The sequence below is a fragment of the Numenius arquata genome, chromosome Z (genome assembly GCF_964106895.1).
Source record: "Numenius arquata chromosome Z, bNumArq3.hap1.1, whole genome shotgun sequence".
NCBI classification, from domain to species: Eukaryota; Metazoa; Chordata; class Aves; order Charadriiformes; family Scolopacidae; genus Numenius; species Numenius arquata.
Window position 1 is genome coordinate 22,094,097 of NC_133616.1, and position 288,358 is coordinate 22,382,454.

The window sequence follows — 288,358 nt, forward strand, 5'->3', positions numbered from 1 at the left end:
GGAAGAGCAATTAGACTGCTGCTACAAACAACTAATCGTTATCACAGCACTTTGACATAACCCTGGTGTGTATCCCAAAATCTCACCAGAAGTCTGAAAGACTTGGGCTCTTTCAGAAATCTCCTTCAATGCAAAGACAGAAAGCAAAACTGGGGAAAGGGAGGTGGAGAAGGTTTTGCCTTCTTCCTCCACAGCCACAGATCAAAATTAGTTTCTTCAGATGCCAATGAGAAAGGGGGAAATGACGGTGTAGTTGTGCGTAGACCAGCAAACGCTGTGCTGCTTTGCAAGGTCTCTCCTTGTGCCTTTGTTGCAACACAAACAATAGCACCTGTGGAGGTGTGAGGTACTAAGCCATCGTCTCATGGCAGTTGTACTTTGGAGCCTCCGGTCTCAGTGGGAGCTGCCAAGCAGAGTCTTTACCATGGAGGGGACACACAAAGAGTCAAAGATGATTCTTAAGAGCACTCAATCCACAACTTGGGTTCTCAAGGCATGGAAACATAGGACAATCCACCCGAGAGGTTCAGGCATATGAAGCAAGGCCTACTTAGAAATCCAATGCTTTGCTTACCTGTAGATTTCCAGAGTAGTTTAAGTATAATCAAACATCTATCTGATGCAAAGATGGAGGAGGAAAGAGTGACACATCATGTGTACTTCTCAATGAGTGGTGACCAGTGAAAATCCAAAGAACATGCAAGGCAGTCTGATGAGAATATGAAAGATAAAAGCTACCCTTAAAAGAGAATAAAGAATCTCCTCAGTAGTAAAATACTGTTTGGGAACTTAGTGAGAAACTGGCTTCATCTGAACAGAGGCTAAGCCCTGGAGATACTGATACCAAGGGCAGCAATTAGCACAGCTCCCTCCTGGCCAGTGCTGCAATGACAAGATGACCAGTGCTACCTACTACTTTCACAACACTACTGTGCCTCTTCCTTCTCATGATTGATTGAGATCATGCAATTTATTAGCTTCTTCAACATGTGACAGGAAAACACAGGGTCCTTTGTGATGTTTTTTTTTTTATTTAGAAAAAACACATCCCTTTCCTATCAGTATCAAAGTAATTAAAGAAGTTGGGAGACTTGTATAGGATACCAAGGCCAACTTTGCGCCAAAAGTCTGTTAAGAAGGATTGCTATCAGGTATAAGGTTTCAGCTTGGAGGAAGCCTAACAGAAAAAAATCAGATGATCAGTCATAAAGAAAAATGAGTGGCAAGAAGATACAAATATTCAATTCTTGTTAGGGACTACTTGGAATGCTGATCTCATTCAAACATGCTCCCCAACTTATTTTAAATTTCTTATGTAATTATATTCTGTTTTCAAGTTCTTGTCACTGCACAGAGGTCCCTTTTGTATAAGTTCATATTAAGGTCGAGTTCAGAGAGGCTTCATAGCCATCAGAGACAAGACATTGTCCTTCTGCCAATGTGGTTTTGCCCCAAGCTGCAAGAAGGCTGAAGTAGCCATTGTAAGGGATGTTTGCATTTTTTATTACTTGCAGAAAGGAAGTTTTCAGCCAAGCAAGGATATAATTTTAGTTTTCTATGCACAAAGAGGGAATCAGTTTGCTGTAAATAATGATAAGCTAATGTTACTAATTACTTCTGCAGTTTTTATTTGAAGGACTAAATATCACTTCACAAACAAAAGCCCAAACACAAGTTGCAAGTTTTGGACAAGCTGAAAAATCAAGTGTCAATATGCACATACCCTTAGTCTGTTTAAAATCATACAGGCATACTAGAGTTAATACATGAGCTAAGACTCTTAATTCAAAACAGTATTCCACCTTCTGTGTATGATTGCAAGCTTATATAGTAGCACAGAATCACCAGATACACTATTAACTCAGAAACTGGAATAAACAAGAAAAAAGATTCCTAAAATTCCATGTGTGGCTGCCTATCTTCTGCGAACATCTTTAGAACAGGCTTTCATGCAGTCTGGATCCCTTGCCACACTATACCATTTACAGACGATTATGTCCTTTCTTAAATTGCTGCAGCTGCACTGAACCTCCAGTACAAATGCTAGCATCCATAGCCAAAAACTGGATCATGAGGTAAGCCCATAGCAGAGCTGAGTGAAGAACCAAAACCACCTTGGTCCTCATCGGAGATAAGGCTAGAACATCCACTGATCTGTTTTGTCATAGAAACCCCTGAGATTCCCTGAACTACTGCTGAATTCAGCTAGAACATGCCTTCTAAGAAAGACGTCTCTTGAGGTTAAAACTACTAGAGATAGAAAACCTATTATAATATTCATTAAACTGTTCCAATGGTTAACTGCTCATTATTTAGGGAAAATTGTACCCCTTGGTTCTAGTCTGATTTTTTCAGCTTCAACACCCAGCAACTGAATTCTGTTATGTTTCTGACAGCTAGATGGAAAAGCCAGGTATTAAGTTTCCATTTCATTGCAGATACTTTTGGACTGCAGTCAATACACTTCTCTGTTTGATAACCCAAACAAAAAAACTTCCTTGTATCACATCATATGAATCAATGATTTTTCTGGCTCTTCTCTCAACCTTTTCTGTCTACCAAAAATCTTGAATCCTAAGCTGGACAAAGCAAATTCCAACAAAAATTCTTTCTGTGTCAAATGCAGAACTAGTATTGTCTTTGTAGTACTCAGAAATTTCTCTTTGTATAGCTAAGAGTTACATGAGGCATTTTGACCAAAGCACTATATTTAAGAGTTCATTCATTGTTACATTCCTCGACAAATCTCTCACACCTCTTCATTCCTTCTCCAAATCCCCAAATAAAAACTTGTTAACAGAAGAAAAACTCCAACCAGCATTTTCAGTTCTTCTTAGGTCCAGTAAAACACAAATTTCTGAAGATGAAAAAGGCAACAGTAGCATTAACTTTGCCATAATGTGACTGATTATTAGACTATGGGAATTATCTGCAGACATGGTTTTATTCCTTTATTTGTTGCTGACGACTCCAAGCTGTGTGGTACAGTTGACATGCTGGAGGGCAGGGATGCCATCCAGAGGGACCCTGACAGGCTTGAGAGGTGGGCCTGTGCAAACCTCATGAAGTTCAACAAGGCCAAGTACAAGGTTCTGCACCTGGATCATGGCAATCCCAAGCACAAATACAGACTGGATGGAGAACAGATTGAGAGCAGCCCTGAGGAGAAGGACTTGGGGGTGTTGGTTGATGAGAAGCTCAACAAGAGCTGGCAATACGCGCTTGCAGCCCAGAAAGCCAACAGCATCCTGGGCTGCATCAAAAGAAGCATGGCTAGCAGGTCAAGGGAGGTGATTCTGCCCCTCTACTCCGCTCTGGTGAGACCACATCTGCAGTACTGCATCCAGCTCTGGGGCCCCCAGCATAAGAAGGACATGGACCTGTTAAAGCAGGTCCACAGGAGGGCAATGAAGATGATCAGAGGGGTGGAGCACCTCTCTTATGAAGACAGGTTGAGAGAGTTGGGGTTGTTCAGTCTGGAGACGAGAAGGCTCCAGGGAGACCTTATAGTTGCCTTCCAGTACCTAAAGGGGGCCCTGAAAGCTGGAGAGGGACTTTTTACACGGGCATGTAGTGACAGGACAAGGGGTAACGGTTTTAAGCTAAAGAGGGTAGATTTAGATTAGATATTAGGAAGAAATTCTTTACTGTGAGGGTGGTGAGACACTGGAACAGGTTGCCCAGAGAAAGTGTGGATGCCCCACCCCTGGAAGTGTTCAAGGCCAGGCTGGATGGGGCTTTGAGCAACCTGCTCTACTGGGAGGTGTCCCTGCCCATGACAGGGTGGGTGGAACTAGATGATCTTTAAGGTCCCTTCCAACAGCTGTGCCAATAGAATTGTTCAGAAATGATCTGGAGCAATTTTTCAGAGCTCTAACTCTTGATACTAGTGAAGCTGGGAGAGACAAAGAAGAATGAGTGCACAGAAAGAGTAAGACACTTTTTTGTAGAGCCCCACTGATTTTAAGGCTGCCTTGCATAAGTTGGGCCAGTTAGAGAGCTAAAAGACCTCCTGTTTGGGGGCTGTCTTCACAGGGGAAAAACATGGTCTGCAAACTTGCTGATAATCATACGACACTGTAGTCTTGAATGACAGCAAATATATATACACGTGGAAAGGCTGTGCAAGGCAGAGAAAGGGTAACAGAAGTAGTGATGCATCTATGGTATAAGACATGTTTAAAAAGACTGGCTAAAGATTCAAAAATAGAGTAAATCTATAACATGAAGATGTTTTAGCACTACTCTGAGATACCAAAATAAAATTGCATAAGCATGTAACATAACTGAATGCTTTAGAGATGATCAGAGCCATGATATACACGGAAGCCCAGGAAAAACAAATTGGAGGCTTAGACTCCCCTAAAACAAAAGGCCGTGTTTGCTACATAACTTTGAGAACACCTTGCTCAACTGACCTTCAATGGCTCCAAATTTGGGTGTCTTCTCCATTCTTGAGTTCTGGTATTTGGCGGGCAGACCAAAAGTACAGGTAAACAGGACAGTTTGCTTTCACTGTTCACAGATGTACTGCTTAATAGTTAGTCACAAAACACTTGTCTGCTTGCACTCAACTTATTAAATAAAGTCATCTAGACTGCATCAATGACTTGCCTTTGTTGTTTATTACACCCCCAACCTTTTTGGGTCATCTATGAGTACCATTAATAATTTGGTACAATCTCTCATTTAACTTAACATAAACACTAAATAACGCATGGCAAAAACCAATTCCTAAAAATAACCCTAATATGCATATGCTTGCTCTGTTAGCACCCTCAATTTACTATTTTGTTTTTGGCTGGCAGTTAACCAATATTCTACTAATTAATAGGTCATAATTACTAAATTAGCATGACATATAAAAAGTGTCATGCAGTGGTAAGTAAAAAATATACTGAAGAAGTCTAAGTATTACACAAACACTATTGTCATGTAAAACACTATATTTTTTATCAAGTGTGTTGTTTAATAAAACTGTGGTCAGATCTGTTTTTCATATACCCACGAACATTAGCTTTACTGCTTTCCTTTAACAGATTACCTATCAGTTATACATTTTTTGCCTACATGGATATTACCCAGTAATCATCTGGATTGTCCTCTTTACTATTGTTATTGACTGTACTTTAAGCTTTGTCAAGTCCTCTGGATTATCTTTCCCAGTTTCAAATTTACTGAAAACAAACAGTAGCAATACAGAGAGCTGTTTGATAAGTTTGAACACGAACACTGAATTAAAGTTATCTGAACATGTTGCTTTAAACCTAGCTTTAATGGCTAAGACGCTCCCGAGTCACTGCTGGAATAGGATGTGTTTTCTCAACTTGCAAAGTGATAGAAGTTTGGGGTTTACCTGTATGCTTCAAACATAGAAAAAAAATGTAATTATTCAGTCTTTTGTGTTTTACTAGTAACATTTCTATAGATCCATATGATTCTTAGGACTAACACAACCCTCCCTTAATGTACCACTTCTAGCCATGAGGGCAGCAAGGAACATGAATGATGCTGTGTTCTTGCAGACGTAACTGCCATTTTCAGCAATGACTCACAGCAAGTAGTAACTCTACATAAAATATTCCATCAGACTGGCTGATGTGTTATCCCAAGATGGTATGTTGAGGCAATAAAGAGCAGTCACTGTTCTGAGCATCTGTTGAAAGGGCAGAGTCAGCTTAAAATCTAGCCAACTTTCAAAAGTTAGTTAAAAGCAGTTCTACATTTTCCTACATATCTCCTAAACGACTTGTGAAGCTTACTTACAGAAGCACACCTTCCCTGCTATGTCACAGATGCACACCAAAGAAGAAACTGACTTAAACAAAACCAGTGAAGTTAACCACAGATGAAAGTGCAGGCAGAGTAACCAGGGAATTATTTTTGTTCAGCATTACTTGCAACAGCTGGTATGACTCAGTGAGAAAGGTGTAGTTATGTTGACTCTGCTCCTTTCAGAAAGAAGTGACCTGTGGAGAGACATGAAGCAGCAAGCTATTATTCAATCCACCTTCACTCTGTCAGACCATAACTTCCCATATAAAAGATTTCTGCAAGAGCATCACAACATGCAACAACAAAAAATACTTATTAGACTAAGTTTATCAACAGTTTATACCTGGGACAGCAGAGGACTAACTCAGATTTAGAATTTCCTTCTATATTCCCCTCCTTATTTCCATTTACCTCACACCGTTTTTCCCTTATATGCAGACATTAGAACCTTCATCTTGTCTTGGAATTGCCATTTTTCTTCCAAGTAAACTTGGAAAAAAGTTTTTAACTATCTTTCCACTACATTTGAGCATAAAAGGCTAGCAGTATTTGTATTTTTTAAGTATACTCCACACAAAATTATGGTTGTTATGGGGTTAGTCAGAATCACCACCGGATATTAGTATTTATACCATTATGCTGGTAAGGTAAGACCTATACAAATGATACCACAAATACTCTTGCTGAGATCAGTGTAAACCAAAGTAGTAAATGTTGCATAATCTTCACTCTGCAGATGCTGAAGTGTGTTGTTATCCGGACTGTAGTCTGAAACATGATTTTTCAGTTCTCAAGCTACTTTCAAGCAGTTCTCTTCTGAATGCTAATTTCAATATCGTGTTGGGAGATCCATACAGAGCACGTCATGAATGTTGCTATGGTTATACTCTCCATTTAGTAAACAGTATGAAATAAACCCATATTCAATGACAATAACACAACTTAGACTAATCCCCAGGTACTCTTTAAGTGGTTCCTCTTCATTTACACTTCTTAAAAACTGAGTAAGCAGAGATTGCAGTTTCATTTCCAAGTTGCCAGTATAGGGGACACCATCCCTTTTAAGAAGTGTTCAAACTCAGCAAGACATTTTTCACTCCTAGGACCATCGTTGCAGACATGGCAAGAGATCCTGAGCAAAGGGAAAAAGTTGCCTTCTTCCCCTTAGCAGATGTGGTGACTGCAACTCATGAGTACCAGATGGAGGTTGTCACCACAGCATCAATTATCGGGAGAGGAAACTGCAACTTTTGCAAGGCCCAAAGCTATTTTAGGAGGATTTTCCTGATGCTAGAATCAGTCCAGGGTGGATACAATTTCCCTGGCAGTGAATGCCATTTAGAGGGTGGAGTTGGCAAGGGACTGCGTTTATACATTCATCCTTCAAATCTTACTTGCATTAGTTCTGCCCTTCTCTTCCTCAGTTCTTCCACTCCCAACTCATATCTTAGTGACTTCTCACTTCCTTTTTAAAGATGACATCTCTAGCTTTCCTAGGGAACTTCATAAGCAGCCATTCAACTGCAGCCAGTAACTTTTTTTTTTTTTAGATACAAAACTCAAAGCCTTTATATTTGCAGAGATAAACTGAAATATGGGAGAAAGGTGCAAGCTGACCCAGTACTAGTTGTCTTAGTGTGCATACGGAGAGCTTTGGTGCCTGCCCCGCTGCCCTGAGCACAGCGAAAACCGTGCCCAAGCTTTGCTGCTGCTGCTGTTCAGAACCACTGAAACCACAGAAGAACAAGGTGAATTTTGTGCTGTCTGTAACAAAGCTCTGAAAAGCACATATTAAAATTACTACATTTCTGATTTAGGGTTCTGGAGATTCTTCCATCTGCTCAGACTGGAGGAGCAGCAACATAGCACTGGACCTTGATTACAACTGGATGAACTCAGAGGCTCCGTTTTTCTGGAGCCACTAAAAAAAATCTATTTTACATGAACACACCAGAAGAGATTTCTACTCCTCCTGCCCATGGATCACAACGTCCACAGGATGACTGATGGTGATCTGCCTAAGCTCGCAGTTGCAGTATCTCACACAGTATCTCCTGGAGAGTTTGAACCACACCACACACAGTACCTGTACCTATTCCCTTGGAAGGACCCCAACACAGCCCAGCAGAGGACAGTGTCTAGCAATATGACAGCTGTCCCGCAAGTCCTGCCCAATTCACTGAAGCAAAGAAGCATGGATATGTATTAAGTATCAAGGAGTCCCTTCCTTTTCAGTAGTAAAACTGCCAGATTCTTGCAACTCCTAATACCCCTTTGGAAGGGGCTCAAAGCACTAACTTTCCTGAAATATAAGAGTACATTGTGCCACTGTTATTCCAAGTGGCCAAGTGCAGCAGAGGCGTATCTCTCAGCTCATCTTAATCCCTGGAGCACAAAAGAGGAAAAAGAAGAATGCTCTCCCTTTCTATTCAGACCAACTTCAAAAGTTAGATGTTGTTATTCAGAGGAACTTCAAGTGTTAGATGTTGTTTAGTGACAGATCAGTAGAGGGGAAAAAAATAATAAAAATCACTGCCCTGAGAAAGGGATTTCAGTGAAACCTTTGAAGCTACTGAAGGAGAAGGAAGTACTGGTTTTTCTGATGAATTTCACTGCAGAGCTCTAACCATAGCTTATCTCTATGTTCTGAATTTGATTACAAGGCTTAGTTTGAGATATTAGTGCTGGTGCAATTTCCAAGACTACAGGACAGGAAGAATTGGAAGAAGGAAGGTGAGCAGATTGGAAAGTTTATGGGGCCTTACGGGACAGAGCAGTACAGTACACAGTGACCCAGTGGCACCAAAGTATGGTCAAAGGAAGATGGGAAAGAGAAAGAAGGGATAGAAACAGGCAAATAGACAATGAAAATACTTACAGTTGGGGTATAAAATAAAGGTGAAAGTGTATCAGCATCACCCAAGACATACGTTGGTAAGCTGTGTTTAACTATGAAAGTTGACTGTACGCATCAGTCTAATTAGCACTTGGGCCACAAAAATTCAAATACTTTCTAAAGCCCTTAGCCAAATACCCAAGTTTTACTTAGTTAAACCCAACCTGCAAAAGTACTTAAAAGACACTTTGCTTAATGATGGAGTTGACATCAAATACTGCTATACAGATATAAATAGAAGATGAAATCTGGGTGGGTGGTGATGGTGGGGAAAGTGAAAACAACTCCCGAAAATGTTATACCCTCCCACTGGGTCTTCAGTAACTACTCCTCAGTGCATAGTCCTCTTTGACCAAATGAAGCTCAACCAGATGGCACAGCATCATTTTTCTGCCACACAGAAAAATCTCAGTCTCTAATTTCATAGGGTGTCTGAATTATACAGAAGCCCTCATTAAATATGAGCACTACCTTGTAAGTTGCCTCCAATACAACCCAAGAAAAGAGTTCTCTGTAAATCCTGACTGGGTGTTTCAGTCCCAGCAAAGTTACAGGCAGCTTTGCAATATTGTTCACATACTTGTAAACTAAGAATTTAAGTACCAGTAGGAATAAAATTTTAAAATTTTTTTCTTAAAGCCTATTTAAAGTCCAGCTTCATTTTCCCAGCTTGCTAAATGCAATCACTGGTGACCAAATCAGGGGAAGCAGACATTGTAATGGAGCTTTACGAAATAATACCCGTTGTTTAAACAGGAACCATTTAAGTGTTGCTTAGCTATCTCTGCCTCCATGCTTTCTGCAGGTCCTCAGTTATAATTTACGAAGGCAGAGAAGTTTGCAGGAGACTGGCAAATATCTGAAGCTATTGCTGGCTGGGTAGCTATACTTTCCTTTTCCTCGCTGTCTTGGCTGTGCTGGTGGAGACACGGAGGCACCAGCACAGCAAGGGTCCTGCTGATATGCCCATCTCTAGAGTGCATAGGCAGGAGCTTCAGTTTTTGACATATTTAAGCTGTTCCCTTGTAAGTGCAGCTGTCCTGCTATCAAAAATGAATCTGGACTTGAATGAATCTTCTTGAAATAGGACAAAGAGGATTTTGGGGAGGTTTTGTTTGTTTGTTTGTTTGTTTTTTGCTTTAAAGCCGTTCTACCAGCACTTAGCACCCTAGGAAATGCACTTCTGAGAATTTTAGTGTATGCTGTTTGTCCTTCTTTGCCACAGGTGAAAATCTGGGTAAGCAATGCCTTTTGTTTCTGAGATTTGTGGATTGAGGTTTGCATGCCCTTCTTCGAGCAGTTTCTGCCTGAGAATTATTATGTTGCTAGTTACAGCAAAGTAGTTATCTGGTCTAATGCAAGGAAGTCTGAAGTAAAGTGCTGTTTAAAGGGAGGAAGCCCAAGAAGATGAGAAGCAGGTTTGTTAGGATAGGGTGCTTATCCACAAGAAGGCAGTCCAGTAATTTTTCCTTTTAGACCACCAGTCCACTTCACTTTCTGTACACTGTACATGCTGAGGTGTTCCTATACATGCTGGTAGACTGATCAGTGGCATTTTGCACCTGATTAACTTCTGAATTGGCTTATCACATTTTTGGTGGAAGACATCTGGCCAGAAGAAGATAAAGCTTCAAAGAATTTTTTTTTTTAACCACTTTACCACAGTTAAGTGTATGTACTTCTAGTAAAGACAGAAAATACCTATATGAAAGTTACTTTAAAACCTGAAGTTTTCATCAGATTTGCTCTTATTTCAACATTAGAAAAATATAATCCTTTAAAATAATGTTTACAAAATCTCGTGAGAGGAATGACACTGTTTTAACCTTGAGTGTTCATGAATTCTGCAACTCAGATCAATAGAAGGTCACAAAAAACCCAGAGGGATGTCAAATGTGGATTCCTCTCAAAGACTGGATTTTCTGCTTTTGACTTTTTACAAATGGTGAGTATGTTAAAACTCTGAAGAAAGGTGAGTCACTCTTAGTCTTCTATTCCAAGATATTTAAATTCTGAACCCTCAAAATCAGTTCAACATGTTTAATTTTAAGAAATCACTTGCACATTATCATTTTACTTGCAACAGTGATGCTTTTATCCTTAGCAACTTAGCAGTGAGCAAAACTGTCCCAACAGATATTCCCACACAAGGCTCCTTATAAGGAAGAAATAATTCATTCCCAGGGTCTATTCTCAATAAATGTAAACTGAATGTGCTCATTCCTTGAGGAAATACAGAGCAGCATTAATTCACACAGCTCTGGGACTCTGGCACACACAATGCCCTCCCCTTCAGTCCATCTCAGAATGACTTCATACATCACGTATCAAGCCACAAAAAGGCAGAGGACACAGAAATGAATGTCAAGTGGATTTAGCTCAAATTAAGATGTTTGTCTCTTTTCATTATTTTAGAAGACTGGTAAAGCACGCTTAGTATTTTAAGTACATTTTCCTAATAGCTTTTAGATTCTAGCCTCTGACTCTAGCTTTGGAATCATCATGGAATTTAATTAGAATAAAAAGCTGGACTTTGAAAGGGCTCATTCAGTGCTGCTGGCTTATTTTCACTTTAATAGAGAGACTCTAAAGAGCTGGCAATATTTATCCTAGAGTATTTGATTTAAAAGGCTAGTAAAAGGCAAACATTCTTTTTTTGACTCCTTAAATTAAAAATAGTTTCTGAACATAATGAAGGAAACTATTTTAAGAAAACATAATAAAACTGAAGATATTGACCAACTACACTATTTTCTTCACTGACCAATCTTACGATGATAGCTTCATTGACACTCATCACTACTGCCCGTTTTTCCTGTATTTGAATTTCCAGAGTCACTATGCTGCAGTGTGGTGTTATTCGTTACCTTTACCTACAGCAGCGTTTTTCAGCCTTTCAAATGATAAATGTTAGAATACATTTGGAATCCATAAAACCTACAGCTTTCTTATAAGAACTGAAGTGCCTAGATATCTAAAAAAGCTTAAAGAAACAGGATAAAAAAGATTTGGTTTAGTGTTGTGTATTTGATTATTTTACTGCTGTCATCTCAAATAATTTTTCTTTTTTTTTTTTTTTTTAAAGCTCTTGCTCAGAGAACCTTCTAGCCTCCCTTCCCAAGTTTCCTCCTCTCCATCCCTGACCCCCTACTCTTCCAGCATTTAGAAATATTTTATGCAGTGCATGAATCCAGATTCTTGCTCAGCTTCAGCGCAGGAATGCTGAGTCTCATCTTTTCAGATAAGTTTTAACCACCAGGGTGACTTGTGTTGGCCAGCATTAGGTTGTCTGCCATCCATTTTTCTACATTTAAACCATTGTTTGTTTCATACAAAGACAACTGTGCAGCTGTATGTGATCTTTCTTTTAAATTAGCGCAACTGGTAGAATGCTCAAGCCCTGTATGTTTTACCAGAACGGGCAAAAATCACTGCAAGTGGCCTAATGCATTGAAAGACTATTAAGAAGGAACTTCACTGAGTGGTGGCCAAGGATATTTTCCCAAAGCTCATAGAATAGCCTTCGATTACGTGCAGGAAGTTAACCAAGCTAAGGATGCTACTTGGCGGCCATTCCTTCCTCTCTGTGTAGATCTGGAGTACAGACCTCCTAAAACCATGAGGGAGAAAAAGAGGAAATGAACGCTCATCTTGGCAAGGTCTTTCCACAAGAACATCCACTGAAAGAAACACTAATTAGAAACTAAAATCCAGTTTGGGTATGGCTTCAACGCACTTTCATTTTCTGAAAGCAAATGGGAAGATGTGTTAACCCCAGGGAAGAAATTAAAGGAACTCAAAGGGCAACAGTGGCAGGAGAAAGGAACTTCAGCCTCAGATCATAGAATCACAGAATGGTTAGAGTTGGAAGGGACCTTAAAGATCATCGAGTTCCAATCCCCCTGCCATGGGCAGGGACACCTCCCACTAGACCAGGTTGCTCAAAGCCCCATCCAGCCTGGCCTTGAACACTTCCAGGGATGGGGCATCCACAACTTCCCTGGGCAACCTGTTCCAGTGCTTCAGCACCCACACAGTAAAGAATTTCTTTCTGGTATCTAATCTAAATCTCCCCTCTTCCAATTTAAAACCGTTACCCCTTGTCCTGTCACTACACCTCCTGACAAAGAGTCCCTCTCTGGCTCTCCTGTAGGCTCCCTTCAGATATTGGAAGGCTGCTATGAGGTCTTCCCGGAGCCTTCTCGTCTCCAGACTGAACTACCCCAGCTCTCTCAGCCTGCCTTCATAGGAGAGGTGCTCCATCCCTCTGATCATCTTCGTGGCCCTCCACTGGACCCGTTCCAACAGGTCCACGTCCTTCCTGTGTTGAGGACTCCAAAGCTGGACACAGTATTCCAGGCGAGGTCTCGCGAGCGCAGAGTAGAGGGGTAGAATCACCTCCTGCGACCTGCTGGCCACACTTCTCTTGTTGCAGCCCAGGATGTGGTTGGCTTTCTGGGCTGCCAGAGCACATTGCCGGCTCATGTTGAGCTTCTCATCCACCAATACCCCCAAGTCCTTCTCCTCAGATGATAATTTGCAAGTCATTGTGGTGCTACACCAGTGCTGAGGGAGCCCAAGGAGAAGCATACCTGGTGCTTATGGCAGAAGATGCCTCATCAAGGCCTCCCTAGCTCAGAAATAAAAAAGCCTCACCAGCAACTTCTGTAGCCATTAATATTCATAGACCTAATGGGAAGTAGCTATTCCTGGTCAGTGGTAGACAGATGAAAAAGGTGGATCTATGGGCTTTTCCACCTGCTTTTCTCTGGCATTTCTTAAGTGAATTTAATGATTTCAGCCCAGATCTGAAAAGACAGAAGAACGACTAAGTTGAAATAACTGACACATGGGTTACTTCTGCTAATTGCAGATGTTTTGTTGTTCATTGGCATTCCTCTCACTCTTTTTACTTCTCAATTTTTACTGTAAAGTTTCTTTTACTATGACAGGAAGAATTCTTCCAGTGGCATTAGTGTGTTATTTTTATTGCAGCAGGTGGCTAAGACCTGGTAAAGAACAGCCATTACCCAATTTAGAAGAGCATTTTTACTGACTTCCTAGACAGTTGTTTAGAACAGAAATGGTGTTAGGACAACACAGAAAAAAAACTGCTTCAAGATGTGAACAATTATTACCAAACAGTGAGTGATGGAGCGAAAATTAGATATAATTTTCCTCTGCTCTCATACGCATGCAATCATGAAGGTTTTTTTATGTTCTAATATTCCATTTCTCTGTTCTCAGAAATACTGAAATCAATACCAAATTAACAGTAAAAGTAAGTACTACACCCTCATATCTGGCCTGTAGCATTCAAGCTCCCTAACACCCCCAAAATTTAGTTAGTTAAGTTTACAAATCCAGTAGATCACTTGCAAACTACATGCCTAAAATGAGGAAGAAGCCAGGTAATACCCCAGAGAGGGATCTGTGTACTTATGAAACTGGCACCTCAAGAGTAACTGTTTTTTATGGTCTGTAATCAGAAGCACAAGCACCAGTTTATACTCATCTCTTACCCACAGGGTAGCTCTCATGATCCCAAAGAAAAAACACAACTACTAGTATATACAAAAAACAAGCTCTGCAGAACATCGTTTAGGCCCTGTCTGTAGTCCCCCTTTTTCAACTCCTTAATTAAAAACCATCAGTCATTTTCTCAGTATGGGCAACTGAGAGCAGACGAAGCAAAAAAAAAAGAGAGGTTTTTACCTAGAGGTAAAAAAATTCTCTGTGAAAATTCAAATCAGTGCTACTGAGTAAGAGCTTACTAACATATATAAAAAAAAAAAGCCAGTAGCTGCACATTTTAAACCCATCTTCAGGTTTCTGCTGGTTTTAAAAAAATCAAAGTCAGCAAGTCTGATACGGTTAATTCAATTTCCCATCCACTTTTAACGGGGAAAAAAAAACAAACAAAAACACCAAAAAAACCCCACAAAACAAAACACCAAAACAGTTTCTGCAAAGCTCTTCAATCCTCTGTTCAGCTCTAGTTCTAGTCTGGGCTTTTGGTGGCGACAAAAAGTAGATGTCAAGTCCCCGGGCAGCTCGGCGCCCCCCGCGCTCCTCACGCCCCACGCCCGGCAGGTTCGGCGCTCTGCCCCGGCCTTCCCGGGGGGAGCCGGGCACCTCCCTGATGACGACTTACGTTGCATCATGGACAATGTAGTCCGGCTGGGCAAACCGGCGCACCTGAGCGGGGCCACCGGGCGACCAACACGACGGCTTCCGCACCGCAGCCTGGCAAGCGCCGCCCGCCCTTCAGCCGGGCGAAGGACGATTGCTTTCCCCCCCGCCCCGAGTCGCCAAAAAATGCCGTTGCCAAAAATGCCGACTGTGCTAAAATGCGGGGTTAAAGCCCCCCTCCGCAGGGAGGGCGGCACCGGCTTTACTGGCTGGCCCCGACCCGTATTTTGTAGTATTTTCGTAATTTATTATCAGCGTGGCTGCAGTCAGGGCCAGGACTCCCCGCCACAAGCAGCAGCAGCCCTTACCCAGCGCGGTGCAGTGCAGGAGCCGATACCCTCAGCCTGCTGCCGTGGTGCCTTTTATCTTTTTTTTTTTTTTTTTTTTTTTCCCCCCAGGAAGGCCATTTAATTCATTTAATTTGAGGAGCGGGCACGATCTCGTTTTTTAAACGTACGTTTAAACGTACGTTTTTTAAACGAAGACAGGGAGGGGAAAAAAAAAAGAGAGGCTCCCCTCCGCCTTCCCGCTGGCCCGCCCGGCTGGCTAAACATTAACGGGGCCAGATGGCCACCGTCGGGCCCGGCCACCGAGCCCGCCCCGTGCCCGGGCCAACCCCGCTCCCTGTAAACTCACCGCGGCTCTTGAGGCGACCAACCCTTCACCCCGGGCTACCGGAGTACCCTTCCCAAGCCGCAGACCGTCTGCGACGGCGAACCGGGAAGTGGCACCGATGGCGGGGGGAGGGGGGCGGAAGGAGGGGGGAGCTGGCGAGCCGCCCGCGGCGCGCGCGCCGAGCCCCCCCCTCCCAACCCCGCGGCGCAGCGGCTGCCGTATTCCCCGTAACAAAGGGGAAATAATTTTTGGGGCGCGCCTCTCTGAGGTTACCACACGGGCTCGTTGCGGGCACTCGCGGGGACACCCGCGGCGGCTCCTTCCCCTGAGGCGGGCCGAAACGGGCGAAACCCGCCTCTGGAAGAGGAGCCCAGGGCCTCTTCCCCACCGTGCGGGCTCCCTCCTTACCCGGCTTTCCCCAGCAGAGGTGACCGGGGTTGCGGCCGCCGGCGGCCCCGCCCCCGCATTCCATTCCCTATTATGGGGCGTCAAAACGTGTGTGTGGGGGGGACACGACGGACGCCGAGCCCCTCCTCTCCGCCCCCCTCCTTTTTTCCCACCACGCGCCCGTGACATCAGCGCGAGGGGAGGCAGGAACGCGCGAGCTTTTCTATTTACGTTTGTAGCGGCGATTTGCATAAGGCGCCGCCCCCCTGGCGCCATATAAGGGCAAAAGGGGGGCGTGTCCCCCGGGGGAGGGCGGGGTGTGTCTCGCGGCCGGTCGTTGCCTTCCCGGAGCCGTTTATAGGGTACAGCCACTTCCGCTGTCTGCTGAGAAGCGGCGCGATCATGGCGGAGCGCGGTCAGCTCCCTCCAGCCGCCAAGCGCCTCTGCTGCAGACCGGGCTATGGCTCGGGGTGCAGGCCGGGCCAGCGGGCGGGCGGCGCCGGACCCGGCAGCGGGGCGCTCTGCGCCGGACCTTCCTCCGCAGCTGCCGCCGCCGCCCTGGGGCTGCTGCCGCTGGGCAAGACCCAGAGCCCCGAGTCCCTGCTGGACATCGCGGCTCGCAAGGTGGCGGAGAAGTGGCCCTTCCAGCGGGTGGAGGAGCGGTTCGAGCGGATCCCAGAGCCAGTGCAGCGCAGGATCGTCTACTGGTCCTTCCCCCGCAGCGAGAGGGAGATCTGCATGTACTCCTCCTTCAACACCGGCGCCGAGGATCCCGCCGCCGCCCCCGGGGGGGCCGCCACGGCGCCCGGCGGGGCGGCGGACGCCGTCGCCGCCGCCGACGAGAACCGCCTGCCCTTCCGCAGGGGCATCGCTCTGCTCGACGGCGGCTGCGTCGATAACGTCCTGCAAGTCGGTGAGTCACCGGCCGGGGCCGCGCTCCGCCAGCCGGGCAGGGCGCCGCCGGCCTCCCCCGCCAGCGCGGGTCTCCCCCTGCCTGTCACCCGCCTGCCGTCCGCCGAGCGGCTGGCCGGAGCCTCCCTTGGCAGCCCCTGAAGAGGGAGGTCCGGCAGCGCCGGTAGGGAGCTGCCCTCCGCGGGCCCGGGGCCCGGGCAGGCCCTTCGCTCCCCGGCTGTAATGCGGGACGGGCAACTTCCTCCGCCGGTCTCCTCCCCCTCGCACCCGGGACACGCAGTAACACCCTCGCTCCGTGACACGGCCACGGGCGGGCACCCCCCGCCCCCGCCTGTCCCTTTAACTCCCCCCCTTCCCCCGCCGCACCGCGCCGTGCCCGCTCCCGGTAATCTAGCCCGTGTAATCTCGTTTGGCTCTGCCCCCTCCCAGCGCCCACCCCCGGTAATCCGGGTCATCGCTTTACCCCGAGCCACAATAGAGAGGAGATGCCGCCCCCCCCGGCTCCTCTCCCGCCCCCCCAACCCGGGGGGGAACCGCCGGTGGAAATGAATCAGCAGAAGGGCGGCTGGCGGGGGAAGGAGCCGGGGGGTGGGTGGGGGGTGGGCGGGATGCGCCGCCGTCCAAAATAAAGACATAAAAGCGGTGCGAGACCCCGGCGGCGGCTGTGCGGGCGGGGGGGGGGGGAGATCCGCGAACAAAGGCATTTCTAGGGCAGCGGCGAGCCGGAGGGAGGGGGCGCGATCCACTCCGCCTGGGGGTGTGTGTGTTGGGGAGGGGGTGTGTGTATGTGTGTGGGTGGGTGTGTGTGTGTTTGCTTCGTGACAAGGTGGGGGGGCGAAGCGCTGCTCTTCCTCCTCCTGGAACAATATCCCCCCTCCTCCTTTTCCTCCCCCCCCCCCGCCTCGCCGCCTGCCGCTGCTCTTCACCCTCTGCGGGCGCTCCTGGTTAACTCCTCCCTGCCCATGTTTAAAGGGCTTCCGAGGTGGGTACCCCCCACTTTTTGGGGGGGTGGATGGCTGTCTGCCGGGGGCGACTACCCCAAGGGGGGGGTAGTCGCCTCCAGCATACAACCACCTCCTCCGCCGTTGGGTGATGCTCTTTGTGCGACCCGGCTACTTTGTTCTCATTTTCATGTTTATTTGTGTCCTTTCTTCCCCCCCAGTTTTCTGTCGCTTCCCCTCCTCCTCCTCCCCCGAAAAGGGGAAGCCAGACAAAAGAGGCTGCTGCTCGCCTTTTGTTAGCGGCGGCGGATCGGGGTTTGGGGGGGGGGGGTGGTGGACGGCGGGGTTCTCCCCCTTCCCCCCCCGCCCCAATCCACCCAAAACCCGGGTCCTACCCGCTTCGAGTTTGACTTAGTGGGCAGCTTGTAAATGTGCCATCAATTATTTTTTTTTTTTCCCCGAAGGGAAGCCGTGTCCCCGCTCTTAGGCTCAGTGCCCTTCTCTTCTGCCTAGAGGGAGTTCAATTTTTTTTTTTTCTGATCTAATTAACTTTCTTATAAGTTTCATCTTTTGGCTTTCTCTTTCCAAAGGTCTGAGGTACATCTGTGGCTCCTCGGGAGTGGCAAAACCAGAAGTAGGGCTTTTTTAGTTTGTTTGGCAACGCTGAGATTTTTTTTTTCTTTCCCTTTTGCTTGCACTTGATTCTGTTTGCAAGCGATGAGGAATGACAGGAGTGCACGTAGGGAGGGTTTCTTGGCTGATTACATTTAATCCAGGAATTCACTGTGAAAATAAAGCCAAGGGGCGATAAATAAAAGATGCAATCTTCTCTAGGAGACAGACACCCAGCGTGGGCTTTGCTTCGCTTGCTTTCAGCAGTGGAATAGGCCTCAGTGAGTAGTTGTGAAAGAAAAAAAAAAAGTAACTTTTTGTATGGCTTCAAAAGGGGAGGGGGGGGGGCGGGCATTGAGTAATGTTGGCAAGGGTCAATGTGAAGAAAGAAAATATGCATAAATACAACTGAAGTGTTGATTGCTGCTTCTGGAGCCCTTAAACGCATTCCAAGCAAATGGTATACCTGCTGCTGAAAATATATTTTCTTTGGGTTGGTTTTTTTTTTTTTTTGTTTTTCCAACCTTATGTGAGCCTCCTTTGGAAGGCTGTGCAAAAATAGTACTGGAAGCTGGTGATATGAAACATGTCAGTTGTTCTGACAGAGGCCTTTGGCTTGCCTGGCGTGGAGCACTTGGGTAGGCTGGGTCCTGCTGTAGGAAAGTTCTTGTGTAATTTGGGTAGGCAGCTGTGTCATTAGGGCTGGCTCTTGGTGGCAAGATATTCCTTGTAAAGCAGAAAGGTGCAACTGTAAATGCCAATTCAACTGGAGTGAGTTATATGGAGCAAAGAATGGATTTGGTTCCATATAATAAGGCTGAATATGTAGCATTGAGGAGAACTTAACACTACATTTATGTAAGTGCATGTTTAGTGACCGTATAAATGTGAACTTATGTTCTTTGCAGTATGAGTAATGGAAACTCTGTAAATGTTTACTATTGTACTATGGAAAAGCGCAGTTATTGGACAAAGTACATTTTATTACATATCAATGCTAACAGCCTTACTTCTAACACTAAGTATTACTATAAACAGGGAATGCAGGATTTGATTTCTGAGGGAGACACATAAATTTCAGTTCCATGGTAGTTAAATGGAACCATTTGCTTCTGAATTTTACATATTTTTTCTTTCAGACTGGCCCTGAATAAACATGCAGACGATTTTATCATGGCAACTCATTTCAAAGTGAGAATTTCAAAAACCTTGTGTCTATACTCTGCTAAAAGTCTTCCTGTCATCCTGTTTGGTGCCTCCCCTCCCCCCATCTCATGTGTATGGTTAAAAGAAAATCCTAAATAAAAGGAAGATAACACATTAGTGATATGCACAAAATGTTCTTAATAATGAAGCAGTAAAGTTGTCCGGTAGCCTATTTTGAAGTTGAAGGTTCTTGTCCTAGCATAATAATTAGCATCACTTAATTCTGAAAGATTTTTCTCCAACAAGTTGGCTTCAAAATTCCATTTGCATCTAACTTATTGATGTTTTTGTAGCTTTTTTGATATGTTTCAATTACACATGAAGGATTTTCTTTTTTAGTTTATTGAAAAAAAAATCCAGAATGTGGGCTCCTAAAGCAAACCTTTTCAGCTGCATAAAACGGAGCTTTTCTACTCTGCGTGTTTTCCACTTATTTCAAACCAAGTATTTTTAGTAAAAATTACAGTCTAAACATGAAAGCACTTTGTGAGTAAACACAACAATCTGGAAAGAAAATTAGGAATCGACTGTGTTTCATTTGGCCAAATTCGTGAAGATGCCAGGGGCGAGCAGACAGTTTTAGATGGTGAAGTGTATATTTGGTTTCTGAGGTTAGTCCTGAATTAGTATAGGGTACTGTATTGTCGTCACAGCTGTGGCTGTCAAGGTTGGGAAGAGGTGTGATCCCTCAATAGCACAACTGACCTGGCGAGAGCCCTTAATACAGCTATTCTAGGAGAAGGGGGGGGGGGGGGGGAAGCCCAACCCTGTGTCTCTGCTGGTGACTCTTCTTGCTTGAGGAAAGACCGAGACTGCCTTCGCTGTACTGCTGTAGCTGCATCCACATTAGAAGTACTTGAAGTGTGTTTTTTTTTTTTTATATGCCATATAAGTGCTCCTAGAGTATCCTTTTCTTGTCTGTAATTTGAGGTCGGTTTGTCTTTGTTGCATAGACCCTGCTTGCTCATACAGGTCTTCCTTTAAGGTGTTACAGTACTTTCCACATCAGCATGAGGATTTGTAATCACGGTAGTCATGCCTCTTAGGTATGAATGGCAAGGGAGTGAGTTGGTGGGAAGAGGCTCCTAAGGAAGAAAAATAATATGAAGAATTAGTTGACTGGCACTTAGCACAGTTCTAGAATTTAATTTTAATATTGTGAGCTAGAAAACTTCCTTGTCTGTGAAAGAGGGTTCAGCTGAACAGCATCATCAGTGTGGAGCTGCTGACTTGTTTTTCTGAAGCCCCTTGGTGATGTGATCAGAGGGACGTAACCAAAATACTTTTGAGAGGAAAACAAAATTTCTCAAGTATAAAATAATGGTTGGAGCTCCCTGGGTGTTTCTTTTGTTGATTCTTAAAGGAAATTAAAGACTTGCGATTTTTTTCCTCCAATTTTCTTTTAATGAGAAGTATTTATCTTCTGACTCAGAGGTGCTTTTATCTATTGTTATAGCTGATTATTCTCCCCTTTCTTTTTTTTTTTCTTCCCCCGTTTTGAGTATGAGCTAAAAGTTGGTGATTGCTTTCAAAACCAGAAGAAGCCGTTTTTTCACCAGGAGGAAGAGAAAGCTTTACAAGACCATGTTGGTAATTGCCACATGAAATTCTGGTGGAATGTATATTGTAGTCAGCAAACTTTAGATCCTTTTAATGGGTGATGATTTCAGTTAATTTTTTGTTCTTTCTAGCCATCTTTACTAACACTAAAGTGAATTTGTGAAGCAAATAAAACAAATGTAATTTCTCTTATTTGAAGGTTTAGTTGTTTGAGTGCCAACAGTATAATGTGATTTTATCAACAGAAAGGTGTTTCACAAGTAATTTATTAGCAAAGCTAGCACAAATGTTTTTGTGCTATCGGTTGAAATGTGCCTTTTAGCAGCCATGACGATCTTCACTGATGCATGCAATATATGTCCAATTGTTGACGAAATCTGTAGGACACATGGGTTTAGCAAAAATATTGTATTTAATGCAAGTAATACCAAGTTATGTGACAAAAGGAAGGCTAGCATTTGTGCAGATGCAAGCACTGTTTTGCACATTGTTGGTGTCCTGTGATACCATATTGTCCTGGTATGTGTATGTGACCTTTTCCAAGGGGAAAAGGTTGTGTTAAACTCTGCCTGTTTGAGGAGGAGGAGAAGGTTATCTGCTAACATGCTGAAGGAACAAGCGTGGTTTCTTCTGCAGTCAGCCTGATGTTGGGGTTTGGTTAGGAATGTATGACTAAAACAAGTAATCTAGAATTTGTTAATACAATATTGTGGTAGGGGAGTAAACAAATATGTCTGACTTTTTACTGGACTTTTTTGACTTGGTTCCAAGACTACTACAGTCTTGCGAAAGTTTCTTCATTGATTCCAGTTTCAGTTTGCTTTAAGAAATAACTACTAGTATTTCCAAGTTTCGGAACAGAAACAAGTGAACTCAGTTTTAAATATTTCTCCCTGAAAGGGAGATCTGAATGCATTCCAGTTTCCTTGCTAGATTTGGAATGCAGTGCATTAATTAGGGAACGCACAAGCTATTTTCAGTGTTTGTGCATGTGTGCTCTAATGTACTATCCTTGACCTTGAATAATTTCTTTGGAAACACTTAAAAAAAAAAAACAAAAAAACAAAAAAACAAAAAAACAAAAACAGAAGAAAATGAAGGGAAAAAGCTTTCTTTCAAGACTAGATCCCTGAAGATGGAAAACCTTGTAAATCGGCTCCCACCTTTTTTCAGTCTTTCTAAAAATGTATAATCTGGATTTCAAGGGAAAGGAAGCATTTTCGAGTGATTTCAAGGTATGAAAATAAAACTTCATAATGTCATTCTACGTAATTATGAATAGTAGGATAAATGTAATAGGATGGTGTCAATACTACTCTAGAATTTGTTTTGTTTTTAAGGAGAAAATGAATTGTAAATCACTTCCCATCGCAGTTTTTAAAACAAGGTGTCTTTTATAGCAAAGTTTTATATGGGGTTGACCTAAAAAAAATTTTAATTGTTTGCTTCAGGTCAATTTTCATGTTTCATTTTCCCCCTCACTTCCAAGAAAACAATTTTCATTTTCGAAGCTTGCCTTCCGTTTTAGAAAGTGATTCCATCTCTGTATATGATCAGATGTTTTGGTATGTAGCAATTCTTGAATTTGAGCCAGTTGTCATGCCAGCAACTGATGCCTGCGCATGCGCTCTCTCTCCCTGTACTCTTAACTTTCAGAGATGAACAATTAATTAAAAGCAAAATCTGTGTGTGTGAGGATAGGCTGGAACTATTTAGAAGTCAGCAAACTGATTTTCTTTAAAATCAGTAGCTAGTCTCTGCATTTTGCTATGTCATTTGCTTTTTTTTTTTTTAACGAACCTGTTAAAATCAAACCCTTACCTAAGACTCTGGTAAAGTTCTAATTTCAGGAAACCAACCTACTTTGAGCGAAAATAAGTATATGTCATGCACAGCAGTTCTTACGAGTGAAGGATGAAGTATATTAGATGGCATGCTGTAAGATATGTCTGCATGGGTTCAATTTTAATGTCACCAGCTGTCTAGGTAATCTAGTTGTTATGTCAAGACAAATTGTGAAGTTTTGTAGTAGTGTAACAAAATGAGTGCAAAGTTATGGTAGAATGGGAATGCAGCTGACATTCTTTAACTTCCTTTCTCTTTAGCTGATTTTCTTTAGGGATTAGGTGGTAGAATTTACTTCATCATTAAAAAAAAAACCACCCCAAAACATCAAACCAGCAAAAACCAAACCAAACAAAACAAAAAAAGGACCACACTATTTTAATTGACAAAAGCTTTCCTAATTTATGAATATGCTGTCTGTGACAGGAACTAATTTGAAATTTTAAAAAGCTTTCATGTGCAACAAGGGTACAGATTTAATGTGAATTCTGATTGCCTGGAATGCAGTCAGCCTGACAGCATGTGAATACTTGAGTACTGTCCAACAACTGCACTTGTTGTTCTGGGAGATCTGTCTCCTTGAACTTCCAGTTTTTCCTCTTGGTTTACTATCTAAGACTACCTATGTAAAATGCTTCTCTCTGCATGGGTACGTATGCAGCCCTTGACATGGCTTCATAACCTTCTGTGACATGGATCATGGGAGATGTTGGCTGGTACTGTAGGCTGGTTTGCATTCTCCTTCTAGCTACATGCCAATTACCATGATTTATGGGATGCCCTTGTGGTCCATTACCCTGCTGTCCTCTAATGAAGCAGCAGTATGCATCCAGTCTTTGTTGCCTTGGCCCCGCTGTTGAAGACCAGGACATCTAGAAAGCTTGTGATGTAAGTCACTATCTTAAAATAGTTTTTTCTGACTTAATTCTGCAAATGTGCAAACAGAGCAGAGGAGTGTAGCCTTCTAATAGTAACTACAGTGTAGAGAATTCCTTTGTGGTTAAGTCAGAACTGATAAAAGGCCTGCTGTAGGAGCTGAGGAGTCGTACAAAAGACTTTCTGGTTTGACACAGTTCATTATAGACTGAAGTGTCTCCTAATGTGGGCTTTTTACAAACACTTTATTAAACCCTTCTAAAAAATGTAAAACGAATTGTGTAAGAGGAGAATCTTTAACACCGTTTAAAGTATATGTTAAGGTAATTGTGATGCATACCATCACACACTTTAAAAAGGAGAGCTTAATTTTTTTATTTTTTTAAATGTTTTTTACTCTAGCCCTCTACTCCTTGATGCAAGTGAGTGCACATGACAGTCTTGAAATATCTGAAAATTTTTGCTTTGGGAAGTGCATGGGCAATGGCTGGGAAGGTCTGACATTAATTGGAAAGATGCAGTAAAATCTGTCAGTAAGTTTAAGTTCACACTAGTAGAGCTAGCTGATCAGATAAATCAGAAGCTCATTTACTGAATTAATGTGCTAAAAATTCAGGTGACTTACCTTTTGTCCTGCTTTATTTAACAAACTGCTTGTTTACATAAGTCACCTTTCATTGTTAATTGGTGTCAGACCTTTAATACCTTACGGGATTGTTGGAAAAAAAGTGGGAGAAAACAGCATAATATGAAGAAATTTCACAGAAATGGGCATTAATATATCTTTATTGTGTCCTTTTTTTTTTTTTGACAGAAGTTAATTGCATTCAAACAATCATTTTAAAGGCTGGAAGAATCAAATGTGTAGCTGTATGACTTCTAAGAAATTAGACACCTTGTTGTACGCATGCCAAATTTAACTGCTAACTGGTTACTGACAGCCAGTAGTAACGCAAATACAGTGCAGGAACTGTGCAGGAATTGTGCAGCTGACTACAATGTTTAACATAGACTGACTAATGAAATAAAGAACATTCCACCATCGGGGCACTAAAAATTGCATAAACTGTTTTATAAAGTGTAAGACAAATTTACAATCTGTAATAGAGTAGAGGATCAATTTTCCATGTATTCTAATTATTTTCATATTTTTAAACTTATGTTAAAAGCAAGGTTTGGGGTTAAAGGCTTTTACCAGCATTGGCTCTCTTGGATTTGCTTCTTTATGCTGTAAGTTTGACTCTTCTCTTATTTTATACTAGTGGCCTGCCTTCTCTCTGCATAGCAGTGTTCAGCTGTGTGTGCAAGGCATAGTGGCAGCACAAACTCTCTTCGGTATATCATCTTCTAGCTTTTACCCTTGTCAAGAGCAGCTGGTGAGCTTTATTATTGGTATTAAATTTCTACATCCGGCTTTGATATTTTGACTGTCCTAAAGTTCATAGAACACCAGTCCATATTCAGCAATTAATGATGGGATTGGTAGTACGTTTGTGTAAAGTATAAATAAATGTGGGTAGTGTGGTCTTCAGGGTTTCATATGCTTGGTGGTTTGTCATTTTTTGCCACTTACCTGCAGCTATGGCCATGGAAGGATGACAGATAAAATATTTGTGTTAAGAAATCATTAACAAATATGTCTACAGATAATCTTCCTGGAATCTTCTGGAAAAAGCGAATCAGCAAAGTTGAGCAGAGAACCTTACAGTAAGCTATGGATTACTTGCACAGCAGTTGCCTCAATGAAGCACACGCTTTGCTTCTCCTGTTTGTGGAATACAGTGCGCTGCTTTGGGAGGGTAAAAGGTAGTCTTAGTAAAACACTCGTTTGCATATTTACGGAGCTGGCCTCTGTGACCATATTAAGCATGGCTTGTGCTTCTTCAAGACAATTGTGCTGAGTCTGCTTATTTTAAAAGTTCAAGAACAGGGCAAAATCGATAGTCTAAATGAATTGTTCAATATATTAGCTAAAGGATGGAAACCTGGAATGCTTTTATTCCGAAATAGTGTGTTATGACCAATGACAACTGGGACAACTGGCTGTGCTGCTGCTGTTGTACATGCAAAATGAGTCTCAGTTCCTCCATTGATTTAGGTTGTAAACTGAAACCTTGCAAACTGACTACAATTAGTGTCTTGGGGATAAAATATCAAGTCCATTATATTCTGTATCTGTGTCTGGATTTAGTGTAGCTATATTGCACATAAGTATGAAACTTCAATTTTGTTTTTCCTAGAGCAGAGAGATGAGGATGACATAAAATATGTAGCTGTTTTTTAGCTTTATGTTATTGTAAGCCATGATATGTGAGAGCCATCATGCAGCTTTCCTGGTCAAATCTAAATGCATGAATTAATAAAGGTGACCAGCTAAATGTGCTACTAATGCATGAATGGTAGACAGTGACTAGGGATGGTACTTGATGTAACAGATGCCATGGCAGTCTGATGGGGTAAGGAAATTGAGAATAACTTGATTAGTCCTACTTAAAAATTTTAGAAGCAGCATACCACTTGGTTTTACTGACAGTTTTCAGTGATCAAACTACGTTGCCATGTATCCTGGCAATAATTTACAGGGTTGGTTTCTAGGTAGTTATGTAGATGATAAATGTAGGTTTGCTGGCAGGAGTGAAGAAGTGTTTAGGTGTAAACAAGAGTTTGGCTCATTGACTAAGATGTACTTGAAGAAAAGAGAGGTAGTGAAATGCAGAGTTGACCTTTATAGATGAGAGGCTAGGAAGAGAAGTGGGGAAGTATTGATGCCTGAGAGAAGGGTAAAGGTCAAAGGCCTCAGTAGATCCCTGAAGAGGTGTATTTAAGTAGGGTATAGTCTGAATGCTCCCTCTATGTGGTCTACTTTCAATGGGTATTAGCAAAGGCATGGAAGCTGACAGATTCTTTCCTACAAAATAAAACAAAGCTTTCAAAATGGAAAGCAGGTTGGCAAACTGTAACTTAGCTGTCCTGTAGCTTTTGAAATGGTAAAATATGTTTAAAGTTATGAAGTGGGTGTTCTCTCACTCTCTTTTTTTCAACCTTACGTCCCAATTTCAATTTTACAAATAAATTGTATGTGACTCACAACAGAAATGCTCCGTTTTTCAGAAAGTGCTGAATTTCTAATTATTTGAAGGGTTTTTGTTGGATTGTACTTTACCAGAAGCTATTACTGTTGAGTTATGGTGGAGGCTTCACCATTGGAGTGGTAAAATAAAACCATTGCCTTAATTTTGTACAAATGTTTGAAACAGATTTATTCATAGAGTTAAATATGCATTGATAAAATCATAGAATACAACTGAATTTCTGTTATTATAAAACACAGTCAAATTGTGGTTTAATTACCCTCAAGAGGCAATAAATGGCTTAATTTTAAAGTGGTCTATAGTGCAAAAAGAGGAGATGTGTTTTCTTACTTTTTTTTCCCCCCGGTAGTGACTATTTGTGGTACCCAGACTTGTGAACAGAAGAGATATATTTTTGTCCAGGGCTTTTGTCCAGGATTAAGGATGGGAGGTGCAATGAGGAAAGACAGGAATCTGGTGAAGAGTAATGCAGAGCATTATTAGGCATTCTGTTAGATAAAGGTAGGAAGTAGGAAGGAGAAAGAGGAAGAGGACTGTTTGAGTTGCTACAGTGGTTATCAGAAGGACTGGAGAAGTTTTTCCTGTGGATAAGAGGCCTTGCGGGAGACAAACCTGACGTTGGTGGGTGTAGAAGATAAATGGCAGAGAATGGAAATGCAGAACAAGTGCAACAAGCATTGTGATCTCAGAAGCTAAGAGATCCAAAGTTTTGTTGCCTTTAAAAGGAAGGACTTGCATATGCATGGTGGGGCAAGGAAGGGTGCTGACATCGTCAGAAAGCTGAATACTCCCAGCCTGTAGAGTAAGCTTGAAAGGAGCAAGATGGCAGTAAGATCAAAGCTGCTACTTCCTGATTACTTAAAGTGTGAAGTGATAGTTAGAGAAATGTTAGACTGGATGAATGGAAAGAGATGTTAATCATGGGCATGCACTTCAGTGATTCCTGCCTGTTATGAGGTCCATCTTCCCCTCCCTCCTTGAATAACAAAAGGAAGAAGTAGAGATACAGTGTTGAGAAAGGAGGAAGCAGAGGAGGATGACTGTGCAATGAGACACTAAGCTGTGATTTTTAGGAAGTAAAAGGACAACCACAAAAGCCAGTAGAGGTCAAAAGTTCTGGGAGAGGAATCATTGATTTATGTAAGTGCTGAAAGGTAAAGGAATACAAATCCTGAAGCACATCCAGAAAAGGTCTCCATTGGGGACCTTGGTGAGAACCATCCCAGTGTGATGCACTGCACTGGAACCAGAAAGGCCCAACAGTAGAACCACATTCCAGGCAAGGGCCTTGGCATGCTCAATGACTTGGCCGTGGGAGCGAGAAGATGGTGAGGTGGGACAGGTGGTGTTGCGATATAATACAAGCACCTCAGGCAACAGTTAATGGGTGAATGAGCTGGGTGAGTCAGCAGCATAAGAGTGCAAAAAGAAGCCTGTGTCTTAGCCTAGCATGCACAATTGGTAGGAATGGGGTTTATCTGTAACTGGGTTTTGGGCCAGGCAGCCTGAGAGGGATAACAGTGCATTCAGCCTTGGTGAGGAACATCCTGAACTTGGGGTTGGAGGAAGTGTGGTGTAAGTGAATAGAACAAAAAAGTCAGAGCAGATACACCTGTATTGCAGCTGATGCTGGTTTGAAGTGCTAGAAATAAAGCGGGATGAGTATGTTTGCAGGGTGGGCTGGAGGGGGGTCTGCTGTGGAGGTAGCCTGCAATCTAGTCTTCCGTCAGTAGCCATGTAGAAGTAGCGTAAGTTGCCAGATGCACTTTCAGCACAGGCTGGAGGGACCTTGGATGGGCTTGTCCCTGCAGAGCCCAGTGCCCTCACACCCTGCTCTTGGTGCCAAGCAGCTCCTCCTCCACAGGCAAAAGCACTGCTCAGCCTTTGGTCAGCCTGCTTTCCTGCAGGAATGAATATATTTGTGAGCAGGGGGCTGTTGTGAAGTTCGTTAGCAATATGTGCTGTAGGTCTCTAACAGCAGTGTCCCCTGTGGTGGTCATGGCTCCTCACCCCTGACATGAGTGCGCTGGTGCAGTGACACAGGGCCTCCATTAGCTTGAGCTATGCATGTAGGCTCTTCAGAGGCTTTTGTACTGGCCTGCAGAACCCGGCTGTGTTGTAAAGGCAGTGTGCTGATGAAGGCCGAGACCAGTAGTCTACGGTCTCTGTAAATACAGTTTTAAAGCTCAAATACAAACCTGATGTTATCTCCATTCTAAGGCTGGTAACCTTAGGTTGCCTGACAAATATTATAAATGACAAAGGCCATGAACCTTTACTCTGAGAGAAGTTGAAACTATATTTCCAGTTACAATTTAGCAGTGTTATCACTCTTGCCCCTCCCTTTTTCTAGGGAGCGGGCACATTTCCTGGTTGACCAAGCCTGCTGCCATAAGGAAAGCTGCTGATCCAGCAGCACAGTGTGGCTGTGAGCACTGGAGTCCTCCAAGAGCCCATTCCAGCAGGCTTGCTTGCTCCCTCTTGTCACTGGGTGAACTCCTCCAAGGACAGACTATGAAACGGGCCTATCAAAATAAATGTTTTCCATTGTGAAATACTCTAGTCATGAATATGGTAGATGAAATTACTGACTCGTTTGCTGTGCTGTGACTCATTTACTGCTCAGTGCCTTATTGTGTAACTCTTAGAACAGAAAATGCACATTGCTGTGCTATAAACTTGGTATTTTGGAAAGGTTTTTGTGATTGTCACTTGCAAACTTCACCCACTCTGGAGTTACGTGGTTGCTTTAGGCTGGCTTAAATGCAGGCTGCCATCAAAGGGACACTGCAGTTCTCCTCAAGCTTGCTGCTTGTGCCAGGACTTGTGGAGCTGCATGGTGAGACAGAGGACTGGCCTGCTTATGAATTCAGATCTCGATGGGTGAGTTTCACCTGGTTTATTGGCCAAGAAAATGCTACTGTTGATTCAAGGGAGAGGAGATTGCAGGAGGGGGGCACAGAAAAGGGCTGGGCTCTTTCTCGTGTCAGTCACACTTAGACTGGCTTAAAGTGATCATGAAGCTGCTGCCTGGAGGAAGGAGATGGCTGCTGTGTTTGGGAATTCACCTGTGGCAAAAGAACACCTGTTTGTTCCAGAGACTGGAGCACAGGCCTTTCCTAAGCCCAGGTTGTGTGTGGGCCTGTATGAATGAGCCATCTTCCACATCTCTTCATCCACAGTGTTTTTCTGTGTTGTAAAACCTTGGCTAGTTGATGAGTACCCCTCCCACACTCCACCAGTTGTTAAAAGAAAGCCAGAGAAATGTTTACATTAAGAGTACAGGAAAGGGGAAGGAAATACCTATTTACTCCAGTTGTACATGTTCACATCTCTCTATATCTGTGTAACTTGCAAAAGGTGCTTTTTGCCTTTAAAGTTCATATCTTTCCTCTTTTGAGACAGTGCTGAGCTTCATCGTACTTACATATAACATGGACTTTCAAGGCAATTTTTCTGCTTTTTATGCTGTTGTTTTGACCAAATAATGTGTTTTATCATTATTCATAGCTTTTGACTTAAGGTGCTAAAGTAAGTGTTCATGGCTTTTTGTCTGGTTAGGCCTGGGGAGCCAGCATAGCTAAGAATGAGCTGGAGTCTCCTCTTTGCTGCTTGGACTTTGGTCTGTTGCCACTCAGCACTGGAGGCTGCAGGGTTGTGGTGGTCTAGCAGAGACTTCATTTGACTTGCGTGGTCTTTATTATTTGTAATATTGCCTGAGAAGGAAATGATGGAGTGTGACTTGGAGATCTCAAGCTGAGTTTCTAGGGCTGGCACGTAGTGGGCGGGCAAGGGAAACTCTTATTGCTTGCAAACTGTGTACTTTTGATATGGACTTCACCGAGAGTCTGAAATAGCTTTGTGGGGTTCCAGTCTCATTACTGCTTCCCCAAGTAGAACAGTAATTGAGCAGGATGTTGCTGCTTTTGTATAACTTGCTTAGTGTGGAAGCTAAATGACAGCCAGCTGCTCTGGTAAGTGAGGCATATTTACTGAAATGATCTGTTTTCAGGACTCAAAGCTGATGTGTGATCTATTCCAGATGGACCTAACTAATGCAGAACTAAGCTTGCCCATAACTGGTGGAAGGGAGAAGTGCATTGGAAGCCCTGTTGCACGCTTCACAGTGCAGATGAGTCCATTTTCAGGGCAGAAATGTCTTCCCTTTACCATAAAGAGAGATTTCATGGAGTTTTATGCAGACCTGTCTAGGAGAGGATGCTTTGGCTTTCTCAACTGCTTGCACTGGGGAGATTAAAGCTTATTACTGGCTCGCTTTCAACAGTAGCCCGCTTCGATGAGGAAGGATTGATCTGGGTTGCTCACTTCCTAGAGCCCTCCTACAGGTCTGCCTAGATAATTGTGGCTGTCAGACTCTTTAAGGCATGCATGAGTGAGAGACCTGGTCCTTAAGTTGTACAGAGCTTAAGCAGGGTACCATACCTCTCTTGGTTGTCTCCTGCTGGAAGGGAGCCTGCGTGACCTCCAACCCTAACTGAAGTGTCTAGTTCCTCCCTTATCTCTGCAGGTGGTGTTTATTGTACATGTTTATCCAGGCTCCTAAACTAAATATTTCTTATGTGAGGAAGGTGAAGTTACTTAGTCTGGTATCTTTCCTGCTCCATTGCTGCACTGCTAACAGTCTTAGCAAATTAGATGGCTGCTTTCTGTCAAATCATGTTTTAGGCTGATCACAGGTGTTTCATGTGATACTTCTGTAAACCGACCATGACTTCTGCAAGCCAGGTTTGTTGATGAGGTACTGGCTTTAACTCTTGTCCACTTAGGAGAATGAATAGCAGTCAGGTATACCAGTCCTTCAGTTTTTTTACCAATTAGTGTGGTTTCACGGCTGTCTTCCTTTTAATCCCCTCCACCTCTACCCTTCCTCTTTGCTATTATGAAGACAAACACAGTCAGGGGAAACTTGTTCAGAACAGGGCATTGAGCTATACACGGTGCTGTTGCTCACATGAAGCTAACAAATAGGAAAAAGAACAGTCCCCATGAGTAATGCAAGAGGTTCTTTAAGCACATTCAACAAACAAAAGTGTTTGGTTTTGAAGCTTGGCTGAGCTATATTCAGCATAAGAAGTATTATCCCAGGAAGGGTGGAGGCTTATGGGACCTGAGTGGGGAAAGAGAAGAGCAGTGCTTGTAGGCTTCCTTAATGTTAATGAAATTAAGTTATTTCGTCTGTTATGGGTGGATGTGTACTCTAATCACTATATTAGCACAAATCCAAGATTGCGAGAGAGGCTCAGGTTAGTCTAGAAAAAGTATTTTAATTCATGTTTTATTCATAACTGAGTATGTTTTGTTAATCTGGGGAAAAGTTTGGGTTTTTTTTGTCTCAGTGAAAAAGCATTATTTTATTGGGAAGGCACTTAAAAGAGGGTTAAAAACCTGCAATTTTGTGCACATAGTTGAGTGAGCCTCCTCAAACATTCCAAACTTACCGGGATTGATATTTCTTAATGAAACAGACAGCTCAGAGTGGATGTTCTTGTCACAACTCTGGAGTTGAGTGAAAAACAGTCTACCACCAAAACCCAGAAGAACGTACCTGCCTCTTAGCATACAGATTTGCTCACAAGTTCAGAATTTTGCAGAACTGGTTCAGGAATCCTGACTTGCACTTGCCATCCTTGCCAGAGCCCTCCAGAAGCATTACGTAAATACCTTCACACCAGCTGGAGGTGAGAATGCTGCCTGTGGGTGCATGGCCAGAAGCTGCTGCATGTCAGCTGCTCGCTGTAATTTCCTCTCTTCAGACCTTTATCTTGCACCTTCCCTAAAGACAGCTGACTGCTTTCCACCAAAGGGTAAAGTCCTGTGGATTACTTTCCAGTCACTGTTGGGAGGCTGTCCACAGGGCGATTTCTGTGGAACAGTGAATGTGCCACCAACTGTGCCTTTGCATAGTTTTTGTTGCTGCAGTAGGTATGAAGTTATACAAGGTTGTTTGACCTAGTAGAGAAGTCTAAGGCAACTCTTGGATTTTAAATTTTGATGATATGAGGAAGAGGTCATACTGAGTTCAGATAACTACTACTAAAATTGCTCATGTAGTTTTATCCACTTTGGTGCTATGTGAATTTAGGCTAGAGTTTCTGTCAGTTGTGCTGTGCAGATGGCAGGTTTAGTTCATGTAGTAGTGTCTTTAAATGTATCCATCTTTAAAGATGAAATTGTGTGCAGACTAGGAGCTGGGACTCATAAAATTACTTTTACCACACAATTTCTGCTAAATGCATGCCAGAGGAGTGTGTACAGTGATCTGATAGGCTACCATCAAGTTGAATCTGTTACAGATTCATGATGCAAGTACTGGATCCGTTTCAGCTCACAATACTGGGGCAGAAACAGGCACAAAATGGACTAGACTGAGTCTTTAAAAGGTGTCCTTTAATAGTGTCTTCCCAAGGATATCTCTGCACCAGGTAATAAAGCAAACAAGATGTTTTGTACATAATGATTGAAACCTTGGCTATTGGGAGGCTTCAGAACATTGTTCACTCAAATCATGTGTATGAAACTTGCTTTTAGGTAGGAGTGGCTATTCTTGACTTAGATCATTGTGAACACTTAGTAAATCGAGAAGTTGAAAGCTATGTGTAAGCTGGGAATACTGGCATACTTAAAAGAAGGAGAAATCTATACCTAATGGTGAATTATGGTGAGTATACAGGTCTACACTGTTATTTTCACTGAGCTTCATGATGGTTTCAGTTCATTTCCTTCTCTTCCTCTCCCCTCTCATGTAGTAGGGCCGATTGGAAAGACAAAGGCAAACCTGAACCCCATGCTCTTTATTATGAGGAGACAGTTGAGATTTAAACCACATATTTGTAAGCAGAATGTGACAGGGACCTCATTAGATTCAGTGATTGTGAACCTTTTGAAATCCTTCAACTCCTAATTGCTAAAAACTCGAAGTACATTCCTGATGATTGCAAACTTTTTAATATCTTTCTGCATTCTGGTTATTCTGAATACAATTTGGCATGTCTTGATGAAACCTGCTTTAATTTGATGCATACAGAGAGAGCAAACAGAACACAAAGGAGAAACCTCAGCTGAAAGTTGGAATAGCTTCACTCAACCTGATCACTTAAGAAAAAGTCTGTTTCCTCAGAAGACAGTATGAAGTATGCATGTGCTGTATCTTGGTCATTGTTTGAAGTTTATACCTGAAACAAATCAGGAACTGTATTGTAACTGGCAGGTTATTTCAGAGAGAAAAAACATAGTGGGTGAGGGATTCTGTGGCTTTTAACCAGTTCACTGAAGGTTTTGAAATTCTTAACCATGCCTGGAAAGGTAGAATAACTTTTTACTTTTATTGACAGTGTTCAGAGTTTATATACATCTTCCTTGTTAGTTTTATATCGGCCCACCTAGCATTTCACTTAAAGCAGAAACAGGACATGTATGAAAACCTTCATTAACCCTATGTGCCAATGATGACTCTGCTGCTATTTCTCTTGCTAATGCTTTCACATTTCCCATTAGCAGTTAGCAGGGGGATAGCCTGTTTCTGGCATTCTGAGGTTAATTATGTTTATCACGCTCTTTACACATACTAATTTTGAAGGCTGATGCAAAATAGGTGTGAGAGGGAGGACAAAAAAATATCTCAGAATATATTGAAATGCGTATGTGTTTTGGAGACTTTCTTCCACTGTAAACACAAACTACTTGGCAGCTTCCATTTTTTGCCAATGATAATAGGTTTTCCATACATCCACAGCTGTTTATTGTGCGAACAGCTGACAAAAGCTCAGGCTTTCAGGGGTAAGGTGAGCTGGCCTCTGGATAGAACAAAGACCTTTAGTAGGGGAGGAAGGCTTTTTTCTCCAGAAGCGCAAGTGTAAAGGCAGCTGCCAGCATGGGTGCAAATCGGAAACATATCTGGAAACTTAATTCCCCCGATGTGGTGTTACTGGAGTGCAGGGACTTATTTTTATCTTATTGTCTTTAAGAACATTAATGTTTAGCAAATGAAACTGTATGCTTTTGTATTCTGCTTTTTGGATTGTGAAGTATGCTGCAATGCACAGAGAATAACTCTGTTAAAACGAAGGGAAAGAAGTTCTTGCACAAGTGGTGTGATTTGTGGTGAGGAACGGGGGGGTTGATGGGGTTAAACTAGATTAAGTAAACCCTGTAGGTCTTGGAGCTCTTGGGTTTTCCTGAATTCAGCATTATGTGGTGTTATGGAAATACTCATTGAAAATAAGCAACACCTAATGTTTGTAAACCGGTGGTATCTCGATGTGCTTGCTTTTGTAATGCTCCTTTCACAGCCATAGTACTTCCTATTTTGCAAGTGTTATTACTTAGATAACCTTAAAGGAATGCTACTCATCTTCCCTTTAGTTTTACTTTGTATCTGAACCATTACCACAAAGCCTTCATCTAGCTCTGTGACTGCTTTAACTCTTGAGTTGTGTGTTTATTCTACCGTTTAACTGTACAACTCGGCAGCAATGCAGAGAGAACTTTCTTCGAAATGTTCTGCTTTGAAGGGTACTGCTGCTAAAGTGTGTGACTGTTGGGGGAGGGCTGTGCTGGCAGAAATCAAATCAAGTTCTCCAGGCACAAAGAGGAACTTGAGTGCAACAGCATGATAACAAGAAAGCAGCCCTACTGTACTGTACAGGCTAAATGACATATAGAAAGTCAGCTTTTGCACAAATGGAGTGAAGCAGTGTTGCACAATTCAATTTGTTCGTTTGCTGAGAGTAAATTGCTTTCCCTTAAAGAGCAAAACAAAAAGAAAAAGGTTTTATTACAACCTTCATAATTGGCAAAGAGATGTCTTTGTACTTCAGTTTATAAACTGTTATGAATCTAGCAGTCTAAAACAAACAACGTAAGCTTCTTTCTTCTTTAATTTGAAGAGAATTTCTAATATGATATGCGTCCTCTTCTAAATGTGTGCCATTGAACACTTCGGGAAGCTTCCTGGAATAAAGAGGTTTAAACCTAGCTGGGTTATGTGATCTCAAACAAAATAACATGTGTTTAACACATTGTTGGGAGCTTTAACTAATACTGAATATTGAAAATGAAAACATTTAAATTCACTGATTAGAATAAGTTAGTATACTATAAGAAGCATACTTCAACTAATATCTTGTTCAGTTCTGTGCCAATCATAAAATCTTAAAAATATTGCAGTTCTAAGTTCCATGCCCTGCATGTAGCAAGCACTGAGTTTAGTTAGAGCAGACTTACGCTGCTTTTACAGAAGGTAAGATGCAATGTGTTCATTGAACAATAGAAAACAATTTAAGAGTGGTTACAGACACGTTTTTTTTTTCTAGGCTCTACACTTTTTAAATCAGTCTGCTGTGCAATTATTCAACTACATTGTCTGTAAAGAGCAAGAGGTTGTCAGATTTTAGGATTCTTTTCTTAAAGGGCATAGTGCATATTTGAAAACTGTTTAGAACAGTTCACTGACTTATGTATAGGGTTATCAAAACACAGCATGCTCAACTGTAAATGATACAGTGAATTATACTATTCAAAATGTTCTTCTGTATTAGAGATAAAGCTAAGCTGACACATACAATGCTCATGGATGGCAGTCACTCTGCCCTACCAAGCCAAAATGACCTATCTCTATTGTAGACTCGACACTTTTTTCCTTTTTTTTTTTTTTTTTCTTTAATCTCACTTGTGGCAAACTCTTTGTCAGCACTGAAGGCACCTTTTGGATTATGTAAAGCAGTATTGCTGGAGCTCAGGTAGTAACTTTGGCTTCCCGCAGGCTAGATACTGGTATCAACATGTTTCCTGCTCTTCTGGCCCCCTCTTGAAATTTTTGTGTTGTACTGTGTTCTTCATCTGTTGCAAATGAATAGTGGGATGAAGTCTCTTGTCCATGACCCTCATTGCTGTAGTCTTTTCTTATCTCATGGTTGGGTGCTTTTGTAGTTTGATACTTAGATCTGTTCTTTTTCTAGCTGTATTTATTATGGGTTGTATTTTTGAAACTTTGTATAAAAAGTAAGATGTTTTTCAAGGACCATTTGCAATTCTTGAAATGTGATTCACTCAGGAAAAAGCTGTATGCAGCAGGGCTAATTCAAAGTCATAGTTTACTTTTCCTTTGCTGTTTTAGAACTTGATTGCCTGTGTAGAAAGATGGGGCTGGGTTATGCTATGACATGTGCCTGCACAGGGTGTCATTGGACATTCCTGGTGCTAACATAGCTTTGGTTATATCTGCAGTTGAGGAATATGTACTCCTGCAGTGTTGATGGGCCTTAAATTGAGTTCACATGAATTACGTGTGCTGAGGTGTATATTGCTAATGTGGAACCTACTGAAAGCTGATTAAGTGATTGCAGAACTTGAAACTGATTTTCACCAAACCCAGAAATGGTTGTAGTCAGATTTGTAGAGTACTTCCTACATAAGTCTGTGGACAAGTGTATAGCTCAACAGCATTTATGCAGCTAATCACTTGGTGCATGTTTGTATTTGTTGGCAGTAAAATGTCTTTTAAAAAAACCCAAACAACAAAAACAGGTCCTCACTGGTTTCTTTCAAGAAATAACTGCTCCATGAAGAATGAGCTTTAACAAGAAATTCTTAAACAAAAACAACACTGCCCCTTTTCTTTTGAGCTTTTCAAATCGTTCGGCAGGCATTAAGCACTTTTGATTGTGTGTTTGCTGGCAGCTGAATTTAAGCTGTAGAATTTCTGGACAGTTATCAATATAGCTTACGCCAATTGTCTCCTTGGGTTGTGTGGTGTTTTTTTCAAGTGACTAGCTGGATTTTTGGCAGAGTTAATCCAGGGAGGAAAACTAGTTCTTTTTCCTGGGATTTTGACCTCTCAGTCAAGATTTAAGAATATTGACAGGCATGCTTATCAAACTGATAGGGTAATAAATGGAATTCTTTAAAAATGGGTTCTTTAGGAATCAACTATTTTATCTAATTCCTTCCCAAGATTTCTGTCTAGTTTAAAGCCATGGCCTGGAAGACTGCTAAGGAAGTAACTCTGACAGTAAAAAAGTGTTTCCTTACATCTGGGAGGAACTTCCTGTGTTTTATTTTGTTCTGTTATAGGGCACCACTGGTAAGGGCCTGGCTCAGTCTTCTCTACACTCTCTTCAGATATTTGTACAAAATTGATGAGATCCCCCTGAACCTTCTTTTCTCTAGACTGAACAGTCCTATATCTCTCAATCTTTTCTTCTATGTGAGGTGCTCCAGTCCCTGCACACTCTGTGTCCCTTTGCTGGACTCTCTCCAGGACATGCATGTTTCTCGTGTACTGGGGAGCCCAGCGCTGGATGCAGCACTCCAGGTATGGCCTCAGCAGCCCTGAGCAGAAGGGGAGGATCACCTGCCTTGAGCTGCTGGCAACACTCCTCCTGCAGCCCAAGATGCCACTAGCTGCCTTTGCTGCAAGGGCTCCTGTTGAACTTGGTGTCCATGAAGACCCCCAGGTTCTTTTCTCAAAGTTGCTTTCCAGTTGGCTGGCCCACAGCACAATACTAATACCTGGTCACATAAACAAAATTTCTTTTTTAGGCTGTTTATGGAAGACAGTGTTCCATTTTCTGTGCAGCAGTACAGATACAGCTTGCATTACTGTAGAGCCGGATGTCAGTGACCAGAGGCTTGCATAGCAGGTAGTGCATCAGAACTTGATTTGTTCTTGGACAGACACTTCACACAAAGAAGTTCTAACCGAGACAGTGGACTATGGATCCGAGCCTGCAGTAGCTGCCTTTCTACTACCGATGGGATGCACTGGCACATTAGGGTTTGGGTCTTATTCAGAAAGCTCAGTAATATTGTCCAGGTGCAGTTTAGCTTATAGCAAATGACTGCTGGGGCTGAGAAGTCTTGTGGTCAGTCCCAGTGTACCTTTAAGAAACATTTTGGGTCTTTATTTCCAGCACAGTATGCATCACTTGGGTTTGGGGGAGTGGGTGGGTAAAAAATCTTCAATCCCTTTACTCCTCAAATTTACTCAACTTTTGCTTGGAAACGGGGATAACTGTTGGAGCAGGAAGAAAAGCTATGTAAAATGGCTAGCCGTGTTCCAGGGTGCAGATACCATGCTGATAGTTGTAAACAGTGGTCATGTGTTGAAGGTTTAAAAAAATTTCTGCTATATTTAGAAGTGCACTCACTTTTTTCAAACTGTAGTTCTTGGTGAAGTAAGACCCAATGGAAGTAACTTGCTTTTTTCAGTCTGGAAATTCAGAATAATTAATGGTGATTTTTGGCTGAAAATGGAATACAGATTACTTGCTTATGAGTATCCCTCCAAGCTTGTTAATGAACGAGCACTTGCACTTGTTTGAGGTTGGGATTTTCTTTGTTATATTGATATTTTTTCCTAATGTAAGTGAAGAGTTTCAGTATTTTAAAGCTTCTAATTATTTTTCAACTAACAAACAAGAGACTAATTTAACCTTTTCTGGTTTCAGAGTTTCAGTCTACACAACCCCAAAGAGCAGTGAAATAAAAACACTTGCTTAAAAAGCAATCATAACTCCTCATTTGCCCTTCCTGTGTAATTGGAACAATTTCATTCTTAACTCTAAGAGCGAATAGTTTTCAAGGTTGAATTTGTTAACAGTAGTATTAATACCAATCTGTTAGTGGATGAGGATTGGAATTGGTCCTGCTTTTATTTGGGAAGAGCTACAGAATTACTTCACGAATTGTGTATTTTCTTTTCTGCTAGCATATTGTTTGCTAACCAGCGTTAGTTTGTTATAGGTGTTTCTGTGATTTGCTTGGATTTGTACTTAATAGAACTTGGTTGCAGGTGACCCACTGCTACTTTAGTTCTCACAGACAGGTCTCTTGGGGCATGAGAGTACTAATGTAAAGTTTACCTGGATTGCCCCTCTTCCCTCCTTTTTCTAATTCTTCCAGATAACTTTGAATAGAGCAGAGCATGGGTAAAGAGGAATTGAGGATAAGTGTCTTGGAGAAATTTTAGTTATTGTATCTTCTGCATAGAATAGAAAACCACTGCAATTTTTAATCAGTGCTTTTAATAGGAGGCCATCAGAGAGCTCTAAGGTAGTTTAACCTTCTGGCTTTATCACTAGCCTCAGTTGAAATGGAAACAGTGTAGGTGGAGAAGGCTATCTGTCAGGATCTGTTTCTTGCCCTTTCTTTCCTCTCATCATCTCCCTTCCACCAACAAATGTCAAGATGGTTCTTTCTGACTCTTCCAGAATGTAAATAAATTGTACGATGAATCTGCTACAAGTAGATTGATACTTAAAACAAAAAGTAATAGTTGCAAAATATATCTGAGTGGCTATTTTCTGGTCAAATGACAAAGAATGTTCATTTGTACAGCAGTGAATGCTTAAAAAGCAAAGTAAAGTAGTTTTCAAGGCAATGATTATTTGTCCTTAAGAAGCATTATATTTTAATAGGTTCAGTTTATCACACTTAGAGAAGTGACAGGCAAGAAAAACAGCTGCAAAACTACATTTCAGAAGTGAAATTATTTGATGGTCTTTTAACAGCAAATCTTGTCTTGAAAGTGGTCTAAAAGGCTTTCAAGTTTCCACAGTGTATGTCACTTCCATATACAGGAAAAGTTACAAAATAAGTATTTTCATGCAAATGAAGGGGTAACTAAATAGAAGTGTGTAGTGACTTTTTTTCCCTTCCCTAAAGAAAAGTTGGGTTTTCTGTGTGTGGTTCAACTCAGAAGCTAGCTTTCAAATGGAGTGGTAGACAACTGATCCATGCTCCTCTCTGCTTTCCCTTCCATGTTGTTTGAGAAGTCACTTGTATTTGCAGATGATAAGTAGTGCAGGAGAGACTAAAAAAAAAAGATTACCACTTTTTTAAACAGGTTTATTTCCTAAAGTTTACAAATAGGGTCTGCTGTTGTTTTTTGTTATCACTATGATAAACTTTAAGTTCTTTTTGTTGAGTTTTCTTGAATTTAAGTTCTCTTTAAGTTCTAATCAGAGAAATACAGGTAGACTGGTTTACCTAGAAGGCTGGTGTATGGATGGAAGACTGGAAAGCAGGTGATAAAACTGATGTAGATATAGATATACCACCTTGTAGTCAAAGTTCTACCCCTTGCTCTCAGAGGAAAAATTGAAGTGCAGTAATGATACAGCTTTATAGATATTTGCGGATAATTTCTCCCAAATAAAAAGAAGGAAGTAAGAAAACGTTCTGGAAACAACTAAGCAATGCTTCAGGTTATGTGCTTGACCCTGTCTCAGTAGAATTCTGATACATTGTTTCTTTTGCAAATTCTCATGTTCTAAAGTGGTCTTTCTTCAGTAGAATTTAGGCAAAATTTCCTTGTGTTTACCTTCCCCCCCCTCACTCCCCAGAGATGGAGATCTGCTTGTGTCTTTGAACACTTAGTGGAAAACCTCAAGCATTTTCAGCCATTACCTCTGGATGTGTAAGGATGAAGTCATAGCCACAACCTAATTGTCAAATACTCACTTCTTGTTGGGTGTATTAATTTAGGTGGACCTAAGCTGACTTGGAATGTGTAAAGCTGTAGCCTTCCTACATGCTCTTGAGGACATCTTGCAGCAGGTGGAGATAAACATGAAGGAAAAGGTCATGGTAGAGATTATATGGTTGACTCAAAGTGTTTTGTTTAGAATACATGGCAGAAATAGTACTGTTAATTTTTTTTAACATCCTTTTAAAACTAAGTTACGTTCACGGTCAACTCCATGTCTTTTTCTGTAACACAGAAGACTTCATGGTAATTAAATATAAATTCATGTATTGTGTGATGGATCACTGAAGATGTGGGACCAAGTAAAAATTTGAAGCGTTTAGGATCATGCCAGACACAGGAAAGTATCTCAAATACAGTCAGAGGACTCATAATTATTACGTTAGTGGCAAGTGAGCTTTGCTTATTCATGTTCCCTCCATGTCATGGACATGTTTAGAAAACCTCACCAATCCCATACCCACTAAAATTTTACCTTGCATATAACTTAAAATTGTTTGAATCCAGTCATTGAAATTGCTAAGAAAATGTCTGAGTACAAGGGAGCTAGAATAAATTAGATTCTTCCAAGTTAGTCTTAATTAGGGAGAATTCAGAGTTTTACAAGTCCACGGTGAAGTGACACAGTAATGGCATTTAGGGACTGAAGAGCATGTTAGTGGTCTTGAATTTAAATACCTAACCCAATGAGGCAAATGGATGCTCTCAGTCCAAAAAGCAAAGTTATTTGCGTCTAAGCAACTTGGTTTGGCTAGACTGTTGGTGCAAATATATGGGTATTTCATTTTTTTTTGAGTTTTGTTGTTCTGTCCAGACAGGGAAATTGCCAACTAATAAAACCCATCTTAGCACCTGTTTGGGTCCTCTGTGTCTACAGTTCACTGTCACTGGAGAGCAGTATGAGTGAGAGGACACTGGTGTGTTTGGGATCTTTAGAAGTTCTGTATGCTTTGTTCACTTTTCTGATCTGTTTTGTCAAGATGACAGTGATGGAAGAGTTCTCATCCACAGAGGATGTAAGCAGGCAAACCACAGTCTGTTGGCACTGGCTTGTTTGTGCTTCATATAATTTTCTTGATAATTAAGAGTGGCAGGTTAACCTCTGTCTTTCCTAAAATTTTTGGAACACGAAATAGAGCTCTGCGAGTTTTGGTGAACAGATGTGCTTCTGTTTTGCCAGAGCAGAGACCCTGTCTTTTCTTCAGGTCTTTAGTTCAAGAAGTTATTTTGTCCAGAGATTAGACCGTGTCTCATGAAGTAACTAGGATGAAGCCATATTGCCTTCCTAGTTCTCTCATTCTGTGCAGGACCAGTAAAGCAATGGGAGAAACTGGCCCATTTCATTTGATAGAAAGGGAAGTGATGCTCGTGTTCTGGCCAGCACCATCCTGTAGGGAGAAGATAATTTAACATAGAGAAGTGTTTTTTTAGCTCAGAAGATATTGTGGCAACCAAAGCTGTGACAGCAGTTAGTTAAATACTTTGGTTTTACCTGTAAAGAATTCACGTCTTTACCTTCTACAGTAATTACTAAGGTTGTCCCTTCCATCAAAAGCAAGTTTCCTTGGAATATGAGACAGGATGTGAATTCTCAGTAGGAGTTTTGGCATAGCTTTGGCTTACATGTTATAATTTATGCCCTCGCATGGTGACTAAGTATGGTATCAGGTTTTCAGATAAAATCTGAGGTAACTGCTGCCACCTAATTAAAAGACTTGAAAAGCTGCTCGTTGTAAAGATAATTTTAAAAAGTTGCATTCCCTGAAGTAACAACAATGAAATAAAAGGGTTTGAAGTAGAGTATTTTAATTATGACTTAGTCCTTGAGAAATACGGTATTTAGGAACAATGAGGAGCAAATTCTGTATAACTGTTGTTTGTATTTCATTGTTGTTAAGCTCTTTGTGTCAAAACTGAGGAAACTTTTCTCCAGCAAAATTGGCCATTCTGAGGAAATGGTTCCTGAGGACCACTTTCTTCCCTGAAGATCTTTGGAGATGACATATGCAGGGTTGTGGTTTCCACATCTCAGTTCTGCAAAGCCAGTTTCTGTCATTTTTGTCTGAGGGAAGCTTCCAGGAGGCTACTATAAGGTTAGATGGCTGCTAATCTGCTTTGACCTTCAGCCGCATCTTCTCAGAGACTGCCCCTTTACAAAGGCAGTCTGGATCAAGCTCCCTGGCACCTTAGTACTCTTGTTGTTAGCTAGGACAGCCTTTCCTGTTTTCTACGTCCTATCCTTAACTTGGGGACAAAAATCTTTTAATGCATCAGGATACAAATAACACCCCCCCAGCATTCTGTAAACAGAATTAGAGCCTGAAGTCTTTGTTACTAACAGTGAACATTACTGCTGTAGGCGGTGTTGTTGCTATGATGTTTAAACATCCTGGAAGTTTGGCATTTTACTAGTGTCTCTTTTTTTTTTCCTGTAATGGTAGCTTTTCTTGGATAGTAAATATGATATTACCCACTTTTTTGGCATTTGTTGGGGTAGCTTTGAGTCACAAATGCGGCTTAATTTTGCCCTATAGCAGTTACACTGCAGTGTTTCAATGCACTTGGCAATCCTGTTTGTTCATTTTAATTTTTTGTCTCGGCAATACCACAGTTTTAACTACTGGCTCTTGTATGTTCGTTCAAGGCAGGAATATTTCTAATTTTTTCTGATCCATTAAAATGTCAATAAGAGGGGGTAATTCCTCAGAAGAGTCAGTTTTGAAAAGATAATTGGCTAGCAGTTTATGAGCGATGTTTATTTTAAGTATCTGAAGTTCCTTCTTTGTACGATGATTTCTGTTGTCTGATATGCAGTTTGTAAGGACTGTACTGCTGGAGTGTCCTAATACACTGCCATTGTATATTTACATTTTGTTTGAACCCTGTAATGATGACAATCCTTCATTTGTTGGAGTTGCAGTTCTAATTAGCTGATGATGCTTCCTTGCAGATTACTGCATTTTATTATGAACATTATATTGTAGGCAGAAACTACAAGAAAATTTGTAGTTTGAACTAGAACAACTCCCAGTAAGGGCTGAAAGATACCGTAGTAAACTCCTGCATGTTGTATGAGCAGGGTTTGTGCCCCTTCACATAGGGACTTGACATTTAAAGAAAACAGGTTTAACCCCTCATAGATGTTCGCAAAACTGTTCTGAAAGAGTAACTGGCAATATATACACCAGACCATGTCATAATGAAACACAAAGGTTGGAACTTACTGCCTTTTACTTGAAATTACATGGGGTACAGTTTTGTGTATTCAGGGTGCTTGTGAAAGTTTTCAGACTGTTTCATGAGTGTTTACACTGTGGTGGCTTGTTAGCTAAAACAGTGATAATAATAAAAAAAGGTTCAGGGAGTGATGTTTTTGTGTCAGGTCAGCAACTTAATTGACAAGTGTGTTCTGGGTTTTTTACAATTTAAAAGTGCAGTGGGGAGAAAACAAATGTTACTGGTGTGTGTGTTTTTTACCTACTGACTTCATATGGAAGCTGTTGCATTTTTGCATCAGCAAACTTCATCTTGAAATCTGCATTTTAAACTAGTAAAAACCTATTAAAATTCCTAAAATGGGTTAAATATTTGCAAGTGTATTTTACCATGTGCTGTGGCCAGTTGGGGAACTAAATGTACACTTAAGATGGTTTAGGCTGTAGTTTCACATACATTTCTTGCAAAGTCAGTATGAGCTAGAGTTGTTCTCAGCTGCTTCTTTCTGTCTTTGCCCTACTCCTTTACTTGTGCCAGCAGAAATGGGGGTTTTGTCTTGTGTGTGGCCTGATATGGTCATGTGGGTCAGGGAACTTACCCAGTGAAAGAGGGTTTATTTTTATGCTTTTTTCCCTCCTAGCTGGATCCATTCCTTGATTCAGTTCAGCATGTAAGCCCACAGAGAGGAGTTTTAGTGAAACTTGAGAGTATGGGGTAGGGGGCAAGAATGAACGTTGGTGGCTGGTGCTGTCTTCTGCAGCTTCTGCTGCTACTCTAATGCTGAAAGTAACACAGGTGAGGTCATGCCTGCAGGCATGTTAGCCTGAGGTGCTATGGATTTCCCAATCCTAATCATAAAACACTAATGGAATACTGTACCTTGTTTCTTCTAACTCTGTTCTAATCTGTGTTTATGCTAAGGCAGCAAATCTTTGTCTGAGGAGGAGTAGGGAGTCCCCTTTGTATCTAGCTCATGGAGTTTCTCCTGGCCAGCTCTTAAATTACAGCTGCTGAAGAAGTGTTGTGGGGGTGTTCCCAAAAAACAAGATGGAAGGAGGAAACAACAACCATCCTGTCACCCAAAACTAAGAGGAAGAAGAAAAATACCTGACAGCAAAGTGTCCCTTTCCCCCAGGTGGCTCTCTCAAGGATTTGGTTTATCTGAGGTATTTCTGCATATATAAAAAAGACCATATAACAGCCTCACTGGACAAGCTTCTTCCTACTCCTGTCCTTGGTGGTTGAAAAAAAAAAAAAGAAAGGAAATATGGTGCCCTGCGTCCTGAAATATATCCAGGCTGGCTGAGAAAATGGAAGGAGAGTTGTTCCTTCTGCAGCATCTGTCATTCCTTATGTATTTGCTGTAGAGTTCATGTAATAGCCTGATGTTCAAAGCTTCTTTGATACACCACAGTGCAAGGTAGTAACAGCTGCTTGAAATCATTTATCTGTGCACTTAACTATCTATTGCAGTACAACCTGTAAAGGTAGGTGAGGGATAAGTTAAGATCACTTGAATCTTCTTTTTTAGGCCTCTTAGGAATGAAATATGGGTTTGTAGAGATGACCAAGAGCAAGGTCTTTTGAAAGTGCAGAGCTCGCAGGAGAAAACTATGTCTTTGGTCTGCATAAATTAAATGTAAGAGTTCAGCTCTTAAATAGAACTTGTGAAGAGTTGCCAACTTTAAAAAGGGTGCAGTTTAGCACTGGAGTTTGTCTTTAAAAATAGTTGCAAGGCTAGTAATTTATATTTAACTGCAATAAAAATAAAGATGCTTATTGGTTATAAGAGCCACCTTTGCTTTTTCTCTAGAAATGGAAATTTTAACTGTATGATCTTTATGCTGAATTGTTCTTTTGCTTCACTTCCTTGTTCATGTATTAGAGAAGTTGTTCTCTGGATTTTCTCTGTTGTACTGTTAACGTTTAGAAGCTTTTTATAACCATACTTATCCACCTTACAGAGAATTAATGATTTGTTTAGAGTTTATAAAGTCATAGTCTTCGGTTTATTTGGTAGAGGAGATGTCTGTAAATGTCTGAAGGATTTCTTCAGAGTTCATGTACACTGCCACTCCAGTAATTCCCTGTCACCTCTGTCCTTACCCAGCTGTACTCTACTGCATGGTGTTTATTATTTTGTTCTGTTTATGCTAGATCTTATGTAAACTCAGGTTACCAGTCAGTTCTAGCTGTAAAAGGTTTATTCTTAAGTTCTGATGCAAAAGGGTGTAGCAAAAAAACAGGAAGGGAAAGAGTGAATGAGAACAAAGATTGAGCTTGTGGTTTCACAGGCTAAATAGGTACATAATTAGTGTTGTGTAATTGTCAACTGAAGTGTTCAAAAATCTTGATTAACTTATTCTGAAATTAAGACTTAAAAAAATAATAAAAAACCCTAAGAGATAATTTTGAAATTCCATAGTTATTTGCCTCTTGTAATGCTTTAGGGGTTTGCAGTTTTCAGACTGTCCTCTGCAGCTAAAAAGAGCAGCTTAAATACAAACCAAAGGCCAAAAAGCAGACACAAATAAAACTTTACTTTTTTTTAAATGAGAAAAGCCTGATAGTAAGTAGAAAACCCTGAGAAATTTAGGAATGGGGTTATTCTATGAGGACTTCTGAAGATAGCAGCAGCTGCCCATGCTACTGTTGAGGTGTTCAGCTTTTTCAGATGGTAAGCTTGTGGTGAAACACAAACCTGGTGATACAGGCCATTATGATGCTAGCAGCATTTAGTATACCATCAAATCCCCTAGAGGAGCCAGAAACAGCCATGATGTGGCTGGCTTCTGTGCTGGTGACCTTTTTTTCTTTTGAGGACTACTGAGATAATTGCAATGGTGATATGGTAAAAACCAGCCAAAGGACGTTGTTTTCAATGACAGAGCTACCTGGAATTGCCCTGAGAGAGTGTTATAAACATGCTGGAAAGTTAAATCTAAATCTAAAGTGTCTGTCCACATCTACATTTGAAAGTAATTGTTAATTTCAATACTCTAACACTCTGTAGTCTTTAAAAAGAAGCTACACTAAATGTTTCTCAATTTGTGTTCTATCAGCAAAGATGATTTAGAGGCATTACTGGAACAGAAGAAACAGAGGAGGCTCATGAGGAGCTATTTTTAATAGGTCACACAAGTACCAAAAATGAAAACCTGAAACTAGGAAGGTGGAAGCTCAATAACTGAAATCCCTTTAATGCTGCTGTCTGTTACCCAGTGGCACATTTTAGTCAGTTTATGGAATTGGCATTGTTAGGAGTATTAATGGGAGGAAGATTAATGTCTTTAAATCTGTGAATCGTATACTGCAATGATAGAATAGATCACATAAAGCAAGAGATCCTTTCCAACTCAATTATCTATTAAATGTAAAAGAAATACAGAGCCTGCATGTTTAAGGCAGAGAGCAAATTTGTAAACGTCAAGAAAACTAAAAGTTATGGCCCCCACAGCAAGTATTAAGTCATTCCCTAGTGAGCCTGAGTTTTTTGTGTTGCTGGATATGCTGATAAAATCTTGCCTTAAAATATGTATGTTGTAGCAGTTATAGTAGCTATGGGGAACTCTTATTCAAATAAGCGCCCTGGTGCTTTGAAGGCATTGAACTGATTCATTCTGTGCATTTAGATACTGGTGTCAGTTATATATTCAGATAAAGTGTCCCAGTTTGAAGTAAAACCGAACCAATTTTCTGTTCTGTAACTTTACATCCTAGCTAGGCCTCCTCTAACTCTCTGAAATTAACGGCATATTGTGGAGAAAACTGCTCGTTCCCAGAATGATAAGACCAATGTTTGTGCTCCATGCCAAGGAATGGTATGCAGGGAGGCCCTTGCTTATACCTATTGCTATAACAACCAAGGTCAGCCCATTTCGTTATTTGCCCCCTTAGAGGGTCGGAAACGGAAAAAACGTAGAGGGGTCACATCAGTGGGGAGGAGCGGACAGGACAGGTGACCCAAACCTGACCAACTGGGGTATTCCATCCCATCTGCCCCATGCTCAGTATAAAGGCTGAGGGATCAAAGGGTCAGGTCTCTTCCTGTGATGGCCGATGTCCAGAGAGGACTCTGTCTGTTCATCTGTCTTTGATCCCGATCCGTGTGTTCCTGACTCCAGAGCTGGAATCCAGTTCCCATTCGTCACTGAGTCCAGTCTGGGACTTCCCCAGTGCCTGCCGGTGACGTGACTGTCATCCTGGGAGCTTGATACGGTTTTGTATATATTGTATCTATTTCATTATTTTCTTTATTTTTATTTTAATATTAATTCTTCATTAAAGTAGTTTAGTTCATTCTAAACTTCTTAATCTCCTTATCTCTTTCTCTCTTCTCTCTCTCTTTTGGGGGGGGGGCGGGGGGGAGAGGGGGAAGGGCCATCTGTCGGTCTGGTTTTGGTAAATCCGGCCAAAACCACGACATAAAGTATTTTTACTTGTTGCAGTTAACTCTTCCATTTTTCCAACTCACCACCACAATGCAATTTGTGCCAGATCTATAAAAACTAACATAAAAGGAGTTGTAGAAGTTGTGGGTATTTGTTAATATCTGAAATCCTTTATGCTATCAGATAAAAATGGTATATGCCACAAGTGTTGCAGTCTTAAAACACTGTAAAATTTCAGCTCTGTGGAGTCTTGACAATTGGAGCTTCTATATTTCCTAACAGTGGTGGTTACAGAAGAGGGAAAAGGAAAAGGGACTTTTCTTGAAACCATACTTCAGACTGCATAGATGGCATGGAGGGAGCGTGAGGGAAGAGACGTCCTTTTTCTCCCACCCTACCTGCTCATTGAGTTTAGGAGTACAGGTTGATGTTATGATCAAATTAAAACGTAGTTTGAAAAAAATTATGGTTTAGAAGTCAAAGCTTTTTGTTTTGCTTTCACTGTCCCTGAGCAATGTCCTGTTCTGATAGCTAGATGGCTATCTTTTTGTTTTCTTTTTTTTTTTTTCAGTGGGGAACTTGTTTTTATGATTAAAACACAAACATCCATTTTAGGAAATCTCATTTTTCATTTAAAAGAAGGTAACAGTAAATTTGAGTCCTTGCCAATGCAGTACTTCTCCCTCTTCAGGAAGTATGGATGGTTTGGGCCATCTGACATGGTTACAGGAATATGATTGCTTGTTTTGTAAGTGGTAGTGGGGATCTGGAAACAGCTGATCAAAACTAAATGTCTGTAAAATGCTTTCCTGCTTTTTGTAAAGAATTTTCTGTGACAGACTTGCACACTGCTAGCAATCTACTTGCTAGCAGAATTAAAAATTATCTCTAATTTTACTACAGCATTTCTCAAATTATTTGTTTCAGGTTTGCAGCATCTGTAATGCTGTGGTACTGGCAGTCAAAATCAAAAAATTTTATACAAATATTTCTGAGGATGATCATTGTGTTAAAATGAGTGCCCTTTGCTGGGTGAGGCAGTGTGTACTGAATAAATGTTCATCTGACACAGCAAAAACTCTTGGATGTTCTAGAAAAGTATTTTTGTATAGCATATGCTAAGAAAACCAGAGCTAAACTTGGTGTAGAATAGGAATCTGTGATGAGAGAACGTTACAAGATGACAGACTGAGTATGCTTTGTCTGGGAATTTGTTGCACATTTGTTGGTGACACTTGCACTTGACAATGTTAAAGTAGTTTGAGCTCCTGTGTTTAACTTCTCTCTTAAATACTTCTTTTGAAAAAGAGGCTGGGTCATAGTGAAGCTTTCTTTCATGCTTGTTGTTATTCTTGGTATTAGTTGCAAAACAACTGGTGTGTGTTTGGAGGGGGAGAGTTTGAGCAGAGATGGTTCCATGGCTGTAACAGATGCAGGCTGGGTGCAGGAGTCTAAAAAGGGGTCGCTGGCTTCAGGGAGCCACAAACCAGTGTGTGTGGGGTGGTGGGACTTACTGTGGTGCGCTGTCTTCACAGCTTTAGAATAGGAGCTGTGCAATCTTAAAAGTCACAGGGCTGCGTGAATGAAAGGTGGAAACTAGGATTACGTGACCTTCAGAAGGCTTCCTTCATTTTCTTCAGATTTGTAGAGATGATGGGAAATCATTTGCATAGCAGATGCAGCAGGCGGTTACCACAGCTATTCTTAGCCTCCGCCCCACCTCTGTTTTTAGATCTGCTTGTTTTGAGTCGTGTGTGGGGTTTTTTTGTGTGGGTGTGGTTTTTGTTTTTTTTTTTTTTTTTTTCCCCCTGACCTCGGAGGGGCGGCTCCGCGTGGCCAGGGATGCCTCTTGGTTTCCCACAGGCAGGGGCGAGTCCGTCCCGGGGAGAGCCAGGGCCCCCCCCCCCCCCCCCCCCGCGGCCACTCTCCCGCCGTCGGGGCGACGAAGGGGTTAAAGGTGGGAAGGGGCCGAGGCACTATTATGCAAGCCGTTAAGCGAAAAGGAAGTGGATGACAAAATGCTGAGCTCAGCCGCCTGGCTCCGGGCCAAGCCCGGGCTTTCTTCACTACAGCTGAGGGCTTTCTAAGCTTCCCACCGCCGGGCTGGGCTGAACTGTTGAGGAATGCTGCCGCCGCCGCCGCCAGATGACGTCAGGGCGGGCGGTTCAGCGCAGGGACAAGCCGGGGGGGAGGGGAGGCCGCCTCCGCCCGACCTTCTCCGAAACGCCCTCTTCTTCACTCAAAAAAAAAATAAATAGCCCGCTTCTTCCCTGCCCAGCCCCGTCCCGTCCCGCCGGGGTCCCGCAGCCTCCCCGCCGCTTCCATCCCTTTCTCTCTCTCGCCCCGCCAGACCAGGCCGGCGGTGTAAAGGCGAAGTTGCCGTTTCACTCCCCAAAAACAAGCAACAACAACAAAAAAAAACCCACCTGTCACCCTGCTTTCCACCCCCCCTCTCCCACCCCCCCCTTCCTCCCCTCCATCCCCCCCCCCCAAAAAAAAAAAAAAAAAAACGTCGCAAGTTCTATTTCGTTTTCGGTGCTGCGGCTGAGCCTGTGAAGAAGCGCAAAAAAAATTGGCCTTCAGCTTTCAAAGTTTCAGGGGTTGGAGGATTTAGGGAGACAGACCACCGTTGGAACTCCTTCCCCCGTCTATCCCATTGGTTCACAGAAGCACCGTAGCAGTAAGGACGCTACATCACAGCCCCCTTTTTTCTTAAACTAGGGGAAAACTTCTGTGGAAAATATTTAAAGGGTGGCAAGATGTTAAGCTTTCAGTTAAAAATGAGTAAAATTAGCCTGGTTTTGGACTTCATTGCCTTCTTGCTGATGTTCTCTTCATCTCTGTAATCAGATTCAGGGCGGATATATGGTTCTGAATTATTATGAAACAAGCACAAAAGTGATCATATCTGGAAAACATGCGGGCTGCAGAAGAGTGACAGAGAGCATGTTTGACTATCAGCCATACTGGCAATATAGGTAAATGGAGTATTACTTGAATCCTTCTCCCTTAAAAAAGGAGTTGGGGAGAACTGTTGATTACAGAGGCATCTGGGCTGCCTGGTTACTTGCTAAGCAGGTCCAGGCAGCTTCTTTGAAGCTGCTCCCTTGGCTTTTTTTAATACAGTTTTTTTGGGCTTACCTTTTCTCCTATAACCAGTCCTGTCGCTTCTAGTCGTCACTAGTAAATCTGTAAAACTTCTGGGGCAGTGTTTCTTACCACACATCTCTGGGCAGTGTGCACTAAGTCTTGCATAAAACAGTCTAATCCTGTTGTAAATTAGAGATACAGGTTGCAGGACTCCTTTTGGATTTTAAGTATAAATACATGGTGGAATCAATTTACTAACAGTTCCATGAAGGAGAGAGGAGATGGAAAAAACCTCAAGAGAAGCCCATTTCTCTTTGCTCTCCCACTTCCTATCCTGTAAATGATATTGCAGGTGTAGGTGGCATCAGTATAGTTACCAATTCCTAATAATAAAGAAGACAAATGAGAGAACAGTCAGCAGACTGGAGATTACAAATTTTGAAATTGTTAAAAAGAAAAACTTGTTTGTGCAAGGCAGGACTAGTTCATGAAATTAATTGTCAGATGGTATTGGGGCCAAGTCTTAAGCTGAGCCAAAAAAGACCAGATGTACTAGTATGGAAAACACCTTTTAAAATTTGAGACATAATTCAGTCAGTGGCTGGGGCTTTAGGAGTCAGAAGTGAATTTCTTCTGTATTACTGAGGTCCTGTATGACTCTGGGTGAGTCACTCTGCTTGTGTGTGTTGCTTTCTCCGCTGTCCTCTTCCTGCCTTGTTTGTTGGAGATTATTATTAAATTTCATGACTGCTGCTGGACAGTGCATACCATAGTGGTGCCTCAAGTTCTGTCTGGGGCAGCCAGGCAGTAGTAATACAGTACTGTGACTACAAGGAAGCCTCTGGGTTGCCTCTGTGAATCAGACTACTTTTACACCTCTCATTCCAGCAAGCATAATCTGGGATTTCCTCTTGAGCTATAAAATGACTAAGTCTAGTTAAATGCAGTGTAGGCCATATAAAACAGGAGTTTGGAGCTTTCAACCTTCCTGAATATTGCTGTGTATTGAATAGAAACTGTGTATACTGGGTCTGAGCCATGAGAGACTCATTGAAGTTCTGCATTTCTGCAAAGAATAGGCACCACATAAAGCTTAACATATTGCTGCTTCTGACATTCACTGTCAGAGGTTTAATTTGATGTGTGGAGATGGATTAAACTTCAAGGTTGTGGATTTTACTAAAATGTACTTGTTTGTTTATTTTTCTTTTTAAATTAAATTATGAATGAATATGGCAGAAGCAATCTTGGTTGTGTAGTTGGTTTTCATTGGTGCTATGGTAGACAGTGTTCCTCATATTTGCTGTTTTACTTCTCTTTTTTGGAGACTGGTTTTTCAAGGTACAGTGCTCCTTGCTCTTGTACCTCGAAGTCTTTCTTTCATTATGATTCATAATGAAAGAAACCTAGAAGCAGTTCAGGGGAGACAGAGAGGCTGTTTCCCTGTAAACTGAAGGGAAACGTACCTAGTGATGTATCCATTAAGAAATCCTGTGCAGCATAGCACTTGCTGTAATCTTCAAAAGTATAGAGCAGTTTTGCAGTACTGGTACCCAAATGGCACATGTTTTTTTTTCCGTTTGTGCTCTGCTGGCTGATTGATGGTCCTCCCTGGTAGAGGTCTTGTCTATATGTTCTGATGCAGTATTACCAATTCAGTACGTCACTGTAAATTTGCAGGAACAAAACACCAAAATGCTTCCGAAAAAGCTAAAACAACATAGTAGCAACCCCTTTGCAATTATAGGTGTCGTGTCCCCCTGTTAATGGGCAGAGAGTAATAGTCAAAGAGATCAAACTCCTAATAAATGCCATGTGTGTACTAGCTGCTTTCCCTGAGTGATCCTCCTCTCCCTGACAGAGTATTAAATGCCATGTTGTTTTTTCCTGTATCAGCTATTTGGGAAAAGGGGTACTTGGGCTAAATTTGCATCCTTGTCTTGAGCTTTAATAACCAAAGAAATTTCAACTACAACATGTCCTTGCCTTGCTTCTTTTCTAGAGGATTTTACTAAAAGGCGACTTCACATACAGCTTCTACAGAAACTGTTTTAGCAAGGGCTGTGATTAAGGCATTACTTTTTCTTCCCCTGCTTTCCCCTGCTACAGCTAGCTTTGGGGACTGCCCATCTGGTGAACTCTTGAAGCCAGAGAGCTGAGAGCAGAGCCCTGTCACAGCTGGTAGATAAATTAGGAATAATAAATTAGACAACTATTTGATTAGGTAAGGAAATAACACTCACCATAACTAGTTTCCTGAGTATTAATAGGTGTGGCAAGTGGTGTTTCTAGTTTTTCTGAGCAGAACTCTTTGCAGAAGCTGAATGTGAAAGTTTACCAAGTGTCTCCTCCCTCCCTCCCTCCCTCCTTTTTTTTTTTTTTTTTTTTTTTTAATGTGCCATGGCACAAAAATGGCTTTGTTTTGCAGCTGTTTCTTAGTTTTCATGGTGTGGGGATGGAAATGCCCTTATAGGCTTAAAAAGGTAGAGGTTTTTTTGTTGTTGGCTCTATGTCCTCTCTGGTTTGGTTAATTAGGAGGATGAAAATCTCTTTTGCTTGATGCTTGCCTTGATGGGATTTGGACATGGTAGGGGTGACAAATAAACAACCTTTCTGTCCCATCCCGTTTGCTGTGTATCATTTCCTCTTCCATCTCTCGTTCCCTAGATGCTTGGCAGCTTTAGATTCAAGTCTGTCTGCCCAGCATCCCATATTGCCCCTACATGAGGATGTCAGCCATAGCGACAGTGTAATTGGTGCCCTTTGCCAGGAGATTCTGGGGGGCTGCAGGAGTCTCAGCTGAGCAACAGCGAGGAGGAACTGAATGTGAATGTCTCTGGGATCCCCACACCAAATGCAGTGTGTCACTTGGAGTGCTTCTGCACAGTGCAGACTTAACTGTGGGTGGCTGGCTTGACTGTTGTAAGAGTTATTTAAATTTTTCTCTTAATGCTTCTAATAACAGTAAAATAACTGTATACACAGAGGACTGTAGTAAATGAGAGAATGGAGCGTTTTCTTAAACTTTTAAGATGTCTTTTCAATCACTGTAGAAAGTTTTTTGTTAACTTTGAACTCTTGAACTCCATTTGATTTGAATCTTGAGTTGAATCTAGTATCTTTTTGATTTGAAGTTTGATTTTGATTTGACCATATTCCACTCTTTCACCTTATTTTGCAAAATATGCTTTTTGTTAACTTCAGGATATAAATGGCACAGCTCATTGTGCAGAGTGTATCTCTTGTGTGCATACCAAAACCAAGACACCGGTTGGTGTGGTTTGGATGTGGCTGGCCTGTGCTAGTAGAAGGCCCAGACTTACGGAAAGCTGGATCCTCCTCTGTTAGAACTCAGTTAAAGAGATTTTGCATCATCTTTGTTGTTAACTGCGTCTGATGGCTCAAGTATGGGTTATTATTTTCCATGGAACATGGTATAACCTTGTCCTAGCCTTGAAACGTATTACAGAATTCTTTTGTACTTGCTGACAAATTCTTGTAACATACTATGGTACTTAACGTCATAGAGATACTGTAGTAGTACCTTGAGATACACCATCATCTGCATTTCTCCAGTGCTTTGAGATTTGTTTTATCTGTAGGAGCAGACCAGAAGAGTACAGACTTGGTTTTGGCCAACTTCTGAAAACTTTGGGAACTCTTTCTCTTGAGGCTATTTCAAAGTATGCTCTTTGAAGTGACAGTTACTGCACAGATCCTTATAATCAACATGTTGTAAAGCTAACTGAAATTAAAAATAATAAGGAAAAGGATTCACAAATTTTTATGTAGTGACTCCTGCCTGTCTGGAATTACATGGTGGCTCCAATAAGAGTTTATTGAAAACTTATTAGCTGCAAAATTGATAATGTAAAAGTACAGTATCTGGCTTTTCATGCTGGTAATGGCACGCTCCAAAAGAGTATTTCCTCTGTTTGGAAGTAACTTCTGTGGGTAAGTCTGTCCTAATACTCTTCCGTGCATTGATGTTTCAACAAGTAACACAAATAACAATTACAGGATAGTGACAAAGCAGCATTTTTATAAGCAGACTTATGCAGGTTAGGTGTTTCTTTGCTCACTGCTCCTTTCCCTGTTTTGGCATAAAGCAGTGAGATAATTTTCACATTGGCAGGTGGAAACATGAAGAAAATTTTGTCTTCACTTGCCTGTAAGGATCTGTTGTCTGAAATTCTTTTCCTGTCTTCAAAATAACAGCTGGTTTTGTACTAGCAATTTACAATTGTATTTACTACGAACTAGTGTCTAGCAACATCTAGGCAGTTGCTACAGACTGCCTAGTAGTAGACTGCTGCTACAGACTACTCTGTGACAGAGTGTATACTGTTTAGTTAACTTTTCAGGTAGGCAGCATCTGCTTAAGGTACTGTGAAGTATTTGAGTTTCTGCGAGTCTTGCCCTGGCTGGAAGTGAATCGTTACATTTGGTAATAGAAATTTGAGGTGTTGGAGGCGCTGAATCTGAAACAGTTCCGACTGTGAAAGAGCAGAGAAGAGGTTTTTTTGGCTGAAAGATTTAGACAATTCTTTAAAGTTTTTATGTTGAATGTGGCTTGTTCTCCATAAATACAAATTTCCCATTGAATGAAGCATAAAAAGCCAATCCCCGGTGAATTCTGGGTGATTCTTTTTGGCAAGCGGGGATGTTTCCCAGGGAGGTTGCCAATATAAACATCTTGTGTGTGCGCTACCTTGGGCTCCTCCTGCTGCCCCACCTCTTTCAAACAACTTCATTGGCACCGGTTTTGCCAGCCGCTGTTGCGCAGGCTACTGGAGTTGGTGGTGGTGCTATTTTTAGGCAGTAATTCCCAAACATAGCCTCTTTAACCAGCAAGACCTCCGTGTGGCAGGGAACACTATCTGCAGTTTGTCTTCCTGCTTCCATCTACTGGGAGGGGGAAACACAGCTGAACAGATACTGGAGAGCTGGAGAAAGCAAATGACCAGGTATGAGCTCTTACTCAAACTACCTATTTAGAGTAATTTGGATTAAGCTTGATTGCGTTTGAAGAGTATTTGTGGGTTTGTGGATGTTTTGTAAGCTTGTAAGGTTTTCAGAGAAATGCAATTCTGAGTTTGGCTAATGCTAGTTGTAAAGGGTTGATGAAAACCATAGGTACTTTCAGAGGTGGGGTGTGGAAGGCCTAATGTTAGAAAACCTGATACCAAATACTTACCGTTATGTAGTTTAAAAGCACATAGGCATTATTTATTTCTTTTAAAACCCCTGAAACTTAGAAATAATTGTATGTGTTATGAGTAGAGATGTAGTTTATTAAAATCAGGACTAGCAAGACAAGCAGTATTGTGTTAATGATTGCAAGTTAGTGCAAAGCACGCTTGGAAGCTGTTGCTGTTAGTGGGGATTTCGCATTGTGAGTATTGGAGCTTGTCTATGTGGAGGGGAAAGTTGTATATGATATGCCAAAAAGTATTTCTTAAGCAATTAAAAAAAATTTTTGTTTGACACCATTTCAACTACCTGCTTAATTTGTGAGGTTTAATTAAGATATAGTCAGCTTGTGCTGACATGGACATAAAATCAATGCCTAGTTTGCCTAAAGAAAAAGCTCTTTTTCTCTTTGGGGTCTGGCTATGTCTTTTTCTTTTTCTTTTTCTTTTTTTTTTTTAAAGAGAAAATCATTAACAATTCAGAGAGCAGAAGCAAATAGCCATTTTTAAAATTCATGTCCTCAAATGTTAATTTGATGCTTTGAGGCATAAATGACCTTTCTAACCAGCCCAAACTTGTCAAACAAAGGAACGATAGAAACAAGCTGCTTTGTTCTAATACAACAGGCTGCTTTTCAGGGAGAATTTCAAAACAGTTCTGCCTCCCTCTTCTCAACAACATTAAATTAAACTTTGGCCTGTGCTACATTTGAATTTAGATGTGTATGCATCATTGGAGAGCTGGTGATGGAATCTAGACAACCTGTGCAAATTCAACCATAGAATTCAGCTCCTGGAGCCCAGGGCAAATGAATAATGCTTTCATCCATAGCCACTCCAGCTGGTTTTACTTAGCACTGTAAAAGCAGTTAGGTGTGGGTCAGAAGCTGAAGGGGAGTGTTAAAAGGGGATTTCTTCTCGTCACAAAACTGCAAAGTAAGGGGGAAAGGGAAGAGGAGAGGAAAAAAACCCACCAGCAGCACTTTTTGAAGCCTTCCATTTAAGTGTTTAGGTTGCTGTATACACCTTGGAGGTCAGATTTAAAAACTAAATATAAATCTTTTTCTAGCTCCCAGGGATTTCATTGAGACTGGAACTGTAAGTATATGCTGTATAAACAGGAAAAACACTTAGTGCATCTGTGCCAATTCTCTGTCATTATCAGATTTACCAGATAAACACATAAAAGGTCAGGGTGGAAGATACAAGGCAATATCAAAAATGAGTGTCTTTACACGAGGTAATGCATTCTTTTTTTTTATCTCTTTCAAAAAACAATTTAAACTAAATTTGGTAGTTGAATACCATTCTTCCCTGCCAGCTCTGCTTGTAGCATCTGAAATTAATCTCTTGAGAGTGTGACATGTTTCTGAAGCAAGCACCCGCAGTAGTAAACTTTTTCTCTAGGAGATAAGTAGAGTAATAGTAGTTGCAGTTCTTGTACGTTGTCTATTTTTGTCTTTTTTTTCTTTGCTTACTCATTGATCTGCATCCAAAAAAAGAATATCTAATTCTCAAATTTGTTCAAGCTTAAGAAATTGAAAGATGTCCTTTAATTGTTCACTATTTTTTCATTACTTACCTGTTCAGAGATCTGTGAGATGTTCTGCTATATAATGTGTATTGGCTTTGTTTATCTATTATTTGCAGTCCTGCCGTAAGTTTCCCAGCTAGATGAGAGGAGGCGGCACTGGTCATTCTCAAATACTCAGCAGTTGAGCAGCATCATAAAATCCTAGGATCGTGTTATTACTGTTCATTAATATTTCCTTCCTTGATTCTTTTACGTTAGGGTTTATTTTGTCTTAGGGATGAAAAACACGTTATGTTATGAAAACATCTGAGGAAAGCTAATGTGGTTTCTTTGGCTTTTCTTTTTAGATGGTCTTCTCAAAATTGTGTAGTATAAAATGGATGAAGGTAAATACTTACTGTCTTGGTTTCTCTCTTTGGCCTTTCTGGCACTTCAGGATCCATTCATGAAGGCATTTTACTTTGAGAGACTCCCTGATTTCCATGTGTACTGCATGATATTCTCACATAATTGTGTTGTGTTGGGTTTTTTGATTGCTTATAGATCAAATGTATATAACATTTAGGTGTTTTTTTAATCTTGTTTTGATCCCTAGCAAGAGGAAGCTGCACTTGTGGCCTGAAATCTTGTAGGACTCAAGTCAGCTGAGCCTAAAACTTGGCCAGGTGCTGTTCCTGTGTCAGTCACACTGGATTGGAACGTATTACTTCTTACAAGGGCTGGGGTTATCTGACTCCAGAGGGAGGAGAAACAAAAGTAAAAGGCGAATTATTGCTTCCAAAAATACTGAATTCTTTCTAAAACATCAACATGTGAACAAACAAAAGATTTCTGCTTTGTGGATGAGAACAAAGAGACCCTGTTTTCTACTATAGTGTCTGCAAAATCAGCCTGCAGAGCGTTTCTGGACTGTAAAGTGCTTTATCAGTCTGCAGTCTTCATTATTCAGATCTAGGAACAAGCTGTGACTGCCACAAGGAATGCATATGCATGTACCATACTCGTACAAGAGTTGCTGGTGGAAAACTTGGACCAACAGCATATAGCTCAACATATTGACATAAGTACGAACAATGCTTGTTAATTATCCCATAGCTTATTAAGTTTGCAGTTGATTCTGGTAGTTGATCCAAATTGCTGTCAGACTGTATTTTCTTGCACACAAACACATGTGCTTTTGCCTTAAATTGGTACAACTAGTTCAATTCTGGTTGTGCATATTTTAAGCAACTGCTAGGTTCTTTTATATGTGGTTATTTGAGTACTGAAATGAGTAAGTATCTGAGTGGACCTTTTGGGGAGGTTTTAAGCACAGTAGAATTTAAAAAAAAAAAGGCAAAACCAAACAAAAATCCAACACACTAAAGCCCCTAAACCTGCTGTAATTACACTATCACTGGCTGTTTTATCTGTTTTATCATTTATCTTCTTTCTGATGCCACAGCCTTTTTCTTGAAGATTGGAATTCCTCTATATGCTGAACGCCTATAAGATATGCATACAGTAAGCTGCTGAAAAGGCTTCTTCACCTGTTTGGCTTTGAGAGTGTTTTGTGCTGCCATGACAACTCGATCACAAAGAGCCTTGGGTTTGTGGTTTCCAGGCCTGATTAGTACAATGTACTGTAATTAGGAATAGGAAAAAACCCCACAGGCTCTTTTCCAATTTAAATATTCCCACTGCTCCCAGGACTTCCCCAGCTTTCATTGTGCATTGTTTCAGATTAGTCATAATTGAAATATTTGTTTAGTGTGGCCCAGACACTGGAAGAATCCCTGAAACTTATCAGAGCTTTTCAGCCTCTGAACAGCTTGGTTTTGGGGCCTCTTTGAGAGGGTTGTATGACTTGCTATGCACCCTAAGAACAACCTAAGGTACTAGTATAACATCTCAGTGTTGTACTTCTGTAGCACCAGTGCTTATCCAGAAGGGAAAACAAGACCACTTATTTTGCTCTTGGCACATTCTTCAGTCACTGTTATGTCTTTCCTGTGCTAGTGTAGGTGGGAAATGAGTTGGTGAAGAACATTAAAGCACTGAAATAAGAAACAACACAAAATGGAAAGCCACATATATATTTAATTTTTCTAGGTGCAATGGTAACTAGTTTGATAAAATACTTTGAGTTTTCCTTTTTTTTTTTTTTTAATGTGAGTTGTAACTTTACCAAATGACATTACTTAAATTTTTTGACTACAGCTGCTGTAGAAATGTGTGCACAGCTACTGTTTTGGTAAACAAAGCCTAGTAGCCAGATGGCAGTAATATTTAAAAGTTGAGCGATATGGTTTGGGAAGCATCCAACTGGAATATGCTGTGCTTTGCCTAGGTACCTTAGATTTAGTACACAGTGGAAGACTTTAAATGTGTTATCACTACAGTGGCTTGAAAGAACAAATAGACTATTATGTAGAATACAAATAATGCTTATTAAACTTGCCGTTGATTCTTTCTGATAGATGATCCAAATTGCTGTCAGACTGTATTTACTTACACATAAACAGATGTGCGTGTGCTCTAAATCAGGATAACTATTCCAAACCTAGTTATGCATATTTTAAACAACTGTTAACTACTATGCTTCAAATACTTACTGGTTTCATGAAGGCTTAAAGTTTCTATTAGATCCTTTCCTCACTCTTACTCCATTCCATCATCCTACTTGAAAGATTCAAACTTGGTACATTTGAGTAGCTTCTGTACGACTGGAGAACTGCTGTTGAGGGAAGAAGAATAGTTTTCTTGCAGGGTATGGATGCTCAGAGTACTCTGCTGCTCTTTTATATTTTTAATCTGTTGGGTGATTGTTTACCACGGTGCATTAAAATACTCAGCTTAGTGGTTTTGCCTAGTTTCTAAAAGTAGCCTGTAGACTAGGCTGGAAGATTCTTAGCACCGACTGAGCCACCATCAAATTTACGGGGAGAACAGTATTGGAACAGGTTGCCCAGGGAAGTTGTGGATGCCCCATCCCTGGAAGAGTTTAAGGCCGGGCTGGATGGGGCTTTGAGCAACCTGGTCTAGTGGGAGGTGTCCCTGCCCATGGCAGGGGGGTTGGAACTTGATGATCTTTAAGGTCCCTTCCAACTCTAACCATTCTATGATTCTATGATCACGAATCGGATCCAGCTCTTGGTGACACAGCTATGGGAAAATATGATCCTTGAGCTGTGAAGTGGCAAAGTAACATTTTCTAAGACATGAAGTAAGTATCATCAATAAATGGTGGCAGACTTCTTTCTTTCTTTATTAAAAAATGGTAGGTCTTCCTGCAAGGCTGCCTGCCTCTTCCCCTGCTTTTGATGTGGGAAGAAGAGCCTGCATTGTAAAACAGTTGAAGCAAACAAGCCGGACACCCCCCCCATCTCCCCACACCCTCCCCTCCCCCCCATCCTGTCTAGACTGCCTGTTTCTCATGCACTGCTCTTCCTTGGAGCAGACATTACTCACAGGTTGTGCTCCTGGCTCCTCCGTGAGCAGTGGAGGAGCTGCCGTTCTCTTCCTCTCTTCGTTTAGAGTTCACCTTCTGCTGGTGTTTAGACATCGTTCTCATCTGAGGGGGGTCAGTTTACCCTGCAAGCTTTCTACGTACAAACTTCTGCTTTTCAGAGTGCTGCAAATAGGAAGCAGGTTTTGGCAACTGCAGCCTGATGCTCCTCTGGGTCTGGGAGAGGCTGGGTGTTGCACAGGCATTCCTCCAGGATAGCCCTCAGCCTTGCTCTGGCTTTGCCCACTCTGCTGTCTTGCCGTTCCTTCACTGCCTTTCTTCAACACAACCCTGTGCAATCCATAACAAAGGGAGAAAGAGTTCCCCCCACACACCAGTGCGGATGATTTTTCTGGATTATGAATATAAATAATACTTGAGTGCTGCAAACATTAACAAACTGCCTCGGGTGTGTTGGAAGCTTTTTTCTGTCTTTTGAAGTGGGTCAGTGGTGTGCAGCATCCAAGTGTTGGAGTGAGCAGCTTTCTTACAGCAGGGCCTTTGTTTTGCTTTGTTTTGCTTTGTTTTCTCCAGGACTCCAAACTTCGTCAGATCGTTTGAGGCACGGGTACTTAGTGAGATTAGCCATTTTCTGTCTCTTCATTACTCTTAAAAGAACAGTGAGAAGGGAAGTTTCCTGTTTTCAAGAAAGGGGTTTTCTAACTCCAAGCTCTGAATCTAAACAAATGTTTTTTCTCTTCTTATTAAGGCTTTTTTTTTTTTTCTTGCTTAACAGGTAATTAAACAAGGAAAAAAAATAAGTAGTTTGTTTTCAGTAAGTTTTACTCCTGATTTCAGTATTTATACTAAAAGAATAATTGCAAGTCATATTTGTTCTGGGCTGGTCAGATTGTAGAATATTTTCAAAGTAATTATTCCTTCTCTTACTAATAGCAATAGGTCCTGCAGATGTCCTCAGAAACACTTTGAGTTCATATAAAAAATAACCTTTCCAAATATGGTAAACAGCAAGGTTGCAGGGACAGCTAGATTAAAAACAAAATCCCTGAAACTCACCTGAAACAAGCAAGCAAGCTTGTGGCTTTTCCAGTGTTCATTTATTTGGGAAACAGACCGAAGAGAAAATACAAAGGTTATGTCTTAATATCCTGGACAACTGGACAATTAATTTTTTTTCTTCCACTTTTTCCAGAAGCAAAGTATTATCATGCTTTAAAAGGTGGCTTCTTCAGCTGTCTTTTTTTCATGGTCTAGAAGGTTTGGAATTTGCACTGCCCTCTCATGCAAAAAGCAAACATCACCCTTCAAAACCAAATGTGTGGACTGTGGCATAGTTACTCTTAAAGACAAATTATTTTTTCTGACCAGTTTATCTCTGGCAGGAATATTTTAAAAGCATATTAAGTTTGCAAAACCAGAATATAACAGTTCTATTTTTCTACTTCATGAATTTTATGTAGATGAATACAAACATAAAAATGTTAGCATTTTTTAGAAGAGTCTTGGTTTTGCTTTGCAATTTTGGTATTCATATTGTTTCTGTCCATGTGGGCTACAAGGAGGTTGCCTTTGTTAAATATGCCTGTGGTGGAAGAATTAGATTTTGTTTGTTCTGAGTCTGGCATAATTAATTTGAGCAATGACTCTGCTCACTCTCATACGCTTCATAGATTTCAATAATTGTAACGGTCCTTCCTTACTGATAGGGTCACCATTGCCTCATCTTTAGAGGTATTGATGTGTTGTTTGAGTAGCTTACTGCCTTAGAAAGAGAAACTTTGTATACTCCCGTAACAGCACAAAAAAATTTAAAATATTCTTTTTGTTGCTTTATAGAATATCTTAAGCAGATCCAAACCAGAGGAGATTAACTGACAATTTTCCTGTTGTTCCAATTGCATGTGAACTCTGTGTGCGCGTATGTGTGTAAGGGGTGGAGGTGGGGGAGTTGGTCTTTCCTTGTGCAGTTCCTTGCTGGTACAGGCTTCTCAGCATCTGCAGTCCATACTCTGATCAGTGATGCATAGCAGGTGGCAACCTGCTTCAGCCTGCTGATTTTTCTATGCTGTCAGGCAATGCAGTGATGCTCTGCTTTACAAAATTCTCAGGGCAGTGTTCAGGTTGCATATCGGAGCAGGTTGCATATCAGAGCAGCCTGCATCTGTGTTGGGTGAGCAAGAAGGCCCAGTCCACTGGAGTTCTTTAGTCCTCAGGAATGGCGTTTTTCTGCTGCCTAAATAAAGGAGGGATAGGAAAGCCTTGGGCATCCTTTCATATCAAAACAATGGGCTATTTGACTATCATGTGCTTATAGGAGGTAAGACTAGATTGAGGCTCTGTCTGGCCAACAAGGGCTGTCTCTGCCACTTCTTTCTCATCTGTAGGTCTGTTTGTAGCTTGGAACAAGGAGGACAGACCAGCTGGGACTTTGTTCCTAACATCCTAAGGCAGCCTGTGGGGGTACTTCAGTGTTGTCACCAAATCTCATTAACATCAAAACGATCTGAAAACTAATTCTAGAGCAAATTTCTGGCTGCATACTAATGAGCGTCTAGTTGAGATAAAGCTTGTTTAGCTGAGTACGGTGGAATCTCCTTTGCCTTATGCTACACTTGCCCTCCAATAGAGAGCAGATTAGCAAGCTCCAAAGCAGGTTTAAAGTAGTGTTTCCCGGGGGGCATCACTTCAGTAACACAGAGTAGATTCATTACCTTTACTTGGGCTGCTTTGGAAGTATGTAATCCAAGTCAAAAACTGAATTGTGAACCATACATGCTGGTGCTTACTGCCTTCTAGATTAGATGCCCAATCATTTTGTCACCTGGAATAACCATGTTCATAATCAGTTTTCCCTGAGTTTGAGGTAGGAGGGATTGGTGGCACTGTCTTAAGAACGCATTTGGTATAGGAGCATGTTGAAACCTTTCCTGAAGGACATGAAACATCTTACATGTGCTGGTCCAACATTTGACTCCAAAATCCATGTTTCTCTAGTTTAAAACTTTGATTTGTTTCCTATGAGGTAGTTTGCTAGTGTTAAAAAAATTATTAATTACTATTTAATAGACTTTAGTATTACTGCTTTGAGCATCTTCTAGTAGAAAAAATAAAATCTGTTGCAGAGGCCACTGCTCTAACACAAGTATTCACATTTCCAGTGGCAAGAGTAGCCTGGAGTAGGTTTCCCACCAGCTGTCAAGATACGATTCCCTTTCCACTTTACACTGTTTTGATACAAAATAAAACTATAGACTGGGGAGTATGACCCAGGAAATAAACTAAATTATATTAGTAGATGTAGGCCAGAAGCTTGTCACATTTGGTTATCTCCACTGCTAGTCCTGGGGTTTTTTGGTCTAGAATAATCTTAAGAGCTGCTCATTTGGGGCTGTGTTACAAAGAACACTGTGGAGAAGGCCTAATAAAAAGTACAATGTTTTTTAAAGGGGATAGTGCTACTGAAGAGTACATAATATCTGAACAAACAGGCAATGAACAGCATATAATTCTCCACATTATGCAGTGGCATTAAATATACATATTAGTAAGGTAGCAGATGCTGTAGTTGTGAAATTGCCATGCAAAGTAGCAGTCTTTAGCAGCAGGGTGCTGCTCTATGTGAGACTCCTTCACATGTAATGAATAGCTAATTTCAGCTCGATAGTCCATGAGAGACCTGAGGGGATCAGAGGAGGGGTAGAGCTTCCAGCAACCAAAACCAGCAGGATGTGCTGAGATGTGCTTTTAATGGAGCAACATTTCTGAGCTCTTGGGGGTAAATCATGAAGAGGAATGTTCATTTGTTACTTTGTATTCAAACTGAGGAATTATTGTTGCAAATGGACAAGGAAGCATGTAAAGTGCACGATGCAGGGGTGAGGTGGTGATCCGTTTTGGTGCCTCTTCTGAGGTGATGCAACCAACAGGTGAAATAAAAACAAGCAAAAGCGTACATGAGAACTGGCACTGAAAAGGTGAGCAATGTTTTGCCTCATCCCTCTTTCAGAGCATGTGAGGACATGTGCTGATCCAGTTAATGTGTGTCACAGATTGGAAGACTCAGCTAGCATCTGAGTCTGGCACTCACACCTCTCATGGGCATGGTCTCCTGAGAGGTGAGTGCTAGGAGTTTTCTTGCTGAGAAACGGGATTTTCTTGCTGAAAAAGCAGGAGTCAACAAGCTTTTGGGTATTCTAGGTTCATTACTGATATTCTTCCATGTTCTTAAGGTATTTTTGAAAGTAGTTGGTGTGATGTTCAAATGTTTATGTAGGAAAGTGACTCCATTTTACCTTAAAACATCATCATTGCTTTTCATGACCAAGCTAGGTCTGCGAACCTGAATTTCTAAGACTTGGGTGGAGAATTCAAGAAGCACAGGAGGTATCATATGGACGTTTATCACACTCTCACCCAAAGATTCAGACTACAAAGAGGAAATAAGAGGAAATTTCTAAGGAATTGCCTGATAATGTCTGCGTCTCCTGATAGGTCTCACTTCTTATCAGAGGAGGAAGCCTCCTGTTTGACTAAGTAAACAGGAAAAACCAGATGTAGCGAACAGTAATCTTTGCTACATAGTCTAATCTTCCAGTGTATAATGAATGATCTATTTAAACCATTTCTCAATAGATAAAAATAACCTAAGTCATAGTTGACCTTCTGGAAGCATGATGCTGGTTAAACAGGTTTTTTCCTTCCCATTTGACTAGAAAGGGTATGGATGAATTTTTTGGGGCATCATTTTAATTTTAAAAATTAAAAGGGACAACTCTGGCATAGTACCCAGCTGCTTGAAATTACTCTGCTGAGAGAGAGCAGGGGAGATTTGTGGAAAGGCATGGAGATCTTGTTGCAGGGGACAAGACAGAAAGCATTCTTTCTAGATACTTTAAATTTCTGTTGAACTAATTACAGAAATCAGTAGTCTATGCGAGGGGCCTGGCTTCGAAATAATTCAGTTTATTTTGATGAGACCTGGGATATTGACAGTGGTAAAAGCTAAAGGCCCAGTTTTCTGTTTACAGTTCTTCATCATTGTAACAGAGGCTAAATACAGAATTTGGCTCTTCTGTTTCTGCATTTGTTATTGTGATAAGCGTACTATTGCTATTTGAACTGCTTCAAATAATAGCAAGTCTCTTGATCTGAGTATCTTGGGCAACACTGAAAATTAATTCATAAGTAATCTTCTCTCTGTTCTGCTGTTTAAGTGCACTGTGACAACACAACCTTAGATAGGTGACAGTGATACGGTGTAATAGTCCAGTATGTCAATGAATTTAGTATTAACTTAATCTAAGACAGAAAATAGTCTTTACCTATTGGTAATAATATCAACAACTGATGTTGGAGGCATGATTCCTGTTCAACTTTTCTGCCAGTAAAGGGCACACTCTGTCTTTACCTGCATCTGTTTCAGAGTTCATGTAAACATCTGTTTTTTCTTCAAGAACTTGGCATGGTTTTCCTTTCTTTTTTTTTCTTCCCAATTATGTGCGTGTAGGCTGTAATAAAAGTTAAGAGCATACACAGAACTTCTTATCAGAAAATGTAGACCTGTAGGCATGAGACCTGCATCAAAAAGAAGATTTAGTATCACTACAAGTCCAATGTCTAGTTTGAGATAAGTAAAATCAACAGATAACCTTGAGTCACAAAATTAGTCAGCAATGTACTAATTGTTGGTTGGGTTTCATGTTCACTAGCAATCCTAACCCTTGACTATTTTAGTAGGCAACCAAAGCTAACAAAATGAGGCATTAACCACACTTCCACAAGTATGCCACCTACCAGCTTATCACAAATGCTAATAGTTGTAGTTTAAATAGCTTATCAGAAGCTGAAGCCCCAAATTAAATGGCAAAAGAATGCAGGGATCTGGAAGTGAGAGAGTTACTTCATTTCATGAAAGCAGTTGGCTGCTTGGCTCACTAGTAGGTAGAGAGACTTGCCATCCCTGAGGTTTTTGTCTTCTGTCTCCTTGGGTTTTTAGTCTTCCACAGTGCACTGTAAAAGTGAAATAAGTGATGGTGGTTTTGTAATTGTTTCCTTTTCCTCTGTCAAACGGTAAGTTGGTAAGGTGCTCCTTAGCTTGCTGGTTAAAGTTAGAAATGTTGTATGTTACCAGATGTGCATTTTGCTAGGGTCCTCAACTAGCTTATGCACTGTAAAACCTGGTCTGGAGGCCAAACCACAGCATGCTAATTTCCAGTAACTTGCTTAATACATCTAAATGACAAATTAGATTGTGTTTAGCTGTATAATTTATCCTCCTTCTTTAGATGGTTTGTTTTCTTTAATTTATTCTGGAAGCTCTGCTGCCTTGATTGTGCAGTTCTGTTTTTTCCTTCTCCTCCTGCCTTTCCAAACTCTTCACTATCTGTGTCTGTGGTCTTGTCCGGAAGGTTTTGATTTTGTGGTTGCGAAGCATGAGTTTAAAAAAGAAAAATCTCATGTTGCATTACATTGTTCATCGCTATGCATGTTAACAGAGGCTTGGATAACATGTTATGTAGTAACATACTATCTAGAATCTGATTGACAGTCAGAATAACTGTAGCTTGTTAAACTTCTGGGTGCTGCAGGTTAGAGGTAAGTATTCCGAAGAATATCTTGGCTCTGGCAAGGAAGGCTTTGCTCATTCAGGGAGAAGTAGTGTGTGGCTTTAGAGGATGAGGTGGGTTTCTAAGTTACTTTTCAAAGAAAATTGCGTATTAATCTTATCTGCATTGTTTGAGGAGCAGCTGTGTGCTCTGAATGTGCTAACATTGGTTCACAGTCAGTAGAAGAACACACTTCAGGCTCCCCCACCCACACGCATCTATCCTTAGTTATTCCAAGTGCTTCCTGTGCATGCAGCTCCCAGAAACCAGGGATACCAAGAAAATAGGGCCTGGGAATATACATAATTTTTTTTTTTTTTTTCCCCCTGTTTGAACTATCAGATATTTGTATTTCATAAATATTAAAAGACACTTGAACAACTTACACTAAAAATGACCTGTGCCTTTGGAAATCCATTTCTCCTCCTTGAAGCCTTGTCATTCTGCATCCCGTGTCTGGAAAAAGGTGGCGTAGGTCTATATGGAGGGGTACTAGTATGGCAAGTCTTATCAGCCAGTTTAGACGATGGGGTGCACGAGGCAGGATTTATATATATATATAGGCTTGATTTCATCAAGTAATAATTGGAATAGTGAGAAGTGAATTAGGATCTAGCCTAGTAACAGTATGGAAAAACTGTGACTTACAAGTACCTGATTTCATAACATATGCCCACTTGTTGTGTGGGTTTAGGCTGTGTGCCAGTGTTATGAAGGATATTCTGATGTATAATGTAAGTGACCTTTGCATGACCTTTTTTTAACACTTTTATTGTTATCACAATAGCTCCTTGGGATTACAATCTGCATTTGGGACTCCACTGCAGTTAGCCCTGGACAGCTAGAAAAAAGATGCTTCCCTCGATGTTGGCTTCAGCAATGCAAGGGTGACTCACTTGTGATGTTGGTGGTTTTTTAGACTTCATCCTGGAACTCTTTCAACACTATGGTTTTAGTGGCTTTTTCTCTACTGCTTTGTCAGGAAATACTACGTCGTACTTCATTATTTTTGCTGGAATCCCTTGTAATGCTCTGGTGACCAGAGGAAGTTGCTGAAAACATTTGTCTTGCAAAATTTACAGTCCAGAATGAACTGAGCCCCTTCCAAAGTCCTACATAGTGGCTCTTGTTTCTACACTCAAAAGCATATTTTTCTCTTTTTACTTGCACTTTACGAATGAAACAAGAGTTCAGTGAAATGACTCTTGCAGTAATACGCAAACATTTGTTAAAAAACTAAAGCAACAAAATTTTTTTTTAAATCCTAAGAATTAAGTCTTTGCGAATATTTAGTACACAAGTGGAAGAATAGAATCAAGGGTCTTCTTTACTTTGGGGTTTTTTTTAATGCCATTTTTCATTTGGCCTGAGTGCAGCATTGATCTTTTTTTTTCCTCCCATTTTTAAACAAAAGAAAATCATTTATTCCACAGCTAGTAATGGAAATGGGAGTGTCAGTTTCCTCTTAGGCCAAGTTTAACACTTCCTAATGGAAGGTCAGTTTAGTTTCAAAATTATATTGGCTTGTGCTTTCGCTAAGGTTAAACTTGAACTGTTTGAGTGCGATCTTAAATCAGCTAAATGTTTTGTGTTGTTGGAATGACCTAAATACTTCTTACTGCGTGATGCAGGATTTCAGACATCCTGTGCTGGCTTTTCCCAAACTGTAAGTATGTCTGTGGAAATCCAGACACACTCTTTTCAGGAAGTAGTAATTTTCTAATCTTTTTAGGATCTCTTCCCAAGTTTATATCAGTGATTACTGTTGTCTTCCCTTTTAGGATTTTTTCCACTTCCCATTAAAAAAAAAAAATACAGTGGGAGTTTGATCAAGCCCTTATCAAGAGGATGAGAAAGCAGTTTTTCCTGATGATAAAGCAGTGTTATGAGTCAAGTAGGATGTAATTTCTAAAGGTTTTTTCCTTCTTTCACCAATTTCTGTTGATGCTCTGTGCTGTTCTGTGGCCTATGTTAGTTGAATTCAGTTTGTCTTTGAAAACCCATGTAGACAATTGCTCTCCACTTCAGATTTGGGGCCTTTTAGGAGTAGCTAGGCTCAGCCACTACATTATGATACTTTTTTTAAGACTTACTGCCACTAATCATGCTTTATTTGTAAAAGCTGAGCAATGTTGAAACCTCACAGAGCCACTGAACAAATTAAATTGAAGATGAACCCTAATTTAAGACGAAGTGAAGCTGATACAGCGTATGTGACATAAACAAATGACGTGTCGTTGTGTGAAAAGAGTGTGAAAAGAGCAGAGATATGGTTGGACTGGCGGATGGAAATTACAAAACAAAAAACAAGGATTAGATGTGGTTCTTCCTCTATTTCCTTCCCTTAAAAATTAGCAGGTCTTGCTGGAGTTTTTCTTCAGTCTCAGGTGATTTAATTTCTGTTACTTCCTTTTGGTGGAGACACATGATTCTTAGTTGAAGGTAAGCCTTTAAGTGTAGATGCGTAATATGGATAACTTCTCTTCTTAGCAATAAGAATGGAAATACCAACTTTAAAAAATTACCATATTGTATCTGTTTGACAGGCAAGGCATCTTCTAAATTGCTTAAACAATTGATAGTCTCTAAATATTTGCTTTCATGAATGTGAGCAGCCATTTCTTGTTGTATTGCTTTAAGGATATTTTACTGAAAGCAGGAGTTTTAATCTGAGTTTGTGTGGTTTTGTTGCACTTACTCATTTGGAGTCACTTTCCCATTTCTGATATTTACACTTATGCTATAGCAGCTAAGCATAGCTTCTCCCTGCAAATGTTAGGATGCGAAAACTAAGTAGCAGTAAAAGCTGAAATGGCATCACCTTAGGAGGTAGATACCCTGGGCTATGGAATGAATCTCTGCTACCTGCTTCCCGTAGGAGGCATGCAAGGTTCTGCTCACCATAATTGAGCAAATTCCTCCTCAAAAGCTAGTAACAAATGTAATTGCACAAGTCCTCTGGAGACTGGTCATAATCAGTCCTTGTTCTTGGGCACCCTCAGTGTATTCCTAGGATGCAGATTCTTGCAGACTGTTTGCACATCCTGCTATCTCAGTCTGTTCCCTTTGCAAAAAACAAGGGCCTGTGAAGTTCACCAGCAGACCCAAGATTTGTTTATAAGAATTTAAATGTAGATTACTAATCTGTTTTAACCTCTAGTTTCCAGCTTTTGTTATGGCTGACTATAAACTTGAGCCTGATGTTGGCCTGTAATTATATTCTATTCCAATTCACCTATAAAGATTTTAGCGTACATTAGCTGGACAGTCTGGACAGTGTGGTTAGTTAAAAGCTCAGTTATTTTGGAGTAGCAACTTCTAGCAACTTTCTTATTAACCTTTTTTTCCTGTCTGACACAATCCCTGTACGAGCCTCAGCCTCCTGGGCAGCGCTGGGCCCTGCAAGGCAGGCAAGTTTCTTGGGGTAAACAAGATATAGTTGTTTTGAGAACCAAGGACGTACCTTCGTTGTTGTCATATCATGTACACAGGTGGCAGATATCTTGCAGCAAGCAAGCTTTGAGACATCCTGTTTTTCTGTTTCACACCTTTATTTTGAATTTACTTACAGTTTCTCTTCAGCACCAGTGTAGTTTTGATGACTCTCACTTTACACTTTTCCTGTGGCAAGCTGCTGTATGACAAATGCAGCCAATTTCCCTCAGCTCAGCCTATTAAGGCTCCCTCAAAAGTTTGAGGCTTACTGTATTCCATGCATCGTAAATCATAAAATGTTAGTTTGCCCGCATTCTGCAAAGCTTAAGATTTTTTTTGGCACTCTTGATTTCTTTTTTAAATACTTATCATGTGATCTCTGTGGGGTATATTACTAGAATATATATATGAATAAATCTCCTCTCTGCTTGTGTCTCACCACGAACTGTACTTTTCTACCCGTCAGCTTCAGGGATTCCAGGTTCACATTGAGATTTCTCTTCTGTTTTGTTTACTGGTGCTCTGACAATATGTTGTACCGAGAGAGGAGCTGTTAAACTCTTAGCATAGAGGAGCAAAGTTTAAAATAAACTTATGCCCTTTTAAAACAAACAAAAAACCACCAATGAACAACAACAAAACCAACAAAAAGGCTTGGGTTGCATACCTCATAGAGGGTGGCCTGCAGCCATGGTAGCCTTCCTGACCTGACAGGAGTCAGTCAGGATTCACACTTAACACAGTGCTGAGCATTCACTCTAAGCCTTTAATTGAAGAAACTCATCTGCTGCTTCTCGGTTTCTGCTTTGTAGCCATAAGCATCATTTGCCATAGCATCCTAGGTCATGATTTGAACATCACTGTGCTGGAGGTGGAATTCTAAGTTACAGCTGTATGGAATGCATTATTTTAACATAGCTCTAATTTACACCAAGATGTTTCTGCTTTTGCTTTGCCCACAGAGCTAATGCTACAAACACCTAGGATGAGGAATATCCATATTAAATGAGTTGGAGTGCAGATGGCTTTCAGGTTTTGCGGAGATGTGATCTGAGGCTGTGAGCAGTGCTGGTGAGAATGTCATTCTGCAGTTTGTATGGGATTCCTGTGTGGTGGGTTGCAAGTTGTTTAACCGCAGGGATAGCACTGAAACCTTAAGGGGACCCTTGAGGCCATTGCTCATGGGGTGCATGTTTTGTTCAATGCCTCCACCTCCAGACAACATGAGCTGCTACAGTCTGCATCTGTCTTAAAACAGATCAGATCTTCTGTGACAGTTGTGCAGGGCAAGGCATTTTGCTGTGTTACTTGCTGTTTGAACAGCTTCTCCTTCCCTTTAGGGAAGAGTGGTCTAGATGGATGTATCTCATCCACAATCCCTGCTTGGAACACAGTGATAAGTGGCTGCTTTTGAGCAGCAGAGGTGTGATCAAGCTTGGCTTGAGGGGTTAGTGGAGGCGTTTGTCTAATGAATATTATCAGCTGAATAGTTCTGGAACTTGAAGGTTTGGGCTGCTGAAGGAAGTCCTGGAAGATTTTTTTTTTTTAAATACAGCTGTTAAGTTCACAGTATTTGGTCAAACAAATCTTGCTGTTGGAGTCACTAGTACTGTCACCGTTAACAGCATGCACGTTCTTGGACGTGTGCCAGCAGTAGTGAACTTTCAAGTTGCCAGTGGAGCGTGTGTGTAGAGTTACTTAATGCTACTTCTACTCTCCTGCTAGCAAAAGTCCCAAAATACCAAATCGTGACTATTGCCTTTACAAAATAAGTTGTGGAATCAGGACGTTTGTTTGTGGCTGGTGTTCTGTTAGTGTTTGGGTGCAGTGATAATGCCAATTCTATTCTAAGTGGCAGTGCTCTCAAAACTTATGCTCTTCTATATCCTGTGCATTCATTCCATACAGTGCTGCTCTTGTTAATTAATTTTTTTTTCCCCACTCTGTTACCTTTGTATTGGCATGTTTAAGGTACTATGGGTAGGTATTTTGCATTTTAAATCAATGTTTTCTCTGGTTTATAAATAGGCTGTTAACATTAGCTTCAGGCTGAGTGGTGGCATGAAAAGTTTTGACTTCATAATAATTTCAAAGGGTGGTGTTGACCTGTTTTTAGAGTGTTCCAAAGTTCAGACAGAATTGAATGTAGGATACTGCTTTGCCATCTTAAAGGAAAACCACTTCTTAAAAGAGAAAATTTGAATGAGGTAAACATGGTTTAGACTTTTTCCTGTCTTGGGAAAAAAAAAATGCAACCACTGATCTAAGTTATGAAAAAATAGCTAATGGGCATAGTTGGAAACTACTTTTCATAAGCATTTCTTGTTGTTGTTGTTTGGTAGGCAAGATGAAGCAGAGGTGTTTTCTACTTTACACAGTGATTCTGTGTTTGCTGAGTAATATAGTAGTCTGACTAAATCTCAGCTGGTAGGCCTGTAAGTTAATTTAAATGACTGTTAAAGATAGAGGGTCTGATTCTGATTACCAATGTAAAGTTATATAGGGGGAGGTTACCTGAGTAGGGCTTGCATGCTGAAGACTCCCCAGCTCCCAGAACAAGCTCTTCTTTTTTTTTTTTTTTTTTACTCTGTAAGTAACCTCATGTACTTCTCTCTTTCTGTGAACATAAATGTGACTAGGAGTATATATGTGGTTCTTGTAAATTACTTGGAAAAAGGATGAGTGAATATTAAGGAACACATCCATTTTCCAAATACAGTTGATAGCATGTTTCCTAATTTTAGGATAATGTGTGTCATAGATGAGGTATGCATAGAGTTCTTGAAAGGTGCATGGCAGAAAGCTATTCAAAAGCACCATTTTTTAAACTTTAAGGTATTTCTGTAATCCAGTTCTGACATATTCATATTTTCCATAAAGGATAAACAATACCTAATGGTGATGTATGGTTGCATTTCAATCAAAGCTTGGGATTGCAAGTGTGAACTTAAAGGGATTATTTTTTTTAACCACTGGAATTCTTGACAGCACAGATACATATATTTATATATATATATAAAATATACATATATATTTTTATATATAAATATATGTATATTTTTTATATATAAATATATTTTTTAATATATGCAATGCATTTTTAATACATTTTGTTAAAGTCCTATTATTGTACATTCATAAGAATAGCCTGCTTTCTTTAAAGCTGATAATATTTGTTTTGATATCATATTGTTGGTATTTTTGAAAACGCAGCTAAAAAGTTTCACAAAATTAAATTTTTAAGATAAAATTTACTCCATAATAGCTTGCTGTATTGTTGGCTCAATCACAAATGAATGCAGCTCCCCTTGAATGAGAGGTTGTTTCTTTAATTTCTTTTTTTTTTCCCTGTGTCTACAGAACAATATCAGAATTTTGAATTCTAAATTACTAAGAGAAACCAAGGACCTAAAACTATAGATTGAATTAGTATTTATAGTTAATTTAGAAGTTGTATTGTACTCTTACTTCCTTGAACCACAACACTATATAATCTCAGCATAATTCCACTCCCCATCCCCCCTAGCATTTTACATGGCTTGTTGTTCTGACAGTTATTGTTCATTTTGTTCTGTATTTTTTTAAAAATGTGTCTTTGGACTTGGGTGTATTGGGGAAGACGCTTTGTAACACCAGGTGACAGTAGAAATGAACTAAGCTTGTGAGATACTGTTGGGGATGCTTATTTAGTGCAGTAACTTTGCTGCTTATCCCATTGGAGTAGTGGGATCACTACTCCACATCACATCACTACTTCAAAATTTGTTTTTGACTTGACTAAGTGAAAGCTGACCTGCTGCTACTTTTCTGCATGCCACTGTAATTTCTTTTCTATAGTGCCTTACAGTTTGAAGGTTTTTGTTTTAATCAATCGTAGAATGGTTAGAGTTGGAAGGGACCTAAAGATCATCGAGTTCCAACCGCCCTGCCACTAGACCAGGTTGCTCAAAGCCCCATCCAGCCTGGCCTTAAACACTTCCAGGGATGGGGCATCCACAACTTCCCTGGGCAACCTGTTCCAGTGCCTCAGCACCCTCACAGTAAAGAATTTCTTTCTGGTATCTAATCTAAATCTCCCCTCTTCCAATTTAAAACCATTACCCCTTGTCCTGTCACTACACTTCCTGACAAAGAGTCCCTCTCTGGCTCTCCTGTAGGGTCCCTTCAGATATTGGAAGTCTGCTATGAGGTCTCCCCGGAGCCTTCTCGTCTCCAGACTGAACTACCCCAGCTCTCTCAGCCTGCCTTCATAGGAGAGGTGCTCTATCCCTCTGATCATCTTCGTGGCCTTCCACTGGACCCGTTCCAACAGGTCCATGTCCTTCCTGTGTTGAGGACTCTATAAGCTGGACACAGTACTCCAGGCGGGGTCTCACAAGAGCACAGTAGAGGGGTAGAATCACCTCCCGTGACCTGCTGGCCACACTTCTCTTGATGCAGCCCAGGATGTGGTTGGCTTTCTGGGCTGCCAGAGCACATTGCCGGCTCATGTTGAGCTTTGCATCCACCAACACCCCCAACTCCTCCTCAGGGCTGCTCTCTAGCCATTCTCCGCCCAACCTGTATTTGTGCCTGGGATTGCCACATCCCAGGTGCAGGAACTTGGCTTGGTTGAACTTCATGCGATTTGTACGAGCCCATCTCTCAAGCCTGTCCAGGTCCCCCTGGATGGCATCCCTTCCCTCCAGTGTGTCAACTGCGCCACCGAGCTTGGTGTTGTCGGCAAACTTGCTGAGGGTGTACTCTATCCCACTGTCCATGTCTCTGACAAAGATATTAAATAGCACTGGTCCCACTACCGACACCTGAGGAACACCACTCATCGCTGGCCACCACTTGGACATTGAGCCATTGACCACAACCCTTTGAGTGTGGCCATCCAGCCAGTTCCTTATCCACCGAGTGGTCCATCCATCGAACCCATGACTTTCCAATTTTGAGACCAGGATGTCGTGCGGGACAGTGTCAACTTTGCATAAGTCCAGGTAGATGATGTCTGTTGCTTTGCCCTTGTCCACCAAGTCTGTGGCAGTATTGTAAAAGGCTACCAAATTTGTCAGGCATGATTTGCCCTTGGTGAAGCCATGTTGGCTGTCTCCGGTCACCACCTTATTTTCCATGTGCCTCAGCAGAGATTCCAGGAGGATCTGCTCTATGATCTTGCCAGGCACAGAGGTGAGGCTGACTGGCCTATAGTTCCCTGGGTCTTCCTTTTTTGAATATCGGGGTTTTGTTCCCCTTTTTCCAGTCAGCGGGAACTTCGCCAGATTGCCACGATTTCTCAAAGATGATGGAAAGCGGCTTAGCAACTTCGTCTGCCAGCTCCCTCAGGACCCGTGGATGGATTTTGTCAGGTTCCATGGACTTAGAAGGTTCCTTAGGTGGTCTCGAACCTGATCTTCTCCTACTGTGGGCAGTTCTTCATTCTCAGAGCCCCTGTTTTTGCTTTCTGTGACTTGGGCAGTGTGGTTAGAGCCCTTGCTGGTGAAGACTGAGGTGAAAGAGTTCTTCGGTAGCTCAACCTTATCCATATCCTGGGAGGCCAGGTCTCCTGTTTCCTTCCGGAGAGGGTCCACAACTTCCCTAGTCTTGCCTTTATCCCTGACATCTATAGATAAGTTTTTCTTATTGTCTTTGATGTCCCTGGCTAGATTTAGTTCTGCCTGGGCTTTCGCTTGCCTGATCTGGTTCCTGGCCACTTGGGCAGTTTCTCTATATTCTGCCCGTTCTACCCGTCCCTGCTTCCGCCCTCTATAGGCCTCCTTTTTGGTCCTGAGCTTGTCCAGCAGTTCCTTGTTCATCCATGCAGGACTGCTGGCTAATATTCTAAAGTGTTTGGTTTTTTTGACAAGCGTATATACTTGTGCCGGCAACTACTTACATTGTAGTAATATGAACTTTTACTTATCAGGCAGCTTTACATCCCAGAATGTTTTTAGTTAATGGATTGGACGTTGTCAAACAGATTTTGGCAAAAATTGCCTTGTAAAATTCACTGACTTCTTAATGCTTTCCTCCTGATGGCACTTTGGCAGAGTCCCCTTCCAAAAGTACAGCAGCTGAAAATGGTCTGGTTTATTTTTTTTGGCTGTTAAATAATTTTTCAGGTATGTTTAAGGTGAGTGTTTAACAGAAGCAAAATCACTTTATGAAAAAGCTTCATTTGATACATTGTCTTAATGCTCCAACTGCTTTTCTATATGCATTTTTGCAGAACGCAAAGCCTCTGTGCATTGGGAATGTCAGCAAAGCTTGAATTACTGGTCATGTGCCGGTTTGAAAACAATAAAACATTTTGAACTGCCGCAGCTGAAGGGGAAAAGGTGGAATATGCCTGCTCCATAAATAGCTTCTGTAGTGAACACACGCTTTTCTGCCTGTAACTCTTTTGTTTCCTTTCAATAGTCATGAATGAGCTTTTCAGTTTAAAAGTGAAACATTTAGTGTTCTTGGGGTTTTTTTTTTTTGGAATGGATAAATATTTGCAGCAAAGGTTTGTAACTTTTGAGTAAAAGAGGAATTTTCCCTCTGAAGGGAAACACCTATTTGGAGTGAGTGCTTGCAGCTTTTAGCTGAAGAGACTTCTTCTGCTTCTTTGGATCTGTTAGTGAAATGCCATTATCTTCAAGTCCCCGCACAGGTGATTCCTTTTGCCTTCTTCCAGGAGTATTTAACATCTCTCTTCTCGGCAGGCTATAAATTACTGCTGGTGAAAGCTTTTTAGCAAAGCACAGTGTATCAATTTTTTACCTGCCACTAACTTTTCATACTTTGTTTGGAGAATATTAGATGGTTAGGTTAAAAAAGATTAAGGCTATATCTGCAGGACAGGAACATCCCTAACTGTTGAGTACTCTTCAGTGTTGGAGGCAGTGGAGAAGGTGTCTACTTGATGGTAGACACTTGATACAAGGTACCTACTTGATGTCTGGTAGGTTAAATTATAACAGCCCTACCAGGGCTTCTAGGCTGAAATTTCCTGAATTGTTTTCCCTGGTGCATTGAAACCTTTTTAAAAGTCCTATTTACTAACAACAATTTCTTTCTTAAAAACACAAATGGAAAAAGAGAAGGAAAATGGTGTTTCGTAATTACCAGGCAGAGACACCACTGTGGCATAGTTAATACAGAGCTTGTACATTTTAGCCTACAGGGGCAGCTGACGTTTGTGTTTAAACTGTCTGTAATTTAAGAAGGGTAGGCTAGATAACAGGTAGACTGTATTATTGCTGTCATTGTTTAGGCCAGGATCCATGTTTATAAATGTTGTTGCTTGTACTGTGAATTGTCAAAAAATCTCAATGGAGAAGGAGGGGGAGCCATGCTTATGTCTAAACAGGCAGGCTTGTTGTTAGCTCTAAATATTTCTGGAGACATTCATCTCTCTGGGAAGATGTGAAGTTTTTTGTATGCTTGAATTTTATACTGACAAATTAAAAGTTATAGATTTTCTAACAATATTTTCATTGGGCCTTTTTCTATTGGAATTAATAGGAGTTCAGGTACTTAGAGTAGGAGGGGGTGGGATCAGGCCCTTTCACTGTTCAAGTGTTGGCTTTTCCTCAGCTCGTAGATTAGAGATGATTTTAGGTATGCTTCGTAGGAAAGTAATGTTAAAAGAAAAATACCAAAAAAAAAAATCTTCAGTGCAGTTTCTTTGAGACCACCAATTCAGCTTTCACTTACTGGGAATTAACCTGAAATAGAGCCGACTGAGTTTTAACAAAGTCTCTCTTTTTGAGAGAAGGCACTTACAGGTACATGCCATGACAACTTAAAAACCACAAGGAGAGGCAGTGGGAGGAGCTCATGATGCGAGGGGCAATTCCACTCCCTTCCTTTCTCTGTGCAAGTGTTGAGTGGAGACAAGAGGAAGACTACTGCATACTCCTGGGCTGGTTGGTCCACCCTGCTTCCTCTCAGTGCACTTTGCAGTTTATGGCCTCTTCAGCCTCGACTCTTAACTACTTTAGCTGGTAAACATCCTTTTGCAAAGTCAAGTTAGTGTGTGCATATGACCTTCTTCAGGGTAGAGTATCCAAGTACCACAGTTGAATGCAATCCAGACAACGATGCTGACTGCACAGCCTGCTCTGAAACATAGTGTAAACAAATGGAAAAAATGAGTGAGTTTCCTCCTTGTTTCCTGTAACTTGAGTAGCTTTTAAAAAACAATTGGGGATATAGCATTTTGCTCTGGACCTGTGTATATATGTCTTTTTTTTCCCCACCTAATTTTCCTGTGATACTGCTTCCTACAATACACTTTTCTTGTATCTCAAGAATACTAAATCAGTTTTGGACTTTGAGGGACTGGTTTAACACCTTGTAGTGCCCATCCCAGATTTTATATGCATTATCTGTTCAAGTTTAGTACTGGTATGGCGTAAGAAATACAGTTGTATTGCCCTGTATCTATGCCTCTGACTTTATCCTTGAGCCAGAATTTATGTCATGCTTATGTAAAATCCAAAAGAACCCCCCAAATTCTGCTAGTCAGTGATGAAGTATTGAGAGCCAAACCTGAGCAAACAGAGGTGGGTTTAGATCAGGTCTTCAGAGTTTAAGACCTTGGTTCAACAGGGTGCTGTGTTGACTAGTGGCATCATTATCTGCTGAAGTGAATGTTTTATGGTATACCGTTACTTCTTACAATACAAGAAAACCTAGCTCTCTTGCCTTGTGCTTTATTATGCTGAATGGAAAACAGGACCCTAATGCAGGCTTCTGAAACATTGCACTCTGGTCTTATTCAGTATTATAAATCTGATAACCTGTGTATTGCTAGCTGCAGCAGTTTCCATCTTCAAAGGGCTACACAAACATAGCTGTCCTACTGGATTGCTTGGGTGAAGTTGAGCTCAGTGGTGCTCAGTGGTGGGAGAGGTGAAAGCAAAGAGGTTAAGTGACTTGTGTCAGTGAGTCAGTGGCAGAGTTGAGACTAGGACCTGGGTTCGTGCCACTAGAGTGCACTACTTCCCTCTTACTTAGTGAGAGAATGGTTAAATTTGCTGGTAGGTGCTACAGGCTCTCTGGTGGGGGATCTGGAAAATTGCTGCCAGCTTGCTGAGTTACTGGCAGTTTCACGTTGGTCTTAATTGGATGCAGCTCTCTTCTGCAGCTGTCATTTACCAAATAAATGTTTTTCTTAGTTACAAACTTTTATAAATCTTGTGATGGAATGGCAAAGAGGGCTTGTAAACTAGCTTTTTAACCCCCTTTGATTTTACTGGAGGTGAAAACGGTACATATTAAAGCATTAATCATGTGTAATTAAAGCAAATTCTTAAGATATATCATTTCTCAGAAATAGATGATGACATTTACTTTATTAATAAAATGTTCTTGATAATGATATGTAGTATTTTACTTTAACTTACCTTTTTTCCCCTGCACAGGTTTCCACTTGAGCGGCACAGTGACAGAGCCTGCAATGCAATCGGAGCCAGAAACTGTTTGCAATGTAGCTATCAGCTTTGATCGTTGCAAGATTACCTCAGTGACCTGTAGCTGTGGAAACAAGGACATATTTTATTGTGCCCACGTTGTGGCACTCTCTTTATACCGGATCCGCAAGCCAGATCAGGTCAAACTGCATCTTCCCATTTCAGAGACACTCTTTCAAATGAACAGAGACCAACTACAAAAATTTGTACAGTATTTGATCACAGTGCACCACACAGAAGTTTTGCCAACTGCTCAAAAATTAGCAGATGAAATTCTTTCTCAGAATTCAGAAATCAATCAAGTCCATGGTGAGTTTGATACCTGTTATTCCTTTTGGTTCGTTCCCTCTTTGGTTTTGAGCTTTTTTGTGGTATTTAGGAGGGTGACCTGCTGAGGTCCCTTCCAGCTGGAATTCTGTGTTTTTATGAGAGAGGATTCTGTTATTGAACCTTTGCTTTAAGATGTTTAGAAAGCAGTACTTTTTGGCAAAAGGAAAAGAATTCATAAGCAATGAGCTTCATGTATCCAGCGCTGTTAATGTATGGCCTGATCCGCTTCGTGCTCGTATTTTCCAGGCTACAAAAAACTGAATAGCAGTGTTCTTTGGTTTAGCCACATTGCTTAAAGGAACTATCTTCCCAACTTACCAATGGCATCTTTTTGTTATTCTTCTTGAACTAATCTTCTGACATTTTGGTTCTATTGTAATGGCAAAGCATGAAAGCAAGTAGGTGTTACTGGCTTTTGTCATTCATTAAATATACTTTTATTATCCTTTGGGTTTTGCTTTCTGTATGAAGTCAGGAGAAACAGAAAACCTGTATTTCAATGCTCTTTTCCTGTTTGTGTGCAGCAGCCTATAGCATCAGCAAAGGTCTTCATCTTTCCTGCTCTTTCTGCTGTGTCTGGTTTTAATGGCTCTTAGTTTCTTGTACTGAACATCTTATGTTTGTTAAAGGGTGCTGGGTGTGACTTGAGGCTTCTGAGGTGGTTGCTGAACTGAAAGTGGGTAATTGTGGGTTGAGCCGACCCAGCTAGTTTATTAGAGTCCTGTGTTCCTGTAGGGTCACCTGATAGAGATGTCCTCTAAGGTGACCAGACCATAAGCATAAAAGCAGCTTAGAGGGGAAGAATAAGTTATCTAAATATCTAAAAATACCTTTTTTGTGTGTGTGTTTGTTCATTGACAGGAACAGTTCTTGTGTTAGCTATTTAAGAGTGATGACCACTATTCCAAAGAATTTGTAATACAAACACAACCAAGCTGCTTAATATTAGGGAAAGAAAAACACGTGTGTTAAATACAGTGTAGGGCGAACAAAAGGGAGTCTTTCCAATAACAGGACTCATCTGCAGCCTAGCTGCTCTCCTTAGGGTCTGGTGACCCTGGCAGGCACAGGCAGGCAGTGCTGCAAGAAGGTGAATTTCAGGAGCAGTGCTCTCTTTTGACTTTGGGGGGCTATAGGGATGTGGCCAGAGGCAAGGTGGTTGCTCTAGTTGTTATGGAACATAATGAGAGGGTGATTGGCAGAGCTGCCTGGTGGTGATGGAAAGAAAGGGAAGCTAAAGAAGTGATGCAGGACATTAGGCAATAGAGGAAGATGCTCAGATATTGTAAGCTGTTGGCATATATAGCATGAGCGCTTGTAATAGCCGGTGCATAGGGAATTGGGGATAAGGAAGAATTTTGTTGAGTGTAAGTGGTGGAAAAGATTCAAACTGTCAAGGATGATTAGAAAAGGGGAAGGCAGGGGTGGGAAAGGAAGGACAGGTGGTGGCTATATATGGCTGTATTAGCTATACTACTGTGGCTAATGTAAGAGAAGCAACAAGCTGTTGCAGAGAGTGATTAACTTGATCAACACTAAGTCTGTAATTATACTAATCATAGGCATGTTAGTCTTTGTCAGGTATTTTCTTATTGTCAAAATATCTCATTACTACTTAAAGTATTTTTAGAGATATATTTGATGTTTGTATCACAGCCCAAATAGCAAAAGGAATAGGAAACAAAAGTAAATTGATGGCCAATTATGAAATTTCACAATGAATTTGAGTAGGGTAGTTTAAAAATACCCACAAAACTAAAATGCTTCTTAAAATGTGCTGCTCTTTTCCTAGTAAATAAGATTGCAGTGCATCTTTACTGACTGTTGGTGTTTCTTAATAAGATACTAAAACCCGAAGGAGAAAATCCAGGCAGCGTAAGAAAATAAACTATTATCAAAGAAAGCTGGGTTACAAAAGAGCATCTATAGTCTCCTGCTTTTCCTCTGAATCTCATAAAGCAATGGTCTGATTTTTTTTTTTAATATGTTTGTAATGTTAAAAAAATTACAGGATTCTTTTAAGGAAAAAGTTCCTCTAAGTAGCAAGTAAGTGTTCTTCTGGGGTTCATGCTGTAATTCTGATCTTTAATCAAATTCCTTAAATTAAGAATAATAAAGTTAACCAAAAGAGATCTATGAAAAATAACCAAAAGAAATCTATCTCTGGTTCTAATAGCATAGGCTGGTGAACATAAGATCACTGTTCGCTCTGTCATGTCTCCTGTGCTGCAGATGTTCAGGTTGTAATACAAAACTGTCTTGTAGACCTGTTTTGCATTGAACAGTTTAACCTCACTAAACTCATGTTTGAAAAGGAATTATATTGAACACTGCTTGAAGACACAGGTAAGTAAGAGGAAAAACTTGCTTATAAAAGTAAGAGGAGACCTGGCACAGAAACACCAGAAAGGAAAGACCTGAATCTGGAGTTGAATGAGGAAGATGGAAGTTGTGTGAGAACTTGGATGAAGAAGTTCTTTTCAGTGTTACCTAGACATGTTTTACTTTCAGGTTTTTTTTACATAAAACTTTTATATTTTTTTCCTTCCCTCATGGTGGCTGTACTAGTTCTAGTTTTTGTGTATTTCCAGTGCTAGGCAAAAAAAATCGGCTCTTGAACACTGTTTCTTTGTACATAAGAGTGATCCGGGATTTGAAGGGCTTTGACCACAGCATCTTGTTGACTTGCCAATGAGCTGTCTAGGGAGGTGGAACAACTCTGCAGTACTGTCGCGTTGCAAAAGGTGAATTGGGTAATTGTTCATTTGCTCAAAATTGTGTCTTACACAGCATTTGATGGCTGGCTTTGGCCACTTTTCATTGTGCAGGAGGTTACTGGGGGAACTAGTGAAGTGGCTTACCCTGATGCTGCTTATCTTTTGAAATGACAAATCCTTTTACGTTCCTGGCTGGATAGAGATGATGCAGTATCCTTTCTTGCTTCATGGCTGAGCATCACTGCAGGAGAAAATAAGGGGATGCTGTTAGAAGAATGGGAATGTGTTGTCTGTTCACTAACTTCTTCAGGAGAGCAGAGTGATTTATTGGAATCCTGTATCTGCCATGCTAATTTTCACATGGTGGTGTTTACATTATGAGAGGGTTTTGCATGTCTTTAAAGCACAAAAGCACCTATTACACTTGAAAAGATTTGTTGTGTTCTGATCGTCTTCTGTGACGCTGCTACAGCTGTACATGTTCCTGATGATTTCAAAACTGGAGATCTGTGAGGTCTAATCTTCTGTACTGAAGGCAACTGTAGGTATTCATACTGATACCCTGATGTCTGTCCTGCATAACTCTTGGCTTCACATTGGGTTTCAATTTGGGGCTGCTGACTCGGGAAGCTGGATGTAGATTTGGATCCTGCTTAGCTGAGGCTTTTTTCCTCCCTGTCAATTTTTGTACCATTGTAGTAGTGGAAGCTGGCAGGTGTGTAATGCTATGAAGAGAACAGTCAGGATGACAAATTATCAGCCAAGTTTGTCATCTTGGATGTCGTTCCTTAAGTATGAAACTTTCACTTAAGTGAATTGGTTAGAAGGTCAAACTACGTTCCTGAGAATTTGAGTAGAAATAGGAAAATAACTGCGAGATTGGGGGGGAGGGGGAAGGAAGGGAAAATCTGTTTGCATGTTAAGCACATACTAGCATTGATTTGTTATTATATGCATAGTGAAAAAGGGTCTGCCTTTTACTGGTGTAAGGACAGCCTAGCAAACAATTTCATTTTACCTTTTTAGCTGTACTGTTTCTTCCCTGAGTGTTTAGTGCTGCTGTTGCAGTCTCTGCTCCTAAAAGAACTGTATAGATTTCTCCAGACTCTCCCATTCTCTGACTCACGATACGAGTCACTTGCCAGCACAAAACCATGTGCAGAAGAACTCAAATTTAAGAGTGAGCACGTAGGAGAAAGCGGTTTGAGTACATTTGTTCTCTCAGAAACAGAAGTACCTGGGCAGTTCTGTGTTTGTCCAGGCAGATCTAGGTACATCCTCTGCAAACATTAATCTGTAACGTATATTGAGTGATGATGGAGGCATTCAAGAAGGAAACATGTATCAAAAAATTGCTTTAAAATAAAATTTCAGAGTAGCTATCACTGTTCCTATATATTGTAAGTTCCAAAGGGCAATTGGAGGTACAGGTAAGTATGTGTTAATATCAACTGAGTGTATTTAACTGAAATGCGGGGATTTTAGTGGAAAATTATAGGGTAGGAGAGGTCTGAACAACAGAATCTTAAAGTGGCAAAACTGATTGAGAGTAGTTGCAAAAGAAGAATGTAGGAAATGGCAGGTGAGTTTCATTTCAAGAAGGATGAAAATGAAGGGCTCTAATGTTTAGTATGAGATTTGTGTAGTGAACCAGAATGGGAAGGAAGTAACAACATAACTAGCAAAAACTAGAGAAATTTCAGAAACCCAAGTAGACTGATAGATGCAAAATAACATTAAAAAATAATTTATGATATTCATATTTTTAGGAAAGGTTTGCCCAGACACATTAAACATTAAAATAGAACTTGTTATATGAAAAAATAAATAGTGAGGGGTTTTTTGAGACATGGAACGTAAAAATAAATAAAAATAACACATGCTAGTCTGTACTGATAAGGAAATTCTTTTATCTACCACACAAAGTAGACTTTGAAACTTCTTGCTATATAGTGTTTGTGAGACCTGGATTTTAGCAGGAGAGGTTAGATATTATCAGCAAATAAGTTTATGCGTTTTGCTGTATGGGCATATGGAAGGAAGACAATTTTTTGGAAGTTAAAAACATGTTGGATGTTTATTACCTTTCCTCAGCAGCTTAAAGTAGTCTGTCTCGTCTTCATATTTTCTGTTGTTAGTGCTGGCTGCTTCACAGCAGTTGCTGTTTTTCTTTGATGCTGTGTGCTGCTGAACAGGTGTTATATTCCACCCAAGAGTTCTGAAATTAAGTACAAGATGAAGTGACTTATGTCTAAACTTTGAATCATTTGGGGAATCAAAGGCATAATAATATTTTTGAATCATTACTTTTATGATCATTGGTTTTATGTAATTATTGTTTAGAATAATTCTGAGCACACTAAGTTTATAAAACCAGTTACTAGTCTGTTGTGAATCAGCGGACAGCAGTTTTGGTTTCTAACTGGGACCAATCAGTCTTTGCATAGTACCCAGTAAGTCATGCTTTTTATTTGTGATATTTTTTTTCTGTATCTTCTCCTTAATGCTGTCATGGGATGACATTTAATAAAATTTAACTGATCTACAGTTAATTTGTATACTTAAATTAATAAGATTATAAAATGAAGTTCAAAAAAGTTTCAGTATTGCTATGAGTATGTAATTTGGCTCTTGTGATACTTTAGAAATAAGCATCAGGGAAGCATACTACTTTCTGTTGTTTTGACCCAATTTCACTGTTGATCTTCACTGTTCGTCCTTGCTTTGCTTCTGCTTACTTTTTGAGGTTAAGTTCGCTGTATACAACACCAGTTCTTGAATGTGGTTGCTCATTTTGAAAGCAGTTGCTCTTAAAATTGCTATGTAAATGATCAAAGTGTTTATTCTTTTGAAATGCTTCTGCTTCTTAGAACTTGGGAGTTGATGATACTTAACATGTAACCTGCTATGACCATAAATATACCAGGCTGCTACAGTGTTTTCAAATTTTATTGGGGTGTTTAGTGCTACAAACAGTTGTGCACAATATTCCTGGTTTGTTTGCTAAGATTGCAGTTGAGTAATTTTAGTAAAAGAGATGAGTAAGTATGTATGGCTGTATCTATATACTGAGTATAAATATAACTGTAAGTACCTGATGTAAAACCTATTTCAAAGACCAGTCACGACAGCAGTTAAAGCCAGAGGTTGGAGGGAGGGAGATTAATATGTTAGTGTCTATAAACTGACACAGTTTAATTGCAGGTTTTAATATTGTAGTATAATTATACAGTGCTCTTCACTTTCATAGTTCAAATGTGAACTAATTTATCCTCATGACACCCCTCTAAAGCATGTAAGTAATACTTATCCCTGGTTTACAAGTGAGGAATGGGATTTGGCCTTGGTACCAAACTGCACTGCAGAGATTAAATTCAGGACTGCCCATATTTCTCTCGCAACCAAACCATCCATCTACTGAAGCCTCACAGTGCCCCTTTGGGGCTGTGCCGCACCTGAGCGAAGCCACCACCTTGGGGTTGAACCTTCAGCTCCTCCCTGGTGTTGAGCCTGACCCTTCCCACCAGCTATTGCTAGGGCTTTGTCTTGCAGCTCCCAAGGCAGCTCCCTCCTGTTGCTTGTGCGGATCGTTCTATCCACCCAGTCCTGTGTCCTCAGAAGGAAAGTGGCAGTGTAGAAATCTTGTCTATTGCCCAAGAGTGATCTGTGTTTGAGTGGGAGAGGAAATGGGCTAGATCAATTGGTATTCACCTGCTGACTGTGAGCAAACGTAGTGATCTTGAAAAGGGCCTGGTTGAGAGACATGAAGATGGTCGTGTCTTGAGAGTGATGAAAACAAGAGTGATGCGGGCAGGGGAAGCTGAGACTTTCGCAGCAGCACCACTAGGACGCAGCAACCAGGCGAACTAGGCCATCTCTGTGCCTTGTTAGTCCATGGCTGTTGCTGAAGATTGCCAATGGTGTTGGAAGATCAGTGAATTACAACTGTAGCTGGTGCTGGTTACATGTATACTGAAGTTTCTTTATATATCTCCATTAAAAATTTTGATTATACTGAGTGTAGTCTATGTAAGATCTTGTAAGGAAAAATCACTCTTAATCAGACATATCTGTAGTACTGTGCCAAACAGCGTCGTAGAGCTCAGACCCTCCTCAGCTTGATGTCTTCAGCTTTTACAGTCTTCTAGCCTACTGGCATGAAAATAACACTGGTGTAAGTATAGCGATGCTGAGCCCCTGGAGAAGGTATATTTGGGGCCATGCTGTAAGAAGAGGCCTTGGAGGGGGCAGTGCTGCTGACCAGGGGCAGTGGGCGCCCTTGTCCTTCAAAGGAGCCCTGTTGTTAAAGAATCTGCGGTAGCTGTGTTGAAATTTAACCTTCTAGCACAAACTGACTGAGCTTTTGATAAAATGTAAACAGTTATGGAAGGAATTTTGGTATTTTCCCTAAATAGGGAAGCTTAGCTGAGGAATCCTGGGCTATTTTTAATTCAATTTAAAAGTAGCCATAGTAAGATTATCTAAAGATAAACTTCCAATGAAGTGAGAAAAAAAGTAAATGTAGTTTGTATACTGGTGCTCTTATATAGTTCTCTTTCACATGTCTTTTCTCTGTGTTTTAGAGCAATGAAATATTTAAACTATCTGCAAGGTGATACTGCAAACCTGGGTCTGTGCAACAGCTGTACTTCTTTTGTGTTTATTTCCCTTTCTATCTTGTTCTTTGCAACTAAAGACTTATCACTATGTATTTCATGCAGCTGACTGAACTGAAAGCCCCTTAAAACTAACACAGTAAATGTGGAAGCACTCACAGAAGAGGAGGTTTTTTTAGACCTTGATTTTTGTACTGGTTTGGGCTTGATTCCTGTCTTCTGAGACATACTTACAGTTTCTGTGGAAGGCAGAAGAGTTCTTTCACATTTTCAAAGACAATTTCTTATTAATCTAAATATATATGTGTATATATACACAGTAGTGCAGTGTTCCCAGCTCTAGGCTCTGAAGTTGGGGGCAGTTTAGGAGGTTGCTGAGCTGGAAGATTTTTTTTTTTTTCTTACTCTGTCAGCAACTAGTAGACAAGACATCTCTTTGACCCTTTAAATCGTCCAGTTGTATTTTCATTGAATAAAGATTCCGGCATTCCCTGTGATGGCTTCACCTACGTGGCAGAACTGCAATTGTGAAATGAAAGCTTGAATCAATAGCACTGGTGCTTAATTCCTGTATATCTGGAGAGTTGTAGCTATCTTTGCTTTTCAAGTTCTGATGACTTCTTTTGAAAAAGCAAGTTTTTCTAAGTCTGACTATGTAATTTTTCTTCCTTGCCAGTATCCCTTTTTTTTGGCTACAGAGGTAACATGGACTCAGATTTAAAAGTGATAGGTTGTGTAATGTAATTCAGTTTCTAACATCTTCTCAAAGCCTAATGGAGATAGAGATTACACAGTTGTGACAAGCCCAAAATCAAAATGTCAAGTTAACTTGAGTCTGCACGCACTTAAAATACCTTACGTTTGGTATGGTGATGCACTACCTTGAACTGTTTCCCTGACAGTCTAGGTAAGTGCTTTTCAGCCTTTTCAGTTTGAATACATTTTAAAATATGCCCAGTGGAGGTAGAGGCATCTTCAGAAAAATACAGATTGCTAGATGGTGCATGAATTTGTGTAAATTATTTTGTCAGCCTTTAGAAGAGGTCACTGGTGGAAGATCACTAGTCTCAACTGCAAAATTTGAGTGAGAGCAGCCTGTGGCCAAAGCACTGATTGATGTAAATCTAGTCACTCCAGTTCACACTACACTAATTCAGATAGAGTTGCTCTGAATTGACTCTCTGCTGATGACATTGACTGTGTAAAAATGCTCCTTTGGAAGCACCTCAGTCTTACACAGCTGTAACTCTTACTTGTGATGGAAATGCCTTTAGTGCTTTAAGACTTTGGATTTGTTTGGGGATTTCTTTTACTCTTTGTTTAGCTTTGCAGAGCCATCACAGCTCAGAGGCACCGAGGTGATGAATTTCCTCATGTTCATCAATAGCAGCGCTCACTAGCAGTCACTTAAACCTGAGCAAGATTGCTGAAGGTACAGGAATTACACAGGTGTTTTGGGGAAAGTGGTTTTAACATCACAGTTGTAGAAATACTACGCAAAGTCTAATTTTCCGTGTAAAAGCATTCTAATACAGCTGCTGAGATGGGAGGAAAAAAAACTCACCATGATTTTAACATTTTAAAATACTATTTATTTAAATACCTTTTCATAGGCTGTAATTTCTAAGTGCTTAAGACTACTGAGGAGAAATCTAAGTCTATTTTAAAGAATGTTTAGATTAAAGCCAAGACATCCTAATCAGGACAAAGCACAAATCCAAAACCCTGTGCAGTAGTCCTCTCCCCTGGACCTATGAATCTCTCTTCTTTATATAGAACATAATGATTTCTTTCCTTGCTGTTTGCAGGTGCTCCTGACCCAACAGCGGGTGCTAGCATAGATGATGAAAACTGCTGGCATTTGGATGAGGAACAGGTCCAAGAACAGGTTAAACTCTTCCTCTCCCAAGGCGGATACCACGGATCAGGGAAGCAGCTCAATTTGCTTTTTGCAAAGGTGTGTTGAGTACTCTAAACCTTCCCTTTTTTCTCTCCCCCATTTCCCAAGCCAGTCTGTACTTGTTCAGTCTTACTCAAAGTCCTGTTGTTCTAAAACAAGACAAAGCCTTGGGAACACGATGGCAATTTAATAATGAGTTGTACAGCAATGGACTGCAATCTGATGTGTCTTGAGATCAGTTTAAGGATATGAAGTAACACTTCAACCATCTGCAGCTTTGCTGTTCTCTTCCTTCCCACCCCCAAAATGTTGGAGAAGACTGTAGAAATTAGTCTTGCAGCAGCTTACATAATACGCTTGTGGATTACTTGTGAAAGAAGTGTCTCTGAAGAATTGCAATGTGATACTGAAACCTAAAATTGTTAAAATTGGGAAGTCAGTACTTTTTTCTACTTAAAAATTTCACATCACATCTATAAATTACTTTGCTGATTTAATGGAGGTGGAATATCTAACACTGCAGCATATTGACTGTACTGTGATTTCATTGTATTTTCAAGTTTGTATTAAAAGACTCATTTCCTAGGTGCGAGAGATGCTAAAGATGAGAGATTCAAATGGAGCTCGCATGTTGACGTTGATAACAGAACAGTTCATGGCTGACCCTCGTCTGTCGCTTTGGAGACAACAAGGAACTACAATGACTGACAAGTATAGGCAGCTCTGGGATGAACTGGGTAAATGCACAGACTTCAAAATCATTTAGGTGTTCATATGTATAATGAAGAAACAATTACATATTTGGGGGGAAGAGAAACTTTATTGTGGTACTAGGGAAAGCAGGTTAGAGTTTGCTGCATTTTTGCTTGTTCAGTTAAGGTTGGGTGAAATTGAATTTCTGATCTACAGCATGAGACAACTGCAGTTGGAGGAGAGGAACTATGTTATGAAACAAGCACAATTGCACCAGGTTGTAAGTACCTGAGGATCTAAAAAGAATAAAGCAAAAAGTGGAAACATAGCTCCACAACTGAGGGTAAGTATATAAGCCACTAGTGCTAAACTGGAAAGGTTAAGGAAGAAATCGATTCACAGCTAAAGAGAAATAGAAGGCAGAAAGAGAAGATTCATTAAGAGTATGAGAAGATAGCAACAAAAGAAAGAAGTCCATTGCTGAGCAGAAAAGAAGATCAAATAACAGAGGGCTAAAACAATTAACACTGCTTTACAGGAAAGGTCAGTTGTGACCAGATACATGACATAAGTGTACAATGGAGAGAGGAAAACACAGGCTGAAATAGGAAAGGGATGTTTGAACTGGTAAGATTTGAGGACACTTGCTCTAAAGTGTTCCAGAAACTCAATAATACAGTTTTAAACTACTGCTTCAAAAGTTCTCAAAATCTGTAGGAATTTGTGGTAGGGAGGTAGAGAAATTCAAAACAACTTGAACGTAAATGTCACCAATATATCAAGGTGGGTAGGTGAGTGGAAATAATATTAGGTAAATAAAAGCTTTCCTGGGTATAAGGTACTATAACAAACTACTAACCAGTTGGTGTGTTAAGTGTGTAGAAGATAAAAGCGATAAGAGACAGCCTGGGTTATTTAAAATACAATGGTAAATCTAATTTGTTTCTCTAAAAGATAATTTTCTGTGTGTGTGACTGAAGGGATTAATGTGTGTATCTTAGCTGTAGTAAGCTTTTGGATGCTGTCTTGGAGGCTTACTTAAAGCAAGCTGAAGACACACAGCCTAAAGGGAATCACCTTGTCGTTCATGGAACTTGGAGTAGTTAGTCTAGTCTGGAAAAACACTTCAAATCTAGACTTACCAGAGTCTGTCTTGAGATGTTCTTTACAATATTGCTATGCCTGACCTATGTGGCATGGAACATAGAAATAAATATTAAATAATAAACAAGCAAACAAAAAGCCTTACAGATAATGCCCTATGGGACATTACGTAAACACTGCAGAGAGTCAAAGACCTTAATGCTCTTCATATAGTTTAAAGGTCCAAAATCAAGCTAAATGAAATTTAATCCAAACAAAAATATCATGCTTCATTTAGAAAGGAAGTGACAAAAGGAAAACTTAAGTTTTTCACTGTTTAAGATGACCATGATTGATTGCATGTTGACTGGTGGTCTAAGACTCGATATAACCTGTTTAGCATGGAGTATGTTCACTCTAAATGAAGCATTAGGCTAATAAAGCACTAGCTATCTAGGTGAAGTTAAAGACTTCTGTGGTGGAAAGCCTTTATATCAGAGCAGGCAAAACTCTGTCAGAGAGTGTAGGTATAACTACTTGTCTTCAAGTGTAATGCCCTTTTAGTATGTCATTTTTATGATGCCTTGGCTTGTTGGGGAGTAACAGTTTTTGCCAAGCAGGGCATGTGCTTAGCTGGACATGTATGCAACAAAATTGAATCCCACCATACTGAAAACTGGAGGGTCTCATGCTTCCTTGCTTATGTGGGTTGAGCTGGTAGGTGTGGGAGAGGTGGAAATGTGTTCTCCATCTGTTACCTGTAGCAGTGTTACCACACGCTGCTAATAAACATAAAAGGTTTTGTTGAATTTCCTTAGTGGCTCTTCTTGTTTCACCAGTTTCATATTAACATAATTTCTTGACAGCACCTATCTGAAGGTAGAGGATGTGGAATCTCTCTGCCTGCAGCATAGAATACTGTTTTAGATTAATTGAATTGATTAATTTACCTTGTTTAATCAGAACTATAGGTGCCAGTCCCAAAAAGACACCATGAACTGCCAGTCTCACCACTACCTCAGCTGCTGTATTTGCAATCTGAGGCAGACGCTGAGGCAGACGCATTACAAATACACTTCACTCGCTTCAGGTGTGCAATAGGCTAAAGGTAGAACTTCGTTCTTCCAAGTCCAGCTTATGTTGCTAAACTATCCGCTTCTTCCCCGCACCAGTAGGATTCCTTCCACTGGTGCTTAGCAAGTTCACTCAAAGTTGTGGTTAATTGGATGAATCTCTCAGCTTGACTCCTACCTTGTGTGAAATTTACAAGCTGCTGCCATGTTTTTGCTAGGGTTTTGCCTTGAGTTTCACTCAAATTAAACATATCCCTTTTCCTGGGTGAAATGTATATCTCCAAAAAAAAAAGTGAATGTGTGAAAGTTGAGGGCAATTTTAAGGGAGACCAGGATTAGAATAGCAAGGTGCAGAAGGAGGAGCAGGGTGGTCCTGACAACATATGATCTGTGCCAGTAGTGGCAGAGATAGCTCGGACACTGGGTTTAAGGAGGTGATATTATGTTCTAGAATAATGTTGGCTCCCTGTCTTGTCATCTTCTAGCATGTCAGAGAACTAAAATATCAAAAAGGAGAGCAAGGCATACCTTTGCGTGGTTAACTTTTTGTACTGTCTGTTCAGAGTAATCTGGGAGTGGCATATATGTATGTCTTTAAAAAAATATTTTATCTATGATCTCATTTATTTTACAGGTAGGTAGCAATTTAACATTGTAGTTATGGAGAATTTTAGGACATAAAAAATATGTAAATATAGACTCTGCTTAATAAAGGCTTGCTTGCTTGCCCTGGTATGCTGTCTGCCAACTGCTAGGCATATGGCCACTTTGTCAGTTCCATCTTGGCATAGGTTTTTAAGCATACTTAAGTAACTTCAGCTTTGTTTGTTGACTGGCTCACTTGAGCCTTTCATTAGAACTTAATTGATGCTTCCTGTCTGACATTGGGCATTGGCAAGGGTACTGGAAAGACACACTGGGCTCTAATCAGAGTTCCTGCTGAAGTCTATGGCAAACTGTTGACTTCAGTGGAAGTCAGATTGGGTTTGAATGTTTGGAGGTGCTGATTTAAAAAAAAAAAAAAAAAAAAACCCAACCAACCAAAAACACAAAAAAACCCCCCAAAAACCCAACCCAAACCAAAAAAACAGCCCACTTAAAACCCACATATACTTCACATCTAAATGTGAACCTGGTGATGTTCTAATACAAAGTCCTAATTCTGTAAACAATTCATGATTCAAAAGCCTCAAGTTAACAAAAAAGCCTTACACATAACTAGATAGTTGTTCTTTAAAGCCTTTAGATTGGGAGGAAAAATAAAATAATTATGCTTAACAGATTCCCCTGTTGTACATCAAATAATGCGTTGAGCTAAATGCTACTTACAGAACTCCAAAGGTGTAGTACTGGAAAGATCAAGATTACAGGTCAAAGCTATAAGGCTTGCTCGTAGACTTCTTATACTAGAAGAATTTAGATGCAACTTCAGTGATGCACTGGTGCACAGTTCCAACTTGGCACAGTAATACATGAATGTGCTTTCTGGAGTTGGAATTCTTCATGTTGTTGCTGTTTAAATGGTGTCTCAGTAGGTGAATTTCACATGCTGATCTTTAAGTGTTTAACTCTTGGTGACTGTGGTTGAAGACTTCAGTATATCAGAATGATTAATTGTCAGAAGCCCCTGGTTTCCCTTTTTAATTAAATTGCATTGGTAAAATGGGGGGATATGGAAATGCACAGTAAATATCTGCTGATGCCTGTTGAGCTGAGGTCTCTGATTTGATGAGAAGGTCAGTTAACCTTCTTTGGGGTCTAGAGGGAAAAAATGGACCATGCAATCTTACTACAGCAGAAATTTGTTAATATTCATCCATGAAAAATTAAGTAAAAGTTGCTGTGTTCTCTACAAAAGTGAAAAGATTTCCTTAAAAAAAAAGGGGAAAATTTGACTTTGTGGCCTGGCCCAGGGACTGTGATGGCTGCGAGGCTCTGCTTTGGAATTAAACATTGAGCACTGCCAGATGCCAGACATCAGGAAGAGGCTGAGTTTTGCCGGCAAATGGGATCTGCAAGTTAATTGGTGTTTTCTGCAGGCTTCTGGCTGTGAAATGAAATTGGAAGCCCTTTAGCCACATGGATAATGCAGGACCTGAATACAAATGTCACATGTCACCACCAGGGCCCACTGTGAAACAATAGTGTTCCCACTCAAACACTGCGCCATTACAGATCATTTAAATATGGGGATTACATTTAAACTAAAAGCCCCATTTGCCTTTTACTGCAATTTAAATGTCCTCTTAGCAAAAGCTAAGTGACAAATTAAATGAAAAAAGTGCCCACATTTTTAAAGCTGTAATGCAAAACAACCTTTTATTGCTTCTCATGTGCCACGAATGAATCATTATACTTGTCAACCCTAAACCAAGCCATAATTGGAGCAGCTACTGTTATCAAAGCGGGGCTGCTCTTGTGACAGCTTAATAAAGCTGAAACTGTTAAATTAAATCCCAGATGCTTAATCTGATGAAAGCAGTCAAGTAGAAGAATCTAAGACAAGTATCTACTGCTTGGTGGAGTGACGGAGCCCAACAGCTTGTCAACACGTAGATTACAGGATCAGATTTTCTTTGTGAACTACCATTTTCAGTATCTTTATATCCTCTTGCTTTCCTTCATGGTGCAGAAACTCCACATAATTTACATGTTTCAAAACAAACATTTCTAGTGGATTTCCTCCATTTTGATATTTAAGAACAGTTTAAGGAGGAGGAGAGCTGGATGTTTTTAAGTCAAGAATTAGTTTCTTGCTGAACAAAAATATGATGGCTGTGTCATGAGGAAGAGGGTGTGCCTCAAGAGCTCTTGCAAGGCAGGGCAGTGGATAAAATTGGCGAATGTATTCTGGGTTTGCATCATGCTGATTCTGGTCTCTGTTGGTCCTCTTATTTTATGATGTTGAGGAGAACTTAAAAGGTATTCTGTACTTCCAGCTGGGTAGTCTCCGCATTTTAATGCATAAGCTTCTCCTGTCTACTTCAACCACTTACTGGTATCTAAAGTTTTTAAATGTAGGAACCTCTCATGATATTGCCATGAGTAACATTCTTAGAATCCTTTCTGTTATGCATACTAAATGGATTATTGTCATAAAGGTGTTTCCTGAGTGGAATAACATGCCTTTGCCTTAGCAGTTCTAGAGGTCTGCATAGTTTTTCACTAGCACTTTAGCACTTAGCCCTGTTGTGGGCTGCTTTTTAAATCTTGGAACAGCCTGATGATCTACTTAAGTTCACATTTGCTCATATTTTGGCCACTTTTTGGATTAGAGGGATACATTTTTGTGTTAAATTTTAAAACTGAAATATTTTACAAGATCATATCATGTGGAGAAATAGTACAATATATGTCCTGAAGGATCTTGCCTAAATTTTTTTTAGTAACACTTTGCTCCTCATCTAAAACTTAATTCTAAATGTTGAGTTTAGTCAAGGAATCATTATAGATTAATTAAGAGAGATTTAATTACCATTTTGCCATGAGCAAACTAATGATTGAGTGTTAAATAATGCATTTTTGATTTAGAAACCACTCAGTTTTTCTGATGAAAGTTTATATTCATCTCTAGAAAACAACAAGTTAGATTCTTTTAACCTTAACTAAATGAAGCTATTCTCCATCTGTGTTCCTATCTCAGGCATTCCTTCCCTTTGCAATTAGAGAGACAAACTTCTATGAATGGGACATGCCAGCTGTTCTAAACAGATTATCTCTGCTCAGTACTTAAGTGGAGGGGGAAAAAAGGACAAAAGCAGCCAGGGTTGTTGCCAGTATGCCCCTAGAGAAATTCCTTCCTGATGCCAGATTTCAAGACTACTTCAGGGCTGCTATGGAAAAGAATCACTAAAGTTAAGCATTCATTACAGCTTTTGTGCTCTAATACCATTTTAGTAGAGCTGCATACTTCATGAAATCCCTTTAGGATCAGCTATGCAATAGAAACATTCACTTTTCCCCATATTTTATGGTATTTAAAAAATGGTACAGCAAGGCTCTGAGTTTCAAATTTGAGTGCCAAGCTTATATCCATACTTTCATTATTTTTTTGAGTATCCAAAGCTCTAATTGCGTCATGTTTGGCTTTAAAGCTAAGGAGAGTACCAGTGCCCTGCACCTGTAGAAAATGAAGTTAACTTCAAATTTCTAAGTTTAGATTAATCAGTTACACATAGTACAAATACGTTTCTGATGTGAAGTGAAAGCTGTAGGAAGACTTATGTTTCAAAGGGGGTGGAAAGTGGCTTTGCACCACTTTCCTTGGACTTTCAATGCGGGAGTTCTAGGTAGAGTGATATCTTACACATATTTGTGTCTTCAACTGTATCATACCCAGTAGACTGTCTTTGCTAAACTGATAATCCTTCTCTTACTTTCATTTTGTTTAGTCTTAACTGCCATGGTGTGGTTGCCATACATTTACAAAACACATGTACCTTCGGTTGATGCACTTCAGGTTACACCTAGTCTTCCACATGATAAGCTGTTAATATATGTCAGTGTATCAAAATGATTTGTGCTATTGGAGGCAGTAAATTAACAGTACTTCTGAGTTCATGTCAGAGGACAGTTTTGCTGCACTAGGGCCTGAGTTATGGGTGGCAACTTAAAGAAATTGCTATCATGGCCCTAGAGTGTCTCGGTGTTGCTATCACTTTCATTTCCCTGGTGAATGAAGCCAGGCTGCAGTTCTGTGAAGGTGGGTTCTGTACATCTTCTCTGAGGATGATTTCCTTCCTCCATTATTGGCATGTGCCATAATGGTATTTGAAATGAGGGTATATGAGGCCAGAGTATGACAGTAAGTGGGAGCTATTTTCAAAGAGGGTATTCTTTCCTGTGACATTTATCAGATTTGAAGAATAATGGTGAAAGTAATTAACTTTAGTCTATAACCATAGCTTGAGGGGCTTATTTTTAATGCCATACAGAAAGTTTGGGTTCCCATTTAGTTCAGTTGGATGGAAAGTACTTTTCCAACAGGAGCCAAATTTTTTGAAGTACCCACATTAAAACAGTTTTTGAAGTTCTTATTCTTAAGCTGTTGAACTGATTGACTTATAAATGTCCTAAAAAATAGTTCTGTATTGGAACTGGTACAAAACTCATTGTGGCCTGAACTGAACTGAAAAATTGGTAAAGCAAATTAAAGTGAAAGTTGCAAGAATCTCAGTTGGCTCAGGTCTGTCAAAGCAAGACAAAGGAAATCCTTCATAATTTAGCATAACTATGTAGACTAAAAAATGTATAGGGAAGACACTTCTGCCAAGCAAACAAAAGTTAGCTGAAAATTGTAATTGGAGCTGGACAAATTTAACTAGAAAACTAGAAATAAGCTTAGAATTTTGAATTGCAGTAGCCAGGCAGTAGATCAGCTAATCAGGAGCTGTGCTAAATTCTTGTATTAGAAACCTTAATTAAAGTATTCTGGTTTTGTGAAAACTTAACAATCACTTTTGGACTGGAAGATGAAAGTAACTCGGGAAATCTCTGAGTAGGAAAAAATTCAGACTAGACAATCATAATGTGTTCTTCTGCCCAGTTACAGTGTGTTATTTACATTCTGTAAGCATAGCTGTGGCAATCACTTTTTTTTCTAAATTTCCCTCTATGCAAGGGACTGTTTACATTGCTCTACTTTTCATAAGAAAACAAGAGGTATTTCCATCCCTTTCTTTTATGAATGTCTTTCGTTTGATGAACTTACCAAACTTTCCAGTTTTGCATCTTCCTAAAAAAATTAACCATGAGAGGAATTCATTCATCTCAGTGATAAATTTAAATAGAGGTAGGTTAGGGTATTTATAGTTAGTAGTCACATTAACTTTTTTTTTCCTGAAAATTGTGAAAGTATCTGAAAATAGACTATGACTGCTGAGAATATATTACCAGTTAAAATATTTGATAAAATATCTGACCTCTGTTTTGGTCAGGAGTACACTTCATGTTTACCACTTAGCTGTAAATATTGGCAGCCACTTAAAATTGTGAAGAATCATATTAAGATACACATAAAGGAGTATTTTTGTACTATTTGTTCTAGTATTAGCAATGCTTGTACCTTCAGTTGATTATGAACAAACGAATGGTTTTGTGAATATTAGGGAGGTTAATCAGAGATGTTAATTTGTAATTACTTCGTGTTCCTCTACCTTTGTAGATGAATATCCCATGCCTTGCTACAGTGGCTAGGTTATAGGGTACTGTAGGTGCATAGAGGGGCATCTAATGGACATGTGACAGATCCTAAGTGCTCTCTTAGGGAGATTGTAGTCTTAGGATATGATACTGTAAACTGCACCTTTCAAGCAATTTTATGCTCTTATATGAAACCCTTTGGTCAAGTGGCAGAGTATCTGCAAAGATGCAGAAGTTTTTAAAGCAAACTCAAAAAGGCATAACCCAGAACAACGGGCTCATGCAAATGACAGAAGTGCTTTGTTCTTTTTTTCCATTGTGCTAAAAGCTGAAAATGTAGGAAGATGGGAGCAGGAGATTTTTGTTGCTTGGCACACAGAGATCAGAGCATGTAGTTGATGATAGCTTAGAATAGAAACTCAATATGTAAATACCGGTATCCTTTCATGTGCCTTTAACCCTTGGAGCAGCAGTATGCAGCAAGAGAGAAGGGGAAGCTTAAGGAATTAGGGATTATTTTTTTTTTTTTGTCCATGGGTTACAGCTCCACTCCCTCTAATGCACATTCAGAGTTTTGTGTGCAGAAGGGCAATGATTCCTTCTTGCCATCAGTGCTGCAGGTAATCTATTGCATTAATCAGCCAGCTAGTGTGAAATGCATGGGGAGTGATTATACTATCATACACAATACAGTCAGCATGAAGCACTTGTCAAGACCAATACATCAAAGTTTAATTCAGTAATAGAATGAATTAGAGCAAAATGAAACATTCTGTTCTTCAAGAAACACAGCACCCATAGAAAGCCTGTTTTTTCTGAAGGCTGCACAGAGAAACCAGGATGCATTAAGGAACTGTTTTTATGAATAAAATTGCAACTTGGATCCAACTGAATACTGAGAGTACTTTTCCTTGGGGTTCTTATCGAGGAGAGAACAGCACTGAAGTGCTTTGCCTATCTTCACTATTCCATAAAAGCAACTGTTTAATTGGAGCATTCTCCAGTGGGACTTCTGATTGTGCTTTGTTCTAATGGAGATCTCTCCGTGCCTGGAGGAGGAAGGTGGCTTTGCCAGTCATTCTGAAGGCACTTGCCCTTCTCATTGAGAAGCAGTAAATACCATACACTACCTTCTTTGAGGTTTCCAAGTGGCTGTCCCAGTGAAAGTGTATATGTGTTTAAAAAACAGGTGTAAACCACTTTAAAATCCTTTGCTGACACTTCTACTTGAAAGGGGTCATAGGTTCTGCTGTTTCTGTTCTGGCACTTCCAATGCTGGAAAATGATGCTTTTGTCATAGAACTGATTAGGCTCAAATGGGGCACAGTGGCAAGTGTACAGCAAGCGCTGAAGCTGATTTGTCTGTTGCACAAACCTGGCTCCATTTTCTTTGAAATGTTCAAATGCTACTAACCTGGTAGCTTATGGGTGTTTATTTTTTAAGAAAGAGATGTACTTTAATGGGGAGGGCAAAGAAATGTCACAGTAGTTGTATATCTGTTTCTTACATATTTTAAGTTTACAAATTAATGGATTGAACTTAAGTATATTAAATGCAAAATTTCAAAGCAAAGGCCAGGTCTCAGCTGTGTTTATACAGGTATTGTAAATGCTGACCCAAGGTTAGCTACACAGCAGGCCTGACAAGTTAGTGCAATATTTCTAGTAAAAGCAGATTTCATGGGAAGACTGTAATCAGTCAAGCAGAACCGTATGCTGGCTCTTCAGTCATGGTCAGTGTCCTAGTCCCTCACTAACACTGTTTCCATCACCACCTTCCCATTTACTGGAGCAAGAGTGAAATATAATGGGATTTATGAAAACTGAGCAATGCTTAATCTCTCGGGGGGAGTCTGTATACATTCCTTGCTCTTCCTTTGGCTTTATGAATATATGCATACACAGGATGTGTAATTACAGCAACATCTACGTTTACAGTGACTGAATACTTCTTTGTTTTCCAATTAGCATATTTACATCCTGATCAGTGTAAAGGCATGCTGTCCCTTTCTCCCCCATGAATTCAAAGGTATGGCTGTCTACTGAGATACACAAAAGTACTTACATTCCCCTCTATGTAGAAGGCAGGCATGCATTGTGTGCAGCAGCAGTGTAACTTTTTTTTTTGTGGTGTAAGGCACGCTAAAGAGGAATGACAACTGTGGATTTTCAAAAGGAGGGCTGTCTGAACCAAAAGTCTGTTTGGGCAAAGCTGTTTTTTTCTAGGTCCAAGAGAATTAGAGCTGAACCAAAATAGGCAATTCCTCATGGCAGTATAACAGTTCTAATACTCATTCCTTTGTGAAATTAATATCAAATTGCAGTCACAGCATGTTTTATTTTCCAGTTATCTTCTGGGGGAAAAGATTTGGTATATTGGGTTGTGATCATTTTGCCACTGTGCCGTGAGGAATTTGGTATTGGAAAGACATAGGTAACAGTCAAGGAATACAAATCAGAACTTACTTTTGGTTTAGTAGTGTGTAGTTCCAGGGGAAAGATGTGTCAGGCTGCTGAGAATCAGTATGAAAAGATAGCTGGTACCTGGGGAAAGAGAGACAGGAAGAAGAGAGTGAGCTGTGTTAGAGAGAAAAACAAACTGTGTAAACACAAAGTGATTCTCTGAGTTTTGGTTTGTTTTGGGTTTTTTGTGGCTTTTTTTTTTTTCCTCATTTAATGAGACATGCTAATAGTGCAGGTGGTATTGGTGACATCGTTAAACCTAGTCAAACAGGTAAACTTGAGAATGCCAGGAATGTATTTTGGGAAGCTTCTTTTGAGTATAGACTCTTGCCAACAGCAGTTTCCAGGCTGAAGTCACTAGAAATGGATTTAGGTATGTTCCCCACAGATTACAACTAGCTGCCCTTCATTTTTCTTTAAGTCTTATCCGTGGTAAGGGACAAGTGTGATGAGCTGATGAGCAGTCTCCTGGTATGGGAGACATTAGGCAAAAAATAGAGAATCTCTTGTTTGTGGTCAGCGTAAACCTTCAGGTTGGTGGTGACATTTAAGGGCCAGCTCAGGGAGACTTCCATGGAGCAGCACCACAGTGAAATTATAAAAATATACTCCATGGTCCTTCCAGTTTGCATGTAATAAAAGCCTGGGCACTAGTGAAATTTTTCCTTAGACTTTTCAGCGCTAGGAGCAGGACAGGAACCGGTGAATTGAAAGAGCCAGAATGGAGCAGATGTCAAGGGAGGGGGAAGGTGTTTAGGGGGCAGGGGGAGGAAGAAATATGAATACAGGCAAGCGTGCACACACGCGAGATGTGGAGGGGAGGAGGAGGGAGGAATCACCCACACAAAAAAGCCCAACCAAAAAACCCAGAAACCCAAATAGGCTGAAGAGTGTGGGGTCATTGGCATTATGCATCCTTCTCCCAGATGGCAGCCTTTGTAGCGCTACAGGAGCTGAGCCTGAGGCTCTTTCTGTTCCCTTCTCTTCTCATGGGGAAGTTTTGTCTCACACTCCTCTTCCTGCAGGGAATTGGGCAGCCGTGAAAGCTGGGTGAGATCTCAGATCTGCATGCAGCTCGCCCTGAAGTCCCTGCGTGCAGTTGGGCTCTATTGAAATTTTAAGTGGTTTGTGTGTAAGGTTTATTAGAAATACTCTTGTTCTTGTGCATCATTTACATAAAAATAGCCTGGGTTTTTGAGACAATTGCTGCTAACGATGACGTTATGCTTGACATAGTTTTCCTCTTTAAACCAAAGAAGTTTTTAAAGGATTTTTGAACTTTGGGGTATCTCTTCCCTCTCCTGCCTCTTCGACATACCGAACTCATAGTGGAGCTTCTGAAGGCAGAAAGTGAATTGCTTTGCCTCTAGCAGTGTTTCTAAGACGTTGAAAAAGAAAAGGCCACTCATTTTCTAGGGGCATGGTGTAATCAGTAACAGTAAGTGTTCCACTTTGCTGGGTGATTGAAGTACTAAATGCAGATAAGGTCTTCCACTTTGCTTTTGCTTCAGTCTGAAAACACTGGGAATCCGGTTACAAAGTATTAACTTGTTTTGGGTGTTGGTTTTTTTTTTTTTTTTTGTTAGATCCCTAAGGGTACACTGTCTCCTTACTGCTCTCAAGTGATACTTGATTTTGAAAGTAAATAAGCAAGTTAACTATTCTCCAAGGCTTCCCAATATGCCCTATCTTCTGTTTTGTTTTGCAGACTGCAAGAAATGTAGTTGTTCTGTCTTAGTGCTGGATGCATTGATGCTTAATAGTAAGAACCAGTTGTAATTTGACTCTGGAGAGTGAAGCATGTTAGCGAGTGTGTCTAAAGAAAGTCATATGATTTGTTTTTACAAGAGGTTTTTAAAAATGGTATTGGTCTTATTCACTCCCATGGCAAGTTTCAGACTTAAAACACCAAAGCAAAACAAAACCCCAAAACACTTGCTGTACTGTATTTCACTACTGTGCAGTAATAATCTGTAGTAGTGTAGTGTCACTGTGGTGTTCTGCACTGTACCATATCATATTTTGTTGTGGTTTTCAGATTTCTTTGATACTACTTCCCCATTCCATGTTGTTCTGAGTAGCCAGGGGACTTGCAGGATCCTTAAGGATCAAGCTGTGTTTCCACTGGCTCCTGTGCTGTGGCATACTGACATGTGAGTTACTTTAGGAATGAATGTAATGTGATGAGCTGTGCTCTGGGTATCCATTTTGCATTCTTACTTAGCAAAAGAATACTTGAATGTGAGAATTTTATTATCCTAGAAGAACCAGCTGCATTTTTTATTTTTTTTTTTCAGCCTGTCACAAAGATTGCATAGTTGGAGCATATTCTTTAAATCTGTTGTAAGTGTAGTGTATAAGGCACGTTCTTAATGAGCAAATGAACTGTTGCTAAACAGTACTTTCAGATGTCTTCATGCTTCTGTCAAAGTTCACACTGATGAAGAGACAGCTGATTTCAGAGAAAAATCTTTCTATTTGAAAGTTGTTGCTAGAGCCCCTGATATATTTATGCCTGCCCTGCTATGTAGTCTCAGGGAGCAGGTTCCAAAGTGATGGTATGTGTGAAATGTCAGCTCAAATTAGCTTTCCTTTTGAGCTCTGTAAACAGAAAATGTAAAACAAATTTTCTACTGTAACCAAGTTACTGAAGTAATTGCAGTAAAAGTGTCTTATTCCTATTAGACAGCACAAAACTGGTGTTTACTGGATCTCTGAGACCCAAATGTGTTTGGGAATGAATTACGTGATCAGCAGTACTTCTGCTGGGTTCTGAGTGTGAAAATGTTTACAAAATACATGTCTTACTAATGCACTTCTTTGGTTCCTGTAATATGAAGCTGGAAGATACATAGTTCTTGTTCGTAGAAAACAACATTTGCTTCTGGTACAAAAATTAGAAGAAGAACTTGGGTAATTTCCTGCTGTAACTTTTTGTGAATTCTTGTTTGCTTTTGACTGATGTTCCTGTCTGATGAGCCATACATTGTGAACTCTGGATTTTCTAATACAAAAGACCTCTTAATGCCTTTTAATTGAGAAGGTTGGCTTGGAACTGTTTTTCAACTGCTTCAGGTGGGCCACACCAGCTCCAAGATCATACATCAGGAACTCAGTCTGCCTGGTGTTAGACATAGCTGGGAAGCAAGCAGTGTAGCCTTTAAGGGGAGAAAAAAGTGTTACAGTATAGAAGTTTGCAATTAGTCATTGGCTGCCGCATTTTTAATAGAAAACATAATTTAGCAATTTTTTTAAAATCAGGTGCTCTGTGGATGTGTATAGTCTTAAATCCCCACTGCAAGTTGGAGCAGAAGGCCAGTTGGCTAAAACAGCTGAAAAAATGGAACAGTGTGGATGTTTGTCCCTGGGAAGATGGAAACCATGGAAACGAGCTGCCCAATTTAACCAATGCTTTGCCTCAGGGTGCAAATGCTAACCAAGGTGAGCCTAAACATATGCACTGACTGCAACATATAATATAACCTCTATCTTATATACCCTAGCCTTGCAGAATTCAGCACTCTTTCCTGGGACAAGTAACTTTCTTGTTGAGGATTGACCAGCCAAAATTATTTTCACTAATACTATCCTAGCAGAAGGGATAAATAGGTAGTTTTTTTGTGCTGGGGCTGCAATGTTTTCAAAACAAGTATTTGTGTTTAGTTAGGTCTTCTAACTTTTCACTTGGTGCTTCTAAATACATGTTGCATGAAAATTGGATGTCCTTGAAGTATGTCATATAAAAGCCTGTTTCTTTGCTTGACTGTAATCTTGTATTCCTTCTGGTGTTGGGGTTTTTATTTTGTTTGCAGTTACAAAGCCTTTGAGTATCTATTTAAAGAGAGATCTGTTGCAACTGCATTAAACTTGGGTGTGTGAGAAACTAAAGCAGCTATCTGTGAGATGTGCTCTGTATGTACAGTCTGCATCACCAGGTGTTGGGGGGTTGTGCAGTGGCAACACTGCCATCTTGGAGGAGGTGTCTCTTCTTACTCAATATCATGCTTTCTAATCTAAAATGTGATTATCAAATCTGACAGAAGCCTTGTCCAGTCCTCTTCAAGCAAAGATGGCTACTTTGCTAATAACTGGGGAAGATGCAGGATACTTACCTGGCGAAAACCCTCATAATCCTCAAACCCCTCAGTATTTTGATATGTATTTCATATAAGTATGACAAAGTTAAAACTAAATGCATGGGAGGTGGCAGATTTGGACTTAGATGGGTTTTTCCTTGTTCCTTGTTCTTGGAAGATTACCTCTGAAGGAAATGGACTAGTTTCAGTTTTAAATCTCATAGCTAGTCAGGGATAGAAGTTCATTCAACATATAACTCCCTACAGAGGTGTTTTGCTTTCTGTATCTCGTGGTGTTCAGCTCAACCTGGGCAGGCTAGTGGTCACTGACACAGCATCTCAACGTTCATAGACATAGTGCCATGTCAACAGAACGATTTTGCCATAGGAGGTTGTCCAGTAAGGATTATATCAGTCCCATGGCCTCAGTACCTCACTTTCTTTACAGCATTAGTATATGTTTATGACAATAAAAGTTACACAAGTGCTCAAAGTTAATGTTACTTCTCACAGAGAACAACTGAAAATCTTCCATGTGGTGTTTATCTATCTCTCAACCTGGCAGCACTGGGTCTGAGGAGGAGAGACGCTGGGGATGATTGGGTAGCTGTGTGCCATACACTTTCTAGTTTGTTTCTAGGGGAATTCTGTACACGTTGTTGTATGTCCTTCATCTCTAGCTGTTCCCTCTGCAAAGTCCTGTTTAGCATCAGCCACGCTGGTTTGTAGATCTCTCTCTGAATGCAAAGTGAATGGCACATATTTCATCTGAGCCATTGGATAATAATAGCATGTGAAATATCATCTGTGCTCGGTGTAGGGGGGGTAAGGCAGGCTGCTGTCGGTTGGGGGCTGGTGAATAGGTAGAAGACAAGAATACTGTGAATGACTGATTCACATATGAATGAGTAAAAGCTGATGCAGCTTTCTGAACTTGTGAAAATGACAGATTCATCGAACAGGCCACATCGGACGGTGTTCACTCGAGCCATTGAGGCGTGCGATCTGCACTGGCAGGACAGCCACTTACAGCACATTATCAGCAGTGACCTATACACCAACTACTGTTACCATGACGACACTGAAAACTCGCTCTTTGACTCTCACGGGTGGCCCCTCTGGCATGGTAAGTGGCTAAACCGGAAAGACGTTTCCATGACTTGCTGCTTTGTTCATTTTCTATGGCATTATTTTTGGGGGGATGGTTGGGAGATGAATGAAAAGTCTGGCAAAAAGAACAGAGGCTCCCTTGAAATGCTGGCTCAGAAGTAGTCCTTTAAGTCTCTCTTGCATAGTTTTAAAAACAAAAAAAAATAAACAAAAAAGTCCTTTTGAGTAACGTAGCGAAACAGGCCATTGCAGACATGGAACCATTGCTATTCCTCAATTGTTTTCTCCATTTTAGAACATGTTCCTACAGCCTGTGCAAGGGTGGACGCATTACGATCTCATGGATACCCACGAGAAGCACTGAGGCTAGCAATAGCTATTGTTAATACGCTAAGAAGGCAGCAGCAGAAACAGCTGGAAATGTTCCGGGCTCAGAAGAAAGGTAAATGGTGGGGAAGAGAGAAGGACAGAGGACGTGCTGAGGTGACAATAACACTGTACTGGAATTTTGCATGAGAACCAGTTCTGAAATTCAAGTGAAAGGGGTGACTTTAACTGAGTTATTCAGTTCAAATGATTGTAGTGGTAATGTCACATTCTGGATGCTGGAGGTTTTCTGTAAGCTGCATTGTGAGCAGTGCAGGGCAAGGGCTCAGTTCTGTCTTCTGCAATGTGTCTGTCACGATGGAGCCTTTATCCCAATCAGAGTTTTTGGTTACACAGTGAAAATATTCACCCCGTGTAATTTACAGGATTTTAAATGAAGCTTTGCATTTGGCATGTCAGGTATGTAAAATATTTTTTTTTCTCTGACATATAAATTAGATGAACTATATATTTCTGAGGTGTAAGCCCAAAGCTGACATTGAGGGCAACAATGAGGCAAAATCTGCACTATAGAAATTAATCAAATTTGGCAGTTTGTTCCAAAAGAGTCTCTTATAATGCTTAAAATAATGTATTTCTGAGTAAAGTTGGATTGCTTGTTTTTGGTTTGAAACACTGTTTATAAAATGTCCTGTGGTGTTCCTCTGACGAGCATTATGCCGGTTTCAGTTCTTTTTTTTTTTTTTTTTGAAGGAACATTCTCCTTCAGATACAGTTTCTGTGCCACGTGATTCTTGCTACGCAATATAATCCCACATTGAACTTTGTTAGTTTGAAGAGTCAGTGGAAGAAGGGATGGCTTTGTGGTTAAAGAATGCACATGGAAAAATGGAATTACTTTTTCAGCTGCTACAGGAATCCCTTCATTCAAATTTTAATGTAGCTCTTAATTTCTGCTTTTAACTATGTTTATCTTCATGCATTGTAGGCAAAAATACCAGTGTGAAGTACATACCAGTATATGTAAATTTTTCAAGTGTGTGTACCAGCAACGAGAGACTGGTGGGGAATATCATGCTCAAGGGCAGCCTTGGTTGCAGTGACCACAAGATGGTAGAGTTTGAGATCCTTAGGGCAGTGAGGAGGGCGCACAGCAAGCTTGTTACCCTGGACTTCAAGAGAGTAGACTTTGGTCTCTTCAGGGACCTGCTTGATGGAGTACTGTGGGATAAAGCCCTGGAAGGAAGAGGGGCCCAGGAAAGCTTGGTTAGTATTCAAGGATCACCTCCTCCAAGCTCAGGAGCGATGCATCCCAACAAAGAGAAAGTCAGGCAAAAACACCAGGAAGCCGGCATGGATGAACAAGAAGCTCCTGAACAATCTCTAACAGAAAAAGGAAGCCTACAGAGGGTGGAAACAAGGACAGGTAGCCTGGGAGGAATACAGAAAAATTGTCCGAGCAGCAAGGGGTCAGGTTAGGAAAGCTAAAGCCCAGATAAATCTGGCCAGGGTTGTCAATGGCAACAAGAAAAGCTTCTACAGGTATGCCAGTGACAAAAGGAAGACTAGGGAAAGTGTGGGTCCACTCAGGAAGGAAACGTGAAACCTGGGCACCCAGGACAAGGAGAAGGCTGAAGTACTCGAAGACTTTTTTGCCTCAGTCTTCACTGGTAAGGGCTCTAACCACACCGCCCAAGTCACAGAAGTCAAAGACAGTGACTGGGAGAAGGAGGTTCAAGACCAGCTGAGGAGCCTGAAGGTGCACCAGTCCATGAGACCTGATGGGATTCATCTCTGGGTCCTGAGAGAAGTGGCAGATAAAGTTGCCAAGCCACAAGCTGTGTGGAGTGGTTGATACGCTGGAGGGAAGGGATGCCAGCCAAAGGGACCTGGATGGGCTTGAGAGGTGGACCCAGGCAGACCTCATGAAGTTCAACCGGACAAATGCAAGGTCCTGCATGTAGGTTGATGCACAAATACAGACTGGGCAGAGAATGGATTGAGAGCAGCCCTGAGGAGAAGGGCTTGGGGGTGGTGGTGGGTGAGAAGCTTAATGTGAGCCAGCAGTGTGCACTGGCAGCCCAGAAAACCAACTGAATTCCTGGGCTGCATCAAAAGAAGCATGACCAGCAGGTTGAGGGGGGTGAGTCTGCCCCTCTACTCTGCTCTTGAGAGACCCCACCTGGAGTTCTGCCCCAACATAAGGACATGGACGTGTTGGAGTGAGTCCAGAGGAGAGCCATGAAGATGATCAGAGGGTTAGAGCATGTATCTTATGAAGACAGGTTGAGAGAGTTGGGGTTGTTCAGCCTGGAGAAGAGAACGCTCCAGGAAGACCTTATAGCAGCCTTCCGGTACCTGAAGGGTGCCTACAGGAAAGCCAGAGAGGAGCTTTTTATAAGAGCGTGTAGTGATAGGACAAGGAGTGTAATGGCTTCAAACTGGAAGAGAGTAGACTTAGATTAGATATTGGGAAGAAATTTTTCACTATGTAGGTGGTGAGACACTGGAACAGTTGCCCAGACAAATTGCGGGTGCCCCATCCCTGGAAGTGTTCAGGGCCAGGCTGGATGGGGTTTTGAGCAATCTGGTCTAGTGGGAGGTGTGACAGTGACAGGAGTGTTGGAACTAGATGATCTTTAAGGTCCCTTCCAGTGTAAACCATTCTGTGATTGTATGTTTTCCCAGAATTAGCTGGCAATTCCTCTGTGCCTCCATTTTTTCTTTCTGTGGTAGCCAAGGAAGAAGTGGATCTTTTTGAGTGCTACTGTGGATCCTAGGTTTAAACAAAACTTAAAAACACTTTGTATTACTACTTAGGAGAATTTGTGAAGTTTTTTTTATCATGTAATGTATCTTTCCTAAACAAGTGTTCCCTTAAGAGGTTTTCTAGCTTCTCAGGCTGGAGGGGTAAGAAGAGGAGGCCTGTGTCTGTGTGTATATGTGTGTATGTACCATTGGCAGGTGTAAAGGGTCTGCTGCAAGTGTCCTGGTTGTAGTACTGCTCCTTTTTGTTCCCAGTTGCCAATGCGGTATCTAGACATCAATATTTCTGTTAAGTGTCTTTCCCTGTGAGCAGTTTCTATAGCTGTCAACTAATATTATGTTATTAAAAATAAAAAATGGAGTATATGATGTATGATCCATCCTACCCCAAAACACAGAAGTTTGTCGTTTCTGTGTTGTCACTCACTGCTTTTTTATTTTTTTCCTCTTCTGTGTGGAATTTTTAAAAAACACTCTTCTGTTACTTGAAAATGTGCTGGTCTTATCTATAAGCAGATGCATGTTGCTGCTACAGCCCAGCTTTGTTTTAGTTCAGCAAATACCATATGCTTCTACTTAGGTTTTATTCACGTGACTGACCTGATGTGTGCGGAAACTCTTACGTGATTTAAAGTTAAATGTCTATAGGACTGGAGGACTGAAGTCTTTGGTATGAGACCAAAGTGAAGCTCATAATTATGTTCTATTTATTCTGTTGTGCCTAACTGAGTCAGTAAGAAGTTACTGTGATTAGTCCTTTTTTACCAATGGTAGTATTACTTGCTTGTGCTTGTCTTCTTTAGTACATGCTATTTGTTAGTAAGACAATGATTTACTTTTTTTGTTTTTCATATTACATATCAGTGGATTCTTTAGAAAACCCCACCTTCCTGACAGTGTGGCTGTTTCATTTTGTAGCCCCACACATTGAAATGGGCAAGACGCAGAATTTAAAAGCTCTGTGATAATACATATGATTACTCAGAAAGATGGCACTTCACGAACAAAAGAGTGGAGGCAGGTACAAGTCACTGCGTAACAGGCAGAGAAACAGAGCATCCGTAATGGCTGGTATACAGTGTTGAAATGGTCACACATAATGCATCCGATCTTAGTTCAATTGTGTGTGTGTCTAGGAGAAAGAACCTTGGGAGTTGGAGTCAAAGGGGAGCTGTTGCCATAAGACTTAAGAAAAAAGGACATTTGGGGAATCTCTAAAACCTGTTACCACAACCATGCTTCCTTCATTATGATATATAACTTTTTCATATTCAAACTAAATGATGAGTGAGGGCTACAAACCAAAGTATCTCTGAAGGTATTTGTTGCCTGAAATTTTAGAATGACAAAAAATGCACTTGATCCACTTAAAGGACAGATTGTTTTTGTATACCTCATTTAAACATTTTGTTCTTTTTTTTTTTTAAAGAGGTGTCATCCTGAGTTGTTACTTCAATAAATATTTAGATGTAAGCTAAGCTCATTTTATTTATGAAATTGTAACATTTTAGAATATTTTCATTTATTTCAGCACCATCAGATTAAGTTAAAATGTACAAGTGGTACTGCGTCTTTTTCAGTGAGGAAACCATTCTCAATTCTTTACAGTAATTTTTCAGCAGACATTTTCAGAAGAGTTACTGGTATTGCATAAGAGATTTCAAAAGATGCTGCAGTTGAAATTTTTGACCCATAATACACTTTGGTAGTGCTCAAAATGTTTGGCCTGCATTCTTCTTCCTTTTTTTCCCCTCTTTTAACATACTCAAATAGAGCAATGAATTCATCCTGAAAGGTACTATTTTCTGCTTGTAAGCAGAAGCTACTGGACATACTTTGAATTCTCTACTGAGAGCATTTTAATCAGTTTTATAATTGTTTTGAGGGGCTAACATGCACTCTCTTTCCCTCCTCCCTCCATCTTTTCTGTCACAGAACTTCTCCACAGAGGAGTAACCTCAATAACAAATCTTGAAGGTTGGGTGGGACACCCTTTGGACCCTGTTGGCACCCTCTTCAGTAGCCTGATGGAAGCCTGCAGGGTGGATGATGAGAGCTTCCATGGATTCTCAGACTTCACGGGTAAGGCCAAGCAAAGTGAGCAATATTCTATATGTCTTCATTCACTAGATGCAGTTTTCTATCTTGCCTTTCTGAATCAGCTTCAAAGCCAGGGTTTTAATAGTATAAGAACTCACATTTGCATTTCTTAAAAAAACAAAAGGGAGAGAAAATGTTTAAAGTAAAAGATGAAGGCATTCATGAATTAAAAAATTACCACTCACTCATTCTGGAAGACAGTTCTGTATTTCATAGATTCATAGATTGGTCCAGGCCAGAAGGGACCTCCAAAGGACATCTAGTCCAACCTCCCCGCAGTCAGCAGGGACACCCCCAACTAGACCAGGTTGCCCAGGGCCTCGTCGAGCTTCACCTTGAATATCTCAAGGGAAGGGGCCTCAACCACCTCCCTGGGCAACCTGTTCCAGTGTTCCACCACCCTCATGGTAAAGAACTTTTTCCTAATAGCCAATCTAAATCTCCCCTTCTCCAACTTAAAACCATTGCCCCTCGTCCTGTCACTGCAGGCCTTTGGAAACAGACCCTCCCCAGCCTTCCTGTAGGCCCCCCTCAGGTACTAGAAGGCCACTTTGAGGTCTCCCCGGAGCCTCCTTTTCTCCAAGCTAAACAACCCCAGCTCCCTCAGCCTGTCCTCATAGGAGAGGTGCTCCAGCCCCCTGATCATTTTGGTGGCCCTCCTCTGGACCCGCTCCATCAGGTCCATGTCCTTTCTATATTGAGGGCTCCAGACCTGCACACAGTACTCCAGGTGAGGTCTCACCAGAGCAAAGTGGCAGAATCACCTCTCTGGATCTGCTGGCAACACTTCTTTTGATGCAGCCCAGGATGTGATTGGCCTTCTGGGCTGCGAGAGCACATTGCCTGCTCATGTCCAGCTTCTCGTCAATCAGCACCCCCAAGTCCCTTTCCTCAGGGCTGCTTTCTAATACCTCATCCCCCAGTCTGTATTTATACTGAGGATTGTTTCTTCCCAGGTGCAGAATCCTGCACTTGCTTTTGTTGAACCTCATGAGGTTCAATTGGGCCCACCTCTCCAGCCTGTCCAGGTCCCTCTGAATGACATCCTGTCCCTCTGGTGTATCGACAACACCACACAGCTTGGTGTCATCTGCAAACTTGCTGATGGTGCTCTCAATCCCTCTGTCTATGTCTTTGATAAAAATGTTAAACAGTACTGGTCCCAGCACGGACCCTTGAGGGACACCACTTGTCACTGCTCTCCATCTGGACTTAAAGCCATTGAGTACCACCGTCTGGGTGCGACCATTCAGCCAATTCCTTATCCACTGAACCGTCCACCCATCAAATCCGTATCCCTCCAATTTGGCAAGCAGGATGTTGTGAGGAACCGTGTCAAAGGCCTTACAGAAGTCCAGATAGATCACATCCATAGGTCGCCCCTTGTCTACTGACCTAGTCACTTCATCATAGAAGGCCACTAGGTTAGTCAGGCAGGACTTGCCCCTAGTAAAGCCATGTTGGCTGTCCTGAATCATCCCCCCGTCCTCCATGTGCCCAAGCATGGTGTCCAGAAGGATCTGCTCCATGATCTTCCCAGGCACCGAGGTGAGGCTGACAGGTCGGTAGTTCCCAGGGTCCTCCTTTCTTCCCTTTTTAAAAATGGGTGTGATGTTTCCTTTCTTCCAGTCTGCAGGGACTTCACCTGACTGCCATGACTTTTCGAATATCATGGAAAGTGGCTTTGCAACTTCATCAGCCAGTTCCTTCAGGACTCTGGGATGGATTTCATCAGGTCCCATGGACTTGTATATCTTTAGATTCCTTAGGTGATCACGTACCATGCCTTCAGTTATAGTGGGATGGACTTTGTCACCTGGATCCTCAACTTGTGGGCCATCAACACAAGAGCTAGGAGGAGAGGGGTTTCCAGTGAAGACAGAGGCAAAAAAATTATTGAGAACTTCCGCCTTCTCTTCCTCCGTTGATACAAGTTCCCCATTGCTGCTCATTAAGGGGGGTACATTTTCTTTAACCTTCCTTTTCTGATTAATGTACCTGTAGAAGCCTTTCTTGTTTTTCTTTGTCCCTTGCCAAGTCCAATTCTAGCTGTGCCTTGGCCTTCCTGACCTCATCCCTACACAGCCGGGCAACATCCCTATACTCTTCCCAGGTTGCCTGTCCCTTCTTCCATTTCCTGTGTAGCCCCATCTTACCCATTAGTTTGACCAGCAGGTCCTGGCTCAACCATGGTGGTTTCTTGCCTTCCTTACCCAATTTCCTACATGTTGGGATTGAGATCTTTTGTGCTCTATGGAGAGCATCCTTAAAGATCTGCCAGCTTTGTTCTGCTCCCTTGTCCCTAAGGGCAGTTTCCCGTGGGGTCCTATTTACTAACTCCTTGAAGAGTTGGAAGTTCGCTTTCTTAAAATTTAGCGTCCTGATGGTGTTCCTCTTGGGCTTCCAACTTCTTAAGAGAGTGAACTGCACTAGAGCATGATCACTGCAGCCCAGACTGCCTTCAACTTTGATATCCCTGATGGCCTCACTTGCATTTGTGACCAACAAGTCCAACAATGCATCTCCTCGAGTAGGGCTGGTGATTTCTTGTCTCAAGAAGTTGTCATCTAGGCACTCTAGAAGCTTCCTGGAGTGCCTGCAGCCAGCCGTGTTGCTTTTCCAACAGATGTCAGGGTGGTTAAAGTCACCCAGCAGGATGAGAGCCTGTGATCGTGATGCCTCTTCCAGCTGGAGTAAGAAGGCATCGTCGACAGGCTCTGCCTGGTCAGGAGGCCTGTAGTAGACTCCTACCACAAGGTTCCCTTTGTTGTCCCGATCTCTGATTCCTACCCACAAGCTTTCTGCCTGCTCATGGCTATTCTTTAGCAACAACTCTTCACACTCTAGCCATTTCTTCACATAGAGGGCAACGCCTCCACCCCTTCTTCCTCTCCTGTCCCTTCTGAATAGTTTGTAGCCATCAATGGCCACACTCCAGTCGTAGGACTCGTCCCACCAAGTTTCCGTAATTGCTACTATGTCGTAGCTTTCCTGTAGCAGGATGGCTTCCAACTCTTCCTGTTTGTTTCCCATGCTGCATGCATTGGTGTAGAGACACTTTAGTCGGTCTGCTGGCTGTGTCTCCTTCTTAGAGGGGCACTCCACTGATCCCCCAACATGTTTTGTGCCAAATACACTTCTGTCCCCTATTGTCTCAGGGGATCTTGGTCCCTCTCTGCAAGACCATGCCTTTGTTACAGTATTTACAGCATCTCCCACTTCAAGTGGGATGGCAGGCTGAAGGCTCTCCTTAGGCTTATTTCTGCTGGACTTGTGTTTAACCCCTTCCCCCTTCGAGCCTAGTTTAAAGCCCTTTCAACAAGCCCTGCCAACTCACATGCCAGTATCTTTTTCCCCCTCTGAGACAGATGTATTCCATCTGTTGCTAGGAGACCTGGTGCTGTATAAAGTTCCCCAAGATTAAAAAACCCAAAATTTTGTTGGTGGCACCAGTTTCTGAGCCACTTGTTAATCATGCATATTTTTTTATTCCTCTCGGTATTCCTACCTGCGACTAAGGGTACTGACGAGAAAATTATCTGTACCCCTGATCCCTCAACCAGTTTCCCCAGTGTCTTAAAGTCCTTTTTGATTGTTTTTGAATTTCCGGTGTTGACTTCATCGCTACCCACCTGAATAACTACTAATGGATAATAGTCAGAGGGCTGTACCAGACTTGGCAGCCTTCTGGTAACGTCTCTGACCCGGGCCCCAGGGAGGCAGCAGACTTCCCTGTGGGAAGGATCCGTCCGACATATGGGACCCTCTGTTCCCTTCAGAAGGGAGTCACCAATAACAATAACCTTCCTCTTTTTTTGTAGTGTAGAGGTTCTGATGCGAGGGGGAGACTGATTTGCTTTAGTTGACTAAAGCACAATTTCATAATTTCACACTTGAAATAAAACCAGATAAGACTTTATAGAATCAGCCCTCTCCGCATATATCTCTCTGTCCTCTTTTTGAGAAATTGCAGGAAATCACAGGATCACAGAATTGTTGAAGTTGGAAGACACCTCTGGAGACTATGAGTCCACCTGCTCTGCTCAGAGCAGGGTCACCTAGAGCAGGTTGCCCAGGACTCTGCCTACTTGGGTTTTGAATAACTCAGAGAATGAATGCTCTGCAGTATCTCTGGGCAACCTCTTGCAGTCTTCAGCCACCCTCACAGTAAAAAAGTGTTTTCTTATGCTCAGGTGGAATTTTCTGTATTTCAGTTTGTTCCCATTGCCTCTTGTCCTGTCACAGGATACCACTGAGAAGAGTCTGGCACTGTCTTCTTTACATTCTCCCATCAGATATTTATACATTTTGGTAAGATCCTTCAGAGCCTTCTCTTTTCCAGGCAAAATAATCCCACCTGTCTCACTCATTATATGAGAGATGCTGCAGTCTTTTACTCATCTTTGTGGCCCTGCACTGGATCTGCTCCAGTATGTCCATGTGCTGGGGAGCCCACAGTAGGAGATGGCACTCCAGGTGTGAGTTCACCAGTGCTGAGCAGAGGGAAAGGATCACCTCCCTCGACTTGCTGACAACACTTCTCCTAAGGCAGCCCAGGATGTTATTGAACTTCTTAGCTAGAATTGTACATAATACTTCAAATTAATGACAAAACACTTAAAATTGGTAACATACATGGTCTATAAATTATTTGAATTGGAAAGTAGTGTGGAAGTATCAATACAGGATTTAGGATAGGATATGTACAACCATTTTAATTTCAGTATTTGCTTCCCAGGAGCTTAACCGATCAACTCTTTATTCTGTCTTTTCCCACCTCTGCAGTAGCTTCTTATCAACACCTGTGTGGACAGAAACTGGATTCATCCTTCTTCCTGCAGCTCTTTTATATGCACATCACAGTCTACTTGGGGCTTTGCCTAAAAACTCCTTTTATTCAATTAGGTTTTCTTCCATAAATTCCTAATCTCATATTCAGCAATTCTGGAAGAACTTTAATTAAAAGAAATCGGAAATCAGATTCTTTGCAATTATTAAAAAAAAAAGCCAAATCAAGCCCATGAAATAAAAACTGTGTGTTGAAAAGTAACTTCCTCCTACACACACATATGCGATCTACCAAATGCATCCAGCCTTCCCATTTGCTGCAGTTGTCCTTCTCCTTAGATCTGTCCATTATAACTTTTTGTTCCCAAATTAGAGTATAAACTGCTACAGGTTGGAATAGCATTTTGTCATATGGTATGTCTGTGAAGTGCCAAAAAAAATGGTAGTACTCTTTAAAACAATTTGTGGCTTGGTCTATGTGGAATTTACGTGTCATCTTTACTAAAAGTAGATCTTCTAGTGTTAATATACATTTTTATCATAAATACAACTGTAACAAATAGCCTGAAAAGAGTGCTACCAAAGAGAGGATGCTTTAAAGTTGGGGAGTTCCCAGGCCTATTGCATTTGCACAGTCCTAATAGCTTCAACTGAAGTCTATGCAGGTGTATAAGCACTTTTCCTTCCTCATACACATCAGGGCTTTAAGGTGATACAGAAATGGATGGGGGGCAAAAAAGTGGATGTGGATCTTTCAGTTTTGTTCTCATTAACACAAACCTAGAGAAACTGCCTTTCTCTACATTGTGCAGTTTAAAAACTAAAACTTTTGGTTTTACTTGACTGAGTTATTCAAAACCTAATTGTTTTGTGTATTTCTGCTATATGGAATTGGATGGGATATTTGAGATTGGATCACTGGATTTTGAGCTGGTGCTAGTAATTTAAATAATTTTTAAAAATTATTACTAACAGAGGAAGCATTTGTATATGTGGCGTTATGGGCAGATTATGGGTTAGAATGATTTGCTGATGTGTTTTTTCTTTTTGTGTCACCCCTTACAGAGAACATGGGGCAATGCAAATCTCTGGAGTATCAGCACCTGCCTGCACACAAGTTCTTAGAAGAAGGGGAATCTTATTTAACGCTGGCTGTGGAAGTAGCATTGATAGGGCTGGGACAGCAACGAATAATGCCAGATGGCTTGTATGCACAAGAGAAGGTTTGTCGAAATGAGGAGCAGCTCATTTCTAAGCTACAGGAAATTGAATTGGATGATACTCTGGTGAAGATTTTTCGAAAACAAGCAGTCTTCCTATTAGAAGGTAGCTCAATATAGATGCTAACTGCTTCTTTAAATTTTCTTCACTTACACAAACATGCAGGACTAGTATTAATGTGGAAACTGCCTTACATACTTCAGATGGTTTTTTTGACATAGAACTCCAGCTAAATCTTGTTTCCAATCTCTTTTGAAAATCAAACATACTTCAGATATCACATGATTGTAGAGATAAGGCATATATTTACCTATAAGCCTTTTGTTTTAATTTTGATTACTTTTTGTTCCTTAGATTTCTTGCTTGTCACAATCTCAGTATACTGATCATACAACCCAGGCTGACAATAAAATAACATAGGCATCACTTACCATCAGCAGTTCTCAGGTAGCAAAATTCTAAGTGTTTCTTGTACCCTGATAAAGGGACTGGCAGCTTTGTACGTGTATGAAGTTTTTAATCTCTCTTCTAAGTGAAGAACTCAGAAAATTAACTTAGAATTGCTGGGACAGAAATTTAACATTTTATTTGTAGCAATTAGGAAAATTACTTGCCTCTGAAGTTTGTATCATACATGAAAGCTGAAATATGCGGTCAAATATTGAGGCTTAATGTCTGGTCTTGTGACTAAATTTTGATCCGGACAAACAATTTGTGTTCAGGAGTTAGCTGCTGTGTTGCAATAAAATCTGTACAGAAAAGTGCATACTTGGCTTTTAAAAAGGCTTAACATGTAGCACTTAAGCCTCAAGTTCAGAGAGTAGTCTCTTGGATTCTGAGGTTGCCTTTCTAGGTTTTTTGATTTTTAAATGGAAGAAAAAACTTTAGAGGAACCAGTTAGCCAAAGGCATGGTCCCAGTTTTGAGTGCTTGCTCAAGGGATGGTGGGGAGTGGTACTGCTCTAGGTAAATTGTGAAGACTGTTACACAACAGTCAGGTTTTGCTTTCTTTCTGTAAGACATTTATCTTTTAAAACCTCCTCTTTAATGGAAGAGGTGCAGTATATTGTTTAGGGTTCTCAGCTTTAAGTCACTATTTTTGCCCAGATCATCAAAGACTTTGGTACCTACTGGTGGTGCCATTTGAAACTGGGGAGAAGCCATACCATGGGGAGAGTTTCTATTTTGGTGTGGCTGTACTGCTGCTTTATGGCCTTTGGACAAGAACAGCTGCTTGCTGGATCCAACTCTTAACCACCATATAGGGATCCTATGGATTATAAAATCCATTTTCTGCATCTGTTTACTGGTAAGGATGCTTTATGAGGAAAAAGGCAGGATTTCTTAAAAGTGTTCTCTGATAATTGTAATTTACTACTTTGATCACTGAAGTTCTTTTAATGTTTTCTTAGACTAGTGAAAAAGTGATCATAGGAGGAAATCTGCTAATACAACTACTTACAAAATTCCTATTTTGAGCAGTGTGCCATGATGGGCTTGCATTACTGTGTGCTGATAAATCTGGCTTTCTTGCAATAGCTTTAGTTTACTCCAGGTTAGGCAGAAACTGCCAGCTCACATGGAGGAAAAACTGTGCAGTGATTTAAGATGCTAATCCTATCAATTGTGTTTTTATAGTTAAAGTCCTGTAGATATAATAAAGAAAGCTTAATTTAATATTAAGCTGATTTCTATGCTGTTAATGCAGATTAATGCATGCTGTACATATTTACCATTTGAGTGCGTGGGAAAGCAGAACGTAAGACTGTTTTGCAAGAACTCTTCTAATTTTTTTGCTTGACTGTGAACTTAATGGCAGAATATATTTTCATATAAATGCTTTGTCATGTATTCTTCGTGTCCTAACTGAGTTTTTGACTGGACCACCAACTAGCAAATGTACATGAAATGGCTTCTTTAATTGAAGCAATGCCAACTAGTTTTGAATGGCTTTCAACTTCATTTGAAATGATTATGAGACACACTGTCACCTACGAAATCTTCATTGACGTTTCTTTTGTAATCAGCCCCAGTCTTCAGAAGTGCCCACCTATGGAGCCCAGAATTTATTCACGCCTAGTGATTTTTATCTTTGCATGTTGTGCTAAGGCACCAATCAGAAAAACATTGCTGAAACAGCCTAGCTGTTTCTCCTCATCTGCTCTCCTTGTCTGCTTCAGTGTAGTGTTGGCTGTGTTAGTTTGAACTGCTGCTGGAAGCTGTTAAATGACACATGGGACTCGGCAGCGAAGAATTGTGCTCACACGGTCATTTATCCATCCATCCAAATGTGGTTGGTTGGAATCTCTAGTATAAGTAGTAATTCTACAACTGCTGGCTGTTATCTCTGCAGTAATAGTCCAATAATACTTAGTGTAAGATTCTTATTCTGTATCTTGCAACACTTAATGCCTGAATCTCTAGTCACTGAAGTAAAAAACTGTTTGACACAGTTTTCCTATTAACAGGAATAACAAGTCTAAAGCCTGCAGGAAAAATGCAAAAATGGGATTCGAGTGCACCATGAACATTCAGAACTCAGCACGGAAATAGTTACATTTAACTTTTTTGTTGTTGTCAGTCATGGTACTGCTGTTACGAAGCTGAAATACTACACTGATTGCACTGAATGTGAGGAAAATCCATTGCCTCAACAATGGGGATAGTTTTCAAACAACAAACACAGTTTCTAAGATCATGTGGCTTTAATGGAGTAACAAAACCAGCTTTGGTTTAAGACCTGACCTAGTCTTCCCTGGAGACCAAGTCCAGACTGAAGGGTTATTTAGATGTGTAATGCCAGGTGAGACATTAATAGAGATCAGCGGTGATCAGTGCTGTGGTGATTGGTCATGTAACTTCAGTTAAAAACATAATTTTTTTTCCAATGTATTTTACACCACTTTTACTACTTCTGTATTTGTGGTAAGCACTCGTGCACCAACAGAGTGCATAGGGATTCATGTGCACAGTGTAACTACATGGAGATAAAGCTAGGTTATCACTTTCTGCTTTTGCATACCACAGGCTTGCTGAACGAACCTCATGGAGCACTGGAACCATTCTGTTATTTGTATGCACACTGGTAGTGTGCTTAGCTCTATGCAATTTGCAGTCTGTCCTGTTGCCTCAAAGAATGTATGATATTTAATATATTTGTAATACATTTTATATGTTATGTGTGTGTAATGTATTTCACAGAAAATAGCAATATGACTTTACCTTTTGTACAACACACTCTGTCCTGATTACCAATTTTAACTGAAGGTATAGTGAATGTTTTTAGAGGTCCAGAAGTTGGGTTTCAGCAGTTTGTAAAGACTGACATTCTCTTTCTCCTTCCCATAGCTGGACCATATAGTGGTTTAGGTGAAGTTGTCCATCGAGAGAGCGTTCCAATGCACACATTTGCCAAGTATCTCTTCACCTCTCTCCTACCTCATGATGCTGAATTGGCATACAAAACTGCACTGAGAGCCATGCGGTATGTATTCACGAGTCATCTAGAAAGAGCACAAGTAGCAGTTGAGAAAAGGGGGAAAAGCTTGGTAGTCAAGACCTAGGTTTTTTTTCTAAAACAAGTATTCTTCCCTTTAAGGAGAAATTATTTTGGTTCTGTCATCTATAGAAAAGCAATTCGAGTCTGTAGTAACTACAGTATAATAATCTATAAATGTACAGTTAGCGTTTATCTACAACTGTATAACAGCATTCTCTGTTACAAATCCTTCTAGAATCGTGCTCCTGGGGCATATGGTTTTGTGTTAAACAACGACAGCTTTAGCATGTGTGTTCTCTCACCCATGTGGAGGTGTGTGTGTGATGGTATGGGCGAAGAAATGAGGAAGGAGGCATCTCACCATCAGTCTCAGGATCATCTGCTGTTTAGCCTCTTCAGTAGGACTATTTATTCCTCTGGCCTTCCTTATAAATTAACACTTTGTCATAGATTTGAAACCATGTGGTGTGATCTGAGCCACTACTTTTTTCTTGTGCTTCATAATGAAGCAGTCTTGCCCACTTATGGGTGAATGTTGGGATTTAAATGGAGTATGTCATATGACAATGAAATGTCTGCCTTGCGTCCCATTTGTCTTCAGTAGTCAGGAAAAAGATGTTTTCTCAGGGACTGCTCAGTGTGTGCTGGCTTTATCTGAAGGCAGGCCAGACTGGTAATGGTGGCTAGGAAAAGCTTCTAAAGGAAGTTTCAAGGGCCTAAATGATCAACAATAAACCTGTTGCCCACATACAGTGCAGAAGAAACTGGTCCTATCTGGATTGTCTGATTGCTGTCAAGAACCTTGTAGTTGATGGTTGACAAAGAATAGCCACAACTGAATAGTAAGAGCAATCAAGCTCCAGATGTAAAATAAAATTTTAAAAAAGTGTTTTCCTGGTCATTATTATCAAGAATGATTTCACAGTGATTGAAGGACACACTATTCACATAAGTATTATTTAGCTTCATCAGACAGGTTGTGTCCTAGTTGTTTGGAGGTGTGTATTCTGGAGGATGATTCTGTGTTCCAAGGACTAAACATGAGGGCATGCATAAGAGCAAAACATAGCTACTATCAGGTCAGGCAGAACATCTGCTTAAGCCTGGGGTTTTTTTGCCTCTAAGGATGTCTAGTAATGGATGTTAAGGTAAGAGTCTAAGAAATATGAAGAGCAACTGTGCATACTTGCTGCTTTTGATTAGCATTTTAGGAAACAGATTGAGAAGACAAAAGTGCATTACCTATGAACTATTGAGAACATTCAAACATATGATCAGAAAGCTGTCTGGGCCATCTAAGTACACCCCTCTTATTGCGAGTTAAGTGCATCATAAACCCTGGTCATATCAGATCAACAAGATAATGTGGTGGGTGGGGTTTTTTGTTTGGTTGGATTTTTGGTGGTTTGGTTTTTTGTTTGGTGTTTTTGGTTTTGTTTTTGGTTTTTTTTTTTTTAGAAAAGGAAACTTTATAAAGTAGACTTGTGTCCTTGTATTTATTTTCAGTTACTACCTTAAAGTGTTTCTCAGAGGTTGTTTGTGTGGAGTTTTCCTCCTTAAACTAAACTACTGAGAACCATGCTGAAAGGCTGGAATAGACAACCATCAGCTTTACACAGTGCACTGAATGCTTCAGTGACCATGATGGCAGCATGACATTCCTTCTGAACAAGAATTTGGGCTTTCCCCAGAAACCAATCATAACTGGAAACTTCTCTTCTGGAAGTTTCATTTCCCAACTGGAAAAACAAGCAAGACACTGAAAGATCCAAATGATGAAATCTCCAGTTAGTCATGGATAGCTCCAGCCATCTTTTGGTATGAAGCTATCATCTTAGCCAAAGAAGCTACTTTTCAAATAGACCAGTATAAGGAAGACATTTCTGTTCGTTTCCATCTGGTAAAATCACAGGAGACATCAGCGTAATTGGGGCTGTTCTCTATAGCCTCTTTGTCATGACTTTATAAGATAGGTGAGAGTTCAGCCCTAGACAATAATCAGTCTTTCTGTATTTTGATATTTGGCACTCTTCAGAAATGTGGACTGCTATCTTGAACTGTGGTGATGGCAGATATAGGCACTTTCTAGTCCATGTTTGTCTACATTCCTTGGCACTTTTCAAGTTCTCCAGAAGAAGGGTGGTTACTCTTTCCATTCGCAGCAAAACAATAGTTCAGTGTATAAAGGAATTCCAATACAAACCAAATGAAAAAGTAACTTAATACTGCATTGAGGGGGGAAGAAGAAAGCAAATGTGAAGATTGAATGAGAAATCATGGTTGTGAGGTTGAATGGATCAGAAGTGATCCTTGAACATTCCTCCGTGGCAGGGAGGAAAAGGCTGTGGCAAGGATGAAAATCTCATGTGGAAATTAGTAAAGGTGCTGCTTAGAAATCTGTGTGGTTGTTCATGCTCTTAGAAGTGGAGCATATTTCTTTCTTCACTTCAGCATTTATTAAAGAAGTTAACTTCCCAAGACCTCAACTAGTTGCTCTCCAGATGCAAGTGTTTAGTGTCAGTCTATGCACAAGTCTACGCAGGTCAATGACCCATGATGGCCATGATGGAGTATTTTATGTCTCTGTATTCAAAATCATCTGTTGCTGTTTCATTTTTTGAATCCTATTTCAGTGTGTGGAACACTCAGCATGAAATGAATGGAAGCTGAGACCGTAAAACCTTTCATGCATACACATGAGGTCTGCAAGGACAGGGTTGTGCTATCTTTGACAGTCACTTCTGTCTCCAGTTCTCCACTTGCAGCACTGAAACACATGGAGCGGAGCCTTGGAGAATGTAGATCTGCAGTGACCTAGTTGACTGCTCACTTGGAATCTGAACTTGCATGTTTGGCTTAGTTTGGCTGATCCCTTGTTAAGCCTGAATTTCACCCAGGCTTTGGGAGCCAGGCTTGAATGGTGATGTTTAATCACAAGGTAGCTTTGCTAAAACCTAGCTAAATAATTGATGTCTGAAAGGGGGCAGGGGGAATTGAAGAATGCTAAATCTGCTTGTGCTTGTTCTGATGTTCCCTAATCTTGCCAAAATTGCATGAAAGCCACCAATTCACAACAGCATTTCTTTTCACAGCAAATAGAACATAGAAGCTGGCAATGAAATTCAAAGTGACAAAAGATTTCCCTAAAACAGACTCTTTCTTTCATGCTCTTTGTGTACTTACTCATAACCTAATAATTCCTTTTTGCATTAAGTTGTTGGGCTTTTTACTGTTTATTGAAACCATCTAATAAAACATGTCTCCTCTTACCCTCTCTCTATGCTTGGAAAAAATCAGCTAAAGATTTTAGATGTATTTTGGTTTTATGTATATAAAGCCATATAAAGAAGTGTCTCAGTGGTACTAGGGAAGAGATTTGACTCTTCATACAAATCAAAAGGGGAGTCTTTTCATATTAGCATGCACTTACATGTGTTCTCAAAAAGGTTAATAGAACCTGCTGATAGGTATTTACTTGTTGTATTTATCTGTGCCTGTTAGATACCCTCCTGTATATTCAAAATTAACTTTCTCAGGGAATTCATAAAGATACTGTTATATGCTTCATGAACCTACAGAAAACCACTGGAACTTGAAACTGTCTTACTGAAAAAAAAAAAAAAAAGCATGCACTTCAGTTCCTTAAAGAACTTAAGTATTTGTTGAAAGTGCAAGAAATTGTAACTTGTTTCAATGAGCTTATTCCATAAGAAGTATTCTGTCACAGAAAAACAAAATGCATTGGATTTTCAATATTCAGTAGTTGCAGTTTTATTGATGAAAGAGATCAAATTTCAATTGACCTCCCAGGTGATTTCCTGTTAGAAAATCACTTGCATATGAGAGCTGGTAGAAATAGAAGTCCTATGTTAACCCTGATCAAGAAGCTAAGCACCGGAAAGGCTTTTCTTCTGGACATTGTCTTAATACTATCATTTGATATCTCATTAACCATTCATGTCCTGAAACTGTGCTCAATTGTATTGAATAAAAATGCCTAATTTTATTCACTCCTCCTTTTTGCATTGGCATTTATATAGTAGCTAGTGTACTGATTGTTTCTAGTGTATTGTGAGGGTCACTGGCTCAGTTTCTGTTTTGGGCTCTCACTTGTGTTGTAGTAGTCAACAACAAAAACATTGTTTTTGAATTTTCTAAATATTTGAAATTAATAAATTTTAATAAAATTAGAATTTTCTAAGTATGAATTCTCCTTGGTGGATAAGACTGTTGTAGATTGATGCATACTCAAAAGAAATTTTTGCTTCAAGATTAGAAAATGGAGTCTGGAAAGTAACTTTAAAGGAAATTTCCTCTGTCACTGCTGTTTGGGACCCTAACATCAGATTATGGTACATTATAAAATGTTGGCAGGCTAAAGTTAAAGGACTTTAAAAAGTAGTCATAGTTGAACAGTAGAATGTCCTTTTTGGACATAAATTCATGTCTGAATTATGTCAGGTCAAAATCTAAGTGACTTGTTGAATATCCCTCTCCCGTACTTTGAGCATTTGTAAGTGAAGAAAGAATGTTCCAAATATTGAAAAATATTTACCTGTTCTCGGTACAGTGGAAAACTACTCCACTTTCCTTCCTGAAGTCTGTGGTTCAAAGACTGATCAAAGACTGAAACAAGGCATGGAGAAAAACTTCAGCTCTATGCATGATGCAGAAAGTCTCTGCTGCCTTGGCTAATGGGTGGCTTAATTCACCTGTGAATTCCTGCAGATGCCCACTGATGTAGGCAAGCTTGGCAAGTGGACTTCTAAGATTCCTAAAAAAGAGAAGTGGTTTTCCAATCTTTTTTAATAATCAAAAAGGCATATTTCATAAACAAGGTCAATTGTTCTTGTAGCTTTAGTTTAGCTCATGAGTAACCAAATGTAATAATGATTTAATGAAAGAGGATTTCTTCCTTATTTCAGGTTGCTAGTATTGGAATCTACAGCTCCTTCAGGAGACATCTCCCGCCCGCACCACATTGCATCAGTTGTTCCAAACCGGTATCCCCGCTGGTTCACCCTAAGTCACATCGAATCCCAGCAGTGTGAGCTGGCATCGACCATGCTAACGGCAGCCAAAGGTACATTGCTGTCAGTTATGTACTCAACTAAATGTATGCTTTCAATATTGCATGGAATAAACAGATTATAAAACTTGTGTTTATGAATTCAAATTGCAGTCTGACGGGAGCTTGAAATAGGTACAACAAACGGAACTGGCTTAAACCTGTCAATTTTCCAGCAGAGTAGCTAAGCTAGCTAGATGGTAGCCAGATGAGCTTGTTTTGAGGCTGATGAGACAGCTTTTTATTCTTCTGACACACAACATAGACTGTGAAACCCAGGAGTGGACAAATCACTCCTAAATCAGGATGGCTTTTGGCCATATACTGCACTAATGTCATCAGGCACTAGAGGATTTTGTGCTGTCTTCTATCTTTTGTTCATATTAGATTTCACTATGGAAGGTTTCTAAAAACAAAATGTGTATAACTGCAACAACATACTATTGCATTGCAACATCAGGCTCAATTATAATTCATCTCTGGGATGTTTTGGGAGCTTGTTCCGTTTTGGTGATTCTGTTTGCACCTTGCAGGTGATGTTCGGAGGCTGGAAACAGTGTTAGAATCCATCCAGAAAAATATCCACTCCTCATCACACATCTTCAAACTTGCCCAGGATGCATTTAAAATAGCAACACTCATGGACAGCTTGCCAGACATCACTCTTCTGAAAGTTTCACTGGAGCTGGGCCTTCAGGTATTTCCCTTGTTCATTATTACAGTAGAAGAAAAGAGTTTGATCCAGTGTTGCTGGGTATAGCTCTTAAGCATTGGGAACCATACCCTCTTTGGCCTCTGTCTGGAGTTTTTGGATTCTGTCTTCTGATAGAAAGTTCAACAGACTGGTGAACGCAGAGCAGGGGCCTGCACTGGCCTTTGTGCCATTCGGGTGGAAGAGAGCTGAGAGTGGCTGGCTGAAGGGCATTCTTCTGTTTAGGGGTGAGAGGGGACCAGTGCAATGGGTTCAGGGGTAAATGTAGGACTGGCTAGAAAGCAAAATTATTCCGCTTACCAGAAATGCACTGTATTTTCTGCATGGCCTTGAGAGGTTTCTTATCATTCCTTCCCTTCCTTTCCCTGAAATGAGATTTGATAGGTGCTTGTTGAATTACTAGAAAAAGCCAAGGTCAACCATAATGACCCATTTCTAAGACAGACTGTGCTAACAGCAGCTCTCTCACTTCCTTCATCAAAATCCTGTATGGCACAAAATGTGAGAAGGTCAGATGCTTCAGACTCAGCTTGAGGTGTACAAAAACCTCTGGTCAGTTTTCAGGCTCTTAGGAGAGACTTTGCAAGGTAAGAGGAGGCAGCTAAGTTTTAGGTTATCTGGAGTAATACTGCCTTACACTGATGAATCTTAGAGTTTACACAGTTCATTTCAGCAAAAATGAATCTCTTCATCCCTCTTCAGAGACTTAAAAAAAAACAACCATGCAAAGATCAGAAAACCATTTATTACTTTGCTTCAGTAAACAAAGCTCCAAAGACTTCTGGGGAAAGCATATTGTCCTAGTTGCTTCTCATGCCGAAGGAAAGTACTATTTGCGTATTCTAGACATTTAGAAGTTAAAGTCTTTAATCAGAAAGCTGAGATTCTGTATGCTTTGTTAGCCTTTCATATTCCCAAGGTTGCTGTGGAAATCTGCTTCTTTTTTCACATCTTGGTATGTTTCTGCCTTAAACATTTGCTTACTTGAGAGAGAGAAAGATCCTCATGATTGATTGACCTGTGCGTCACGTTGAGCATTCACCAAGTATCGTTCAGGGGTAACAGCACACCTTGAATATCATGGCATTCATGGTTGATGGTGTTATCAGAATGTTTTCAGTGAGATCTAGTGAAAGAAATATCATGAACCCGTACTTTCTTATCAGTCCCAGGGTTTGGAAGGGACTGGTGTAGAACTTGTGCACTGTTCTGTCCCTAGCTTATGAATGTGTTTTAAGAATCTTAAAGGTAGTTTGCTTTCCAGAAGGAAGATGCATGGTGGTTTTTGGGTAGTAACTCAGAGCTGTGTATATTTCTACAGTAATGCTTTTCCTGCAAAAAATGCTTGTGTCAGCACTGTCTGTAGTGGCCTACAGATGTTTCCCCCTTCCTTGTGCCAACAACTTCATGGCAATTAGATTGTCTGTATTCACTATTTAGTATCTGGCTACTTACAACATTTATGTGCTCTGGAAAAGTCTGTCTTCCCTCATGTGGTAAACTAAACAGCAGTGTCCTCACAGCTATATTGTTCTGCCTCAGCTACAGCAATGACAAGTTGTCTGGTTAGGCTGAGGAGATACCAACAATTCCACAGCTCTCACTGGGATCTCTGTGACAGAAGAGTCTCTTATATGGTTCTAGATTTGGGAATAATGTATGGACTTCTGCGTTCTTTCTCCCGGTTTCCAACGGCAGCATGTTTTACGTGACTCACCAGAGGGAAGGCTTTTAAACTGGCTGTGGAAAGAGGTCAGCAGCATGACCAAATGGACATGGAGCACCTCAGGTGTATTCTGTCCTTCAGAACCTTACTGGCACAGATGGTGTAAGATCTGCAGGTACAGGAGGGGCTTCTGTTTCTGTTTGCTTGTTGTATGCTACATTAGTGCAAGTAAGTATTACCACACACGTGCAAACAGGTACTGCTGGCAGAACTGCTGCACAAGTTAGTGCAGGTGATCACTCGATGAGTATTTGGCAAGTGATGTCCTTTCCCCCCAAACCTGCGAATGAACACATAAATAAATAAGCCCCCTTCCAATGTGCATGATGAAGAGGTTTTGCATTGGTGCAGGATCTAATGGTTGGTTGGCCATTTCTTGTATCTCTTATGGGTGGGGAGATCTTCTGTTCCTCTAGAATGAGAAATTCTTATAAAGATCCATCAAGACAAAGTCAAGGTTATTCTTTGTGAAGAAAGCTCGACTTTCAGATAAGGTATGTAACTCCTAGGGGCCTCTTGTCACTTTCAGACTTCCTGACTTGTTGAGAAGCTTTCCTCAACTGATAGCACAAATCTTGGATAGATCTTGGACAGATGTGGAACTCTCTTTTAGGAAGAGGTAGCTCAAGAATATATTGAGCAGAAGTGGAATGGTTCTTTGGATACATGTGCTATAGTATAAATTAACTTCAGCTGCTCCTTGGTCAGAACATCAATACCTGCTTTATTTGAATAATGGAATGGTTAGAGTTGGATGGGACCTTAAAGATCGTTGAGTTCGAACCCCCCTGGCATCGGCAGGGTTGAGAACCCTCTTAATGCTGATTACTCCAAGCTGGTTTGTGAGTGCATTTGTTGAGTTTGTGTAACGATCATTGCTGAGAGCTCTGAGTGACCTGTTACACTATTTAATTGCTACAAATAGTAATACCATGGTATGATCACTGATACTGTAAGAGGAAAGCTACTTGCTTCTTCATCTAGTTATCTGTGGGGTCTATCCAGGTAGCTGAAGCAAGCTTTACATGCAATTTCTATGCAGTGCTTATTTTACTCAATAAACATTTGCCCCGTGTTTTGAGAAACAGTGTAGGCAATAATCACAAGTGATATGAAATATGGGAACTACAATCAAAGCTTGAAGTCTTGTTTCTAAGATTTTGATGGGTTTCTGATGGCAATTCTTTGCAAGGTCGTCTTGTTCAGAGAGAAATCATTGCTATGGGCATCTTAATAATACCTGGATATATCTGGAATTGTATATATATCTTTGCAGAGTAAGCAGCCAGTGAAGTCACAGAATCACAGAATCTTAGTGGTTGGAAGGGACCTTTGAGATCATCGAGTCCAACCACATTAAAAAACAAACAAACAAACAAAAACCACAACACACAAAAACAAACAAACAAGCAAAAAAAAAAAAAAGCACCCACTAACTAAACCCCACACCCACAACCTCACACACAACACCCCACCACAAACCAACAATCCCGGGCACTAGAGCATGCCCTGAAGAGCCATGTCTACACGTTTCTTAAATACCTCCAGGGATGGTGACTCCACCACCTCCCTGGGCAGGCTGTTCCAGTGCCTGACCACTCTTTCAGTAAAGTAATTCTTCCTAATATCTAATCTAAACCTCCCTTGCCGCAGCTTCATACCATTTCCTCTGGTCCTGTCGTTATTCCCTTGGGAGAAGAGGCCAACCCCCGCCTCTCTACAGTTTCCTTTCAGGTAGTTGTAGAGGGCAATGAGGTCTCCCCTCAGCCTCCTCTTCTCCAAACTAAACATGCCCAGTTCCCTCAGCCTCTCCTCATAGGACTTGTTCTCCAGATCCCTCACCAGCTTGGTGGCTCTCCTCTGGACACACTCCAGCACTTCAATGTCTTTCCTGTAGTGAGGGGCCCAAAACTGAACACAGTACTCAAGGGGAGGCCTCACCAGTGCCGAGTACAGAGGCACGATCACTTCCCTGCTCCTGCTGGCCACGCTATTCCTGATACAAGCCAGGATGCTATTGGCCTTCTTGGCCACCTGGGCACACTGCTGGCTCATGTTAAGCCGGCTGTCCACCAACACCCCCAGGTCCTTTTCTGATGGGCAGCTTTCCAGCCACTCTTCCCCAAGCCTGTAGCGTTGCCTGGGGTTGTTGTGACCAAAATGCAGGACCCGGCACTTGGCCTTATTAAACCTCATCCCATTGGCCTTGGCCCATTGATCCAACCTGTCCAGATCCCTCTGTAAAGCCTTCCGACCCTCAAGCAGATCAACACTCCCACCTAGCTTGGTGTCATCTGCAAACTTACTGAGGGTGCATTCAATCCCCTTGTCTAGATCATCAATGAAGATATTGAACAAGACTGGCCCCAAAACTGAGCCCTGAGGGACACCACTGATGACCGGCCGCCAACCAGATTTTGCTCCATTAATCACAACTGTCTGGGCACGGCCATCCAGCCAGTTTTTTATCCAGCGGAGGGTACACTTGTCTATGCCATGATTCTCCAGTTTCTCCAGGAGAATGCTGTGAGGGACGGTGTCGAAGGCCTTACCAAAGTCCAGGCAGACAACATCCACAGCCTTCCCCTCATCGAGAAAGCGGGTCACATGGTCATAGGAAGAGATCAAGTTGGTCAGGCAGGACCTCCCTTTCATAAACCCATGCTGGCTGGCCCTGATCCCTTGGCTGCCCTGTACTTGCCTTGAGAGCTCACTCAGGATGATCCTCTCCATGATCTTTCCCTGTACCGAGGTCAGGCTGACAGGCCTGTAGTTTCCGGGATCCTCCTTCCGGCCCTTCTTGTCACATTGTGATGGGCATCACATTGGCCACCCTCCAGTCATCTGGCACCTCTCCTGTTGACCAGGATTGTTGATAGATAATGGAGAGAGGCTTGGTGAGCTCTCCTGCCAGCTCCCTGAGAACCTTTGGGTGAATGCCATCCGGCCCCATAGACTTATGCGTGTCCAGGTGCATAAGCAAATCATTAACTACTTCCTCCTGGATTACAGGGGAGTTGTTCTGTTCTCCATTCTTATCTTCCAGCCCAAGAAGCTGAACACCTTGGGGGTGGCTGGTCTGACTATTAGAGGCAGAGGTAAAGAAGGCATTAAGTATCTCAGCCTTCTCCTCGCCCTTGGTCGCAATGTTTCCCCCCGCATCCAGTAAGGGATGGACATTCTATGTCACTCTCTTCTTGTTGATGTATTTATAGAAACTTTTTTTGTTGTCCCTTATATTAATTGCCAGGTTGAGTTCCAGCTGGGCTTTTGCCTTCCTGATTTTTTCTCTGTATGACCTAACACAATCTCTGTACTCCTCCTGAGTTGCCTGTCCCCTCTTCCAAAGGTGGTAAACCTTCCTTTTTTCCTTAAGTCCCATCAAGAGCTCTTTGTTCATCCAGGCCGGCCATTTTCCCCGCCCTTTAATTTTGCGCCTCATGGGGACAGCCTGCTCCTGGGCCTTTAGGATTTCCCTCTTGAAGAGCGTCCAGCCTTCCTGGGCTCCTTTGTCTCTCAGGACTACCTCCCACGGGACTCTCCCAACCAGGGTTCTGAACAGGCTAAAGTCTGCCCACCAGAAGTCCAAGATGGAGGTTTTGTTAACCCCCTTCCTTACCTCACTATGAATGGAAAACTTAACCATTTCATGGTCACTAAGCCCAAGACGGTCTCCGACCTCCATGTCCCCCACTAGCCCTTCTTTGTTTGTGAACAGTAGGTCTAGCAAGGCACTTCCCCTGGTAGGCTCACCTACCATTTGTGTCAGGAAGTTATCCTCCATACACTCGAGGAACCTCCTAGCCTGCCTGCTCTCTGCTGTGTTATATTTCCAGCAGATGTCTGGTAAGTTGAAGTCCCCAACTAGAACAAGGGCTGGCGTTTGCGAGACTGCAGCCAGCCGCTTATAGAATACCTCATCAACCTGCTCATCCTGGTTGGGTGGTCTATAGCAGACTCCCAGCACAAAATCACCTTTGTTAGCCTTCCCTTTCACCCTTACCCATAAACACTCCACTTCTTCATCACTGGAGTCTATCTCTATAGAGTCAAACAACTCCCTAATGTACAGAGCCACACACACCCCCCCTCCTTCCTTGCCTATTCCTTTTGAAGAGCTTATAGCCACTTATTGCAGCATTCCAGTCATGACCATCGTCCCACCACGTTTCCGTGATGGCGACTATGTCGTAGTTGTCCTGCCGCACAATGGCTTCTAGCTCCTCCTGTTTGTTGCCCATGCTACGTGCATTAGCATAGATGCACTTGACCTGGGCTACTGATTTCACCCCCGTCTTTGGCCCTTGACACTCAGGTTCATTACCAGCGGGCCTGGTTTTATCCCCATCCCCCTTAACTTTCGGCTTAAAGCTCTGTCCATGAGCTTTGTTAACTCTTAGCCTAGTACCCTTTTCCCCTTCTAGGAAAGGGTTTTCCCATTGTTCTCTAGCAGTAATTTCTAAACGTCTATCACCTTTCTCTGATGAAATGTCAGAGTGTGAGTCCTCACTAATGTGGCCTCCTTCAAACCGTGGCATGCTTTCCTCAGGTTTAATCTTGACAGGCCCAGTTATCTCCCCTTCCCCCTCATATCTAGTTTAGTCCTAACAGGCCCAGTTATCCCCCCCTCCCCCCTCATATCTAGTTTAAAGCCCTGTTAACGAGTCCTGCTAATTCCTGTCCCAAAATTCTTTTCCCCCTCTGGGACAGGCACATCCCACCTGCCACCAGCATGCACAGTACACTAACTCTGTACACTGTGTACACTACACAAGTCACAGTACGCTAACTCCTTTCTGTATTGTTAAAGTCAATGAAGAGAAATGTAGATGGGGGAAAAATTAAAGGGGTTAGTTTGCCCAACAAGAGTTGGCACATTTCCACTTTAAAGATTATTATACATAGAGGGAGAAGACATGATATTTAATTTGAATAATTGATACTTCATTGGGGGATGTTGTTGCTTGGAGGGGGCTTTTTTTGTGGGTTTTTTTCTTCCCCACAGATATAACAGTGACTTTCCTCTAGCCTTGAAAGATCTGCAGTTGGAATCACTCTCTGTGTTCTATTGTAAGATAACTAAGCAATATTTTTCAAATCTTTTGACGTATGAGCTAAAAAAGAAGTAACAGAATGGAGAGGGAAAGAAACTGCCATTTTGTACCTCAGTGTATTTGAGTAACTTAAGATTCCTAATTGTTGGTATACTGCCTTGGTTTGCAATAGGATTAATTTGTATTTTGTTTGTGTTGTTTTAATAGGTGATGCGGATGACGCTGTCAACACTGAATTGGCGACGGCGGGAAATGGTGAGGTGGTTGGTAACATGTGCAACAGAAGTAGGTATGTTCTGATATGTTTCTCTTGTCAGCTAGTCTTAGAGGACTTGATCTTGCTTGCTAACACCCAGGTTCTGCAAATGTCTCTCATTCCTGTTCATCTGTAAAATTCCTTCGATCAGAAGACATTATGGCAATCAGTGTTTTTTTTAGGCACAGACCAAATGAGACAAGAGTTGAGGCTATGCATTGTTCCTTCTTTTCCCCGCAAGGCAGGAGTGCGCATAACCTCACGGGAGATACCCCAGATTTCTCCTTGTCCCCTCCATGATGGGTTTGGGTTTGAGACTACAGTAGAGAAAAGTCTCACGGTTATGGATTATTGCACTGTGCTACAACTTCGCTTGCTCTGAAAGGCAGGGGAGAGAGCTATCTGGTCAGCTATGGGAAGAGGAACCAGAAAACAGGTGAATGAAATGCTGAGGATGCCTCCTACTGTGTTGTAGACAAGATCTCATGAGGGGCTTCTAATTGTTAGAGGGTCTTTTAAGCTGCTGGGTAAATCCAAGCTTAGAGTGTAATAAGTGTTTGCTGTGCGGCAGTGATACTGTGCCGGCCTCTTGTCTGCACTGGAAAGCAAACCAAATGCCAGTGCACCCATTGCTAACCACATAAGGTGAAAATAAGGTGGGAGCAGAACCAGCCTTACGCTTCAAGGACAGAAGTGGGAGAATAGTGCACTCAGCAGGACGTTCTGTTCATTTCTGCACTCTACCATAGATTTCCTGTGATGAGGTGTCCCTTAGCTTCTGTATTGCAATTTGCCATCTGCAAGATGAGGATACAGAATCTGAAAGTGAAGATGAGTGCATTAAAAACGGTATAGCTGTAAAAATTAAAAAAAATCAGCAGCTGTGGTAGTGGGGACTGATGTAACCACTTACAATAAAGGAGCCGTTATAATTGTCACTAAAGGTGTTTCTGGAAAGCAGTTTCCCTACTGTATTTATTTCTTTTTCATATATCTGAGTTGGATTGTATTACACAGATGCTTCTTGAGTTTTAGAACTGCTGCTTGTTCTCTGGATTAGTTTATTCTTTGCTTTGTGCTTAACTAGGAAATTAATATTGTCAGTAGCATGGGAAAATACAGCTTGCCTTTGTATGCCATCAGCCAGAAAATGGTTTATGTCTGCAAATTTTTCTGCAGTGCTCTTGTTTTATTGCATTTATATCTTTGCTAAGATAATTATTACTGAGGCTATCTTACAGATATTAGTGCCTGGGTATTATTTTGTGCAGTTGCATATCGGCAAATAGAATGCTGGGTTTAATACTGCTTTAAATTAGTTTACATATTCTAATAGTTTTCCCATAAAGAAATGATAATGTCATGCAAAGTACTCTTGAGACTTAATCAAGTTGGTAAAGCAAGGAATATATTTGTGTAAATGAAGATGTGGTATTCTCTGGCTATGCTGAATGGTTGCACCTGAGTGAAGGGGTGCACAGGAAGAGTCAGAGTCCTACAGAGAAAATAAGGACCTCTGGGTGTGGTTTAGGTGGGCTCACAGATGTATGTAAACTGCCTCTAGCAATATTAAAGCACTCTATTTGGCTATAAGGTTCCATGTATGGAACCCACTTGTCACTGTTTTCCCTTCCCCCACCTGCCAAACACACACATGCCAGGAATAAAGTGATACCAAGGAAAATACCTATTTCAGATAACATCTGGTAGTTCATATTGCTCAGAGTATTTCCCTAATAAGGATCTTGATGTTCAGGTGCATATGAATTTGATACAAGATGTATCTGAAAAGCCTGTTGGGAGGAGGCGGGGGTTAGGATTTTTTAAGGTGTGCCATGGTGTTCCATTAAGAAAGATGTTTTACGTACTTTCATATTCTTTTGTGCATGCGCTGTGCCTTGAGATGCACAGTGAGAAAAGAGTTAAAATTGCGTTTTAAAAGTACATGGTGTGAGGGCTGCTTTTGAGTGATGTGATGAGAGCAAATGAGCCAGAAGTTGTTACCCAAATTGTCTTAAATAACAAGTAAAACAGCTCAGTGGTCACACTAGAAGATTAAAGCTTATCTTGCAGGCTTGCTTTGTTGTTCCCTGTGTTTTGGTGATCGCTACAGAGTTTGCATGGTAGCCTTTGTTTCAGTGTCCTTTTCCGGCCACGCTATCTGGTTTAGCCCTTCTTGCTGAAGTGCATCCACTTGGATGTACTGGCAGCCTCTTAAACTTTGCTGTAATCTCTTGCTGAAAATCTGTATCTGCTCGGTTTTATCAGTTGTGACTAATCCTTTCTTTCTTTCCCCAGGTGTTTATGCACTGGATAGTATCATGCAAAACTGGTTTACACTTTTCACTCCAACAGAAGCCACTAGTATTGTTGCTACAACAGTGATGTCCAACAGCACCATTGTCCGTCTGCATCTGGACTGCCATCAGCAGGAGAAGCTGGCTGGCAGTGCTAGGACGCTTGCTCTACAGTGTGCCATGAAGGATCCTCAAAACTGTGCCCTTTCTGCACTGACCTTATGTGAAAAGGATCACATAGCTTTTGAGACCGCTTACCAAATTGTTCTAGATGCTGCTACAACCGGCATGAGCTACTCGCAGCTTTTTACTATAGCACGATACATGGAGCACCGTGGTTACCCCATGCGGGCCTACAAGCTGGCCACTTTGGCCATGACACATCTCAACCTGAGTTACAATCAGGACACACACCCTGCCATTAATGACGTTCTGTGGGCATGTGCGCTCAGCCACTCCCTTGGGAAAAATGAGCTAGCAGCTATAATACCTCTGGTGGTCAAAAGTGTCAAATGTGCAACAGTACTGTCAGACATTTTGCGTAGGTGTACTTTGACCACTCCTGGCATGGTGGGACTTCATGGAAGGAGGAACTCTGGTAAGCTCATGTCACTGGACAAAGCCCCTTTACGGCAACTCTTGGATGCCACTATTGGAGCCTATATCAATACGACTCATTCACGTCTCACCCACATCAGCCCGCGACACTACAGTGAGTTTATAGAGTTCCTCAGCAAGGCCCGAGAGACCTTCTTAATGGCTCATGATGGTCACATCCAGTTTACACAGTTTATTGACAACCTAAAACAAATCTACAAAGGCAAAAAGAAACTGATGATGCTGGTTCGTGAGCGGTTTGGCTGACGAAAATGTGGTAATGGGGATATTTGGGGGGGGGGGGTGGGAGGGGTGGTTTGTTTTTACTTGAGCCTGCCTTTGTATCCTTTTTAACTTAAAGAAACAGAGCCACACCGGTATTATATGTGTATAGTTATATTGAGTTTGCAAACTAAACTGTCATGTTGTGAAAGTTTGTGTGTTTAATTTTTTTTTTCCTTTTTTCTGTTTTGTACGAGAGAGAGGTTAAAAAAGGTTTGGTTTACACTGAGTATATGTTGTCAAGTGGCAAAAGCCCACATCGCTCTCCTGTTCTTTCTGTATACGTTCACAGCCTCAAAAACAAACATATATTGCAATGGCTTTAAAAACCAAACAAAACACCTCCATCCTGTGATAAGTACCTCGAATGGATTCAGCTTTACTCCTTTGTAACTCATCCTTACATTTCAGCGTATTTAAACAAACCAACAAATGAAATACTAATAGTTAAAAGGCTGACCACGTGGCTTTGCAGTGCTGTTCATCCAGAAGCATGGCACACAATGCTTGTGCATGTGGAAACTTAGCGACTGTCAACATACATTCTCAGGGATTTATCAAAAAAATTAAAAAAAGAATGAGAGCATTTATTGTACTGTATATATATTATAGTATATGTCTGAATATTGAAAAATATAACATTAACTAATTTATAAAAAAAATCTATGTAATGCAAAATACTTGAAGCTGCAGTAGCTTGGTTTTAAACAAAAAAAAAAACCTATCAGAAGGACTAAAGTGCGCCTTGCTTCAGGGTTGGCTCAGGTGGTGAACTATATGCTGGGCATCTATGCAGAGCCACCTTTTGGATTGCATGGTTGGACTGATACCTATTGGGGAAAATTTTATATATATATATATTTATACAACCTGTGTATACATATATATGTATACACACATACACACATGCTTGTAACAGGCACTATAGTAAAGAGGGACAACAAAAAATACACAGCCAGAGCAGCAAGCCTTAGCATTAAGAATACAGTATGCCAGAATTGGGGTTTGTGCCTCCTAGCCTAGAAGACTTAAAAGAAATATCCTTTTTGACACAAAACGCAAAATGTTTTCCAAAATGATTGACATGATACATTACGCCTTTGCAGTGAGCTAATAATAAGCTAACCTTTGTGCACAAATAACATATATATATATTATATATATATATTCTGCATAGGTATTTTGACTTTGTGCAGGACAGAAAGTTGTGTAGGTATGACTGTTCTACTTTTCAGTTTGTTTTTTTAATATATTTTATTTTCTCTAGAATTACTCAAACAAAAGCAGCCTTCTATCTTGCCTTGTCTTAATGCTTTAAAATAACCAAACTGGAGATCTAACTACCAAACTGTTCATTATATTATTAAATACCAACTTTGGTTACAGTATAGTGTCTTTACTTTAGCTGATGGTTCTGTATCCTTGTGCTTTTTAAAGCAGTTTTTATGTTTTGGTGCAAAAGTTGTCCAGTGTCTCTTGTTCCCTTCATTAGAGAACATTCTAGAGGTATGTTTGTAGGTATTTTTGTTTAGAAAAACTATTTCATGCTCTCCATTTTATTTATTATAATAGGTAAAAAGGTTGTACTTCATCACCCATGTAAACATGCTCATGAAGTTGAAAGTAATTAAGATTTGATACACTGATATCAATTTATTTATGTAACTAAATCACTGTTTTATAAACTTGTTAATGATCAACAATTTTTTTGTTTTGATTAAAATTAGTTTTTTGAAAGTTGATTCTGCCTCCTTTATGGTGTCTGTTACTGGAGTTGAATTGTGTGCCGATAATTCATATGCCCAGCTTGCAACTTTGGTGCATGATGGTGGTAAGTAATAGGACCACCAAGGCCAGGAATGAAATGTTTTGTTCCTCAAAAATCTGCTGAGGAACGACAGTTTTCACAGTTGCTGGTGGAAGATGACCTGGTGCATCAGAGGAGGGACTAAGTGCTGCCTGAAGATATGTGGTCTATATGATGAACAGCAAACCATGATCTACTGCCCTGGCGGGATGGTAGAGTTGTGTGGTGGTGTGTTCCCTAGTGGATTATTTGGTGGATTTGGATGATTTGTGGAATAACCCAGTGGATTATTTGGTTGATCACGGGGGTTGAGACATGCTGCGAATATATGCAAGGACAGTTCTTGCTGTTCTTGGATTGCCTTTTTTAAAGTATCTTGTGTATTTTTGAGCTGTGTAGCTCGCTCCACCCAGTGTGGAGTTCTTACGAACCGACAGCCAACATCTCTGCTTTTTTGGAGCCCTTTCTCTGTAGGAGTTATGTGAGTTTTCCAGTCTCAGTGAAGAATGGGACACAGCATGGTTGAAAACTGAAGACGAGATGTCTGCCTTACCAACATCTTTATCATCTTAGGAATGTTACGTGATGGCATAGTTGACTACATGATCTGAACACCTTCACTTTATTCTTTTTAGTATCTTGAGCTGAAAAGAGAATTAGCATGCATCAAGCAACTACTGGAAATGCCAGTGTAACCATGAATTCTGACAGTAGGCTTGTGTCACTGGAAGATTGAGGAGGAAAAGGTCTGAATTTTTGTACAACTTGTCATATAAAATATGAGTCTTTACCAAGCCTTGCAAACAGCTGAGTTGTCCTGGCCTACCTTCTGTAGCTTCTGCATCATCTATCCCTTCCAAGTATGGAATCCCATGTTACGTTTTTGCTTCATTACGTTGTCCTAGATGAATTTTCTGCTACAGACAGTAAGGAATGAGAGGGGTGCTCCATACTGTAACAGGGTTTGTGTGGGGTTGGTTTTTTGCTTCTTACAAATGATTCAGTATTAAGGATGTTGTGGATTACGTAGATTGCAAAACTGAAGCCTACTTGAAGACCAGGCTTTGGAGTTAAATGCAGTCCTGATGGTTGCCACCTGCTTTTGATGAGCACAATGGCTTATTCTGCTTTCAGAACTGATGGAAGTTTTTTTTTTTTGTTTGTTTTCATGACTGAGTAAAATCTCTGCTGTGTCCGCAGTGGTGCTGCGCAGTGCAGTTCACGTCTCAAGAACAGGGGCTTCATCAATCTCTCTAGCAAACATGTCTAGATATGTACTGCTCTTGTTTTGTGGAGATAGGAGGAACTTAGGAATGGATTCCATGAAAAAAGTCCGAGGGCTCTTTTGGTGAAAACCAAATAAATATTTCTAATGTCATTTCTAAAACTACATATTGTAATAAATTCTAAAGCATAAGGAAGCCTAGTTAAAATACAATGCCTCAAATTCCTCCTCTCCAGAGCCATATATTTGAGATACACAGCTGAACACCACTGCTATCATTGTCTCCAAGTGTTTGTGTGCTTCTCAACACTCAACTTTAAATGAGAACTTTTGTTAAATCCAGATTGCTGTTTAGTAGTGAAGGGAACTGAGCATGATTCTTCTGTATCATAGGCTGTCATTGAATCTTCATTCTTTTGGTGAGTCAAGTGAAATCCTGAAAATTGTGATATTATTTCTGTATTATGAGACTGTATAGCAGCTGAAGAAACTGACTTTTGCCCGTAAGTTCGTTTTCAGATTTTCTTTATTGATTCTGCTAGAACAGAAGCCAGAGATATTTTCCTTACCCAAATTACATTACCTTCCTTTAGCTTGTTACTGTTTTATTTCCACATCCAGTTTTCCCACTAGAGAAAACCACACAACTTTAAAGCATGAAAAAAAAAGGAAGAAAGGCACATATAGGAGACTCAGACTTTAAAGTGCAACTGAAGTCCAAGACCACTTCCCTTGGAGTACTTCATGTCTTATTCTCAAAATCTTTTGTTTTTAATGCTGTGGCAATGGAGCTAAACCTGGATTGGATGTACATGACAAGGAATTTATTAGATCATTTGAGGAAAATTGCAGGTAATATTCTGAGGCTAGAGTTGTAACAAGAAGACTGGGACTGCATTTCATGGTGGTTGTCTAGTAGGACAGACGGGATGACCAATTGAGAGTTCTTGCAGCACAGATGAAATTTTGGAGGACTTTTTTTTTTTTTTTAACTATCAAAAATTTAAATTGGCTTCCTAGTATTTTTAAGGACAGAAGATACTGTGAGTACTTTGCATTAGTAAATTTCTCTTTCATAGAAAGCCTATATTCCATCATTTTCTTTGTATATCCATACAAAGTTTCCTGCTGCAAGCTTTCAGAAGTCTGTGAAAGTCACTTTTCAATAATGCTTTAGTGTTCTGTCAAATTAGTTTGAGCTACAATTTTCTTTCAGGTTGATCTAGTGGCGATTTAAGTTTTTCATATAAGTGGGTATAAGTAACATAAGTGCATCAAAACCGGCGTGCTGCTTACATGGAGGGAGATTCTGCTTTCTGAGTTGTACCAATTTAGATTTGTAGTTCCATAGAGTAGATTTGCTGTAGGGTAAACTTATTTCACTGAGATGCCTTCAATTTGATTAAAATATGGAATTTTACTGAAAAATCATCCAGCTTTCCTTTTCTGACTTAAAAAACCCCAAAAATTCTGGTAATTTATCTGCTTTTAATGCAGGATATAGTTTGGAAAAACAGCAATATAGCTGATACCTTTACAGAATCGGTAAGTGCCATATCTTTAGGTATTCTGGCTAGAGATAAAGTGTTCATAGACAAATTTTTCCACCCTTTTAAGAGCTTGTCCTCTTGAAAGTATACTTTCTGCAAGGATAACTGGGGGAGGAGCACAAACCACAAAATGTTATGTCCAACCCTTGCCTTGTGGCAATGCAACAGATAGAGATTTAGGGGTATTACAGCATATTGCAAATTACACTGAATATCAGGTGAAAGATTCTTAATTGGAGAGACAACGAAGCATCAGGGACAGCTTTACTTGAGAGAAGAGGTTGCCGGGGTTTGCCGCACCTGTAGAAGTGTCCACTCCACTTCCCCATATGGGAAGACAAGTCTTTCCTCCGCTAACACCCTGGGCTGTCAACATCAAGTAACATCTAGCTGTCAGCTGAAATGTTTGTGATCCATCCTTACAGGTAGTATCAGAATCCCAGAAGTTAGTAAAAGTAAAACATTATATGCTCTGAGAAAAAGAATTTGCCGTAAAAAGAAAATTACATCAGCTGCTTTATTTGCAGATATCTGCAAGGTCATAGTATCAAAGATTTCTATTAACGTGTATAGGCTACAAAGCACAAGTTGTTTCTAAAATCAACCTTGGCAGATTTCTATAACTCTTGCTGTAGAAAGCAAGTATGTATAGAAAGTACCACAATCATGAGCTGTTCCATGAGCCAGCCAGTGAGTAGTCTTACTGAGTTTTATACTTACTGAATTACGTCCATGGGCCCTGACGGGATACACCCACGAGTGAACTCACCCACTGAGAGAACTGGCAGATGTTATTCCTGAGCCACTCTCCAACATTTTTGAGAGGTCTTGGAGAACAGGAGAAGTGCCTGAGGACTGGAGGAAGGCAAATATCACGCCAGTCTACAAAAAGGGCAAGAAGGAGGACCCAGGGAACTACAGGCCAATTAGTCTCACCTCTGTCCCTGGGAAAATAATGGAGCGACTCATTCTGGATGTCATCTCCAAACACATTCAAGATCAAGAAGTTACTGGAAGTGGTCAACACGGATTTACCAAGGGTAAATCACGCTTGACCAACCTGATAGCCTTCTATGGTGTTATAACTGGATCGCTGGATGAGGGGAGAGCAGCAGATGTCATCTACCTTGACTTCAGCAAGGCTTTTGACATTGTCTCCCATAACATCCTCATTAGAAAATTAAGGAAGTGTGGGCTAGATGAGGGGGCAGTGAGGTGGACTGAGAGCTGTCTGTGTGACAAAACTCAGAGGGTTGTAATTAAGGGAGCAGGGTCAAGTTGGAGGCCTGCAACCAGCAGTGTCCCCCAGGGGTCAATACTCAGCCCAGTCCTGCTCAACATATTCATCAATGACCTGGACGAGGGGACAGAGTGTATCCTCAGCAAGTTCACTGATGATACCAGACTGGGAGGTCTGGCTGACACTCCAGAGGGCTGTGCCCGCCATCTAGTGTGACCTGGACAGGCTGGAGAGCTGGGCAGAGAAGAACCTAAAGAGGTTCAACAAGGGCAAATGTAGGGTCTTGCACCTGGGGAGGAAGAACCCCAGGCACCAATATAGGTCAGGGGTGGATCTTCTGGAAAGCACTACTGAGGAGAAGGATCTGGGGATCCTGGTGGATAGCAAACTTTCCATGAGCCAGCAATGTGCCCTTGTTGCCAAGAGGGCCAACGGAATCCTGGGCTGCATAGGGAAGAGTGTGGCCAGTAGGTCGAGGGAGGTCATTCTCCCCCTCTACTCTGCACTGGTGAGGCCACAACTGGAATACTGCATCCAGTTCTGGGCTTCCCAGTTCAAGAGAGGCAGGGAACTACCGGAAAGAGTCCAACGTAGGGCAACTAAGATGATTAAGGGATTAGAGCACCTCCCTTATGAGGAAAGGCTCAAAGAGCTGGGGCTCTTTAGCCTGGAGAAGAGAAGGCTGAGGGGAGACCTTATCTATGTTTACAAGTACCTAAAGGGTGGGTTGAAGGATGATGGAGCCAGACTCTTTTCAGTGATTTCCAGTGATAGGACGAAGGGCAACGGGCACAAGCTGGAACATAGGAAGTTCCATTCAAATATGAGGAAAAACTTCTTGATGGTGAGGGTGACAGAGCCCTGGAACAGGCTGCCCAGGGAGGTCGTGGAGTCCCCTTCTCTGGAGATTTTCAAGACCCACCTTGATGCAGTCCTGAGTAATGTGCTCTGGGCAATCCTGCTTTAGCAGGGCAGTTGGACTAGGTGATCTCTAGAGGTCCCTTCCAACTCTGACAATTCCGTGATTCTGTGAATTTCATTGTTACAACTCTCCTTTTCTTCCTCTCTAGCATTTGGGTTTTTTTTTTGTTTGTGTCATTTCAAAAGCTTTGTATTTGGGAAAATGCTTACTTGGGAGATGATGTGCTTGTGGTCTGATGATGTAAAATGAACAATGGAGCTACTGCTTGCTAACCATGGTCCATGGTGTTGGAAGTGTCTGTGGAGCAATGGATAAGAAGACTGAGCTGTTCAGCCGTGCTTACTGTAGGGGGTGGTGAGCTGAGACCTAAGGCAGCAGCCACAGCTGGCATGCAGAACCAGCACTGTCTGCCTTTCCACCACTCTGACCTTGGAGTTGCTGGTCTGACCACAGAGAGGTCTTGGTTTGGCGTCCCAGGACTCAAAGGCAAATCACTGTTCATAGAAGATTTCTGGAAAGTTGAAAAATGGATGGGGGTGATTAAGGGCAGAGCTAAATATTCCTCTGGTGAAGTTGCTGGAATTACATCAAGGCTAATCTTGGCAGACACTTTTGGGAAACCTGTTAGTTATAAGAACAGCAGTGAGAGAAGAAGTGCCAAATTCTGTCCAGTCAGTGGGCAGGAAAAATCATTTGGGGTTTGTGGCCTCCAACTCCAGATGACCTGAATCTCATAAAACAGCACAATGACTATTTGTAATGCTTTCTTTATCGCCTTTCCAATGCACAGGGAAACAAGTCAGGCAGACGGCAACTCATCTCTTATCAGATGCATCACAAATGGTACCACTGAAGATCTCTGTCCCCTCCAGGACAAAGGTTGGCCTTTCTTGGGCCATCTTGCCTCTGTGTAAAGGAACCCTTAGTGGCTCAACCAAACCAATTCAGGAAGCTAAGGTTTCAGCAGGGAAAATTGCATGAAAATCTTTCACAGCAAGATCCTATTTGTATAATGCTTAATAGCAGTTGCTCACTTAAATGAGTGGAAATTGTAGTTTCTGAAGGAAGCATTATTTCTTTTGTGCTTCTAATTGACACTTCAAACATGTTTAGTATGCTTTAGATCAGTATGGTAACTAAAAATATCCCAAAATAACCACCAAAGTGGAAGACATGATTGTCCTGCTAACTTCTTGCTGAAAGGAACAAATGTACTTAAAGAAGAATTCCTTCACAGCCGTGCTCTGCCTGCCTCACCTTGAAGGAAGAGCTATGAAAGGCAGCTCTTACTGACAGCTCTGTGACAACCATCACCCCTCTCTGTCTGGTTTTGATGGGAGAGAGGGTAAGAAGGTATTTTGGAAGGTGTTTTGTTTCCTGAGTTTGAAAGCCTTTTTTCTCTAGGCACCTGATGGCTGATTTCCAGGTATGGTGTGGATGCAGCAGTAACCAGGGGAAACCTTTGCCTGGTTGTTCAGGATGTCTTTGCTCCACCACCCCTCTGTGTCAGTACAAACGTCTGACCCTGTGCATACTTTGTTCCCCAGCACACTGCAATGTTTACATCCTTGAGGAGACTGCCTCTACTCCTGTCATGTTGCGAGGTCTGGGGACTTTCTGTTTTGAAAGTTGAACTTCTCCAGGCGTTCTCAAGAATCCAGGGTCTGAATTAAAACCACAAAGCACTACAAGACTTTTGATGCTCCGTAGTAAACATTATTGCTTGGCTACTGCTTAGTCATTTAGGAGGTCTTTCATGTACTATGTCTAAATCACATAATGGGCAACTGAGAAGCCTAATAGGCATGTTGGGAAATTTTAGTGTGAGGTGATACCTAAATACTGAAAAAGAAACTTCAGCACTGCCTTATGGAGAGGTGATTGCAGAGGGAGATTATACTCACAAAGGTCTCAAGCTGCTCTGAACCTCCCAGTCTTTTATGAGAAGATTATTCCATATGAGAAAGATTAACTGTTGCAGTGGCGCAACTTTGGTTTCACAGCCTGCATTTTCCCAACTGTTGCTGTATTCTCCATCTGAAATGATCCAGGACTTCTTCCATACCTCAGCAATTTTCTTTTTCCGTTTTACCACTCACAGAGCATATACAGCAGTATACTACGTTCCTCATACTGGGCTACATTACCTTAATGTAGCAGAGTTTGGCCAGGTTTGGTTTGGTTTTGTCTGGAAACCTCGAGCCTTACACTGGTCAGTTCCTGCCTCTCAGAGATAATATAGGACTATACATGCTGTTCTCAGCTGTGGAAGAAGAAGCCATGGCTCATGAGGAAGCGATATGATCCTATTCAGAGTTTGATGTTATTCATTTTGTGAGCCTATAGACTTCCTTACACAGGAAATGCAGGCCATAAAAGCCAGAAGCCAAAAAGAAGAAATTATTTTTTTTGGTAAAAGGCAAAGATTTCCCAACATTTGGTCTTTCAACAGAAAGAATCAAATCAGGAAAACAGTAATTACCAACAAGAGTTTGGAGCACATCACTAAGCACATACACTGCCAAAGCACAAGTTCTCCACACCTAGAAAAGTCCAGACAAACCAGACAGGATGATTTGGTCTTTTAGTTGCCCGTTGTTTAGTAACCAGATGGTCTGTTTAGTTTGGGGGTGTGTGTGGGAGATCTAATTGATGCACTAAAATGGCACTTACTCTGTTTAGCCCAGAGTGAAAATGCTAGTTTATGCACCTGTTTGTCCTGCTGAACTGGAGAATAACATGTGTTTCTGGCATGCTTGCCATATTGGCAATCTCCCAGTGCTATCTCGTTGCTCATCCCATGTTACTTACAATACATCTAGGTTATCTGTTAGCAGCAGCAATCCTGAGTCTCTGTTTTCTACTGATGGGAAATAAAACGAAAGACATTTCTAGCATTTGGACTGATGCTTGAGAAGTGCAGCTGCACTGATAGCTCTGAGCAGAATCCTGAGCTTTAGCAACTGCTGAGTTCAGGGCCTGAATTTGCCAGTAATTTCACAGGGGTTTTGTCTCTGCTACTATTCAAGTGTGTGCTGACACCCGGGCATGTTCAGTGGAGGCAAAGGTAGACTGACCTTGTGGTGGAGGGACAAGGGGAATGTCCAAGCCCAATCGTGACTATTAACCACAAGCCAAGCTTTTCTTCAGGCGTTGCAGTTGGTTGAAATTCTTGTGGACTGATGCATGGAACAGGATGGCTCACTAGCTGATATCCATAGTTTGAGCCTTTCCAAGCAGCATGTACACCCTGCAAAAGGACATGCCGTAGTCGGGCCAGAGGACAGGAAGGGGAACAAAACAAACAGGCAACATGTTTGTTTCTGTTCACAGCTACACGTCTGTATGAACCATGGGCATAGGTAGCCCTGGAGAAACTTCTTGTTTTCTCTTTCCCTAGTACTAATTGCTTCTCTGCTGGACAAACGATGGTGAGGGTTATAGCAGCAAGGTAAGCCCTGTGCAGGGCATGTGACTGAGAAAGATCACACTCCTTCCTTAGAGCATCCCTGTGCTGGGTCATCCCATCCCATCCATGACCTTGAGTGACTACTGCCTCTGTGCCTTTGTTTGAAGTGAACACTCTTTTGTGCAGCTCTTGGTTTTCTGCAGATGTTTCAACTTGCCAGCAATTCTGGTGATTTTTCTGTATGTAGGAACTGTGAGGAATTAAACTGCTTATTGAGCTGCCACACTGTGAATTTGTGATTATATTCAGAAATGTTAGAGTTTTAGAATTCTGCTATAAAGAACATTCCTTGGCTTGTTCGGTGGGTTCTTGATGTCTGGCTTTTACAAACAGTGGTGGTTTTCAGCTTGCTGCATTTATTTCACTATCGGCAGCACAACTAGAGCCCTCTCGACGCTACAGAAAGCACAAAAAAGACACAGGTCTCTGGAAGCTGTAATTCCAAATGACAAAATACATCTGGCTTTTGGGTTTTTTCCACAACTTTTTATGCTATATACTGGGTGAGTAGCAGTTCCCTCGGCAGACCTCAGGGATCCCTAACATGAAGACCAGATGTGAGCCTGGAACAGTCTTATCGATTTAGGTCTCTGGATTAGCGAGATACGGGAGCAGACAGCTGAGTTTCTCTGCGTGAATTGTCCCTGTGAGGTCAATGGTGCTTCTCACTTCCTTAAAGTACTTCACTAAAAAGAGGACTTGGAGGAACAGTGCACAGCCTGCTACTTCAGCATCTGGCAGGAGTCTGGCCACCTGTGCAAAGTGCACTGTTCTTGGGGTCATCTGCCCAGAGCTGCTGGGGTTGACTTACCACTTCCACCCCTCCCTGCAAAGCTCCACCGACAGGTCCCTGGAGGACCCACTCGTGCTCTGCCTGGAGAGACTTGTGGGAGACGCAGCACACCTCAGAGATTCAGAAATGATATGAGGGAGGTGGCTTGGGAGGGAACAGCCAGCCTTTCTTAAATGGAGAAGCTTTTCATTTAATTTCCTTTGTTTTCTTTGTAATAGCTTAAAATAAAAAGCAGAACAGGAGTGAAAAATAAAAAAATTGTTTCTTGGCATCTCTTTTGCACTTGCTGATGTTTTACAAATGCGTCAAAGCTCTTTGCAGTGTAGTGTTTAAAAAAAATTCTCCTATTTAAAGGTAGCCTTTGTAAGCACCTGCCAAAGGAGGTTTTCAGACTGCTGCTTGTTTACCAAATACCTCATTATAGGCCTGCTGCAGAAATGTGCATGGGAAGAATGAGGGAGGCTCCCTCCTTAGGTGAAACTCCCATGGCAGTGACATTATAACCCTCAGGAGAAGTGGGTACTGTATAACAGCAGTTGCTTTAAGGTTTGAAAAACAAATTATAACTGGCTACAAGAGGAGAGCAGTGAAAGTAAAGAGCTATGTAAGAGGCTGAAGACAAATTATTCTTTTGATTTAGATCATTTTGGGCTACAGAACTGCAGTAAAGACCAAGACCCCACAATTGCTTTTATATGTGTGTGTGCATGCACACTTTTTAAAGTCCTGGTATAGAAACAGATGAATTTTGTCTGTTTCTGCCAAGTGCCATGTGTTTACAGCTGACTTATAAAACACTTTAAAATAGAAGTTTATAATGGAAACACTGACACATTCTTAAATACGTTGATGCTAATAGGCACCACCATAATAAATCCCATAAAGGTCTTAAGAGATGTATCTGTTGCTCTGGAAGAGGATATACTGGCTTCTGCCTGAAGTGAAGTTTGTCATTTCTGTTCTTCAAACCATTTGAGTCTTCAATGGCATCTAAGAAACCCTGGATTATATCTAACACTTTAGATGCTGCCAGCATGTAGCAAAATAATGTGTTTGATATCTAAAAGCTTTTCCAATTGCAATATGGGAACCACAGCCCTTTTCAGAGCATGTAATTTTACCTATGTGTGTGTGATACGGTGCATAAAGGCATTCCAGCATCTTTCCTATCTTTTATTTCCTGAAATAAATCCTAACATGGAGCAACAGTTCTAGTTTTTTGTATACTGGGTACAATCACCAAGCTCCTGCTTTTGTTAAAATTAATCCCAGGGAAACCTACCTTCTTGTCATTAACTTTATTCTTAATCCTTTTCTTACAGATTTTAATAGGCTTCTGACTTTCCTATAGACAACAGTAGACAAAAGTGTGCTGCATCATTAACATTAGCTGTGGCTAAAACTTTTCACCCAAGATCCGGTGAGTGCTTTCGGAGGGGATCCTTCCCTGATTCTAGCAACAGGGAGACAGCTCGACTGGAGCAGGGCAGCTGTGCAGCACAGCTGCACAGCATCATCTGCTGGTTCAAGGGCATGGGGTTCACCTGCCATGCTCCAGATGGCAAAATGGATTTGTAGCCTGAGTGCGGTGACACTGTTTGGACTTGAGCTGTGGTCCCAGAGATAACATCCTCACTCTGGAAAGCAGCACAGAGCGAGGACCAGGGGTGTTAAGTGCAGGGGTGCTGCTATTCTGGGGCCCTTCCTGGGGCTTGCTAACATGATCTTCCCTTTCTGGTGACAGCACATTTTTTTCTGTGGTTGTTTTTTGTTATTGTTGTGTTTCCTTGTTGTTCCCCACAGAACAAATTGTCCCCTGGTACAGCGTCTCCTGGTGTGTGCCAGCAGCCTGCTGCAGCCTCCTGCCCCAAGTGAACCATGTGGGACGAAAGTATGTTGACCGTAGGGTGAAAAATTGTGCAGTATGTCTGAGGAGGCTCAAAGACAAGGCAGGGAGTGTTGCATGGTTGGACTCGGGTCACGCTTTCACAAGGAAGTCAAAAGGGGCCAGGTTTTTTTGGGGTGAAACACTCAACTCGGTGCTGATGGAAAGATGCTGAAAAATCCCTGTGGCAGAGAAAACAAGATGACTCGTGCTGTTTGTGTCTTCTGAACTGTGATGTGACTGGTGGGTATTACAACTGGGGCAGCAGAAACCAGTCTGATAGAAGAAGATTGACGGCTTTCCCCTCTGCTGGAGGTGCAGTACTACCCAGTTCCTTTCATATCTTGAGAAAATTCCTCCTGCAAACCTCCCAGAAGTTTCCTAATTTCCAGTGTGCTCAGAGGAGAATGCTCAGGTCAGGCAGGTGCTGTGTCGGTGGACAGGCAGAGTGGGGAGCAAGGCAACCTTCTCCAAAACCCCAGGCCAGAGACGTGAGCTGCAGACTGGTACGGTACAGTGCAGGGTGGGATGAACACAGGTATCCTCAGCTCATGTCAGTGGCAGCTCTGTCCTTCCAACAAGCCAAGCAGGGGCTCGACTGCAGGGTTTCCAGTTACAATTTCACTTCTAAGTGCATAAGAAATTCCTTGGTGCAAATGATAAGTGAGAGCACATAGTCTGTGGACAAACAAGTCTGTGTGCACAAACGCACTCGCTTCCTGAAAGCTGTGGTTTGTGCACACAAATCTAATACGGGTTTTTCTGCAGATGAGCACTAGAACTTTTAATTCAATACCCTGAAGCATATTGAAGCTCCATGAACCTATTTAGCAGGTTTTCCTTCCAAAGACCCAGTTTTCCTTCTAACCTTCTTCTGCATCTGTCCTGGAGTGAGATGGCTTTCTCAGGTTAGGGTCCTACTCAAGTAAAATATTACCCCAAGAGGGACCCGTAGCATGTGACTCAGGTGGCAACAACAAGCAAAACCTGTGCAACAATTTCAGTCTTTAAACAAGGCTGTACTTTTGTGAATGGTGGGAGTTTACTTCAGTAAACTTCAGAACAGCAAATAATTAGACGAGTCACAAATACAGCAGTGGCTGTGTTACCCAAATAAATCACTCATTGCAAGCTGCTTTGTGCTTCCTGTGATAATTAATAATACCTGAATTGAAGTTGTCAGACAAGGGTAGATGTTTGTATTATGCTAGTATCTAAAGACCTCAGCATGGGCCTGTGTCTCCTTGCATCACCTATACCTCCAACTCAGGTATGGGGAGGCACAGAAAGAACCCTTCCATTCAAAACTATATGGCATTTCTTTGGCAGCCCCTTCCCTTCCCTTCCCTTCCCTTCCCTTCCCTTCCCTTCCCTTCCCTTCCCTTCCCTTCCCTTCCCTTCCCTTCCCTTCCCTTCCCTTCCCTTCCCTTCCCTTCCCTTCCCTTCCCTTCCCTTCCCTTCCCTTCCCTTCCCTTCCCTTCCCTTCCCTTCCCTTCCCTTCCCTTCCCTTCCCTTCCCTTCCCTTCCCTTCCCTTCCCTTCCCTTCCCTTCCCTTCCCTTCCCTTCCCTTCCCTTCCCTTCCCTTCCCTTCCCTTCCCTTCCCTTCCCTTCCCTTCCCTTCCCTTCCCTTCCCTTCCCTTCCCTTCCCTTCCCTTCCCTTCCCTTCCCTTCCCTTCCCTTCCCTTCCCTTCCCTTCCCTTCCCTTCCCTTCCCTTCCCTTCCCTTCCCTTCCCTTCCCTTCCCTTCCCTTCCCTTCCCTTCCCTTCCCTTCCCTTCCCTTCCCTTCCCTTCCCTTCCCTTCCCTTCCCTTCCCTTCCCTTCCCTTCCCTTCCCTTCCCTTCCCTTCCCTTCCCTTCCCTTCCCTTCCCTTCCCTTCCCTTCCCTTCCCTTCCCTTCCCTTCCCTTCCCTTCCCTTCCCTTCCCTTCCCTTCCCTTCCCTTCCCTTCCCTTCCCTCCCTCCCCTCCCCTCCCCTCCCCTCCCCTCCCCTCCCCTCCCCTCCCCTCCCCTCCCCTCCCCTCCCCTCCCCTCCCCTCCCCTCCCCTCCCCTCCCCTCCCCAGAAAGGAGAATGACCGCTGCTGTGCAGTATATTCTGGCTAATCAATCTATGTCTCCGTTGCACAGATAGTATCAGTGTGGTAGCATATGAACCTCAGATATAAATGGCAATAACATAATTTATGTAGTAGTTACAAGGAAAATTAAGTTATAAGTTGGTAATGCTTCTGGGATTGTTTACTATCTTCCACAGAGCAGAACAAAATTGGAGGGATCAGGAGCAGCGGGCTGTTTAGCTTTCTGACACAGCTGGATAAAAACAGCTTTATCTGAATAACATTGCTGTTAGCACTAGGTTTCTCATCCATGCATTTTGGTTCCCCAACAGTGGGGCAGTAGATGAGTTGGATCTTATTATTAACTTGTCTCAAAGTACCATGTAAAATTAATAAGCATAGAGAAAGAGTGCTTTCAGATCTTGAGAGAATTAAAGAGTGTCCGAGACAATATGGACTTAAATATGTAATGGGAAGTAAGCTGCATTCAGGGATTTCTATAACAAAGAAAATGGAATCTTTAAATGCAAGATAGTCAATGAGCTTTTGTTTTGATCTTATCTGCTCTGTAGAAACTAGCCTAATGATGGATGTAGTTACAAAACATTGGTATCCCATCACGTTTAGAGCATGACTTGGATAATGTGAGGAACACGTGTGCTGCAACCACATTTTCAGACTGTGCCCCTCTGAGGCCTACTGTTAAAACGCAGATTGGGAATTCAGTTTGAACACAATCTGGGCTTGGCAAAACTAAGTGATGCTTATGATGAAGCTGTACTGAGTGACTAGTTAGTCTTCTAAATAGTTCCTGATGGGATCACATTAAAATCAATTACCTCAAATACGGCTTTCTTAGCAGAGTTGGTTTCTTCAGCTGATGTTGACCAGTCTTTCCTCTCTTGTGTACCTTTTCAGAAAGACCAAGTTTAATCTCTTCTTCCTAAACTATGGCAAGTTACATGCTTCTCTTGGTTCATACCACTAACGACTGTGGGAATTACCTACTATCGAGCAGCCTTTTCTGAAAATGATGGTAATCAAATGCTATGGTTTGCCTGGTAGGGACTTTTTAATTAACAAAAAGTAATCTGGTGGTTTTTTTTTTTTTAGAGTAGCCCACTGTAATCTCCAGGACAGAGCAGAAGGCAGCCAGCCAGGACAAAGACCTGTTCAGGTATAAGCTTAGGGAATTTCCCAGGCTTGAGAGCTAACAGATGCCTTCCAGGTGGCAGGAAGTTTGCGACACATGAGAAAAACATCTCAACATGGGTCTGAAAGAGATTGGCTGGAAAGGAATTTTTCCTTCATCATAGGCTCTCTTGGCAGATTTCCCACAGGTGAAGCCTGTTATATTCAGTACGAAATATGACATTGTAAACAAGAAACCTGAGGGCAGCTGAGGATCCTTATCTATTGGTTAAAAATGTTTTAAAGTCTATTGTCCTGAAACATGTATTGTCATTCCCAATTCGAAAATTTTCTGGTTAAAGTCATGTGCAGAAGAGACTGTTGCCAACAGTAATCCTCACAGGTACCCCTACTCCTCCCCAAAGAGCACTGTGGGGGTAGTGCTACAAGTCTCTCCTCAACAAGCAGAAATTGGCTTTAGTGATACCTACTGAACCAGGTAGAGACAGATTGGAGGATGCCTGTGGGTTATTTCATGTCTTTTTTTTGCTGAAGGGTGTTTAATTCTTAGGTGATATTTTAGGAGTACCTATTTTACAATATGAAACCATCAGTGTGACATTCAGCTCATAAGAGTGTCTAGGATGGGACAGAGGAGTGCTTCTGTCACTCACAGGTGTTAGGCCTACTTCATACATGACACAGCAGCCAAGGGTCTTGCTGGGAAGGGAGGTAAATTTCACCCAAGAAATTCTCCCACAGCAGGAAGTTGACAAAGCCAGCTCCCAAGGCACCCAAAACTGTGTGGGGCTGGAAGAACATGTAGGTGTGCTTTGTTACACTAATTCACAAATGATGTAAACTGTGCCCAGAAAGACCAAAGCCAACACAGGATGATGAAACTTCTATTAGGATTCATAACTTATTTTGCATCATAGCTACTGTTGAACACAAGAGAATTAATAACTCCTCTCTTTGAGTCTGCTGACGTGTGTTTCCTGTTATTCCAGCCAGTCCTCACCAAAATGCAAGAACCTCCTCCAGTGACATTCTTCTAATATGGTGAGTGAGAAAAAATATTTCATTTATAGCTACCACAAACATAGGCTGTAACTTTTTGGAATGCAAGATTACATCTTTTAAAGACATATTTGCACTAGCTTTAGTTAGCTTGGATAACAGGAGTGAACTCATGCTTTTTAGCACAGACTATCCAAAGTAGGCTTGCTACATGCTTACTCACATGATTACTTTGGTGCCTAAGTTCAACAGAACAATAATTATTTGCATACAATATTTCCTTTATTTCCGCATGTTTCTGTATGTTCAAGCGGGAAGGAAGAACTGTTAAATTCACACAGTAAATGAGCCAAATACAATGCATACATATGTGTAGCACTGAAAGAGAGTGATCTTCATACATGAAATCTGAGAGATTCACAGTCGTTGTGCAGGACATCAACAAAAACAGACCAAAAGGAACAGTTGGAGTCACTGGAGAGCTAGATAGGAATTTAGGGGCGGGAAAAAGTCAGCAATGTGTATTATTCATCATTTGTCATTTGCAGTTGAGGAAATGGAATGCCCTCTGACACATCTGAAGAAGTTATGATTTATTGGACGTAGTGAAAGAAGTATAAAGCCAAATAGTAATATAAGCCCCTGAGGATGTCTTGCTACAGTCTTTTACATAACATTAGAGCCACTGTAAATAGTTGGACTAAGATAAAAATCCTGGCAAACAGTTGGCATGAAATGCTTGAGATACGAAACCATTCATTCTTTGAAGTGAGGAGATGTTAGTTTTGTCCAGCATCGTACTACTAAAAACTGCTGCTTTTATTTAAATATTGCTCAAACTCTCTTTCACCCTACACCCATCTTCTTTTTTACTGGAGATGTCCCGGATGTTGAATGGTACTAACTACAGCACCTCAGCTTTGTGGACTTGTTGCCACAGCAGGACAGCCTTTATTAATTCAGTGAGCGCAGTGTGCATTGTATGAGGTTTGCTTTTAACCTGGGACAACTTTGTCATCATTCACTTTCAGTAGGCAGTACAAACAGAACCATTTTGTACAAAGTGGCCAGATGGAACAAAATACTCAAGAGCTTAAAAACATAGTTATTATATACATGCAGTAGTCATTATGGAAATGCAGTGATCCAACTTGAGTAACTATTTTCCAAATAGTACCTATAAACTTCATTTCTGCATGCAAGCCTAAATAAGCAGCAGTATAACTTCCTAAACTGGAAATTGGCAAATACTCCTGAGGGGCAACATTGCTTTAACAAATGATACATATGCAGCCATTCATGCCTGCACTTGATCCTATACAACCTGACATTCATAGCATGAACAGGTTTCTTCCTGCTGCTGCGTTACAGATTACTTGTTTTGGTTTGTAGACCAGGAATTCCATACATTAAGGCACGGATGGAAACAAGAAGAAGAGGCTATAGAGAAAATTAAAGTAAGAATTCACCTGTCATGGGTCCAAACACCAGAAAGCACATGCTCTCAAACTAACCTACGCTTGCTATGGTCTTTTAAGTAGCAGTCAAGCCACTGCAGTGCAGGAGAGGTAGTTTGTGGCTGTATATTAGGTAACAATGCCAAAATCCATCTAAATTACTGTGTTTTGTCCTTGGACAGTGCTTTTCCTCTAAATTATCACAAATGTGAATTTGTCTTGGAAGTAATCAGCAATACACACACAGCAGATCAGACTTTGTGCATGGTAAGCAGGGTAAAAATCTGAAGCTAATAAGTTGCCAGTGCAAGTGCAATTCAGCTCAGTGATTCAAATGTCAAGAAAGTGCACACAGCAAATAATATGGAAAACTGCTGTAAATAATATCCTAAGGCAGGAGAACAAGAACCACGTGTCAGTGTCAAGTAGCTCCATGCAGTTATAAAATGGTTGTGTCAAACAGGCGAGGGTTAAACTCTGTTTTTGTGAATTGAAGTGGCATCTTCTTCCAGTTTAAACACAAAGTTCCTTTGTTTTTTAAATGTCTCATTTTTTGTATGTGCAAGAACATGTCATTAATAATATTAGAACTTACCATCACAGCTCTGTCATTATTATTTTTTTTTCCTTATACCAGATAATTTTAGCAACCAGCTTCAAGAGTGAAGGTGCACACTTCAACTGGCTTTAGACACAAAGGTTCCAAATTCCTACATAGGGGATGGCACTGAGTTCACACTCCAGCAGTTTGGCCATACAAATCGTCAGCCATTTAAGCAGAGTTCAAACACAACTTGGCAATGCTGCTTATAGCCCAGAGTAGACACAGCTGAAGATCAGGAATACCTAGTGATTTTTTCCTAAGCGTGCTGCAGGGCAGACACATCTGTGTTTTGCAATGTGTGCAGCTGACTAGCCCAAACAGTTGATAAAATGTTCCTCTTTTGTCCTTTGCTATTGAAGTCTCTGGCACCCTTCACAAGTACCTCAGCATGTACTGACATTTCTTTTCTGCAAGAAGAGTACAGTGATTTGGCCTGTCTTGTCTGGTCTCATTTTCTTCTTTGATTTCTTTTCCTCCGCAAATGATAGTGCAGTGTGCTGACTCCCCAGCTGCACATTCCCTTTGGACAGTCTCATATATGATCCACATGAAGCTATGCTGTCCATCATATTCTTCACAGTCTCTCAACAGTGAAGGTACCTTTCATTACCTGTTGCCATCAGCAGGCTTGCCCTTAGCCTTCCTGCTAAAAGAGTTAGTGTTTCTGAATCAGTCCAAGCTTCCTCTTTCTTGTCCATCTGGTTTTTCTACTGATGAGCTGATGTTTTCAATTGTGATGCAGTTGCCTGCAGATACCACCACCCTGGTCCCTTACAGGGCTATCTGCCACATACATTGCCTTCCAGTGCATGTGTGCTAAAGATTTCCTAGGACAGAAAAGAACTAGAAGGATTCTGCAGAGACTGTAAGTGAATACATAGACGGAATTGTAAAAGCAAGATTGAAAGCACTAGTTTAATCTCATTGAAATAAACATTTACAGCTTTTCTGACCTTTTTCTGTAGATCATGTCAAGCCCTTCATCAAGTTCAGTGTGATTTAAAATTTAGAGCAACACTCCCTTTAGGCTGTTACATTAAAGTCCAGATGCGAGTGAATGTTCAGGCTCAATCTGAAATTTTCCACCTGCTTCCAAATTCATAACCTACAGGCAATTGCAAGAAGGTTGGCTGCACATGCCTATTCATTGATCCCAAACAGGGACTCTTTGTACTCAACGGCAGAGCAATGATGTAGTTTCCCCCTTACTGCTTTGAAATAAAGATAATTTACTAACACAGCAATTTTTTGAGAACCTGGTTTTTGCACGTTTTATTCAAATCCTTAGGTTGCAGGCTATTTTGTTATTTACTCTACTAAATATTGTCAACATCTAGGGTAAAGAAATATTTCTTATTACCTAAAATTTGTAATTTTAGGCAGGCTGACGTGTGTGCATGGAATCTCTTAACGAGGGTGATGCAAATAGGACTTTGGGAAACCAGCTTTGACTTTGGTCAGGGAGGTAGGATAGAATTTAGGAATAAGTTGTGGAGGAACAGCTCATATCGCTGCAGGCCCAGGGACAGGAGTGAGCATGTTTCAGCCACCTACCTGCTGTACTCCTGGTTTGTGCTAACAGGGAAGGAGTGTCCTGTGCCTGAATTGCAACTGCCCAGCCGCAGCCACCTCTGGATAGCAGCGCTGTTTGGCATTAGTCTCTTGTCATTCCTTTGTAGCTCCAGCTCCAACTCCATCCTCCATTTCTGCCCTGTAATTTGCTTGAGGTGGTACAGAAGGCCAGATCCTTACCCCAGGCAGAAAGGATACTTCTTGCCTAGTTTGCAAGTGGCCTTTTCCCAATGTGGTGTGTTGCTAAAGCAGCTTTTGAGAGACTGGAAGATAGAAATGCTCTTTCTCTAGATGAATGCAGCTATTTAGCTTTCTACTGAAATTTTGTCCAAGTGTTCACATTTCTAACACCCTAGTGATGTAATTCTTGTGTTTACAGTGTCATTTATGGTCTAGACAGCCATGGTGCACCTTCCCCAGTGACCAGCCAGCCTCAGGCCTGTCTCAGGCACCTTGGTTGCTTCGGTTAAGACTGTAAACCCTGCTCCTGCTCTTAGCTTGTATTCAGGAGTGAGGCAAGCAGGGATGCATTCTGTACTCATTCCTGGCTTGTGTGTATGCCATTAAAAGGAATGCAATAATGTGCTGTGTTTATTATTGTTATTCATTTTCTATAACAGGTGTAGATTTTTTTAAACCTAATCACATCTTTTTATCAGGTGTAGAAATATGTATGTTTGAGCATCTCTCCTTAGAAGGGGAGAAATAAGGATGTTTGAGACAGCAATGCAGGAAAGGAAGTAACGGACTTTTCAAATGGCCATGCTGCTTAGAGATAACAACTCAACCCAAAATTTGTGACCCAAGTCCCACCACCCCTCCCCTGCCTGAAAGTTTCAGGAGTTTGGAGTTTGTGTCTGGGTGTTGCCCTTTGCCACTCTTGTAACTTCATGGTTACCGGAAAATCACACTGATTCACCCTGCTGGTGCTTCTTGCACATCCTGCATTTCTTCAGACTTCCCCATTCTCTTTTCTTCTCTTTCCACCTTCTCACCCCCATCCAGCACTGCACACGCTATTCTGAGGTTGCAAACTGTGCTATGCTAGGCCACCCTGCACCCAGGATTTCTCTCCTTGCCCATGGTCAGTAGTCTTTGCTGGAGCTTGCCTTTCTTACTGAACAACTTACCTGAGCTATAAAGCTATGTAGCAACGTAGGAAACTTTCCAAAATCAGACACATTTTTAAACCCTTTCAATTTCATGTGAGAATGAATCATAGAAAGAGTCATTTTCTTCTCATACTGAATAGGGAACTGCATTAAATTTGGGAAGCAAAATTATTTGTAAAGCAACTTTGTTTGCTTCATGTTAAGACATCCACCTTAAGCTTTCTCAATTCCCCCTTTGTCTTTTTGCCTAATATTGAGAATAAGACACAGTTCTCGTCCCCCATCCAAAGAATGAAACGAAACATCTTGTTTTGGGATCAAATTAAGCATTTTAATCCACAGTGAATTCTCCCTTGCCAAAAACCAGGCAAACTGCTTTCGGCTGACTCATACAAAAAACGTGTTATCGGTGTCGCCGACAAACCAAATGAATCCATTATTCACGCAGCTCAAGGGAAAGGCCTTCTCTGTGTCAAGGGCTGGAAAATCAACTTGATGTTGTATTTGGCTTTGTCAGTCCTTGGAAAGGGAGGATGCTTAAGTCTGTTACAGGTCAGCGACATCCTCAATCACTCAGCCACACGTGGTAGGGGCATAAAGTGTGATGAGGTGGGCCTGGGCGCCGGCCTGGCTGGTGTGGATGAAGTAACGGAGTGCCTTTTTACATCGCTATCCAGAAGGTCTGCTACAGAAATCATAATTTTCTCCACCCGGGTGCAGGGGAGCTGTGAGTGTGGTACTCTTCCCTGGAGGTGAGGGGGGGAGCAAATGACCCAAGGCAGATTATCTAGACCAAGCCTTCCATCCACCAGTGTGTTGTGCTCAATTATTAGGCTGGCCCCTGCTGCTTTACTTTACTGTCCAAGTTTTATTAATTTCAGTGTATATTGCTGTTGGCTGTGCTTCTTGATAGCTGGTGGGTTTTGTGCTACAGATGGAAAAAAGGCACATACAAGGAGCTGTCTTCAAATGCAAGCCTTGAGGGGCCTGAACTTGAGAACATTAACGTGCTCTTGTGTTGTGCCACCAAGTGCAGGCAGCAATTTAAAAGCACCTGCACCTCTGTTCACAGGGGCTGTGTTCAAGGACTTTCCTAAGCGATGTGAGACAAAGTAGATGTGGCAGGGAACTGCACTGTTCAAACAGCTTCTCAGCGCTGATGTCCCCCACTGAGCAGGAGAGCATCTGGGCCGTCTAATTGCCTTGATGGGCACCTACATCTTCATGCTGACGTACAAGAGGTTTCACTGCCAGCAAAGCCGGAGGAACGCAGTCAAGCTAATGCATTTGAGCATCCTAGGAGGGTGGGAGGTGGCTGGGTGGGATTTCTTCAGCTAAAGGGGGACCTGGGCTGTGTGTTGGCAAAAAGAGCTTGACATATCTTGTAAGGTCACTGTAGTTTCACCAGCAGAAATTGTGACTGTCCTATTATTCCCAGCCCCTGAGGAAGGGTTTCTTTCCCTGTCCCCATGGCAGGATGAGGAGCATTTGGGAATGTTTCTTTTGCCCTTCATGACCTAGTGTTGTTGTGGTGCTTGCCTGGGCTGGGTCCTCAGCCACGTTGGCCACTCTGGGGTGACTACTGCCTCCCCTGGAGACACACCTGGAGAAGGGGATTAGTTATTAGCGTGCTGTCCTTACACAGTGCTCTTAGGGTCTGTACAAATATCAGTTAACCCTTGTAGCATCTGAATTATGTTGTTAAGTGTGTATTTAACTGAGGAAAACCAACTTATTCTCCTGGTTTTTGGGAGACAAGAGAGGATCAAATGCTGGAGAGCAACTTGGACAAAGGACAACTCATCCAATCACCCTTGAGGAGGAAATGAGAAAAATCGAGCCCTTCCTTACACAAGACTTCCCTTTCTTCTGAAGGACAGTAGGAGAAGAGAAACCCAAAGTGCAGAAGGAAGGATGTAAAGCAAGAGGAAGCAGGAAAAAAGGATGGAGTAAGACAGAGAAGGAGAAAGAAGGACTAACTGCCACAGAGCAAAAAATGTGGCTGTGAAAACAAACCCACCAAATGACAGAGGGAGGCACACTGAGATATTTCTGAGGAGATGGATTTGTTGCAAGGGTTGTTTACTGTGTAGCTCCACTCCTCTGGCAGCACCTTCTCCTGCACAGTGTTGTCTTCATGTTTGATATTTCTTGTTCAATGGACGCTGCAGGTGAAGGCAGGCAATGGCAAATGTGTGTGAGTTCAGTTATTGAAGACACAAAAATCTTACACCATGTTGTACCTTATAGTTCAAATGAGCCAAGCACACTAGGTGAAAATTAAAGCAAGTTTTTCAATATCTCCCTCTCTGTTGCTGTCTTTTACAGTTGTATGTTTTGGCTAACAAAGTACAGAATATAGTGCAGAATCCACCATATTTTTTGAGGCTAAAACCCTGACACCTACAAAATCAATACCATTCATTAAAAACATGGGGTCTTGCACAGGGCTTGTTTTTTGACCCGTTTCACTGGTTTGTTGCTTTTATATTAAAAATCTACCCATCAAATATTGTTTATACTCCTTCCTCCCAGTAAAACTTCTACCTTCACAGCTTCTCCCTGGCCTTTCCTCACCTCTGGCATTTTTTGTTTCTATGGCAGCTCTGGAAGACTTTCCCCATCCTTTTGAAAAGGTATCTGTTAAAAAGTTAACCTTACTTTTTCATTAGAAATGTGAAGGACCATCTCATGCCTTTCCTTGGGCCTGCCTTGGAGGTCCTCCCCTCCTGTCCTGTCCCCATGCCTTTGACGCACTCCAGTCCACGACACACAGAGAGCTGGACGGAAGAGAAGTTTCTGTCAGCTCTTCCAGAAGCCCTGCGATACATTGCACAACCCCTCTGGCAGTGAGGTGTGATATGTGAGAATGATCTCCAGCGTTAGTGGGAGAGAAATAATTGAACATAGGAACAAGGGGCCAGATGCAGAGCATCTGCTTGAGACTTCCCATGTAGACCTTTCACTCCCTAAATATCCAGGTGTCCAACACCAGCAGGGAGGTTCAGAGGTCAAAATAGGACCTGTGCATTGGATGGGAATGGTAACACAGCTCCAAAGGGTAACCTCCAAATCCCCAGTACTGGCTAGGCAGCAACCCAGAGCCAGTCAGCAGGAGACAGGAAGCCAGATATCCTCCTCCATTCCTGCTTCTCCACGGTGCCTGAATCAGAACTGTCCCCTGGGTGCTGCCATCCCCTCAGGACCCAGACTGCAGAGTCCACCTTGGTGCTGGGTAAACAGGCCTTACTCCTTGGAAGATGTCTTTTGCCATGCCAGTGTTGCCCTCTGCCATTTCCCTTGCAGCAGTTCAGAGGTTTTCTCCAGAGAAGGGCCTTGGGTCATAGCTCCCACCAGCTGCCAGGAAGTGAGGTTACAAAATCAGGTTTCTTGAGTTTTGTTTTTTGGTGGTTTTGTGGTTTTTTGCTGTTTTGGTTGTGTTTTTTTTTTTTTGGTTTTTTGTTTTGTTTTGTTTTTTTGTTTTGTTTTGTTTTGTTTTGTTTTTTTTAATTGTTATTATTCCTTCTCTCCTCTGGCTTCAGGACAGTCATCATTTTGATTGGTGAAAGGGAACATTTCAAAATGAAGATTGAGGGGTGACGCTACCTGGAAGACTCAGCTGGGGAAGGATGGCCCCACAGGAGCTGTGGGGACCTGACTGCATGCCTTCAGGCTGAGAGGGAAGCTGAACACAGATTTCCCATTTCCTAGGTAAGTATTCTGCCCACTAGGCTGAGAGTTGACTTTATTTATTCATTTACATTTGCAGTTCTGTTTCATGTTTTATTGACTGCACACATGAACACACAAAATTTATTCTCTTAGGAACATGCAAAGGAATTGAAAATGTTATAGATATTGGTGAAAAAGTGCATATGACTGATTATTCTCATTTTTAAAACATGCAACTTTGGTCTGGGGAGAAGAAATACTGTTTGGCTTTAGTGACCAATCACACAGTCCAAATAGTGAGCAAGCAATAACTGTGGCACAGCATTCACAAGTAAGTACGCAGTCTGCAAGATGTTCCCATGCATTATTCAGTGAATAATTCTAAATAATGAAAACACTGAAATCTGTGTGTACATGTAATACAAGGGACCAAATTAAATGCATTGTTCAACAGGAGAAGCTGACCCAGCTGTAGCGAAGAACAGCAGCAGATGTTAAGAAAAACTTCTGGGTCTATGTAACATGAATTTACTGAGCACTAGCAACAGTAATCCAAGTCTAGCAATCTGTAGTGGGTGGTAGGCACCATTCAAAGTGATGAAACAGTTGCCAGACTATGTAAACTTCACCCAGAAGCTACACCTTCACTACAAAGTCACCTTCTGAGTCATTTTCATTTTCCACATTAACTCATCTGGTGCTGACCACAGCTGTGCCGCCAGGCACTCCTCTGGGTTATGCCCACATGGTGACCCCAGCTGTGGCTGAGGAGCCGTGGGCACTTGGACTCTAGCCTATCCCCCCACTTCGCATTACATATGCATTGAGAACCTTTGTGTGTATATTAGTCTTGAATTAAGGGCAACGCACATCTGAATCAATTCTTGCAGGCAAAATAGGTATTTATTTATATCAGCTTGGGGATGTTGCAGCTTTGCATGCATTTGGTGGTTTTATTCTGAGCTGTGACACATATTCAAACAGAGCAGAAAGGTAATTCTTTCTTCCCTTAAGGTACCCGTAAAAGTAATCATACAGGTAAAAAACCCTGAACCATTGAAATAAAAATAGCTCATGACCAACACCTTCTTGGAACTTTATTTCCAACCTTGTGATCTAGAGGATAGTGGCTAAAGCTTATCACCATTGTAGCAAATTTCCCAGTTGTTTTCAAAATGTTCCTACTTCATGCAAGGCAAAACCTTAAAAAAGTTACCGAAGGGTAGTGAGGAATGACAGCAGATTTATATTTAAACAAGAAAAACTAGACCATGTTGTGCTAAGCCACAACTTGTCATAAAGCCAAATACAGGTAAGTAAATTTTATTAAAAACTTGCACATGCTTATATTGATTTTTGATTGCATTTTTAATTTTGTCCATGCAGCCAATGTGTTGCTGGCTTGCAATTAAGACCTGACAGTGGGAGAAAGAACAAGAAATTGAATCAGTCATTTGTTTGAAAGTAAGCCAAAAACAATAGTATGGAAAGAAAGGAAGGAACTTGTGAAAGATCTACTTACTGTTTTATTTCCAACACTCAGATGCTTAGCTTTAATAACGTTTAAAATACCAGTCACAAGTTGTGGCTGTGAAGGAAAATACACAATGTTTTCTTATGATTGAGTGGTTTATTCTAAAGGCACCACAGGAGAAGCATATCTTGGGGCTTCAGCAGGTTTTAAATGTTGTACAAGAAGTCAGCAAGAAATTGATCTAAAAGATGCAGTAAATGGATTTACAAGTCCTATTGACTACCCTGCTGAGTTACTGCTTCCAAAAAGCTCTGAAGATCAGGTCTATACTAAAAGCTTTCCTTTCAGATATTCAACCTGCGCAATCTGCTGGAATTCAGCATTGACATGCACTTTTATTTTTATTGAAAAAATACAAGAGGTACGTTGATGAAGTTCTTCTCATGTTTTCATGATCTGAAATCATAAGTGCTTTGGAGTATCCATGTTATTTTGCTCAAACCCTCAAACTTTTGTGATGTGATGGAAGACAAACAACATTTTTTTTTACTTTAGTTCTCAAACAGTTCCAAAGTACTGTGGCTGTGTAGCTATTAGGTTTTATTCAAAACATTTCAGAAATCTGGATCAGGTTGTGTTTTTATTAGAACCACAAAGCTAGATGGGGAAGGCTGGTTGATTTTTCCTTCTCCCCTCAAACCTCTGGCTTTTTACCACTGCGAGAGAGCATGGCTGTTATCTGAATGTGTGTTGTCACAGACTGCAGTGCCATTCAGTCATTGAGCCATCTTTGAGTCCATGCCTGTAAGAGACATATCAAAAGGAAGGACTGGCTGCCAAGTGGCTTGATGAAGGAGCTGTGTCTGTAAATTGCCTTCTGATTTTGCATTATAACGTAGGAGTGAACTCCAATTTTTGGGTTTGGTAGTGAAACAGTTTTGACCAGTATTACCTCCTTTGAGGCGCTATAGCTGTGGGAAGAGAGTCTGGATTATTATGGAGGGAGAAAGGGGTCTGAGGGGAACAACTTGGGGTTTTGAAAAAACACATACTTCTGCCTTTAATCATGGGGCTCTAAGGTTATTGTTGTCCCAGGAAGTTGGGCTAGAGCTCCCATGGCCAATTCTGGAGAGCTCTCAGCTGTTCTGTCACTCTGTTGGGGAGATGATCTCTAGAGGTCCCTTCCAACTCTGACAATTCTGTGATTCCGTGATTCCGTAAAACTGAGGACAGCAGGTCCTCTTGGAAAATATATCCTGAGCAGCTCTGGCAGTTGTCCTTGCTTTGAGCAGCTCTACCTGGAACTGAACTGAACTACAACATCAGTCTTCAAGAAAGCCACAGAAACCCAGGAAGGACACATGAATCCTCTAAAAAGGCACAGAAAATTATCTCATCCTGCTAGCCCCAAAGTTTGTTTACTAACCGAAAGTGTTCTTTTGCAACATCTCAATGTTAGGTTCCTCTTCAGAGAAGATGAATAATTTTAAGCTGGAGGAAAAAAAAATAAAAATTAAAGTTATTCCAGTTTATTTAGGGAAAATTACAAAGGCGTGGTCTATCCTTTCTTTGTACCTTCAACACAGAGAGAGACTGACAGAGTTCAAGGCTAAGCAGAATTTTACCTGTATTTTAGCTTGTTGATGGACAACCATTAATGAAACCTTGAAGGTCATTCTCTCAAGGTTAGCAATCACAGAAATGTAAGAGTAGGCAGGGAATCCTTAATATCAACCCTCCAAAAGTCTATTTGCATTTTCAAAAGCATCTTTAAAAATCAAATTGACATCAAAACAAGGTGTATAAAGAACAGTAAAATACTTGTTTTCTAAAAAGCAAAAGTTGCAAATAAAACTTTTCTCCCATTTGTATTCTATCTTCTAGTACAAAACAGCTATGATATATTGGAAAGAAGGGAAAACAAGAGTGAAACTTCAAAAAAATGCAACCTTTCTTTTTTTTTTTTTTTTTTTTTAAACTGAAGCAATCAAAACTTTTTTTTCTCAGCACCATCTTTGTTCTCACCAGAAAAATACCAGTTAGATTTGGAACAGACTCTCCTCCTTCCTAAGGGCATTTCTTCAATGCCTCTCTATCTTTGAGTATCGCTGTGTTGGATGTAACCAGTTTAAATTAGATTGCATGGAACAAGCAGAGTGACTGCACAAACCAGGTTAGCTGTGACCCTCAGCATCTACCCACACTCTCAGTCACGTTTTCTGCCTGTGCTGAGCTTCATGTCGCTGTAGCATCCTGCTGGCCACACACAAGCTACTGTCAAACTGCCTTGCCCACGTACATCTGCATGTACAGCCGGTCTCAACACTGATTGCGACAGTAACATCCCCGTGGTGGCTGGCACACTTCTAAGGCAGAATCCTTTCATCACCACAACCCAGGCCTGCAGTTTGGAGGGAGAAATCTATGAAGCAGTTATTGCAGAATGCTAGTTTCCAAAGATTTGTTATCAGCAGTGTGGGAACAGCAGCTTGAGTAAATTTAGAATAAGATTAAAAAAATATTTCCTGCTTATGAAAGTAGAACGATATGCCAAGAACGTGTGTGAAGCCCATCGTCTGGTGCTTTTCAGCTTCAAAATGTAAGGAACAGCCCTGCAATGTCAGGGAAGGATGTGACTGCTCTAAGTGATTTATCTTCACCCCTGCTTTTTAAAATCTATATTGTGTATATTAGATACCTATTGACACACTGGGGTTAATGTAACTGTTTGTGGATAGATTGTGAAGGCACATGGGTTGATGCAAGCACACCTTGTTTTGAATGATATACTCACTAGGGGTGCCGTTGCATGATGGATCATGTGAGAGGAAAAGCTGGTGGCACGCATCTTCAGCCAGAAGAAGTGTTAATACCTTCACTTTCCATCTCTTCCTCCTCTGTGACTGTACAGGCCTCATACATCGCCAGGTGCACCCTATTGCACTCACGTTCTGTGCATGTCTGAAACTGGGAATTACAAAGAAGATACAGTCTCATACTGGAAACACCAGCACAGTGATGAGGAGGGCAAGTGGCAATAGCTGGGGAAGTGGCAATAGACAGGGAACAAAAGGAGAAATTAAATCACCCATGGTGCCAGGACAAATGTCTGCCTGGAATATGGTTCCAGTACAAAGTTCTTGTGAAGTCATTTTGGGCGTGCAGATAGACCATGCTAGCTGTTTCTTGATTACAGACTGTGAGCATGCTCTTGCCCATAGTGTATATGGAGTAACTCTTTCCCTGAGTGGGGAGAGAGACGCTGGTGTACATCTGCCCTGGAGTAAGAGCATCCCCACGGGTGGCTACTGAGAGCAGCTAACAGCATCCTGTTTGTTCACATCCCAGCTGAGCCTGTGGCAAGCTGTTTGTGTACTGTATGCAAAGATCTTAGGAAGAAAACAGCTTGTTTAAGACTCAAATATCAGCTTTCTTTTTCTAAAGGAGAGAGGATTTCACCAGCATATTTTAATCTGGAATTTATTTATAGTATTTAGATTCAAATTCAGTAAAAGTTATCAACACTGACAACGAAAAACTCAGTAGCTCTACAGCAGTGTCACAGACGATGCCAGCAGGGCCTTTGGCACCATATGATATGATTAATATGAAATTCTCTTGCTGCTGCAGTATATCACTACAGTGTTTAACATCTTTTTCTCAATGGATGCTGAAGGTGAGGATAGGTATTTCATGCTAGGAGACAATTCATTATTGCAGGCACAAAATCTTCTGCTTCACCATCATTCAAATGAGCCACGCACAACTGGACAAAAATATGCAGAGAAAAAATATTTTTTTCCTCTTTCCTTTAGCATCATTTTTATCCCCCCATCCACTGTAATTTTGAGCTGGCAGATAGCTTGTATATTGGAGCATATGGGATACAGGGGTGTCCTCTCTATTTCTTTTTGTACACAACTACTCTGCAATTATGATAGCAACAGAGGCTTTAGTCCTACACAACAAATTTTTTTTTTATGATGTATTTTTTTTCAAGTTTTCATGCTAAAAATATATCAACAGGGTAAAGTTTTTGTCTAAACTTTGTTGTAAGTTTCTACATTCAGAATTTTGCTTTGGCCAGTATCAGTCTCTTATATTTTAAGTTTTAGCATAGCTCAGTGGGTGTTTTTTGTTCATTTTTATTTTCTATGCCATTATTTTTCATTTCGCTCATAGTACCATGGGAATGTATTTTCCTGTAGTATTTTCAGTGCCACATGTAATGGAAAACACAGTGCACTTCATGTCCTTTTTGTCAAGCCATTTGTTGTGTCTAGGTACATGTGGATACGGAGATAATATATGTATTTTAGTGTCTAATTATAGACTAAGTAATTTCTGTCTGATAGAAATCTAATCTATTCTATGAAGATGACCATTGTGTAACAGAAGAAAATAATACAAGCACTGGACAAAGAATGCTGAACAATTAAACCTTGAATGCACAAATCTAATTACTGGATTCCTTTTGTGTCAGACCTGCTATATTCTGCTCTGCTGTTGATGGCTGGGGTTCCCACTGACCCAGCTATCACATAATTATGAAAAACAGGACACACACAACAATAACTACAAAGGCCCAGAAAGGAAATTACAGCATCATGACCATTTGCCACATATACAAAGACATGCTCCATGATGACAGATGTATGGCTCAGGAATGGCCAGTGCTGCCGTGGGACTCCGAGAAGCTCGTCCAGTTCCTGGGAAGACTGATCTGTCTTGTGGGCTCAGGTTCCCACTGGTCACAAGAGCTGGGATTCAGGTGCAGAAGAAAGACTCGATCAGCAGTAGGAGCGGGAGAGAGCGGTCTTCCCTCAGGGAGCCGCTCAGCTGATTGGTCCCTGGCCGTAGGGCACAGAGGACACCGTGAACCACCTGTTCTAGCAACCGGGCACCATGTGCTTGGATGCTTGGATCTATCAGATTTGAAACAACATCTGCAGGAAATGTAGCAGCCTATGTTATTCAGAGGAGGAGACCAGACAGCCCAAAAGCCCTCCTGCTCTTACAGTGTATGACAATTTATTCTTTGATTTTTTTCATGTTAGGCTTTGAGACACATCAAAGCAAGTAAGAAGCAATGAAACTGTGCTGGGTAGAGCGCTGATGTTTGACATGTTTTGCAACAGCAATTCCTTGTAAACTAAGGAAGGCCCCAGTTGGCACCTCAGGGTACGTGGCAGGAGGCATGCTGCTGTGTATGGTCATACAGCTGTATCTACTGACACCAAGCCCCCAGCTTGGGTGTTTGTCTACCCCACGACAGCAAGCATGCAGCAGATTGGTCCCTAGGGAGATGGGTTTCTTGCCTGGAGCCCACTTTACTGGCTTGCTCAGCAAAGAGGCAGAGAGCATGCATCCACCAACATCATCTGGGAGGGAGAAACTGATCCTGGAGGGAAGCCCTGACTCTCCACAGCTCAAGGTATAGCTAGTGTGGTCATACCTGTCTGGGTGGTTGCAGGTGCCAAAAGAGCTTCAAGTGTTTCCATCCTGGCTGGAAGATATATTCACACGTGATGAAGGTGTGTGTGCAGTGTCACTGAAGGAGCTGCCATGGATCCCACCAGGCATCAGGAACATCTGTGCCTCTGGGGCACACAGGCTGCAAAGGCCTCATAGACTAACAAATGTGAACCTCTGTGGTCTCTGTATTTGAATGACTCCTGTGTGCTCATGCTGCCCAAAAGCCTCTGTGGCAGATGTCACAATGTGATGTTGACATGAGACCACTTCCTGTAAGTGCAAAAAGGGGATATGTCAACAGCTCAGGTACTCATGTACAGCCACTGCTAGAGATGCAGCTGATGGCAAACCTCAAGGTGCCTCCTGGCCACACAGGGTGCACACAGCAAGAGACACTGTTGAGGTTTGCTGGCAGGTAGCGAGAGCCTGGGTGCTGCAAGTAGGACTGATACAAGATGGTGCAGCTGGTGCAGGTGGGACTTTCCTTGTGTTTCCTTGATGACAGTGCCTTGTCCTCCCAGTGCTGCAGGGCTCTGCCTTGTCCCTCATGGGTTGTTGCTTGAAGGATACAACAATACTGTCAAGAAAAAGGTATGCACAGAAGGCCTTAAGCGAGCTGATCCTGGACTCATTTTTACAGTATCTGTAAAAGTTTCCAGATGTTGATCTGTGTTTCTTCACTTTTACTTTACCATTGCAAGGAGCTCCACCTCTCCCTTTTCCAGCTCTGCTCTGAGCAGGCAGGATTATCCACTGACCCAGGATGGATGAGGAATGCCAACCTTGCACCGAAATCCTAAGCTTGCCTTTTCCAGAGCTACTTCATTCCTAGTGTGCTGATAACTTTTTGGTAACTTAGCTTCCCAGCTGAATGCAGCTTAATGTCTTCAGTGGCAGACATTCTTCGGTTGCTTCTTTTTTTTTTTTTTTTTTTTTTTTTTTTTAAATACATATTTGAAATATAAATCTGAGGAGGCGGAGTCTGGATACAGATTTTTGGCATTTTTCTTTCTGTTGCACAGGATAAAGATGTTTTTCCCTGGATCTGGTATATGCCAATGGTTTCTGTGAGATTACTTATGGACTTTGATTACACAGTAAAAATATAAATTCCAAGCTGTAGTAATAGCCATCACTCTGGTGACAAAAGTCTGCTTGGGTGGGGGACGTGGGGAGGAAAGGAATGCATGTTAATACAGCAGAGGAGGAGGTAGGGGAGCTGTGTGCTGGTGGAAAAGCTGAAAACGGGAATGAAAAGGAGTGTAAAAATGCAGGTCAGCCATCCAGACTTCCTCTTGCTATTTTTGTGAAGATGTTCTTTGTCCAAATGAGGAATGAGAAATTACAATGGGCTGAGTGGCAGCTGCTGGAGGTGTGGGAAGCATTGCTGGCACTGAAGGGGGTGGGAGGATATCAGAAGGACCAGAAGAAATTGTGGATGGAACTAACAGATGTGGTGTGGCATTTGGTGCTGCATACACAGGGTCACTCACTCACGGGGAGCAAACATTTCTGCTATAAGGTGGCTGGCTGGCAACAGAAGGCCCTCTGTTGAGCATAAAGTAGTTACAAATATAACGGACCTGAGAAAAAAATGCAGCTCTTCGTGGCGTCATTAGAGTTAGGAAAATATCTTGCACATGCCTAGGGTGCAATACTGAAGAGATCCCAACTGGAAATGCATATATAGGTCTGATCTTCTGGGTTTAGTGAAGGCACTCAGATGGCAGTCAGGCAGAGAGAGGCTCCTAGGACTGCCACAGCAATGGTAGCCTGTCCTAGGAGACAGGCTCCCAGCCTCTTGCCTTTGCTGGCAGAGAAAAGGACATTGCCACTCTCTGTAAATAGCTTCGGAAGCAGAGAGGTTCAATGCTAAGAGGAAAAAGAGAGAGTTACAGCTAAGAGAAAATACCAACTTAAAACCAAATTCATAATAACTATCCCTGAAAAAATTTGAGTGAGGAGTTAGCAGCAAATTTCTTTTGACCATTGGAATGAGGTGTTTTAACATCTATTTGTACTGTTGGGGCCATAAATCTGTTTTTACATTTTGCTTAATCTATTTATGAAAAAATAAATTTTGATGCATTTGCCTGAGGTAACAGGGTCTGTCCTCCATGTCCCTTCCAGCCTTTTTTTCCATAGGAGCTGGGTTCATAGGAGACTTTAGTTTAAGTAATGTTTAGAACAGATGGGGACCACTTCTTTAAGGTGTAAGCCAGAACCTTAAAAGGTATTCCTTGAAACAGTGGAATATGTGTTCATCTCACACTGTAAGGGACAAACCCTTACTCAATGCCAGACTGTCAATCATCAATCATGTTTGCTAAGAGTCTATCAAGAACTTTTTGTAAAAGAAGAAAAGGTATAATTTTGACCAACATTTGCCATAAAAACCCTCCAAAACTCATAGTGTTGTGCAACTATGAGTCGACATGCAGCTTCCCTGTGGTGCTGCCAGACCCTGGCTCCAGCAGGCTGGGTACTACAGGAAACTTCATGGTAATGTATTTCGTCTGAGCTGTATCTAGAGAGGTGACAGTTACTGGTTTGGATGTGGCAGCCCTTCTCATGGTGAATCACTCATTCGGGACAGTGAGAGAGGGTTGCTGTGGGGATGGGAAAGGGACGAGACTGAGCCTGCACAAAATAAAGTGGTATACGTTGCCTGGTTAGGTAAAGTTCACGTGTGCAAGTATGCAGCCATGAGTAACAAGAGAGAGGAACTATTTGAGAATCCTCTGTGAAAAGCCCACCTGTGACTGAGCCAGGCTCAGTGGCCAAGACAGGCTATACCTCCAAAGCGTGCTTCCCAAAGCACAGGAGTTTTCCTTTTGTGTACTTCAGCTTTCCAGGGATATGGATCCAAATCTGGCTCAGATCCTTAGTACAATGACCTGGCAACATGGACCCTCTTGAATATTTAGAGGAGAATAGACTGATGTCTCAATTTACTTACTTCGTCTGTGTCATTAAAACTCTGCCAGAACATTCAAAGCCTTGGTGACGGTTTCAGGAAACGTATCAATGCGCTGATAGACCCCCCCCCGCATTTTCCTAAACAGTAAAGTGTCTTCTCTTACTAGCATAAAATACTGTGAAAAAATTTTGAAAAAGAATGTTCTTCATTAGCACTTGTATGGCCGCCTTCTCAATAGACATGTATGGTGTTTAAACAAAATACCAGCCAGTACATGCAGTCCTGCAAGAAGCAGTGATTTCTCCTGAAAATTTAGAAATTACTTGCCCTTAGGCTGTTGTAAATGGTTATAAGCTTTGTCTTATTGTGCTTGTTCCTCTGGAAGACAGAAGTAGAAGCTGTGGTGTGATGTTTCATATCTCACATGAAAGGGCAATAGTTCTCTGTGTGTGCATCGGGGTAGGGTCAGTGTCCCACAGCGCTGGCAAATAAAACAAGTTAAGAACTGAGACGAACTTCAAAAGCTTCAGAATTTCTCCAGAAAAAGTTCAATTTGTTAAGGAAAGCCCTCCAGAGCTTCTCTGGGATTTCCAAGCCCATCCCTCCTGCTGCCCAGGGAGAACACAGGGAGCTCCCTCCACCCACCATGCAGAGCAGGTTTTGGCTGCTCCTGCTGCTGCCTGGAGCTTGGGCTGGAGGGCACAAGGCACTCTCTCACAGGTGAGGCATTGCAGGTTGGGTATGTCCCTTGAAAAGGCACCATCTCCAGCATGCTTGGGCTCTGATTTGGGGGAGAAAACATATTCTTCTATGAAAAAGCTTTATTAATTAGTTTAGGGAGGTCCTGCCACCTTTGTTACAAAAGTGGTCAGGTCAGATGATCACAGATGCCTTTATCTGCTCTTACAAGATGTATTTAGTTTATATATATGGTGGGATTTAACTCACTTAATATAAAGAACTAACACCACAGGTAAATACCTCACAGTGTGGGCTTGCATGGTCCCTGAGGAGGGACTCCCTGTGTCGCTCAGGCAGCCCAGCTCCGCTAAACCCAAACCAAAACTCTGGTCCATCTTGCTGCTCCGTGAATAAAGGATTGTCAACTCTTAATGACCCCACACTGCCAACTCAGTGTCATTGCTTGCCAGAATTGTCATCTACAAGGAGATAACGACAGAAAGGAGGCAGGCAAACGTCGTAGCTAACATCCAGTTTTCACACCAATGTAAACACATAAAATCAAACGGAATTAGTATATAGACAGAGTCCCCACTTTAGTACAGGCAAATTCTCATTTTTCTCAATCAATCCTCAGATCCTATGTCCAGCATTGAAACTATTACTTTTTGGTGCCAGTCTGATGAGTGTGTTTGGCAAAACACTCTCGAATTGCAGAGAAAATTATAACCTTCCCACTCAGTTTTTTCTAACCACCGTGTAGAATATGTTAGAAACATACAGTGTTACTGCCGACTTACATAGCATTGTTAAAATACATTGAAAAGAAATTATTTTTTATGAAAGCTACTGGGTTTTGGAATAATTTCTTGGTACTCCTACTGACTCAGCCCTGTCACTTACATGTTGCTTTTGGGTACAGAGGCAGGTATTAGACTTCTCAGAGGCCCATAGCCCAGATCTCTACGAGGTCTGCCATGTCCTTGCTGAATTAAACACAGAGGTCCCAACTTACTCTAGGATGAGCTCTATTTGTCCACCTCCGGGTAACCCTGGTGAAAAAGAAGAGGTATTTTTCACAGCCTAAAAATGGGACAGGATTAAATTTAATGTAATAAGACCTTGCATTGTATAGCTAAATACATGCATAGCCATCCATTAATTAGCACTAATAAGTTGTGAAGAAAATAATATTCCCATTTTATAGATGAAGAAACTTAAGAAATGGCATTCTGAATAACATTTAGAAAAGGAAGAGGTACTTAGTTCTTCTTTAATAGATTATTCTTCAAAATGAAGGGGAGTGTCTGGGCCTCAGTCCACCTGTTAATAGAGAGAGGGGCCCAGAGCAAGACACCTTGGAAGTTTACACAAAATTAGAAAGTGCAAATAGTATTGCTCAAGTACATCTCTATTTGATGTGGTTTAGGAAAGCTGTATTTGTCTTCAAAGGGCTAATAGTTTGCTCTCTCATTTCTCACTAATGAGCCCTTCAGAAATGTAAAACACTTCCATAGGGAATCTGCTTTGGGAAATCTCTCTTCTTCCCCAAGCAATTGCTCGCACCAGCTGAGGCAGAAACCATCTACAGCACTGCAGGCACAGGTTTGGCTACTGGTGATTCCATCATGGATGTACCCTAAAATAGTGGTTGACCACACATCACTGCAGTGATTTTAAATATATGCAGTACCAAACTCCCCTGCTGTGACAGTGGGCTGGGGGAAGAACTTGAATCATGCAGGGCTGCTGGGCTCCTGGCTTGCCCCTGGTATGTGGTGCTATCTGCAGTATACCAGAACCCCCTTCCCATGCATGTGTGGTTGGTGGAGATCACTGGGCTCCTGTGTGGAGACCTTTGCTCCCTCCTTGCAGATCCCTGAGCTTCCAGCCAGCCACTGGAGGCAGGCTTACTGTATACACTGCTTCTTATCCTCAAAATGTACTTGTTTTTCTCTAGACTACTAATGAGCTATTGAATAGCTCCCTTGCCTTCAGAAAAGGCAATCTGGGGTAATTTCTGGAACTCACCTCCCCTCCCCATTTTCCCCTGGTTTTTTTTTTCCCTCTGCTGTTCTATTCCAAAGCAGGTATTTTCACCCAGGGCATCACCACTCACTTGCAGTGTTTTCCTCTGTGTTTTGTCTTATCTGGCAGTACATCAAGCTGCACACTGCAGTATGCAGTGATACGCAAAGGAGCAGGAGGCTGAAATTCGTCTTGGTGAGTGGATGCAGACTCCCTCTCCTGTGTCTGCTCTTGTTCAGGGGCTGAGGGGAAAATTCAAGAAGACCTATAGAAAAGGACCGTGTGAAAATAAAACTGAAAAGATGTAAGGAAAAGTGTATATATAAAAACCTTAGCATATCTTCTAACATGACAGTGGGAAGAAATCTAATATCAGCAAATTATCAAAGCAAGCTGAGGTTTGGGACTCTGTGGTTGTGTTACTTGTCTCTGTGCTCTTGTCTGACCTTCAGACATTGTTCACTGTGTTCACAGCACAAGCAATAATCAGACCAGGCAAAGTCAGTAAACACGCACAATAGCTCAGTGTAGTCACTGGTGTTACATCACTTTAGCCCATGACTATAGTACACAATTGGAAGGGGAGAGATAAGGGCTGACTGTTCTAAGATGTGACGTATATACACGTATGTGGATGTGCAACGGAGTAAGGAGGTACATAACTGGGCACACAGAGCCTCCAGATGCGTGATAAAGTCCTGCCACCTCCATGCCTGCTGTCTACATCTCCTCCTTCCATGGAGCCATGTGTGCTAACTTTGCCTTCTCCCTATTCCAGAGAAGTACTATGAGAGTTCACTGGTTAAAACCTGGAAAATGCAAAAACATTAATGAGAGGAACTGAAACGGTCCATTTTGAGTATTTCAGCTTCCCCAGCATCACAGAGCAGAGGGATGACCATGTCGAAATGCTTCTCCGGTCAGCTCCTGACCTAAACAGCCCACGTCACAGAGATGGTGCAAGCGCTGTACTCCGTGATGTTTTCACTTTCGTTCCGAAGGCCTGGAGATTAGTGTATCAGATCTTGTTTCCTGGTGAGGTTAATGAGCCCTGATTAACTTAAACTTTAGAGCAGCTGCAGAAAAGCAGGTATGGCTTGGTTTATTACCCAGATGTGGTTCCATCACTTACCTGAACAAAAGTGCACAACATGACAGACTACCTGCTTCTTGCTTTAGCCTTTTTTGGAGCATTCCATATTCTGCTTTCATCTTCCCATGCCCATGAAAATCAAACTTTAAACACATCAAAGCAGGCACTAACAAATAAAAAGGAAGAGCATGCACTTTCATATGCAATTACATGCCTTGTACATGAAGTGTTTGCTCCCCAATACAATTTTAAAACCACGGAAGCTTGCCAAATCCCAGTGTATACTAAAATGTTTTCTGGAACTAGAGAGGTAATTAGATTATTTTGATTAGCCATCAGTGCTGATACATAAGACTCAGGAAAGGTATAATTTATTTGTCTGTATAAATTTTTCTAGTATTATAATTAGAGCTGTTCTGATAACATAAATTCATGGGCACATAGGATTAGGAGGTACTTGCTGTGCAGTCATGTCCAGTTCTCTACTTTTGAAGACAATTGTACCATATAATGCCTGCTGCAAGCTGCCCGAGTAGTATCCTAAAGACAGCTTAGTGCTCTGATTTCATTTTTCTTCTTTTCCCTGTGTTGTTGGCAAGACATAGGCTCCGGACTCACAGTTTGATTATGAGTCTTCATAGAAGTGCTAAACTTGTTAAGCACTTAATTCTTGCAGCTAATTTGAGGAGACCTACTAATGATGCAATGAAATGCTTCCTGGGCGATCATTGTTCTTCTTAAGGAAGGAGCAGTCTGAGGATCTACTACTCAGAAATCGAGACCCCTCCAAAAGCACTGTGCTTACGCACAGGTCCTAAATCATGGAGCCTCTCTAACAGAGAGCAGTATAAAGACAATGTACAGAGCGAGCAATGTACAAGTTATGTGGTTTGCTAGAAGTTGTAAGTATTGCATTGTGTTTATGTGATGTGTTCTGAGTAATCCTCAGAGTTTATGCTGCCTTATACGAAAGCTTAGCTGCTTTACTATCCAAACGAATGGTGCAACTGCATTTTTCCCATATATTGGGCTCTGCCTAATATGACATTAAAAAATCCTTTAGATAGTGTTTGCAATAGTTATTGCTTTTCACCTGCATAGATATAACTTCTATCCTAATTATTATTTTAGTTTTTCACCAAACACTATTGACTGGGTGCTATTTGTAAGGGCTAGCCTGAATTCTTGAGGTTTCCTCCCTTCGTCGACAGAGAGAAATGAGTTTCTCTAGACATTGTTCAGAATAGGGCAGTTGTGCTCCCTGTTGGCATAACCGCCCACAGGAGACTTTACGTCTCCAAACAGTCACACTGGCTTTCTGACTACCTACCAGCACTGGTGACCATGGTCAACACGCTTCCTCTGGTTGCACGGTCTGGTGTTTTGTATGATGGAAAGACCCAGATGGACCCCATGAGACAGAAATTTTCTTGCTACCTACAGAGCTGTAGGACAAAGCCCTATGACCTGCTGTAGATTACTTATGTTATACAAACCCTTTCAATAAATGAGTAAGAATATGAGAAAGGTTAAATCCTTGTCCACTGATAAACACAGAAGCACCTTATCTTTTAAAGGAAGCGCCCTCATTGAGCATCCGAACTTAGACAAAAAGCCATAAAAGAGTGAGGGAAATTTCAAAAATGCCACACCTGCAAAGATCCCTGACCGAAGCACACCTACTCCTGTCGGTTGTAGCCCAACACCCTTAGGGGCTTTTGGGACTCAGTAGTGCAGCCAAATCCTCACGTGATCTCATTTCTGCTGCCCACACTGCATTAACCTGTATTTGGTCATATTGCAGACATATCAGGGTTCTGCCCTGAATGTGTGGAGAGGTACCAAGACTGGCCTGAAAAGGGAGCTGGGAAGCCCAGCTCTTGTCCTCTTCCCTCTTGTATTTTGTTCCTCCAGAGCACTCCAGACTCTGCATTCACTCATGGGAAAAGGTGGGAACTGAAGCAGATGAGAGTTGTAGAAGGTGCTTGCAGATCTCCAAGGTCTGTGGTCATGCTGCCCAGGGGGGACCAGCCAGGGCTGCAAGACCCCCAAGTAGACCAGCACCTGCAAAAAAAAAAAAAGTTAGTGCTGAATGTGTTATCCTCTTTACTGGGTTCAACAGAAAATTTTGAAAATACTAAAATTACCACAGAACAAGGCAACATAGAGCTCATGGTCCACGCAACAGAACTGGCCTCTTACTTTAGGCTTTGTACTGGAAGTATAAGGTAATAAATCTGTTTTTGCTGGTCATTCAGTATGCTACGTAGGTAGCAGGGAAATGAGAGACAGAGGTAAAAAAAGACCTTTCTGATTAGTGACATATATAGATCTGTCTCCATCCATGAAAAAATAAAAATATAAATGTTCACATGCAACTCCAGGGGCTTATTAATTAGGGGATAGAGGAAGGGAAATATGTGAAAGTTTGGTGTCTTAATGCTTGAAGGTACCAGAATTTCTCTTGAGTCTTTAGTGACTACTGCTCAGCTCTTTATTTTCTGGAATTTCAGTAAAATATCTTATTAAATTCGAGACCTGATATGTATTGCAATGCAGAAGCAGCTGGTAATTTTGAACGAACATTTGTGTTAACTGCTGTGTTCTGTGGAGACTTAATATAAAGAAATGTATTCAGGAACTCAGTTTGCTATATTGGCAATGGGAATTGGGAGCGTCACTGAAAGGAGCTGCCTCTCATTCATTTCTCAGGTTTAATTTTATTAACAGATGCAAATGATTTGTTAAACAAATATAAAACAAAAGGAAAAGGAGAATGAACTCTGTGTCATCACTGAGCTCTCAGTCTAAACATCCCACTAAAGATAACCAGAAAACCCTGGGTACCAGGTGCATTTTATCTTGGGTTTACACTGTACTCTTAATGAAAGGCCTTGGAAGGAAACAGCTAAAGAAACCACCTTAAAACTTCATCATTTTCATGTCAGTCACACATTTCCTGGAAGACCAGGTCCCTGTTTAAGGTCTAACGTGTTTGGAGAGCAAAAGGAGCTGTGTGTTATTAGGTAGAATCCCTTTTATACAGAGGGAATTGGATCAATTTGACCCTGATTGTCTCTCTGCACTTTATTGTCCCACTACTTCAAATAGCTGGCCCTTGGCATTATCTTAAGGAAGGGGCTGATTGAACTGGAGGTCCGGCACTTGTCAGTTGTGGATAATGTTGGCTTCAGTCAGTCATGTTCACACATAAATGAGCCATGACAGAGACAGACTGGTGAACAGAAAAAGCAGTTTTACTGCGGGTAACCTTCTTGTGTAAATGCAACAAATAATAAAGTCTGCTCCTCAGGAAAACAGCCTGAAATACGTAATAGAGTGATATATTATCTCTTTTGCTAGCAGGAATTGTCTGTTTTGAGACAGGCACCTTGTGGGGAGAAACAACAAAAGGACTGTGATTATAAATGCTGCTTCTGTTCTGTAATGTAAGATAAGAAACGAGGCTCCTGCTTGTGAACAGAAGACATTGCTGCGTACAGACAAGTGCAGTGACATCATTGTGACATCAATTCTTCCTTAGAGAAAGGTGATGCACATCTTGAGTAAAACGGCAGAAATAGAAATCCCCACCCTTTTCTCTCTTTGGGTTTCTCTTTCTTTCTGCTTGTCTAGAAATCAGGAGTCTTAAAAAAACCCCTTCTGTTCAAGCCAGAGAGAGAAAAGCACAATTTAAGTGCAGAGCCCAGTAACTTGAAAAAATTAAAACTAATATAAGCTCATTTCTATCCATGTGATGTCACTGCAACTCTGCTGTGTACAGTGTGGAAAGAAATTAGGGAGAGAAGGGAAGTAAGTGTGGAAGGAAGGCAGGCTTTTTTCCTAAAGCAAATACAACTCCAACACAATTTCAAAGCAGTTTGCATAAACGTCTCTCCCATGATTTTTTTATTTATGGCCCCTAAGTTTCTAATTAAATACTAATTAATACTATCACTAGAATTGTCTCCCATCCTCAGCTCTTCATAGTTTTGTCACTTTGATTAATGCGTAGTCTTTTATTAACTTATTTAACAAGCTGAGGTGTCTCATGACAAACCAGATTAAATTATCCCTGTAACAGTCTCATTACTGCAAAAAAGGAGTTTTAAACTTAATAAAAATTATCTTCAATAATGTTAAAGCTTTTTCATTGCAACCTTAGAAGATGAATATAGGGTTTTTGTTTGATTTATAATATATGGAATTGTATAAAGCATCCATTAATAAAATTTATATGTCCATTTAATCTTGATCATTGCAGTGCCTCTGTAGCCCCGGGTGCTTATTATTTAACTTTTGCTGTATTTATGAAGATAATTAATGTTCTGACCAGACAGGGACTAAAATGCCCACTAGAATGAGATAATTAGGGGCATAAATAACGTTTAGGTCTTGTATTTTGCTTTTTTAATTAATTGTTTTGTTTTCCAGCTAAATCTGGTAAAGGGGAAATCAGAGTTTACCTGGGGATTACGATGACTTTGCGTGAAGAAATTCGACAATGCCGGAGCCGGCTGTGAGGCTGTGCCGGGGGACCGCGGGGCTCTCCGCCCGGCGGAGAGGGGTGCAGCGCCGTGGGACCCCGCTGTCCCCTTGCCAGCAGGGTCGGGGAGCTCCCCGGGGACCCCCAATCCCACCCACTTCCCTCCCGTCCCCTCCGAGGAGGGAGCGGAGACGGGAAACATCGCATCCCACAAGGAACCCTCTCTGCCACGCAGGCGAGGAGGAGGGAAACGCCAAGTTTGTGGGTAATGAGGGTATTGCTAATGAAGCGGCGCTGGCAGCAGCAGCCCGCTGTCGGGCTGCGAGGGACGGGGAGCCGCCACCAGCCGCGGGAGACCCTCCGACGGGCAGTCTGCGGGGGTCCCACAGGACACAGGGGGTTTTTGAGCTGCAGCCCTTCTGCTGTTTGATTTCCACAGGCAGGAAGGGCTGACACAGGCTGGCAGGCGGCAGTTCACTGCATTTGCTCCTAAAGCTTCATTCTTCCCCTGGGATATTTTCAAAACTTTGTATTTATTATTTATTCCAGTTACCTTTAACAAGGACGTCCCTGTTGGTCTACCTACGTGCACCTCAAACGACACATGTAAATCATATAAAAATAACAGGAACGTAGTCATTTGATTGGGAGAGCAAAGCCACCCCCCCTTAGCACCCGGTTTCTCTTTCTTCCTGTGCATTTCCCCAGAGGGAGCAGAGGCGGTGGGAGCCATCTCAGGCAGTAGTGAGTACACCAGGATGAAGCAGAAGGTACACTCCTGAGCTGAGGAGATGTGGAGAAGACTCTCACTGTTCATTGTGCCTGAGTAATATATCAAGTGACAGTTCAGGAGGCACAAAAGCACCATGGGCTGATGATCTGAAGTATGCTGTTACAAGTTTTCAGTGACTGCATGGAAAGAGCAGTTGCACACCTAAATAGCTTTTGGGATTGGATATTAAACACTAATCTTAGCATCTTACAAGGTTAGTCCCTATTCAGGTAAATAAAGGTCAGCTTTCAGGGTTTTTTGTCCCCAGTGACCTGGATTTTACTATGTAACATTTAAAAGTAATTAGTACGATGTTCTTTTCACCAACCTGTGATGAATATTTGCAGCAAAATGACACTTTCTAGCTGCAGAGCCTCAGGACATAAAAAGCAAAAGTATGTGACAGGTTACAATTAAAAGCCAGTGACAGTGGTCTCTGTAGAAACTACTCAACAGCCTGTACTACTCTTGCACTTCTTCTGAGGTAAGTCAGCTTTACCATATTCTCATTTAGGTCCTCCTCTTCTTTTTTCTCTTGCCTTTTCTTACTATCCCTTACTGCGTTTTTATTTTGTGAAAACCGAAGATGGGCAATGGCAGGTTGCTGTGCAGGTAGAGACCAAGCTTGACAGGACACAGTTCCCAAAGGCCTTTGCCTGGCTTCATTTAAGAGTTTGGTAATGACTGCAGAGTCTGGGCTAAGCCTAGGTTAAATAAGTACGTCTTCATGATTCCTGCTGTTAAATAAATCAAAGCACGTGATTCCTCAGAGAAGAAAGAAGGACAGAAAAGTGCAGCAGTGAGGAAGAATCAGGCAGCGCTTTTCAGGATGGTTATGCCATAATGAATGCTTGCCAAGCTCCCTGGCTGCCCGAGAGGACATGTCATGGCTTTGCAAATCAGACAGTGGGCTCAGCTTCTCCTGCTGCATGTGAGAGTAGAAGATTTCCACCCTATTAACTCTCCATCATGCTCATGGGGACTCTGTCGAGACCTTTCGCACTGCTCTCAGTCCTTCTATGAAGTTTGTGGACTGCTAGGACAGCCAGGGTAGCTTGAAGGACCTTCACCAGTCCGGAGTCCTTTTCAAAACCTTGAACTTCAGAGCCAAAAACATGCCTATGGAAGAGTTCAAGGTTTTTGAACCTGTGTTGAATTTGATAGCCTGAGGTGGGAGGTACTGCTACAAGTAACAAGGAGTTGTGCTAGATCCGAAAGAAAATAGAAGAGAGAAGAAAGGACAAAATGGGTCTGAGCCTGTTAGGACATACGAAGTCATGGAATCAGTTCCTAACAGTAGAAATGTCATTAAATTCACTACTAGGAAAATGGAGGACTAAACTTAATGAGATCTGGTTTTAATATCTGATACATACAATATGAAAAGCTACTTACAGTTTGATCTTAAAAATAATAATTAAAAATATCACAGTTAAGATGCTGATTTCCAGTCCCTGGCTCTCCTCTTTCATCTGGACAGAAGATTGACTGGTAGCTAGAAAAGTAAAACATTACCATTAATAAAACAACTAGCCCCTGAAAGACACCAATAGACATTATAGAGGACTCTCAATAGAAGAGGATCTAATAATGAGAAAGTCCCATCTATCTTTTTCAAATTAGAAATCAAGATTAAACCTCTAGGTAACCTTCCTCAGGTTAGAACAGTAAAAAGTCTTATTATTTTACTTGCCAATCTTTGCTGCTTCTTTCCTCATGTACAATAGCTTTATTATACCAGTCTCAGATCTCTCTTGAATAGCAGTTGTCAATGTGGCATAATTTTGCTGAATTGCAGTGTGGTTGATCTTTCTGTATAATAACTCCATCTTGAAATATTTGCTTTCTTGCCCCCATTATTCTTATGAGAAAGTTGTTTAACCACCTTGCTCCCCTGGGGAAGGCTCCACCTTATTTCCAGCTTACAGCTCTTCCTGTCAATCTTATGCACATATGCTCTTGCCTCAGTGTTGTCCCTTTGCTTAAATAACATTTCCCTATCCCCCTGTTTGCAAACATGGGTGACAATCTCCTTCAGCCTTCATTTGCTCTGCTAAAGACATTGACCTCCTTTCTGCCACATTTCACAAAGGCACGTACCTTATGTGTGGTTCAAGTCCAACACCTGCTCTTTTGATACCAAAGGACCTTTCTTTGTTGCTGTTTTTTTTTTTTCTCAGTCAACATGATCTTATGTTTTCTGGCCAAAGTTCCTGTCATGGATGTCTCAGCAGTTAACCTTCATTCTGACTACAGATTTAATCCTAATTGTACTGCTTTCATCCCCAAGATGATCAGTACTTCTGAGGCAATGCTGGGATCCTCATCTGTATTGATAATGTCTCCCATCTTAGTGATACTAATGGATTTAATTAACACGATACTAAATTCTGAGTGTGTATATACGCTTGCTTGTCTATATACATAGAGAAAAATAATAAGACTTTTTTTTTTTAAATACGAGAATTTCCAGTGTACATATTCAGAATGGGATATGTATCAGTAGTGTTCATGAATTAGATAGCTTAGTCCTATGGAATTTCAAACTGACTTCCTTCCTCTCTCTTAAAAATCTTATCTTTAAAGAAGAGAAAGTGACTGGAGCAATTTCTTTTGTGTTTATAAATTCAAGCCATTATTTGTAAGGACTAAATTTGCCTGGGGAATTTTTCTGGACCAATTTAACTAAAGGTGAGTTTGGATCATTAAATGAGATAATGCATCCTTAATAATTTTCTCATATTTTGTTGATAAGAGTAACCTGTGAAATTTAACTGGGCGAGGAAATGTACAGTGTCTAACTGCTGAAAGAACTGCATTCCTACCAGCAATACTGGTACACGGTTACCTTGGAGAGCAGGGAACTGTTGTCACCTCTCACTTAATTGATGGATACGATGTAAAGTTAAATTTCAAGGTGGAGAAGCAGCCAAGAGGTTGCTCAGACTCCCTTGATACATGAGATGTCTTTGACACCGCTGCATAGGTTCTTCTGTACTATTTATACAGCAGAGTTGATAAATGCATTAAATGCTTAAAATATTTATTGGTTCTGGGACAGGATGCAACATGATGAGAAATGAGATCTTTCCCTACAATGCTACAACACATGAAAATTGAAACTGTGTATTTCCCCAACTCAGAAGCATTATGCAAATAACAATTTTTTCGTTGAAGAATTAAAGTACAGAAATGCTCTGGCAATTGAAAGTTCTAATTTGCAGAATCAGTTAATATTTATTCTGTTTTTAAGTAAATCATTGTGCAAATTGAGGAAAAAAATACTGCTAGCCATTATCTCTTTAGTACATTCCAATTTAATGTCAACCGCTAGATAAGATTTAATAAGATACGTCAGTTTAACTATATCAAACTGGATGACAAGAGACTTCCCTGTCAGGAGAGGAATGAAAGTTTTGTGTATGTGGAAAGGGGGGTGATGGAGTCATTCTCGCTGCATGCTGTGTGCACTAACACGGTGTTTAATTATTTAAGTGAATCGAGGAAAGATGCTGAACGTATAGCTGTAGATACATCTGCTGGCAGCAGAGTAGGCTCAAGGCGACCTCTGCAAGTGCAGCTCCAGCACGCTTGCCTCAGCAGTGATCTGGGACACTTTTGGTGACTGGTGGCTCAATCTCCATGGCTGCTTAACCCTCCACCTCTGGTAGTGTGTCACCGAAGGTGGGACAGTTGATGCTTCTGATCAGCGCACATGGACTGTTGTGTTTGTTGTCACCTTGTGCAGGCATCACATCCAACCCAGCTGTGCTTTGACTGTGAAAGAGACATTACCCATCTCCTGAGCCATCACCTTCCCCATCCTGGGCTGGAAGAAACACAGAGGTTCATGCCAGGGTTGTACAGCACAGCTGCAGCCCAGCAACAGGGGAGCCACACTGGCTGACAGAGGTGAGGGCCAGGTCAGGATGCCCTGGGCTTTACACAGGAAAGTATCAGGAGACCAGTAGCAATTGCTGTAAAGTTTTCATCCACACCAAACTGTAATTTAGTTGAAGCAGTTTCATTTTTCCGGTGCAGAAGATTATAGCTTTTGAGTGTTTGCATGCATGGATGTGTAAACACAATCACAAAGGATCGTGAGGGACTCCAGGAAGGTAAAAATCAGAAAAAACCTTACTGACACTTTATCAGCCTTTGTAATATTCTTTGTAACTCCACTAAGATATTAATTCTAACTGAAAAATGGAAATTCCTTGTATTAACCAATTGTACTCTGTAGGTTAGAAGTTGCCATCTGCCTACTGTGGGTGCATCAGGTCACAGAGTGTTAATAGCCTGGCCATCTGGCAGGGCCTTGCTCTGCACTCTGCTCTCCGTCTCCTTCATGATGGAAGATGGAAGGATATGCAGCACATCCCAGGACTCTGGATTTAGTCCTGTGGCCTCACAAATATATCTCATACCATCCCGTTCATTACTTTATCTTGATCCATCCTAGAGCCAGTTAGATTTTTTGCTCCCAGTATTTCTACTGGAAGTTTGTTGTAGGAGGTCACTTCTCAGATGTGCTAGAAACCTCCTTCTGATTTTCAGCCTGTGGGTATTTATGGCTATGTGATGCTCTTTGCTCTGCTTCTAACTCATCATTTAGCTTAAATATCACCTCTCCTTCCCTGGTACTTATAAGGGGCAGCTTATAAGTATATCCGTTATATACTTATATAGTATATATATAAGTATATTAATCCATTTTAGCCTTTATTTACTGAACTAGGCAAGGTCCACTCCCCAGAGGGTCTCCCATTCCCTAGCAGTGCCAGTCGTCTTTCCTCATATCTGTTTCTGTTTTAAGTTGCATTCCTTGAAACACAGAAGCCAGAACTGTGTGTGGATGTTGCCTACCCAAAGTCTCATTTGGTGGCATCGCTGCTCCTTATATTTCCTTGGTTTGTATTTGTTTTTCTTGTGGGGCCACACAGTAGTAGTAGCAGCATATTGTCACCCGCAGAGAGATGGGGGTACCTAACTCTTTCTCATGTCATACTATTTCCAGCTGATGAGCTCCCAGTTTTTAGCAGGTATTTGTGTAATTTCCAAGTGCCTGATCTTGCATTTGGATGGTTAAATTTAATCCTGTTTTGTAGTCTCAATCTCAGTTTCTTTCAGATTTTTTTTCCTCTATGATACTGTGATTGACATTCATTCCACAGCCCTGCTTTCTGTGTCACGGTGAGAGAATAAATTAATATCTGCTCTGAAATGTATTGATAGGAGGCTGCATTGGTGAATCTCTGTGCCCGTAGCTTTCTTTCATAGAAATATGTTGTTTTATCTGTCTTTTGGCTAGTTTAATAGATATCTTAAAATTTGTCTCACTCCTATTTTCACCATCCTAGCTAATAGTTTCTCATATGGCACAATATTAAATAATAGGTAAATAATACATTTTACTGAGATAAAGTTTAGATTTAATCAAGCTTCTTTTTAGAAAAATCTAATACTTTAGTAAAACGTGATAATAAGTTGCCCTGTTGTGATTCACCTTTCCAAAGTTTCTGTTGCACTGTCTTCTGTCTAAAACCTTTCATAACACTGAAATGAGTTTAACAATCTTATTGTTCAAGAGCTTTTTCTTCTGTCCTCAAACACAGAGTCTATCTATGCTGTTCTGCAGTTATGCAGCATTTCTTTAACTCGAAAAATTTATAAAAAAGTCCTTGCTCCTGGACCTGCAATTTCACATGCAGGTCTTTTACTGCTTGGGTGGCAACTGACTGCCCACCCCCACCCTCCTCTGGCTTGAACACATTAGGTTATTTAAGTTTTATTTCAGTCCCAGCTGTGGTGAGCTCTGTTCCCAAATCTTCATTTCCATTACCCATCCTGTTCTTTCCCTGTTGCTTAACATCTTTCTATTGAAAGCACATCAAACTAAATTTGAAGTCATACTTCCCTGGTCTCGCAACGCAAGTCCACTGTCCCACCCTTTTCTCCTTGTTATTTGTATGACTAATTCACTTTTCAGAGTTTCCTCCTAATTTTCATTGTAGGATGTAGCCTAACTTGAATTTTTAGCTCCAAAAAGTGTTTTTCCTAGTAGTTTTTTTCCTGTTTGGTGTGTTATTTGGTGGCTCCTAATAGCTTTTTGAAAATGTCTTTCCAGAAAAGATGTTTTCTCTGTTCTCAGTTCCAGTAATATTTGTATCTTTTGCTTAAGAGTGTTTCTGGAATCCACATGTTCAATTTCTTCAGGACTTCAGACTTTATCAACAACTTGTTTAGTTTATTTTGCAGTTTTTCTTTTTAAATAGACAATGTTCTAGACCTATTTTTGTTTAACTCTCCATTTTATCTAAACTAAATCTTCTCATGTTCAGTCAGTCCTAGTTTATCTTCTATGATCTATTCTTCTATACTTTTCTAAGTACCTACCAAACCCATGTCTCATACGGTATTATCACTAGCGGGTTCTGTGGTTATTTGGCAAGACATTTGCCAGCTATCATGTCCAAGAATAAGTAAGCTGTACCATTAGTTGTTGCATTTGCTTCTTAATCTACATCTGAGAGGTCAATGACACAACAGTGATACATCCCTAGTTGTGTTTCTAACAATTTTATAGAGATATGAATCAATTTCTAAATCCACCCTGTATCTGACAACAAGTACTATTCTAGGAGAAGTTTGGAATTTCATACTTTGATACAAATCAAAGTTTCAGAAGCTGCTCAGTTGTTTCTCAACATCCCCATCCAACAGTTCGAATTCAGGCCTTTTGGACAAAAATGCCTCTCTGACAAGTGCTCACACCCTTATTTGTGTATTTCCTTTCCCCATGGTATTCATCCATTGAGGACTTTGAACTATTGCCACACTTTTTTTTTTTTTTTTTAAGCTGATTTTCTGAGCCTTCTATGTCAAAACCCAAAGAGAAAGTTGTCTTTCTTTTGCTTTTCCTCCATTCCAACTCTTTTAAAGTAGACATGTATATCCAGCCAAATTTCAGCTTCCTTACAAATGAGAAGATGAGCTATCCAATGTAGCATCCAAGAGTCTCTTCATGCAGCTGTTGTATAAATAAATAAATAACTAGCATAATAAATAATTGCTGTTGATGTCACATCATAGGTGTCTTTGGGTGCTCAACAAGATAAGAACTGCTCAGCTTAATCTTACAGTCTTTTTCCTTGCTTAAATGTCACACAATGATGCTACTAATACAAAAAGAGATGTGAGAAGTAGTTATAATTAGATATTTTAGGTATATTATTTTATTTCTGTCTAAAATGCTCATGCAGAATGCCAGCTCCAGTCCACCCCTGAATAGGCTGCCTTTCTGTGCAACATGGCAGATTATATGAAATATACAGTCAACATTATACCATGCCACATTCAAAAAATATTGTCATCAAAATGGCAAATAAATTATAATATTACTATTTTATTGTACCAATTGTGCAAATAAAATATAACCTTTTCAGTTTTCTAGTGATCTCTTTGACTTTTGAAATCACATAATCTTGACATAAATAATGGTTCATTATCCTCTAACAAAGGCACCTAGGAAATTAATCTACTGCATTAAGACTACGAAAGGCAAGCTTTAGAAAATATTGCTGCAGAGGCCTAGGAAGGTACTTTTTTTGGCTTTCTTGCTGGAAGTTAGCTTCTCAGTAGCAGGGTGGGTAGGAAAGATTGTGTCCTCCCACCTTGGCGGCTCCAGGGCGTGACTGTGTGTTTGCTTAACCTGCTGAAAGAACTGCATTAAATCACATGTTTCTTTCTGCCAGCCTTGCTATGCAAGGTGTGTTGTTCAGTATGGAGTGATAGCAAACAGCTGATGAACTCATAGCATCGTTAGCTGCTGCCGTTGTCAGCTGAGTGCCTGTATCAGACCCTTAGCACCCATAGGTGCTAGACAAGGACTTATGTTCAAAGTGTGGAAGTCTGGAAACATTTGCCACTTGCAGACCTGCTAGTTACGTTTTTGATTTTGAAGACAACTGGTATTTTCTTTATTTATGTGAATGGTTTCATTTCAATCCTGATCTCATTAAGGTGAAAGCTCTTACTGTGTATTATTGGTGCTGCCCTCATAAGGTTTGTTTAACAATGACAGAGGGCTGAACAGACAAAGCTATTCTTTGTCCCATAGGAGCTAAGAGTGAGAAACAGAAAACACACAGTGCCTTGGGAAAGACAGAGACAGCTCTTTAATATGACCCCCCATTTTCTAGAAAATATTATTATGGAAAGAAATGCCTGCGTACCTGCCAAATCTAAGTGAAGTCCCTATTTTTCCATATAATGTACATTCTACAATTCAGACCCCAAAATTCACAGTCGTCATCCTCTGAATACATCCTGTCTCACATCCCTTTCGGTATCTATTTCTGCTCAAATCCTGTATCGAGGACAAATACTATTCATCACCAACCACATTCTTCTGACACATATGCTGGTACCAAAGAACGGTAGAGCAGCCTCCGTATAGTTTCTGACAGAGAATATTAATTCAGAAAGGGAACAGCTACTGCATCATTATTTCTGAATGGGTGCCCTTCTTTGCTGTCAGTCTTTGGGTTTGAAACACTCATAAAGTTCTCAACATCGGTGCGTTTATCAGGCTATTTTAATTAATTTGCTGGCAGCTACCAGCTTATCATTATGTCGCAGGTATTGCATGCCCCGCCTAACTATTCTAAATTGTTGCTGAGAGCATTTCTGTATGTAATGCCTGTTACTTAAAAAGAAATCCATGGCTGAGGCAGTCTCCGAGAGCATCCCTGTCACTAGAATTGCGCTGGGCATTGGGAGTGCACGAGATCCTCCAGAAGGCAATGGTGGAAAAGCAGCCCGTTCTCCTCTTGGACTACATTCCTAGCCCTTCTGCAACCACCGCAGAGGTGATATACTTGCTAGGTCCTTCTGCAAGATCTGTACCCCTTACATCTTCTGTAAAGAGAAACATTGCCACCAGTCCATTAGGGCTTGTATACAGCACCTCCCAGAATCTGTTTTTAGTTAAAGTGATGCATCTTATGTACTTTTATTTTGCTAAGAGAATCAAATGTGTTATATGCGTTCTCATGCCTGTAAATTCACCAGTACAAGATGGACCAAGATAAGTAGTCAACTGATAACCAGTGTCTACATATTCATGAATGACAAATGGTGTAACTTTATATCAGCTAAATTAAGCTAATGCAGCTTTGTGCAACATAAAATTATACCTTTAGTCACAATAGTACAACTTTCTATAGGGATGACATCAAGTAAAGAACTGGTAAAAGAAATGTATTTGCGTTTCCAAAAAGCTTGCTACCATTCATTGCAGAAGCCTACTAGGAAGTCTAAATAATTGCAGAGGAAAAGACAATGTTTGGTCATGGTTTAGAAACCGGCAGAGCAGAGCCAGAGATGAATGAAGATAAAGTCATTTCCCAACACAAAAGGAGCAAGACATGAAGATGCTATGACTGGTATCATGACATGACTTGTTGGATTTTCTTTTATGTACTGTAAGGATTATTTTGAACCCTGCTTTGGCAGATATAACATGTTGATCAAAAAGTGCTGAATATATTTGCAAAAAATTACTGTGTTTATTTCCACTTTGCTATTTTGAAAGGGTTTCCTTTTTTATTTTTTTTAAATCAATCTCATCGTTCAGTGCAGGTCTATCAAATATCCTTGCAAAAACTTGGGCTAAAGGTGGAAAAAGGAACTTGAATATCAGACCTTATCTCTTCCAGTATCTCTCTCCCTTTCACAGTTCTCTCTTTTTTCATATTGCCACTGAAAATGGATGAAGAAAAAAAGGTGCATTTCCAACCAAAGGTTCTTTAAAAGTTTCCAGTAAGTTCTGTGTGAAGTAATCATGGATAATAACCAAATGGGAGAAGGAACAGACCCCTTCACCGTCCCTGTGACCTGATTACCCCCTCCACTGCTGTGAGCCGGGCTGGGGCCCTGCTGGACCAGCGGTATCACCACTTGCAGGGGAACCCAACGCTGTCAACTCTCCAAAACCATCGACTCACTCATTTCATGTCCTGACGTGGATGTAGGCTGGGGCCACTCTCTGTTTGTGGAGGAAGGAGGAGGAAAGGGCAAGGAAGTGAGTTATTCTCATGTTCTCCCCTCCTTAATTGGCATAGTGCTGTTGCCCCACACTCCCCTGCTTCCAAACCCTGGTCAGCCCCCAGGGAGCAGATTTGCAGAGGGTGCAGCCAGTGCCACAACATCACCCGTGCAGCGGGGAAGGGTGAGGGGCAGCTGCCACCAGTGACCTCGGGTGAGTGATGGGGCCCTGGGCTCTCTTTGGTGCACAGCGCTGTCTGAAATGGCACTGGGGAGGACTGCAGAGAGAAGCCCTAAGCGTAAGTAAACACTTCAGATAACCTGATACTAGAAATGAACAAATCACTTGTAATGAATAATGTATTGATGATTTTCATCTCTTTTTGATTACAAACTGTCCATGAACAAGTCACTGTTTGTCAAATATTCACTTTTCAAAACACCAAATTACTGTAAATAATTCATAAGGTACAACTTGTTCCTGTGTTACTTGTTTTAAATATTTAATACTCAAAATATGAATTGTTTTGATTGAATACGTATGCCATGTGGTGCAGCTCTGTGATGCTCGTGAGCTAGGTGTGTAGCAGGGATGCTGACAGCAGTCCACTTGGGGAGCTTTCTAGGGCATTTCCTCTCCAGTGTGTCCTCTGGTGTAGTGGCTTTCCTGCAGGTACGCAATGAAAAACACAGAGGGGTTGGAAAGAAACACAGGCAGCCATGAATCAGTCACAGCGGAATTACTACAGGCTTTCCTTAATGTACAAATTTGGGACACAATGAGTGTTTTACTGTCAGGGTCTGTTCTAAGAACATTTAAATACTTCTCCAATGCAAGGTAAAACCAGCCTTAGATACTCTTCGTACCCCCCCAACCCCTCCTCCACTCCCAGCCCTTTATAAACCTTGCATTATAGTGTTTTTCACACATGCTGAAATCAAGCACAGACCTGTCACTCCTTCCCTTTTCCCCCTGTTCAAAAGTTGCATCATTTTGGGCCTTCTGGTTCCTTGCCCATCACTCAGGGATCCCCAGGGATAAAGCTAATGACTCAACCCATCCCCTTAGCACCTTAAGCTGGAGTTCATCATGCCACATGATTTGAAGACATTTAACTTTTCCTTGTACTCTCTAAGCTTTTCTAAGGTAGATATTTTGCTCCTTTTCTTGCTAGTGTCATTTGTGCTATTTACCTGCTCACAACTACTATTTTTGTAAAGATTTCCCAGATCTCTGAATCTGTACCACAAAACTGTTCTCTCAGTTTCTCATGCTGGAGAATGCTCACTCTTATAAATAAGAAAAAAATTTAGCAGAGCAGGACTTTGAACAAGAAACTGCCAAACAGCTAGAGATCACATAAATCAACAGATCATGGCATCTCTCCTGGATCCTGATGAGAATATTTTGTGTTGGAGCATTCCTGACTTATCTTTCTTACCAGATACATCAGTTTACAGAGTGGTTTCTGGAGAACACCAGGCCTCCTTTCCTGTCGTTCTGCCTAAACCAGGGAAAAATTACTGCCCTCTGCCCATGTTGCATTAACACAGAGTGGAAAAACAGCACTGGACAGGCTAATTCTACAAAAGCTAAGCTAAATATATGTCTGCATATGTCTGTAAGAGCAAATCATATGGCAAGTAAGGAAGGCTTTTCAGAAACCCTTGCTGTAACTGAATTTTGCAACTGTAGGGTGAATCAGTCTCAAGGAGGTCTTTTTCTTCCTGAGATTTTGGAGAATTTTGCTACATCTTGTGGGCTGTAGTACCATGTCCTCCATATGCTTCAGTGGAGCACGTGAAACGGGATTCATTCGTCTGGGTTCCATATGTGTGCCCATCCTGATTCATTGCGCCATGTGAGGATGTGGACTTGTCCAAACCAAAGGATGTGGGAGTACAGGATTTTTCTGGTGAGCATCGTCAGACCGCTCAGACTGGCTAAAGAATACAGGGATCGGAAAGACTTCCAGGCCAGCAAGTCTGGTTATTCCAGGCAATGATATTCTGTGGCTTGTTTTTAGCCCCTTGGAAGGATTAGGTAAGGTATTTGCTTCACCAGTGTGTGCTGCACAACAGGGGTTATTTCATATGTTCTCCTGTTCTGCAGATAGTAAGACAGACATACGCACTTTCACACCATTGAGTGTAAGCCCAATGTATAAATCCATGCTCAAACTTCTGAATAAAGTATCTGATGTTTAGACTTACTCTGTTTCTTGGATGCCGCAGATTTAATATCACTTAAAATTAAATGCATAACTGTTAGCCCCAGTGTTTAAAAACGTTGGTTCTAGCCACCCTTCCCTTCAGATGAAACTTCTGATGTGAAGAACTTGCCAAAAGCCATGAGGCCAGTTATAAGCAGAGCCGAGAATAGCAAAGAGCCTCCCAGCTTGGTGCCTGATTCATCCACTTTCGCGCGCTGTTACGTAAGGAAATCAAGTGAGTTGTAGGTGTCTTATTTAGTGTTCTGCGTCTCCAGCATGCACTGGTCTCATCTAAGGTAGCACAGAATCTTCTGTATTTTTGGCCTCAAGTTATGTATTTGCAAAAGTGAGCTAGAACTGTCTTCTCGGGGAAAAAAAAGCCATTATTTTTTATTTTAGCATCTTCTTTACTTTCATGTCTCTTCTTTACTGACTCCTAAAAGCTAGAGATTCACCAACTTTTTTGTTATAAAATGAAACCACCAATGACAGTCTCTGCTACGATCTAGAACTGCTGATAATTACACACTTTGAGTGAGAACCAAATGGTTTGATTTCTATATTTTTTAGGATTTTAATTTATTTTCCACACAATCTGATAAAAAACCAGCTGCTGTCAGTCTCATATGCTGGTTTTACCCCATTATTATCCTTCTCTCCAGTATACCTTTGTCTTGAAAATTCTATACATAAGTTTGTTAGTGTATATAATAAGGTAGGTACTCAATTTAACAATGCTTTCCCATGTGTTATCGATCTGCTTCAAAGAAATTGTTTTTGTTTCAGGGGACACTGCTGCTCACCTTCCAGGAGAAACTAATTTTAACCTAATCACTAAAATTTGCATGTAAAGTACATATTGCAATTAGAGTACCCAATATTGCTAAAGGGAAAAGACTTTTGGGTCTGGGGTTTTGGAATACTTCAAAGACAGAAAGAAATGTCCTAATCCTGATTTCCTCAGGGAAAAGAGTGGTGTAAGGCGGAGAAAGAGATTCTTACATAAAATGAGAGGAGGAGGAGAGGGTGGCTGCAGTGTGTCTTTGGTGAGGGGTGTTTTGTGAGGCAGATGCCATACATAAACTCTCTCACAGTAACATTTTTTATATTGGAAAATCAAACCTAATAGGCTTGCCTCACTTCAATCTCTTTACAGGTAAGATGATAAAATAATTCATCATACTTGTGCCCAGGATATTGCCAGACTGCTGTTCCTGAGGGTTTCTGAACATCAGCTGCCATGCAAGGAGTAGCCAAACCTTCATTCTCCACAGCCCGAGAGGCAGGAACACTGTAATCGAGCTGTAACCAAAGGAAAAAGCTGAGATTTCAAATGTTTTTGTTTGGCTTGGCTTCAAAAATCAGATTTAAGAAAAATGGAAAGAACATTTTATTTCAACTTCATTCTGTATCATTTGATTTCACTAAGACTAAAAATTGTTTCATTTTGAAGAGGTGAGAGTTTTCTCTTTGGGTTTGACTTTTCCCTTGCACTGTCTTTCAGGTGACACACACACTCACAGTGTTGCTGAGGGCTTGGGTTCCAACTATTCTGTGTTTTCCAATGAAAAAAAAATCCTACAGGAACATTTTGAACAAGCTTTGCTAGACAGGAAAGGTATGTCCAAGTTTAAATTAATGAATGAATGAAGAAGGAAGAAGTTATCTGTACCAGTTTCTGTCTGTAGCAGGAAAGCCTTGGTTTGCATGAGTGATTTTAACCTTTAACCTTGGCAGGAGACTGTTAGAAGCAAAAGAAATGGCAAGAAAAGCAATGGAAAAGGTACTGTCAGTGTGTCTCCTACCCATGGAGCTAACAGCAGGGAAATTATTTGTTGGGGAATGTTCAGTACACCTTGCATCTTGTCTCCTGACCAGCAGCAAAGAGGAAATGAAACTGTTTAAGTTGCCACTTTTGGGGAGATCAAGAGTGGTGCAGTTGGCAGTAACTGGAAGTGAAGCTTTGAGAAAGAGGAAAAGCTGCAAATGACGGGGTAAAACAAGCTGTGTTCAAGAGTGTTCCCAGGCTCTGGGAGAGGATCGTATGCATGGTGAAGTTCTCATGATAGCCCCAGCCCAGGTTGGCTGACAGGGGCCCAGACCCCAAGGACTATTCAGGGACTGTTCCCCACAGATGGGTCAGAGTCTTTGCTCAGGTAGATGTGGGCTGTTGTGAGCCTGTTGGCCTCCATGCCAAATTTGCTCACCAGCACAAGCCCTTTCAAGAAACTCCCAGGGAGCAGCAGAGCTGTGAACCCTTTCTGCAGTGCTGGAGGGAGCAACGTGATTCCCCTGGGTCTGCCTTCTTGCAACAGATGGATTTTCTGGCCACACACTGTTGTATATCTTTCAGATTACTGAGTTACAATAATATCCTGGAAATTAAAGTTAAAATACCCTGGAAAAGGCAGATCAGTACTCAGAGAGGTCCTCCTGGGAGACTGACATAAGGCTCTCTGCCTGGAAGATCATCATCTTGGGAGCACCTTTATCAGAGATGAGTTTCATCTCAGAAGTTGTCAGATCATCGACCCCACATCTGCTTCAGGGTACATGTGCTCCCACATTGACAGTGCTGATTTCTCTCCTTTCTCTGATAAGGGTCCTTAGGGTGGCTAATCCGTCTGCATGTACCTGTGTTTGGCCAGATTAATATTGCCCCACTCCTCTGTCCTCACAGAAACCTGTGCAATGTTTACGTCTATAAGTTAATAGAAAAGAGGAACGAAAAGGACTACAGACATTTTCATTTATAGGTACAGAAGAAAGCAGTGTGTGCAACAGCTGTTGCAGAAGACTTCTTTAGTAAGGCAGTCCTCAGCACCCTAAAAGTAGTTAACATAGAACAGAACCAAAGCCTCTTTAAAACAGTGGGAGATTTTAATTTTGAAAGGGTCTGGACTGAGGTTGCAGGTCGGAATTACTGAACAACTGGACCAGAAAGAAAGATTAGGATAGAAACGGATGTATTCCTGATGAGAGAGGAGAGGGATGCATGGAAGGCTGCTCCAGAGCACCAGAGCATCCAGAGTAGGAGGCTCACATGAAGCGTGAGAAAGCAACAGATCAGAGGGAATGGAATAGAGCAGGAGCAGAAAGGAGCAGAGCTTGGTCATGGTGCTTCAGTGGAGATGGAAAGGTCTTTCTGTGGCCAGCCTGGGATCTTGTGGGATTATTCACCACCTCCTTCCTTAAAGAAGGCCAAAGAATATCTGGAGGGCTGTGGTTAGCAATCACTTTCCTTCAGATTCACTCAATCCCATGTAACCTCACTGAGTTTTGCAGGTGAGCTAGACCCAGGGGAAGAGGGGAAAACAGAACTCCTGGCAGCCTGTTTTTCCTGAATTTACTGGTTTTCAAGGGTTGAACAGGTGCTCCACCCTCACACCACCTGCCTGTGACACATTCATTTGAACATTGCTGCCCAACTGCAGATCTCATGGCTTTCAGTGTTTTAAGGGATTGGGCTTGCTCTATGAGTGTCAGAAAAGCACGATTTACATGCCCTGAACGGCTTAATGAGGTGGCTTGTCTGCAAATCAATCCTTCACGTATGTCCTCCTGCTTATCTCATTTCCTTGAGTTGTGCTTTAGGTAGGATGAAACAAACTTGGTCAGGAAATCTTACAGTTTGTGCTCTGTGCATTGATGGTAGATGATGCTTTTTTTATTGGATTCAGCCTTCCTTCACAGCAGGGTCAGTAGTAAAAAATTCACCTGTATCATGAATTATATATAAAAAACTCTAGTTTATACCAGTTTGTTTAGAGCAGGATGCTGGAAAGACAATTGCAAATTTGCCCATCCTGAAGAAGGCAGGTTTGTAACTATTAGAACAGTTGTCCATAGAGCCTGCTTCTGCGTGCACAAGGTGAAATTGATTGTCTCATTTTAAGGAACAGGGCATGAGGAAGAAGGATTTAATAATTTTGTGCCAAGTCTTAAGGCAGGAGTGAGACAGCAAGAGGCTGATAGTGATGTTTTCATTTCACAGGGAGATGGAAGCTTCTTTGGTCTCCTAACCCAAAATATTGAAGTTTCATCCAGTTAAGGTGGTATCTACCTCTTTAATTGGACTGTGACTCAGAGAGCAGGTGATGACTGCTTCGTTCTGTGTATAGAACTATAATCCTTCTCAATTATCAAAGACATAAATTACTATTATTTCCTTACCAGATTGAACATCTTCCTTAAATATGTGAAAGAAAAATTGTAGGTTGTCTGGTGAATTTTCCTCTTGGAAAACTGCCTTTTCTTAATATACAAGTTCAATGGAAGTTCAAAAGTTTATCAGTGCAGACTGTATTCTAATAATTTATCTGCCAGCTTCTCAGCTCATATTTTGATATTTTGAATTGAGACATTTTTGTACTGCCTTTATGTAAAAGTAATCAAACAGCAATTTTTACAGGCCTATCACAATATCTATTGATCATAATCAAACTACAGATAGCGTTAGTTTCAGAGGGCTCCTATGTAGGACAATTTGTCAATCATGAGAGAAAACGGATGCTTACTGTCACAGGATGCTGTTTTCCTTGGCTAATATAACTCCATCAGCTTTCACCCTTGGAGGAACTGCTGTGAGGCAATACTCAAGGAGTTTTCAGGTAAATCAGATATTTTTTGCAGGTAAATCAGATGTTTTCACACTTCCTGTGCTCAGTGACCCTCATTCATAGGGTGATACAAGGACTTTGGGGTGTATCTCAGTGATATTGGTAGTATTTTTAACAGCCTGCTTTGGAAAAGTGAGATGTCAGAGTGTGGGAAAGAACAAAGTGCCTATCTCCATGAAGTGGGGTAAAGTAAAGAGTAGTTCAGAATTACTGCCAGGTTATTCTTAGTTCCTGGAAAACATTGAAATAAGTAACACAAACCATTTTTAAACATCCAGGAGAAAACAAGGTGAGTAGAAGCAAGCACATATTTGCCAAGAATAAATAACACCAGTCAATCTAACACCACTTGATAAACAATTTTCAGGCAGAGAAACATGAGGGATCTGATATTTTGATTTTAGGGAGATTTTCATGCCACTTCATATGACTTTTTCCTAACCTGAGTAAGAATGGCCTGAATGGAGCGGCCTCTAAGATGAGGGCAATATTATTTGGGGGACAAGAAACAGCCAGGATGTACTACTAAAACAAGTTGTAGGTGATGAGGTTCTGCAGGAGTCAGTCCTTGGTCCGGCTCTCTTTAATATTTTCAATATCAAGCTATACAGGGGAAAATAAAGTATGCTCATTAAATCTTCAAATAACACCTCATTGGGACCGACCACAGATAATTTGGAAGATAAAGCTAAAATTAAAACTTATCCTGACAGCTGGGGAAGATGCTCTGAAAAAGTAGAGTGTCAATAATGTAAAATGTAAGGTACTATTCTTGTGAAGGCTTCCTCAAATAAACAGAAGATAGAGACCAGCTGGCAAAATACAGGCTCTTCATGAAACCATCAGAGGACCATGAGCTGAGGAAGAGGAAATACTTGTGAAATCAGCAAAAGTTATAGTAGTATAAACAGAAACTTAAGATGTGTGAGAAATCCTTCCACTCTGTTCAGCCCCAGTGAGCCCGAACTGCCTGCACAGCTGCAGGGCTGAGTCCCATTTTGGGTGATGTCTTCTGAAAAACACGTGGATCAACAGTAGAAAGTCCAGCAGAGACCACTAAAACTGACCAGGAGTCTAGAAAGGAAGTGAACAAACCATCTGGGGTTATTTTAGCCTACGTGGCAGAGGACAGAGGGAGGAATCAACACTAACAAACACAGCAACACAAAAGCGCAGAAGGGGATGATTTGTTTTCCACATCCATGGTGACCAAGACAAGTCTTAGCCTTAAGCTGGAGCAGTTTAAATTCAGGAAAAGCCTGTTACTGGGAAAGATAATGAAGGACTGGAACAGAAAGACTAACCTATAGGGAAGGTCATCCCAGAAAAGGATACATGCTAGTGCATCCTGAGCATTCCCTATGGGCTGCTGACTGGTGGACTTGTGCACTTAGAGGAAAAAGGTGTCACATAGTGCCAGCAGTTACTTCATAACAAAAAAAAACCCCAGAGTTTCCATTTTAAGCCTAATTATATTCCTTCTTCCCCTGACCTTACTGAGCTCAACCTTGGCAGGTTTTCCTAACGCCAGGTCTAGCCTAGCTACAAAATTGCAGTCAGACACAGCACCCTGAAATGGAATTTAAAAAAAAGTAATTTGATCTGATTGAAAGCCATACCTAGAGAAGAGATAAAAATTTTATTGAATGAAACATTCACTGGACTTCTTGAGCTGCGACTTAATACCTGGGACCAAAATTTATTTGCTTATGCAAGGTTTTTTTGAGTGCCGAGGAAGAGATTGTCATGAGGATGACAAATGATTACAGCATGATAGACAGCTGAAAGAAACCTAGACTTTGGGATGTTGTTGGAGAGCGATTGGTCTTGTTTGGTTGTTTTTGAAATAAGCTTCTAGGCTTTTATCATGCAAAACCAAAGCTCAGAGTACAAATTGTTCAGTCTGGAGGGGCATCTGTAGTCCTAGGAGAAGTCTTTCTAAACTCGATCAAGATACTCTTTCACAGCTCATCTATAACCAACACCTTTTCTCAGGGCAAATGTCTTGGAGTGAACTCAGCAGAGTCATGCTGCTGTAGACTTTGGGTAAGTGAGAGGCGTGTGACTTGCATTTCTTTCTCTGACTCATAAGTCAACGGAAAAGATTTTAAAGTGCTTGCAGTATATTGCTCCCCCAAATGGAGTGTGAATTATGTTACTTTCTATATGGTCACCCAACTGTGGAACACTCTTCAAAGTGACAACTATAAATTAAAAAGAAATGCATTTTTAAACAAGTTTCTCAGTTTGAAGCACGGGAACTTGTCTCACTTTCCAGACTAGTACTGGAAACATGAACAAAGTAGGCACGGTTCCTTGGTTCACCATTGACATATGCTGTAATAAATACTGCCATTTAGTATGGAAAAAAGTCCATTCATTTTTATCATATGCAGTAACGTGGAACAACATTATGTAGCAAGTTCATTGCCCCTGACCTCATGCTTGCTAAATGGCATCCATAAATACTGAACATGCCTGTAACATATTTTTGGTATCTCAGATTACACATTTCTAGAGTTTAGGGAATGCCTGACCAGGGGTGAACTTCTCTGGCACATCATCTTTTTTCCAGAACATATTGTTCTTGGATTTATCCCAAAACACACACAGAGATGGTCCAATGCTTCTGTGGACACCCTTTTTCTTTTACTTGGGCAGTTCAACTTTTGTTTTGGATGCAAACTAATCCTTAACGATATCATAATCTAAGCCTGTTTATTGTTTAGTGTTCACCTCGCATGAAAAATAATGTTCTAGAAAAATCCAATTAATTCCAGTAAAATCAGCCAGTGTTCAACCAACCCATTTGTTCAGTGTACTTCTTAATCCCTTCTGTTCATTGTTATTCAGATTTTTTTCATGAAATGCCAAAACACACTTAAGAACACTCCTTTTCTGTGTCCCTTATTAATTTATTACCATTTTCTGAAGGCACTGTCCTGTTATCTTTGAAGATAATGAAAAGTTCCCTTTGGCTTCAATATCAGCAGAAAATTACCCTAAGTGAGCAGTTTTGTCAGTTGGAGATTGTTTATTTCTTAAAGGGCTTAGTCCTGTGAGTTACTGAATGTCTGCTTGCAGGGCCTGATGACATTCAGTGTCCACTGATGTGTGCGGAGACTGAGAGCACTAAGTAACTTGCAGTACTCCACCAAGATTAACAGAGAGAAGGAATTCCAAGTAAAGCGTAAAACATGAAGTAACATCTTTTCTGGCATCTGTATTTTTTTATCACAGTATGTAACCTGAATTCTACATGGAAATTATACCTTTTCAGCTATAACAACTTTTTCCGAAGTTTAGACACATTCTTACAGTGAGAAATGTTTGCCACATTCTGTTCATGCTCATAAGGTCGTGACTAAGATAAATAGATTTTAGAGAAACAGTAGAGTAGGAGTATGTGGGAGGAATTTCATATTACTAGCTCATTTTTTAGCAGATAGAATTTTAAAAGCTTGTTGAATTTTGTGCTCGATTCCATTAGAAGGGAATATAACAATGGTTCCTATAGAATATACAACCTTATAGAACTGTACAATTTAATTTAGTATGAAATTGAATTTATCATGGAAAACTACTGAATAACATCTGAGGAAAACAACTTTAAATCCTGACATTTAGAAGCATGGCAAATGGATGTCGATGGCGACAAGACTTTAAATAACTTTAAAAGGGTGTAAGACTTGGCCCAGTTTCTCTCTCAGCTAGTGACAGGACTCCCAGTGTGTGTTAATGAGAACGGGATGAGGCACCAAATCCCAAAGTCTTTATTTGGCGTATCATAAATCCCCACTCCGGCACAACTCTGCTGGAACTGTGTCCTGGGCTGTCTGTGCCTCCCCCGAGACTCTGCCACTCCCATCAACCTCCACCAGGTTGCTTCGGAGACTTGTGGTGGAGCCAAAGCAAGACTTTTTTGTATGTATTTCAGCTGCAGTAATAGTTTTCTTTTGGGGAAGGTGTTACATGTTTGGAAGCCATGAGTAAGACCTCATCCAGTGAGATTTCCAAAGGAAGGAATGTAGGTAGTGACTGTAAGAATGGATCCAGATGATCAGTTCAGGCCTTTCCCCCAAGTTTTATCAGTCATATAAACATAATCTGATCCATAGGCAACCTTATCTCTTGGTAACAGAGGGATAACTGCAAGCATAGGAACAAACAGGCCAAAGTGTGACCTCTTGAGGGACAACAAGAAATGAACTTCAACAAATGACAGAGAAACATGACAGCCTCAGCACACGATCCAAGGAGAGGAGTCAAGGAGAAGTCCCAGGCTGAAGAAGTCTGGAGGTGTCATCAATAGCCATAGAAATTAAAAATAAGAAAGGGCTTTTCAGAAAAGATTAAGGGGGTTTATGTGTCACCATCCTCTGTTGGCTTGATCCCATCTTCCCCTCTCACTGCATACTCTTGTGAAAGAATAAAGCTGGATTTGTGATGTGACTGTAATATTCAGTAGTATGAATATTACAGTCACAGGATAATGACTTTACTGGAGAGTGAACTCACAAAGAAAGCTGTTATTCTAGACCAAATATCTATCTAAATCACAGGAGCAATAGAAACCAATCTACAAGGCTAACATGTGATCAGTTTTGCCAGGATAAGACCTTTTCCAACCCTTCAAATTGTATGAACTGGTTTCCTTAGGGGCCCTTGGGACCAAAAATCCAGTGCTAGGCACACACTCAAAACTTGTACTTTTCCCGTGGCTGCCAGTAGGGGTCCTTTACAACCCAAATCCCATGTGCAATGTATTGCATATTCATCTTTATTTCTTAGTTGGGCATCTCATTAACTCTGCTCTTCCCTTCTGTGTGCTTGATAACACCTCCAGCCTTCCTCACCCTGAGACTTCTCCTTGGCAGTAGCAGTTGCAAAGGGAACACTAGTGATGCTCCTTTGCAGCCACATGGAGAGTCTGGGGGTGCTCTCAGGATGAAGGCTCATTGTGCTATGCCGAGGCACTAGCTGTGCAGAGACCATCCACTGGGCTCCCACAGTGGCTAACATGGCTTGAGCATTGCTGTTTGCACTCAGAAGCTGAAAAGAGGGAGGGTTTCCAGAGATACCATGGCACTGAGGTGACTCTTCCAAGCATGGTGCCTAGTCCCTCTCTTCCCTTGGGCATGAGCAGGGCAAGCAGGTTTATAATGTTGATTTATAGACCCAATGAATACATTTAACAAGGAAAAAATGGTTTGGTGTCTAGTGCTACTTATGTGCCATTACCAAGTCCTACTCACCACCTGTGGTTAAAGGTTTGCCCATGCAGTCTGGGGATGCACCCAACCTGCAACACTTGAGGGTGCTGAACCTCCTCTGTGCTGTTTCTGCTTTCAACCTACTGTGCCTTTAACTGGCACACTTGCGTTCCCTCTAAGATCACTAAGCAAGAATACCTGTCAAGAAGTAATGAATATTTGCCAAGCAACCATGTTAATCACCTCATTTCAGTCTGCTTGTACACTTAACAGCAACGTGACTGCACGATCTGCCTCGCTTGGTATTCATGCGGAAGTCGCACGAGCCACAGGGAGAACGGCAAAGCCGCCCAGGAAGACCTGGGAAGCGCTGCAGCGTGGGAAGGACAGCACACTGTGACCCCAGGGAGCGGGCGGCAGGGACTGCCAGGAAGTTAGTTTCCTCTCTGGAGGGTCTATGTTAGTGTGCATTGGCTTTGTTTGGTTAATTAGACAGATGTTGCACCTTCATGCTCATAGTTGGTGGTGACTCACTTTAAAAGAAGGGCTGAGAAGTCAGGAAAAGGACAGAGTAAAGAAAATCCACAGCAGGATGTTTGCTATGCTCTGGCTCCTCTCATTTAACTAGTCTTTTAATCCTCATGTTGAGCTTTTCCATCACACATTCATTTCAAATCGAGGCTCAGTGTTTTGAAGGGCACTTTGTAATGGTTTTATCCAGATTCAGATTATTTGCAACCCAGAGGGAAAGCATGCATTCTTTGCAAGACAAGTAGAAAAAATATCTGAACACAAATCAAAAGAATGATTATGGCACGCATGCTCTGTACCTATTACCGAATCCCCAAGGCTCTTTCTGTTTGTTTAGGCACTTTTTCTTCTGCTACTTCTGGTTGGATTGGGTGTAAACTTAGCAAGGAATAAGAATGGTTAAAATGGGTAACATAAAAAGATATGACATTTTTGAAAGATCCCATGTTTCAAACTTAGATTCAAGTGAAAGCTACCAAAGCAACACCTCCCAGTGGTCTCAAGTAGATCTTTCTTCAGCACATCAGACGTTTGCATATCCATCTGTCACAGGGTGGTCTTCTGATCTCATTTCAATCCCAGGAAAGCTCAGATTCACTGTGTAATGAAAAATGGCATTTGCACAAAGTGGGGAGAAAAAGCATTGTTTCTACATCACATTATGTTTTACACTGCTCATGAGACGGTGTTTCATATTCCATAAAAAAAAAAAATCATTATCTGTAACTTACTGTGCATACTAGAAAAAGCAACACTGTGGCTTTAAAAGAGGTCTTGTTTCTGAAAACGCTTTATCTCTCACATTTCCCTACCCACAAAGTAACCTGTGTTTATAAGCAAATCCACTCAACCCCCTAATAATGACCTAGAGTAAACATCTGACATACACTGCTTTCAAGCTCCTCTCTGTTTAGGCATGAATTGTTCATTTTTACGTCTTTTGTATACTGCCTGAAGGAAAGACAAATGATACAAGCGATGTTTTACATTATCAGTTGTGGCAGAGGTTGTGCCTGTGTTGATCTGATTCTCTTTTATTGCATTAAAAATGGTAAGATAAACTGCCAGGCATACAATGGTCATTAATATCAGGGCACATTTTCACATTGAATTTTTAATTTAAGATGTATTAAATGCAAGATAGCCAGTTGTCAAGGTTTCTAGACATTTGCAAAAACTGTGGCAATCTGATGTAATAAAAAAATTCTTCCTCATATCAGTGCTCAACTCATTTTAAAATATGAGTGCCTACTCCGTTTACATTAGGAAAGACTTATTTTCCTGCCTGCCCAATTTCACAGTTCAATCAGCTGTGGAAGTTCTGGAGTGTCCCATCTCCTGAGCACACCCTCTGCTGCCATCCACCAGTGCCACACAAAACGGAAATATTGAAACCTGTCAAATGTGAGACTACACAGGGTGGGGAGGAGGAAGAAAAGAGCATGGAGGATATGTTCCTGTAAAACACCTGTGTATCTGAGTGCACTCTCCATGCTTGCTGCAATTTTCTGTCTTGGGAGACCTTAATAAAATCAATACAAAATTTTGAAGGGGAAAAAAAATAACACAGAGAGTATATGCCTTTTTTGTTTTGTTCTGGGTTTAAGATTTTTTTGCTACTTTAGAGGACTTGCTGTCATATACGCTGCTTACTTTATCTGAAAGTATTGAAGCTCCAAACATAAATCTATCAATGAATGAAGCAACTTGCTGCCTCACTTTTCAGCTCTGGGTCTTGCAAACAACTGCCAGTTTTCTGAGTTTTCTGAGAAAAAACGGTAGAAAAATGTTTACTGCAGAGGCTGTGCCTCAGCCTAGTATCACCCTGATTGCTGAAGCACCAGCACAGCTGAGGGTGTCTAACACTTTCTAGCAAAGGTACTGGTCTTCAGCCTCTCATGGCTTTGCCATGGCTTGGTCTGGCATTTCTGTGCTTCCTTCTCCAGGAAGAAGAATTTTTTGAACTTCCAGCAAAAAGCATTTGGCAAGCTCCAAGAATGAGACTAACAAACAAGAGCAGTTTTGTTAACAGCCCTGGGTTTTTTTATTTTATATCTTTGATGACCTTTTGTAATCTGAAAACTGTCAAAGGAGTTGCCTGTGACCAGGCAGGTGTCTTTTGCTGTCCACATGGAGGACCACTAGGATGTGGCTAAATTGTAAAACTGTAGGCTGATCAGCTGCATGCTGAAAGAATTAAGCGAACTCCAGACCAAACTTTTCCCCACATAGTTTTTGTTTTTTGAGTGCTGTTTTATATGTAACTGGGAGAATGATACTGCAGGTAAATACCATCCTCCCTATCTAACCCAGAGAGGTGAGGAATGGCTTTGTGGGATGCCTTCATGTGCTCAGTTGCCAGCAGGTAAAGAACAACCTTTGAAGATACTGCTTTTCTCCAACCAGGTCTTTGCAATAAACTTGACCACTAAATTTCAAACCTGGCAAAACCTGCGACTGTGTGGCCTCTCCAGGGGACCACTTCCAAAGTGCAAGGAGTGATTTTTTGCCTCTTCTGTGGGTTCACCTCACTCCTCTCCATCAAGACAGGGGGAGACATTACCTTATTTCTGACACTACAGAAGCAGATCAGTATTTTCTTTTCCACAGAAATTGTGTTTTCTTTTCAAACACTCTGGACATCTCTCCTTCCGCTTCCCGGATGGGCTTTTCACCTGGTGCCAGGGGAGGTAAGGAGTAGGTGGTGGCAGAGACCCCAGAGATGAAGGGCTCGGTGTTGCACAGCCAGGTTCTGAGCACTCTTCCTGGAGGAGAGGACATAGCCGAGGTCGGCCAGGGGAGCTCTGGGGTGGGGTTTGAATGATTTCCCTGTTTATTTTCCCTGCATTGCTTGTGCAACCCAGCTGGGCTGCTTCACAAGAGGTGTGAAGGTAAGTCTTCTGGTTCCAGCCTGAGAGCATAGCAGGACCCTGGCGTTAAATGGAACGCTGGACACTGGAGTTACGCAAGGTGTAAACTCCAGAATACTAGAAGACATTGTGCATTTACCTTTTTTGGCTCTTTCTGTGGCTGCAGCAATCCTCGCCAACCCAGCTGCACAGCTCTGTACAGTTTTATCCTCAGCACCACTTCAGAATTACACCTCCCTCAGGGTTATATCCCACTATTGATTAACTCTAAACAGCAGTAGCCAAGCTCATCGTCTTTGATAAAATAGATCTTACTTAGGGGCTAATGTAAACAGAAAAGAAATCACAACCCTGCATACAGGGCACAAAACAGTTAGCAGGTGGGGTGGGGGAAAGAAGACGGAAGTAATTTTATTCAGTATTACCAAAAGTGCAAGCAGGTGAAAGCAAAATCAGTTACATTGTCTTAGTTGCTGTTATTTGCCAGCTCCCGGTGAGCTACATCAGCAGGATGCTGTGCGGGGAGAAGAGGGGTGACTGTGGATAGGCAAAAAGCTGTGCAGGGTCTCAGGCCTATCTGCAGAGGAGAAAGATGATGATGTGAAGGAGCTGGAAGGGCAGAATTCTCATTTCCAAGTCCCTCTCTCCCTTTTATCAACTTCCTGTTCCCTGTCTGCAAGAGTGTATCAGCAACTTGCTGCTGCGTGGCACCTACCTTAGAAAGTAGTATTGCTGCACCCCAACTAACTGTCTGGGGATAACAAAGGCCCTGACACCAGTTCAGTCAGGGCAGCATGAAGCCCAGTGCCTGCTAACTGCCCAGATATTTGGCTAGCTGCCTGGACCAGCTGTTTGGTATCTCCCACTGAACTCAGTGCTGACTTTCCTAGTACCTGGCTGGGCTTGCTGGGAGCCAGCTTGGATGTGCCTGAGCCACACAACAGGGCCAGCGCCTGGTGTGGCCACAGGACACCATGCTTGCCTCTAGAGAAAAATCTGGGCCAAAACCAAAGAAAACAAATGTCTGAAATAAGGTTACTACTGTAGCCATTTCCTTCCAGCCCTTAACCACCTTACTGTCTCCCAGGCTCCAAGGGTTTGCTTGTGAACTGAAGGCTCCCTGTGACTATAACCCTGTCCCCAAAAAGTGCTCTGCCTGAGAGAAGGGTTCTGCTAAATTTGGTTGCCAGCATTACCTCCTTGTACTCTGTCAGCTGACATTCATGCGGTGCAGCAACAGCTGGGCTGGTGTTACCTCCGTCAGGCATCTACAAAGTGGCAATTTCCCATCTGGAAAAACCCACTCCTTGCCTGAATATTAAGGTGAAGCTTCTTCCGCTTTGGCTGCCAGCTCCCACTAAACAACTGCTCTCCTTTCCAAATCAAAGCTGAGCAAATATTTGGTAGTGAATAGTTTATCTGATCATTGTGGCTTCCTCCCCTGCCCTCCTCTCTAGAAACCCGGAGTCCTGTCATTGCTGGTGAGGTACCCCAGGCAAACTCAGTGTCGCGTGGTGGGAGGCACAGAGACAAGTTGTGAAGTTGTAGAGGCAGATCCTCTGTCCCCTTCCAGGGGTGAGCCCTACCATATTTATTTGCAGTGTAATGCTGGGTCATGTGAGATTGAACCTGGGTCCTCTTGGCAGCAAGCTGTAATCTTCCCCACACACACCTTCCCCATCTCTTGCCCCCATCTGTTGTTTTTAGCTGAACCAGGCAGGCTGTGTTTTCTGTCGTAGAGGCCTGGGTTTTAACGTTTTGCATCACTGCTGCATCCATTGCAAAGATGACTATGCTTTAATAGGAGAGCAAGCCATCCCTGCATAGAGTTGGTGTGCGAGTGCAGGTTTATAAAGCAAGCTGAGGTCCTTTGGGACGAGAGGCACAACGGAAATGGAAGATCATAATCATTATCACCATTAAATACACAAAGCAAGAAAATTAATATTTTCCCACATATAATAAAATCACTCTTTTGTGGCGGTGTTACGGAACTCACAAAGAGCATCTCACTGATCAGTTCATTAGACAGTTGCAGGAGCAAGTGGGTAAGGAAGGGGCAGGGAGGAGACTTTCTTTTGTCTCTTTCTTTGCTTGGAAGAGGGAAAGGCAGAGGGGGGAAAAGAGAGATATCTTACTGCAGTAGCTCTCCATTTATTAAAAAGGAAAGCACCTGGAATTTGTGGTGAAAATTCATCCTAAAGTACTGAGTGGCTGACTATAGCTGTCTTCTGTGTTTCCCCAGGGCAATAAAAGACAGCAAGTTTCCTCCTAGCTGCCTGCGCACGTAGCGATGCGGGAGCTGAGGGAATTGAACTCTTTCTGCCAGCTTCAGCAGGCTTTGTGGCGGGGCCTACAAAAACACCTCAGAACATCAGATCCTAATTGTCTTGGGGCTTATTAGGCAAATGCATAACTGAAAGTAAAAAATAAAGAAAAAAAAAAGAAAAAATATTTCTCTTCCTCCCTACTGTTTCTCTTCCCACTCTCAAATTTCTGAACTTGAGATATTTTTCTTTTACCTTATGTTGTAAATTATGACAGACAACACTATTTAAGACCATGAGGAAAATAAATTAAAAAAAAAAATCACCCTAATGTCAAAACTCACTGATAAAATAGCATTTTAAAAATATTGGGGTTTTTTATGTATGTGGATTAGCACACCAAGGAAATGGCAAACATTAGCTGATGATAAATGTGCATGAAGATATAAATGTATGTGGCTGGGTAGCCATTGAGTCACGTCTGAAGGGATTGCTCACCACTAACATGGAAAAAAGACTGGAAATTGTTCTGGTGATCTCTCACATAAGTGAAAGCTATGTAACTGAAAGCTGTCCATGGCTGTTCTGTATGTATATTCCTTAATTTTTCTATTTTGTTTTCTCTAACAGTAATCAGCACCCAAAGGGTGTTAGTTTGGGCAAATGATTCCCTAGATAAAGGGGGTTTCAGTAACCCTTGGTACACTGAAATAAATTCTAAACATTCCCTGTGAAGACAAGAGAAATAGTCTTGATGACCTGAATTACAAAGGAATGGTTTCAGCAATGGCTGTGAAAAAGCCAGAGGATTTGTTCTGCACAGCAGGCGGGTGTAACCTCATATAAATGTAGTTTGTATACATTCCTTAAATATTGTGAAGTATTGCTATTTACAGCTTTTCCTGCCAAGCTTGTTTATACTGTTTATTTATGAAGTGATTGTCATGTTATGAGGGATGCAAATCTGCAGTCAGTCTTCTCCTCTCAGGGTCCTCTCAGTCTGTGGATTGGATAGGTGGGCAGAACCACATCCTCAAGGCGAGAGTGTGCAGACCACAAACTCTGCCACCCTCATCGATATTGCATCTATTCTTCCACCAAGTAATTACCCCATGATGTGGCCAGTGCCCAGAAAAATCTCTCTGCCAGAAACAGTGAAAAACCTACCAGAAAAATGAATCAGACCCAGGTACGCCTTTCCCTTAATTCAATAGTTTCAGTATTTGTGACCCCCAGTAAAGCAGCGTAGATTGAGAACAGGACAAGGGCAAAAAGGCTTTTTTGGAAGAAGGCAAAGTGACAGTGGATGCCATTTCTGTGCTCCCGTGGAGGGCAGGACTGCTTTCTATAACCTTCTCATCTGCTTGTGGCAGGCTTTGTTGGTAGGAGATTGCCAAAACTCATTTTCAGTTCTCCTCATATGCACCTGGATGGGGTGGCAATTAACACGGATCTGTTGCTGCCCTTGTTAGGTACTGTCTTATTTACCGCAAAACCTGAATAATTGGTTTCCACCTGACATCAGGATCTTAACTGGTGCATCATGTTATCTCTAAAGCCCTTGTAAGGGCTGCAGCAATATAGGTATTAGACATTTCAGTCGTGCCTTTTTCTGCTTACCTACATACTTTTCTCTGAGATACCTGCTTTCAGATTTTAAGTCCTTCCCTCTCGCTTGTCTGCCGTGTTTTTCTGCAAATGTTCAATTTATTCAAATTCTTTTTAACTCAGTTGCTGCTGAAGGGAGAGACGGTCGGCTCAAATGGCCCCGCAAAACCTAGGATTGAGGCCATGCCACTTATTTTAAACACTCAGTGATTTAGAAGGCAGCTGGGTGTGCAGGGGGTCCTGAATTTTGTGAAAAGCTTGCTCGTTTTCCAGGCTGCAGGCACTATGGGATTACAAAACTGGATCAGTCCTTGAAATAAAGTTGACTTGAGTCACCTGTGATTCTGTCTGCATCACAAAATGTCAAGAACGTCAATAGATCAAAGCAGTTGGTGCCTAAAATCTGCACAACCGGCATTTCAGAGGTTTTACTGTGAACTAGGGACAGCCTGGGTGTTATTCACCTCTCAAGCATGCTGCTGCTCCAAACCAGCCATGCAAACATAGACAGACCTTGTCCTGACCCCATGTCATATTGGGACAGATACAAGTAGTCTACAGTGTCTTTATACCCAGTGCACAGTGGTGGGATACATCCTGGATAGAGAGATGATGCTACTTTTTCATCCAGGTGTTGCCTTCATCCAGGTGTTCCTATCTGCTGTCAGCTCCCTCCTTGAGCTAACCTGATGGGCCTCTGCTTCTCATCAGAGGACATTTCTTTCCATGAAGCTCAGATCTGTTCTCAAAGAAATGTTAACAAATAGGTAGGAATGTGCATATTTTTAAAGTTATGAACTAATGAAATTAATAAAAAATAGCATCTGTAGCATACATCCAAGTGCTTCTGCCACCTCCCCATGTGATCCCTGTGTGATTGCCTGGCCACTTACGCAGGTGCAAATTAAGACACACTGTCAGGTTACTGTATTAGTTTTGGAAGTGATTTCCTATCTTAAGTAATTGTAATTCTGTGCTATTCATCCTATTTGCTAGTTAATATATATTATTTTTTTTTGGTGCCAGGTTTCCCATGACATTTTGAGGAAGTTCCTTGTAAACTCCTGCAAGACACTATCATCATCTTCATCTCTCACTTATCTCCCCTTTTCCATAACGTCTATAAAAGCCCAGCAATGCTCAGTCTGCTGATTTGCTATGAGTCTTCCTACTCTGCTGAAAAACAGTACTGGACAAGGTGACAGCAGAGCTCAGTCTTTGTATGTATGAAAACTGGTGGTATCTGAAATCTGGATAGGCAAAATTTTCTTTATTCCATCTTCCAGAAAAAAAATTAAAAATAGATAATCATGATTTTCTTGCTCAGGAAACATATTTGATTTTAAGAATGAGGTGCTGTTGGAGATAGAGATGTCCCAGAAAACTTGATACTGAAGCAGTGGTAAATGGTAAAGGAGTAAGCCACCTGGTTTCAGTGGAAAGCACACAGCAGCACCGGAAGGCTTAAAGATGAAATGACTGAGCTGAAGCAAACACAACTTCGCTGAAATTGGAAGATTTATGTGAAAAATTATGCATGGAAAATGCTGTATTTACCTATAAAAGTGAATGACCTGGAAAATCTGGCATGATAGTTTTTGGATTGTTGGATCTACTCTGCACTGGTGAGGCCACAACTGGAATATTGTGTCCAGTTCTGGGCTTCCCAGTTCAAGAGAGACAGGGAACTACTGGAGAGAGTCCAATGTAGGGCAACTAAAATGATTAAGGGATTAGAGCACCTCCCTTATGAGAAAAGGCTGAGAGAGCTGGGACTCTTTAGCCTGGAGAAGAGAAGGCTGAGGGGAGACCTTATCTATGTTTACAAGTACCTAAAGGGTGGGTTGAAGGATGATGGAGCCAGACTCTTTTCAGTGATTTCCAGCAATAGGACGAGGGGCAACGGGCACAAGCTGGAACATAGGAAGTTCCATTCAAACATGAGGAAGAACTTCTTTACAGTGAGGGTGACAGAGCCCTGGAACAGGCTGCCCAGGGAGGTCGTGGAGTCCCCTTCTCTGGCGGTTTTTAAGACCCACCTGGATGCAGTCCTGAGTAATGTGCTCTGGGGCAATCCTGCTTCAGCAGGGGAGTTGGACTAGATGATCTCTAGAGGTCCCTTCCAACTCCAACAATTCCGTGATTCCATGATCTATAATTAAAACAAAAAAAAAAGCATTAAAGATAACAATGGAGTCTAATTAGCACAGTTTCTTCAAAGGAAAAAGGTGAGTCTCTAATCTCCTAGAACGCACTAATAAATTAATAGGGGATAAAAATTGTTTGGACTTTCAATAGCTTTCAGCATAGTCCACCAAGAGAAGGTACAAAAGAAACAAAGTAGCCAAGTACACAGAGGAAAAGCTCTCCTGCTTCAGAAACTGGCTAAGGGACACAAGAGAAGAAGAATAGGCTGTAAATTGCTGAAATGGCAAAGTTTAACAGTAGGAACTTTTGAATGCATTTTTAATAGAACAGGTTTCTGCTTAAAAAAAAAAGAAACACATTTATTTAAATCATATTGTCTCATAGGAACATGTTAATTTCAAGGAAATTTGCTATGGAAAAGGTCAAAATGAGTCATTTGAACTTTACAGTTTTAATTACATTGCAATGTTTCATTATAACTAGAATTTCATTTCATTACACGAACATTTAACATTACTATTTTACTTATATTTGCAATTTACTATAAAATTCAAATTGTTAAAGCAAAAATATTTGGGCAAAGTTGAAATTACGCACATCAAAACTACAGAAGGCAAAATATGTCAATTGTCTTAAATATTTTTATTACCCAGAACTTTTTTTCTGCATGAATCACAGAATCTTCTAGGTTGGAAGGGACCTTCAAGATCATCTTGTCCAACCATCAACCTAACTGACAAAAATAAACACCCACAAAACAACAAAATGCAACACCATCACTAAACCATGTCTCCCAGCACCACGTCAACCTGTCTTTTGAGCACTTCTGGGGATGGTGCCTCAACCACCTCCCTGGGCAGCCCATTCCAATGTCTGATAACCCTTTCAGTGAAAAAATCTTTCCTAATATCCTGCCTGAACCTCCCCTGGCGCAACTTGAGGCTGTTTCCTCTAGTCCTGTCGCCCGTGACTTGGGAGAAGAGACCGACCCCCCCCTGGCTACACCCTCCTTTCAGGTAGTTGTAGAGAGCAATAAGGTCTCCCCTCAGCCTCCTTTTCTCCAGGCTGAATAACCCTAGTTCCCTCGGCCTCTCCTCATAAGACTTGTGCTCCAGACCCCTCACCAGCCTTGTTGCTCTTCTCTGGGGTTTTTTTGAGTGGTTTTTTTGAGGTTTTTTTCTGGACAAGAATTTTTTTTTAAAAAAAGAAACAAGCTTTCAAACTACTGACATTTTCTTTAGGATAGTGTTTTGTTTCAATTAATAACAAAAAACATGGACCAAATCCCACTCTAGGATTAGCATTCCCTAACCTATTTGTTAAAATCAGAAAAAGAAGCTGGGAAGTTGAGTTAGAGCTCTTGCAATAAGCCTCATATTAATGTTAGTCAAATACTGAAAAGATTTAGAGCAAATTCCCATGCTGAGACAAGCAGGATGAACATGGGCCAGCAGTTTGGTAGGTGAGGGTCAGTGTTGCTGTCTGAGCTGTAAGGGGGGAAGGGTCTGTCCTACGCATACATTATTTTTCAGATGCTAAGGGCATGTCTACAGGGCACTTCCGCAATGAGTTTACTGATTTAGGACCCAACAGAGCTCATTCGTTGTGCTCATGAATAGCACTGTGTGGAGATATCAGTAATTAAGTGCAGATACTCAGAAAATGGACCCAGAGTATAATTTTCTAAAGCGTGTAAAAGTCACCTGGGAGCCATCACCGTGGTCAAATGGATGAAGACCTTAGCTCAGCGATAGCAACAGTCAGCAACCCTGCCAGGTCATAAGGATCCATCATGAATAGCTTCAAGAATAACACACAAGAGACCACAATGCAATTCTATAAATCAAGCATATGCTCTCACCTGGAGAGCTGTGTTCAGTCCTCACCGCTCTGTCCCACAGATGTGACAGAAACGGTAAAAACTCAGGGACAACTTCAAAGACTAGAAAGATTTAGAAGGATGGAAAAGCTCTCATGCTGGGAAGTATGGCAAAGACCAGCAGCATTCATATATGTGTTTTGCCCTGCAAGGAACATCCCAAGGCTGATAGGATGCCAGCTCTGTCCTGTGGGTGAGCATGGGCCCTGCAGTAGGAGTGAATGTGAGCCTGTGCAAAGAACATGTGTGGCTCCAGCCTTGGCAAATGGCTCCACTGGAACTTCCCAGTGCAGGCTGATCCTGCAGGGAGAGCACCAAACAGAAAGGGACACAATGAAAGTATGTCAAAGAATAAACAGTATGGAAAAGGTGCATGAAGGATTAATAAAGCTGTATTTAATTAAGCTAAAGGTGTCATCTTAAAAATGAAATAATTGTTTTGTCACACAGCACATGAGCCAGATTACAGAACTCGTTGCCACCATGCATAACTAAGCCAGATTTAGTAGAATTATGAGCAGAGGTAGAGAGCAGGAATATCCAGTGGCAAAGTGGTAAATAGATTCCAACAGCACTCTGTAGGCATAAGCAGTCTTGAATTCAGGTATATAGTCTTTCTGTAATGGGGGTTGGACAGAAAAATTAAGTTAATTATCTTGAAGGCAGAGTTTTTGTTTTTTTTATATAGTGCTGAAAGACTTTGGACTTGGTGGAATTCTGGAATTTGGGGCAAACATCTAGCTCATAGAGAATACTATACCCAATGTATAACTGTTAAACCAATTTAGGGAACGCTCTTGAGAGAATAATACCATGCAAAGAACTCTGCAAACAGACTTTAAATTATATAATAAAGTCAGGTTTTTTATATTCGAACTCAGTAAGTGTTTTCTGTATGGGTAAGAATAAAGACCAATAGATTCCCTCTGAAACTGGTTTGGCTGATACAAATGCTCGGTAGGGAAAGCTTTATCCCATCCACAGGTTTGGTGGGTGAGCTCCTTGTCACAGCTGTAGATTTTTCACATTAAGAGCAGGAGGATCTCTTAAAACCTTGGGGGTTTGCCGAGGGCATTTTCCCTGTGGAAACATGTGGGAATGGTGCTCGAGTATGGCTGCAGAGGTCAGGAGCAGGCAGCAGCCCATGGAAACGTGGGCCTCTCTGGGTGACTCTAGGGTGCAAGAAGATGCTATGACGCAGCCCCAGCCCATGTGTGGCAGGGTGCGAGGCTGCCCCCCTCCTGCTGGCTCATCCTCTAACTTTTTGGACTGTCTTCTAGACAAGCTTTTGGTCCCAACCCTGTTAAGCATATCATATTGCTTTTCTCTATAAGCCCATTAAAAAAAAATAATCTTTTGTATGACTTGAAACAACCACCAAAACCACAGTGGTTTTGTGCAACTAAATCAACCAATTCAAAGCCAAGTTGAAAGGAACTGCGGCAAAATAACACCCATGGACAGCTGGGAGGCTCCTTGCCTGATTCGGTGACATTGCCTTTAGATTCATCTTTGATCTAATGTCTTGGTAACTCTATGTGTTTCTAAAAAAAGCGCCTCTGCTTTGTGAATATCTTTTTAGCTAGTTGAAAGTGTTCCCGTGTTTAAGTGAAATGAGCTGGTTTGCAAATGACCATGTACGGCTTGTGCAAATTTAGACTCTGCTTTCTGGCCTACAGATGTCCCAAACCACTGCTTACCCATTTCAGTTTTTCCTTATGGTTTAGAAAAACTCCACAGCCTCTTGCTATGAAAAAAAAAAAATTCTATAATTTCTTCTGCACTGCTGCATATGGAGGCTTTTTTGAGCATATAGTAGATATCCATGTGATTTAAGTAAAGCTGCCTATTTTTAACACAATATGAAATCTATCCGAATATAAATACATTCCATGTGGCACTCTGTGGTAGTGTCTTGAAAGTATTGTAATAATTAGCAGGGAGCCACAGTAGAAAACCTCTTAATTCTGTGCTGCTATCCTCCCATTCCTCGGTACCAGAGATGAAATAGAATGGGTCACATCTGCAGTATTATGTAGGGGTTTGTTTGATATACAGTACTGCATTACACACATATTCAAAACTGTAATAACACTAAAGCGTGAAATAGCTTACTCCTGAAAATATTCATGGCAGGATGTAGATGCAGCCTCTTGCTCCTGAGCCAGCATATACGTCTGGATCAATGACCAGAACTGGCAGGGTTCTGTTGGAAGGAATCCATTACCAGGGTCTGCCACGCCTCAGTTTTCTGCAAAGAAGCTGAACAGTGGGGTAGGAGTAATCAAATACATATATAATAAATCACTGGCAAAATTCTTCTATGTTCAGTTTCCATAACATTTTCCCTCTGTCGTCACCTTCTATTAGAACTGATTTTTTAAATTTTTTTTTATGTAGCAGAACAATGATAAGGAAAACATTTTGCTGAAGTCTAGGCCTTTTCCATTGTGCCTCTGCCCTTGGAATCAATTTCTTTATTCTTAGCCTGACCTTGGTATCCATTTTCCTCAGTATTCAATTCAGCTGTAAAATCTTGAACTTCTTTAGACCTTCCCCCATCCCCCAGATACCCAGTGCAAGGGACATTTGTACAAGGAAACTGGAGACTGAAAGGCTCTTGCAAAGAAAATTTGTAGCTAGATAAACAGACCTGAATGCACTCAATCTAACATGTGCCTCATTTACACAAAACACCATTAGCCCGATCCTGTTTGCTCAGAGTACAGCAGAGGCAACTCAGCTTGCATGTCTGAATAGGGTGCTTTAGATAATACCCCGTGTCTTCAGACATGCAAGAAATATTTCCATAATATTTAAGGAAAAACGTGTTGTATTTAATCCATCACCAGTGGGTTCACGGAGTGTAAGGACTGTATTTCTTTTTTTCACATTCTTACATTGCTGCCTGCATTAATATTAGGCTGGGATTGAAGTGAAAATGAAGTGCCAATTTCAGCATACAAGCTGGGGAAGACAAGCGACAAATAAAAGAGAAAAGAAACCATCTTACCAGCCGAAGAAATAAAAACACATTTAAAATGAATAATCTGCACTGCAGAAGCTCTCGCTGTGCCTCTGAGCTCCATGCAAGCCCCACTGGGAAGCCATTGGTGAGGAGCGGCCTGTTGCACCTCGGGGCATTGGTCATTGGCAGAAGAGAGTGAGGAGGGCCCGGGCGGGCTGCTGAGGGGTGGCCAACAGGTCCCCATGGAGGGGGACATGGCAAATGCGTGGCCGCTGGCAGAGCACCAGCAGCCCATGAGCAGGACATCGACCCCTTTTGCCAGAGGGTCTTCACCCTGCAGATGGTGTGGCTCCCAGACCAGCCGTGCATGCCAGGAGCTGAGCAAAATGAGAAAAAAAGCAACCAGTCATGGAAGAAGTCCAGGGAAGGTGCTGGTGGTCCCTTGCCAGCTCTGCTGTGTCACTGCAGAGGGTCTGGCTGCCAATTTGCCAGCAAATGCCTCAAGAAGCCCAGTCCCAATAGTAGCCATCTAAGAAGGCTGTGAGACTGTGTTCAGAGCACTTGTTGGTTTACAGAGGACACAGCATGATGTACCAGCATGGGACGTACTGCCCCCATGCTAGCCTTCAGCTTTCCTCCTGGGCACCTTTCTGTTGGGGTGCGTCCCATGAGCGAGAGGCAGATGCAGAATGCAGCTGGGGACCCTGTCTGGAAAGATGTTGAAGGTAAGTGAGGTCTAGTTGTACTTGTAGGATTAGAAAAGTTTCTTCTGCATGTGTTTAGGTCTCGGCAATAACAGCACCTGCTCTTGTCCTGGGATACCTCCTTTTCTCCACATCTTCAAGTCAGGGCTGGCTGGCCTCCACCAACATGGATGTGGCTTCCCTGATACCAGAACAACTGTGGAGGGAAAAAATAAGGAGCAAGCCCATGGAAGTAGCATTACCAACTGTATTAGTATGAGACTTTGAAATAAAAGAAATATCCCTGGCTTGACAGGGACCGCAGCTGTACTGGTGATGTAGAGAAGCTCCACGCCTGGCCAGGGCTTGCGAACATCAGGACTGCAGGATGTTTCATTCTCGTTACCACAGCCAAGCAAGCCATTAGTAAACTCATTGTTCTTCTGCTAACGACCAAGACAAATTGTAGAAGGGATGCTTTCACTGACAAGCTGCACTTGCCTGTGTGGTGTGGCACCGAGGGTGCTGCTGAGGCAGCCCTGGCCCCTCAGGGGATGCTCTGTGCCCCAGGGATGGGTTTGGTCTCCTCAGGAGGACGGTGGTTTTGGGGGCCAGGGGCAGAGGACTGTGATCACCTCGGAGCTGCCAGGCTGCCCTTTGCCCGCCGTGGCTGCCCACATCTCACTACTGCCCCTGTTAGAAGAGTGAATTAATAACTGGGAAACGAGGCAGAAATGGGGTCCAGAGGGGTCTTGGCATTTGAATGTCACCATGAGCACGTGGCGCAGGAGAGTAAAGGTTTCTTTTTGTCCCTGTGTTTACCGCTGCCTGTGCACTGACTTGTTTCCTGACACATGAGCCATGACTTGAAAGGAATTCAGGCTCCAGCAAATTTTGCATCGAGCTTCAATGTGGCCTCTGGGATTGAATAAGGGCAAATCTATTACACTGTTGCCATGGTGACCCTGGCACCGCCGCAATGAGGAGCATTGATGCCGGCGGCCCCGCACAGGGCGGTGGCACCGGCAGCTTGGCCAGACGCGGGAACACCCCAAGGGGAGCAGCACCTGTGCACCCCTGGCCTTGCCCCAGCCCAGCCAGGACACCCCTCAGACCTGGTCATGCCTGGTGGATGGGGCAGCAGAAGACACCGAGTCCTCTCCTGAGGTCTGGCAAAATTAATCCTTAATTTATCTGGGGGGCAATGAGGCTGCTGCAGTAAAAGTGAGAAGGGTATCCTTTGCCTCGGTTGGTACAGGCGGTGCGAATCCTGGTGTCTGGCGATCTAGGGATCAATGGTGAGCCTGTAAGGACAGCCTGCTCTTACTAAGGAGGATGATTGCAGTGATGGATTTTAGTCATGAAAATTATTTCATAACAAAGAAACAAAGGAAGCTGATCTTTCCTTTCTTCTCCTCCTTCTCATGAGCAAACTCAGCTTTGCAGATATCGATTCTTCTTGCTCGGATGGACTTTATTTTCTGTCACAGACATGGTTGTTTAGTTTTGGTAAATTCTATTTTAGCCTTTTTGCCTTCATCTTTTTCCCTTTTGAATGGTCAGCAACGGAAGTTCATATTTCCCCTCGTCACTCAAGCAATGACGGTACAGTTTGTCATGAGCTGCAAACAGGACAATAGTTTGATTCAAAGCATCTCTGCTTCAGCATACAGTAACTAAGCCCAAGATTGAAAAGTACTAACAATGTGAGACTAAAACCTGCCTCCAACACTTGATAAGATTATTATTATAGAGCGCAAAAAGCTTTTGCTTTCTTTTCTGCTGCTTTGCAGACTTCATAAGGCCCCGCTCAGATTTCTGCATAGTTAATTTGTCAGTTTATAAATTACCACATTACGTTAACACTGAATGCTTCAAAACACAAATATATGCACAGAGAGCTTGAATATTTGAAGTGTTTTAGTACTATAGGGAAATAATTTTGTTGTCAAGCTGTGGCAGATATAGAAGTGCTAGGGGATACATGACCATTTCATCAGGACGGTGTCGATGATGGCCTATGAACATCCAAGGGGGGAAATCATCTTTTATCACTATTGTGTACCATGCAGGTCCAGATGGAGGATAAAACATGCATGAGTTGCCCGCAGCTCTGAAAATAATTATACTCATTTGCCAGAAATGTAGAAAGTGCATCCAACCAAGTTACCACCCATCATAGTGACACTCCGTTTGCATACTGATGAAGTTTAAAGCCAGAGACAATGGTGTTGGTATCAATAGCAGAGGGGGCTGGGAATCACCAGTGCTATAGGATTAATAGCGCCATCATTTTATATTATGCAGCATTTCACTTACGCTGCATATCAAAAAACTCCTGGCGCTGATGCTCACCTAGCTGTTTACAAGATCAGTTTGGTTTGAGACTCCAAACATGACAAGAGATTCTGGGGAGTGGGGAACGAAGACAATTATATTCACCCCCAACGAAGGGCTTCTCGGCAATTATGTGCAATGTGCTATGAATATATACACAGGTCTAAGTGTGCGTGTGTGTACGGCAAGGGAGTCACACACGCTACGCATACTTGCAGTCTTTCTCTTCCTCCCCAGCAGACTGCACTGGTATATGAGCGAAAGATAATATGCACATGCTAAGCTCTGGTGCCACTGCAGAGTAATTGATGAATGGATTTTTAAAGTGTAGAATGAGAATGAAAACAAGTAGGACCCAGGAGAATAATTCTTTATATTGCAATCAGCACTGCTTATATGTAGTTGGTTTAATAGTAGAAATCAGCAATAAAGAATACAGACTTTGTTATTTAATCCTTACCAACTGAAAAAGAAAATGGTTTTGGAATACTTCTACCATGATTAGACATATTATTTTGAAATTGAATTATTTTGGGCCATTATTCAGTTTTAAACCACCATCAAGTAAAATAACCAATCAATGCTATCATAAAGTGAGATGATTTCTGTAATTTGTGTAAATAATTAATTTGAGTTACATATACATATATAGACACTATGATGTATGCATAATATGCTTATATGCCATTTTGGCTATTCCAATAGACCTTGCAATCCTTAAAATATTCGTGGTACAGTACTGTCTCAATATGTTTTCGCATATGTGCTTGTTATCACATTTCTAGTTAAAGTATGCCTTCATAAATAACATAAAATAAACCCTGAAGTAGTTGCTTTGTTCATTGATTTATATAGGATCTTTTTCTTTTCTAATGAAGAACCTTAGGTACAGCTGCAAATATGTTGGCAAATATTAAAAAAAGCATGTTAGTGTAGTGCATACCCAAGTGTCGGCAGAAGAACATCTTGCTTATCTATAAAATGACTTCTCTATAGTATACTGCAAGCTAGAGGACACATTTAATGAAAATGGGTAGTTATGTGTTATAGAAATATTGCTTAGGCTTCCAATTTTATTTTAGTTCTGGTAAAACTTGCATGTAATCACTATAATGACATAAGGACCCGAGATGATCTCTGATGTAATTCCATAGATCATTTATGTGACACCAGCAATGAATCAGGCCCATGTGTTTTATCATTTGATAGAATCTCAACTGTTTGATACTTTAGGCTTTCAAAGCTTTAAAAAATACCTTTAGAAGAAAAATGGATCATGGAGTAATGAAAGTGCTTGCTCAACACTACCAGATTGATCTGGATCTAAGCATACCACTAGACAAAATTAATTCTTGTCTTGTGTAAACAAAAAAGAGTAGAGGAACTATGGACTTTGCAGTCTCACTGCTTGTGGGCCCATTTCCTTTTCTTGGTGACACATTTCACAAAACTATAATGCAGTTTTTATAAAGTCTGGATGTCATCAGAGGCTGCAGGACAGCGTACATCAATGTTGCCATTAGTGTACACTGTCTTATTAACACGCACTGTATGCCAGGTATAGAGAGGCCCCTGGCATTCAGATGGGTAATGAATCAGAAGAAATATCTTGCAGCTATTTGGCCAGCAAAAAGCAAAGATGGCGATTAGAATAAGAAAAATTCTAGGAACTGATCAGGCCTGTAAAGTAAATTCCAGGGCCAAAAGGTTTTCAAAAATACTTGATTCAAATAAGGATAGCATAAAGCAATTAAAACTTCATTACAAAGAGATGTTTCTACCAGAAAGGCCAAACAAGGTCACGAGATTATTTTCAGACCACATTTGACAACATAATCCAACACCTAAATAGAAAAAAAACCAACTCAAACCCTGCAACAACAACAATAAAAAGTTTAAATCACCTCAAACAGAAAACTTGACTTTACACAGTATTTCTGCAGCCATAATAAACGAGGTACTTGGATGAGTAAACATAAGGGCAGGCAGAGGTAGTTGAAGGCAGTTTCATAAGGGGACCTTCTGAAACACAAAGGATGGGCAAGTCTTGTCCCTGGAGTTTTCCTTCTAGCCTCAGGAGCATGGCTGTCAGGGGACCTCGCCAGTTGTCAACTTGTTCCTAACTTCCTTTACTTGAGAAAAGCCATTGTGGAGTTGGCAAAAGGGCAAGCTCAGCTACCGTCTGACTGGCTGGGGTTATTTCCCCGTGAGACGCAAGGGGCTCTGAAATGTACCAGCGGGACCAGCTCCTGTATCATGCACTGAGCCAAATGAAGCACAAGCCTGTAGAGGCCTTGATTCTGACCAGTTACTGAATGATACCTGACACTACCTATAAAATGAACCTCGGTAAAGTTCCCGAGAGTCAGAAGGGAGCAGTTAAATGCAACATCATGAAATTGCTGGATGTGGCAAGGACCGGTGGAGATAGTTTATGCAGGACTTTCCCCCGTCTCTGCAAGCTGTAACCCCCAACAAGAGGGCAGATCATCAGAAAGCAGCTTTATTTCTGGCAATCAGTGGTTCTCGGACTCTTGATGTTCTTAATAGTTTTCAGTTCTTAATAGTTTTCAGTTAAACTTCAGTTAGCAGAAAGGGCTAACTATGAAACCGTCATGCATAAATTTGAGGAGCCCTGCACACTGTATAAATGCATTTGCTTTCATAAGACTCTTCAGCATACGGTTTATATGCTTTTAAATAGAGAAAAGAGGTAAAAAAAGGGAGTAAAGAGAAGTATTCTGAAAAACCAAGCCCTGAGGGTGCAAACTCGCTGCTGGGCTGGAGGGGTTAACCGTGCCCCTGATTAGGGATGAGATCCTTATGCCAGGCAATGGGGAACAACCAGAGGACCTAGAAATAACTTTTGACAAGGCAGTCAGAATTTCCCAGGCAAATGTAGTCAGCTGCTTCTGCTTGAAGTAGAGGGAAAGCAGAGAGTGCTGTAAACAGTGAGTGCTGGGGGATCCAAAATGGCACAAAAATAGACAAGCAGCAGAAAGAGTCACCAGGATCAAAGCTGGAATCAATAAAAACTAGCACTGAGCTGAATACACTGCAGCAAAGTACGAAAGTCAAGACAGTACCCGGCATTTTAAAAAGGAGGCATTACAATGGATTACACAGCTTCAAAACATTTCCGAGGATTTGCGTAGTCCTTGACTTAGAGAAGATGACAACAGCACCATTCGCTCACAGAAAATCCTCTGCAAAGCATTCTCCAGTACCGTGACTCGGGATGAATGGACCATTAACTTACAATAGACATACAGAAATGGTGGCTGAGAGGAGACATCTAGTCCTCAAAGCATCTTTCTTTCATCAGCTTTCATCTCTCAGCTGACTTTCATCAGCACCTGATCAGGTCTGCCATGGCTTTGTCTACTCGTCTTGAAAACCTGCAATGATGGAGATTCACCAGTATCTTTCAGCAGCCTGTCCCAGTGCTGCACTGCCCACATTGTCAAGCTGATCTCAGGTGGATCATTCAGTAACAACAGGATGTGCCCTCAGTGCTAGAAACTGTGACGTGAGTGTGGTAAGGAAAGCACAGGCAGCAAAGGTGACTAACACAACTGAAAACTTACAGATGAGTCTTTATTTCTGAACAAGGATTTTTTGATCAAGGATATCAAGGAAGTGTGAAGGCAAACCTCAAGAAGTGTTTTGCAAGACTGGGATAGTTATTGAGGTCTCACTCTGAGCCAAAGTCTGTCTTATTCACAGGTACTTCCAAAGAGCATGCTGGTGCTGTGCTCATACCTCGGTAAGTTCATATCTGGAGAGTTTTAACATATATGCTATAAATATCTGTGAAAACTGGAAGTCGGTATGCTTACATAGGCAAGGATGTTTAGCTCACACATGTAAAAGGTTTCAGAACTGTATTTCTGAGAGGCCAATGTCAGTGGAGAGTGATCATATAACATTCATCATGATGACCAAAAATGAGCTTCACAAATGTTATCCAAGACTAAAGAGATTTTATTTTCTCTGTAGATTTATGATTTGCAGTTTGAATGCAATACTGGGAGAGATCGGGCTATTGCAAAAGCTCTTAGTAGAGCATTTGACAATAACAGTAGAACAAAATCTAGGAGAAGATTTCATATATGTATCAATCAGCTTAAAAAAAAATCTTAAATGAAATATGGATTCTGACTGCCTGGAAATGAGACCAGGCTCTTGGAAAAAGCTAAGTAACATAAGTATGTCACGATGATTGTTTCTGCCATAAAAGGCAAGATAAATAAAGATGTGATCATGCATATCACAGCTATTATTGCTAGACACCTTGACATTATAATGTCTGACAACGGCAGCTTATGTTTGTAGAGCAGGACTTTCAAGCAAGGAAGCCTTGTTTAGACAAGATAATAACTAGTCCCTGTTATATTTCATTTGGTTTGGTGAAAAACTGTACCAAAATATTAAACTTGTATTTGTTTGTCATTATTATCTACTGCTGCTTTTATAGAACATTGTTCAGGAAGTATGATTTGTTCCACACCACCATTCTGGTCAACAAAACCCTGAAAAAAACAGAATGGTTGTGATGCCAGAAGGTAATCTTACCTTCACTGGTGAGTTGCAGATGGGCAAAAAGAGAGAATGAGAGAGAAGGAGAGGGGAGGGGAGGAAAATGCTACTGTTATGTGAGAGTGTCTCCTCAAATGGAGGAAAACTGACCCATTCTCCCAATCCCAGAAGTCACACAGAGATGGGATATAGAATTAAGTCTTTTGTCAAAGAAAGGTGTCACACAAGATTCAATCACTCTTGCTCGAAACAGCTGACAACAGGAGAATGGTTTGGGCATGACCGGAGGGTTACCAATATGCAGTGGCTACCATCTGTAGTTATTTTAGTTAATACATGGGTTATAAGAATTTGAAATGTATCAGAATGATTGTTAACTATTATTATGTGTTTAATTGGAAGAGGTAAGCATGGGGACTTGAATCTTGAAAGGCTCCAATACCACCTGGTTGAGACAGGGAACAGAGATGTTTGTTTTGCACACATATGGTGAGCTAGAGCTGAGCTAGTGAGCAGGCAAGCTTAGTCAGGCTCTTGATCCCGAGCAATTAATGAATAATGCAGCCATCTAAATAGTGCATAGATGAAAGCGGAGTTTCCTGGCAGATCTGCTACTTCTGACTAAGGGATAACATGTAATATCTCCCCAGAGGTTAAAATCAGCAACAAGAATTGGTGTCAGTCAGTGTAACTAAAGGGCCTCTGTAATACCAAGTCCCATATCTCTATCCAAAAGCATACGCTAGCTCTGGTTCTCACAACTAAAAAAAGAGATCATGTTTTTGTAATGACCCATTTCTTACCACTCAGAAATAGGAGTGAAATCCTGTATGAAACCTAAAAATAATTTAATTGGAGAAACAAACAAGCAGCAAAGACTTACCTAAATATATGTCATATAATAAAATCATAAAAGAAAGCATACATGAGCAAAGAGCAGAGCGCTAACTTGTTTTTGGAGGGCTAAATTATTATAATCTCCTGGTCTAAAGAAAACATACATAAGTTACAACATAATTTAAAATTGTTACTAAATGTGGTAAAATATATACCAGTGTTGCAAGTGATTCATTCCTAGGAATGATGGGAAAAGGGTTGAGAGATGAAGCTGACTATAATGAAGGAGGTGTCTTTAAGTGGGATTTCAGCAGTGGGGTTCCTTTTATCTTTCTCCCCCAGCAATAGCAGGGAGGTGGGTGTTGTAATAATGAGGATACGAGGTATCAGCATATTTCAGTTTTTATAATTCCAACTATAGAATCATAGAATCATAGAATGGTTAGAGTTGGAAGGGACCTTAAAGATCATTGAGTTTCAACCCCCCTGCCATGGGCAGGGGCACCTCCCACTAGACCAGGTTGCTCAAAGCCCCATCCAGCCTGGTCTTGAGCACTAAACCAACAACTCAAGACCATTGTGTTTTTCTAGACATACATTTTTCCATATGCATGCAATGAACGATAAACAAAGGAAATTGAAAACCATTGGACAGAAAATTCTCAAGAGACACTACAAAGTATACTATGTACAGACCTTAATCCAGATTTTGCACACAGTTCTGTGCATGCAGACGAATTGCTCAGTTGAAAGATATTCACCCGAATAGGGCACATAGTGAGAAAATGAGACTCAAATTTTAAAGCAATGCATCCAAGACTATGTCAGCCCAATTTACTTCAAGAAGCCTCCGAACAAGTCCACACGCACACAAAAAAATTGTCCACCTGTGCAAACCTCATTCATCTCAACAACTTGATCATTCATCTCAACCATTTACAAACACTTTTGAAACATCATTCAACTGTCCAAAGCCCCCAGACACTCAACAGCCAGACAAATGGGGTCCCATTTGAAAGCTGGAAGAACATGAAGAGAAGCCGTATGCCACCCCCACTACTGGTCCCATCAGTGACCGCAGGTGCACGCCTGGGGAGCCACGTCTTCCAGTGACCCTGGTGTGGCTGAATGCCTGGGAGTAATTTCAACAGATGCAAATCAATATCGCTGCCAGGCATCAATATATCTTGCAACAATCCTTTCCCTGGATGAGATGTAAATAATTGTGGCTGTTTCTACACTGACAGGTCACCCCGCACTCAGATGCTGGAAGGTGTCTTAACAAACCTTCTGTCCACACCTTTAAGTTCCTGGTTTAGTTTCACAGCTCAGGCTCTCTCCCTCTGGGTGTAAGGAGCAAGCGGTCAAGAGCAGGCACCCTTGCAGTCTTCATTGTGTCAGAGGGTGCAAAAAGTGGCCAGGACTCAAGTCTTGCACAGAAGCTCATGTGAATACCTACTCCAGAAGACTGATCATTCACTTCCTCTACCAGTCCCCCTCCACTTTGCTACCTTGCCCAGCTTTAGAGACAAATCAGACTTCCAGAAGCACTCTTTCTTCTGCTTACCTCCAGCTTCACCTCTACTGAGAAGTGTGTTCTCAGCTACCTATTTAAAGCAGAACCTAAAAATGCAAAGGGATGCATCAAAACTTTGACAGCAACAGCAGCTCCCTGCGCAGTCTCAGTGCACTGGTATGTGAGGAGGGGCCAGGAGACTTTCCTTCCTGTGGAGCCTGCTGAGGCATATATGCTTTCCAGTATCTCTGAGCTGTAATAGAAGAAACATAAAATAAGAAGTCAAGTGGAAGGATTCCTTCATGCTGATTTAGTCCAAAAGTCTTCTGAATTAATTGCTTGAAGCAGTTAGGAAAGCTGATTGAGTATAACAGTTGGAGAGTCACTTTCCTTCGTCTTGGTGGAGACTCTTGATTAGGCTCTAGTATAACACCGCACATGTCAGCAACCTACCACATTGCTACAGGCACTATAGAAATCTCTTGCCATGTGCTTTGGTTTAACATGGAAAGAACTATATGGTCTGGACACAAATTAAGCATATCTGAAAACAAAGAAACATGCTCAGGAACTATATAGCATATCCACATAGACATACCTGGCATCTCTGCTGTGAAACAAAAACATAAAAGTCACCCTAGCAACAGGTTATTTCTGAAAAAAATGTCTTCAAAAAGGAAAGCATCTCTGGTCCTTGGAAACTCTACTCTTGTAGCTCTACTACTCCCGCAAAATCCTCACCTCACTCTGGCCAGCAGTCTATATAAAATTTTGGGAAAAGAATATATATGGTTACTTATTTCTGAGTAGACAGTAAAAAAGAACCCCATGGAACTGTGAAATCTTTGTGATCTGGAGTATTATGGAAAACCAGACAAAACTGTTTTTTTCTAGGTTCTCAGCAAAAACAAGCTGGAGCAAAGTAAAGCCCCTAGTAATTGCCTTGCATGGAGTAAAGCAGCAAGGCAGTGCAGAGTCACAGGGGACAGGGCTGCAGGAAGGACCATTATTCACATCAGGTGTGACCATGTTATGCTGTGTTGTTGAGACCGCATTGAAAGGATTAGTTCTCTGTTGTTTTCCTCTACTGTGTCTTTATGAGGTCAGGCTGTTTGGAGCCCTTTGGTCTACATCTAGCTAGAGAAATATGGATGACTAATTTTAAATTGGTTAACTGTTCCCAGGACTGTCCTCTAAGGTTGCTGATCTCAGTGTTTTGTTACAGTGTTTTACTTTTCTTTTTTTTTTTCCCTTTTTTTTTTTTTTAAATATACTTTTGGCATATGTACAGTTTGTATAAAAATGCTGTAATGTCACATATTCCTAGTCCTGTACTATTTGCTTTTCATATTGGGACTGGTAGGTCAGTATGTATTTGATCTGTGTTATTTCTGTTTAATGTTTTTGGTCCTTTAGTTGCAAATTGAGACCTCAAAATAAAAGAATAAAAAAGTTGACAGGCCCATCCTTTCCCTCACTTAGGGCCATCCTTTTCCAGTGCACTCAAGAGCATTTGTGGGTCCAGCAGCAGGTCCTGTTTCCACCAGGGTGGTGATGTACACCAGCAGGGACATCATGGATGCTGTGTCCTGCTGGTGGGCACCTCAGTCTACTGGTGACCCTGCCCAGCTGGCCTGGATCTTAAACTCATTTAGGCCATGTTTAACTCCTTCGTAGTTATGGCTGTCTCTTATTTTCTCATGTCGTACCAGCTTTTCAAATGACAAATCAAGAGAATCATGAAAAGATTTATTAAAAGGGCCAAAACTGGGTGATCTACTGCTTTGGGGGTTCTTTGTTAATTTGGGCAGCTGTCACCTGGTGTATGTAGTGCTGTACAGTTGTAAGAACAAATTTTTGCCTGGAGGAGTTTACATGGTGTAAGGGGAAACAGAGATGGGAGGAGCTGACTAAAGTGACATATTTTGTTAGTGACCGACCTAAGATAAGAGCCCAGATTTCCTGCTGCTTGGTCTCCATATTTCCAATCAGACGTTTGCCTTTTGTATTCGTACAGCACTGCTTGAGTCAGACCCAGTGAGCTACTGAGGACACCTCCCCCCCATGCCAGTTAGACTCTGCCAGTTAGTACCTAGTATGATTGCACTGATCTGAATGAAACTTCAAATACAACAGAGCAGCTAGGAACTTGTCTGGTTGTTTCATGGATGGTGTTTCATTTGCCATAAATTTTTGTTTGGATCATGCCTTTTTGCTGTTTCTAGGTGTGGCAGTATTAGCCCACCCATGATTAGAGCCTACCTCAGATGCTGAACCCATTTGTTCTTAGCTCTGCACAAGAACAGAGTGAAAAGACACTGCTCATACCCTTCAAACCCAGATACAGGTGGTGGATGAGGACAGTCAGGAAAGGAAATATGATGGAACCACTACTGAGGGCAGACCAAGCCCTGATTTGGACTGGAAAGACCAGAGGACTATGGAGTATTGTGACCCCAGCTGCCTCACAGGAGATGGGCATGCACGGAGCCAAGGCCAGCATCAGCAGGAAGGTTTCAGCTCTGGGGTCTCCCTTGTACCTTTACACCTGGCACGGCTTTTCACGGACAATTACAGTGTAACCTTCAGCAAGTACGAGGCATGGAAAAAGAGAAGAGGGAGGTGAGACTCCAAGGAGAAAAATGGATATTTAATGGGAGTTTCTTCTCAGCAGCGCCAGGGGCAGAATGACAGGAGATACCTGTCTATTTGCTCTAAAATAAAAAGAGAAATGATTGCAGCAGGCAGGTCTGGCAGAGACCACTGGTCAACACCAAGGTCAACACCACTGCCTTTGTAGAGGAGACAGGGGAAGAGAGGAAGGTCTGATAAAATAGAGAAAGTTCAGGCAGTGGTTGCACACAAAGTGTTCCTGCAAGGTATTACCTTGACTGTATGATACATGCCAGAAGAAAGCCCAATGGCATCTCCACTGTCCACACTGAGGCCTGGACTTCAGTGGGATCTAAACAAACTAGATTTTTGAGGGGCGTTGGCTGACTAATACGGACTGGAAAAGAACAGCCAGCTTTAGCAGTCTGCATTCAAGACCACTGAAAATCTCTGACGGTGGGGGTGCTCAAAAGGCCTGGGTTTTCTTAACGGAGAAAGGGGACTAAGAAGGGGCAAGATACCAGTGTAGGAGTGAGTGACCGGTTTGCTGAAGGGAGATAAGAGCACCTGTGCTCTCTACAACCTCCAGGGAGAAAAAAAGAGATATTCATCTAGCATAAAGGTGGAAAGGGGACTAAGGAAACCTCTGAGGACAGTACTTTTAAAAGGAACAGTATTTCTGTGGATATCAAGAATTTCCTTGGATAACAGAGTTATCTAAATTAACAGCAGCAAATAGCTTGGAAGGGACACTTAATCCAATAGAAATGTGCTTGTAATGACACCTTACAGACATCATCACATTGGAAGAAGAGTAGTAGGTGAAATGAACTTCTGCTCAACTCTGCATGGCAGCCCCAGGTTCCCAGGGTGACAGGGCTTTCTTGGCTTTGTTTTGAGCTCTTGGCCTTATTGGTTTCCATATTTCATTGACTCCCCATAGCCCACTGATACCCTCAATGGAAAATTTTTTTCATCCATTCCTGCTGTTAGACCTGGTAAAGTGTCGTGTTCTTTAATTATTTTTAACATGGAGACTCTTTCATGTTTCTTTTGATTACCTCACTTGGTTTTTATGGAACATCCCTTCACTAAACTAGTCACTGCAGTGACTGATCCCAACTGCAGTAAATTTTTCCCAGTATAAAAGAAACTTGAAAAAAAAATAATTATAACAATAACAACCACCACAACCACAAACCAAAGTCTGAAACTAAAAACAAGCACATAATTTTAACACAAAATGGTTTAAGTACATTTAAGGTGGCTGATAAGTGGTTATAAAGCTGGACTATATGGCCAGTACTGAAGAATTCACTTGGGTTTTTAATCACAGCTTATGTTCAGAGGACCGTAGATGACAGGAGATCAACAATTGCAATGAAATCTTTAGATTGCTATTTTAGAATTATGTCCACTAGTAGGCCAGAGCAATTAAACCAGTTTTAAAGAATGAGAAGTCTGTCAAGGTATATATATATTTACATTTGCAGATACAGTATATGAGTTTGGATAGAATATAATAATTTTCTCTCAACAGTGTATCTAGATATGCACTTCCCACAGTCATTTGTGAAGATGTCTTTGAAATGTATTCATTGAAGCTAATTATAGGGGTCTAACACTTCTCTTAATTTAGCGCTATAAAATTAATGGCCCTTCATTTTTACCTCCAATGCAAATGCTCATGTCATCTCCAACTGCATACAGCTCTTTCTCTCATATGTTGAATATGATTAGTTTTCCTTAAGCAGAATTAGAGCATGTGATCCTATGAGGTTAGGCAAGAGCAATGTCTCCTGGTACTATTTCAAAGCTTTTGTGATGTAGTATTCTTAGCAAACAGGATTTCAGAAAAGCACATTGCAAAAATGTCAGACAAGTGAGCTCTAGAGTCTGTGGCCTTCAGAGAGCACAGACAAAAGCAACAATGGCGACTCATAAATCTCCAGTATCTTCATGTGAGATTAGCAAGACATTACAACAAACACTTGCAAGAAAAGAAGGATACAGCTACTTCACAAAGAATATGCCATGCAGTCTGAAAATATTTCCATCCAGCTCCAAGTGAATTGAATGGCTTGAACAATTTTAATGGGTGCCAGATAAAACCTGTAGCAGTCTTTTTTCTTTTTTTTTCTCTTTTTTTTTTTTTTTTTTTTTTAAGCCAGTATTCTATATTTGCCTAAGAGAGAATTTCTCAAAAACTAGACAGGCATCACATAAATTTCTAAAAGTTAGACATTTAAGCTCGAAGAAGCTCAAAGCACAAAGATGTGCATGCTCACAGCATATATTAATTTTCCTCCATTTTGGTTGTCAATCAACTGTTTGTGCATAAGTGTGACAGAGCAGACATCTACCATTCAAGAGTGAAAACCAGACAAAATTTTTAACATGTGTTTCTAGCTGTCAGATCTTTTGCTTGCAAACATGGCAGACAAATGTTGCAGTCATAAAAAATAATTTGTGATTGAATGATTTTAAGATATATCCTCTGTAGGAATGAACTCAGAGTAACTATCTGCCTCCTTTAGTTAGAAGGGATATTCATGGAAGAGGTGTTGCTCCAGAGGGACCCAGAGGGACCTGAAGTGAAGAAAAATAGAGATAAAATAATAAGAAGGATACATTTTAATCTTAAAAAATACTTTGTTGTTGTTTTCTTGCTCATTATTCTATCATGGAGCTTTTACTAGACAACGGATATGATAAACTGGGAAAGGTAGTGTGCAAGCAAGGAGGAGCTTGTCCCACAGTCTGGAGCTGTGCCCAGGTACAGCCAAGAGCACAAGTTTCAGATCAGCAGGAGAGGACCTGGTGTTAGAGCAGTGGCTGGGGTGGTAGGATCATTTGGCTGGCCAAGGAGAACTTGGACACTATCTTTGGCTCTCTGGAACAGGAATAAAACCTATGAGTCTTTTACTGAGATTTTATGAAACAACTCCTGACCATCTCAATAGGAGTAGAAAATGTGAGCAAAATATCCTGGGGAACTATATCAACTTTTCTGCCATGCTGTGGCTAATAGATTTAATAGATACTGTCAATAGTGTTTTCACAGAGCTAAAAGTACAGTGAGGCAAACCATGACTGCAAAACAATTTTTGATCAACCTGTGCCAGTTGCCCTAGCAAGGTTTGTATTCAGCTGACATCCTCAGAAATTCACTGTACCTTCCTAATGCGGAGTGAAAACAAAGGTCTTTGGTTATGCTCAGTGAAAGAGTCTGAGCAATTATTGGAGAAATATAAGCACAGCAAGTTCCCACAAACAAGTGTTTTGTATAAGCAATGGCAGTCACAAAGCTTATTCTTTCCTTATTCAAGCAAGACAGGGGAACTTGACGGCACCCATTTAAAACATAATAAACAACAATACTTCTAAATTGTCCTATGTAGGTATAACCTAACAATTTTTTTCTTCTTTATCAAATGGTTTGGGAACTGGGTATGCCCATTTGCTGGTGATGGAGCAGTGGTTTGTGTATGAAGAACTATGCAAGGGAAGTTGGGGTTTCGTGCTTACTCCCTAGCATACTTGAAGTGTCCTGTTACTGTCAGGACCAGGTTTGAGCCGGGCCCTGGTGACTGTCCACACACCTGAACCACTGAAAATCCTGAGGAAAAGCTCCCATCATGGTTCCATAGACTTCCTGTGGAGCGTAGGGAACATCTGGCTGGAAGTGCCAGGCAGCTGCACATCACTGAGTACAGAGGATATCCTCCCTGGGAAGTTTTTAAATCTCGCCCCTCCACGCTATCTCTGTGGCATGGTCCACAGGCAACCAAATTAATTTTGTCTTTTTCCTTATCTTCAGGAAAAGGTGCTACAACTTCCACTTGCACCCAGTCATTTCAGACACTGCCGCAGTGCCCATGTCTAAGATTTCTGGTGAATGTGCAGGGAATGTTCCTGCCACTTCAAAATAGGTGTTGCTGCTCAGTCCATATTCCACAGAAAGCTGGACTTGAGGTCCAAGATATAGTCCCTAGGACAGTTGCAATTTTGCGTTCCTGTGTGAACAGACTGCAGTCCTGTTCCTAATAGGTCAAGTTCTGCCTTAAATATTGCCCAGTATTTGTGTCTCGTTCCGAGTAACATTTGATTAGTTAAGGAATATCTGCAGCAGCTGATATTCCCAATTGTTTGAATGGCTGCTGCTGCCTTCACCTATGACCCTTTCTTCAAGCATTCAAAACTTAAAGTCATAGAGTCACTCATCTTGCAGCTCCACAAGCAGTAGGCAATGGGAGGCGCTTTACTCTACTTCTCTACACCACGTTCCCTGGCTAGGTTTCAATTGCCTTTTTGACAAAATTAAAGTTGCATTGTCAAGCATCAACATCAGCTTTTGCATTCCTGGCTCTATACAAGTCATCTTTGTCACAAATCCTTTACCTGCTTACTCAGTTCTCTCAGGAACATTGCAGTCTCTCATTCAGACTTCTAGAAATTGAGTTAGGTCATTCTAACTAGCTCTGGTTCAGATAAATGACACGATTCTTCCCTTGTCTTTTGCTTTCTGTTTCATAGATGTGTTTTGAAATACTTATATACATGCACATATATATGACAATCCTGCTAGTAATTATGATGCTTCTAGAGCAGAAATTTAATACAGTAAATTCCTGGGTAGAAACAGAAGTCAGTTATCAATGATTTAGGTTCAGAGTAAAAAAGTCTGCTAAATCAGAAGTCCACCACATCTGAGAGGCAATCCAAGGCTAGATACCTGCCTTGCATGTGGTTTTAATTATTATAAAGAAACAAGCCTTTGAATCTCAGCACGTCTGTACTTTTGGGGAGAAAAGATCCAGATCTGTCCTCTGTAAAGTGCTCCACAACGCCACACCATTGGCAAGGAGTATGTATTTTTCTGTGCTACTCATGGTTTGTGCTAACTACCTCTATGTTTTCAGTCTGTGTGGTGTGTACTCAGAGGGCTGAGATTCACTTTAAGTTGCAGTTTTAAAAAAGTGGAAAAACCAAAAGCTGAATCAAAACTATCAATGCCAGCTGATTTCGTATATACCATGTGAAGCTGGGAATTTTGCCTGGTTTTTGCAGGGAATTGCAGAACTGCCCGTGCTCACTTGGAAAGGCTGCAGACCATCAGGTTAACTCTGTGCAGTGTGTGCAGTGTGTACAGTGTGTACCAAAACTTGAGCTCAGAAGACCAAGAAAATGGAGGTGGAAATGCTGCTGCACATACATCATACTCCTGGTTGACAGGACTCAGGGGAATGGAGCAGGTGCTGTACCAAGGCACTCATCTTCACTGAAAAGGAGATCTTACAAAACAGGTGATCCTGAGAACGACATTAGCATCCTGTGCAGGATGGATGCAGGTCTAAAGCTCAGAGTCACAGATCTGTTTAGGATGCACTGTAAGGAAAGCAGTGGGGATCACTTCTGTAGAACCTTGAACCAGAGGAAGGATATCCAAATAAAAAGAAAGGGAGAAAAAAAGGTGGCGGTGCAACAACAAGGGAACAAACCAACGAATCCTTTCCAGCTTAATTTACAAACCAACTGGGAGCTGCCGTTTTGTATTAACATTAGGCAAACCCATCTCTCTGATGTCTTTGTCTTTTATGGTCCCCTCAGAACAGTCTCTAGTAAATTGCTAGGATTCGAGTCCCAGATGGTCCTATTCTTATTTCTATTCTTATTTGGCTATGTTGATGGTTATATGGAAAAAAACACAGATTTTGAATCCTCTGTGACTGTCTCAGTCATCTTGCAGCCTGTCTACTGCTTGATTGTTGCTACATTCTACTAGAGACAAACAGGGATTCCCATGGGCTTGGAAACGTTTCGGCAGTAACAAGAGTAAGGTGCTACCCTGAGTAAATCTCTGTGCAGCAGCCTGTAACGTTGCACGTTGCACCCTTTGGAAGAGGAAAGATAGCCCAGAATAGGGGGTGGCAATGTCATTTTTGTTATTGCTGGCAGTTGCTGTCTTTGGAACTGCATCCATCCAACAACATGGTCAATTATCTGACATGACACAGATGATTTTATTTTGTCTTGTTCCCTATTAATTCCAGAGAAAGCTGTGAGGGATGGAACTCCAGTCTGTGGAGCACGTCCCTATATGGACTTGTGAGAGTAAATCCATCCCTGCTCTGCATCATGGTGCTGCTCTCTGGGCAGCATAGTGAAGCCTGGGAGAGTCACACTACCCCAGGATGAGCCTTGAGTCAGGGTGGTGATGGGCTTATGTCTTCCCTTTCCTCTTTGATGCTTTTGTGGAGGATTTGGCTAAAGCAAAGGGGTTATGGTTGAGGTTACTTTCTGTAGCTGCTTTTGCTTATCCTGCATTTTGAGGGTCAACATTTTGGAATCTGTAATAAAAAAAAATCCTCTGCCTACCAACCCACATATTTGGTGTCCCAAAGGGCTCCCACCATGCACAGTCAGCAAGCTTCAGCAGGCAAAGTGGGGCAGCAGAGCCCTGTTGGGTGATGCATCAGCAACCTTACACAGGTTCATAAGTGAAGCCTAGTGTTTGGCTCCATGTTGATGTGACCCCTGGGAGCATCCCCCTGCTGTTTGCAGCCATCCCTCCCAGAGGTTCTCACTGAATTTATAGGAAAATTGCAGTGATTTTAAAAACAGTTTATAGAGCTATTGAGATGGGCTAGCTAAGAGTAAATGAAATGGGAGTCTTTGAAACCATTTAAAAAATCATTCTTCTCTCTGGAAAGACCCGTTTCTAGCAAAGAACTGTTTCCACTGAAAACAGGGAGAATAATCTGCCACTAAATCAAAGGAGGGCTGGTTTAATGAGGAGATGTCTATGTCTGTCCATCTCCTCTTGCTGCGTCTTGGACATCCTAGTGGTGTCAAGGGACCTGTTTGACCCAGAGTGATATCTTTTGCAAGGTCCCTGCACAGAAACGCAGATGGTGAGGTAGGAGCAGGAAGTCTCTTCTGAACAAACCTGCCCATCTCTGCTAGCAGGAAAGGTTTTGAGCAAATCTGCATTCATTTACATACCTTCCAGCAGCAGTAACCATCATCTCATAGAATCATAGAATGGTTCGGGATGGAAGGGACCTTAAAAACCATCTAGTTCCAACCCCCCTGCCATGGGCAGGGACACCTCCCACTAGACCAGGTTGCTCAAAGCCCCATCCAGCCTGGCCTTGAACACTTCCAGGGATGGGGCATCCACAACTTCTCTGGGCAGCCTGTTCCAGTGCCTCACCACACCCACAGTAAAGAATTTCTTTCTAGTATCTAATCTAAATCTCCCCTCTTTCAGTTTACAACCTATCGCTATACTCCCTGATAACCAGTCCTTCCCCATCTCTCCTGTAGGTGCCCTTCAGGTACTGGAAGGCCGTTATAAGGTCTCTCCAGAGCCTTCTCTTCTCCAGGCTGAACAACCCCAACTCTCTCAGCCTGTCTTCATAGGAGAGGTGCTCCAGCCCTCTGATCATTTTCTCATTCTACAGTTATACAGTAGCCAAACTCCAAATAGGGAGTTTGAATGGAGTTAAGTTCTGAGGTGCCTTATTTGTAAAATCAAAGTATCTCCAGTATCATTTTGGTGGTCATAAATTCCTTGGAGAGGGTGAGGCATACCTACTGCTCATTTACTACTTTCTGCTTGCCAGTCTGTCAAAGGTAATTGGAAAGACAAATTATTTTCAACATTATCTCTTGTAATGCATGTGCTCTTTTTCTTATTTTTCTCCGAAAAAGCTGCAGTGCTGACCTCAGTTCCCAGGTGCTTCACATCTACTTGAACATTTATACTAGGTCAGAGCTCATCAGACGTGACCCTTAATCCTGAATGCTACTGAACTATCTGACCTGATCCAGAAAAATATTTAGCAGAATCACTTAATTGTTTGAGCATGTACAGATACATTGCATAACTAAATCTTTCCAGAAAGACTTTTTTTTATTTTCTAAATAGACCATTATTCAATAAAATAAAGTTTGGGTTTACTGAAACTGTTCACTTGAACTCAGGACCAAAAAAATACACCTTGAAAAGTGAAAAACTCTTGCTTCTATTCTAACTTGAAAAAAATGACTGTATGTTGGCCATTTAAGAAAAATCATGTGTTGAGAAGACTGTCATATTCTTTATATTACACTGGAATTTTACTGGAAAAAATTTTGACACTACCTGTCTTGCTCTGATCAACATTTATCTCCTCTCTACAGAAACATTTCAGCCAATAAAAATAGGAAGGTGATAAAAGAAGATGTGTTACAATGTAAAGTAAAAGAAAGTAAAGAGCCTTACAAGTGTTCGATTTGTGAATTTTATTTATTCATAGTGGTAAATGTTATAGTATTTCCCTGGCCAACATCCATAGCACTGTTTCTTTGAGGATAGAGAATTACAGATTATTTTGATGGGTTGAGTTTTATTCATGCTGCTACCCAAATAGTGGACGACTGCCAGTTCCTTCATGTATGTTGTTTTGGGCCTGCTTACTAGTTAAGGGTCTTTCTAGAAAGGCTTTTTTCGCCCTTAAATAGCTGCTTTAAAAATTTTATTATTGTTTGCACTTTTAAATGCACAAGGATCTTACTAAGCAGAGAGGTATATATCTATGTAATGTGATCTATATTTATCTCCTACCTAAGGCTCTGCATACATTCATTTTTTCCAACTGTTCTTCTGGTCCTGCACAGTCCCTTACCTATTCCAGGAGAAAGACTGGTAGTGATAGCTTTCGATGCAAGTCCCTAGCTAGAAAACAAAGCAAAATAAAGAAGGATTTTTGTCTTTGCAGGGTTTTCAGGAGGGGAGAAAAGAGGGTAAGCATGTCCAGCAGGCAACCCAGGCAGGGCTCGTGCTGGCTGTGGGACGTTGCAGCCTGCAGGAGAAGCACAGTGGGCATGAGACCTCCTTGCCATGCTTGCCCAACTTCCACCCTCCCCCCGGCTCTACATCGAACCTGAGACTGACTGTTCCTGTGGTTTACCTTTGAGAAACATTAATTTTAAGCAACATGGGTAAAACCAGACTCTCTTTTTTGCCTTATAGTGTTTTCTCTCTGAATTGCTCTGTAACATACCTGCTGCAGGTACTGCAGTCCAAAAAGTGGATATGGTTGAAATGACACAGGAGTGCAGAGATAAACTAATCAAAATGGCATAAAAGCAGTTTCCTGAAATTTCAGGATAAAAAGTTAACTGTGCAAGTTAAAACTATTTACGTAGAATAGAGGCATCAGCTTAAGATTAAGTTTATGACCTCATTTACACCATCAGCACCCCAACACTGGTGTCAGCTTTCTGGGATTTGTGCCATTTCCAGGAAAGCACACTCTTCCACAGGTGTGCTGAACAGCTGGTTGTGAGGTCCCTCAATGGTGACAGTGGCCTGCTCCTGGCTCTGGGTTTCACTCCTGGAGCACACGGGTACCTGCACACCTCTATGTGTGTATCAACCTTCACCCCTCAGTGCTGGCTGCTTGCTGCTGTCTGGACTAATAGCTTTGCCAGATCCATCACTTCTCAAAGTGCTCAGAGACCAGGTGCCCCACTTCTTGTGTGGTTGGTTCTGGGTGTAGGCCAACAACATAGATATCTTAACACCAGGGGCTGCAAGTTAAGCAACATGTGGATCTTTTTTTTTGACTTGAACTATCTAACCACCCACATGCCAAGAAACCCACTTGTGATGTGCTTTTCTACCTCTTTATCCTCAGTGTTAACCCTACTTTTCTGCAATGTCCTTTCCCCACCATCAGCCAGACTCCCCTGATGACACCTGCCACTACCCTCCCCTGCCCAATGAGCTGCTCACCCAGGATTTCTTTCAAACCATCTTTCACAGTATTGTTTGAAAAGGTGACACTGATATAACCAGAGATAGTTTTCCACTGTAAAGTTCTGACATCCAAATGAGTTTAAAATTTCTTCTTTCTCTGCTGCTGTCTCAGTGACTGTGCAAGTTGTGACTGAAGCAATAATTGACAGGTTTTGGCAAGTGCAGCTTTTAAGTAACTCTTGAGGACACTGATGCCCAGAATAACTATGTAAAACAGTAAATATAAAATAGTTTAAAGAGGAATCGAATGAGTCACACTTATCTTTCATATGAAGAGATAAAAAATGTCAATTTTTTGCAGACTTCTTCCATCTTATGGAGAGGGAACATGCAGATCCTTGCATGTCATATTCTGCCATCAGTTAGTAGGGAAATCAGCTGTCTTCAGTGAGGATACGTGGGTATAACTGAGGGCAGTATTTAGGCCTATATCTTCAATCTCGGTGAAAAATGTGTTAATTTAAAAATAAAACTAGGTGTTGGGAATTTTTCAGGATCCTATTAATTAATTTCAACAGGTCTATTAGTTTGATGGACTAATGGCTGTACACTATAATCTTCTGCCAGCTGGTGACTTGTGATTTTGAAGTAGATGTAGGGTCACAGTCTCAGCCTCTGGCTCCATAACTTTACTGAGCAACCAGAAAGCCTAAAGTGGCCTCCAAAGACCCTCACACATATTGGCTTGGATATTCTCCACCAGTTTCCCAGTCCTGTCCTCACCTTTCAATGGCAAGGGCACAGCAGATCTCCCTGGTGGGTACTCCAACACTGGATCGGCAGGGTAAAACACATCTTTTAGGAAAGCCCGTAGTCTGCTGTTAACTGTGTAATGCTCCTTTGGCCTCAGAAAAGGTCAATCATGGGGAAAGAGGACAACGAGCTCTTCTATGTCTGCTCAGCTGCCTAGAGCACCACATTCATTTGGCTGGGGACCCAATCCCGCAAGGATTTCTTCCAAAGTGGCACCCTCAGAATAGCATCAGTGGCTGCCAGGTTTGTCACATCCCACTGGCTCCCAGATGTGATTTGCTCGTGTACAAATAAAACCCTGTCTTCCATCAGTCCTGGTCTTGAAGACTTAAGTGAATTTGACAGCCAGTCTGGACTCTTTTTGTGTGGTCTGGTAATGACATGTGAAAGTGGAAATTCAGAAGTTTCCACAGAAATGCTGTATTACATATTTTACTTTTCTCCTTTATTTAGAGATATAGCCTAACATGGAAGTTTATTGAGAAGCTCACTGTACGCTGTGAATCACCAGCACCAGGGACAAGAACTCTGTAGATGCATGGGAGGACAGAGCTGTGGCCAATGCTGTTCCCAGTCCCACTCCTGCTAAAACCAGTAGCCAAACCACCGTCATGCCAGGAGCAGCACTGGGAGGAGAGTGGGATAGTTGGGATGGGGAGTTAAGATGAACTGACACTGGTAGTAAGGTATGAGACATGAAGCAGCAAAGGGTAGTAGCAGAAAAGGACAGGGTCTGCTCATGGCTGTACAGGAGGAAGGGAGCTCCTGCAACTGTGTGTGATCTTAGAATCACTGAAACATACAATCATAGAAAAGTTTGATTTGGAAGAGACCCTTAAAGGTCATCTAGTCCAACCCCCTTCTAGTTGAAGGGATACCTTCAACTATACCAGGTTGCTCACAGCCCCATCCAACCTGATCTTGAATGTTTCCAGGGATGGGGCATGTACCACCTCTCCGGGAAACCTGTTCTAGTGTTTCACCACCCTCAAAGATTTCTTCCTTATGTCTAGTCTGAATCTACTCTCTTTTAGTTTAAAACCCTTACCCTTTGTCTGGTTGTAATAAGCCCTGGTCAAGCCTGTTCTAATCTTCCTTATAAACCTCTTTTAGTATTGAAAGGCCACAATAAGGTCTCCCCAGACCCTTCTCTTCTCCAGGCTGAACAACTCCAGCTCTCTCAATCTTTCTTTATCGGGGGGCTGTTCCATTCCCCTGATCACTTTTGTGGCCCTCCTCTGGACACACTCCAATGGGACCATGTCTTTCCTGTGCCGAGGACTCCAGAGCTGGATGCAGTACTACACATCTGTAGTCTCCCAGAGCAGAGTAGAGGGGCAGAACACCTCCCTCAACCTACTGGCCACGCTTCTTTTTATGAAGCCCAGGACATGGTTGGCCTTCTGGGCTGTGAGCACAAATTACCAGCTCATGTCCAGCGTTTCATCCACCAGAATCCCCCAAGTCCTTTTCCACAGGGCTGCTTGCAATCCCTTCATCCCCCAGCCTGTATTGATATTGGGGGTTGCCCTGACCCATGTGCGGGACCCCGTGCTTGGCCTTGTTGAACCTCCTGAGGTTCACATTGGCCCACTTCTCAAGCCTGTCCAGATCCCTCTGGATAGCAACCCATCACTCAGGCATGGCAACCACACCACTCAGCTTGGTGTCATCTGCAAATTTGCTGAGGGTGCACTTGATCCCACTGTCTATGTCATTGATGAAGTTATTGAACAGTACTGTTCCCAGTATGGATGTCTGAGGGACACCGCTTGTCACTGGTCTCAAATGGCTCAATCTGGACATTAAGCCATTGCCCACTACCCTCCAGATGTGACCATCTAACCACTTCCCCATCCACCAAACAGTCTATCAATTCCATATCTGTCCAATTTAGAGAGAAGGATGTTGTGGGGAACCATGTCAAAGGCCTTACAGAAGTCCACATAGACGACATCCATAGCTCTTCCCTTGTCCACTGATGTAGTCACTCTGTCATAGAAGGCCACTAGGTTGGTCAGGTGGGATTGCCCTTGGTGAAACCATACTGGCTGGCTTGAATCACCTCCCTGTCCTCCATGTGGCTTAGCGTAGCTTCTAGGAGGATCTGTTCCTTGATCTTCCTGGGCACAGAGGTGAGGTTGACAGGTCTGTTCTTCCCATGGTACACCTTTCTACTGTTTTTAAAAATGAGTGCAATGTTTCCCTTTTCCCAGTCACCAGAGACTTCCCCTGACTGCCATGGCTTTTCAAGTATCATGGAGAGTGCCTTGGCAACTACATCAGCCAGTTCCCTCAGGACTCTGGGGTGCATCTCATCAGGCTTTTCTTCAGAGACAGCTCTTCAAACTCTATCTATTTATTGATGTAGAGGCCAATAGCACTACCCCTCTTTCCTCACCTGTCCTTTCGAAACAGCCTGTATCAATATCCACACTCCAGTCACGGGATTGGTCCCACCAAGTTTCAGTAATGGCAACTGGATTGTAGCTTTCTAGCAGCATGATGGCTTCCAACTTCTCCTGTTTGTTTCCCATGCTGTGTGCACTGGTGTAGAGGCACTTCAGTTGGGCTGTCAGCTGTGTCACCTTTTTAGAGGAACACCCTTTAATTGATTTAAGGCATTTCACTGGTGTTCCCCTGTTCGCTCCTGTTACCTCAGGCTCACCTTTGTAAGACTGTTTTATTTTAAAATAGGGCATCTTTACCCAACTGTCACCATTATCTGAGATATATCAGATACATCTTGGCAAATCTTTTCAATTAAGAGGTTAAGATGAGTTGTACCCTTAAAAATTAAGAATGGCTTAGGTAAATTTTGGCTTAGATATTGGTTTTCCAGACAAGGAGGACTTCTGGCTGCCAGCCATGAATTAGCAACATTTACCTCTATGTTCAGGAGTTTTCAAGTCACCAGCTATGGAGTGCCCACTTAGTTTAATGAATTATACAGACGGCACAGAGCCAGTGTAGTGACATGCCACCACCACTCAATAAATAAAATAAAATTAAAAAAAAATATTTTCTTGACATTTATCTTTAAAATACACACTTAATCAGTAACAATGAACATAGAGACTACTGAAGGAATTACACTGGAGTCCATTCATTTTAACACTTGTCAGCTAACCCTGAAACAATATCACCAAAGCCAATTCATCAAGTATATGGGTATACCTCACTTAGGCAGCTTGATAAGAGAATAGCCAGGACAGAAAGAGGTTCACTAATTACACTAAGTAAGACCCATTAAATAATGAAGGTACCTGCCATACTGTCCTTCTCCTCTTGGAGACTTCAGAGGAGGAATGTTACTACCTTCCAATGAAACACTGTCCAAATAAAATCAATATGTCCTTGTCTCCTACATCAGGCATCAATATCTAGGTACTTTAAGTAATATGTCTCCCTTAAAACCAGTGAAGGTACAAGGACACTGTATTGAGGACAATCAGCCCCCTAAAATGATTGTGGGTGTAGAAAACATAAAGGAAATCCTGGTGGGGAAAGAACAATTCGAAAAGATTTCAGCTTACCTCAGTCTGGACTGAGTCCATTGCTTTTCCCCATCTTTGTGCCATTCCCCTGCCCAGGAATCCCGTGACACCAATGGCTATCATCAGAGTTAGAAGTGATCAGCCAGAGGATGAGGGGCTCCTGAACAAGATAATTAGCTCCAGCTGGCTCAGCCCAAAGCCTTTTAAGTGTATAGCTCCCCACATCTTCCTTCTTCAGACACAACTAAGAGTAATAATTAATAGAAAACCTTGCGGGCAATGCCTTATTTCAGATACTTCTCAGCCGTATCCACCTGATTTGTGGTGTGCCCTGGACTGTTGCATTGGTCTTCAATGGTGGGGTGCTGGGTGCAGCCACCTGCTCTGCCGTTGTGGCTGCTTGCCCGAGGGCTTCTGAATCCCCCATCTCTTTCTGGAGTATGGACTTGCTGTTAGGTTTGTTGTGATATATTTCCCTTGGTGTGATAAATTCATGTTGTCTACAAGGATACCTCTTGTGATACTATTGCTGTCTTCAAGCCTTCTTTCCTGTTCTAGAAGCTGGCAGAGTCATTCTGGAAAGCGGAGAGAAATATTGGGTTCTCAGCTTCTATGTTGAGCCTTTTAATGTCGCCTTATATACTTGCTAGTTTCCAAGGAATCTCACTTGAGTTTCAGAGCGTGCTGGCATTCCAGCTTTGGGTACTCAGTGGGACAAAATGTTAGCACGTGACATCCATGCTTCATTACTCACATCCAGGCAATGCTACATGCAGACTAGGCTCCAGCTTCACAGCCTGGTGTGGTCCATCAGAGCGCCCTGAGGGTGGGAGTCCCGTGCTCCCCAGGATTGAAGTCATTGCAGAGATCCCCCAAAGGCTTCCCTGTGCCCTGAATTCACCTGGTCCCCTAACCACTGCTGGGTGCTTAGGAGGATTTCTTCCCTCTGGGACAGAGCTGAGAGCCATACACAGAAAGTATAGGCAAAAGCTCCCGCTGTGTTGAGCTAAATTAGAAAATAAAAGTACAGAAGGCCAAGGAATTTCTTGATTTCTTGGTTAATTCAAAGGTCTGTGCATTTGGGGATTCTCTTATCTTGAATAATATAGCCTATTTTTAAATATTTCTCTTTCCTTTGCACCTTTAAGCAAAGAGCATCTACACTGTTTAGACACACTGTTGTTTAAAAAATTCTCCTGTGTTAATGGGGACAAAGGAGTTATTAAGAAAAGACAATTGTCCCTTTTAACTATCATTACTAATTACTAAGCTCCATCCCTCCATTGATTTAGATTGGTCCCTTAGTTTCAGTATTATTAATTACACGAGTTACTGTACACCAGTTTAGTGGCAGCTCTTTCTCTCTGAGTCTTTGAGTTAACTCTTTGATTTGCAATTTCCCACTGGAGATCCAAAGTCAAGTCACTGACTTTGAATGCAAATAGTCACCATGGGCAGTCTCTGTAAACCAAGATTAAGTTACTAAAAGTAGCTAGTAGCTTCATTTTGATCTGCTTTTGCAACTCTTCCCTGAAAGGAAATCAGAAGACACTCAAGATTACATCTAAATAATAACACCCAATGCTAGGGTTCTGACTTGTGCATATTGCACTGAAAATAAAAGGGTTAATCTAGTCCTCTAATCTATTGTTATAAGCCTAATTATTTTACATGTCTTCATTTCATTAATGAATTGCTGCTTTTTACATGCATCTCCTTCCCCATTGCTTTTGTTTAAACCTCCTGGTGGGAGGGGATAGATTAATTTTGTTGTGCCTTAATGAAACTGTATGCTACATTAGATTTAACCATTTGGCATGCACTGCCAACATCACCATTATACATAATGAATTACTTTTTGTGAGTCCCAAACTAACACAGACCTGCAATATTTCTCTGTAGATACTGCAACAACACAGCTGGCAGACATACCAAGTTCAATCACTACCTTGAACTTACATGGAAACCTAGAGCTTGACACAAGAATGCTACTTTTGAAAATTTTTCATGAAGAAATGGGACTTAGAGTCATAAAGAAATGACTTAAAAAATGCAAATGCTTTCAAGAGAAGAGGTGGAAAGCTCAATAAATTTTGCTATTATCTACCATTAACTGTGTTTGATGTGCATATTCATTGCACATGTGCGTGTCTGTGTATGCTGGGTCTGCATCCACACGCAGAACCCCCAACAACGCAGTGTGTGCTTCATGCTGGGACCAGCCAACCTTCCCGCCCACTGTGCAGTTTACCTGCACGTACATAGGTAATGCAGGTTAACATGTTTCAGCTGCTGAAGCTCTTAACGTGTGAGCTCTTTGCCTCAGCAGCCAATCTGCTGACCCTGACAGGCTTCCTCTTGCCCATCTTGCTACCAGTGAAGTGATAATAATTGATTGAACATGCAAACCAAGCTCCCTTTTCCCAAGTCCAGTGTCCTGTCACCTTCAGTTTCTTTGTTTGCTGTTCATCAGAGGTGCTCAGCCTGTTCATCACCAGGGCACCATGCGCAGTTCTTCAAGCATCAGACACTCAGTGGCTTCTTTCACCACTCCTCCAGTCACCTGGTTACACCTGAGGACATAGGGATCCCAGATGTGACCTGGGGCTTTGAGCAACCTGGTCTAGTGGGAGGTGTCCCTGTCCATGGCAGCGGGGTTGGAACTCAATGATCTTTAAGGTCTTGTCCAACTCTAACCATTCTATGATTCTATGACCCTTTCCCAGGAACACGACCATTGAGTAATCCAAGGAGAGGAGACCTATATGTGGTCTCATGCACCTACTCCTGCGCTTTGTGCCAGGGCCAGTTCATGTCTGGCCATCGCAGCACAACCTCCATCACACCGACATTTGTCATCCCATCCTTCTGGGACACCTCACTACCAGGAGAGACAACTTACAGACGTTGCTTTTCAGAGAGTGACAGAAATTGTTTGAATCAAGAGACAAAAGTGACATACCCCAGTACGCATCTGTTAATTAGTAATTGGCCAACATGCTCTGAGGAGACTGGCGACACCTGCCTCACTGTCTTGTCTGCCTCCACCAACACTCACTTTCAGCCTCCATGTCCCCAGCTCTGGGCACTCAGCTCTGTCTCTTTCACAAGTGTCCACTTGGAGCTCTGCTCACCACCCTGTCCTTGCTGGACAGAACAAAGTTAACCCCCAAAAAACACTGAACCCTCAGGTAGAGAGTAGCAACTCTGTGGGGACTACTTTATTGGCTATATTCTCATTTAACTCATGAAGAGCCTAACATGCCTGTGAGAGGAGTTCATATGCCTGAGCAAGATAAGCAACATTTGGACCAGTGTTTCTGAAGTGGATCGAATGAAAGAATGATAATAATGTAAAGAGATTTTCTTTTCTCCTGGTAACAGGAGATACTTTCAGATTCACCTGAGTGATTGTTGTCCCAACCTGTGTTTTCACTTTTTGTGTATCTGCAGAAAACCATCTCTATTGTGGCAGGGTTTAGTTAGTTGGATCTATCTAACTTTGAAGCTGACCCTTCTCTGAGGCAAGGCCATGATGATTTCCAGAAGGTCCTCACAGCTGTGCAGCCCCTGTGACCTCCAGCAAAAATATGCAGTAGATTTTCTCCAAACTTCTAACCCAAACCTATAGAGGTGGTTTCTACATACACATAAAGACAGACTCTACTTCATAAAACAGCTGGAGGAAAGAGTTGCTCTTTTATCTTCTCTGTCCTAGCAGAGTGATTAGTTCTTTCCCCAAGACCCAGTTATAATTTCCATTTCTGCCTTAGATTCATTTTGTTTTGAGAAGTGAGCCTTACCTACCCCAGCCTAGGTTCTTTTTGGCCAAAGATTAAGGAGAGGGCGTTACCATAATGAACACTTACAGGAAAGGCATGGTCTGTAATAAAAACACCTTGCATTCTTATTCCTCTTCTATCACTATTTACTCACTTTATGTAGCCAATGCATAAAATACATACACAACCTCTAGAGGAGGCCTACGCACCAGCCTTCCCCCTCCCTCCCCAGCTCCTGCCTGTGTCACCCATTCTGCCTGTAGACCGTCATGACTGTGTGCTCCCCTTACCCTGCTGGAAGTGCTGAGCCTCACCAGGGTTGCCTGCTTCTGTTCATGCCTGATGCAGACGGGCTGGGTGCCTATTCCGGCTGCTGGATGCCTGATAGGAAGAAGGTGACACACATTTCTGTGTCAACAAAGTCTTTCTTAAACACACAACTTCATATATTTAAATGTATAAACACACATACATACACACACATAAGCATATGTGTGTGTATATGTGTATATATTTATACATGTGGATGCAGCCATACATAGCATATCCAAAGTTTTTCCTTTGTAACCAATGATGGTACCCTTCTAATTAGGGGATATTTTTCTCCTTTCTGAGCAGATGTGTGCTGGTTCAGTCTTGCAGACGCCATCCATTGCTTCTGAACACGTGTGTGGAAGACAGCCTTTTTAATCTTCTCCTGTAATCAGTTCCCAGGAGCCCAGACTCTGAATTTGTCAGAGGTACAAGTATTGTACACCGAACCAGTGCAGACACAGGGCTCTGAAATGCTGCCCATATCTTGTATGTGCCATTGTAGCCGTTTTAAACACCAATATGTGTGATAAGCTGAACAAGGTTCTCAGACAAAATTTGGCACTTGGCAAAACAAAGCATAGGGAAAGCCAGGTCTGTGAACCCTTTACTGATCAGCGTTCAGAACTCATCAATGAAAATTAGGAGCTATTAATCCTGCACATGTTCCCTGCATTTTTTACTTACAGGTGTTGAATCTAATGGGTACAGGGAGACTTCAAGCAGGGACATTGGCTATGAAATTGAATTTGCAGAGATATACTTTTGCTTGTTCAAATGTCCTTGAAAAATGCAAACAAAACTGCCTGGCAACACCAAGGCAAGTCAAACATTTTCCTCAGCTGGCAAGGTTCTCTTCTAAGAAATCCTTGTTTGCCAATAGATGATATTAATGACAAGGAATGGACCTGAAGGGAATTAATGCACAAAAACAGCATTAAAGTTACATTAAGGGGTACATTGTAAAGTCTGACTTATTTTAGATCCATGAAAGCAAGGAAATTTGTTGTCAAAGCTGAGTCTCTCAGCTGACACTCTCTATTTAACTCACACCAGACTGCTCCGCCACTGAGGATTTGGGGATATGCAACTTCAGCCCCTTCCCTCAGTACCTTATGGTGTTCAGGCCCAAACAAGCTGCTGCCTGCTGCCTTCACTCGTCTGAAAAGAGGTCTGCCAAGCTTTCTGCACCTTCATGTGTGGTGTCTGATGCAAATGACTCAAGCAGCTAACTCGTGTATTTGCAGAAAATTTGCACCACCATTACATTTGCCGTACTTTTTTTTCCCTTACCTTCAACTTTAAGAAACAGTAGGTGCTGGCTGAAGAACAGTGAAAAACATGAACCTCTATGTCCCTAGTGCCAGCAGAAGGACTCGGCAGAGCATCCTGCTTAGCACACCCATCCTGAGAATCAGCAGAGGAAATTGGTGAACATCCAGTGAACACAGGCTGGCCGGGCAGATGTGCCAGGACAAGGAGACTTGGGTGAAAGATTCTGGTGTAACAGCCCTGCTGAATGAAGTTCTCAGTCTAAATACAGAGATGAAGAGCTTTTACTCCAAGTTAAGGAGTATCCCTCTAGGGAAAAAAGCAACAGCTTAATTTCCAAGGCCCATGCACTTCTGCTCCATCCAATGGGAATAATGGACTCGGAGCCTTCAGAAACACTGTAGATACCACACAGAGAAGCACCTAGGTGGTTATGCAGTGGACCTGCCTCCAAGCTGGACCTGCCACTAGCCAAGGCTGAGCCCATCAGCAATGGTGGATAACATATTTAAGAAGGGAAAAAAACCCTGCACAACTACCACCAGAGAGAGGAGTGAGAATATGTGAGAATAACAACTCTTCAGACACCAAGGTCAGTGAAGAAGGAGGGGGAGGAGGTGCTCTAGGCGCTGGAGCAGACTACCTGGCAGTCCGGGGTGAAGACCATGGTGAGACAGACTGTCCCCCTGCAGCCCATGGAGGTTAACAGCAAAGCCAATATCCACCTGCAGCCTGTGGAGGACCCCACACCAGAGCAGGTGGATGCCCCAAAGGAGGCTGTGACCCCACAGAGAGAGGAGATCATGCTGGAGCAGGTTTGCTGGCAGGACTTATGACCCCATGGGAGACCTACCCTGGAGCAGTCTGTTCCTGAAGGACTGTACCCTGTGGGAGGGACCCCATGCTGGAGCAGGGGAAGAGTGTGAGGAATCCTCTCCCTGAGGAGGAAGGAGCAGCAGAGACAACATGTGGTGAATTAACCACAACTCCCACTCCCTGTCCCCCTGCGTCACTTGAGGGGAGGAGGCAGAGAAAATCGGGACTGAAGCTGAGCCTGGGAAGAAGAGAGGGGTGGGGAGAATGTGTTTTAAGATTTAGTTTTTATTTCTCATTACCTTACTCTGATTTGATTGGTAATAGATTAAATTAATTTTTCCCAAGTTGAGTCTATTTTGCCCGTGACAGTAATTGGTGAGTGATCTCCCTGTCCTTATCTCCACCTATGAGCTTTTCATTTTATTTTCTCTCCCTCATCCAGCTGAGGAGGGGTGTGATAGAGCAGTTTTAGTGGGCACCAAGCATTCAGCCAAGGTCAACCCACCACTGGACATTTTTTCCTGTAGCTGAAGTAACTTACTATTACTTTTCAAATTACTGGATTCACTCTGTGACAAATATGCTTATTTTCTCTATTTACTCTACATGCATTATTGCAAGAATGAAATTTCTGTAATTTCATTGTTAAATTACAGATACCAGAATTAAGAAATTTGGAGTTGTATTTCTTTGGGCATGTAGATAGCTTTTAGGCACCCATTTCAAAATTTTCTTGGCAAGAAATGGAATTTTCTAATTTTCTAACTCTGTTATTTCAGAGTCGATGGAATATGTGTTCCCTGACGACTTAAATGTTTTGGAGTATCCCATCCAAGAAGAAACTTAGGAACTTTTTATAGTTACAGATTTCCTTAGGGTATTATAGTCATTGAGCTTCTATTTACTCTGTGCAGCATGTGAAGGGATTTCTATAAAGTTTGTACACGTTGAAACATCTTTAAAACATTTTATGAAATAGGTTCATATTAGCAACTATTTATGAACTATGAAGCCAACGATTAAAGCATATGTATGAGATTAAGAATGAAAATGGATATGAGTCACAAGCTCTTCTGATGTGGAGAAGGACAGCAATCATTTAGATGAGACACCTCTTGGGTGGATCAAAAGAATTCCCATTAACTTTAATTTGGCACTGACCCAACTGACTTAAAATATATTTTGTTTTCCTATGATTCTGTGGTTTACCTAATTCTGCTTCTATTCCATTGTAAGCTAATTAAAAAGACACGACTCAAGTTGTGTTCTCCTCTATCCCACCACTTGCAGGAATTGATGAGGGGATAAACAGGAAGAGCCAGCAGATTAACTCCTGGCTCTGAGGCTGGTGTAACCGGCAGAATTTTGGTTTCCTTGATCATGGGATGATCTACAGGACACCAGGCCTGCTGGCAACTGGTGGGGCAAGCCTTATCCAGAGGGGAAGAATAATACTGGGGCAAGAATTAGCAGAGCTCATTGAAAGGGCTTTAAACTAGGTTTGAAGGGGGATGGTTGGGTGGGAAATAGGGCTCGTCCCCCCCAAAGAGTGGCAAGACAATCAGCCCAGCTGAAGTGCATCTACACAAATGCACGCAGCATGGGCAACAAACAGGAGGAGCTTGAGGCCATTATACAGCAGGAAAACTATGATATAGTTGCCATCACAGAAACGTGGTGGGATGAATCCTATGACTGGAGTGTGGCCATCGAGGGATACAAGCTGTTCAGAAGGGACAGGAGAGGAAGAAAGGGTGGAGGTGTTGCCCTCTATGTAAAAAGCGGCTAGAGTGTGAAGAGTTGTTGCTAAAGAATAGCCATGAACACGTAGAAAGCTTATGGGTAGGAATTAGGGATCAGGACAACAAAGGGAGCCTTGTGGTAGGAGTCTACTACAGGCCTCCTGACGAGGCGGAGCCTGTCAATGATGCCTTCTTACTCCAGCTTGAGGAGGCATCACGATCACAGGCTCTCATCCTGCTGGGGGATTTCAACCACCCCGACATCTGTTGGATAAGCAACACGGCTGGCTGCAGGCACTCCAGGAAGCTCCTAGAGTGCCTAGATGACAACTTCTTGAGACAAGAAATTAACAGCCCTACTCGAGGAGATGCATTGTTGGACCTGTTGGTCACAAATGCTAGCGAAATTATCAGGGATGTCAAAGTTGAAGGCAGCCTGGGCTGCAGTGATCATGCCCTAGTGCAGTTCACTGTCCTAAGAAATTTGAAGCCCACGAGAAGCACAGTTAGGACTCTAAATTTTAAGAAAGCAAACTTCCAACTCTTCAAGGAGTTAGTAAATAGGACCCCATGGGAAATGACCCTCAAGGACAAGGGAGCGGAACAAAGCTGGCAGATCTTTAAGGATGCTCTCTATAGACCACAAAAGATCTCAATCCCAACATGTAGGAAATTGGGCAAGAGACCATCATGGTTGAGCCGTGACTTGCTGGTCAAACTGAAGGGCCAGATGGAGCTAAACAGAAAATGGAAAAAGGGACAGACATCCTGGGAAGAGTATAGGGATGTTGCCCAGCTGTGTAGGGATGAGGTCAGGAAGGCCAAGGCACAGCTAGAACTGAATTTGGCAAGGGATGTAAAAAAAAACCAAGAAAGGTTTCTACAGGTACCTTAACCAGAAAAGGAGGGTCAAAGAAAACGTACCCCCCCTGATGAGCAACAGTGGGGAACTTGTATCAACGGATGAGGAGAAGGAGGAAGTTCTCAACAACTTTTTTGCCTCAGTCTTCACTGGCAAGCCCTTTCCTCCTAGCTCCCATGTTGATGGCCCACAAGTTAGTGACCAAGGTGACAAAGTCCCTCCTACTGTAAGTGAAGACATAGTATGTGATCAACTGAGGAACCTGAAGATATACAAGTCCATGGGACCTGACAAAATACACCCCAGAGTCCTGAAGGAACTAGCTGATGTAGTTGCCAAGCCACTTTCCATGATATTTGAAAAGTCGTGGCGGTCAGGTGAAGTCCCTGTGGACTGGAAGAGAGGAAACCTCACTCCCATTTTTAAAAAGGGTAGAAAGGAGGACCCTGGGAACTACCAACCTGTCGGCCTCACCTCGGTGCCTGGGAAGATCATGAAACAGATCCTTCTAGATGCCATGCTTGGGCACATGGAGGACACGGAGATGATTCAAGATAGCCAGCATGGCTTTACTAGGGCCAGGTCCTGCCTGACTAACCTAGTGGCCTTCTATGATAGAGTGACTAGGTCAGTAGATAAGGGACGACCAATGGACGTGATCTACCTGGACTTCTGTAAGGCCTTTGACACAGTTCCTCACAACATCCAGTTTGCCAAATTGGAGGGATACGGATTTGATGGGTGGACGGTTCAGTGGATAAGGAATTGGCTGAATGGTCGCACCCAGAGGGTGGTACTCAATGGCTTTAAGTCCAGATGGAGAGCAGTGACAAGTGGTGTCCCTCAAGGGTCCGTGCTGGGACCAGTACTGTTTAACATTTTTATCAAAGACATAGACAGAGGGATTGAGAGCACCATCAGCAAGTTTGCAGATGACACCAAGCTGTGTGGTGTTGTCGATACACCAGAGGGACAGGATGTCATTCAGAGGGACCTGGACAGGCTGGAGAGGTGGGCCCAGATGAACCTCATGAGGTTCAACAAAAGCAAGTGCAGGATTCTGCACCTGGGAAGAAACAATCCTCGGTATAAATACAGACTGGGGGATGAGGTATTAGAAAGCAGCCCTGAGGAAAGGGACTTGGGGGTGCTGATGGATGAGAAGCTGGACATGAGCAGGCAATGTGCACTTGCAGCCCAGAAGGCCAATCACATCCTCGGCTGCATCAAAAGAAATGTTGCCAGCAGATCCAGAGAGGTGATTCTGCCACTTTACTCTTCTCTGGTGAGACCTCACCTGGAGTACTGTGTGCAGGTCTGAAGCCCTCAATATAGAAAGGACATGGACTTGATGGAGCGGGTCCAGAGGAGGGCCACCAAAATGATCAGGGGGTTGGAGCACCTCTGCTATGAGGACAGGCTGAGGGAGCTGGGGTTGTTCAGCCTGGAGAAGAGGAGGCTCTGGGGAGAGTTAAAAGCAGCCTTCCAGTACCTGAGGGGGGCCTACAGGAAGGCTGGGGAGAGTCTGTTTACAAAGGCCTGCAGTGACAGGATGAGGGGCGATGGTTTTAAGTTGGAGAAGGGGAGATTTAGATTGGATATTAGGAAAAAGTTCTTTACTATGAGGCTGGTGGAACATTGGAACACGTTGCCCAGGGAGGTGGTTGAGGCCACTTCCCTTGAGATATTCAAGGTGAAGCTCGACGAGGCCCTGGGCAACCTGGTCTAGTTGGGGGTGTCCCTGCTGACTGCGGGAAGGTCAGACTAGATGACCTTTGGAGGTCCCTTCCGGCCTGGACCAATCTATGAATCTATGAATCTATGGGGATGAAACCAGGATTACTTAAGAGGAGCCTGGGAGCAGATTACCAGTGCTGGTGGGGAAAAGCGCTAACAAGGTCTTACAGCCTGTTGTCTCAGTAGAGGTGGGGGATGGTAACCCATGTGGTGATGACATCAGGGATAGTGATAGGCTGGCAACCACAGAAGGGTCTGAGCATGGTCAGGGGGATGTTGGGGTTCAGCCCCCCATAAAATTGGCAGGAAAATTAGCCCAGCTAAAGTGCATCTACACAAATGCACGCAGTATGGGCAAAAAACAGGAGGAGCTGGAGGCCATTGTACACCAGGAAAACTATGATATAGTTGCCATCACAGAAACGTGGTGGAAAGACTTACACAACTGGAGCACTGCAATCGATGGCTACCAACTCTTTAGAAGGGATAGACAAGGAAGGAGAGGCGGCAGGGTGGCCCTCTATGTTAAAGACACATTTGAATGCCTAGAACTTAGTAATAGGAATGACAGTGTAAAGTGTTTATGGGTTAGAATCAAGGGGAAGGCCAACAAAGCAGATATCATGGTGGGAGTGTATTACAGACCCCCAAACCAGGACGTAGAAATCGATGAAATATTCTATCAGCAACTGGCAGAGCTCTCGCAATCACCCGCCCTTGTTCTCGTGGGGGACTTCAACTTCCCTGATATCTCCTGGGAATACAACACAGCAGAGAGGGAACAATCCAGGAGGTTCCTAGAGTGTGTGGAGGATAACTTCCTCACGCAGCTGGTAAGTGGGCTGACCAGGGGAAGTGCCCTCCTGGACCGGCTCCTTCTGAACAGGGAAGAACTTGTGGGGGAAGTAAAGGTTGGAGGCTGTCTAGGGCACAGTGATCATGATTGAGTTCTCAATCCTTGGAGAAACAAGGAGAGGGGTTACAAAAACTGCCACCTTAGACTTTTGGAGGGCAAACTTTGACCTGTTCAGAAGACTGCTAGACAAAGTCCTTTGGGAGGCTGCCCTGAAGGATACAGGAGTCCAAGAAGGATGGACATACTTCAAGAAAGAAGTCTTAAAGGCACAGGAGCAGGCTGTCCCCGTGTGCTGAAAAACAAGTAGGTGAGGAAGGAGACCAGCCTGGCTAAATAGGGACCTTTTTCTGGATCTCAGAAACAAAAGGAGAGTCTACAGCCTTTGGAAGAGGGTGCAGGCCTCTCACGAAAACTATAAAGAGGTAGTGAAGCTATGCAGGGACAAAATTAGGAGAGCCAAAGCACAGCTAGAGCTCAACCTAGCTACAGCTGTTAAGGATAATAAAAAATGTTTCTATAAATTCATTAACAACAAAAGGAGGATTAGGGAAAATCTCCCTCCTTTATTGGATGCAGAGGGAAACATAGTCACCAAGGACAAGGAAAAGGCTGAGGTGCTCAACGCCTACTTTGCCTCAGTCTTTCGCAGTGAAACTAGCTGTTCCCTGGACACCCAGCCTCATGAGCTAGGAGACAGGGAGGGGAAGCAGAACGAGGGCATCACAATTCAAGAGGAAGAGATCAGTGACCTGCTACGCCGTTTGGATGCACACAAGTCTATGGGACCAGATGGGCTACACCCAAGAGTGCTGAAAGAGTTGGCAGACGTGCTTGCCAAACCACTTTCCATTATTTACATGAAGTCATGGCTAACTGGGGAGGTCCCAATGGACTGGAGGGTGGCAAATGTAACACCCATCTACAAGAAAGGCAAAAAGGAGGATCCAGGAAACTATAGACCTGTCAGCCTGACTTCAATACCAGGGAAGGTCATGGAGCAGGTCATCTTGAGTGCCATCACAAACCATATAATGGGCAATCAGGGGATCAGGCCTAGTCAGCATGGGTTTATGAAAGGCAGGTCCTGCCAGACAAACCTGATCTCCTTCTATGACAAGATGACCCGATTATTGGATGAGGGAAAGGCTGTGGATATTATCTACCTGGACTTTCAAAAAGCATTCAACACTGTTCCCCATAGAATTCTAGTGGAAAAACTAGCTGCACATGGCCTGGGTGAACATACGATCTGCTGGATCCAGCACTGGCTGTCTGGACGGTCCCAAAGAGTGGTGCTCACTGGAGTTAAATCCAGCTGGTGGCCGGTCACAAGTGGTGTTCCCCAGGGCTCAGTGTTGGGGCCATTTCTATTTAACATCTTCATTGACGATCTTGTTAATGACATAAAATGTATCATCTGTAAGTTCGCAGATGACACCAAGTTCAGCGGGTGTGTTGATCTGCATGAGGACAGGGAGGCTTTACAGAGAGACTTGGATAGGCTGGATTGATGGGCCAACGTTAATAGTATGAGCTTCAACAAGGCCAAGTGCCAGGCCCTGCACTTGGGCCACAACAACCCCATGCATTGGTACAGGCTTAGGGAGGTGTGGCTGGAGAGCTGCCTGGTGGAAAAGGACTTGGGAGTTCTAATTGACAAGTGGCTGAATATGAGTCATCAGTGTGCCCAGGTGGCCAAGAAAGCCAGTGGCATCTTGGCTTGTATTAGAAATAGTGTGACCAGCAGAAGTAGGGAGATGATTGTCCCCCTGTACTCAGCACTGGTGAGGCCACACCTGGAGTATTGTGTCCAGTTTTGGGCACCTCAATACAAGAGAGATATCGAGCTGCTGGAACGGGTACAGAGGAGGGCAAGAAAGCTGGTGAAGGGCCTGGAGAATAAATCGTACGAAGAACGATTGAGGGAGCTGGGACTGTTTAGTTTGAGGAAGAGGAGACTGAGGGGTGACCTCATCACTCTCTATAACTACTTGAAAGGACATTGTAGAGAGGTTGGTGCTGGTCTCTTCTCACAAGCAAATAGCGACAGAACAAGAGGGAATGGATTCAAGTTGCAACAGGGTAGGTTTAGACTGGACATTAGGAAGAAATTCTTCACAGTAAGAGTGATCAGACACTGGAACAGGCTGCCCCAGGAGGTCGTTGAGTCACCATCCTTGGATGAGTTTAAGAGTCGCTTAGATGTGGTGTTGGGGGATATGGTGTAGGGAGGAACTTTGTAGAGTAGGGAAGATGGTTGGACTCGATGATCCCAAGGGTCTTTTTCAACCTAGATGATTCTAGGATTCTGTGATTCTACTGCAGTGCAATGCCATTCATGCAAACCTTCACTCCTGAAAGGAAAACGGGACCCATTAACTTAATATTTAAATAAATTTCAAAACTTTATTAGACATTTTGAAGTTTTTGCTGTACTTATCCAGGAAGTTTTTATGGGGTTCCTCTGCTGAAGCACAGTGCATACTAAAATGGCCTTTAATAACAATTGTGTTGACTCAACCTTTCAAAATAAAGTTTTCTATCTATCTGGTAAATAATGAAAAATATTCTACCTAATAGTCTTCATGCACATTTCCTGTATGAAAGTCAGACTTTTGGAGCACTATGCTCATTTCTTTCTCTTCATCTTTAATATGGTAACTTTCACCACAAGGACATTAAGTAACTGTCATTGTCAGAAAGTGCTTTTATTTTGCTTTCCAAACTGTAGCATAATAGTCATGCACTTTCTATCTCTTACCATCCAGTAAGAACCTGTCCCAGTTACCAGTAGTTTTCCTGCTGACTTTGCCAGGTGCAGGACTGAACCCTGGGTGGGCAGTACTGTGCCTGTAGCTCATTGTCGCTGCACTGTGGCTTTTCCCTCACTGAGGGTGCTTCTCAGGAGGGGACTGCGTGGCTGGGATGAGGGACAGCTGTTACATGTCATGGGGTGGCAGAGGTGGGGTGGTGTCACCCATGATCCCAAAAGTTGGCATTGTCATGCAAGCACTTGCTTTCCAAACCCAGGCTGGATGGGGATTTGAGCAACCTGGTCTAGTGGGAGGTGTCCCTGCCCATGGCAGGGGGGTTGGAGCTTGATGATCTTTAAGGTCCCTCCCAACCCAAACCATTCTATGATTCTATGACTCTATGATTCTATGATCTAGATTCTATGAGCATGACTGCAATCACAGCAGAGCCGCAAACCTTCCAGTGAAGGTCATTACCGCAGAGTTGCTCTGCCAAAACTGCACAGGGTGGATTGCTGGGCAGTGGTGCTGCTGGAGGAGGCTGTGTCCTCGCTGGGTAGCCTGCATGGCTGGATGATTCTCAGAGGAGTCAGCAGTCAAGACACGTGGAGAGAGGAAAGTTAGAAGTATAAGGACAGGCAGGGAGGTATTTTCAGACTGAACAGTGAAAGATGATGTAAAGAAAATGAGCAGAGAAAAGAGGCCTGACTTCAGCTGCAGCCTCGGCTGGCCGGTCTGTTGGAAGGAGGCTTTTCCTGAGCCACTGCAATACAGAATCAGGCTGTTGAGGCTGAACACAGTGGTTTTCAACCGATGCATTAACAGTGGTGGCACGACGCAGGCAAGCTTGCAGCCTCACGCTGAGTGATGCAGTGAAAGCAGCAGCGTGTTCAATGGCAACAGGAGCCTAATTCCTAAGTTTTTTGGGGGGGACTGGTGGCACAGAGAGAAGTAACACTCCAGCACTCCATGGCCAGCTTTCTGGAAGGACCTGAAGCAGAGTTAGGCTCCTACCCTGCAGGCAGCTGCAAAGCTATTAACTTCCGAATTAGAATGGTGGGCAGCACCTTTTGGATCAGACAGAAAGTTATTGGGTGCAGGATGCGGGGAGAAGAAAGCTAGGAATAAAAAAAGAGAGAGACTAGAGAGAATACAGGAAAAGAGAGCTTCAGCAGCAGGAAAAAGGACCCTATCCCTTAAAAACATGAGGTGGTGGCTGAAAGAGACATAGATTGTGTCATTTTCCCAGAAACCGTATAATTTTACACAGAAATTGCTATGTAAAACCCTATGGAGACCAAGCAGGGATCTGGTGAGTGCTGTATCTTGTCAGAGTCAGCCCCAAGGGAGGGTGCAGTATCAACTACAGTTAGCTGCTTGGACATATGTCCATGCTATGGAAAAAAAGGCCTTTTTACCATCGGTTTCCCCTTCGGGTCAAATAACCTCATTTGAAACGACCTTTAACAGCATATGCAGAGGCGGTTTGACATGGTATTGGCTAACCAGGACATCTTTCACTTGTTTTACAGCCTCTCCAAGTTAACATACAGGAACAGGAATGAAATTCAGGGAGTGGGTTTCTGGGGGATGTTCTCTGATCCTTCCTCTTTCTCTGTTATATAATCCCTAAGTGATGTTTTTCGGTATTTTCAGATATAAATTCTCAAGACAGATTCTATGGGAAACCTGAATAATCAGAGGACACATCCCTTTTTCCACTCTTCAAAGTTAGAAAAACAAACAAATAAACTTGGAAACTGTTTCACTGTGGAGAAACAGACACAATGAAGTAAATTACTTTTACAGCATCTTCTTAAACTGTTAAATTATTAACAAGAACAGAAATTGGAAAGTAGCACCTTTAAAAAAAAAAAGGCTTTGGTGTGTTAAAATAATAGGAACTATAATTTTCAGAGCTGTGTACTGTACAGTATGTACAGAAAAGTAATAGTTCTCTCCATTAATTTTTAAATCATTTTCCTTCCTTAGTCAAGGTGCTATTTTTCAGTCTGTATCCTTTGTAGGGAAGGTATAATGTTGCCCGCTGTGCAAAAGAAAGAGGTGAGAAAAGGGAGAAATAAAGTCAGTAGGGGCCAAATCACGGTCCCACAAAATTAATGGAAGCCTGTTCCATTGTCTTCAATGGAAGAAAAACACTGAAAAACAAAACCCGATAATTTTACCTTCTATAAATTTTGAGAAAATCAAGCACAACATATGGTTTGAACATGGGAGGCTGCTTGCTTATATGTCTGTATTCATGTAATAATATTTTTTTTTTTCATTTAAAATGAGTATTTTGAAACAGTAGATAGTAATCTTCTGATCCTTTCCCCTTCTGTCTGTAAGGGTATAGCCCGGTCAAAAGAGAATTGACATATCATGTGCCGGGCAAAACCTGAAGTTCCTGAATTCAAATTCTCTGGAGTGATATGAGTCACAAAAAAGTGTGTTTTACCAATGAGAAAGACTCTGTAAATAAATATTTTCTGTATTTGCACTGAAATAGCTTAATCTGCTAATGCTAAACCCTTAAGCGCCTAGTTCTTGACACACACACCAAAAAAAAAAAAAGTTACTTTTCCATTTGTTATCAAAAATGCTAATGGTTGAAAAGCACACATTTGAATATATTTGCAAAGTGGGAGACAGCAGGGATCTTTTAATTTACTGTGGTGGCCTTTGTGGCAAGTATCAGACTAAAACTATGAACTCCCAACCCCTAGAAAGCTCATCTGCCACACGTATTTTTAATTATACGGGTCATCCCAGTGGCTTAGATGGGCTTACTCTCACACTTGAAGCTCAGCTGGATGTGACTGTGCCATGGCTTCTCCTGGCTGGAGCTGCTCCAGCCACAGGGTTGCGGTGAGGACCGCCCAGTGCAGCCCCCTCCTCTCCCAGCCCAGACCCCCGCCTCTGCAAAAACACCATACACACACCTCATGCTGGGGTTTTAATCCAAGCAAGTTAGAGAGAGGCTACTGCATCAATCAGCTGTGATGCTACAGTTAAAACCTGCCAACAGAAGAAGTCGACCCAGCTAGGTTTAAAAACCATCAGTGCTACAGCAGACATTGCAGCAGCTGGTAGTGAAACTCTAAATGATTAGAAAGAATCAGGAAAAGTCAAAATAAATAATATTATAATTACACAATATCAACCAAACATAAAACGGTCAAATTTTGCAAATCCATTGCAAAAATCCAGGCAAAAGTGGTGACCCAAATTTACAAACCCCTCTGCAAATGGGGATGATTATTTTTACTCCTCAATTAGCATTTCTTACATAAGCAACTCAAAGGATATTTGAATAATGTACACAAGCCAGGTAAACCTGAGGTAGGTAAAGTCATAAAATACACGTGCAAGCAACAGCGACAGCAGAAAAATACTGATTGGTGTTACTGGCATTCAAGTGGCTCTTCAATTTTAAATTAGAGAGAGGTACAAAATTTAAATTTGTTAACCACGAATTCCTTTGATCATCGAGTGAGCGTCCTACACAAGAGGAATATTTAGAGCTGTGTCCCACATACAGCTCCTTAGCAGCCATCCCTCAGACAGAGGGAATCTCCCCCATGCTTGAAGAAACAACAAACAGTCTGCCTAAGTTTTGAAAATCTTGTTTGAATATAGATCATAATTTGATTCTGCTTTGTTACTCCTAAAAGCATTTGGAAAGGCTAATATTATTTTTCTATACATGTCAGACAAGTCCTATACTTCCAGCAGAAACCCCTGGCACTATAGAGGGAGAAGTGGATGTCTTGTAGGATTCATGAGTATTCTATGGTTAGCCAAGTAATGAGCCTCCAAATGAAGGTGCTTGTCAGATCGGAACAGTCAGAGCTGATTAAATCATGCTTATTTTATTGGCATTGTCTCAGCATCCCACAGATTAAAGCAGAAACTAGTTTAATAGGACATGTGAACAAGACTTGACATTTATTTTTTTCAAACTGATAAAATTAGATGTTTGCAAACAAGGTGTGATTAACCAGACCTGACTGTACTTGACAAACATAATGGCATTTTAGGATTTTTAACAAGGTACTCAGGGCTTTCAATGTATTTTTGATGGTCACTTATCTGTGGTAAAGTTTCACTGAAGGTGATGGCAATGTCCTTCCAGGGCAGGAGTTTGCTCCTAATCTGTGAACAATCTGGACCAAATGTAACTACCAATAAAGTCAGTGGTGGATGTCAGTGGATAAGCATAAGTTAGCTCCAGAGTCAAAGACATAATAAACAAAATAGCAAGCATAAACCTCAACAGGCTTTGTTTGGGATCAGAATACATTTGACAAAATCTCCCTCAAGTCAGGCAAGAGCTCCCTACGGTGCCAGTGTCTTCTCCACATCCCAAATTTGTCCCTCTCAGAACTGCCCCATGTCTGCATAGGCATTTGCATCTGTCGGGAACATCTGGGACAAAGGCATCTCATGAAGGAAGACGGGAAGTTACTGAGCAGAGAAGAGACAAATTTTTAAAGAAAATCCAGCAGTGTAGCAATCTGGAAATAAAACCCCCAAAGTTTGCACAAGCATCATAACCTCCGTTTGAGTTATGAGTCACAGTTCCTTGTCCACAGCGCCAAGTTATTTAAGAAGTTCCACCAAATTCTTGTATCTGAATGTTTTCTAGATACCTTAATGGGCTATGTATGGGAGACAGATCTTCTTATCTCCAGATTACAGACTGAATTCAATCCAGGTCAACTATTTGACAGCATTTGTAAATACACTGAGAGCTTAAGGTAGCATATGGCATGTGAAACGGAAGATGACAACAATTTAACAGCAGTGTTGGGGTCAGTCTAAAGAGGGAATACGAACACTTTTGAAGGGACAAATAGTAGCTTTTCGTAGGCAAGCTGATGGATTTGGATAAAATGGGTAAATTTTAGGGCTTACCATTCCTTAACTTGGTCTAACCAAGCAGTAACGAACTCCAAGTCAAAACAGGTCAGAGGCAAAGAGGCAACGATGCAGTCTGAGAGAGACACTGGTCTAAGGTTCATTAAAACATCCTAATTTCCTATCCTCTCCTAAACCTCCTCTGCTCTACAGATGCAAAAAAATGTATTTCACTCTCTGCTTTTGGGAACCGCCATGTCTTTCTGTCCTGGCTAACAGCCAGCTTCTCTTCTCAGCACCTTCTTCCATTTTTTCCATTCCTCCACCTCTGCTCTTGTCCAGCAGACTTACATACAAGTGCTTCCTGGGTGAAAGAAGGGTGGGAGAAGACAGCAATGACCATCCTGTTGCTTTTTTTTACAAAGTTTCTAAAGATTTCATCTCTGAGGCCTTTTCCCTCCAGCCAACTGGGGTGGAAAGGTCAATGACTTGGGAAGTTACTGAGAAAGAGGAGGCAGACAGACACAACCAGAACATGCCCCAAGATCACACAAGACAGTTCTTAGGAAAACCTTGCAGAAAAAAAAATGCAGTGTGTGATATTTTTTCTCATCAAGTACTTTATAATTGTCTTGTCTAGGATTCACGGCAATTATTGTAGCACAGCTGAAGCTGCTGCATCCACTATTTGCCTGAAGAACTGGAGTTTGCCTCTCCTTTACAGTGCTCTCATATATGCAATAACTCATAACAAGCAGCACTACATGAGCCTCTAACAAGACATTTCAAAGACTTTATGGCTGTGTTTTGGAATTTTCTTAAATGACATTTGCCAAGGTTACACTCAATTGACTTAACTGGGGCAAACCTCTCCACAGGCACTGCACCTTGTATCACACAGAATGCTCTCATTTAGGCTAGATACAAGATGAAAATAGGATATAATCACACAAACTGCATTGAGGAGTTTGAAGTACTGCCCTCCAGCTGTTTGTTATTCCCCTGCAGTGTAAGGACTACATCCCTAAGCTTAAGTATGTCCTGAACTGAAACAAGCACTTCCATACAGAAGGAAAAGGACCAGGACTTTGAGCAACCTGGTCTACTCGGCGGTGTCCCTGCCCATGGCAGGGGGCTTGGAACTCAATGATCTTTAAGGTCTTGTCCAACTCTAACCATTCTATGATTCTATGATAGTCCTACCAGCGGAACCACCATGTTTTAAAGACACTATTACTGCTGTTGCTATAAGGTTGTAGATGGACAAGACTTGATGAATGCACTGGCAAAATCTGAACTATTAAAGTTTAGAAACTGTCCATGTATGCCAAGCCTAGCTAACGGTATTTAAATATATTCTTGCTAGGTGGTGACAGACAGCTTTGTGAATTGAACAGTCCTTCAGTATTGTTTTTCTCAGAGGCTGTATGCAGCATGGCATTATTCTGTCATGTCTTTCGCAGCAATTACGTTGTCTTTAGTTTGTTGCACTTTCTTTGCCCTGAGAATACTGGGAGATCCCTGTGTTGTGCTTTATTGGCACTCAAAACCTTGAGGGATCATGTCTTGCCTTGGCTACTAAGGGACTACCAGTCACCTGGCTGCACGATCTGGGATCTCTGCAAAGCCTGTCCCATTGCTTCTCTATGCCAGGGAGCAACATGCCCTGTTGGAGAAGGGCAACCTCTTCTCTCCCGTCTCATTGTCGCAGGGTAATTGCAAGTGAATGGCTCAGTGAAGCTCCAAAAAAAGCTCTCACAAGCTCAGTCCACAAACCAGAAGGAACAAGTTGTGTCTGAACTCTAGCTGCCCACTACACAGGCTGGTTGGTAGGATTTACAAGGAAGTTAGCCGTTGTCCCAAGGAAAAGGAGCATTCTCTTTGCCCTTGGTCCCAGCTACAGTTGGAGTTTTGAGATATGTCTTACTTAGCTTTACAAGCTTTTTTTCAGTGGGAGAGGATGTGTGTAGACTCCCAGTATGCTATGGGATAGACTTCCATTTATTATGGCGTAGAAGGATATGGACATGTGGAGAGTCCCAGACATATTTTGAGAACCTGACTCTCACCATATTCTGAGTGTTGCTGGAACAGTTGAAGTCCCAAATTCAAATGTTACCTGAGAGTAAACAGCTCTCTGTTTGCTCTTTCCTGACAGGAACCGAATATGTGGCATGGCTGGCAGGATAGAGATACAGTGAGATGGTTCTCATGGAAACCAGGTGAAAAAATAACATCGAAAATAGCTGAAGGGGACACTGGAGGAAACTGAATAATAGTGACAGGTAGATGCTAATTACCAATCAAAATTTAATTGAGATAAACAGCTGTTTTTCCACCACAGTTGCTAGGAATGAGACAGGAAAAGTCTGAAGATCAACCAGGATGCACAACAGCTTTTCCAACAGAGGCAAAGTGAGACAGTGTTAGTGTAGCAGGTGTAGACAACAAAACCAAAAGAGAATGAACAGTTAGGCAAGCTGGGAAGACCAGAAGAGGGGAGGCAACCTGGCACGCAGAAGAGGTCTAGGTATAGAGAGTCAGCTGTGGAGAATATGAGGGACCAAAACCAAAAAGACAGAGTAGCTGGAGAGACACACCCCACAGACATAAAGGGAGCTGGGCAGTGCAGAAAAGTTTGATGCAGCTTAGGCCACTAAAGTCTTTGGAGTCTCAGATGATATCTGAAACCTGCCTGGGACAGTGTTTCCATTAAAGATGGTTTAGGGTAAGGAGCCCCTAATCTATTCTAAGATTTACATGCCCTCAGCACTTAGCAGTAATGACATATCAAACAATGAGTGAAGGAGGTCTCAGAGTGAACTCCAGAGCCTCTTTCAATGGGAGGTCATGGGAGAAGGTGCAAGACTAGCATGCCAACCTGGAGAAATGGGGACCAGGGTGAAGGACCTGGAAGAAGGGAGACATGAAGAAGAGAGACATTGGACCCTGGTGAGCCACAAAAGCAGGACTCCAGTCTCCACCTTCCAGCATCACAACCATTAACAGATATGAAGTTTTAACAACTATAGATACTGACGAGCAAGGCCTGCAAGGAGAAACTCTACCAATAGCACACAGTGGATACTGTAAAAAAAAAAAATGACTAGTGCTCGTAGTGGGTGACTCTCTGTTAAGGGGCACTGAGGCACCCATCTTCTGGTCTAACAGGGCGTCGTGAGAGGTATGCTGCTTCCCAGGAGCCAATGTCTGAGATACTGCAGAGAGAGTTCCACAACTTGTCAAGAGCACGAACTGCTATCCACTGTTACTCTTTCATGTGGGCATGAAAGACACTGCAAGCCGCAACCTGGGCAGAATTAAGGAAAGCTGTAAAGCCCTGGAGGTCCAAGTGAAAAATACTGGTGCCCAAGCTATCTTTTCCTCCACTTTATCAGCTGGAGGAAAGGGGGCAGCCAGAAATAGAAGTATAATGCGTAGCAACTTCTGGCTTTGTGGCTAATGCCATCCCAAGGCGGTTGGCTTTTATGATAACAGGACATTCTTTGATGACTATAGCCTGCTAGGGAAGGATGGGATCCACCTGTCTAGAAGAGGGAATCTTTGGCAGCAGGCTGCCCAACTTGGTGAGGTGGTGAGGTGGGCTTAAAACTGAAGGACTCAGGAGATGGAGTCTAAAATGGCAATGCTCATGCCATCTTACCCAACTGGGGAATAACCCAGGCAAGCCAGACCAATGATAGATATTCCTTAGCTGCCTTCCAAGAAAAGAACTAGAAAGCCAACTACCGCAAGGGTGTGTGTGGCTGTGGTGGATCTTCTTGCACCACTTCAGAGAAACCTGCACGCTCAATTAGCTCTCTGAAATGCCTGCACACAGATGTACACAGCATGGGGAAAAAACAAGAAGAACTAGACATCTGCGTGTGGTCACAGGGCCATGATATCATTGTAATTACAGAGACATGGTGGAATAGCTTGCATGAGTGGAAGGCTGCCATGGATGACTACATGCTTTTTAAGAAGGACAGACCAGTAGGACAACATGGTAGAGTGGCTCTTCATGTGAGAGCAGCTGGAATGTATCGAGCTTTGTGTAGGGATGGATGAAGAACAAGTTGTGAGTTTATGGGTAAGAATGAAGGGGCAGGGTAATATGGGTGACACTGTTGTGGGTGTTTACTGCAGACCACTGGATCAGGACGAGGAAGTCGGTGAGGCTTTCTACAGGCAGTTGAAAGTAGTCTCATAATCACAAGCCTGGTTCTCATGAGGGGCTTCAACTGCCCTGATATTCACTGGAAAGGCAACACAATCAGGCACGCACAATCCCAGAGATTTCTGCAGAGCATTGATGATAAATTTTTGACACAGGTGGAGGAGCCAACAAGAAGAGGTGTGCTTCTGGACCTTGTACTAACAAAGAAAAACTGGTTAGGGATGTGAAGGTTGGGGGCAGCCTTGGCTGCAGTGACCATGAGATGGTGGAGTGATCCTGCATGGAAGGAGCTGGGAAATAAGTAGGACTACAACCCTGGACTTCAGGAGAGCTAACTTTTGCCTCTTCAAATTCCTAGTTGAAGGAATCTCAAGGATTAGAGCTCTAGAAGGTAGGGTAGGTCCAAGAGAGTTGGTTGATATTCAAGCACGACTTCTTCCAAGCTCAAGATCAATGCATGCCTATAAGTAAGAAATCAAGCAAAGGAAGCAGGAGACCTGCATGGATGAGCAAGGAGCTTCTGGGAAAACTCAAATGGAAGAAGGAAGTTTACAGAATGTGGAAAAAGGGACTGGCCACTTGGGACGAATATGGGAACATCTTCAGAGTATGCAGGGATGCAATGAGGAAGACTAAGGCCCGCTTGGAATTAAATCTGGCTAGGGATATCAAGGACAACAAGAAGGGCTTCTTCAAGTACATCAGTAGCAAAAGGAAGACTAAGGAAAATGTGAGCCCACTGCTGAGTGAGGTGGTTGCCCTGGTGACAGAAGATGCAAAGGTGGCGGAGTTACTGAATGCCTTCTTTGCTTCAGTTTTTACTGCTAATGCCAGCCCTCAGGAATCCCACAGCCTGGAGGTAAGAGACAGAGACTGGAGTAAGGAAGACTCTCCCTCCTTGATCATGAAGGATTGGGTAAGAGATCATTTAGGCAAACTTGACAACCACAAATCCATAAGTCCTGATGGGACCCACGAGTGTTGAGGGAGCTGGCAGATGTTATTGTGAAGCTGTTCTCCATCATCTTTGAAAGGTCATGGAGAACAGGAGAGGTGCCTGAGGACTGAAGAAAAGCAAATGTCATGCCAGTCTTCAAAAAGGGCAGGAAGGAGGACCTGGGAAACTACAGGCCAGTTGACCTCACTTCCACTTCTGGAAATGCGATGAAGCAGCTCTTCCTGTATGTAATCTCTAAGGAATAGAAGGAGGAACAGAAGGTTATCATGAGTGGTCAACATGGATTCACCAAGGGGAAGTCATGCTTAACCAATCTGATAGCCTTCTATGATGGAATGACTGGCTGGGTAGATAAGGGGAGAGCACTGGGTGTTGTCACCTTGACTTCAGCAAAGCTTTTGACACTGTCCCCCATAACATCCTCATAGGTAAGCTTAGGAAGTGTGAGTTAGATGAGAGGACAGTGAGGTGGATTGAGAACTGGCTGAATGGCAGAACCCAGAGGGTTGTGATTAGCTGCACATGGTCCAGTTGGAGGCCTGTAGCTAGTGGTGTTCCCCAAGGGAAACTGATTCCAGTCTTATTCAACATAGTCATCAATGCCCTGGATGAGGGGACAGAACGTACCCTCAGCAAGTTTGCTGACAACAAAAAACAGGGAGGAGCATCTGCTGGCACACCAGAAGTCTGTGCCACCATTGAGTGACACCTGGAGAGGTTAGAGAGTTGGGCAGAGAGGAACCTGATGAGTTTCAACAGATTTAAGTGTAGGGTCTTATATCTAAGAAGGAATAACCCAATGCACCAGTACAGGTTAGGGGCTGACCTGCTGGAAAGCAGCTCTACAGAGAAGGACCTGGGAGTCCTGGTGGACAAGTTGACCATGAGCCAACAATGTGCCCTTGTGGCCAAGAAAGCCAATGGTCTCCTGGAGTGCATTTAAAAGAGCGTGGCCGAGGGAGGTTATCCTCCCCCTCTACTCCACCCTAGTGAGGCCACTTCTGAAGTATTATGTACAGTTCTTGGCTCCCCAGTTCAAGAAGGACAGGGAACTACCAGAGAGAGTAAAGCAGAGGGTTAAGAAGATGATCAAGGGAATGGAGTGCCTCTCTTTTGAGGAAAGGTTGAGAGACTTAGATCTGTTTAGCCTGGAGAAAGGAAGACTGAGAGGGGATATCATTAATGCTTAAAAATATCTAAAGGGTGGGTGTCAAGAGGATGGAGCCAGACTCTTTTCAGTGGTGCCTGGTGACAGGACAAGGGGCAACAGGCACAAACTGCAACATAGGAAATTCCATCTGAACATGAGGAAAAACTTCTTTACTTTGAGGGTGACAGCCCACTGGAACAGGCTGCCTAGAGAGCTTGAGGAGTCTTCTTCTATGGAGATATTTAAAAACCTGCGAATGAGATCCTGTGCAACCTGCTCTAAGGAAACCTGCTTTAGCAGGGGGAGTGGACTAGTTGATCTCCAGAGGTCCATTCCAAATCCTACCGCTCTGTAATGCATCAGGTCAGATACTTCTTGAATAATCCCATCTACATGTAAAAGAGCTTTTGTTGCCACAGCAGTGTCATTTCAACAAACCACCTCCCTAACCACTCGGTGATACCAGTCAGTGCCTATGATCAAGTGGGGCTTGTGCAACACATTTACCATGATTCTGGCTTCCCTCAGAGGGACCAACATGAAGGGGACGCCTGTGTCCACATCCCCCTGGATGTCTGTAGCATCTGTGGCAGTCTGTGGGTCTGTCCAGGCTTGCAACAGAGAAAAAGTAAGTTGAGACTGTTGGACTCTGCATGAGTACACCATATAGATAGGAAAACTAGATATTTTACATCCTTCTTTCTGTTTGTTTTTATCCAGGCAGAGCTAACCACAATCTGTCCCAAAGTTATAAAATATTACTAAGGCAAAAGGGAATGGCATTTCTTGACCAATGTAATTAGATTTCAGCAACCTCAGCCCACAGGACAGTACTGTCTACTCTGCAGAATATTAAGTCGAATAACTGGAATCAACAAAGAGCACTGGAGAAAGTCTTGCTTGAAATAATATATATTAATACAGCACCATAATAAATAATAAATACTGTTAATACTGCTATAAATAATGTATCATGCTAGATTTGTGTAATAAATAATACATAAATATGTAATCATCCTTTGAAATAATATAAAATTAGCAATTGTGAAGAGAACTTAACCTATTAACATGCTTCAGGAGAAGAGGCCTACAAGTTATTTAGAGTCTGAATCACTGCAGCACCGTAGTAGCTTAGCCGAGAGTAACACCAGCAGCACCACATGAGGATGCAAAGGAGCAGAGTGCTGCCTGTTGCCTCACAAAGCAAATAGTAATGCACTTCTCAATTTTATGTTCAGGGCTAAAGGTCAGTTGATCTACTGGGTGTGCCATGTTTTTTTGTTTAAAAAAGTTAATTTATTGCTGACGCAAGGCCTTGAGCAAGTTGTTTTCCAACAACTAAGATGAAATAAAGCAACACAGGCAGCCGGCAGATTTAAGAGAAAATAAAGATCATTCCTGTGGTAGAGCAACAGAAATACTCTGGGCTCCAGCAGGGAGTCATGTTTTGGCTCTGTTCCCAGCGTCCTCATAACACTTTTTATCTCCAAGTACCTTACAAACTTGGGCCAATTAATATGCATAGTCCCTTTGGGGTCAGCCTGCTTTATTGGCTCTGGTTTCCAGAGGGAGAAAGTGGTATGCAGATTTTTAGGGCAGATTGCTAAAGATTTCCACTCTGCTTTGGAGTGTGTTAGTATAGACTAGTTAGTGATGCCATTGTATCTGTGGACAGATTTTCTGCAGATTGGCATCAAAAACACTTTGTATTTTTCTGGAGGTTGTGCCATACATTTCAGGGCTAAATGACAGGAGAGTGCTAATGAGAATAGTCTCTCAATGATTCACTCAAAAACTCAGTGAGACATTGGTTGCCAGAAGAAAAGTATTTACACAGCTTAAAGCAACCATGGGCAGCTTTCAAAACTGACCTCTGATTTTTCAAAGGCATTTGGGCTCTAAAAATTACACGTGTGTACCTGGCAGCATTTTCACGAGCACGTAAGCTAGGGAAGTAGCTGATTCCTACCCCTCAGGCACAGCTATTAATTGCGGAAAGTACCTGTGAGGGGCTCAGCAGCTAACCTTCCGAAAATACCACTTGTCATCAAAAGCTGGGTCTAAAATACGTGCTACGCTCTTAAAAGAGCAGTGGCATCTGCAACTTCCAGCTCTCCTAAGCAACTGAGGGAATGGAAATCTCCAATATTGCTTAGGGTTGTTTACTTTGGAGTCATGGAAAGAAACAATGTCCTTTACAAAATTGTGCAGGCGGTAATAAGGTGACTTCAGAACTGTTATTCAGTAAATCCCATAACACTAGAACCAGGGAGCCACTAGACAGAGATCAGTTTAAAGCAGATGAAAGAAAATATTTCTCTACACAGTTGGCAGTGGGATTTGTTGCTACAAGAGGCAACGGAGGTAGGCAAGTGCTGGCTGGCCCCACGTGGGTTTGGGCACATTAGTGGGCAACAGATCTTTAAAGAGGTGCAAGAAGAGCCGAACAGGGAGCTACACTCCAGTGTCCCCACTGCCACCGTTCTGGCTGCTGCGGCAGCATGTGGAAACATGCACACAGATACAAGTGTTGGCCAGGCAGGTCATGGCCAGGCTCACACACTCTCCAAACGTAGCATCTGTTTGGACCACAGAAGACTGAATACAGGGAGGGATGAATTGTCTCTTGGACCCAAGAGGACATTTCTTATGTCCTTGTGTCATGGTGCAAGGGAGGTCAGGTGAGGAAGTACCAGAATACCCAGCTGCAAGAGGGAAGCAGCTGTGGCTGGGTACGTGTGACACAGCCCCTCATTCAGCTGGAATGGCAGCATTTGATGCCAAAATCCATGGAAAGCAGGAATGCCAATCCAGGAGCGTAGCAGCACTGGAGAGGACTGCAGTGCCAGAAGTCAAGCCTCACTGGCTGGGGAGGGAGCATGAGCCCTGCCAAGGACAGGACGAGTCTTTGTGCCAAGGCCGGCTGCCAGACCCGCTCACCACCCCGCAGGTCTGCTGGGAAGCCCTCACCATGAAGCAGGGTCTTCCCTCCCAGCCCAAATTCCTGCATCTGGGCAGGAAGGGCAGTGCTGCTCTGCCCCAGCAGAGGAGGCATTTCACCTTACTCATGAGGAGCCTGGCTAGTCCAGACACAGTCAGGGTTGCCTCTGAAGGGAGCCAGGCTCAAACTCTCCCCATCAAAGACTCAGCTCTGACTTTCATGAGCTGAAAAACTTTTGGTTGGCCAGAACAGAGTCAGCTGTGGTTGGCTTTAGTCAGTCTTGGCTGCCTGACGTCAATCAGTGAGTTACCAAACGAAGAGCATTACTCAGACTTCTTTGCTTTGCCTATAGGCCACACTCAATTAAAACTGGTGAATTTTTATTCCATATAAGGAAAAACCAGGCCCCTAATTCCAAGGTTGAGTGACAATTATATAGTGTGTCAAGGGTATCTCATCTGAAGAAACATGTGATCTGCAGATTGCTTTCTTGGAAGCTCCTTTTAGGTATGATTCAGGCAGCTGTTTCTGCAGGGCAATAAAATGGCGTTTTTCCCTCTGTAACTGTTCCAAGTCGGATTTGGGATTTCTGACTCTCTCACTGCTGGATTTTGTAATTCCTGCCTAGTCACTTACCATTTCACCAGCTCCAGGAAGCAGAAACAAAACCATATAACTTTTTCCTCCTCTCATTCTAGTGTCTGAAGCAGCACAGCAACTTAAAAGGTTGCAGCAAGCAGGTGATGGCTCATCATCGTCACCTCAGAAGCTGCCTCAGCAGGCACCCGCCTTCTCACCACAGTCCTAAATATCCTGATAGTCAGGAGATAAGTTGTCTCCTGGGAAGATTCTTTTAGAAAATTTCAACAGGCAGAAACCTGGTGTGGGGGTGAAGGGCTAAGTGCCATGGTACAACACTCATTGAAGGCTGGCTTGGCAGCTGGGACACTGACAAGAGTCACAGCAACAGGCAAATAGCCCTGAAGAAGTACCTCTGGAGCCCAGGAGTGCCTATGGAGTGGGAGAAGTAGCAACAAGGAGAGAAGACTCCAGTTAAAAATCTCCCCAACGTGATCTTGAGAGGAAGGAATGAGGCATGGAGTTTAGCGGAGACATATGCCAGAAGAATTGAAGAATTTGTAAGAACACAGTCAAACCTTGAGGAATTTTAACCAGCTCCACCTGAATTGGCTTTGCTAAGTTTGGCAAATATTTCCCAAGGGAAACAGTCAACCAGCTGCTGATTCTCAGCAGCTCCTGCTCCTCTCTCTATCAGATCCTGAGCACCATGAAGGAGGTCAGATGGGGATTTGTGTGGTCATTGTGAGTAAAAAATCACTACTACATCTGGTTTTCTTCCATTCACTTCTACCCAAGAATGTGATCACCAACACCATCCCCATGAAAAGCAGGGGCTGTGGCCCTGGGCTGCCAGTGGTGTTACTACAGCTGAACACTAAGGGTGCAAGCACGCCGCAGCCATCGTGCCTCGACAGGTATCACCATGACTTCCCCGAGGGCTAGAACACAACACAGGCAAGGCCCAGGACTCCTGCTTTTCAGGCTTTCAGATTTCAGTGACAAATTAAGTCAGCTGCTTAAGGTAATCCCCAGCCCTACCGAAGTCAGTGAGAGCTTTGCCTCTGAATGAACTGAGCTCAGACATTACCAAATGAATGCATATGTTTTGCAAGCTAAATTGATCCTCTCTTTTTTTCTGAGCTGAAGACTTCTGAGTGTATTTTGAAAGAGAATTGTCTTTGTAGGGTGAAGGCAAGAAAGAAAAAGGAAACTTTGATATTAGTTTCATTCAGGTACCTACAAATCTGTAATTAACTTTTAAGAACTGCATAGCAAATAACTCAATTGTGAAACACCATGGGAGATACTTTAAGATCCAGTTTTAATTTTTTCTTTCAGTGATGATTGATCTTTCTGGGGTTTTTAGCTCACTTCCACTGGGTTCGTAAAAACTTGGGAGCAAAAACATTCTGGTATTGTCCTTGCATTGCAGTTTTGCTCCTTTGTTAATTTTTGACCGAGCCCCACAGTGTAGCAAAATTATTGAACTTGGTTTTGCTTAGGTCTCTAATTCCTGTAGCTCTTCTATTACCATGTGGCAGGGCACCCTATAGGCACAATAAATAAATAATACAACACTGAGAGCTGTAACAAATCACAAAATACATTATTAAAAAATTAAGAAATAAATATCCCCCTCTTACTTAAATAGAGATTGATTTTATAATGTGGAGTGCTGAGGAGAGCTGCTGGAAAATATATGTGGGCCTGGGGACCTGGAGAATACACTGTAATGGGCGATTTGCTCCCCCGATTAGAAAAATAAAAAACCCCGAGTGAATGGATATATTTGTCAAATGGAAACTGAAACTGAGCTCCTCTGTTTGTTCACAGCCCAGGTAAGATGCAGTGCTTGATTCAGTCCCTTCCTTCATTAGGATGTTGTGCTGTGCAGAAAAAAAAGAACAAAAGACATGAGCCGGCATGCAAAGCTTACTCTTTATGTCTTAAACTGCGTGGCAGGATGAAAGAAGAGGTTTTGGAAATGAGGAGTGGGCAATGCCCTCCCTAAGTCACCGAGATATCTCTCAGCAATGCTCCTCAAACTGTGAGAGAAGGTCCCCAAGCGGGATGCTGACCTGCCTGGGATATGATGCCCTGTGGACCTGGTGTGGCTCCCTGTCCCCGCTGCTTTGCTGCATCCCAGGCAAAGGTTTGATCACTTGCTCCTCCTTCAGCCCTGCAGTGATTAAACCTCTGCCCAGGTTTGCAGCAAGGCTGTGGGAATGTGGAGCGCTGCTGAATGGTCCACAAGTCTTTCTTGTTTCTGAATGGAAGGAGGGAACCATATGCTCAGTGCCTCATTTAAAGGCCTGCAGCTCAAGTCAAGGCCGAGTCTCATTGAGGATACCCTTTTTGCCTTGTCTCAGACACCTTTATACCCTTATGCACAGGCAAGAAGAGAATAGACACACAGGGAGCTGGCAATTCACTTCTGTGCAGTGCAAGGGCCTATGACAGGCCCCCACCCTGCTCAACATGGCACTCCTCACTGTGCACACACTTTTCCTAGAGTACAGCATCCCTGCTGTGCACTCACAGAGCCATGCAAAATCATTTGGAGTACAGCTGCTTTCCATAGCTGAATATTAAGAAGTAACATTAATACCTTACTTTTATGCTTTTTTGTCAGTAGACCTGCTTTTTACGGCATTTTACTCACTGATTATCTGTGACTCCTTCCAGTTCTGAAAACCTCCAAGGAGGATTTCCAGCCTCCCTGGATAGCCTGCTCCTGTGTTGAACTCTTCCCCCAGCAAAGAAATTTTCCTAATGTCCACTCTGACTTTCCCAAGGTGCAGTTTGCAGCTGTTGCCCCTTTCTGTATTGTCTTCCACTTCTACGAAGAGTTTGGCTCTGTCATCTCTGTAAATCCCCTTCGGGTAGTTGTAGGGGATCACCCCTTTTCCCCCTTTTCATGTGACTGAACATCAGCTTTCTCAAGCCTCTCCTTGGTGGTCGTGTCCATCCTTGTAGTCTTCCCCTGGACCACATTTCCAGAACCCTCCTTAGCTGGGCTCTGTCCTGGATGAGACCTCACCAGCTGAGTAGAGGGCAATAAAACTGTCCCTTGATCAAAAGTCTCGCTCCTTCTAATGCAGCTCAGTGGGCATCTGGCCTCATTCACAGCTAGTGTCCCCAGCTGCCTCAGCCTGTAGCCCACTGGAAGATCCTCTTCAGCAGGGTGGTGACTCAGCTGGTCCTTTCCTGGCTATGCCATGCTTCCAGTTGTCCTGCCCAGTGGCCAAACCCTGTGTTTCTCCTGGCTAAGCCTCACAAGGCGACTGGTGGCTTGAAATTCTGTTGTCTTCTATATTGACACCCTCAGCTGTCTGAACCTCAAGGTGCTTCTGGACTGAAGTGCTGCCATTCCGCCTCATTTAGCAAAGTTTTCTGGGAAGGGGCTTTCTGTGTCACCATCCAGGCCACTGATGAACAAACTTTAGCCCAGTACCACAGAAACTAGACCCTTCTCATGCCTGGGCTTCAAAAGGCCACATTTCAGTCTGTTACCAACACCAGAGGCTGCAGAACCGCAACACAGCCTCATCATCCCCACCAAGACAGTGTCTAGTTTTACCAAACACAACCGTTTATTTCCCTGTTCCCCTCCTGCTCCTACCCAGCTCTCACCCTCTGCACTGTCTTTCTCATTGCGAGTCAAGGTTGGGTTTTGCATCCAGTCTTACCAAGTTTTCTGCTGAGACTGCCATAGAGAGAGCATCGCGTGATGGTGAGGGTGGTCTTCTGTGAAAGGACTAGTGTCTCAAGAAAAAGGTGGACACTATTTGCCCCTAGACAGTAAGGGTTAGTGAGCTGCTTTGCCTGTCCACTCAAAAGACAGAAATTACCTCTCTTACATAAAACTATTATTGGCTTGTACCTCTGGTCTTCATGTCAAAGTTGGCCTCTTCGGTTTACATCATGAAGTAGTGCCAAGTTGTAATGCACATAACTGAAATGGGGGGCAGCAATGTGGAGGACAATTTAGCCAACCCAGCTGACCTCCTATTCACTCTGCTCTATGACTATGAACTGGAAAACACTGACAGAAAAATACCTTAAAGTAGAGCTGCCTGCAGGCTATTTCTGTTCTACAGTTCATACAGACAGGCCTGAGCTAGCTTTAGAATAGCCTGCTTGGCTGTTGCAATCATTGTGGTTGTGGGCGGATGCAGCTCAACACAGATTAGTCCCACAGATATTCCCTGATCTCCTCCATGGGTCTCACAAGCCACACAGACTCCTCCACTGCCAGAGCTACACCCCTGACAGTGCCTTGAACAAATCTCAAGGTGGCTCTGTGCCTGCACGTCACAGAGGTGCCTCCTCCTTCTAAAGAGAAAGGATATGATGTCCCCACAATGCAATTCAGCTTCCGTTTTTGCCTAGGAGGGTGCTCTGTAGAGGTGGCCATGAGGCAGCAGCTTGGTCTGGTGGGGTTATGGACAGCCACCACTATTGATCTTATTGGACTCGGAGATGTGGATAGCCGGTCTGCACAGCTCCTTCCCATTCCCTCCTTTTCACAGCTGTGGACGTTGTCTACCTGGACTTTGGTAAGGCCTTTGACACCGTCCCCCACAGCATTCTCCTGGAGAAGCTGGCAAATCATTGTATAGACAAGTGTACTCTTCACTGGGTAAAAAACTGGCTGGATGGCCGTGCCCAGAGAGTTGGGGTGAAACCCAGTTGGCGGCCGGTCATCAGTGGTGTCCCTCAGGGCTCAGTTTTGGGGCCAGTCTTGTTTAATGTCTTTATTGATGATCTGGATAAGGGGATTGAGTGCACCCTCAGTAAGTTTGCAGATGACACCAAACTAGGTGGGAGTGTTGATCTGCTTGAGGGTCGGAAGGCTCTACAGAGGGATCTGGACAGGTTGGATTAATGAGCCAAGGCCAATGGGATGAGGTTTAATAAGGCCAAGTGCCGGGTCCTGCATTTCGGTCACAACAACCCCAGGCAACGCTACAGGCTTGGGGAAGAGTGGCTGGAAAGCTGCCCAGCAGAAAAGGACCTGGGGGTGTTGGTGGACAGACGGCTTAACGTGAGCCAGCAGTGTGCCCAGGGGGCCAAGAAGGCCAACGGCATCCTGGCCTGTATCAGGAATAGTGTGACCAGCAGGAGTAGGGAAGTGATCGTGCCTCTGTACTCGGCACTGGTGAGGCCTCCCCTCGAGTACTGTGTTCAGTTCTGGGCCCCTCACTACAGGAAAGACATTGAGCTGCTGGAGCGTGTCCAGAGGAGAGCCACCAAGCTGGTGAGGGGTCTAGAGAACAAGTCATATGAGGAGAGGCTGAGGGAACTGGGCATGTTTAGTTTGGAGAAGAGGAGGCTGAGGGGGGACCTCATTGCCCTCTACAACTACCTGAAAGGAAACTGTAGAGAGGTGGGTGTTGGCCTCTTCTCCCAAGGGAATAATGACAGGACCAGAAGAAATGGTCTAAAGTTGCGGCAGGGGAAGGTTAGATTAGATATTAGGAAGAATTACTTTACTGAGAGAGTCGTCAGGCACTGGAACAGCCTGCCCAGGGAGGTGGTGGAGTCACCATCCCTGGAGGTATTTAAGAAACGTGTAGACATGGCACTTCAGGGCATGCTCTAGTGCTTGAGATTTTTGGTTTGTGTCTGTTTGTTTGGGGTTTTTGTGTTGGTTTTTTGTTGTTTTTTTTTTTTTGTAGTTGGACTCAATAATCTCAAAGGTCCCCTCCAACCATGAAGATTCTATGATTCTGTGATCCCTTCTTGCAAAGGTCCCTGTGGTGAAGCTACATCTCTTCCTGGTGCCACAGACAGCATATGCATACTGGGTTTTCATATTATTTACCTAGGAAGTGGAAGGATTAAAGGGACCGCTTTATTTAATGCTACCCAAATGCTCTACATCAGCGGCAGCATCTTTATATATTCATACAGCTACCATTTAACTGCTCACAAACAGTTCCTATATTCTCTAGAATTGGGGTCTATTTCATAAGACGACTGCCGCTGACAACACGCCAATCCTGGCAAACATTATGGTAACACATTATGGCAACAATTCATCACAAATGTCCCTTTGTTATTAATCCATTTTGCTTTGAACTCAATGTGTCCAAATGCTAAAACAGACAGCGTGACACATGCTTCTCAGGAGCTGTGATGTGAGGTGCATTTCCCCTCTTCTGTTTTCACCCTCCCGATGTCGTACTGGGAAATGTGCAGCCATCAGCTTCTGAAGGGATGGCCATAGTTATTTTTGATGTTGCAAAAGAACAGAAGAAAACATATTACCCTTTGTGATGTGAATAATAACTACATAAGATATCTGAAGGGTATTTATTCAACACATGAATTAAATTTCAAGGCTTCAAAAATAAACATCAGTGGAAGTTTAAAAATATACTTCCTCAAGTGCTATTTTTACAGGGGTTTTATTTGCTGAAATACCTTTGTTTTTACAGGAGATGACATTTAGCTGTGATGGGAATACATTATATACCCTTTTAATAGGTTATTCTAAAATTAATTAACTGCTTAGGTATAAGGCATTTATCTAAGGGGCTGTCATGAAGGACCAGACTCTCTTAGGGCAGTGAGTCTGCTTCATCTCAACAACGTAGGGCAGGGTCAGGACAATTCCCCATGTAGCGGGACCCTGCAGCCCTCAGTGGCCAAGGGCAGAGGTTGCCATTGTGGGAGCAGTGCTGTGCTGGTTTATCCCGCCTGCTTTTGGCCACATGGGGCCTTGGAGGCAGCACGCTCTGAGCTGCCTGGATTAACCACCCAAGCAGGTCTCCTCCCAGGGTATGAGGGATCCATAAATACCATAAACGCCACCCCACTTGCCCTGTCCTGATGCAGCAGGGAGGAAGGGGCATGACTGGTGGAGAGGACCCTTGCCTTCTCCTGGTGTCTGCTGTGGTCCTAGGCTGATGAGTCTGGACAGCGTGGGGAGGACAGGTTGGGACCACAGCAGGGGTGCAAAGGTGGGAAGAGGGACAGACCTATTCACACCCTGACTTCTGCTCCATGAAAGTCGTCTCCACTTCAGGATATGGCATGTGAACCTCATTCCTACACCGTAGCCACGGTCATGCATGGATATAGGGCTGGAAGAGATGAGCCTGGAGTAGGGACTGATGAAGCTGCAGCAGCTGCAGCTCTCTGGGGCAGGGGTGCCAGGGTCTGACAGCAAGTATAGGACCCTGCCTTTTTGCACTGGCTCCTGTAACCAGCTACTGCTTAAAAAGACTATGTAGACAAACATCACATTTTAAGTAGCACTCAAATTCAAACTCTTGGCTGGACTAGCTAAAAGCACGCTTACAGCTGTTGGCCTTTCTGCTGTTTTGGGTCCTGCATCCCACTTCACAACCTGAAAACAGACCTGGGCTTCATGCATCCCTTTCCTCCCACCTCTGCTCACCCTCTCTGTTGTACCCACATACCAGGGCAGCTTCCCACCTTCTGCTTCAGTGTGAATCCCTGGAATCCTGTCTTCTAGCCTCAGGGTATGTGCAACACGTAAGTCTCCCACGGCAAAATGAGCGCTCATCTCTTCTCTGCCTGCACCACACTCTTTTCTCCTTTCCCTGTCTCACCCTGTGACTTCCCTCTCCCATGGCAGCTCTGAAGCCAGTGGTGAGGCTGGATGATACTCAGGTGTAAGCGGCAGGACAGATCTCTTCAGCCTGGATGGGAGATGGCAGTAGCGGCAAGGACATTTGTAGGATCTAACTTTGCTCAGGGGCAGCTCACCTTTGTGCTTGCTGGGTCCTGCTGGCGCTGGGGGAGACCCCAGACTGGCATGAAGAGGATACCAGCAAGAGGAGACAACAGATCCTGTCCTTTGTTCTCTGTCCTGCAAGATGGCTAAATGCCAACTCTTAATTACACTTCAGCATTTTCCCTTTTAATGTTAATGCCAGTGTTAATTAAAGAAAGACAGTGCCACTCAATTTATCTGAGCCGAGATGGCCAGTCATTCTGGAATTAAACAGGTATAATCATTTCTGTTTTGCCTGATTTGCATTCAGTTACACACTATACTCCTTTGGGTCTCTCCCTCTTAAAAATACACTTCGAGGACAAAAGAAAATTTTGCTTAGTAAATTGAGTCACTCTTTTTTTGGAGAAGCCAGGCATACAGGTACCTTTCTGGACTTCTCTGTCGTGAAATGACGCACAAAATAATACACTAAGTAATTTGATCCAGCAATTAAAAGCAAGGCATGAATTACACTAACAACTATCATGGAGAGAAAATTAATTCTCTCATAGCTACACTGGTACTGTAAATGAACTATCACAGGTGATTAAAAACCAATTGTGATGAGCCAAATTATCTCAGAAAAACGTGAGAACTTTGTGAACATGCTGACAAGCACAGATCTGCACCCCAGGTGTGGAGAGTCTGAGATCTTCCTTCATAGTTTAATCTGCAGTCACTGGGAGCATCAGCAGGGGATCCTAGAATCACTGTGTGAGCAGATTGCATCCGTATTCGCCTTTGTACATCACTGGCGACTTCCTGTTAGCCTCCTAAAATTTGATGCCACACAACATCAGTTAATGTTCCTTAATGGTTCTGGGGCAATGATGAGGAGGCATTTCTCAAGTTAGCAGGTATGAGACCTCATTTCTGGTGTTTTGACCCATGTTCACACCTGACAGCTTTTATGTCAATTCTGAGACAAAAAACCCCAACCAAACCCTAAAAAAACCCTGCCAAAACAACAAAAATACCACCCCAAATTATAGTTTTTGCCCTGAGAGATTCCAAAATTAAATTTCTTAGTGGGGTATAATAGAGCAGGCTGAATTTTTTCCCTAACCTCAGAAGACTGGATGGGAGAGGGCAGTACCAGCCATCACAGACAGCCTGATGCTATCACAAACAGTCACATCATCGAATCCATTTCATTAACTCACAGTGCAGAGAACACAAGAACCTCATTGACTGGGAAAAATTACAAGAGGGTGGTGAATAAAGAGATAATGAGGCCAAAATCATCATTCATATATGCATAGCAGAGCAGAAACAGAGCAGCTTTTATGGTCATGGGCTTGTCATACAATGCATGAGTCCAAAAGGTCTATCAGGAATGATAAGCCAATCTCCCAGCTATTTACCCATCACTGCCATAAAAGTGTGTTTCAGCGGTAGACACCAAGCACTGTCCTAGAAAGTTGTTTTGAGAGTAATGAAATCAATCCCAGTGTGAAGCAGCAAGGTCGGTTGGTCAATCCGTGCAGCCCTGGCAGAGCAGAGCAGGTCAATGTCTCGGGGAGCACCTTGACAGCCATCTGAGGTAGCCCATTGCACATCACAACTACACAGAACCCACATGTGCTTCCCTTTTGTGGCTGAAGGCAGACTCAGGGTTTCCTTCCCTGCATGTGTGCCCACCCTACTGCTGAGCAGCAGGTGGTATGGCCACTTGTACTTCTGCTGACTAACTGCACGCTAAGGAAATTAGCCCTTCATTCACAGCCTAGCTTGTGCTGGGTAAGTTTCCTCCCTTTTTACAATTACTTTACTATTTTATTCCCATTATTTGGCTCTTCTTTATTTAGCATCATTTTCACAACAGAAATGTGCTTTACCTGTCAATAATGAGGGTGACAAACAATTGAGAAAAGTTGTTCTTATGGACCAAATGGCACAATCAGATGCTAAGCTCAGAGCAGGAGCGGGCTCTGTCAGCAGGCTGCAGAGTTAGTCAGTGTCTCCTGCTGCAGAACTGGGACAATGAGGTCCCCCTTTTTGGTGGAAATGCATGGGAAAGGGCTGAAGAAAATTCTGCAAAATTCTTCTAACTCATTAAAGTGAAACCAGTACTTTGGGAAAAAAATCTGGGAGGAAAGTTGCCTTAATTTTCACAGGTTCGCAGAACAGGAAGCATTTGCCACCCTGAATAAGCTGTGAAAAGTATTTTTATGGTGTCTAATTACAATTGGCATTCCTGCAGCCCAGTCAAATGCTAGAGGTGGCCAGCTCTCTGAAAAGTGCTCATTATGACACTGGCACTGTGGGACCCCTGCGAGGGAAACTGTAAGCTAGCTTCCAGCTCTCTTTTATCATTAAGCCCTCTTTAAAAGCTAAGTTACCTGCTTCATTTTAAGTGGCTGAACATTAAGGATTTTCCTCAAAACAGCACATTATAAGCAGAAATAATTTGTATTTTACAGTTAGCCTGGTTGGCCTTCCACTTAGTGATGATACAAACACTGTTACCTTTGCCATAAGATGGTTATCACCATCTGATTGCAGTTATAAACAGCATAGATATAGACACACACACTTCTAAGCTCTGTTTGCCCTGTTCAGGGTAAGAAGTGTTTCTTGTCCTCCAAACCCCTAGAATGGGGACACTGAGAACAGTTTTAAGTCCTTTTCCTTCATGGAATAATAGCTGTGCACACCCAGTGAGGGGTTTAAGACTGTGCTGGATTCATAAATTGTCATGGAAATAGGTCCTTTTGGGATTCATCCCTGTACTCGTTATGACTCTAGGATCACCCTCCAATGCCAACAGGTAAACAGCAGTCGCTTCAGTCTCCACCTTGCCCCTCTCCTCACTGTGGTGGTATTTCCCTTGCTCCAGTGGTAAAATACAGTTGACAACAGAAAAGAAAAGCTGTGCATTACCAACCCAGCTGAGGGCTGTCACAGCAAGTTGGTTGTGAAGCCACCCAGACGTGGCCATTTCCGTGTTGTGGCTGGGAGCGTGTCCACATGTGAGGTCATTCTGGTCAGTCTGAAACCAGTCAGGGATTCCTCGGCACATACAGTGGGATTGTCATCACCATTGCATGAGAGCTCAAGGGTCGGAAACTGTGTATCAGGGTGACATGGATCATGGGTTAAGTAGTAAGAGAGAGGTTTCATTAGTGGCTGTACACCCCCGTGCTATGCCATGCCAGGCAGCTCCCAGGGTCTGCAGCAACACCAGTATCCTTGTGTGATGCTGCCCTTAGTGCACAGGCATTCCAGTGTGTGCAGGGATAAATCAGAACTATCTGACACAGTGCTACACTGTGTGGCAGAGCTGCACCTTCAGCCCCACTGTGCTGAAGCAGAGGTGGGTTCTTGCTGTGAAACAGCTTGAAGATTGTTGCTTGGAGCTGCTGTGACTGAGGATGCCTTGAGAGTGGAAGGAAGGTGCTGGTGACCACAACCATTCCTTCCACCGGAGAGCTAGGAAAATCATTGCTGAATATATGGGCAAACTGGCCATTTCCCCTGGGCCAATCCTACCTTTCAGTGGGGTATAAGGCCACCTGGCAGCCCACCCCAGGTCAAAGGAGATTATGGACATCCTAGTCCAGTCTGCCACAAGGCACGATGAATTTTTTCCCTCAAGCTAGAGTAGCTCTTGGTGCCAGCAGTACCTACAAGGTCAGACTGGACATTGTTTCCATCCCACTCACTGCCTCTTCCCTAGGTTTGGCATTTTCTTTTCGGGCATCTATCATTACAGACTTTCCCCTTCAGACAGACTTTTTCTTGTTTCAGCTTTAACAAGATTGTAAAGTACCAGAACTACTAAACATTCAACCAGATTCACAATTCTTTAACATCTGTTTCTAGAAAGAGAACTACTATACTAAAACAACATGACCAGATCAGTATCTTTACGGTACCTCTACAGCAGTTTTTGTATCATACTTGTTTTCTACAGAAATGCAGTATGTTATTCAAATAAGACCGTGCCTCACAGTTATAAGTGTGCTACTACAATTAATTCATCTTGCACCATCCTCTGTCCTCATTACATTTTTATTATAAGAATTAATACATTTTGCCATTTGCTATTCTGGTTACAATCATGAAGAAGTCGTGAGAATGAATACATTTTGTACCACTTAGTCCTCATTGTAATTTTAAGATGTTCTCAAGAATGGATTAATTCAATGCCACTTTTCACTCTTTATCCTGAGAAAGAAAATTAAAATAGTTGTGAAACTCTAGCAGGCACTATTCTCTAGCTATTTTGTTATCGGTCTAGAGTTTTTATCAAGAAGAAAAATAATAATGAAATATATAATTCTGCTTGAGAGAGAATGCAGAGGGAATGAGTAAAATGGTGCAGATGACCCAGTCCTTGTAACTGGCTCAAAGTCATAGTCTCAAGTCCTGTTCAGATGCTATAATTATAAAGATCTAATTTTCATTAATTCACTGCTTCCCGAGTGGAGTCAAAGCAACTGTTTAAAAATTATCAGTAGGAATATTTAGACTTCTGCCATTCACATTCCCCATGAACATTGTTTGTTTTCCATTCATTATGAAAACCTGAAATAAAAATATAACAAAATAAATAGAATATATTAAAAGAGCAATAGATTGTATTAATAACTGTTGTATACACACTCTACCATAAACTACCAGGAAGACAAACCCTGGACAGTTGTCCTAGGATTTGGTCATATTCCCATTAAATTGAATAAAAATCCTATAGATTTTTATGGGTGTTGAATCAAATCTATGCTTATCATGTGCAAACCAAGTTCAAGTAACTCAGAGGATTTTCCTGCACTGTATGAGGGACCTCTGCCATGCACTGATCACAGCTGCCACTTCCCTGAGTACCGCTTTCTTTCAGACTCATAGAGTAGCACTGCCTCAGGTGCTGGTGGGGATCTGATCTTTTTTGAATCAATGTATTGGTATGGTATGGTATGGCTGAAGTTTAGCAGAACAGAGCTTGAAGGCTTCCTAACGTATGAAGCTGGGGCTCTGGATACCCTGGTGGTTTGGAAGACTTCTAAGAAAACTCGCATTATAGTGATTAGAAAGCTGAGCAAACGTGTTGCACCTCTGTTGTCCTCTCCTTTCTCAGTAGCATGATCAGTAACACCCGCTTCTCGATGCTAAGTGAGATGAAAAATTAAGAAAAATTCCTTTACATAAGATGAAGAGACTGAAAATACTGTAAAATGTGGCTTGAAACTCTTTATCTTAATAGATCAGCAATAATTCAGCTCATGTTTATTCCAAGTCCACAACTGTAAAACCAGTAATTTCCTCCCCCATAAGATAATATAAGCAGAGAAAGATGAATTACATTATACTGTACCTCAGGAAGTGCTATTTTGATGGTGGGTACCTAATGGTTCTGCTCTGTCTGTGGAGCTACTCTTCACATCCCACTCTCAATCTTTTTTAAAATTGGGACTGTATTTTCACAGCACATAGCTGTCCAAAGCGCATGTCTCTGGCTTTTCTTGCCACATGTTATTACAAGTGCAGGTTAGTTTCTACCTTAACTATGAGCAAAGAAGAGCATGAAGAGTAGTTGCCAGGTTTCTCCCAAAGCAAAACTGCACAAGAAATCCAAGTTTTGGTGCTTTGAGCTTTGGAAATGAGTTCTGTCCCCTCAAAACTCCAACTCAGATATGGATGACCTCAAGAGCAAGGGAAATTTTTTGCTGCCTGCAGATTGTTTCTTTTTATCTGATGTATTAAATAAGCCCATGATCCTAACTCTGACTGGATATATATGGTTGGCATC

At 42.0% G+C, this 288,358-nt stretch overlaps 1 protein-coding gene across 3 annotated transcripts; it reads left to right on the forward strand.

Annotated features, from left to right (window-relative positions):
• The first annotated feature begins 16,267 nt into the window (after nucleotides 1–16,267).
• Nucleotides 16,268–138,651, forward strand: ZSWIM6 (zinc finger SWIM-type containing 6). 3 transcript variants are annotated; one of them, XM_074166122.1, is made up of 16 exons: nucleotides 16,268–16,778; nucleotides 81,725–82,081; nucleotides 91,244–91,392; nucleotides 91,922–92,072; nucleotides 106,050–106,229; nucleotides 107,814–107,990; nucleotides 108,270–108,416; nucleotides 113,003–113,122; nucleotides 115,739–115,775; nucleotides 115,900–115,906; nucleotides 119,050–119,281; nucleotides 122,524–122,659; nucleotides 127,600–127,757; nucleotides 128,276–128,439; nucleotides 135,442–135,523; nucleotides 137,789–138,651. In XM_074166122.1, the coding sequence occupies exons 1-16, from the start codon at nucleotides 16,268–16,270 to the stop codon at nucleotides 138,649–138,651; spliced, it is 3,471 nt and encodes a 1,156-aa protein (XP_074022223.1). The 3 variants fall into 3 exon arrangements, with proteins under 3 accessions (XP_074022223.1, XP_074022222.1, XP_074022221.1); XM_074166121.1 differs by lacking the exon at nucleotides 115,739–115,775 and having other exon boundaries at nucleotides 113,003–113,159; nucleotides 115,897–115,906; XM_074166120.1 differs by lacking the exons at nucleotides 115,739–115,775; nucleotides 115,900–115,906 and having other exon boundaries at nucleotides 113,003–113,149; nucleotides 119,021–119,281.
• The last annotated feature ends 149,707 nt before the right edge of the window (nucleotides 138,652–288,358 follow it).

Coding starts and splice junctions, on each gene's coding strand:
- ZSWIM6 (XM_074166120.1), top strand. CDS start 16,268: ATGGCGGAGCGCGGTCAGCTCCCTCCAGCCGCCAAGCGCCTCTGCTGC. Junction 92,073..106,049: donor GCAGCTCTGGGATGAACTGG/GTAAATGCACAG, acceptor TTTTAAAATCAG/GTGCTCTGTGGATGTGTATA. Junction 107,991..108,269: donor CGGGTGGCCCCTCTGGCATG/GTAAGTGGCTAA, acceptor TCTCCATTTTAG/AACATGTTCCTACAGCCTGT.